The sequence below is a fragment of the Amyelois transitella genome, chromosome 3 (assembly GCF_032362555.1).
Source record: "Amyelois transitella isolate CPQ chromosome 3, ilAmyTran1.1, whole genome shotgun sequence".
NCBI classification, from domain to species: domain Eukaryota; kingdom Metazoa; phylum Arthropoda; class Insecta; order Lepidoptera; family Pyralidae; genus Amyelois; species Amyelois transitella.
The window spans coordinates 634,795-860,303 of NC_083506.1; the positions used below are offsets into that span (position 1 = coordinate 634,795).

The 225,509-nt window shown below is 36.2% G+C and overlaps 6 protein-coding genes across 8 annotated transcripts; 3 read left to right on the forward strand and 3 right to left on the reverse strand.

Annotated features, from left to right (window-relative positions):
* Positions 1–4,214: 4,214 nt before the first annotated feature.
* LOC106133342 (hairy/enhancer-of-split related with YRPW motif protein) lies at positions 4,215–12,815 on the reverse strand. Its single transcript, XM_013333043.2, has 3 exons — positions 12,631–12,815; positions 10,368–10,576; positions 4,215–4,735 (listed from the first exon to the last, which is right to left on the reverse strand). Exons 1-3 carry the CDS (start codon positions 12,792–12,794, stop codon positions 4,215–4,217), a joined length of 894 nt encoding a protein of 297 aa, XP_013188497.2. The 5' UTR covers positions 12,795–12,815.
* A 12,889-nt stretch (positions 12,816–25,704) lies between these two features.
* On the reverse strand, positions 25,705–37,035 carry LOC106133355 (bromodomain-containing protein 7). 3 transcript variants are annotated; one of them, XM_060952392.1, is made up of 13 exons: positions 36,860–37,035; positions 36,673–36,788; positions 36,325–36,453; positions 35,848–36,054; positions 35,155–35,355; positions 32,766–32,882; positions 32,238–32,277; positions 31,263–31,400; positions 30,540–30,680; positions 29,906–30,039; positions 28,948–29,132; positions 27,357–27,535; positions 25,705–25,851 (listed from the first exon to the last, which is right to left on the reverse strand). In XM_060952392.1, exons 1-13 carry the CDS (start codon positions 36,885–36,887, stop codon positions 25,760–25,762), a joined length of 1,707 nt encoding a protein of 568 aa, XP_060808375.1. In that variant the 5' UTR covers positions 36,888–37,035; the 3' UTR covers positions 25,705–25,759. The 3 variants fall into 3 exon arrangements, with proteins under 3 accessions (XP_060808375.1, XP_060808367.1, XP_060808382.1); XM_060952384.1 differs by lacking the exon at positions 32,238–32,277 and having other exon boundaries at positions 32,726–32,882; XM_060952399.1 differs by lacking the exon at positions 32,238–32,277 and having other exon boundaries at positions 25,706–25,851; positions 32,726–32,882; positions 36,673–36,785.
* An 11,850-nt stretch (positions 37,036–48,885) lies between these two features.
* Positions 48,886–189,356, forward strand: LOC106133344 (uncharacterized). Its single transcript, XM_060950027.1, has 21 exons — positions 48,886–48,987; positions 67,315–67,376; positions 93,695–93,761; positions 140,362–140,482; positions 141,046–141,180; positions 142,263–142,383; positions 142,863–142,987; positions 143,268–144,361; positions 144,555–144,778; positions 146,347–146,520; positions 147,073–147,224; positions 147,747–147,911; positions 148,663–148,920; positions 149,222–149,355; positions 149,824–149,962; positions 177,908–178,053; positions 178,383–178,497; positions 179,775–179,894; positions 184,319–184,469; positions 186,064–186,235; positions 187,248–189,356. Exons 4-21 carry the CDS (start codon positions 140,387–140,389, stop codon positions 187,336–187,338), a joined length of 3,612 nt encoding a protein of 1,203 aa, XP_060806010.1. The 5' UTR covers positions 48,886–48,987; positions 67,315–67,376; positions 93,695–93,761; positions 140,362–140,386; the 3' UTR covers positions 187,339–189,356.
* A 1,198-nt stretch (positions 189,357–190,554) lies between these two features.
* Positions 190,555–197,564, forward strand: LOC106133345 (caveolin-3-like). The gene is made up of 3 exons (XM_060952791.1): positions 190,555–190,868; positions 196,543–196,722; positions 197,321–197,564. Exons 1-3 carry the CDS (start codon positions 190,791–190,793, stop codon positions 197,507–197,509), a joined length of 447 nt encoding a protein of 148 aa, XP_060808774.1. The 5' UTR covers positions 190,555–190,790; the 3' UTR covers positions 197,510–197,564.
* A 993-nt stretch (positions 197,565–198,557) lies between these two features.
* On the forward strand, positions 198,558–213,120 carry LOC106133346 (mutS protein homolog 5-like). Its single transcript, XM_013333046.2, has 18 exons — positions 198,558–198,676; positions 199,036–199,105; positions 199,505–199,573; positions 200,244–200,448; positions 204,777–205,005; positions 206,289–206,459; positions 206,873–207,011; positions 207,357–207,419; positions 207,638–207,742; positions 208,409–208,505; positions 208,906–209,096; positions 209,332–209,377; positions 209,811–209,949; positions 210,378–210,598; positions 211,061–211,206; positions 211,573–211,785; positions 212,394–212,549; positions 213,019–213,120. Exons 1-18 carry the CDS (start codon positions 198,558–198,560, stop codon positions 213,118–213,120), a joined length of 2,481 nt encoding a protein of 826 aa, XP_013188500.2.
* A 589-nt stretch (positions 213,121–213,709) lies between these two features.
* LOC106133352 (ubiquitin-like modifier-activating enzyme 5) lies at positions 213,710–221,688 on the reverse strand. Its single transcript, XM_060951407.1, has 9 exons — positions 221,464–221,688; positions 220,821–220,956; positions 219,939–220,135; positions 219,181–219,367; positions 218,078–218,189; positions 217,474–217,571; positions 217,028–217,154; positions 215,848–215,921; positions 213,710–214,471 (listed from the first exon to the last, which is right to left on the reverse strand). The coding sequence occupies exons 1-9, from the start codon at positions 221,598–221,600 to the stop codon at positions 214,358–214,360; spliced, it is 1,182 nt and encodes a 393-aa protein (XP_060807390.1). The 5' UTR covers positions 221,601–221,688; the 3' UTR covers positions 213,710–214,357.
* Between the last annotated feature and the right edge of the window lie 3,821 nt (positions 221,689–225,509).

Sequence of the window (225,509 nt, forward strand, 5' to 3'; positions counted from 1 at the left end):
GGTGTGCCTCAATTAAAAACCAGTTAAATTATATTACCGTGTGGTTCCCAGCACCAATACAAAAAGAATAGGACCATTCCATCTCTTTCCCATGGATGTCGTAAAAGGCGACTAAAGGATAGGTTTATACATTTTGGATTCTTTTTTAGGCGATGAGCTAGCAACCTGTCACTATTTGAATCTCAATTCTATCATTAAGCCAAATAGCTGAACGTGGCCATTCAGTATTTTCAAGACTGTTGGCTTTGTCTAGGCCACAAGGAATTTATACGTGACCATATGTATGAAGTTTTTTGAGTATTTTGTTCTATTTGAGTCTACATAGTTCATGTCTGTATGTATGTATGCTCATACATATGAAAGTATCTTTAATCCACCATATGAAATTGTAAACAACAATTTTAAACCCTAAACCACAATGAATATCTCGTGCCACACGTGAAAAAAAATATACAAATAATCTCCACTTAATCCTGGAGAGGTCAAAGAATACAATTACCCAAGCGGTGCCATATCGTACTCAAGATCGTCGCAGGCGCAGAGTACGCAATGAATGCCTATTAAACTATTAATACTCACCGTACAATACGTGTGACGTGTTGTTGTCATGTCACAAAGAATGCCGACACAAAGTGGTCCTTTTGTACCGATTGTAACTTGACATCTTCAGGTCACCATAAAATGGTTATCGAAAGGTGCCGTGTGGTTCCCAGCATCAAAAGATAAAATAATAGGACCACTTCATCATTTTACAATTGATGTCGTTTAAGGCGGCTAAAGGATGTGGCATGAAGTTTGTATGCCTAAATGATGGGATTGAGATTCAAATATTTAGCTATTTGAATCTCAATCCATCTCACTCCATCGAAAAACCTCAAGTTAATTATCCTTTCCCTTAGTCGTCTTGTACAACATACATGTGAAAAATAGAATTGTCCTATTCTTAAATATCGGGAACCGCACGGCCTTATGCAAGATAAAATTCAATTTACCTGTCGGCCATTATATCCGCAGGTTTTATTGCTCCATTTTGCTAGTCCGTTTTTGATTGACGACATATTGTGGTTATCCAATAGACGCGACAATACACAACACAATCAAGTGATCACATTCAATCATACCAATGCCAAACGAGGTGTCAACGACGCTGTTCTGTCTGTTATTTAGTATCCTGTTGATCATGATCATACATCTATCTATATTTATAAAAGCGAAAAACACTCACTTAGGAATCACGAAAACTCGAAATCTACTGAGCCAATAAAGATGAAATTTGACAGAAAGGTAGATTTTAATTAGGAGAGATCCACTAAGAAAGGATTTTTGTAAATTCTATTTCTAAGGGGGTGAAATAGGGGTTGCAAGTTTGTATGAAACTTCGTCATTTTTAGTGTGGGATAATTACTTAAAATTTTAGATTTAAATTTACGGTTGGATTAAAATAATAATAATTCCCTTATAATCTAAAATAAATATGCGTGGGCGAAGCCGCGGGCAAAAGCTAGTACATATAATCACGTCTATATCCCTTGCAAAAGTAAACAAACGTAAACGTGGACGTCTTGGTGAAGGGTCAGGTCAAGAGTACCCGAAACCGCCGAGCTTGCATGAAGAGTTATGAATGTGGATGAAGCGAAGGAAGTATGCAGAGATCGTGGCAAGTGGAAATAGGTAGTATATGCCTACCCCTCCGGGAAAGAAGCGTGATTTTTATGTACTTATGTATACCCCTTGCAGGGTAGGCAGAGCCAACAGTCTTGAAAATACTGATAGGCCACGTTCAGCTGTTTGGTTTTCTGATAGAATTGAGATTCATATAAAGTGACAGGTTGCTAGCCCGTCGCCTAAAAGAAGACTCCCAAGTTTATAAGCTTATCAATCTGGCATTAAGTCAAACAGCTGAACGTGGCCTATCAGTCTTTTCAAGACCGGTGGCTCTGTCTACCCTGCTAGGCATACAGACGTGATTATGTGTATGGATGTATACTTTTTTTGTTCGTTTCACTCGTTTTTGGTTTCAAATTTTTCCTTAAATCTTCTTATTCATCCTTAAGTTTTGATTTGGTCGTGTCCCCTCTAATGGGCGAGGGATCTCTCTATCTTTTGGCTAGATCTCTCTCTCATCTCTGCGTGTTCCCGATTGCACTCTCCACAGAATTGCTTCGCGTCTTTTCTCTCTCCACTCGGTCCTTCGACGTCCTCGAATTTCAGTCCATTGGCTTGCATTACATCATTTGCGACGTCCAGCCATGATCTTTAAGGCCTGCCTCTTTTACCTGAGCCCAACAGAGGCGCTAAGGTCAGACATCTGTTCCCCAAGTAGTCTGCTGGTGTCCGCAAGATGGCCGCACCAGCGCAGGCGGCTCTCCTACATTTTGTCCGCTATATCAAGAAACGAATGAATCCTGATATAAACCGGAAGGATACAATCTGATCTCTTTATAATGGTCCCATTTCACCGTTATAAAGGTGAATGCACACCCACTTCCTACAATTAAACAACCAAATACCGCCACACGGCTCACACACGAACAGACAAAAACACGCTTTTTGCACCCCGCTTCTTCCTACGGAACTAAAGAGTGAGACGGCTATATTTTCTCGGTGTGAGTGAAAGAGAGGGCGTTCGTGGGAAACATAGGGGTGGTGATATCCCATAGCGTAGAAGCGGCCACAGTATTGAATTTATTCCAATAGTTAGCCCTTCGACCCTTTAAGGACATCTGGTCAGAGCCATTAGCGAAGCGGACTGTAATAACACGCTTGGCAAAACGGCAAGTTATTATTAAAATTCCTATATGTGAAAGAATGTAGGTCTTTCATAATTTTATTTGCATTAATTTTCTTAAATGAAAATATAAATCGTATAAAATAAAATATTTCTTAAAATCCTGACTAATGTTTTTTGTAAATATAATGGATCTGGTTTTTCTAATGATCATAAGTTAATTTGTGAAGTTTAATTTTTTGAAATTATGATAAAAGAAATTTAATATTTTCAACTTACTTTTTGGGGCTAAATGACAAAAACGGAAGCCTTATGTTTAAACATCTCTGTTCCGCACATGTTTCAATGACGACTAAAGGTTAATACAGTTTGCTAAGGGGGAAAGGGCATTTTTTAATTACATGCAGTTAACACCTGCTACAATTATATAGTCAATAAACAGTCGTTGAGGTCAACGGTGAAATTTAACAGGTGTTGTTGAATTAAAAGATAAAAGTATAGAAAATAATTTAATTCTCTTTGTTTTTATATTTACATGTAATTTTTATTTACAATAATTTATGTAAGATTTACAGTTCACACTTTGCTTGCAATGAAATTGGAGAGAAAGCAAAAAAAAAAATTATATTTTTAAGATTATTAAAATTAAAGTATCGTTGAGTTAGTATCTCGAAACAAAAGTCTCTAAATTATTTTGAGGCTAACTAAATCTTTTCATTTCTTTTTCAATATAAATCTTTTTGTTAAATTAATTAAAAATACGTTATAATTTGTTAGTAATTAATTATGGATTCTGCTAGTATATTAACTCAATTCTTATTCTCAAAGATTTCAAGACAGCAATCGACCAAAGATATATAATAATCTAATCAAAATGTATTGCAGTATTAATTATTTATTTATAGTAATAATTATTAGATTGTAATTATTATTACTATGATGTTAATGTACACACTGGTGTAAAATAAAAATGTCAACAATACAATGCCATATTTTCAATTATATAACTTACTAATTATTTTCACAACCATAGCTTGGAATTATAGTATTTCAGAACACTTAGTCATTATTATATCTATTTATAAAAACACCGCGTGTACGTACATAATTGTACATACATTTTATATACATACTCCAAATAGAAAACAATAAAGCTAGTGACTTTTAAATAAACTTATTTCATATACTATATTTGCTATCACACAACTAATAAGTATATTTGTATAAACTTGCAATATAATACAACGGCAGTCTCCAAAAATAGTTATATTTATACTTTTAAACTCTGAGATCTATAAAACGATGTCTATTGATTCTTAATTAATAATGAAATTAATAAATCGTAATATATTTGCCTTTTGAAATATTCACATTTCTGTGATGTGCTGTTTTTTTTTCTCATCCAAATTTATGAGAAACAAAAGGCTAAGGAATCTCTAAATGATATAAAATTTCACTATAAAAGAATCAAAAGATCTCATTAATTCTAATACGCTAGCTCCGCGCCCCATGGCCTATACGGTTTTGACGAATTTTGTGAATACTGGTGCGTTGGATGGTGTGGATAGGGGGTGGGGTAGTGAGGCGCAGGGGGGGCGGGATGAGGTCCTGGAGGTCCGGGGGGCGCTGGGGGAGCTGGGTAGTGGGGGTAGCTTGGAGCTGCTGTTAGAGGTGCAGCAATGGCCGTTGGAGCAGCTACTGTGGGTGCTGCCGTCGTTATAGGTACTGGTTCCTGTCGAGGACCCAACTCTGTGTAACCATGTTGGGATTGCGCTACAGGAGCTGAAGGGTACTGAGGGTAGCCCCAATTAGCTGATTTGGCAGCTAACTCTCTTTGGGCAGCGAAGCATTGGAGGTGACTCATGAGCCGGAGTCTTAAAGGATCTTGTATGTCTAGACCTTCGCAACTGACGAGGTACCGGGCGACTTCGGCTGCGCACTCCCGGAAGCCGATGCTGTGGTAGTCCATGGCGTACCTCTGAGGGTCGTACGCGAACGTGTCCAGACCTGGAACAAGGGAGAACTTAGTTGTTATTACAGAAATTATAAACAGTTTGATGAGAAAGCTTTGAAGGTACAATAACAGTAAAATTTTACACTTAACATGAGCCCACTCCAGGAATCCTAAGGCCTCTAAACCTCGTGGAGATAATTCAAAATATCTTAATTTAATAAAATGTTTACATCTCCACACCAGGTGGGCAATAAAACAGGGAAAGATAAAGACCTAGCTACATTATTATGCAAATCTGTAAAATTGTGACCAATATCGCAAGCGCATATGTTCAACCAGACAAAGAAATCGCTCCAAATCAAGAAAACAACAGTTCATTCATCGCACCCTTACGCAACAAGTAGATAGAGACGAATGATAGAAATAATCTGAAGTGTAAAAAGGACAAAACACTTAACGGAACCCCACTGTTCCGGTCGTCTTCCGAAAGGGCGCGGCGCCAGACAGGGAGATCCCCTGGGCCCTTCGCGAAATATTTAAGAATAAGTATTAGGTTGGTAATTTGAGGATTTTGAAGGTCTTGCTAGGTTGGACGTGGCACTGGGCCACCGGGACACGAAGGGTGAAATGCAATCGTCTATAACTGCATAAGGGAAACTGATTTAAGAAGCACACTTTCGCTGCATAAGTTGGCATTGCAAATATGTCAAGTGGTCAAAATAGGATATTATAAATCTGAAGATGCTGATTTCATAACTAATTTCATATTTCTCGACATAATACATAATTTTTTTGAATTCCAAAATAATTTAAATTTTTTACTTTAAAAAAATTGTGACCAGATGAAAGAAAACGACGTTTACTTGTGTTTCTAAGCTTTTACAAGTCACTTATTTTAAAATAACCCTACGAGTGCTGAGGGTCTTATCAATTGTTGGTTCCCTTCCTTCCGTCTCGCTTGGCATTATTAAGATTTATTTTCTATTTTTTTCTAATGCAGGTGTCGCAACCCTTCCACTGGCTTCCGGCTGTCACTTGGCCACAATACACACGTGATTGGATAATGCGAATGTAGATTAAGGGATGTTTTAATGAGAAAAAAAGGTTCTACTGACATTTTTTGAAGATTTAGGTCTTTTTTTCGGGAAGGATGCAAGTTAGTTGAATCGATGATATATTGTTGCTGATGTTTGTAAATTAATTTAATATTTATTAAGGTATCGCTTGGTGACCACGGATCATTGTAACTTGATTCTAAACGTCTGAGATAAAATAATGGTACGTTACGTGCGCGTTTAATACCTGTATTATTTTTAAATAGTATAATGCTACGCGAAATTTTCTTATTCCTGAGATTTGTTTTTTATTCGTAATGGTATACATGAGGCGCTGCAATGTAGGTTTTGTATTTATAATTATGAAATGGTTGCAAAGTCGGCTCGGCAGGCTCCTTTTCAGAGAGGTAAGGACTTATCGTTGCAAAGTCAATAATTCTTGCATACACTGATGTTCGTGTTATCTAAACTAGCTCATAACTTAAAGAAAATATATTACATTTTGAAGGAAATGATGTGAGTAATTAATATGAAAGCATCAGTTTTGAATCTGTGATAAAAGAAATTAGGTTTTTATATCAGTGCTTAATTTAAGATAATTCTTGATCAAATTAAGGACGTCCTAGCAAAGGGTCGGGTCAAGAGTACCCAAAACCGCCGAGCTTGCATGAAGAGAGTACCTAATGAAGGAAGTATGCAGAGATCGTGGCAAGTAGAAAGATGTAGTCTCTGCCTACCCCTCCGGTAAACTGCGTGATTTTATGTATATGTATGCTCAACACCCAACAATTTCTAAAACTCATGATAAAAAAAGATTACAATTCAATTGTCATATCAGCAGCAGAACATAAGCTACCATTGACTTAATAGGGGAGGGTGGGGCCCTCTCTGGTCTTGCAGGAATGAGGGACAAACGACTGAGGGCCAGTGGGACGGTCTCCGGGAATGGGTTCCCACGTCCCACCCTCGGGAGCTCGGATTACCGATTGATGGAATATGTTTGTTAGTTCATATCTGATATAGATCTTAATTGTTTAGGATTAATTCGGTTTAGTAATAAGTGTAGTGTGTAATGTAATTAATGGAGGTAGTCTAGGTGGCTGTATTTTGGGTTATTTTATTTATTTACAAGTATGAATGGTATAAGTATCTTGGTATGATAAACATGATGCTATTTTGAATAGGTATGTTTGCAAAGCTTTCAAGATTTGTTGTATGATAACGTGAGACAGTTAATTTGTTAGTTCAAGACGGGCACTAAATCGCTCTTTATAGTTGCAGCGTCGAAATTTAGAATGATCTTAATGAAAGACAACCTCCGGCAGGAGTCACCACTATAAGCAGTAGAAGATTTTTAATTAAGAAAAAATCTTTAATTGCTTACGTACGTTTTGTCTAAAAATGGCAGCACAATATAAAAACCTCTCATTCTTTTTAACAAGTTATTTAAAAAAGTTTCCATGAACCAGACGGGCTCATTTAAATTCAAAAACTAATCCATCACCTCATAACCAACAAGATAGAAAGAGACAAAAACTAATACACCCGGTCATGTTCTCTATCGCGCGATCTGGGTAGCTTCCTGTTTTAGGCGCCAGGTGTCCGATCGTTACCTGCCTTGTAACCGATCCCTTGATCGCCTTTTGATTTGGTCACTCGCCCGTCGAGGGATTGCGGTCGACTTGGATGGACTGTGAGAGTATGAGCACTTCGGTAACTGAAGTTGTGTGAACTTTTTGTGGTCTTTGTGCGATTTCCCACAAGTTTGTTTTTTTTGTTAAATAGATTTTGAGACATGCTTTTATGTTGATGAGTGACATTATAAAATTGCTGTACCTCTAGACATATTTTATTGTGGTTGAAATTTTGGCATTCAATATATCTTAATTTGTCAAGTTTCTAAAAAACTAAATAAGGGACAATACCTCCAGGAATGACATAGGCTACTGTTTTTTTACAAGTTTTTTTTTCATGGGAGTAAAGCTCCAAGCAAAAGCTAGTATGACAAAATTGTAATGTTGAAATATAGTTACTCGTAGCTTGCGTGTTTGGTAAACTAACGATGACCTTTTAAATGAAAGCTCGCGGAAGCTCAGAAGCTTTGCGGCCGGAACTTTTGTGGTCAAGTGACCGCCCTGCGTTACGCTTTCAATACTTTATATAGGTAATATACAAAGTTGTCAATGTATATTTTACTGCTGTTGAAGTTTTGAAGAAATTTATCAAAATTTATCTAATGTAAAGTATAAACTAAATTAATTTATTAATATAAAACGGTCTGTGTTTTTATATTAATAAATTAATCTAGTTGATGAAATTAAAACCTTTATATTTTGGAACAGGTAGTTTGAGTCTCATCCAACAACTTACATCTTTTGACACTTTTGTATACAAAATAAGACTAAGACTTATTATTATTAATTTCAATGGTAAACTAAAATTATTAAATTTAAATTTGACATACTAGAATTACCATTTATTACCCTTATTTTTTTTAACCTTTTACTAAAAATATTAAGGGCGAAGTTTAACTATTTGTAAAATTTAATTAGCAGAACTAATTGTGACGAGACAGGACGAGTAAACCACAAACCGCATGAAACTATTATATCAGTCAGGTAAATATTAAAATGACGGAAGGAACAACTGTTTAAGGTAATCAAATGGTCACGGTAGGTAATCAATTAATTTCAATAAGTAACGTAAAATCCGAGCGGTGAGCGCGACTATATTAGCACCAAATAGCTGATATAGTAGTTAAGTAGGCTTAAGCATTGATCTTTGTAAAGAGATAATAAACGAATTTCAATTGAATTGAAAATATTAAAGCTCTGTATATGTATTTTTTTATGTATCGCCGTGTGGTTCCCGGCACCAATAAAAAAAAAGAATAGGACCACTCCATCTCGTTCCCATGGATGTCGTAAAAGGCGATTAAAGGATAGACTTATAAACTTGGGATTCTTCTTTTAGGCGATAAGCTAGCAACCTGTCCCTATTTGAATCTCAATTTAAACATTAAGCTAAATGGTGCTATTAAAAAGTAAATTTATGCCAAACAAATGCGGGTCATACAACGTACGCCATTTTGCCCACTATCCCACTATCCCACTGTGCCCCCGTTCCCACGCCTCGCTTCCGGGCCTGACAGGTGGACTGTCGCCTCTTCCCTATTCCTACACTTCAGATTTCGGGACTTAACCATTGTCGATCGGAAGATGTTTGCGCTACGCCCACAAATAAATCTATTTGTGTGGTGTTTGTCACTGTTATGTGATGGTCTTTTTATAATGTACTTTATTTTGTTTATTAATACTATTAGATTTGCGATAATAGATATTTAATTTAAATAGGCTTTAGTAGTTTAGTATACATAGTTTAAATTGGCATTTGGTTGGGCTAGCAACCTGTCACTATTTGAATCTCGATATACATGTGGTAATACGAGTACATATATATATATAAATATTACCTACCTTATTATATATATATTCTAAAAATTTTTGGGACCATTTCCTATATTTTTTTTACTATCCTCCTTATTTTCTTTATGCTAATCGTTTCTATGAAAATAATACATACATACCTACATTTAATCACGAAAACAGAGCCAACAGTCTTGAACGGACCGATAGGCTACGTTCAGCTGATAGGCTTAATGATAGAATTGAGATTCAAATTGTGACAGGTTGCTAGCCCATCGCCTAAAAGAAGAATCCCAAGTTTAGAAGCCTATCCCTTAGTTAAGCTTATCCCATAAAAAAAAACTGATTTACAATTTTTTAAAGACCGACAAATTTACCAACCTGAGCGATATAAAAGGCACCCGTAGAAATGAAAGTTGAAAAAGTTATGAACACAAAAAATGGCAACTTGATCAAAAGGCAGGAAAGCATAACAAATCGTGTGCTTTTGCTTTTTAAGCACAGATGTTGGAACCGTTAGAATCGAGTTTATATATATTTTAATTGGTCGATCTAGAGGAAGCGGATACCGTGGAGGGGGGAGGGGCAACGGTGCTTAAATTGGCAGTTCCGAGATTGATATGGATACGAACGCTGCGTAGGAGTGGGTAGTGGTATTGTATTTAATTTAAAAAAATAAACTATCTCTTCTTTTGATCTCCCGAAACCGTTGGTTTTGCAAAGCTTGCATGAAAAGAGTTATGAATGTGGATGAAGCGAAAGAAGTATGCAGGGATCGTGGCAAGTGGAAAGATGTGGTCTCTGCCTACGACTCCGGGAAAGAGGCGTGATTTATGTATGTAGGTATGTATGTATTATTATATAAGTATATATTATTTAAATGAATTCCATTTTTTTTTTCATTCGTACATTAATTCATAGGCCATTGCATTATTTATATGCTTTTTATAGCTTATTTTAAAGCCAACGTTGAGTATCGAAATCGCGTTTTCAAAATATTACATTTAAGCAGTTCAAAGCGAGTTAAAGTTTAGCTGAACGTGGCCTATCAGTCTTCACAATACTGTTGGCTCTGTCTACCCCGCAAGGGATATAGACGTGATTATATGTATGTGACAAGTGGAAAGACGTACTCTCTGTCTACCCCACCGGGAAAGAGGCGTGATTTTATGGACCATAACTTGAGGCAAAGTTACAAAACTAACCTTTAGCATGCAGCATCTTTAAATGATCCACAGTTAGCTGTAATATCTCTGCTTTCTCCAACTTAGCGCTACCCTGCTTCTCACAGGCTGCGGGGACCAGCCTCTTCAGTTCAGTAAGAGATGTGTTAATTCTGTCTCTTCTTTTCTTCTCTATGACACCTCGTCTCCTCTTCCTCGTCATCAGCTGGCAGGAGTCGCCGCCGGGAGATCTGGAACGGTTTGGTGGAGAATTAAGATGGATTCTTCGGATGTTCGACCACATATCATATACATATATGTAATAAGTATTCAATATCAAAATATATTCATTTGTGAATAAATATATCAAATTCTGTATTTTATGTAATTCTTAAGCTAAAAGTGTTATTAAACGGGTTATGCTTAATATAAATTCTGCCGTAGTGCATGTTCTTATAAGATAAGATAGTACATATTTTTATGTCTTAATATACATAAATATAATTTATTTTATATCTATATTCCTTCAGTGACAGCTTTCAGACTTGGTGCGTCTGTGCGCCATGTCGGATCACTTTTTTTTTTCTTTTAATTATAATAATTAATAAAAAAAATTGTTCTACAAATTTAATACTTTTTGCTTTTGTGTTTGACTAATTTTATATCGGACCGTGCAACATAAAGAAATTATGTAGAAGATAGTATGTGTCATTTTAGTTTACTCTCTCAGAATCTAATAAATGACTGCATGTAAGTTAATAACACCTTACATGCTGTGCAAAGGGTAGGTATTCAATACTTATTTAGTACCAAAAAAAAATTAATTATAGTAATTAATTAAAGTATGCTGCATAAATAAACACAAACAATAGAAATCTTCAAATAATTACAAAATCGAAGTACATTTCTAACTCACAGATAATGGAATGTATTTCAATGAATGTATATTTGCAGACATGCACGCAATAAAAGCTTAGAATAAAAGTTAAAAGCTCGTGAAAGTGCGATAACCCGTGCGTAGACTTTCGTAGAGGCTCTACGCCGCTACGCAAAACGCTACGAAGCTACGACTTTTATGTGGAAGAATATTTTTTATAGTATTTTTTATTCTTATTAGAATCTTATTGGACCATAAAGAATATGATTATATGTATATTAAACCCTACATGTCATAAAACAGCGGTGAGGTTCCCTATAAACGGGAAACGGGAAACATTTCCATAATTTAGAGGTATGAAAGTATAAAGCTGTATATAATAATAATATTTGTTACTGTGCCCTTAATTTCTGTATGTAGGCGTCTGTAGGTATTTTCATTCATCTCATAACTGAGTACTTTTTTTGGCAAATTTCTTATTTTAGATATAGTCTACTAGAGGCCGCCCGCGACTTCGTCCGCGTGGAATCAAGAAAACTCCGGGATAAAAAGTAGACTATATGTTATTTTGTGTCTTCAGCTACCTACATATCAAATTTAATCGTAATCGGTTCAGTACTTTTTTGCGTGAAAGAGTAACAAACATCCATACTGACATCCCCTGACATACTCACAAATTTTCGCATTTATAATATTAGTAGGATACAAATCATGATTTTTTTTTTCAATATTGTCTTTTTAATAATTATTTAACTCATATACTCATAAATAAAAAAAAATGTGTAAACAAATGAATAAATAATAGGCTGGTAAAGTTGAAAAGTTGGTACGCTTGAATTGATGCAAGAAATGTTCACGCTTCGCAAATATGAAGTAGTAATTTGCAAACATTGACCTTTGCAAATTTAAATGAAAAAAACAGTAGGGTACATACATACATACACTTAATTAGTTTGTGTTGCTTTGAAAAAATATGTTTTCATTTTCTCTCACGCTTTTTGAACTTAATTAAAAGCTGTTGAACTGCTGTTTGTATTCAAATAACTTATTTCATGAATTTTTATGTGATTCGTATTTTAAATAAAATAACTTTTTAGGTTTTATAAGACACTTTTTACATTATTTTCTGCTGTTTAATAATATTTTGTTAAATATCTTTTAAAAAATGTTTATTTTGTTAAAAGTTTAAAGACACCATACAGCTTAACGTAGCCTTTCAGATGGCTCTGTCTACCCCGCAAGGGACGCGCCTATATGTATGAGTGTTTCTTAGAAGAGAAAACACAGATTTTTACTCGGTTATTACTGTATTATTTTTTGTCTTTAACTTATTTTAAAACGTTCGGGCAGACTTTGACACATTCTTAGCTGATAGGAGACTTTGAAATCACACTTGGAATATCACTAGACACAACACGAGACACTCACTGCGCATCCTTGCTGCTTTCTTCAGAAAACGCATCGTCTTCGCTCTCCGAGTGCGTTCTCTTGCTTCGCTGCGCGGGCGCAGGCGCCGGGGCCGGCGCTGGGGGGCCCCAGCCGTACCCCCACGACGGCGGTTGCTGCTGGATCCCCTGGTGGTGGTACTCCATGGTTCCTCAAGGTCGATAGTATCTGCGCGATCCTCGCGGCACGTGCATGCGCGTGCGTCGACGGCGAGGAAATGCATTGCCGCGTGTGGCCGTGTGTCTACACCCTCGGCGCACACACCCCATTGCTAACTATCCTTTAGTATACATAAAAAAAAATATTTACTATATTCTGAGGGATTTTGAACTTTATCGTAAGGCATTAGAGAGTTATTGACCGCATTTGACGTTGGGTGTAAAAGCAAAATTGGTTATGCGAATTCAGTCCGTATGTATGTTACGTTTAGAGGTTTTTTCCATTTACGATTAGGGTCAAATGCCATGTTAAAATTGGTAGGAATTGATTTGAATGTCGATTTGACTATTTTAAACTTTATGTTCATAGTGATAATGGGGAAAATTGTGTGTGTTTGTTTGTTTGTGCGTTCGGTAGTGGCCGCGTGTCTGGCGTGCGGTGGGAAACTTTTTGACAATTAGGAAACGCAATTTTATTCGCGAGCAGTGTGAATGCGGCCTTAGGGTGAGATTAGGGGTGGACTTGGAGCGTGGGACGATCCGTAGGTACATAGGGATTTTCCGAATCACTAACTATTTTCAAAGTAGGTTTTTATGTACTTTTGACATAATTTGTAGATTTTATGTGTGTATGGGTTTTATTTAGTAGAGACTAATAAATTAACAAAATCTAAATAATAATGTTTTTTTCTTCTGTAATTTTGAATAGTTTTAATAATCATATGTAAGTATGTATGGAATAAATAAATTGTTTTTAATTATGTCGTACTTTAACATAACGTTATCTTAAAAAAATTAAAAGAAATTACAGTAAATTAATACTAACTGCATTTTTGTTGAATGATCTATAATTATTTTAAGACAAACAAACTGTTGCCAGGTAATTACTTAGATCAATTTTTATACTAGCGGCCCGCCCCTGCTTCGCACGGGTAGCATTTATAAATATGGAAATTCCTCAGAAAACCCTCACGCCAACATTTCAAACAGGTACACCACTTACCGAGATAAACACGAACATACAGACAGAGAAAATGTTGGGACTTCATTATTATGAAGTAAGTACTGTACAAAACCATGGACATCTTAGGTTCTATAAAACTAGTCAATTATGTTTCCTAGCTGTTAAAAATCTGTATGGACCATGAAGAAGTATTCAGTATTTAGAAAGACATTTTACATTTTGTAGGAATATCTAAAATGATCAAAGTTTAAATTACAAACAAACGTTCTCAATCAAGTCGTCGTGGAAATAACACTGCGTAATTTGGCTTTGCTATGTTCAGGTGGCTAACATTGATATTATATACTTAGTTCTAAGGAAACAATTTGGATATTATAAAATTTCATTTTCTCAACCATAATTTTTAGTGTACACCTACATACTACATATATCTTTATCCTGAATCATTGGGCTATTATGAAATTCAAGGACCGGTTGCTAAAACATCGAGTAAAAAAATCTCAACCTTACAGCCTTACGGCAAGTCGTTAGAGAATCTTTATTTTATTTCTAAATATTAAGTTTATTTATTATTAGTATTTATATTGCTGCTGCTGTGCTTAAATGCTGAAGTGCAGTTTGTTCCGCCGCTTCTTATACATGCGCTTTGGAAGCGGTAGTAGATATAATTAGATTTAAGTTATGTGACGTCAATAAGTGATAACTTGTATCCAATTTTATAAATAAATATATTATTATGTTGTAAGTTAGGTATATTAAGTATATAGGTAATACCCAGTGCTTGGTAAATTTTGTTGATAAATTATAAATAATTAATTGTATTGATCTATTATTTAATATTGACAATTAAAGTAAGACAGGATAAATAAAGTAACTTTTAAAACATCTATTGAAAGTCTATTTCCTAAGAGTTCTATAGTCTCAGGAAGAAATTTTATCTTAATTAATCCAAATACTCAAATCAACAGAGTATTGCGTATCTTGAATTTGATGTTTAATCGTACAGAAATCAGTCATTATAATTTAGTTTTCTGAATTTCAGGAAATTCAATATAAATAAAATCACGCCTCTTCGCCTAAGGGGTAGACAGAAATAAATCTGTATTTACATTTGTAAATGTTGTTATAATTTCTTGTTTGTTTTTTGTAAATAGCAATAGTAACAATTTATTTAACGTTAAAATGCAACTTTTTCTAGCATTTTTTTTATTATATTGCCAGAATAATTGTCATTAAAATACGAACCACCATTAGTAGTATAAATTTTTACACGTGAATGAAAGATTTCTTTCGATTTTACCAATCAGGCCTTTTTAATCTACATAGGTCTAATTAATACAACTTTTTTGAAATATAGTTTACTCTAGCATTTACGTGTGTCTTATTTGTCTTCAAAATCAATATATTTTCGTGGAAAGAACTCCTAACTACTTTCATACATACATATGTTCACGTCTATATCCCTTGCGGGGTAGACAGAGGCAACAGTCTTGAAAAGACTGAATAGTCACGTTCAGCTATTTAGCTTAATGATAGAATTGAGATTCAAATAGTGACAGGTTGCTAGCCCATCGCCTAAGAAAGAATCCCAAGTTTGTAAGCCTGGGTCATTCCACAAAAATCTGATTAATTCTGATTTAGTTTTGTCCTAAAGATTTTTAAGATGCTTTTGGATACTTGAGTAGTGTATATCACGTGTAATTGATTAACTATCTTACACCTAAAAGGGCCAGTCATTTTATCCTTTATTTTAGGAGAAATTTGTAGTTTTTCCAATTTAGACATCTATGGACTGACAGCTCTAGTTAGGAACTGATTATTGGGCATCTAGGGACTGATATGTATTCCTAGGGACTGATAATCAATAGTGATATTGTAATGAAATAAGTTGGTTATGCATTTGGAATCATATTTATTTATAAAAAAAAAAAGACAAAAAACATAACTCGTTAACACTTCTTAACAAAAATGAAATTAATAATGGAATTCTTCCAATGAAATTATTGACCAAGCTTTGCTATGTGAGTCACTTCTTTGGTTGTTGGGTATAATTTAGACAACCACAACCTAGCCTATTTATTATCAAAATAACAATAAGTAATACTTTTTTTTAATAATAATCAGTCACTTTTAACTACTAAAGTAATTGAGGTTCCTATGTAATTAGAACAAAACATTTTAAATACTTTTTTTACTTAACACTTTATTGTAAAATCGGGATAGTCTTAGTCTAAAATAAACTGAACAAAATCAACATTCTAACTAATCAAAGACAAACAAAATCTTTAAGTATTATGATATTCAGCCTTAGTATTTGGACGTATCAGTTTCTCTGTATCATTATTTAGTAACATAGAAGACTTAACAATATATATAAAATAATCTCACTTTTCAAAAACGTTTATAGCCTTTTTAAAACCATAAATCACCTTTGACAATCAAACTGGGCATCGACAGTTTTCCAATTACATCTTCATAAAGTACGTCTGCGACATCACCTTCGTCTAACTTAAATAAGTTCCCTTCTTTATTGCATACTTTAAGGAAAGTAACTTTAGTAGAGCAACCGTTACACTGTCTCAATAAGCATTTTTCGGAATAACGATTGCAATAAAGTATCTGTAATCCTGTTTGATAATTGTCGAAGTGCAGAATCTTAGATTTTTTTTAAAGTAGACAATTTTAGATTCATATTTTCATGTATTATGCAGGCACAAGTATCGCGAGCTGTTAGTTTAGGGGTAGGTTTTACAACCCAAAATTGACGTAATCTACAAAACAGTGAATATCCAATTGTCAATGTCTTTGTTTGAAGAAACTTTTGGTGTATATTTTCCAATGAGTCTAGCAAATACCGTTTTTGTTTTTTGATTTTATTGCGAGTAATGCACTCCTTTTTGCCAGCTGCAGCGCGACTAATGCTATCGTCTTCATAAAATCTGTGAACCATTTCAACTATAAAATCTTTCTTAGTTTTCTCACTACGTTTAATAGTTTTGCGCCGAATCTTGTTATACAACAAAGAGTTACACCCTTGTCGCCAAAGTTTATATTTTTCTACTTTGGGACCAGACAAAAGTTTGAAGTTGGATTTTTCTTGATGAGATCGAGCTTTTGAAATATTCTCTGTAATTTGAGCTTGCAAAATTTCACCAAATAAAGCCTTTTTGACCAGTTCTCTACTTTAGTTAGGATCTTCGGCCATTTGTTCTATTTTACTTTTAGGTGTGAGCAATTTCTTCGCTTTCTTCATTTTTCGTTTCAGTCTACTGTATTTCTTCTGTTGAGTATTAAGTTTCTTCTTTAACTTATCAATAATTGCACATTTTTCCTGTAACACTTTATTTCTTATCTTCCGTTGATGTCGACTTCTTCTTTTAGCTTCCACTTGTCTAAGGTCTTCGTTATTGTAATTAATGATCTGTGGTTCTGGAGCTATATTTTCTTCATTTTCAGATGTAGGTGGCGTATTCTGAGCAACATAATTCTCACAGTCTTTTGTAATTGTTTTCTTCTTTCTGTAATCAGTAGAATATTTCTTCCATTTTTTTCTAATTTTTCTCTGCTCGCGTGGGGTCATATCCTGAATAGACTTACGTTGTCCCTTCTCTTTCTTTTTTAAATATTTCTGTCTTTCTTTCTCTTTGTATTCTGCCAACAGAATTGGATCACTCTTGATTTTTTCCAATCGAGCTTTTGCGGCGGCTGATTTTTTAAGGGCTATATCCTCTTTGGATAATTTTGGTTTCTTTTTTGGTGGCATTTTTCTGCAAAATGGAAAAATTCATTCATGCTTAATTATATGACCAACAACCACAAACACATTATAATTATTCTAAACTCAAAATAAAAAAGCCAATCGTTAAATGTAGTATTATTCATTTTATTAAAGATATAAAATGTTTATTAAAATGAATAATACTGCATTGATATTAACAACATAAAAAAAGTCATTTAGGGTTAAGTTTCTTATATAAAATAAGACTTTTTTGTCCCCTAATATCTTTTCACAAAGTTTTTAGTTCATTTCGCTTTTAATCTAGATTTAAATATTTTGTTAATATCATAATATATAATTATCGTCATTCCCTAGCTATATCCGTCAGTCCCTAGCACAGTTAAAAGCTAGGGCCTGATGGTCCAGGGACTGACGATTTGGAGTAAAACTTAAGACAAATGCAGGTTAAAACTCTAATTCAAGCTGTTCAAAACGATGTATCGTAGAAGACCGAAAAATCACACGTAAATATTGTTTAATTATCATCAATTACCTATTATGAACAATAAAACTACTCACCGAGGGAATGACAAAGTGACTGGATCCACACGTGCTTCCGCAACAACTGCCGCGTTCGCACTAATTTACAAAATGGCCGCCTCTCAGCGACTATGGTCTATGGATAAATTGGTGCCGTACTATAAAATCGACTACATGTCATTCACTCTTTATTCATATTAGTGCGCTAAATTTTAAAATCTTGGTCTGGCTAGGGAATGACGTATTAAATCGAGGACACTTTATTAACTTTAAAAAATTGTTTTATTTTTTATTTAAACTACAAAATATGAATAAAATTTGGTGTAAATATGATAAACTAGACAGTGGTTAAAGCAAATAAAGTATACAGTTGATGTATCTATAAATATGTGTGCCCAAACATAAAATTTTGGAGTGCGGACATGCCTAGGGACTGATATTTCGGGGACTTAATGAGAGATTTCAAATTTATTTTTAATATATATATTCCTAAATATATCTGTACTAAATAAAACACATTTCGAGCTGTTATTTAACAATTTTGTTACAAAATATTACTAATTGTACTATGTGAAAGGTGTTGCGGACAATGAGTGGTACTATTATTGTGGAATGACCCGCCTATTCCTTAGTCGCCTTTTACGACATTCATGGGAAAGAGATGAGACATTTATTTGGCACCTTAACCGTTGGACCACCGGCGCTCTGCGAAATATAAAAGCACAACTGACCTACATAAAATCTCTATACAAATGAGCATCCTAATTATTATAGCCTATCTCCGGTACACGCGACCTGCGCCTGCGCACGTGGTCGCCACGCGGTCGCGCGGTGGTCGGACTGTGGTCGTGCGACTGTCGCGCGGCGGTCGCGTGGTCGCGGCGGTGCCTCTTACTTTCACACTTCTGGTGTCAAGTGTACTTTGTCTTTGTTTAACTGTGTGAGGAATTAATTCTTAGTATTGTTCAATATTAACAATTAATTCCTCTTACAAATAGTGCCGTGTGGTTCCCGGCACCAATATATAAAACAATAGGACCACTCCATCCCTTACCCATGGATTTCGTAAAAGGCGACTAAGGGATAGGCTTATAAACTTGGGATTCTTCCTTTAGGCGATGGGCTAGCAACCTGTCTTTATTTGAATCTCAATTCTATTATTAAGCCAAAACGCTGAACGTGGCCTATAAGTCTTTTGATGACTGTTGGCTCTGTCTGCCCCGCAAGGGTTATGTGTTTAGTGTTACGACATTGTACAATACATAACCTCTTAAAGAACAGATTTTTTGTAAACCGATTTTTAACACTACAACACGTTTTATCGAAGCTCTTCAACAAAGCGCCTTCTCTTCCCAAGTTTAATCCCATCAGATTCTATTTCAAAAGGAGTCAATCCAATGCACCGGCCATTGTCAACTTCGGTAATCCGTTTTTGTGCGCTTTGGCATGTCGAAGTTGCCCAAAATCGTGAAGAAACCCTTTGTTATTGATATAAGAGCCGTGAAAAAGAAAAAAAATGGCAATTTTTAGGTCAAACGTACCCGAAACCGCCGAGCTTGCATGATGAGAGTTATGAATGTGGATGAAGCGAAGGAAGTGTGCAATGATCGTGGCAAGTGGAAAGATGTAGTCTCTGGCTACTCCTCTGGGATAGAGGCGTGATTTTTATGTATGTATGTGTATTTTTTGGTACAATTTCAAGACGGTTGGTGTTAGTCACCCAAAATCATTGTCATACCTTTATAAGTATGGCGTCATCCTTCTGGAGTGGGTCTGGATAGCATCCTCAGCTCTCTGGAGAGGAGCCCGGGGTCCACAAATGACCATGAGCCTTGATCAAGTCAACCTTTGCCGAGGAACTGATTGGGATCATCTTATATACAAAATTATCATATCACAATGTTCGTTCCCGTACTCTTCCGAAACGGCTTGACCGATTCTCGTGAAATTTTGTGAGCATATTGAGTAGGTCCGAGAAGCCCCTAACATTTTTTTAATTAGAAATTACTTAAAAATTATTTATATGGCAAGACAACGTTTGCCGGGACAGTTAGTAATTTATATTTTTCTCTCTCCGAAAGAGCTTAGGTTACCAAATAAGGTTACATACATACGTACAAAAAATCACGCCTTTTTTTCAAATAAGTTAATAAAGTCATATTATAACCAATACGCGATTAGAACCATCGCATCACGCTTTTTAATCAGTTAGTTTAACCGTTCGACCACCTGTTCCTAGGAACTTAAACGAAAATATTTTTAGCTCTTAGCATGTAATTACATGCTCTCTTTATCTGATCTGAGCGTTGGAATAAAAGAGTGAGAAAGGGAGAGGCTATTGGGGTAGAAAGTTGCACCTAAATGCGAACCGTTAATAATCACATAACGTTGACGAAGTTACGGGCAAATATACTTACATAATCTTGTCTTTATCATTTACGGGGTAGACGGAGCCGACAGAAAAACTTTATGTCTTCAGCTGTATGGTTTGATGATGGAAATCAAATGAAGCGCAAATCTAGTATAGGCAAATAAATAAACTACTTACTTAAAAACCAAACAATGTTTCTTAACCTTACATACAAAAAGTGCTCGTATTTTTTTAACTTCAACCCGTTTTTTGTAGGCGTGAGAAGCGTCGGTGGGACTTTTCGGCAGGTGCTACCCGACTACAGAACTATTGTGGGGTGCTATTGTTGAGTGGTTGTCGCAAAACGGCACTTTTGTCCGTGTGATCATCGGGTAGTTTTAATAAATTATGCGAATTTGATTGGCTGTTTGCTTTCGTAGGGATTTGACGTAGAAGTAGTTTTTATTCCGATTTCTATAGAATTTAAGAAGGTAAGGTTGCCAATATTTTTCTTTTAATGTTATCGTTATGAGTAAACCTTGTTTGTTTTGAGTTTGTGTGATGGATTGCGTTGTTTTGATTAAGGCTTTTAAGATAGGTACGTTTTAATAAAATGGCCCTGGGTGTTCTAATCGTGACAATAGTACCTGTATAAAATAAAATCCTATGATTAAACTCCATAAAAAAACTGGTTAAATACCGCAAAAAGAATATAGAACAGATTTAAGCAATCAATTCTATCTTAAAGCCAAAAAGCTGATTGTGGCCTATCAGTCTCTTCAAGACTGTTGGCTCTGTTTACCCCGCAAGGGATATAGACGTGATTATATGTACATATGTTTAGGCAATCACCCTACGTACCTAAGTTGTGTTATAGTATAAGTACCTACTAACTAAAGATGCCATCTATATTTTATGTTAAATACTTATAAAAAAAACATCATCATATCGTCATGCTCCGGCCGGGATTCGAAAATATTCAATAACATATTGAAAATAACTGATTTGAAACTTTTGCATTGCATTATTCTATTTATAAATACTATCTGCAGGTATTAAACGCGCACGTAACATACCTTTATTTTATCTCGGACGTTTTGAATCATGTTACAATGATCCATAGTCACCGAGCGACTGAAACGTCGGAGATAAAATAAAGCTACGTTACTTAGACGTCAAATACCTGTAGTATTCATAAATAGTAAAATTTGAAAAGCCTCAAATTGAATCACTTTTACGTAGATGACATGCGTCTTAGAGGGCAACGACTATGACCTGCTCCAACATTTGCTAACGTAGGCTAATATCAATTTGACGACGTCGTGTCTAAAAATATAACACGTAGGTATTTCAATTTTGTCTGTTACATTATGTCATGTCATTTTTCATTGTATAATTTGAGATTATTATTGGATAGAAAATGGAGTTTAGGTATTTTGTATTTAATAACAAGACAAGACCATTAAAACTAATGTAAGTAAATACGATATACAAGAAGGAATCATTATTTGACTGGGATTGGAACTCGGGTCCTTGAAAATGAACTGACATTTTACCGCTTTGTACCATCACATCAAGAAAATTTATATTTTACCTAACTAATACATAGGTTGTATACATAATTATAATCCCCCAAAGGATAGACAGAGCCATCAGTCTCGAAAAGACTGAAATGCCACGTTCAGCTGATGTCCCATCTAATCTAGAAATAGGTTTTAAATAACCTAACTGAAAATAAACATTTTTAATATTAAAAGCTAATATTAAAAGGTAATGAAATCTCGGGAATCAAACACACGACCCTCGAGGTAACTGTTTCCCACACATTACAAGTGGATAACCGTACCTTCCTACCCAAACAATTACACTTAGTCAATACCAGCGGAGTGCAAACACAATTCATAATAAAAACATTACCTATACTTTTATTTGGTTGGTTACATAACAGCCAATTTATTTTGCACATTTATTAAGCTTTATTACAAAGGTAAAAAGATTAATTTCGGTTGCCTATATGCATCTCTTATTGGTTACATAACAGCAAATTCTATTTGCACATTTAGTAAGCTTTATTGCAAAGAATGAAAGACTAATATGGGTTGTTTTTGTGTAGGGTTAGTTGGGTTTTATTTTGGTTCCCGTGTGAATGAGGGGTGGATAACGGGGGTGGGTTATCATATCAGTGATTATTTCTGCGATTAATCGGCTATTGGTAGCAATGTGAATTTAAATGTGTAAGTTATTGGAATTTTTATTACTTTTAGTCTATGGTTTTGTATGTTAAATAATTAAGCAGACATTATAATAATTAATGGTCGTGTGGTTCCCGGCACCAATACAAAGAATAGGACCACTCCATCTCTTTTCCATGGATGTCGTAAAAGGCGACTAAAGGATAGGCTTACAAACTTGGGATTCTTTTTTAGGCGATGGGTTAGCAACCTGTCACTATTTGAATCTCAATTCTATCATTAAGCCAAATAGCTGAACGTGGCCATTCAGTCTTTTCAAGACTGTTGGCTCTGTTTACCCCGTAAGGGATATAGACGTGACTATTATATAAGTATGTAGATCGGTGAAGGTCGTATGAAGTGACTCCTATCCTAATCGTAAAAATCTAGGTACCTACCTACTAATAAAGAAATCGAGTTGGTGTTGGTAACATAATGTAATATCTTTGCCTTTTTTTGCGTGGTTCAAATCTATAACGGAATACAATCATTCATATTTGAAAGCTAGAAGAAAGAATTTCTGAGACTGGTTCAGAATGCTATTAGCATTAAGTACACATGTTTAAGAGTATCTAACTACTGATTTAATGATACTGATGTATGATGATTGAAAAATATTCTTAAATTTTTCATAAGGAGTCTTTTCTATTTGTGTTTCTTTTTTTAGGCGATGGGTTAGCAACAGCGGAACGTAGCCCATCAGTCTTCTCAAGGTTGTTGGCTCAGCCTACAATACGTCTGTATGTAAAACTTTCATTCTTCTTATTGAACTTTTACAGTTCCTATAAAAATCGACTACATATCTTCAATATATGTCTCTGCAAAGGACAAAATTTCGTCCTCTACGGCTATTTAGATTAACGCTAAAATAAATTAAACCAACACTAATTAACTCCTCACATAACTTGCGTGGAACATAAAGCTCTTTACCCATGTGTGTGGGTCCCACTGATTAGAGGGCTTTTCGTTTAAGCTCGAATTTGGATGCGACACACAGGTGAGCTTCGAAAATAGGAAATGTTAATTAGGTTATTAACGGGAGTTATTTAACGCATGATTGCCTCGTAATGCTTAATTACGTAAACGTCTCTATCAAGAATAATCACTTATTACTTTTGCTCACGGCTTTGCTCGGACATCTCTATAATGCAAAGTTTATTTTCTATAGTAGTAGAAATTTGCCTTCCTTGTGAAATCTGTAGAAGCGATTATAATTCAAAATGATACGTTAAAATTAGGGCTACACGCTAGGATAAGAGAGAGATGTCTCATTGAAGGTAATTTTTTTACTAGAATACCTATGCATTCAATCTTTATGTAAATCCGTCCTCATATAAAACTATTATTTCCGTTAATTTTTGTTCGTCTCACACGATACATTCCCTAGTTTCCTAGCCGTCTTACGTAATACAGTCTTCCAGACAGTTTAAAAAAAAAAACATTTTTTTGCTATTCGCACCCTTTTCCCTACCGGCGCGTGCGCAACGCGTGTGGGAGAGTGCGCTGCGCGCGATCACACGACTCAATTGATTGATCGCGAACGCGTAGATCCATTATTACTATAATCTGTGACCGTAGCAAAGGAAATAGGGTCGTTGACAGGTGATAGTTGACGGTCGGTCAGGTGAATAGGTTATTTAGGTCCTAAATCCAATAATAGAGGTCATAAAGTGATGCTAAATTAGTGAAAAAGAAATAGATACCCTCATTAATGCCCATTAAGGAATTATTTTAATGGGGGTGTTTTTTTGCATTATCATTATCCCATAACATAGGTTCTTAAATCTTGCAGTTTATTTCTTAACTAGAGGCCGCCCGCGACTACGTCCTCGTGGAAACCCAAACATAACGTAACAATCAATCCCGCGGGAACTCCGAATTAAAAAGTAGCCTATATGTTATTCTGGGTACTACCTACATACCAAATTTCATTGTAATCGGTTCAGTAGTTTTTGCGTGAAAGAGTAACAATCATCCATACTGACATATCTACTCACAAACTTTCGCATTTATAATATTATTAGGATATTTTCCCTCTCGTAAGTACTTAAACGTCCATTGAACATTCAAACTGATTCTTCTTCCTCCCGGCTGTAGTTCCGGTTGCATCATCATCACGCTGGAGAGGAGCGGGGGGTATGCCTTTGATCATGTATTGGGCGAGTCAGGTTTTTATACTAAGCGACTCCCATCAGACCTCCGCAACCTTTGCAGATTAATCTTTAGCGTTTATGACCATGGTTGCCTGAATGTTTTCTCTCATCGTAACAACATCGGTTACTATTCAAACTAATGTAGGGTACATAACATTCAAACTGATTATGAACTGTATAATTCGTGCTATATTTCATAGTAACAACCAATAGGGTACCGGTATTCAATTTGTCCCTCTAATACCTCATAGTATTTAAGTCATGAATTAATGGTAATACGCTGCCTATTCGCAAAATGTATATATATATATATATATAATCCTGTTAGTTAACGTAACGCCATCTATTAACGAATCTTATTATTAAAAATCTAAAGCGTTACCACTGGCGACATCTATTGCGGGGTTTGGCAAATTGTAGTCAGTGTTAATGTTTTGGAAAACATAGTGGACTGTAACTTGCTTTTTGTTTTTGGAAACTCGGTGGGAGCAGTAATTATACAGCCACCAAGCAAAAATTTTTCTTTATCACTTTACCGCTTTTCAGCGAACTTCCAAAACGCTTTGAAAATTGTTGTAAACGTCTCTGAATTGCTAACTTATCAGAAACCAGCATTAATATACCGTCAGAAGTTATTTTATTATGTAGGTAATATCTTAGTTTCAAATACCTCGATCAAAAGAAATATAAAAAGCATTTTTTTTTAAATTATGTTTCACATTTAAAAGAGTAGTACTAGAAAGTTATATTTTGTCTATTTAATTGATTGACAGACAAAACAAGAGGGATAGGTTTAAAATTCGGCATTTATGCAGATTCGTCACTTGGCCTAAGACAGGAATATTTGAAATTCCCGCGGGATTTGAATAGAGTTTACGTTTTTAAATATAAAGGAAACTAGGTAAAGCAATATAAAGAAAACAATATTTATATCAATAATAAATGCTATATTTATATATCTTATAATTAACTGCTCGTTTGGGCATTATATCTAGGTCTATTTGTCGTGACTAGACCTAGAGTCTAGATCGGAGATGGTGTCTCGCTGTTCCAGGTCAAGCTCGAAATCGTCCACTGCCATTGGCGTGTCTGAAATTAAAATAAATTAGTTCAAATTATTTTATAAAAGAAAACTATTTATTTAAAATTAATTAACAATAACAATGGCACTGTAATTTTTTTAAACGTAGAAGGAAGTACTTGACAAGGTTGATCCGAATGTATGTATATTTTATTTATTTATTAAAAACTTCATTGCACAAATACAATGTATAAACGTATAGCACAATTAGCAGACTTAATGCTAGAAGCATTATCTACCAGTCAACCATTGGGTGTGGCAGAGAACTTTAAGTGGGGTCAAACTCAAGAAATATATTTATACATACATACATACATATGGTCACGTCTATATCCCTTGCGGGGTAGACAGAGCCAACAGTCTTGAAAAGACTGAATGGCCACGTTTAGCTATTTGGCTTAATGATAGAATTAAGATTCAAATAGTGACAGGTTGCTAGCCCATCGCCTAAAAAGAATCCCAAGTTTGTAAGCCTATTCCTTAGTCGCCTTTTACGACATCCATGGGAAAGAGTTGGAGTGGTCCTATTCTTTTTTGTATTGGTGCCGGGAACCACACGGCACAAATATATTTATCCCTACACAAAAAGTATACAAGTGCGTCATTGCTTATAACTTATACTAGGCGTGGTGCATGTCTGCGTTTCTCTCAACAATTTTGTAATTTTATTCATTTACAGCGCCATTTTTACAATGGTTGCAAGACTATATCGTACGAGTGCGATTATCGACTTCTCAACAGACTAGTTTTTAGTGTAGATTCTATTCTATTTATTTCTGAACAATGTACATTGTATTGAAATGTTATACTTAGTTCACTAATATATTCTTAAATTCTATTTTCCATTCACCAGGATGTGCAAGATGTCTTTCTTAAAGTGGTGACAGAGACTTTCCATCCAGTTGGTACTATGTAGCTTTTGCTTTGAAATCGTTCCTGAGAGTCTGTTAGTTAAAAATATTCTACACTTTGGACTGAAAGGGAAAATACCTAGATCTTTCAGCGTGACTTGGCTGGCGATACTTTTAAATACTTAACATTTTCCCTTGAGATGAAGCTGTAGTCACACGATGGTCAGATTAGGATATTTTTGGCCCGACTTAACTTCTTAGCTGCCAAAGTAATGACCAGTGACACTACCGGCCACGTTTTTTATTTTAAGTATTAATTCATTACTATACATACACGTCGATATCCCTTGCGGGGTAGATAGAGCCAACAGTTTTAAAAAGACTGATAGGCCACGTTTAGCTGTTTGACTTAATGGAAAACTAAGACTCAAGGGATAGCCCTTAGTCGCCTTTTACAACATCCATGGGAAAATGATAAGTGGTCCTGTTCTTTCTTTTCTAACGGTGCCGGAGACTACACGGCACTTAACTATAAGTTTGGAAATACCGCTTTCTCGCTCGAAAAATTGATTTCCTATCCGATTTATCGAAATCGAATCGATAGATTCGATTTCTATCGATCGATGGGTCCGGCGGTCGAGGATAGTGATAAGATAACAGACCTAGGTGCGCCAGCGTGACGCCCATGGCGCGGCGCAGCGCGGGCCGCGGCGCCAGCTCGCGCGGCGGCACGCGCGCCGCCATGCCGCGCAGCATGGCCGCGCCCGCGCGCGCCAGCTCGCGCTCCGCGCCGCCCGCGCGCGCCGCCAGCGACAGGTGCCAGGGCGGCGGCGCCGACAGCCTGGCGGACGAAACCAGGTTTCAGTTGTTGTTGTTACACTCGTACCTGGGTGACCGAGCGGTGCTCGGTGGACGTGACGAAATTGAAACGCGAGTCGACAGTGCGGCGGCCAAACAGAATGAGACTTAATGCACTATTTACTATTTTGGATTATTTTAATCTTTTAAACTAGCGAGTTTATTTTACTAGCTGTGCCCGCGACTTGGTTCGCGTGAAATAGGTATTATGGGCATTACTGAAGCCCCCAAGAAGGAATAACTTTTCCCGTTTTTTTTCTCATTTTCCATTATTTCTTCGCTCGTTATAGTTGCAGTGTGATGATAAATAGCCTAAAGCCTTCCTTAATAAATTAAACACAAAAATTTTCAATTCGAACCAGTAGTTCCCGAGATTAGCGCGTTCAAACAAACAAACTCCTCAGCTTTATAATATAAGTATAGATAAAGTTAAACGAGTGTTCATGATTTACTTTGTCCTTTAATATGAAACGCGAATTACCAGACTCAGAAGAAGTGGAATCAGCACAGCATAGCAAGCGTGACGCCGTTTTTACCGCGCGAAAAAACGCTGTTCCACTTTATATTATGACATGAAACGGGACAGCGATAGTGTCTTGCTACAGGGCAGATATATATAACAAGTGGGATAAGATTATCCTATAACTTATACTACAAAACGAGCAGTATTGCACTCGCGTTCTCGAAAACGGCTCGAACAATTTAGTTGAAATTTTTAAATCGGGCGTAAAAAACGATTTACCTGGGTTCCACGTCCAGGAAAATTCGTTTTCTCATGATTTCACCCAAAAACATTTTCCCATTTAAAATGGCCGGCTAAAGATCAATAATGTCCACCGATCACATCTCGGTCACCCAGGTACTTATATAATAAATAAGATAAAGTACCAAAGAATAACAAACGTATAGTAGTAACAAGGAGAGTGTGGAGGGAAAGGTCGGAGTGGGAAGACCTAGACGAACGTATCTTGATCAAATTAAGGACGTCCTGGTAAAGGGTCAGGTCAAGAGTACCCGAAACCGCCGAGCTTGCATCAAGAGAGTTATGAATGTGGATGAAGCGAAGGAAGTATGCAGAGATCGTGGCAAGTGGAAAGAGGCGTGATTTTATGTATTTATGTATGTAATTGTGGCGACATCTCTACGCCACTCGCCACAAACATCAAATCAAACAACTACTGTCAATCATCGCGAAGAAATTGACGCGCTCAACCAATAGCAGAGAAGAATCTAAGACGCGATTTCAAAGATTTCACGGATTGGAGCTATATATACAACCTCCGACACAACATCGTCGGAGCCGCGGTTCCCCAGGCATAACACCGAGCCTGGCGGAAGATCTTCCCTTTGGTGGCGGTCGAGCCGAATCATCGCTCCCGCTACATAATAACTAACCTGTCTCTTTGCTCTTTCTCCAACTTCTGTAGCAATTCGTATGTATGTTTCAACGCTCCCCCTATACCGTAGTCGTGTTGGGCCGCGTTCACGTCATCCTCTATGTCAGTGAGGAAGTCTACGTCTATGCCCAACTCCGATAGTGTTCTCAGTTGGTCTATGTCCACTTTCAGTTTCGACGTGTCCTAGGAGAGAAGGTGTTTACAAATTAAATATCAGCACTTTTTGGCGGGATCCCAAACGTTCATGCTGTTTGTGCGTACATACATACAATTATGTCCACATCCCCCGCGGGGTAGACAGAGCCCTGTTGGCTCTGTGTCTCTCTTGAATAGACTGAAAGGCTGAACGTGGCCTTTCAGTTGGCAAGCTGTACGAGTATGGCTTAATGATGGAATTGAGTATCAAATGGTGACATGTTGCTAGCTCATCGAGAAGAATCTAAAGTTTATAAGCATTTCCCTTGGTCGCCTTTTACAATATCCATGTAAAAAAATATGGAGTCTCATATTTTTTTATATTGGTGCCGGAAACCACACGGCACTGTATTTAGTCTATGGAACTTTAAATTATCTCACTTCTCTCTTACCTGCGACGTTGTACTTAAACGTCACAAGATTTAATAATATGCGTTAGGTGTACCGTGTGATTTCCGGCACCAATCCAAAACAGAATAGGACCGACCACTCCATCTCTTTTCCATGGATGTCGTAAAAGGCGCCTAAGGGATAGGCTTACAAACTTGGGATTCTTGTTTTAGGCGATGAGCTAGCAACCTGTCACTATTTGAATCTCAATTCTATCATTAAGCCAAATAGCTGAACCTGGCCATACAGTCTTCAAGACTGTTGTCTCTGTCTACCTCGCAAGGGATATAGACGTGACCATATGTATGTATGATCGATAATACCCAGTCACAATTTGCCCATAACTCGTAAAGAACAATTAAAGCGTTTACCGGTTCCTCTTTGGGCGGTTGTTCCGGCTGCTGCTTCTTGTCCGGGAACATTGCCTCCATGTCGTAGAAGAGGTTCCAGGGAGAGTCGGGCGCGAAACGTAGAAGCTCTTCGTTGCCTTGCCCCGTCTCGGCAGCTGAGGGTACAAAATTTGAGGGATATCAAAAAAAAATTATATATTAAATATTTGGTGAACAAGTAGAACTGTAAATATGCAATATAACTTGCTACTGAGAATAATATATAGCACAGTTATTTTTAATACATTAGATTAAATTTTTATCATTTCATAATTTATACATATTATACATACATATGGTCACGTCTATATCCCATGCGGGGTAGACAGAGACAACAGTCTTGAAGACTAAATGGCCACGTTCAGCTATAAAGAATCCCAAGTTTCTAAGCCTAACCCTTAGTCAAAATTTATGCCAAGGATTATATTAAATTAAAGAACAGATTTTCCAAAAATCAATGTATTACTAGTCGACATCGGACAATTTCCTTACTCTTTCTCGTCTTTAAATCTCACCTATTTTGAGAGTGACGTTCAAAAGATGGCGTTGTTCACCGAACTCATCATCAATTCCCATTTCCACTTCCCCTAGTCGTCTCCAACAACTTTGCACTTACCCAGCGTGTGGTATATTAGATGAGACTCGTCCTTGGTCAGAGTGGCGAAGGTTCCATCGTAGGACGGCGCGTACGAGCTGAACGGGCCGTAATTTAAGGGTTTAACCCCCTTCGCGATATTACGCCTGTCTTCACGAGGAACTAAAATTAAGAAATGGTCATTTATTTCTTTTAAGAAAACACTTAGCAGTTCAGATAAAAAAACTGCGCGAAATAAAAAAAATTAGCATTTTTATATACATACTTTAAACATAATCACGTCTATATCCCTTGTGGTGTAGACAGAGACAACGGTCTTGAAAAAACTGAAATGCTTCATTCAGCCGTGTGACTTAATGATGGAATTGAGATTCAAATAGTGGCAGGTTGCGAGCCCATCGCTTACAAGAGGAATCCTAACTTTATAAACCTATTTATTATTTTATATTATTAGAAGCAATAGGGATTAGATTTGATGCTATAACAATTTATTTTAATACAATGTAGCGGGAGGGGAGATGTCGGAGATTGTAAATATGCTCCAATCCGTGATTATTTTTTTTGCGCTATTTATACTACTCGCTGTTATTGGCTGATAGCGTCGCGTGATTGGCTGTTGTGACTTGGGGCCTTGTAGATATGTCATCACAACAAGACTTATAGTAAAAAAGAAAAACAATATAACGAAAAGCGACTTCTGTATTTTACAGCCTGCAAGAAAAGACATAATAATATATTACTCACTATGTAAAGATCCAGTTCCTTGCGTCAACTTCCCTATCATCTTGCCGAGGGTCAGGGGTTTGTCATCTCCGGAGCCTTCCACCGTGTGCGTGACCAGGCATAGTGTGGTCTTACCCTCGGAGTCCATGCGAGGGAAAGCTGTAAATGTCAAGAAATATATAAAAAATCTGTGTTTAATAAAACATGCCAAAGGAATGTAAAAAGATGCAAAGTCTATTGAAAAAATTAACAAAAAAAAAAAGAAAACAACTGAGCTCCACTCGGTCACCCAGGTCTTATATGATCTACATCTTCAAAAATCATAAGTGATCGGGATTGGTGAAACAAAATTAAAATGTTGTTAAAAAAAAACGATTGGGCTACTCTACATACATATGATCACGTCTATAATTCCTTGCGGGTAGACACAGCCAACAGTTTTGAAAATACTGAAAGGCCACGTTAAGCTTTTATGGCTTAATCATGGAATTGAGATTCAAATAGTAACAGGCTAGCCCATCGCCAACAAGAATCCCGAGTTTATAAGCCATTCTCTTAATCGCTTTTAACGACATCCACAGAAAATATATGGTGTGGTTCCATTGAAAAGTGAACCATACGACTACTACTGTGTGCATTTTATAATGTTAAAACATTTATTTATCTTGCTCTGCGCCAACGCCAATCTCCTGTTTGGTTTCCTTCCACCCAAAGGTTGACTGGAAGAGATTGCATTAGGGATAAGTCCGCCTTTGTACCATCTCTATCTGCTTTGTGCTGTTTTGTATGTTTTACTCTTATGGTGCAATAAAGAGTTTTATCTATCTATATCTATCTACTGGCTACTCTAATTCTGTAAGCATTCTTTGCCTACCCTTCTTCGCAAGCCTATTCCTGTGCTGTTCCCTGGCAGCCTCCATCTGCATCTTGACGCAGTCCTGATAGGTAGACGATCTGATCAAGGTACCTTCGTCTGTCAGACACAGTCTGTCTTACCCTTCTTCGCAAGCCTCTTCCTGTGCTGTTCCCTGGCGGCCTCCATCTGCATCTTGACGCAGTCCTGATAGATTGACGATCTGATCAAGGTGCGTTCGTCTGTTAGACACAGTCTGTCTTACCCTTCTTCGCAAGCCTCTTCCTGTGCTGTTCCTTTGCAGCCTCCATCTGCATCCTGACGCAGTCCTGATAGATTGACTATCTGATCAGGGTACCTTCGTCTGTCAGACACAGTCTGTCTTACCCTTCTTCGCAAGCCTCTTCCTGTGCTGTTCCCCGGCAGCCTCCATCTGCATCCTGACGCAGTCTTGATAGATTGACGATCTGATCAAGGTACCTTCGTCTGTCAGACACAGTCTGTCTTGCCCTTCTTCGCAAGCCTCTTCCTGTGCTGTTCCCTGGCGGCCTCCATCTGCATCTTGACGCAGTCCTGACAGATTGACGATCTGATCAAGGTGCGTTCGTCTGTTAGACACAGTCTGTCTTACCCTTCTTCGCAAGCCTCTTCCTGTGCTGCTCCCTGGCAGCCTCCATCTGCATCTTGACGCAGTCGCCCTCCTCCCCGCGCTCGGCGCCGCCGTCCGACGCGGCCTCCGCCTCGGAGCCCCCGCTCTTGATCGGGCTGCTTCTCTTTAGGACCTTATGCTGTTGGACAGTGGAACGATTAATAAGATAGGAAAGTTATAAATTTTTCGTTCAGACGCATCATAATTTACTTCTAATAATTTTGTGTCTGATTTCAATTAGTATTCGATTTATAAAATTACGATTTGGTTGAATACAATATGGCGATAGAACAAGGTGGCCGAAAATTCTTATTGACACTTAGTTATATAGAATAGGAAACAAATTTCACATGGTCATTTAACCACTATAATAAAGTTCTATAAAAAATAAATATTAATGTTGCAACTTAGTCTTGTTCTATCGCCACTGTTATTCCTGTGTTTAAAGTTAGGCTGTTGAACTTACTTTGAAGTACACAAAACAGAAACGGGTCAAATTTACTAAATAAATATCCAAAGATGGCAAAATAAAAAAAAAACATTACTTGTATTATGTTCGCTAAACTCAAAAAAAAAAATACACGAAATACAATTTAAATAACTAGTAATAAAAGCATCTTGTCAGAAACCTTTTTAAAAAGTGTTCAAATAATGGACGCACAAACAGAAAAAGGCAACAATAATTGCAGTTCCCAATGGTTAAAAATTTTGCAAACCTAAAATGATTCTCTATTTAAATACTTCAATGTAAGTTCAACTTCCATCATTCCACTAACATGCAAAAACTCTAGGGAGCAAATATAATCCCTGTTTGGAGAACTACACGACACAACACCGAAACCCTTCTCGTATGTGTAAGCAAACTAAAACGCTATGTACTACGCAAACTTCTATATAAATGTATATATGTATAAAGAATCACCTTCCGCGCGTACGTCCTAAGAGGCTGCGTTGCAAAAAGTAATTTTTGTAATTAGAATAGTGAATTCAGCACAGTGGCGCCCTCATTCAAATAAAGTTAAATATTCTAGATATTTTCCCCTAAATATTGGACACATTTCAATTTAAAGTATTCATATTAAAGTCATAGTTTTACTAATTATACTTGCAGTGAAATTTTCTCTACAGCTTTAGGTGTTAGTTTTTCAAATGATGTGACGATGTCACATTATTTAAATTTGTTGAATATAAACGAAAAAATTAAAAATTGGATTTGAAAAGTATTGGGTACTTTAATTACATTATGTTTAGTAGTATTTTTAATTACCTTACTTTAAGGCTCAGGTAGGTTAATGACCTTTCTTGATCAGACAGGACTAATAATTATTGTATTTCATACAAAAGGTCCAAAAACGCATTTTAGGTAGATTTTATTCAGTCACAGCTAAAACCAACGTAACAAAAGGTGCAGAATTTCAAATAAATGTATATTTTCGATGAGGGCGCCACTGAGCTCAATGCACCATCTCAAAAGTTAAAAAATTAATAAGTAATTTAATGAAAAGAAAATTGGGTAGAGATATTGGTAAATTGACAACTTATTTGGGTCATGGTGCTGTCATTCCAATTCAAAAATCGTTATTGAAATACAAAGAATTTAAGAGAGTTTTCTTATGTTAAAATGGCAAAAACATTGATAAACAGATAATGCTATAAGAATCTTATACACATAGAATTAAATGATGTTCCATTTTCAGTTATTACAAAAATTTTACTTGAAAATTATTAGCTTCAATTTATACGTAATAAACTGTTAAGCATATAAATATTTTGATTGGCTGACATATGAACCAGCTTTTGCCCAGAACATTGCTATTATATAAATTAAAAAATAACATCTAAACGAGCTCTCATATCACTTAGCAGCATTTGCTTATTCACTTAGATAAATATAGTCGATGTATCATTCTGATGCAAAAGTGATAAATTCTCGTTCAAATCCATTCAGCAGATTTTGTGTGAATAAGTAAAGTATATACATAGTCACAAACTTTCACAAACATTTTTATCACCATCAACAGCCTTATACAACCCAGTGCTGGGCATTAGCCTCCTACCGCCTACGCCAACTTTAACATGACCATTGTAATCCAGTTCTTCATCCGTTTATAGCTTTGCAAGGTTTGAAAGTACCTCACGATTTTAATTACATGGTTCCTCGCACTTTTGAATAGGACCACTCCGTCTCCTTCCCATGGATGTCGTAAAAGGCGACTAAGGGATATGCTAATAAGTTTGGAATTCATCTTGTACGCGATGCGCTAGCATCCTGTCAATATCTGAATCTCAATTCCAACATAATTATACCACACATCTGAAGTAACTTCCAGTTTTTTCGATATTGTAGTCTCTGTCTATCTGTAAGACATATAAACGAGACTATACGTATGTATATTTCATAAAAAACATACCACATCCATCTTCCCGATATCAAATCCAAGCTCCCTGATTGGTATCTCGTACATATATGTGAGGATGTCCCCGAGTGGCCTCAGTTTCTGCGGGGTCAGCTGTTTGAGGCCCGCGTGGAGCAGCCTCCGGGCCGCTTTGTGGTAGACTGTGCCAGGTTTGTTGTACTTCATTGCGTTGTTGCACATCAGTTTGAAGTCGCTCTGTAGGGTGAAATAGTTTGATAACATTGTGCTGTTTCCCTTTAGGCTAGGACTAGAATTTAGAATAGAATTTTAGTGCTTTCCCATGGATATTGTAGAAGGAAACTAGAGTATACGCTTATTAACTTGGGATTCTTCTTTTTGGCAAAGGGCTCTTGTGATTCTTCTTTTTGGCAAAGGGCTAGCAACCTGTTACTATTTCAATCTCAATTCCATAATTAAGCCATACAACTAAATATGGCCTTTCAGTATTTTCAAAACTGTCGGCTCTGTCTACCCCGCAAGGGGTTACTATGTATGTAAGCAAAATTTGTGTTGCCCCACTGTAGATTTTTCTTACTTTAAATCTTTTATTGATACCAATTTCACCCAATTTGATATACTATCACAAACACTCTGGTGCAATTCATACTTGTATTTTGTTGTCACTGTTGGCTCTGTCTACCCCTTAGTGATAAAATGTGATATGTTTTTGTCATTTATAGAACTTACAATAAAACAATTGAGTGATTTGTATTCATTATCATCAATCTTCTGCTTCATGGTGGAGAAGTCCATCGGTCTCCGGATGATGTTGGAGTAGTTTGGGGCGAAGTTGTCGTTGACTGGCCATGCGAAGAACTGGTTGGGGTCCCGCTTCTCCAGATTACGGAGCAGCTGTTCCAGGAGCCGAGACAGAGGCCGGCGCTTTTGACTTGCCTGTAATTGTTGATTAATGATTACAACATGTGTGAATGATTTTACAGATTATTTTAATAATTGTAATGATTAAGGCTTAATTTTGGAATCCCAGTCAGGGCATGGTGTGGGGCAATGCTTCTGATTGATACATTGAACTGATGTGAACCATTTTTTAATTTCCTAATTAAGTACTATGTAGTATTTGTTGTTTTTTGAAAAGGTTATATGTTTAATAAGTTTAACAAGAATCTCTACTAACAAACATATTACATTAAGTAGGTAGCGTACCTTAAGTACACAAGTTCGCGGTTCCCTGTGAGACGCCGGAGAGTTTGGTCCGGGGCCAGGGCTGAGGTGCCGCATCAACTTTTTGGTTACACTCTCATCATCTGATTCATCATCATCGGACAATTTTATCTATAAATGTTTTAAACTAAGTTAGATTTACATTTAGTAGGGCAACAAAAAAACGACATATAGGCATTTCAAATAAAATTTAAACTGATAAAATAATAATAATATATGTGAAAAAAATGTGAATGTAATTTTTACAGTTTTGGATTGTTTTTTTTATGAATAGATACAGTTAATTGTTAAGTATTCGTAATGTCTAAAACGAAAATAGTGTCTCCATACCATATCGACCTCTCGGCGTCTTCGTTTCTTTTTTTGCGATTTCGGCTTTTCGTCACATTCTTTGTGTTCATCGTTAGCAGAATTTTCTATGTCACTCATATCCAATACCTCTTCTACTAGAAAAAATGTAAATGCTTTAGAATGTAATATTTTGGTACATACTAATAACTACAAACTTTTTACTCACTACAATTAAGTTTATCTAACTCATCCATAGTTAACAGAAGAATGTTAACTATCTCAATTATTACTACACTATTCTTTTCCTGAGGCCAGTTATAGTTAACTTTTTGATATGAAAAATAACTGAAACTATGCCGCAAAACCGCAGCTCACTCAAATCGAAGGAAACCTGCTGCCATATTTAGTTTAACTTGACATTGACAGTTGAGAAATTGAACACGATACCGTTATATAATTGGATATAATTTTCTGTAGTACTTTGTGATTGGTTATTATTTGTGACGCTACAGAAACATCATTGGCTTATTGACAAATTTATCACATTCCGTTGCATGCAAACTACTGTTGATGTGCTGTAAACTAAACTGTAAACTAGCTTTTTACAACTTAAGAAGCTAGTTTACAGTTTTTTTTTCCAAAATATCTGTTAGTATGGTATATATTAATGACTTTTTTACTTTTAATCATTTATATGCACTCAATAATCAATAATGCACATATGCATTATTGATTATTGAGTGTTCGTGGAAGGCGTGAGTATGGGGAATGTTACAATATTGGATTTAATGACTTTTGATGATTTCCCAAAAAGGTCCGAAAAAAAACACCCACAGTTATTATTTGACCAAAGCGAAGTATAATTTTGGTTTAAATCTATGATTAGAACGAAAACAAACTTAAACTTGACACTGGCAAAAATTTGCTCACGGAGAAGTTAGATTGCTTCAAAAAAGAAAGAAAGAGAGAAAAGAACTACATACTATAATATACAGCCACGCGCAAAGAGAATTATAAGCCATGCGTTTCTATAGGTAGATAGGTTTCTACCAAACGTTATTCCATCAGTAGGTACATAATATATTTTTGATTTGTCCATACGAAAGTCGCATAAATTAATTTGTAACTAGGTACGAGTCCACGCTCCAGATGACGCGTCGACACAAAAAGATAAAAAAAGTTAATGTGTTCACTATTGACTTATAATTTGATGTTTTGCCTCATAAATCTGTTAGCAAATAGAGCGAATTCGTTTATTTATCGTACATACTCTCATTATGATTTTTGCCAATACCCGCTTGCACCCTTCACAGCTATGCTTTGTGGCGCGGACTTCTCTGTATTTCCCCCCCTTTTTTAATTCTCGGTTTTAGCATGTACATAGTTCTCCTATCATCATTCACGACGTCCATCCTGGATTTTTTCGATACCTGCGAAAGACATTACGGACAGAAATTTGTTCCTTATGTTTACATACCTAGTGCCATATTCTGCACCGCAAGCTTTCACCGCGACGATTACATTCGAGAGACTAAGGGTTCTGTACATCTTCTGGCGTTCATTCTGGTAACATCCTCACGTCTCTGAAGAGGAGCACGGGGTGCGTCTTTGACCTTGGTCTTAGATTAGGTGAGTCAGGTGTTTTACTCGAAGGAACTCCCATGTAACATTATGTAGGGGAATCTCTGCAGGGATTGTTATATCTAGGAGTTTTTTTGCTTTTAAAATTAAAATTTATGATATGATAAATAAAGCATGAAGAGAGTTATGAATGTGGATGAAGCGAAGGAAGTATGTAGAGATCGTGGCAAAGAGGTAGTCTTTGCCTACCCCTCCGGGAAAGAGGCATGATTTTATGTATGTATGTAAGTATGTATAAATAAACTTAACTTATTTTTTATTAGATAATAGTTGACTAACTGCCAATGGCGTGTACGTATATTTATTTATTTCTTATTACAATTTATTATTTGGCAAACAAAAAATCCTATGGTAGTTGTGCTGCGATAAGTTATCAGAATAGCATAACATTTCTGAGACTTGTTTAAGGAACCCTGAAAACTAAGGGCCGTCACACACGAGAGAGTAAGCGTTACCTATTGTTTGTTTGTTTGATTAGCAGCCCACACGTCACGGACTAACGACAAATATAATGTTCGCCTTTCTACTTACATAATTCACTTTTTATTTTATCAGGGTTCCGTGCGACTTAAAAAAAACATTTTTAATTTTAGATAATCTTTACATTGATAGATAACGTTGCGAAATGCCAAGGGTAGCACTAAATACTTACATACTTACAAACATTTGTACATGGGTTAATGATGGAATTAAGATTCAAATAGTGACAGGTTTCTACCCCACCGCCTACAAGAAGACTCCTAAGTTAAGTCTTTCCTCAGTCTCTTTTTACGATATTCTTGGGAAAGATAAGGAGAGGTTCAATTCTATAGTGCCGGGCCAAAGGTCACGTGCAATTAATAAAATGATAGATACATACATACATAAGATCACTTTCCCGGAGGGGTATGCAAAGACTACATCTTTCCACTTGCCACGATCTCTGCATACTTCCTTCGCTTCATCCATATTCATAACTCTCTTCATGCAAGCTCGGCGGTTTCGGGTACTCTTGACCTACATATAATACTAATACCGAATACAATGATGATGAAGAAAATATTGTGTTTAGTATAATGTAACTATAATTATTTATGTCAGCTATGTTCTTTCCAGGGACGTCACACATCTATCTCATCTCAGTGTTAGACCTGGTTTCATCATCACCTTTCCAAAAAGGGACCTAGGGTGCTCCTGTGACAGTAAATCCTGTATTGAGTAAGTCAGGTTTTTAAACGAAGCGATCCCAGTAATATATACGGAACCTTAGTATAGTTAATATTATTTGATCATGTTTTTTTTTGGTGTATAAGAGTGACAGTATGATAGACGGACAAGTGGATTTGGATCGTAATCACTGTCATACTATGTCTTATAACAACTTGATAATGGAACCTACCTTTTTTGCCAATAGTAAGGTTGTGATTTGACGCCTACAGTAACAGGTTTGGTATTTTTTTTGGGTAGTACTTTAGTTGGAATAACAATTAAAATAAACTATAGGAGGTTACTGTTCCCTTAAATGAATAAGATCACGCCTCTTTCCCCGAGGGGTAGGCAGAGGCTACGTCACTCTATTTTCCTTTCATCCTTCATCCGCATTCGTAATTCTCTTTATGCAAGCTCGTCGGTTTAGGGTACTCTTGACCTGACCTCATAAAATTTGTTACTCCTCTCATCATAGGTGGTAGGTACATAGACGGCTGATTGGCGCCGTGGCTGGTCGTGTTCTTATGCCTGAACCACAGAGCCCGGGTTCATTCCCCGGTCAGAGAAAACGATACAGGATTCACATTAAGCCTCTTTGGTAATGTTTGATGCTCTAGCTTATGCGATTTTGTCCTTTAGTCGTTTCCTACGATAAAGAAATGAGTGGTCGATACCTAGGCCAGATGGATATATATAACTATCAGAGCTCCCTTTTGTTTTCCACACCATATTTACTAATCTCTAATTGATTTCGACGAGTTTTAATAGAAAATAGCTCGAAATAAATCTTCAATTGCATTTCGTTTCACAATAGATAGAATTAGACGTGCCTGAGTTATCGTGTGCCTTCGAACTTATTACATAGACTTGTTTTGATATAATGTACTAGACACAGGAACGGGGGGTAGATTTACAAACGTCGACAAGGAAAATGTCATGTTATTCAAATTTCTATCTCTTTAAAAAAATCCGAAATGAAAGTAACTGATAAAAGCCTCATGAATTTGCCAAACCAGTGAAAACACATAAAAATAAAGTTATGAATTTGATTGTCACACATAAATCACGCATCTTTGCCAGAGGGATAGGCAAAGACTATCTACATATTTCCACTTCACTGCATACTTCTTTCGTTTCATTCACATTCATAACTCTCTTCATGCAAGGTCGTCGGTTTCGGGTACGTTTAATCTGACCTTTTGGCAGAACATCTCGGATTTGATTAAGATACGTTTGTCAGCCTTATTCACACTCCCAATGATAAAATTCAAGACTAGTTTTTGAAAATGGAATGTAATTTGACATAATTTAAGAATGTAATAGACGATAATTAATTGTCTATAACATACCTAATATGGTATGACGTATTGTTTAACTCTAAGCTATAACCATACGGTCATGTCATGTTGTATCCAGTCCAATCTTTACTAGTCTATGTACAATACTGATAAATTACGAGCATTTATTTGCTGTTCATTCTGCAAAATCGACTCATGATTTTAAGATAGCAAAGGCGGAACAGGAAAGATTCCTTTGCCTTCTACAGTAATACAACGTTGAATATATATATGTTGCTACAGTTTATTGAGTAGTTGTAGTGGGCGGATGTGATATCATAATGGTATGAATATACAATTTCTTTACTAAGACGTTAATGTCCAAATATGGTAAGAGTGTTTATCTAAACAGCAGACTGGACTTTAACTGTACAATACTGTATAATTTAAGGGTTAAATTGTTTATATCCTCTAAAATTTTATTGGACTAAAATCCGCATAGCTTCCTAATTCTTCGTTTAAGAGAACAGATCAAATAAACATTTTTAATCAAGCCGTGTGGTTCCCGGCACCAATAGAAAAAAGAATAGGAATACTTTATTTCCCATGGATGTCGTTAAAGGCGACTAAGGGATAGGCTTATATAATTGGGATTCCTCTTCAAGGCGATGGCGATAGCAACCTGTCACTTTTTGAATTTCAATTCTATCATTAAGGCAGCTGAGCACGGTCTTTCAGTCTTTTTGGTCACTGTTGGCTCTGTCTACCCCGCGGGCTGTATTGACGAGATTATATGTTATGTTATATACTTATGTTTTAATCAAACGTGCAGCTAAAGTGTTAGCCTAAAAGAGGATATCTGAATAAGTCATTAAGTATCCAGAGTTTTTGGTTTTCCAAGTTAGTTTCTTTCGATATAGTCATAGACACTTGAAATTGCAATAAAAGGTAGAGTGTGACCATCTCCAAGATTCAATCAATCTCTATGCTTAAATTTCCCAATTGAATCAGCCGCTTGCTATATCTCTCGACTCATGTACCTAATACCCTGATAAAGATAGCACCAACGAAAGAAATTCTCCATTTTTTTTTCAAACAAAAAATAATCGGTTAATAAATATGTAGAATCGGCACGTAAACTATGCTTGGCCCGCGACTTCGTCCAATTAGTATAGGGCATGATGTAATCACATCATGCCGAGAGTATAGAAGTAAAGCTTATCATTGTCAGAACGATTTGATTCTCATATCAGATAATTGGTGCCTATGAAATTATGTATCTCTTTATATTAAAGGAAAATAATGTATTGTTGTATTAAAAAATAATATTTTTACGGTTTCATGTTATTTGATTTCTATTCGAGCATAAAAATATTAGGCCAATCGACGAAAAGAATTAATATTATCGCAAAGATTGGGGTAAACGAAGCTAGATATATAAACAATAGCGCGGGGACATGTTTTCAGTGTAAAAATAAGAAGGTACGAGAAATGCTTTCGAAATTCTTCGTTTATTTTGGCGGCATCCAAAACGTCAGTGCAGAAGAAGGTGGTAACAATAAACAATTATGAGATTTATTTTATTGAAAGAGCAAGGGGCAATTAAGGGACATACCGAAAAGATCATGGCTGGACGTCGCAAAAGATGATATGCGAGCCAATGGACTGAAATCCAAGGACGCCGTAAACGGACCATGTGGAGAGAGAAAAGTCGGAAGGCGGACCCCGGGCCCTGAAACACTTCTGTGGAGGGTGCAACCGAGAACACGCAGGGATGAGAGAGAGAGCAAGTATATTGCTGGATTCGATTTTTATAAAGCTTCATCTCTGTTCGCAGGCTGTTTCGTCCCGTGATGAACAATACGCCACTTCTCGATAATCGGCTTATGCGACGACATAACTTTGCACATTTTATATACACAGCAACGAATTATACTATTTGCACTCGCATTTGGCTGTTAGTATTTGCTACTACATCTCTTGGTTACGCAGAAGACGCTGCGTACCCAAAAAATATGAGTGGACTGTATGAAACTGAGAATCGATGATTGGTGTATATACACAGGAATATAAAAAGAATAGGAAAATTGACAAAACTCTCATATTTATCCGTGGCCTTCCGGCAAATCATAAAAATAAATTTAACAGTTAACTCCATAATCATGTTGGAGAGGAAAACTGCGTAAAAGAGCATCAAAATCGTCATTTAGCGACAGTTATCACAAATTGAGCAGCATTTAAAAATATACATACATACATAATGGTCACGTCTATATCCCTTGCGGGGTAGACAGAGCCAACAGGCTTAAAAAGACTTAATGGCCACGTTCAGCTATTTAGCTTAATGATAGAATTGAGATTCAAATAGTGACAGGTTGCTAGCCCATCGCCTAAAAAAATACCCAAATAAACTTATCCCTTAGTCGCATTTTACGACATCCATGGAGAAAGAGATGGAGTGGTCCTATTCTTTTTTGTATTGGTGCCGGGAACCACACGGCAAAAATATTTGTTTTATATTTACAAAACAAACTGAATTTCTTATAGTATATCTAAAGCAACGTCCTCAACAGAAGTGCCTTGACGAACATTCCACAGAGCCCCCCACATTCCAGTCCCTTTTAACTATATAATTCGGTCGTTTACAAGAATGAGATAATCTGGCTTTTGTTCTGCGAGTTATGAATGTGGAGAGATCTTAGCCGAGGGGAATTCTATCAACACTAGGATTTATCCTTTGTTGATTTTGCCGGCAGATACTGAGTGTGTACAGTATAGAGGGTTTTAGATATGACAACCTAGAAAGGGATAGGCTTACAAACTTGGGATTCTTCTTTAGGCGATGGGCTAGCAACCTGTCACTATTTGAATCTCAATTCTATCATTAAGCCAAATAGCTGAACGTGGCCATTCAGTCTTTTAAAGATTGTTGGCTCTGTCTACCCCGCAAGGGATATAGACGTGACTATATGTATGTATGTATGTAACCTAGAAATAGGTAGCGATTTTTATTTCATTCATAAAATGGCGCTGCAAAGCTAAGAAAAAACATTGACTGTCTGAATTGTCTCCTGATATAAATCCAACGCAAAAAATTCGTAGCTTTATTGCTTTCTATTCACCATACCATCCTTAAATATCTTGTATATTGTAGGTACTACAATAATTGTATCTAAGCTTAAAAAGTAACACTCGGTCCTACTTAAATGCCGAGATGAAATAAAGCTCCATTGATTTTAAAGTTACCCAGTGAAATTTAAATATTTCAATTACCTAGCAGTTTAAATATTTTTAAGACGTTGTAACAAAAACTGCTAATATTGTTGGTAAGTTCTAAAATATACATACATACCTACTTGTTCTTAACTATATTTGATCGATCAATACGACAACAATCATTCGATTATTCAAACTGTCTTTCGATTCGATTATTTGTGGTCGCCATTTTTCTTTAACTCAACGAAGCGTCCTTTACGCGTGCTAACTTTCTGGTGCTTGGTTACTTTGTACTTCGGGATAGCGTGGTGAATATTCGTCCTAATGATGCTGATAAAGGTCCCGATAGGTCGGGATTAGACGGCTAACACTTCCTTTGAAATTGTTGCGTGCTCAACAATTTTGCGTAATATTGGAAAGAGGGAAGTTTTGAACCGCTAATCACCTATATATTTTAAGATTAGCTGTGCCCGCGATTTAAATTGGGCATTTTCAATTATTTTGGGCATCATTGAAGCCCTCAAGGATTTTATTTTCCCCGTGTTTTTCACATTTTCCATTATTTCTTTGCTCCTTATAGTTGCAGCGTGATGTTGAAGATTGAAGCCTTCCTCGATAAAAGGCCTACTCAACGCAAAAAGAATTTTTCAATTCGAACTGGTTCGAATTGACCCTGAGATTAGCGCGTTCAAACAAAAAAACAAACAAACTTACGTTTGAACCACGTTTGATTGATCATAATCTGAGACAAAGACAATCAAGAGACAATTCAGAAAGATTTAGTAAAAGTTTAATGTATTAAGTAATTCCTTACATAAAAATTATAGTTTAAATATAGAAATAATCCGATGTTCAATTATCATAGAAATGTTTTGCAAGACATTGTTGCTATTATAATGTTAATAATGTATAATATAGACGTTGAAATATATGCAAATAGTCTGTTATGTTATGATGTTGTAGGACCGGCGACTCCTACGCACGTCCCATTGATTCGATATTAAACTGCGGATCAATTTTGATTATAATATTTAGATATTGTTGACATAATAATTCAATTCTGATGCGCATATACTTATTTATATCTTTATACTTAGGTACCTATAACATTTTATTTTAGCTTTAGTTCACCTAAATCTAAAAGTTTTATTATGTCTGTCAACTAAACTAATGCACCAATTTTCACGAAATTTATAATTAAGATCACTGATGATGATGAAATTGCATGAAAAATCTTGTCAAAATTGCTTGTCAAATACCAAAAGTAAGTAGAATATAATTAGTTTATATAATGAAGTGCAGTGTGTTTCCTGGCACATAAAGAACTTGACCACTCCGTGTCATTCCCATGGATGTCGTAAAAGGAAACTAAGGGATAGAGCTTATAAACTTGGGGTTCTTCTTTAAGGCGATAGGCTAGCAACCTGTCACTATTTAAATCTCAATTCTATCATTAACATGGCCTATACCTAAGTATTTTAGAGACTGTTGGCTCTGTCAACCCCGCAAGGGATATAGACGTGATTATATGTATGTATAATCATTTAAATATGTTCATAATTGACAAATACTAATCGTGTAACAAACGAATAAAATAATACGCCTGAAGTGAGAACCTCCTACTACCATAAAAGTGAGATGAAAAGTGAAAAGAACTAATAGAAAACAGTCTTGCTCATTGCTCACCTGACTGGTCCTATAAAACACGTACGAACAGACAGACAGGATGTACAATGCACATATATATGCATTTTCCCCCAGTAAGTATTCAACCAAGTCAAGGTCAAGCGACATTCGCATACGAAATGACGAAATAAATAAATAAGTATATACAGGACAAATAACACAGATTGAGTTAGCCTCGAAGTAAGTTCGAGACTTGTGTTGCGAGATACTAACTCAACGATACTATATTTTTTAATAAATACTTATATAAATAAACATCCAAGGCCAATCAGAGGAAGTGCGTTTCTCAGCATGCCCTGGCCGGGATTTGAACCCGGGACCTCCGTGTCACAAACAAGCGTACTACCGCTGCGCCACAGAGGCCGTCTAATAATAATCGTTGGGAAGAATAATTAATTTTGTTTTTGTTTTTTTTATTAAATTGACATTAAATCAATGAAATAAAATATTAGATTTTACATGTTAAATTAGCTAGATAGATAAAATAATATGTTAAGATTCGCTGATCAATAAACATTATGCAAATATAAATTAATCATACGCTTTCCTACTTTCATTGTTAGTACTTATTTAAATTTTAATGGCAATAGACTTTCTAGTATTCGGAATAAAACATTGCTTTAATGGTCTTGAAAAAATACTTACATCAAAGAGAATCCGCGACTACATATTACGAGTAATGAAAATATATATGTAGATATGTAGTCAACCTAGAAAATCATCACAGGAAAAATTGTAAGTGCTCGTAAGTATATCATTAAAAGCATTTGTCAAGTCAATGAAATAGTGACAATTGTTTGAATTATATCTATTAATTGAATTCAAAATTCAATGAAAGGAAAAATTGTCATATAGTACATAATATCACGTATATATTATCCCTGGCGTGGTAGACAGAACCAACAGTCTCGAAAATACTGAAAGGCCACGTTCAGCTTCGGCTTAATGATAGATTTGAGATCCAAATAGTGACAGGTTACTAGCCTATCGCCTAAAGTAATTCCAATTTTATAAGGCTTTCCCTTAGTCGCCTTTTACGACATCCACGAGAAAGAGATGGAGTGGTCCTATTATTTTTTTCGATTGGTGCCTGCTGGGAACTACACAGCACACACACTAAAAATGTATTAAGCAAATAATTTTTTCAAGATATTAAATTGTTTTTACAGACATACGTTAGATTTTTATAAATAGAGATAAGCCTAATTGGCAATCTGTCCGCTAAATGAATCGGCATGGGAAAACTGCTCATTGAAGTTGCGATGTCCAAACTGGCGGAAATCCGGTGGCCACTGACGCATGCGCAGCGAGGTGGATGATAAGACTTTACTTCTTATTTACCGACTTCAAGAAGAGTGGTTCTAGATACAATGTTCTATATATCCTACGGTAGACGCATTACATTTGTTAGATAAGGTTTATAAATACCTACCAGAGCTAAAATTATAACTACTATAGCGTAAAATAAAGGCTCTTATCCACGGAACTAGCATGGCACGCGCGTCAACATTTTTATCGCGCGGTAAATTATCGCTGTCCCGTTTCAAGTCATAATAAAAAGCGAAACAGCGATAGATCGCGCGACAATAATGTCGTTAAAAGAGCCTTAATTTTTATGTATGTATGTAAGTAGGCTGTGGGACAGGCAGAGACTATATCTTTCCATTTGCCACGATCTTTGCATACTTCTTCTGTTTCATCCACATTCATAACTTTCTTCATACTCTTGAACTGACTTCCATACATACATACATATAGTCACGTCCCTTGCGGGGTAGACAGAGCCAACAGTATTAAAAGACTGAAAGGCCACGTTCAGCTGTTTGGCTTAATGAAAGAATTGAGATTCAAATAGTGGAAGGTTGCTAGTCTTTCGCCTAAAAGAAGAATCCCAAGTTTATAAGCCTATCCCTTAGTCGCCTTTTACGACATCCATGGGAAAGAGATAGAGTGGACCTCTTCTTTTTTCTAATGGTGCCGGGAACCACACGGCACAACTGATTCAAGATCTTATTTCTTACTAAGTACTTATTATACCCGGGGCTTCTTAGTGCCCCTTAGATTTTAGTTAAGCTCCTGAAAGAATTTAGGTGGCCCGCGACTTCGTCCGCGTGGAATAGTTATTAAAGGCATCATTGAAGCCTTCAGGATAAATAATTTTCTCCGTTTTTTCCCATATCCCATTATTTCTTTGCTTCAATAGTTACAGCATGGTGTTATATAGCCTAAAGCCTTCCTCGATAAGTGGTCTATTTAACGCAAAAATATATATTTTTTTTCAATTCGAACCAGTTGTTCCTAAGATTTAAGCGTTCAAACAAACAAACAAACTCTTCAGATATATAATATTAGTATACATAGATTGTGAACTAACTATGTTTCTTAAGGTCCTCTTCAGAAGGCTCTGAAGATGAGTATAGACGAGTACATAGCTCAGTTGCCCTCCGACCTATGTCAACAGGGTACCGACGAGCCTTGAGTACCTCGGGTCACTTTCCCCGCGCGAGATAACGTCCGTCTTCATTGATAACCTGTACAGATTCCCATAGATTAGGAGCGCAGAAGACTGGCGTAGGTATTTAACTAGGAAAGATTCTGGAGTCTTGAGGTTGAGGTCGATACACAGTGAGTATTTGTATTTAACATTACTACTATTAAGGTTGTGAAGGATAAAGATGTACATTAATACTGCAAGACAGCTTTTTTAAAAAAGCTCTAAATATCTCCTTTGAAAATTGTATCAACGGTTTTTGAGAAGCTTAGATTCCTTTTTGGACATTTAAAAAAAATCGATTTACTTATTTTAGTATACTAGAAGTTAAGAATATAATGTATCTTGTTCGTGTTTTAAAATAATTAGGTTCGGTATTTTTATATATAATACAATTTTATATTTTATACAAAAAAAGTACTCATGGTATTTTTTTTAACAAATTTCAAATTCAAAGTTCATGACTTTCATTCATTATTACGGAACACTTCAATATCACTTAATACTTGTCATATCTTTTGGTTTCACAACATTGGTTGACGTCAAATAAATTACTTAACTAAGTTTACTGCCGCTTCCAAGGCGTCAGTGCAGAAGAAGCGGTAACAAATATGGCACGGTACTTGTTAACAAATTTTATACTACATAAAAATGTAAGCCTCCTCGAAAGCCTTACGCATCGCTTCTACACAACTAATCTTTGCGTGGAATCGCGACCGCTTTCCACGACGCGGCCGCCGCATAACGGATCGAGGCTGCGCGCGCGCACGACGCACGGCGCTCCGCGAGTGTTTGTGACTGTGCTGTGTTGTGACACTTGTGACTGTTCGTGTGCCTTTTGGAAATAACTGGCAGGTAAGATAATATTTTTTTTGAAATTTTTCTAGGAGATAAATCAACTTCGATAAATTATTAAGTTTCATTATAAAATATCATACGTTTGGATTTACTTAGTTTTGTTTAAACTAAGTTGTTAAGCAAACTTAAAAGTTAATTTATATATTTATAGCAACATTTTAGCTACAACTAATTTTTTTGGGCAATTCAGTTCAAAATATTTTCATTTCATGAAATGATTTTCTATTTATTTTCATTCACAAATTGTTGCTTATTCTATATTTTTCTTACTTGTTATTTTGTAGTTTTATATAATTAAAAGTATTAACTTTTAAATTCATACAAATTAATACCTATAATTACCTAAGGTTTATGATTTAAAATCAACGTTTTAAATAACTCAAACCAACAAAAATAGATTAAGAAATAAACAGATAGGTACACATAACATTATTATTCATTGAAAACAAATTATACCTTATTACATTGCATTGAACGGAATTGTACACGATTCTAAAGAATTTTCCCCGGCACACCGTTCATTTTCATAACAGAAAACTTTCCCGATACAACTTTACATAAAACCGAGTTTCTCGCACGCAAAACGAAACGTTGAAACGCTAAGAATTATCACAAAATTAGTAATCACATTACGAAAGAATCATTTGTCCAAACAGATTCGAACCTTGCACCGGCAGCTGTTCATACAATCGCGAAGTTATGTGGGCTAATGTTTAATATATTACGGCCAATTTAACACGCCCAGCGGCATTTCTAAAAATTACGAAAGTAGGCAATAATTTCTCGCCGGTCGCTTCTGTACGTGTTTATGATACATACATACATACATATGATCACGTCTATATCCCTTGCGGGGTAGACAGAGCCAACAGTCTTGAAAAGACTGAATGGCCACGTTCAGCTATTTGGCTTAATGATAGAACCGAGATTCAAATAGTGACAGGTTGCTAGCCCATCGCCTAAAAGAGGAATCCTAAGTTTATAAGCCTATCCCTTAGTCGCCTTTTACGACATCCATGGGAAAGAGATGGAGTGGTCCTATTCTTTTTTGTAATAGTGCCGGGAACCACACGGTGTTTATGATTATTTTATAAATTTTTTTTAACATTAAACGCCGGTTATAACTGTTGTCGTGTCTATCTGCATTAAATTATTAGTCAGAAAAGATAGTTTTTGTCATGCCTAGGATGCTAGAAGAAAAAAAAAATCTGAAAAAAAAAATTAATTAATATTATAATATTATTTCTTTTTGGGGTAGGTTTTAAAAAAAGGCCGTGTGGTTTCTTTGTGGCACTTTAGAATAGAACCATTCCATATCATTCATATGAATGTCGTAAAAGGCGACTAAGTGATAGGCTTATATGTAAAATTGGGATTACTCTTGTATTCATATACACTATTTGAATCTCAATTCCAATATAAAACTATATATGGTTGTCAAGACTGATGAAAACGATATATAGTTTTATAGGCTCTCTCTACCTGGCGAGTGATATAGACGTGACTATATGGATGTATGTATGTATCAATTTAGAAAAAGTAAGATGCAAGAAAAAAATTCACAATGGGATATATATAGACTTTTATCTCTATATCACTTGGACAACTCTACACGATTTGTAATTATCTAAATCGATTTCAAAGCACATGTAATTACAGTAATACTTAAACCGTCCATTGTCTTCGACGGACTTTCAGAATGATGTACGATTTATATCGATGGATAATCGGATTGAATAATTTCACTCGATTTAAGGAGAGAAAACGTGTGATTATTTTTAACATAGACGAAGTTTCTTAGATATAAAACTAGCTGTCCCGGCATACGTTGTTTTGCATTTTGTGGGTATGAAAAAAAGATGTTGGCCGATTCTCAGACCTACTCAATATGCTAACAAAATTACATGAGAATCGGTCAAGCCGTTTCGGAGGAGAACGGGAACGGGAACATTGTGACACGAGAATATATAATATAAGATATTAAAATTTTTCGAGGGAAAATATACGTCACGAGGTATAGGTTTTACCTGCGGATTTGCTTGCAAATTATTCTATAGTAGATAGCATGATTAGCTATTTTTGTCTCGATAGGAAACGGTTAATCTTTAAGTCGTACTATAAAATTTTCAAAAAATTCACAAGTCTCTCCTCTGTACATTACTTTATTTATTTTAACTTACATACATACATAAAGTCACGCCTTTTTCCCAGAGGGGCAGGCAGAGACTACATCTTTCCACTTGCCACGATCTTTGCATACTCATTTTAACTTTATTGTACAAAATACAAATGTATAGCACAATGAGCGGACTTAATGCTAGATGCATTATCTACCAGTCAACCATTGGGTCTAACAGAGAACTTTATGTGGGGTTAAACTAAATTAATATATTTATAATTAAACAAAATACAAAATAAAATAATTATAATAAACATACATAAAAACTAAAATGTATAAACAATATATAAAAATAAATAGGTGCAGCGATTACCGAAATCAATGAATAAAAAAAATATAGTCTCTAAATAAAATTCAAAAATCTTAAGGTATCAAATGCCCTCGCGACTCCAAAGAAAACTGTACTTAATTCAATTTATTCTATGATGCACTTATTCAGTTCAACATTTTATAACCGTGTAGTTCCCGGCACCATTAGAAAAAAGAATAGCACCACGCCATCTCTTTCCCATGGATGTCGTAAATAACGACTAGAAATAGGCATATAAACTTGTGATTCTCCTTTAAGGCTGTCACTATTTGAATCTCAATTCTATCATTAAGCCAGCTAAACGTGGCCTATCAGTCTTTTTAGGACTGTCGGCTCGGTCCACCCCGCGGGGGATGTGGACGTGATTATATTAGTGAGAGTTGAAATAAGCGAGCACAGAAGTAGGTGAACCACAGAGTGCAGGCGATCGGCACTTAACTAATGGTGACCGTTGGTACCGGCTGCCTTCAGATGACTGTCATTAAATCGTAACACCAACGGACTTCACGACACACTGACCCTGGTTTTATATAAATAACTTGCGAGCTAGGAATAAATCATAATATATACCCTGCCATGTCAGCTGAATGTGGCTGGTAATTCGTATATCCCTTGCAGGGTAGACAGGGCCAACAGTCTTTGGAAAGACTGAATGGCCGCGTTCAGCTATTTGGCTTAATGATAGAATTGAGTTTCAAATAGTGACAGGTTGCTAACCCATCGCCTAAAAATGAATCCCAAGTTCGTAAGCCTATCCATGGGAAAGAGATAGAGTGGTCCTATTCTTTTTTGTATTGGTGCCGGGAACCACACGGCACATTCACATTCATTCAATTTGGATTTGAAACAGTAACGATAAAGTTTATAATTAACACGAATTTCAATCAATAACTACACAACTAAGTACCATAATTCATCCAATTGAATTGAACACATCGATTTGCTGCAAATTATCGCATTCAATACCTACAACAAAGAGTAATAAAAGCAGTTATGTTATGGTTAACTGTTGTATTGGACCTATTACTAAAAACAGTTACTATAATGTGTAGCGGTCATGAATGAAATATTAAAACTAGTGCGTGCCTCGACTTTGAACGCCTTTAGGTAATTTATCTTACACATACATACATACACATTGTCACGTCTATATCCCTTGTGGGGTAGACAGAGCCAACAGTCTTGAAAGGACTGGTAGGCCACGTTTAGCTATTTGGCTTAATGATATAATTGACATTCAAATAGGTAGTGACAGGTTGCTAGCCCATCGCCTAAAAAAGAATCCCAAGTTTGTAAGCCTATCCCTTAGTCGCCTTTTACGAAATCCATGAGAAAGAGATGGAGTGGTCCTATTCTTTTTTGTATTGGTGCCGGGAACCACACGGCACTTACTTATTCTTCTTCTTAAATATAAGAGCTAACTCTTGTCAGCGGAGTTTAATGTTTCACACGACTTAAATATTAAAGCTTGAATCTTACCAATGAGCTTAATGATGTTTGTGTCGCAAAGCCATTAGTCGCAATACGTCGTGTCGCAACGTTAAACGACATTTAGTAGATCAATATCATGATGATCACCACTTTGAGAGGGTTGCTTAATTCAATATGATATTGAACAAAAAGATGCAAAAATTGTTTGAATTTAAATCATAACTATTAAATAGTTATGTAGCTTAATCTATACTAATATTATATAGCTGAAGAGTTTGTTTGTTTGTTTGTTTGAACGCGCTAATCTCAGGAACTACTGGTTCGAATTGAAAAATTATTTTTGTGTTGAATAGACCATTTATCGAGGAAAACTTCAGGCTGTATAACATTACGCTGCAACTATAAGATGTAAAGAAATAATGAAAAATATGACAAGAATGGGGAAAATTATTCATCCTTGAGGGCCTCAATGATGCCCAAAATAACTATTCCACGCGGACGAAGTCGCGGGCAGAGCTCGTATCTTGATAAAATAGTCGACGTTCCAGCGAAAGATCATGTCAAGTTTACTCAAAACCGACGAGTTTGCATGAAGAGAAATGTGGATGAAGCGAAACAAGTACATGTGTAAGAACATACATACAAACATATGATCACGTCTATATCCCTAGCGGGGTATACAGAGCCACCAGTCTTGAAAAGACTGATAGGCCACGCTCAGCTGTTTGGCTTAGTGATAATATTGAGATAAAATTATATAATAGAGTGTAAGAACTATTGCAAATAGAATGATCTCTGCCTACCCTATCGGAAAATATATTTAAATTCAAATTATTACAATTATATAGTTATCTAAGCAAGCGCAGAAGACATCGCTATTCGCACGCTTGCGCCTGCGCACACGGTCACACGCTCTGTTTTATAGCAATTAAAGCTGTGTACACATCGCAACTAGATAAAGAGATGTTATAGCGGCTGTATAATCAAACTTAAGTTAATCTCGGCAAAGAGATACGAAAAAAATTACCTTCTTCCTTTCAACATACACAAATCTGTATCCCTTACATACATACATATGGTCACGTCTATATCGCTAATTTTGAATTGATTTAGCAAAATCCTTACGTTATAGGTATAACACATCCATCGCCTTAGTCGCCTCCAACGATATCCATGACGTAGGAGGCGATTAAAGGTCTGTGCCCAGTTGTACCCTCCGTCACTACGCTACCCTGGGGCCCGCATTCCGACATTTCTTAAACCAATATGTCCAGTATGCAGCGTTTTTATTTATTAAAAGTTTGTCAGTTTCAAAGTATTTTCAATTATGCATTTTTCTCCGTCAGATTGCCACTAAACGATATTTTTAATTCTGATTAACATTTAAAAACAAATTGACCAACGACATATACATAAAATTCAGTTGTACACACGTTGATCTATTTATTTATTCAAAACTTTATTGCACAAAAACATAAATGCACAAAAGTTTGGCCGTTTGGCATTCTCTACCAGTCAACCAGCTGAACAAACAAAATTCAAAAAAATTCAAAATTTGCATTCATTATTATAGGAAACTTCATATCGCTTAATAATTGTCAAAACTTTTAGTTTCACAACATTGGTTGACGTCAAATAAATTACTTAAAAACAAAGTTTACTGCCGCTTCCAAGGCGTCAGTGCTGAAGAAAGAAGGTAACAAACTGCACTGCAGCATTTTCTTCAACAACGTCAACTTCACAAATATCCAAACTTAGAATAGAATGTGGACGAGAGAATACATTGTTCAAACAGAAATTCTTTAAGTAGGTGAATACACAAGTTACGTTATTTGTAAATGCAACCCAATATACCTAATTGCTTATTACTGCATACGACAACTGTAATCAGCTACATTATACGCAAGTTTCGATGCGACAAAATCGCTAATAATATTAAAAATGCGAATGTATGTTTGTTGCCTCGTTTCAATTCTCTTGAAATTTTGCGTATATGTATACAACTAGCGGGCCGCCCCTGCTTCGCACAGGTAGCATTTATACATATAAACCTATTGAAACACTATTTGTTAAAAGATAGCATTCATAGATAGATAGAGAAAACTCTTTATTGCACCATAAGAGTAAAACATATAAACGTTCCTATTGAAAAACTCAATCTATTAAAACAACTGCATCAAAATTCTTCATATAGTTTTAAAGATCTAAGCCTACAAACATACAGACGCGGGAAGCTACTTTGTAGTGATAGTGATTAAGAGTCTGGAAAAGGACATAGGGTACTTTCCTACCCGGTGAAAAATATAGTAACCGTGGGATTTGCAAAAAACCAGTATTATTTTGTGCCGTGTGGTTCCCGGCACCAATACAGAAAAGAATAGGACCATTCCATCTCTATCCCATGGATGTCGTAAAAGGCGACTAAGGGATAGGCTTATAAAATTGCGATCCTTTTTTTAGGCGATGCGCTAGCAACCTGTCACTATTTGGATCTCAATACCATCATTAAGCCGAGTAGCTGAACGTGGCCGTTCAGTCTTTTCGGGACTATTGGCTCTGTCTACCCCGTAAGGGATATAGACGTGACTATATGTATGTATGTATGTTATTTTGTAGGTGGCTCAAAATTCGCGCGTGTAGGTAGCGTTAAATCGTGCGGCCGAAGTTGCAGGTTAAAGTTAGCTAGTCACCCAATAATTGTACTGCGATGCTTTCCATGGTGATGCAATATTTTTTTCTGGATCATATGCCTCGCAGAAGTTTATGTAAGAACCTTGTATTTTTAACCCCCGATTCAGGAAAAGTTTGTTTGTTTGTTTATAAACTCTTTATTGCACATAAAAATAAATATAACAAATTACAAAGCAGTTATTGGATTTAGAAGAATATGTACAATGGCGGACTTATCCCCATAGGGATTTCTTCCAGTCAACCAAAAAGTGTTGTATAAACGTGTATAAATTTGTTGTGTTTAAGTCAATCAAAAGGTTTATTAACTTTGGATTCCTCTTATACGAGAATAGACCTCACAACGCCTGCGTATAACAAAAAAATTGATAAATTCCTGTTCCCGCGGGAAATTAGACATACTATACAATCTACAATTTTTATACATTCCATTTGCGGGAATTCCTCTTTTTAAATAATTTCAAATCCCTAGACCCAACGGTTTGGGCTACGCGTTGATAAGAATTCAATCTTCAAGGTTTCAGATCAGTAAGTAAATGCTTAATTGTTCGCTAAAGGAGTACATTACAAATATAAAACAGTATTACAGTATAAAGGTTGTTGCAAATGCAACTTATCCCTAAATGGGATCTCTTCCTATTAAAGATACGAGTATTAATGTATAAAGTATGAATACAATATTCATTTACTTCTACTATTTCATTTACTTAAGCTTCGTAGGTATCACTTATTTCGCGATGAGTCAGTCAATTTTGCGTTTATCGTGCATTATCAGCAAAATGGTCACTGACCTACATGTGTTTCTCAACTTTTTGTTACGGAATTTCGCCTTATATTAATTACCTAGTTGGTTTCTCAATATTATAAGCACCATCTTGATAACGCTTGCATGAACTTCCTGCCACAGTTTTCGCGAGAAACCACGGAAATAAAATGTTTGTTATAAGTAAGTAGGTATTGATAGTCGAACTGTCGGGACCTATGCACCAATGACTTTTACATACATACATAGAGTCACGTTTATATCCCTTGCGAGGTAGACAGAGTTTTAGGTAGAGAGACTGTTGGCATGTTAAAAGAAAATTCTGCCCTGCAGATGGAGTAATAACCCGCTGGTTTTCAGCCGCTCGGTGACCGCGGATCATTGTAACATGATTCCAAACGTCCGAGATAAAATAAAGGTACGTTACGTGCACGTTTAATACCTGTACATACATACATATGGTCACGTCTATATCCCTTTTGGGGTAGACAGAGCCAACAGTCTTGAAAAGACTGATAGGCCACGTTCAGCTGTTTGGCTCTAAGAAGAATTGAGATTTAAATAGTGACAGGTTGCTAGCCCATCGCCTAAAAGAAGAATCACAATAGCATATCCCTTAGTCGCCTTTTACGACATCCATGGGAAAGAGATGGAGTGGTCCTATTAATTTTTTGCTATTGGTGCCGGAAACCACACGGCTATATACCTGTAGTATTTATAAATACAGATACTTATACTTTGGGCAGTGTGGAGAGGAGCCCGAGGTACGCCTTTGACCATGGATCCTGGATTGGGTGAGTCAGGGTTTTAACACAAAGATACTCCTATCTGACCCTGCAACCTTTACAGGTAAAGTTTTTGTGTATGTATTTTTAACTTTTAATCGAGCCATTTTCAGATAAATATATTCTTTAGATCATAAATTTATAAGTACGGAATCCATACGTAGTTATGAATGTGGATGAAGCGAAAGAAGTATGCAGAGATCGTGGCAAGTGGAAAGATGTGGTCTCTGCCTATCCCTTCGTGAAAAAGGCGTGATTTTATGTATGTATGTATGGAACCCAGAACATATGAGAACAAATCGTACTTGCCACATTTTTTCGATGTTTGCAACTCGTAAAAGTGGTCGTGTTAAGTTGATGTTTAAAGATTAATTAAGACTAGTGTTACAACTATTAAATAAATTACATAATGAGTGATCCGTGCGAGGACCCCCGTGGGGTGATTGATTCGAGTGAAAGTCAACAGTTACATGTTCTGCCACTGGCGCTTGCGCATGTCCAGCTATCCGGGCGTGACGCGGCCCAGATTGGTCGCCATTTGCTTTTTGTCTTTACCTGTATATCCCGGTTCACCTCATTCCAAATGTTTTAGTGAAGATCCCATTATTTTCCGTCCCCTCGCAATTTTCGTAAACAAACAAATAACCCTTTAGGCATTTGCTTAAATTTTTAGGCACTCCTTAGACTACCCAAATTGTACATGGAAACATACATAAAGCCTTGCCTCTTTCCCAGAGGGGTAGGCAGCAGCTGCATCATTTCTATCTTAAACTATTGATTCTATATTAATTGTTTGTTATTTTTCAGACACGCACTCTGAGCCATCAAACTGAAAGTGACCTTTGATTTTTGTTACTGTCGGCTCTGTCTACCCGTAAGAATTAATGATACGATTATATATATATATATATGTATATAAAAGGGATAAGCTCATAATTTATATGTAAAAGCAAGCAACCATACCTACAGTCCGTAGACATCTGGTCGCTATAACTTTCATAAAACGTATAAATCTAATAATAAAACAATGTCAGTCACGGTTGTTTGTCACTGTGTCAACGTATATGACGGTGAAACGTCTAAACCGCGATCCGACGTCATTAAGCGAGTCATTATTAAGAAAGTAGTGAAAATCGAAGGAATGGTTGCACTCGATACAGTAATGACACCACACACAAGTGGAGATTTAACCAAACTCATTAAAGAAATTAGATACATCAGGATATTTTTTTCAAAAGTAGTAGACAGACAGACATACATCTTTCTACTTGGCATAATCCCTGCATACTTCTTTAGCATAATCCTAATTAGAAAAGAATAGATTTATTTTCAAAATTGGATACAAGGTATCACTAATTGACGTCACATCACTTAAATCTAATTATTACTAAGTACTACCGCTTCCAAAGCGCATGTGTAGAAAAAGCGGCGGAACAAAATACACTGCAGTATGCATTTATTCCTGTATCCATTCGAACTCGATTAAGACTCTAAAGATTAAGACTCTTTTTAATTAAATAAAGCAAATAAAAGATCTCAATTTCCGTTAATATTTTGAACCTAGTGGACCCCTAAATTTGAAACCTCATCAGCAGAGATCGGATGCATATTTACCTAAAGTTGGGGTGTTGGGTTAGTATGGAACGTACATCTGTACCTCAAAAATTCCGGGATTCGGCACTGATACACTTAATGTTCTATTGTTATATTCTAGTGTTCATCAGAGAAAGAGAGAGAGAGAATCCATACTGTCTTCCCCGGTCGTTGACACATCAAAACAACGCAGAATAAATGATAGATCCAGTGCCGTTATTGTTCGCACAGTTCGCATCGCAGTCCGAGGCGATCGAGGCCGACGTCTCGGCTCACTCTCGGTAAAGTCAGGTGATTCGACCTGGGTTGGTGGCATTGAATTCTTGTTAGTGGATTTGTCTTACTCGTTAATGATGAAGAGGTGATGTGTATGTGTTTTTAAGCTCTGTTTGAAACGTTCCTTGAAATTTTAAATGATATTGATACATAGGTGAAACAAATAAATTAATTTTATTAAGAAAATCGGGAGTTGTTTCAAACCATAAAGTAGGTTATTTGACGAACTTGATGTAGATGTGATCTTTATTTAAATTTAATAATGTTCAAATCCATGTTTACTTATATGTGATACCAGTAGATATTTTTCATACACACTATTGGAAGAAATATGGACGGTCCGATATGTCGAAATTAAAAGATTACTCTGTAGACTATGTATCCCTAAACATTTATTTATTTAAAACTTTATTGCGCAAAACAAAAATGTACAAAAGGCCGACTTAATGCCGTATAGCATTCTCTACCAGTCAATCAGCTGACCAAACAGAAAAAAACTTTAAGTTGGTGGTGCGATAAAGTGCACATGCATACTGAAAAATATATACATTACAAAAAAATGCATAAATACATAATTACATGTATACATACATACATAAAATATAAAATTAGGATGACCCGTTATTGATCTGCCGAAGGAAGAACTCATTCACAGCATGTTTGAACGCAGAGCGACTAGGAGCTCTCCTAATCATTTCAGAAAGAGCATTAATTAATGAACAAGAAGTCAGCCTTCCATGCTCATCGTCAGTACGTGTAAAATGTACACTATACTATTAACTTATGTATAAAAAATTTGCGCGATACATAATTTTATGTTAATTAAAAATACGAAAGCATTAAATAGTGCTCTGCGCAACTATGATTACACACTAACACACGGAAACGGTTTAAAAACATACATACATGTTTACTTGTGTTTGCAATAATATATTATTACAGTTATACCGCATTTTTTGACGATATCATTAATTGCAAAGTGTTTTACATCACGTTCAGTTTTCACTGCAAAATGTGCTATGCTTATTATGCACATTATTCCCTTTGATTATGCAAATTGTGGTGTTATAACAATTATGAATACTTATTTTTATGGTTTGTAAGGTCATCTTCCTCCTAGCGGTAGTCTAAGTTACACCCATTTTTATGCTTTTTAATTTTTCAATTGTATTTTTAAATGGTTATCATTACAAATAAGAATAGGACCACTCCATTTCTTTCCCACCGATGTCGTAATAGGCGACTAAGGGATAGGCTTATAAACTTGGGATTCCTCCTTTAGGGCTAGCAACCTGTCACTATTTGAATCTCAATTCTATCACTAAGCCAAATAGCTGAACGTGGTCTTTCAGTATTTTCAAGTCTGTTGGCTCTATTTACCTCGCTAGGGATATAGACGTGATCATACGTATGTATGTATGTTTGTATTTTAAATGCAATTTTAGAGACTGATGGAGGCTTAATTTGTTTCCAAAACCCTACGTAGTCTGGATCTAATATTAAAAATTAAACAAACACTTGTGCTACATGCTGGTCTAATAGCAAAGAAACACATTGTGTGAACCATCTGCTGCTCATCTCGCGCAGAAAACTCCATCAAGGGAAACATAATTAACTTAAGGTTGCAATAAATATGACTTTCTCATTGCACGATTATTAATGTATGGATACATCAATCACAAATGAGTCAACCTGTGACCACGGTCGTTGCAACCCGGTCGAAACGTCAGAAAAATCGGTATACATACATACATACATATCATCACGTATATATCCGATTTTGAACGTGGCCTATCAGTATTAACAAGACTGTTGACTCTGTCTACCCCGCAAGGGATACAGACGTGCGAGATTATATATATACTAAAGGCCGCCCGCGACTTCGACCGTATGGAAACCCTTTCAATCCCGCGGGAACTCCGGGATAAAAAGTCTATATGTTATTCTGGGTCTTCAGCTACCTATGTACGTACATACCAAATTTCATCGTAATCGGTTCAGTAGTATTTGTGTGAAAGAGTAACAAACATCCATACTGACGTACTCACAAACTTTCGTATTTATAATATTAGTAGGATATATATATATTCCCTTTCTATCTAAATGAGTTTTTTCTATGTGAAAAAGGCATCGAATGCCGTACCTTTAACTGGAGTTCTCCCAAATCAAACTAAGCTGACGTAATTGTCTAATCAACTCAGTACCGTAATCGGTTATTAGAGCAGCCGCGGTGATGTACAGTGGACAGCAGATCAATGACCAATCGTTGGAGAATTTATTCATTATTATACCGATTATCATTTTGAAAAAAAAAATTTGTCCCTTTTTTTCCAACTCCAAATTAAGTTCAAGACATGTGTTATGGGTTGGTTGCTTACTTAACGATAGTATAACATATAAGTAAAATCTTACATACATAATCATTCCAAGACTCAGGTCAATCAGAAAATGTTTGTTTTTCATCGTGACCAGACCAGGGTTAGAACTTCAAATATTTAGGCCTAAAAAAAGAGCACACGCCTCACAGACTCTTGATAATAATTACAGCCCAAAATATTACATTGCAAGAAAAAAGTACTATTTATATTTGATTTCCACAAGACATATAGGTAACTAGCTGTGCCCGCGACATCGTCCGCGTGGAATAGTTATTTTGGGCATCATTGAAGCCCTGAAGTATGAATAATTTTCCCCGTTTTTTTCACATTTTCCATTATTTCTTCGCTCCTAATTGTTGCAGCGTGATGTTATATAGCCTAAAGCCTTCCTCGATAAATTGTCTATTCAACGCAAAAAGATTTTTTTCAATTCGAACCAGTAGCTCCTGCGATTAGCGCGTTTAAACAAACAAACAGACAAACTCTCCAGCTTTACAATATAATATTAGTATAGATATAATTTTGTGTAGATTGTACATCTGCGCATTTTTATATCATTTTGACAGCCATTGTAAAATAGATACGACATTATTGACATAAAACACTTGCATAACAGTAGTTTACACACATTTGATTGTCCCATACAAGTCCGAATGCCTGTGAACTTCCCAGCCTCATTGTCCGAATAATTAAGTCATTTTGAGTTACGTCAGGAGAAAGCTTAATAGAAAAGCTTAATGAGGGATCTTTTTTGAGGTTAGTTTGTGTGAAAATTTTGCTCTAAATGCTGTGTTGTTGATAAATAGATGTAAGTGGAGTAATTACGGTGTTTAGATTGTGTGCAACTTCCTATAAGTGTATTCGATTTTACTATATCTATACTAATATTATAAAGCTGAAGAGTTTGTTTGTTTGTTTGAACACGCTAATCTCAGGAACTACTGGTTCAAATTGAAAAATTCTTTTTGTGTTGAATAGACCATTTATCGAGGAAGGCTTAAGGCTATATAGGTATACATACATACATATGGTCACGTTTATATCCCTTGCGGGGTAGAAATTTTCCATTATGGGAAATGATGGAAAATGTGAGAAAAACGGGATATTTTTTTTCCCTTGAAGGTTTCAATGATGCCAAAAATTACTATTCCACGCTAACGAAGTCGCGGGCACAGCTAGTGTGCAATAAAGAGTAATATCTGTCTACCTCTAATACCATTGGCTTAGTAGTTTTGATTGCGAATTCCTCCAGTTGTCCGAAGCGGTATAGCGTGCGGGTGCGCCGGCGCTTGCGTAAGGTGCAGCTTTTTGTGCGATGGTCCAAGTTGAAAGCATTTTGATTTTGAGCTTTGTTTAAAACACACGAAATTTCGCCCGCAAAATTCCTTTGGTCTTGTATTTGTACTTTGACAGACATACTATCGTGAGTACCTACCTCCTGATTTTTTTTCATGCACAATTTTTTTTTATTTGACTTAAAACACTATTGCACAAAACAAAAATGGACAAAAGGCGGACTTAATGCCTATATACCTACTCTCAAAATTTCCGTTTTTACGCTCTACTTTTATTAAAGATTATTGGTTTTTTTTTTATTTTGGTAAAGTAATTTCCCTATATATTTATGATGCGAAGGAAGTATGCAGAGATTATGGCAAGTGGAAGTTATCAAAGAAACTTTTATTTAAAAAATAATCATTAATGATTTTTCAGTGCCACTATAACCCTCCGATGTACCCTTCTCGCCATTTTGAGGGCGTCATAGGATCCCACGGGCTACCAACCTGCCTCTTATAACTTGGACCACACACCACCACCCAATTCTCCCACGGCGGCGTCACCTTGCCGCGGTTTCCCGAACAATTGCCTTCTCGATTATTTTCGTAACTTGTTTGTTTTAATGGTGATTGACTGGCCCAAGGATTCAGGTTCAATCCGTGAGATTTTCGTTTCAAAGAGAGTATTGTCTGCATTGTCAATGTCAGGAGGTGGGAGGTCGCGGTAAATTACAAGTGAATTATTGGTTACGGAGTGCCGGTGCCGGTGGTTGAGTAGTTAAAGTGGATATCTTAGTAGGACCCCTCATTAAATTATTTGGGTACGATTTCACTGGGACCAATGAATAAGTAACTTTGATTGGATTGGCAAAGACGTGGTTATTATATACATATATAAATATGGTCACGTCTATATCCCTTGCGGGGTAGACAGAGCCAACAGTCTTGAAAAGACTGATAGGCCACGTTCAGCTATTTGGCTTAATGATAGAATTGAGATTCAAATAGTGACAGGTTGCTAGCTCATCGCCTAAAACATAATCCCAAGTTTGTAAGCCCATCCCTTAGTCGCCTTCGCTTTTTATTATGACGTGAAACGGGACATCGATAGTTTATCACGAGTGTGTAAATATAGATAGCGTCTTACGAATCCCAAGACAAAAGGTAGGAAGCAATAAAAACCTCTATCAACAATATTTATATGATGCCATCACTTTCTCTTGCAATAAAAATAAACTGATTGATTCATGACTGACTCATACGTGAAACAGGTTAAGTTATAACATGATTACTTAACATATTACATACAATTTCCGAGGAGAGAAAACGTCTTGAAGAAACGTAAGTGACTGAATGTAATCAAGACCTAGACTGGTTCCACTATTAAGAAGGTCACGGTGGTCAGAAAATAATTAGTCATTACATTACCTGACCTTCCGCCTATTAAACTCCGTATCATACCTGAGGTAATATAAAAATACTCGCAATTAACATATTTTTTTTTAACGAGAGGGCGTTATGCAAACCTATTTATTTACTTAAGTTATAAAAACATACATGCACCTACATACATATAATCACGTCTATATCCCTTGCGGGGTAGACCACAGTCTTGAAAAGACTGATAGGCCACGTTTAGCTGTTTGGCTTAATGATAGAATTGAGATTCAAATAGTGACAGGTTGCTAGTCTGTCGCCTAAGAGAAGAATCCCAAGTTATAACAACATTCTTGTTAATTTTATATAACTTAGGTAAATAAACAAAATAATCATGAACACTAATGTGATCGCTTTAAAAAGCAGTTGACTAAGTTGACTTTTCAACTCCAAATTCCATACTAGTCAATGTCGTTGACTTTGCGTGGGATCCTGAATTGGCAAATAAAATTAAAAAGGATAAAAGCACCATCTTATTTCGTAATCAAACTGAACGCCCGAAGTTATCGACACATAAATATTTTATGCACATAATTTCAATACATATAATCACATTTTTATGCCTTACGGGGTAGACAGAGCCGAAAGTCTCGAAAGATTGAAAGGCTACGTTCGGCTGCATGATGATGAAAAATGATGAAATTGGGATTTCCACATTCTTCCATGTTCATACAATAACATTATATACGGGACAATTTATTTATTCCCGAAACCGCCGAGCTTGCATGAAGAGAGTTATGAATGTGGATGAAGCGAAGGAAGTATGCAGAGATCAATAAGGCAAATGGAAAGATGTAGTCTCTGCCTACCTAGCCCTCGGGGAAAAAACGTGATTTTATGTATGTATGTATGTTCAATTTTATTGAAACAAAATTTTAATAAGATTAATAAAACACTTGCCTTTAATTGATCGTTTACACTCAACAATCAATAAGGTTACAGGATTACTAGCTGAAGACAGGTTGGTCACTTTCTATCGTACTTGCTCAACACTGGCCGTATTATATTTATTTACAATGGTCGAGTAGAATAGGCGAGTAGTTGAGTCTCTCACTACCCGCAGCAAATTAACTAGAGATAATTTTGCTTTGTTTGTTTGAACGTGCTAATCTCAGGAACTACTGGTGCGAATTAAAAAATTCTTTTTGCGTTGAGTAGACCATTTATCAAGGAAGGCTTTAGGCTATATAAAATCACGCTGCAACTATAAGTAGCAAAGAAATAATGGAATATGTAAAAAAACGGGGAAAATTGTTCATCCTAGAGGACTTCAATGATGCCCAAAATAACTATTCCACGCGGACGAAGTCGCGGGCGAAGCTGTTGTATGATATTTGATGACAAGTTTAAGGTTAGATAATAATAAAAATGGTATTAACAAAATGTGAACTGCACATAATATTCTTCAAATATATGTATAATGAAAATCCTTGCCAGACTCCTTCCATTGCCTAAGATAGTAACAATAATTACAAATAGACCATAAATTTAGAATGAGTGGCGGTTCATAAAGAGCTTCTAGCCAATTTCAGATCTTATTTCTTAGTAAATAAATTTTAAACTCCCTTGGAGATGAAAATCAATGAGTGTTAGATCGGATGACAGCGCGCAGCTTGCGCAATCGAAGATAGAATTAATGATAAATGGCCATTTCACATATAAGTACTTAAAGAGCAAGGTGAAAGTGTTATGTGTATATTTGTTTGATTACGTTCAGTTGGAAACAATAGTAATTCTATTGTCTTTTTGCTGGCTAAAAAAGAAAATAAAAGACAATTATCTTTATAATAAAAAGTCTATATTACTTGACCTCAATAGCTGCAATTTTTACTAGCGGTAAAAAAATACCCTTTATCTTATTACCCCTCCCGGGGGTTTTTTTAAATAATTAAAAACTTGAATGTGTTTAACCTCAACTTTATAAAATTCAAAATTTTTATTCATTATTATGGGATATTTCATATCGCTTAATAATTGTCAAAACGTTTGGTTTCACAACATTGGTTGACGTCAAATAAATTACTTAAAACTAAGTTTACTGCCGCTTCCAAGGCGTCAGTGCAGAAGAAGCGGTAACAAACTGCACTGCAGCATTTTCTTCAACAACGTCAACTATACAATTATCATATAGTAAGCGTGACGGCATCTAAGTTAGCATCTTCCACCTCAAAATAAGTATATTTTATTTATATATTTACGTTCATCAAGAAAAAAGTCAAATAGAACTAAGACTTAGAATTAACTTTATACTAGGGCACTGCTTACTGTAAAGAAGTTTCTTCCAGTAGGACCACGAAATGAAAATGTAAAGAAAGGCATTGACTTGTGTATATTACATATCGTATTGTTTTGTAAGTCTTTAAATTACCGATAACAGAAACAGAGTTAATTAAAAACATTGAAGCGAGTTATCAATGTGGACGAAACGAAGGAAGTATGCAGAGATCGTGGCAAGTGGAACGATGTAGTCTCTGCCTATCCCTCCGAGAAAAAGGCGTTATTTTATGTTATGTTACGTGAGTGTTTCCTGAAAAATTTTTGAAGGAGAACAAAATCAATATTCACGGTTCACACTGCAGTCTCAGCTAGTAAATGCATAAAAACAGTAATTTAGACAGTACACAGAGATATAATCTCCCATTTCGGTGCATCAGCGTAAAGATGCAACCGCAGCTAATGTTAGGAATGTCGGCCTATTTCGCCGCCGACAAAGTGAAAAATATCAAAATGGGCACATTTAAAGCACGATTCCACAGTTGTCATGTTAACATACATACATATTATCACGTCTATATCCCTAGACAGAGCCAGTCTTGAAGAGACTTATAGGCAAAGTTCAGTTTTTTAGCTTAATGATAGAATTGAGACTCAAATAGTGACAACTTGCTAGCCTGTCGTCCAAAAGAAGAATCCCAAGTTTAAAAGTCTATCGTATTTTTTACTTTCGTTAAAAATTCTTGCTACTGTTATTCTCAAGACTGTTAGCACTGCCTACCCCGTAAGGGATAAAGACGTGACTATATGTATGTATTAAAAAACACTTTTTGAAAATGATTTAACGTTGTGGTGACGCCATGGAACTGTAGCTTAAGGTGTCATTACAACCCTAGGCAGGTCGGTTATCGTAATAATATCATCTTAGTGTTGTCATTACGCGGTGAGTTGATGTGTTTGTTGAAATGTTAAATACATTTTGTTTTGTTCCAGGTTTTTTTCCAAGTCAACAACAGCTGCTTTTATCTTCTGAGATTGGAGAAACTTAAATTCAGGTTTGTTCTAGTTTTATTTTTAGGTATAAAAGAGTTTTTAGGGGCATTTATTTGACCTTAGACCTCCTTAATACCTTTTTTTGCTTTGGCTTAAAAATTATATTATCATCAGCAGTTACTAAGACATTGGTGCCTTTTAAAGACTCTTATTCACGAAATATTAGGTGTGCAGTAGCACACTTCGATATGCCTTTTAGTTCAATGCACAAAACCTAGTAATGCAGATAAAGCTTTTAAAGATATAGAGTTACTTATTTCATTGTCTAAAATATCGTTCCTAATGACTTTGCTAAGTAGAGATGACCTTGTGCTTTCTTGTTAAACTGCTCAAACTCTGTCATTGTTACTTGATTCTTAGTGAATAGAAAAGAAAAGATTATGCTTCAGAATTTTTATTCAATTAAACTTAGGACAACTGCTCAAAAGGATTATAAATGCTCTAAGTTTTTTTTGATACTAATTCCATATTTACATACATACATACATATAGTCACGTCTATATCCCTTGCGGGGTAGACAGAGCCAACGGTCTTGAAAAGACTGAATGGCCACGTTCAGCTATTTGGCTTAATAATAGAATTGAGATTCAAATAGTGACAGGTTGCTAGCCCATCGCCTAAGAAAGAATCCCAAGTTTGTAAGCCTATCCCTTAGTCGTCTTTTACGACATCCATGGGAAAGAGATGGAGTGGTCCTATTCGTTTTTTGTATTTGTGCCGGGAACAACACAGCACCATATTTATTGCGTCTTTTATTTGAGTAAGTATCACCTTTACCTAATCAATAGCCTATTCTATTCTTTACCGAATTAGTAGATGTGCTTTCTTCCTACGGCCTCCCCACACTATGCGATTCACACGACACCTGTACGCCGCTCGTGCGCTGTGGGCCGGCCTTTATTGGTATATAATCAGCGCCTTTCTATCTATTATAACTTTTTCTAATTATAATTTTTTTCTCACTACTTGTTAGATTTTATCTTTTAGATCCTATTTATTGAATGATATATTATGGGAAATTAATACTTTCGATGTTCATTATTATATTTATTAATTGAGATAGGCTTTTGAGGTTACAGCCGTAGATTTGGGATTATTTGGGCATTTAGATAACTAGCAATCCGGCACTATCTGTAGCACTAAATTCCTTCTTTCCTTTACCTTAATAAGGGCTTCAAATGTTACGACTATTGGCTTTATTTACCCTGTCAGGCATGAGTACCTACCTAATTGAAATATAAATGTATATAAGTAGGTATATAATATATGCTCTTATGTATGTTTGTATGGATGCTTAGATCTTTAAACCATGGATGAAATTTTTTTTAACAGATAGTGATTCAAGAGGTAGGTTTATACGAGTATATATTTATGCTACTGGTGCGAAGCGAAAACTTTTTTTTTAGATTAACCTTTTTTGAAATAATTAACAATTTACTATAAATTCCATATTTTCATACACATGTACATACATATGAGCTGTGTCTACCCCGCAAGGGATATAGACGTGACCATATGTATGTACTATAAATAGGATGACTTTTCAAATCGATCAAGACTATATGACACATAACAGATCAATTGGCCCTCATTTGAAGGCTCTGGAACACTAGGAATCCGTCTGGTTCCGGCCCGCCGGGAGCCGGTCGTTAGCGGCGCTTGCGCATGATAATCGCGGGAAACCGCCATCCGACACAGATGCCGGTCTAGTGGCATCATTGGTGGGATCATTGGCATTTTTCGTGATTATACAAGTCTATAAGTGATTTGCTGATGATAATTTACTTGCTTATAATATGAGAGTTGCTTATATTATGGAATTATTATTAGCTTAACTCGAAATCAAAACCCGATCTTGGGTTAGGTTAGAAATGAGAAAAATATATTTTTTGATTCGAACCTAATCCTTTGAAAGTTGTTTTTGCTCACTACGCTCTTATTTACAATCAATAGGAGGCAATACTTACAGTGATATCCTAGTTAAATTTAGCTATATAAAAATCATAGTTAAATTAGAGCAACTTAAGTATTGTTTGAGTCGACTGACTTTTGAAAAAGAGTGTCAATAAACATTTTTTTTCTGCAATTAATTTTGGAATACATCCATGGAATTTCTTTTTTTTTAAATTTGAACAGAAACCTTATAACTGCTGGAAGTAATCTTTAGTTTATGTTTATTTCTTTCGTTCAGAAAATATGAAATCAGATTTTTTTGAGATTTAAAATTACAACCATATTGCTATTACAATTTTCATTCCCATCTCAGCTATCGCATTCCAGAGCAGGATGAACTTGATGTCCATATGATTGTCGTAATCATTTAGCTCAACTACATATCGCATACCATGACTATTCCCACGAAACTTTACTATTTCAAAGCCGTCATTATTGTCACTGAATGCTGGTTCTTCATCTGTTTTTATGTGATACATACAGTCATAGATACGATTACGTCTTATTCCTCACGGGCTAGACAGAGCCAACAGTTTCAAAATGACCGAAGGCCACGTTTGTTTCGCTGTATTGCATAATGATGGAATTGTGATTCAAGCGACGGTCAGTGGCAGGTCGTTAGCCCATCGCTTAAAAGAATCCCAACTTTATTATCCTTCTCCGCCTTTACCTTAGTCGCCCTTTACGACATCCATGGAAAGGATATGGAGTGGTCCTATTCTTTAGTGTGCTGGGAAACAGGAACCACACGGTACTTTACTTCTCTATTTTAACCGACTTGAAAAAAGGACGAGGTTCTTAATTTGAAAATATTTTATTATATGTATTTCTGCGCCGCCATCATTGTCAATGAATCCTACTTCATTCTTACTTCTTGATCTGTTTTTATCTGATCTTTGAGAAATTCCTCAGATTGCTTTAAGATTGCGAATTGTTTGATAGAATTTTTAGACATGTGGCTTGGTTTAGATGTTTCATTTCTATTGATGACTGAGAAATGGATTGAATTGCTCATCTCTGTAGTCATTTAAAATTGCGTTCAAAATGGTCATAAGTTTTAATTTTTTTTAAACAAGTAGAAAAAGAATAGGGCCACTCCATTTCTTTCCCGTGGATGTCGTAAAAATCGACTAAGTAATAGGATTATTTACTTGGGATTCCTCATTTGGGCGATGGGCTAGCAACCTGTCACTATTTAAGTCTCAATTCTATCATTACGCCAAAAAGCTGAACGTGACTTTTCAGTCTTGTGATGAATGTTGGATCTGTCTAACCCGCAAGGGTTATAGACGTAATTATATATAATGATGATGATCTATTTAAAGCATTTTATGATCAACAACAAGATTAAAACGAAATGCTTCTTAAAAGGGCCATTGTTTCATTACGAAACATATCTATCAGATCCATTCAAAATAATTGAGGGTATTTGGAAATAAACATAGCGATTGTTTCTCTTAAGGCTCTCATATTACAGTTTGTAAGGTTGTAAGTAAAGTAAAGTTTGTAAGTTATATATAAGTGGAGTGTGTATTTGTTTGTATTCAACTGGATAGTGTGAAAAATAGGAATGCTTCAATAGTAAGTATATAAAGGTCCTTATGTATTCTGCCGTGTAGTTCCCGATACCAATAGGAATAGAATAGGATCACTCCATGTATTTCTAATTAATCCCGTAAAGGGAGACTAAGGTATAGGTTCATGAACTTGGGATTCCTCTTGTAGGCGCTAGGCTAGCAACCTGTCACTATTTTAATCTCAATTCCATCATAAAGCCATGCTTTGTCGACATCTGTACGTCTTTGCGCGCTCCAGTTTCAAATTATTCTTACTCTTACGGCTGAAGGTCAAAATGTATGATGGATGAATGATATTTTACCAGTCGTCAGTTTTACTGACCTCTTGATTGAAACTGACCTCAACTCGCTACAGATGTCTTGTTTCAAAATACTTTGCCACGATATTATACTTATGACATTAAAATAGTACTTAATCAATAGAATGATTGATTTCCGTACGTTATTTTACTGTGATATGATTTCGGCTTTTTTTTATTCCCTCATGCGTTCATTGTTTAAGTTATTTAAAAGTAAAAAATATTTTTAAGGCTTTATTGTAAGTGAAAAATGGATTTGTGGTGATCTTGTAACGAAGGAATAACATGAAGGAGCATCATACCATCTTCTCTCTCTCCTCGATTGTAAAATCCAGCCAAGGAAAAGGCTTTTAAACTTGTGGTTCTTCCTTTAGACCGGGAACTGCTAAAGTCTCTGAATTACATTTACAACATTTACCCGTCCAGCTAAAAGTGACCTTGCGGTGTTTTACTCATCGAGTCTGTTACTCCGTATGAAATAAAGATGTGATATATTATATATGTGTGTGTAATTTAAAATTATTTTACTTGTATTTTTTTTATAACTCTGCCGTTGCTTCGTCTGAGATGTCTTTGCTAATGGTCAGGTCAAGAGTATCCGAAACTAACGAGCTTGCATGAAGAGACTGATGAATGAGGCGAAAGAAGTATGCAGGGATCGTGGCAAGAAGAAAGATGTTTTCTCTGCCTACCCCTCAAAAAGGAAAAAGTGTATGATTTTGTGTATGTTCTTACTTCGTAACCAAAATTGACATAGCTAGAAGCTAGAATCAAAAATTGTGATATTTTAAAATCATTATGAGATCCGAACGCGGCCTCTTTTCTCCCGCTAATAACCAGCGGAGCAAGACAATACATTCTCAGAACTACATATGATGCTTAGGGTTGTCAGATACTAATTATTTTTAACTGTAATAAATTAACGTTTTTGGATTTGGTAAATCGCAAGGTGCGTAGGGTGGGGATATCGACCATGTACGGGTGGAATCCCTGCCAACGCCGCTTCATATCTGGAGACTATAACAAAAGTCTTTTCTAACTTTTGTTTTCCATAATTTTAGTAAATACACTTAAAATATTGATTTTAAACTAGAGATTCGTCTTTTAGGCGATGAGTTAGCAACCTGTCACTATTTGAATTCCATCATTTAGCCATACATCTGCTGTACGTGGCCTTTCAGTATTTTCGAGACTGTAAGTGTAAACGTGATATATAAATAAATAAATATTTACGGGACAAATTACACTGATTGAGTTAGCCTCGAAGTAAGTTCGAGACTTGTGTTACGAGACACTAACTCTTTTATAATTAATACTTATAACGATAAACATCCAAGACCCAGGCCAATCAGAAACAGTTCTTTTCTCATCATGCCCTGGCCGGGATTCGAACCCGGGACTTCCGGTGTCACAGACAAGCGTACTCCCTCTGTGCCACAGAGACTGTCAATATAATATATGTATGTCGACAACCCTACAATCCGCAGGTAGCCAGGCGCGACCGCACAGATGCTGCGTCGCGCTCCATTTCCTAACGTTGCACAAAGCGGCGCTGCGTTATTGTAGCTGTTAGCTCCCGGACTAGCTTCGTTTCTGCTTCAATAAGTTACTTTATAGGTACGTCTGTGAGTATTGTAATATTCGGCTTCGGTGGCGCAGCGGTAGTACGCTTGTCTGTGACACCGGCGGTCCCAAGTTCGAATCCCGGTCAGGGCATGATGAGGAAAGAACTTTTTCTGATTGGCCTGGGTCTTACATGTTTATCTATATAAGTATTTATTATGAAATATAGTATCGTTGAGTTAGTATCTCGTAACACAAGTCTCGAACTTAGGTACTTCGAGGCTAACTCAATCTGTGTAATTTGTCCCGTAGATATATAGGTATAATATTATATTGCCGAAGAGTTTGTTTGAACGCGCTAATCTCAGGAACTGGTTCGAATTGAAAAATTCTTTTTGTGTTGAATAGATCATTTATTGACGAAGGCTTTAGGCTATATAACATCACGCTGCAACTATTAGGAGCGAAGAAGTAATGGAAAATGTGAAAAACGTGGTAAATTATTTATCGTTGAGGGCTTTAATGATGCCCAAAATAACTATTTCACGCGGACGTAGTCGCGGGCACAGCTAGTATGTATAAGATGTTAGGATAGGATGATTAATTACTTCTAAAGAAGCACATCATAGTACAATTCCAAAAACATACATTCATACATATAGCCACGTCGACATCCCTTACGGGGAGACAGATCTAATGGTCTTCAAAAAATTCAAAAACACAGTTACCAATTATCTCAATATCTTTTTACCCCGTAAAGAAGACTCGTCAACACTGCAACACAATCTCTTTATCTTGTCTCCGCGATTACTATCGAAGCGGCGCGTGCGATGTCTCGGAAGCTATAAATATTGCGCGCGCGCAATCTGCGCATCTGCGCTTAATCTGCGGCTTTGGGAATTATATCGCTTACTATAATTATGTAATACTAGCCCTTAGCTTGCGGCTTTGCACGCCAGGATTATCGCCTCTTCCGGGATGAGAAGTCTGTGTTGGTGAGAATTATGTGAGAATGTTATTCTTTTTGCTTTTTTAAGATTAAATGCAGACCAGGTTATAAACCACTTTAGGCACATACTTTTCATTCCATTTTATTCTTATCGACGTCATAAAAGGTGACCAAGGGGATTTAGTACATACACACATACATATGGTCACGTCTATATCCCTTGCGGGGTAGACAGAGTAATGATAAAATTGAGATTCATATAGTGACAGGTTGCTAGCCCATCGCCTAAAAGAAGAATCACAAGTTTGTAAGCCTATCCGTTAGTCACGTTTTACGACATCCATGAGAGAGAGATGGAATGGTCCGATTATTTTTTGTATTGGTACCTGGAACCACACGGCACTTAGGGATTTAGTATAATATTTGCCGAAAACGCGTATTTCGCGTCTATAAGCCTCAGACAACAACAGCTGTCGAGAACTTTATTAGAAATTATTTATATAGGTATAGAGAAATTAATTACTCACAGAACATTATTTTCTGCACTTTCATGAAATATTTTCACATGCCGACCAGTTCACTTAACCAGCATCCATAGCTGTTAAACTGATCACTTTCAGTTTAAGAACATTATAAAACGAGTTTCGATTTAAGCTCCGTTCACATGCAGCATATCGTATATTTTATTATATATAAGACTGTGGGCTTTGCCTACCCCGCAAGGGATATAGACGTGATGATATGTATATGTGTAGTATATAGTAAATTTACTAAATAAATAATCAAAAAATAAATAAAAACGGGACAAATTACGGAATTAGTCTCGAAGTAAGTTCAAGACTTGTGTTACGAGATACTAACTCAACGATACTATATTTATTAAATATACTAGAGGCCGCCCGCGACTTCGCCCGCATGGAAACCCTATCAATCCCGCGGGAAATCCTGGATTAAAAGTAGCCTATATGGTATTCTGGGTCTTCAGCTACCTACATACCAAATTCCATCGTAATCGGTTCAGTCGTTTTTGCGTGAAAGAGTTACAAACGTCTATACTAACATTCTGACATACTCACAAACTTTCGCATTTATAATATAGTAGGATTATTGATCATATAAACATAGCAAATTTAGAATTATGTACTTCATAATTCATCAGTTATGGACATACAACATAACTGAATTTTTATTACGAGTATGTTAGAAAGTTACTTATTAATTACATATCAGAAAAAATATAAAAGCAGTTCTTGTTTTATTAAATGAGAATAGGTGTACCAAGTTGTTGAAAGTGAAACTTGAAATATTGAACCTTATTTATATAACTATAAGATAGTCCAATGTGTTGTGTGTTAGTTTGTAACAGACAGTGATAGTAGACAGGATTGGGTGTGACTTGACAGTTAAGTAATAACAGTATTGTATTGTAATAGTTAAGTCAATCTTAGTTGAGACTGCTAGCACTTAACCTGTTTGATACTATGTAAATTAAGTTGTCTGACTGACGCGTTAAGTTTTTGATAAATTATCGATATAATTAATGATATCGATTCGACTCGATGTCCATGTTTTTAAGGGTTCCGTACCTAAAAGGTGAGAACTCTGTCTGTCTCGTTTAATATGTGGAAGATACCTAAAATTTTCACAGAATACTAATTTCTTTCAAAATAAAAAATTAAATAACAATAAAATTTTTATTAGTGCCGTATGTTTCCCGGCACAAATATAAAAAAACATCACCCAATCTCTTGCTCATGACGTAAAAGGCGACTAAGGGATAGGCTTAATGATAGAATTGATAATTGATAATAAAAGTCAAAATTGATAATCCTACTAATCCTACTAATATTATAAATGCGAAAGTTTGTATGTTAGTGTGGATGTTTGTTACTCTTTCACGCAAAAACTACTGAACCGATTACGATGAAATTTAGTATGTAGGTAGCTGAAGACTCAGAATAACATATAGGCTACTTTTTATCCCGAAGTCCCCGCGGGATTGATAGGGTTTTCATGCGGTGGAAGTCGCGGGCGGTCTCTAGTATCATCATCTATACTAATATTATAAAGCTGAAGAGTTTGCTTGTTTGAACGCGCTAATCTCAGGAACTACTGGTTCAAATTGAAAAACTCTTTTTGTGTTGCATAGGCCATTTATCGAGGAAGGCTTTAGGCTATATAACATCACGCTGTAACTATTAGAAGCGAAGAAATAATGGAAAATGTGAAAAATAACGGGGAAAATGATTTACCCTTTCCATGATGCCCAATACCTATTCCACGCGGACGGAGTTGCGGGTACAGTTAGTAATATATACACTGCCTTACAAGACGTACCTGCAGTGGTTAGCATTGTGATACAAGGCTGAATGTAGTAGGACTATTGATTTATCGGGCAAAACCAACTGTTTGCTTACAAATTAGTGTGATATTCGCTCTGTAATGACATTGGAGGCGGAATTCTTAAGATTAGTGCGAAGGTTATGAACACTAATATATTATTTGTTTATTTATACCTTACTAGCGACACGCCCCGGCTTCGCACGGGTGCAAAATTCGGAAAAAATTATACATAAAAACCTTCCTCTTGAATCACTCTAACTGTTATAAAAACCCGCATCAAAATCCGTTGCGTAATTTTAAAGATTTAAGCATACAGACAAACAGACTAAAATAGCGACTTTGTTTTATACTATGTAGTGATTATACAAAATACCGTGGCGGCCGCTTGTGCCGTGTGGTTCCCGGCACCAATAGAAAAAGAATGGGACCACTTCATCTCTTTCTAATGTATGTCGTGAAAGGTGACTAAGGGATAGGCTTACAAACTTGGGATCCTTTTTTAAGGCAATGAGCTAGCAACCTGTCACTATTTGAATCTTAATGCTATCATTAAGTTAAACAGCTGAACGTGGCCCTTCAGGCTTTTTAAGACTGTTGGCTCTGTCTACCCCACAAGTGATATAGACGTGACCATATGTATGTATGTGTTTTATACAACTATTCACATAACATTTGTCTAAAATCAACCGAAACGCCATCATTAAGGCATTTTTTTCACAGTTCACTCTGTAAAATTAACAATGTAAAAAAGAATTATTACGCACTCAACATTTTTCACGAGCGTCAACAATGGGGTCTATTGTCAACATTAGTGAGTCGCATCGTGACATAACAACTGTTAAACAATCATTGGAAAATGACCCTTTTGCCTATACTAATTAGAACGAGAACCCAAGAATATTTTCAGCGAAAGTGAACATCAAATTTGTTTGTATTTCTGTCTATAAAGATAATGAAATTTCGCTTTCTTTTTACTCGACTCGTAGGCTCGGGTGATGCTTTAACTATAGCCATAACTTTAATAATTTCAATATAATTAATTCGCATTAATTGATCTGCTGTATTGGCTATATTCCTTAAAAATTGGTGGCCTTTCTTTTGGATACCATTGGCTCTGTTCACTCCGAAAGAAATAAGAACGTGGCGTATGTACATTCAGTCAGAAAAGTATCGGGAATGGATTATTTATTTATGGTTCCAAATTCAAATTTTTGTTTTTTTTGTTGTTGTTAGATTGGCACAACTGTTTTCCATTTTGGCGCGGAGTTTGAGTTGCAACTGTTGTTTACATTAAATACAGTGCTATTTTTAGTTATATCATATCTAGTGTGTATTGCTAATTTCATAATGGATAAAAACATCGAACAAAGAGTTTGTCTTAAATTTTGCATTGCCAATGGAATATCGTGTTCGGAGTCACTGAAAATGTTACAGAAGGCTTACGGTGAATCGACTTTATCAAAAACTCGTGCTTATGAGTGGTACAAAGCGTTCAAAAGCGGTCGAGATGTGATGGAAGATTTGCCTCGCTCTGGTAGGCCATCAACGTCTGCAACTGAAGTTAACATCGCAAAAGTGAAGGAAATAGTGACTGAAAATCCTCATTCAACTTTGAGAGAGATAGCCACCGAACTTTCTGTATCTCACGAGTCGATCCGTACCATTTTAACTAATAATTTGGGTATGAAACATGTTGCCGCTCGGCTAGTCCCAAAAGACCTGAATTTTTTTCAAAAACTCAATCGCAGGAGAGTCGCTGAGGACATGCTAGAACGAGTCAATTCCGACCCAACATTCATGAAACGCATTGTTACTGGTGACGAGACGTGGGTTTACGAGTTTGACATGCAAACTAGTCAACAAGCTTCGGAGTGGCGCCTTCCAACTGAACCGAAACCGAAAAAACCACGCCAAAGTCGTTCAAAAGTCAAAGTCATGTTGACTGTTTTCTTTGACTATCGCGGTGTTGTGCACTCGGAATTCTTGCCGGAAGGTCAAACGGTAAATAAGGAATATTATTTGAGTGTTATGCGGCGTTTAAGAGAGCAAATCCAACGAAAAAGGCCAGATTTGTGGAAAGAAAATTCTTGGATTTTGCACCATGATAATGCACCTTCGCACAAGGCCATCATTGTGAACGAATTTTTAACCAAACACTCAACAAATACCATCGAGCAACCACCATATTCACCAGATATGGCTCCAGCCGACTTTTTTCTTTTTCCTAAACTCAAATTACCACTTCGTGGCACCCGTTTTCAATCGGTAGAAGACATAAAAGAGAATTCGCGGCGAGAACTGACCTCAATTCCGGAAACAGCGTTTAAAAAATGTTTTGATGATTGGATTATTCGTTGGCGTAAGTGTATCGTTTCTAAAGGAGCATATTTTGAAGGTGATAAAATAAATTTGGATGAATAACAAACAGTTTGTGTATTATTGATCTTTTCCTGCTACTTTCTTGACAGAGTAGTATGTGTGTAAAAGACAGAAGTAAATTACTTAGGCTACATTTTTATGTCTGTAAGAAATAGAAAAACAAAGTACTTAATATTTGCCGAAGAAGCTTAATTGTTGTTTGATATAGGTACGGTCGCGTTCATAATTGCAGTCATAGTTCGCAAAACTTTATAGCTTGCACCGCTGCTATCACTCACACATTCACACAAATAACACAATAAACAACAAGTTGGGTAACCCGCCATCAAGAAGAGGGTAGTGAAAAAAAAAGTCGTCCGCTAATCAACACAGCGACACGCCACACAGCGGAGATCCATGGTGGAACAGTACGAAAATAATGGCTTCATATCGACCAGAATATTTGCGGAACAGTTCGACACATCAGTGGTTACTGTTTTGTGTTTGCACCGTGAGGGACTACACCACAGACAGCCAGCAAGAAAGCCGTATTTATCAGAAATAAATAAGCAAAAACGTTTAGAATTTGATCGGCAGTATTTGGATTTTGACTGGAAAAAAGCGATATTTACGGACGAAAAGTTCGTTTATTTTATGTCATCACAACACGGTAGACTTCATTTATTTATGGCGAAGAAATGCAACTCGGTATGAAGAAAAAATATTGTGCCAAATATGGAGTCTGGACACATCTCTGTAAATATGTGGGGCTGGATGAGTGCTGCTGGACCTGGGGAACAGGTGTGGATAGCAAGAAACCATGTTACCAACTGTGCGGTGTATTTATCCGATTGATGATATACCAACAATATCATTTGTGCAAGACAACTGCCCTGTGCATCGAGTCCATATAGTGCGTGAAAGGTTCTGCCAATTTATATTAAAAGTACTAATTACTTAGATAGTATTTTAAGGACAGCTTCAATATCTTTTCTTTATGAAAACGAATAATTAAGCTGTAACCTTAATAACAGGAGATAAGTGGATGATACAATTAGTGTAATATACTATATATGTATAGCTTTATATAATCATCAATATGTAAATAAAACTATAGGTAAACTGTTTCAATAAAATTTACTAATTTTAATTATTGAATGTTTTATTTTGCTCCCTCTTGTTTAATATTTCTTGCTGATTTCCGTGTTTGAAGACACGGGTTTTGTAATTCTTAGATATCAGTTACTTGGTTAGTCAGTCAGTTACTTAGTTCAAATGACACCTTGAAACATTAAAAATTGTCAATAACACTAAAATAGACAAAAACATCCTTGAATAACTTCGGAATCCAAGTAACGCTAGTAACTAGAACAAGCGAGTGTGAGCAAGCGAGTTTATCTAATATATCTTAGATCTCACTTGTTCACACGAAGTAATAAAATTGCTACCCAATAACTTTCAAAGGAACCACTACCTATGTTAGGGTCGTGTGCAGACAAATTTTCAACCTTATTAAAATGACATAAGTCTGGCAGGCTTTCCTTTTCTCTATAGGCAAATCTTATACAAATAATGAGAGACGACGATATCTCGATCGACAATTATCGGGCCCAGTTCGGCCATCGTTGATTACCGTCTCTTTCTGTTTTTTTATGTTATATGTCATAGAATAATAAACCGTTTTACTAAGTAATCATTGGTATTAAAGACCGTATTCATTTGATGGAATATTTATTCTTTTTAAATATGCATGTGTGTGTGGATCTAGTGGAACCACAGTGCACGCTATTTTAACCCGTAAGAATTTTAAAACTATGACTGCAGATATGAACGCGATCGTACCTACGTACTTTTATACTCTTGCATACATACATATGGTCATGTCTATATCCTTTGCGGGGTAGACAGAGCCAACAGTCTTGAAAAGTCTGAATGGCCACATTCTGCTATTAAGCTTAATGATAGAATTGAGATTCAAATAGTAACAGGTTGCTAACCCATCGCCTAAAAAAGAATCCCAAGTTTGTAAGCCTATCCTTCAGTCGCCTTTTACGACATCCATGGGAAAGAGATGGAGTGGTCCTATTATTTTTTGTATTGGTGCCGGGAATCACACGACACTAACGATTCAATATTCATAAATTACTTTAAATTGATCTAAACAGCTTTTAGTAAGGGCTCACTTAATTTTAAACCTTTATCTTGCCCCGAATCAGGCACTTGAATGTAAATGTGAAGGTTTGTTGGACATTTCACGACGGTCCGCCATTCACTAAGATAAAACTAAGTAATTGTTAAACTCATGTTGAACTACATTAATTTTAAGCACTTACTACCACAAAAAGTGCCGTGTGGTTTCCGGCACCAATTCAAAAAAGAATAGGACCACTCCATCTCTTTCCCATGGATGTCGTAAAAGCCGACTAAGGGGGAGGCTTATAAACTTGGGATTCATCTTTTAGGCGATGGGCTAGCAACCTGTCACTATTTGAATCTCAATCCTATCTTAAAGCCAAATAGCTGAACGTGGCCTATCAGTCTTTACAAGACTGTAGGCTCTGTCTACCCCGCAAGGGATATAGACGAGATTATATGTATGTACCACTAAAAGCTACATCTAATTATAAGGTTACACTTCGTAAGCCTCTGCAAACTATCGCGCAAACAAAGATTTCACGAATTGGAGCATAAATACAACCTCTAACCCAACATCGTCTGTCGCGCGGTTCCCCAGGCATTACACCTAGCCTGGCGGAAGATCTTCCCTTTGGTGGCGGTCGAGCCGAATTATCGCTCCAACAACATAACAAAAACAACTACCGATAAAGATATTTGTCTTATCGGACATTCATTATACCCTTAATATTTGTCCATTCCTTGAAGTTCCCCGAAGGTTCATGATGGTCAATATTGAAATATTATCGGATATTTGTCCTTAGTGAGTGAGTGTTAACTTTCAAATATTTATTGGGGAACTTTAGTGCTAAAGTTATATCGATATATACATACATATTATAATCACGTCTTCATCCCTTACGGGGTAGACAGAGCCCTGTTGGCTCTTTTGAAAATAGTGAAATGTTGCTAGTCCATCGCCTTAAAGAAGAATCTCAAATTTTTAGCCTATCCCTTAGTCGGCTTTTTACGACATCCATGGGAAAGAGATGGAGTGGTCCTATCCTTTCCCTACCAAGGGATAAAGACATGATTATATGTGTTTGTTTAAACAAACGCTGAGGCATTAAAAAAAGCGCGTTCGTTGCTAAGAATTTTGTTTTCCCATAAACTTTATTAAAATTACATAAGATTCTGTCACACATCGGAAGCTCAAGCTGTAATCGATATGAAATCGATCATGTACTCGATTACGTCACGTTCACACGAGAACGGCGGTGAAGAGGATAGAGAATTTCCTAAATTGGTCGCAGTTAAAATTTTAACCTCAAAAAAATCCTAGTTTGTAAGTTATTTAAGTAGATGTGAATTTCGTGATAAAATTATTAAGTATGTTATTCCAGGTTGAATTCTACCCGTTAATGAATAATATGAAAAAGAATTATAAGACTATGTACAAAAAGTCTGAAATAATATGTTATAAAAAAGAATTGTATGAAAGAAAACTTGGGATTCTTCTTTTAGGCTACGGGCTCCCAATTATATCATTAAGCCAAACAGCTGAACGTCGCCTATCAGTATTTTCAAGACTGTTGGCTTTGTCTACCCCGCAAAGGATATAGACGTGATTATGTGTTTTTATGTAGAATTGGACAAATAGTCTGATAAAAATTTACATAGCCTGAATATTTTTGATAGTACTTAATTACTATGTTTGTTTTTCCGAAAAACAATTTAATTTATCAATCATTTTCGCCTCGTCACGAGCTAGTGATGCGCTAAAACTATCGAACTATGAACTTGAATTAGCGGCCAATCAATAAACGACTTTTTTACTAAAGTTAATAAGATCTGAAATGTTTTGACGGAGATATTGGTAGAATTTGACAAAAACGTAAACGACCGACACAGTTTGATGATTCGATAATGGCTATTAGAGGCACACGTTTTTGCTGGTTATCGACTGTTAGTTATTACAATTGACTTTGGGATAAAAAAAAATTAAAAATACAATCACTATAATCTAGAAACCCTAATTTATTTTTTATATTTCTAGTCAGGTATTAATAATGAATTTTGATTAATTTTCCGAAGAATTGTGAATTACCTATTTCTTTAATTAAAAAAAGGCGACTAAAGGTAATATTATTATGGGAATGGATCAAAGAAAGTTGTTTTTGTTGGCTGTCCGTATAGGTACCGCTGACTCCAGACCAGCTCAATTATTATTGATGCGATTTTCAATAATAGGTAATTAATTAACTATGGGAACGGCTTTTAAACTCGGGATTCTCCTTTTGAGCGATGGACTAGCAACCTGTCACTATTTGAATCTCAATTCTATCATAAATAAAGCCAATTTTATAAAATTATTTGTTTAGATTTACATAAAATGTTTAACGATAAATTTGTCCAGAAAGTAAACAATAAAAAAAATTATGTAATGCATACCTGATATCTAAATTTAACGTTGATCAATAAATAATCAATTCAAATGTTAAATTTAAAACAACCGAATATAACACCAAAATAATTTACCTACTTTCTAAGTAAATTTCTCAGTTCGAAATACATAGAAGCTTAGTTACTCAATCGTTTTAAATATATTATGTTGACAACAATGGAATTTTTAGTCTGTCCAAATTTAAATCGAGAAAGTAGTTACACGACTTCTAAATGAATTCCATGGTTTGATAAAATTCTATGAATAAACATTAATTGGCTAAAGAATAGTGTCTAGTTTTGCTTGAGACTTGCATTAATATCGTAATCAAAGTCGATGTAATACAGCTATCATATTACGTCGTTAGCGTGGGCAAATAATTATATTTATGTGTGGAATTTTATGTGATATAATATTTGTTATTTCCATCTATGTTTTGTCTCTAAAGCGGATGTATGCGTTTGGAAGTATGTGGTTTGATTCATATTAATTTAAAATTTATATACCTCAGGCCAGGCAGTCGTGGTCTTACATGAGCTGTTAGTGTTTGATAATTTGGTATATTGCAAGGCTTAGCAATGGTAGCTGGGGTGTGGTGTGCTAATAGAAAAAGAATAGGACGTAAAAGGCGACTAAGGGATAGGCTTATAACTTGGGATTCTTTTTTTTTAGATGGCGGGCTAGCAACCTGTCTTTTCATTGTTTGTCTGTCTGTTTTTAACTGTTTTTGTCTGAAGGCTTTGCTGTTTTAACTTAGTTTATTTTTCACTGCAGACCTTGTGATGTTTATATATTTTTTTATGACCTTCCTAAATCACTAAATAAATTATTCATTTATTTAATTAAACTCTATGCACGTAAAATGTACAACAGGTGGACTTATGCCACAAGGCATTCTCTGCCAGTCGAACTTTCGGACTAAACTGAGATTGATATAAGCTGCAGTGCAGTTTGTTACCGTTTCTTCTGCACTGACGCCTTGAAAGCGGCAGTAAACTTAGTTTTAAGCAATTTATTTGACGTCAATCAATTTTGTGAAACCAAAAGATTTGACAATTATAAAGTGTTATGAAGTATCCTATAATAATGAAATACAAATTTTGGATTTGAATTTGGTGGTGCGATAACTGTAAAAGAAAAATGGTTTCATTTGATATTTATTTAAAAAAATAAATAAAAGTCATGGATAAAAAAAGGTAAACTTAACGAATTGACATTGGTGATGTTTATTTAAGCGTCGATGAACAAGAAGCGGCCTCTAAGGTTGTTATGTAACATCGATTTGTCGCTCGGCTGACTCGATGCGTATCGACTCGTTTCGGTAATCGAGTGACTTGCGAGTCTGGAACAGGAAATGCTAATTGGATTCAGGGATTAAGACCATGATTATGGGGAATTACTAAAGTTTGCGGCTTATATATATTATTTATATACACGGTATAAAAAATTATATATACATACATACATACATACATAAAATCACGTTTCTTTCCCGGAGAGGTAGGCAGAGACTACCTCTTTCCACTTGCCACGATCCCTGCATACTTCCTTTGCTTCATCCACATTCATAACTCTCTTCATGCAAGCTCGGCGGTATATACTCGTATAATTATTATTATTATATAATTTTCTATACCCTGTGGTTCCAAGCATTTGGAATAGGACCACTCCAAATCTTTTCCATGGGTGTCGTAAAATACGACTAAGCTTAAAAACTTGGGATTCTTCATGTAGGCGTTGAACTAGCAACCTGTAACTATTTGAATCTCAATACAGCCATAACACATAAAACCAAACAGATGAACGTGGCCTTTCTTTTAAGACTGCAGGCTCTGTCTACCCCGCATGGGACATAGTTCTATCTATATGTTTATGTATATATGAAAATTAATAATAATAACACTAATTTGACATCAATCGTCTGTCTGTGTAAGTGAAATGGGCCAAGAATCAGTTAGCAAGTAATCTTCTTCTTCTTTCTTCTTCTTAGCCTTCTTCTATCAGCATTCTGATGTAGGCCTACTTCATCTCCTTCCATTCTTCTCTATTTTGGGCAGTAAGAGTCCAATTGCTGCCCGCCACCTGCTTGATGTCGTCTTTCCATCTCATTTGCATCTCTCATCTCATAGCAAGTAATACATACATACATATGATCACGTCTTTATCCCTTACGGGGTAGACAAAGCCCATAGTAGTTAGCAAGTAATCTGAAACAGTTTAACTGTATCTAGTGCCTAGGGCTCTCCACGTGCACAAGTGCTTCTATTTTGTGTCACGGCCCGAGGCAGATTCCAACGAAATAGATAATTAAGTTCTAGTAACCGAATATACTCAGTTAAGAAATAAAAATTTGCGTAAAAAAATAAAGAAAAAAAATGTCACATTAGACTCGAAATACCTAAAAATATCAAAACTTCTTTTCAAATCCACAAATCAAATATTATTTCAATTCATAAATCGTTAAGAAAGTATATTTTTTTTAACAAAAAAGAATTCAACAAAATATTAAATTAATCAACACATTTTTTATTTACAGAAATAATTACCTCACAATTATTAAACTTTTTAAATAAGTAGGTAATTAATAATTATTAAGTAACCAAATGTGGAGAAAAAGATAAGCCTATAATTAAACGAATTATATAGAAAGGCAGATTTGGCAATTTCACTGCAAATTGTGCCGAAAAGAAGCGAAATGTTTGCATAACATTAACATATATTATGACCACACTAGCTGTGCCCGCGACTCCGTCCGCGTGGTATATAGTCTCTGTAATGAAAAAAAATATTAAACCTTTTTTTATTGAACTTTACAATGAATTTATGAGTAATTCCGTAAATGTAAATAGCTACATACATACATATCTACTTACATATGATCACGTCTATATCCCTTGAGGGGTAGACAGAGCCAACAGTCTTGAAATGACTGAATGGCCACGTTCAGCTATTTGGCTTAATGATAGAATTGAGAATAGCTAAGTGCTATTTATTAATGCAAAACCAAATTCCCGTTGGACCAATACACAAAATTACAAAGTAATTTGCATACATACTGCTTTAACTATGAGTTACGTTAACCGCGGTGGTATGAGTGAAAGGAATTGAAATACCACGGAATGCTGACCGATACATATGTATGTAGGTTTCTAAATATTTTGCTCAATTATGATTTAGGGGCTCTGTCTACCCCGTGCGGTGTGGTGACCGGCACCAATAGAAAAAAGAATAGGACCACTCCATAAAAAAATTAGTCGCAGTTAAAATTTTAACCTCAAAAAAATCCTAGTTCAGGTTCAATTCTATCCGTTAATGAATAATATGACAAAGAATTATAAGACTAAGTATGTACAAAAAGTCCACTACATCTCTTTCCCATGGATGTCGTAAAAGGCGACTAAGGGATAGGCTTACAAGTTTATAAACTTGGCATTCTTCTTTTAGGCGATGGGCTAGCAACCTGTTACTATTTGAATCTCAATTCTATCATTAAGCCAAACAGCTGAACGTGGGTTATCAGTAATTTCAAGACTGTTGGCTCTGTCTACCCCACTAGGGATATAGACGTGACCATATGTATGTATGTAATTCTTGGCAACACAAGAGACTTATCACTAGGTAGTAACAAGTCTCTTGGACTAATAAACAATAGTTGCTCTTAAATAAATAAATGATCGCTTGAAAAGGATCCCAAGTTTGTAAGTCAATCTTTCAGTTGACTTTTACGACATCCATGGGAAAGAGATGGAGTGGTCTTATTCTTTTTTGTATTGGTGCCGGGAACATAGATATAATATCCGAATCTCTTTTCCACTATCTGCCTGGCTATGAGACAGAGGAGCGAAAATTTAGTTATATCACTTACTTACTAGCCTATGTGACTAATCAATTATGTTTTGGTTTGTGTAAATATGTCACGTTTGAAATGACCAAAACAAAAGGTTTGCTTTCGAAATGGAGGCGAAGTAATGTATGCATATAAAAAGACGGTCAAGCGTGAGTTAGATATAAATACATTGGGTTCTGTACCTTGATTTAAAAGATTTACAATGGTGTAAATTATGGCTTATGTAGTCGAATTTTCGAGATTAGGATAAACGTGGTTGAATTTTTTGAAATTTAAATAGTTATATTTTCAAAATACAACGTATTGCTTATTCACGTCAACATAACTTAAATCTAATTATATCTACTACCGCTTCCAAAGCGCAGGTGTAGAGAAAGCAACGGAACAAATTACACTGCAGCATTTTCACCGGACGTCAATTTACAACCAAAGATTTTAACTCTAGACCATAAATTCACGCGGGAACTCACATTAACGGGATTTTTTTATTTCTCCGCAAGCATTCTCTTGTACAAATATATTGATACATACATACATACATATGGTCACGTCTATATCCCTTGCGGGGTAGACAATATATATTGATATTAATGAATTGTTGAAAACGTTTCCTCCACCTTATTTCGCCACGGAACCCCATGGTAAATGAATGAGTATCGCACACGCACAATAAGTCTGAGTTCGCACGCTCACCGTAACAATGTGTAACCGGTCTTACGAAACTAGACCTAAATTAGCTGAGTACTTAGGAATTGATATGAGTGAAGAAATAGTGAAGACAAGTACTCTTGCTTTTTAATCGTGTGTACATTGTATTAATAAATAACTGCAGAACATTAAAATATCTATATCTTTAGTACCTGCGAAGACCTGCTTCCATATTGGTTCAACTTACATTTCCTTCGTTCGATTTTTAAAAAAGCTAGATAAAAAAAACTAACTTCGTGACGTTATCTCTCTTTGACGTTTCATTTCATTGAAAAAATTTGTCACTCCCATAAATTCTTTGGTGCACTCTCACTTGTTTTTATACCATTTGTATTTCTAAGAGCCGAGACGTGGTCTTTGTCTAGACTACGTGAGATGTAGTAGCCTGAGTCCTCTATCAATGCCGAGAAAGTAGGAAGCAAACAGATTGAATACGTGATCGAAATATCTATATAAAAGAAAAAATCTGTACATACCTTTTGACTTACTTGAACAACTTTCATGATTAGAATGATTTTAAATGAATCGAGAAAACGTATCGAGGGATCGGCTTATGAAGGTCAAATATATATAAATGTATACGACATCCATGGGAAAGAGATGGAGTGGTTCTATTCTTTTTTGTATTGGTGCCGGGAACCATACGGCAAAGGGATAGGCTTACAAACTTGGGATTCTTTTTTAAGGCGATGGGCTAGCAACCTGTCACTATTTGGATCTCAATACTATCAATAAGCCAAATAGCTGAACGTGGCCGATCAGTATTTTCAAGACTGTTGGCTCTGTCTACCCCGCAAGGGATATAGACGTGACCATATGTATGTATGTATAAATATTTACGGGACAAATTACACAGATTGAGTTAGCCTCGAAGTAAGTTCGAGACTTGTGTTACGAGATACTAACTCAACGATACTATATTTTATAATAAATACTTTATATAGATAAACATCCAAGACCCAGGCCAATCAGAGAAAGTTCGTTTCTCATCATGCCCTGGCCGGGATTCGAACCCGGGAACCTCCGGTGACACAGACAAGCGCACTACCGCTGCGCCACAGAGGCCGTCAATATGAGGTAATTCTATATGAAAATCGACATAGAAAAGTAACCGACATAACAGCTCGGGTCAGCAAACAGTCAGTCATCAAACTGATAGATAGATATATAGATAATACTCTTTATTGCACCATAAGAGTAAAACATACAAAACAACACAAAGCTATAGATATAGATGGTACAAAGGCGGACTTATCGCTAAAGCAATCTCTTCCATTCAACTTTTGGGTGGAAGGAAACCAAACTGGAGATCGGCGTTGGCGCAGAGATAAATAAATGTTTAGATAAATAAATGTTTGAGTTTGAGAACTGACTATGGGCCGGTTACATTTCTCGAAGGGATGAAGGCTGATAGTGCCAAAAAGTCCTCGACTGGAGACCACGTACTGAAAGCGTATAAAGGACGATATTTTTTTATCTGTACCTACCATATGTCCTCACATTACGCCAAATTTTATCATCGTGGGTCAAGTATGGTTGTAGTGCCGTGTGGTTCCCGGCACCAATACAAAAAAGAATAGGACCACTCCATCTCTTTCCCATGGATGTCGTAAAAGGCGACTAAGGGATAGGCTTACAAACTTGGGATTCTTTTTTAGGCGATGGGCTAGCAACCTGTCACTATTTGAATCACAATTCTATCATTAAGCCAAATAGCTGAACGTGGCCATTCAGTCTTTTCAAGACTGTTGGCTCTGTCTACCCCGCAAGGGATATAGACGTGACCATATGTATGTATGTATGGGTCAAGTATCCTTAATACGGACAATCCGATTGATCTTATAAGGGTTCCGTTGGTACCCTTTGAGGTAAGGAAACCTAAATCCTCCTCCTCAGCCGTTCACTCTTGACAGAGTGGTCGTGGTTTTATGATGATGCGTCTTCTTTGGATAATGCAGCTAGGGTTGCCAACCATACTTTATAATAACGTATCCTACTTTATTTTTGGTAATAATACTTTATACTTTTGCATACAAATAAAGTATGCGAAAATACATAATATGTTATATCAATCATAGAGAGAAATAGGGCGTCATTAAATTATTGTCAAACAACCTTCGAAACATTTAAAGGTTGCAAGAAATTGTTAGCATGTGCTAAAAGCACACAAAAATACGTTTTTAAGGCAATAAAACCATAAAATTTGAAAAATACTTTTTTATATACACATTTTTATACGTTTTTTTTGTAAAAAAAATGTTGGCAACCCTAAATGCAGCCCCAGCGATGCGCCTCCATTTGTTGCGGTCTTCAGCGAACCCTAAATAATTATGTTATAATTACACTTAGCATTATGACAACATCTGCATAACGAAACGTCTGATTGCAAATGAGGCTATCACTTACACCGTTATATCAGTTTGACGCACAATAGAAGTGGTCACCTGTGGCTTTGGACGAAGGTGAAAGTGGTGTGAGTGGGTGAATGACGGTGTAAGTTGTATCACTTTGTTTCAGTTATACAATATACTAGAGGCCGCCCGCGACTTCGTCCGCGCGATAGAAGAGAAGCTGCTCAGTACACACACACGCACACTATTTGTTTTTTGTAGAAAATTCGTAGTCGGTAAAATTCTTAAAAACCTTATACATAAAAACTGCTAGTTTTATTTTGTGGTTAACTGTACCACTATTACATTAATCGAATCGATAAAAAATGTCAGTGCAATCTGTTTATTTTTGTTTCGTTCATTGATTTAGACCTTAGGCAGTGAAATGGTGTAATGACTGACAGTTTCTCTAACTGTCATTGATTAACCCACTTATAGAAACAGTGGGTAATAAGAATCAAAAGGCTTTAGGCTGTAACTGTGATCAATCGTAGCAAGCAAGCATTTCTAGATTAATAAACATTTTTTTTGATTTTTACATACATATATCAGTTATAAAAATATCCCTAACGGGACAGACAGATCCAATAGTTTCAAAACATCTCGAGGGCTACATCATCTTATAGCTGTGAGAAAAATATATAGTCGTATCTATTTCCCTTGCGGGGTAGACAGAGCTAACAGTCTTGAAAAGACTGGAATGCCACGTTTAGCTAAATGGCTCAAAGATGGAATTGGGATTTTAATAGTGATTGCTAGCCTGTCGTCTACAAGAAGAATCCTAAGTTATTCCGTCTCTTTATGCGGTAAAACTTACAAAGAGAGGATTTTATGATTTTCCCACGTGAATAAATAATAATTGTTAAAAGTTTCTTGAATTTTTGTCTTTGCAAACTTAAAATTAAATATTCTCCTATCACGCCATAAATTTAAAAAAAAATCATTCCTACATATAGCTTGACAACAAGAGGAAATGTTACGTGACAAAAATCGTAAATTAAAAAGCACCAACATTATTTCCAATTTGACCAACAAAATTCCTATAAATAGTTGTTAGCAATGACAAACGGAAGTTACATACATTATGTATGAATCTAAGTTAATATAATTCTGCAGTTCAAGTTCGGACTTTCGATGGAAAGCTCAAATAAAATTAATTATTCACTTTGAAAGTGAAACCGCCGACGCAACGGAGTGCAATGACCTGAGATAATGTTGCCATTATGATAATAAAACGGAGGTCAGTGTTAACATCCCCATTTCTAGCTAACTGCCAATTTTATACGCAATTTGAATATGTGGGTCAGAATATTTAAAAATTTAAATTTTCGTCTAACGCATGTTTTTTATTATTTTTTTATGCCAGTCTTAATAATTTCCATTACATTTTCGTCTTGATAACTTGTAATCTGATAACTACCTGATATTTTTACTTGTGGTATATCTAAAGATACTATTCGTCCTCATACCGTTAGCGTCTTTTCGAGCATGATTCTGGATTTGGTAAATATGATCGGGGAAGTGATTCCCGTCCGACCTCCGCAACCTTTGTAGAGAATCCTAACCCATTAATGTCAATGTTATTACATAAAGAGACCTTTACATATGTAAGTACTTAATTTAAACAGCCTTCTTATTTTTGTAGTCAACGTTTTTCGCAAAAACAAAATACGCGCGCATTTCGTCTGAACTGTCAATGTCATAATTATTTTTTTTAAACTTCACGACATAGATCACAAATCTTCGCACATAAAACCTGTACATATGACAGATGATATTCTGATCTCAGAGTTGTGGTCTAATCCGATGATTCTAACTGATCGGCGTGCGGTGAAACGTTTCACAAGGCGGTTAGTTTTTACCGCATATTTGCGCAAACTAACACATTCGATGTAATCGAGTTAGGCTTCGGTTATTTTAAATTAGCGGCTTGGGAAATTTCCAAATGGATTTTGTACACTTGAGACGTGAAAGTGTATGAATGTGAATAAAGATTATGATGATTTAACAGTTAAGCTTATGAGCTTAGGAAAATTGATATATGTATATTTACTTAAACAAAATAAAATTATAACATATCTACCTATTAAATAGCGTATAAGTGTAAGCGCTAAAAGAGGCGTCATTTTATTTATGTATGTTATGTTAAAAATTTAGGCTGTAGCATATTATTTTACAGTGGTATACATTTATTTCCTAGCCCCTTCAAAGCTTAGAAGAAAAAAAATGCATTTCTTTTTATTGCATCATCGATATATTGCATTCGATAAATAAATTGGAGTATTTAAGATGAACACAAGAATACAATTGAAAAATATACCTACTACTCTATAAGGCCTCTGTGGCGCAGCGGTAGTACGCTTGTCTGTGACACCGGAGGGGTCCCGGGTTCGAATCCTGGCCAGGGCATGATGAGAAAAGAACTTTTTCTGATTGGCTTGGGTCTTGGATGTTTATCTATATAAGTATTTATTATAAAATATAGTATCGTTGAGTTAGTATCTCGTAACACAAGTCTCGAACTTACTTCGAGGCTAACTCAGTCAGTGTAATTTTTCCCGTATATATTTACCCAGTCATTCCGAGACACCTATCAATTAACTATTCTAAAACCAACCAACACTTCAAAACTTTCGCAATAATAACTTTTAACTACGTTCTTAAAATCATCGTGAGATCAAATTAACTGATTACCACGTGACCTTTGGGTGCAGTGTGCAAATGTCACATTACGTAAACACATGTGACCACTTACAGTGGCCGGGGGAACGATTCTCAGAGTCAATCGAGAAGTTGGCGTTCGAAAAATTACATTCTCAAGCAAAAATTCGCTTTTCAAAAATATTATGATATACAAATGACCTACAATATACGGCCACTATAGGCCACGTTCAGCTGTTTGATCTACAAAATTTGTGTAATTTAAAATATTAATAAATTTAAATCTTGCAGGCTAATACTATGCAGGGACTGTACGTGTTTCATATTTAGTAATTATTTTATTTAACAATAAAACCATTAAATTTTAAATAAAATATTCAAATTATGCATTTTTAGTATAACGTGTATAGGACCAATGCCTCCATAGTTTTTTTCCTGTAGGCGCATTAAAGTTATGATAGTGTTTACGACGTAAACAGTTTTTTTTTCAAATAAAATACGAAAAGAAATTTTCAAAATGTATTCGAACGCACACTTTTTTCGATTATTTGAGAATCGAACCTCATGGGTTACGAAACATTCGCTTTCGATGCACACTGGTTCGTGTGCATTTTTTTCGTCAGTTCCTTTCCTTATGGTGAAATTTTAAATCTGGAATGAGTGTGATAACCTGTCCGTCCATGACGCAATCTGCATTCACTTGCTGAAGATTTCTTTATACACTAGTCGCGCCCCGAATTTTGGAATAAAAAGTAATTATTATTTATATTGTTCGAATTTATATCTACCCGTGTACCAAATTTCGTCCAAATCCGTCAAGTATATTTTGCGTGAAAGAGTATCAAACACACATCCACACAATCACGCCTTTTTCCCGGAGGGGTAGGCAGAGACTACATCTTATCACTTGCCACGATTTCTGCATACTTCTTTCGCTGACTGAATAGAAATTTTCTTAACCACGGGTCTTGAGTTAAACCAAGTACATACTCAATCATAAATTGAACATACACACATACATAAAATCACACCTTTTTCCCGGAGAGGTAGGCAGAGACTACATCTAATACTATAAGAGTTGAAAACTGAAATAAAATGTTATTTTTGTTCCAGATTTTGCTAAAGCAAGTCACCGAGTTTCCGAGACATAGCGGACGTGACCAAACAACATAATACTGAGGTAAGCGCCTGACTTTGTTTATATTGGAGTTGAGTGAGTGTGAGTCAATGATTGTTTTGAGTAGTTAGTTATACTGAAAAGATTTTACTAGAGGCCGCCCGCAACTTCGTCCGCATGGAATCCCTATCAATCCCGCGGGAAATAAAAAGCCTATATATTATTCTGAGTCTTCAGCTACCTACATACCAAATTTCATAGTAATCGGTTCAGTAGTTTTTGCGTAAAAGAGTAACAAACATCCATAGTGACATCCTGACATACTCACAAAATTTATAATATTAGTAGGATGAAGCTTTTAAATATGATTTTCGAAAAATCTTACGGGATTAGGAAATAGGTAGCAAATATGGTAAAAACCTATTTGACTTAAAATTATGATGTCATACAGAAAAAAAATTATCAGATTAGAAAGACAACTATTGATTTTGTTTTCTCAGAAGATTGAACCTGGGACCGTGTGTGCAATAGGCAAGAACGTATCTCCAACGGAGATTAGTAATAAATTACTAATTGTATCAAGTACAGAAATATTATCAACTTCATAAAACACTGTAACTACCAATTTTTTTTCAATAACTGTTATGTGAGGTTAAGCTTCGTAAATTACAAAGTAATTTAGATAAACAATTTCACTTAAAAAAAATTAAAAATATCAATTTTCGAAACAATTAATGTTCACCACGTTGCTTCGTGAATAAATAATTAGTGAAAAGAAACCACTTCGAAACCGAATAACGTAATTTGATACAAGTTGCGTGTGTAGTTTTTGTGACACTGATAAAAAGTGGCGATACCGAGTTCTGAATGACGTCTCTGTGAAGTTATGTGGATTGTATTGATGTGGGAACGTGCCTATTTCTAAAGAATAGTCTATCACGTAACTGTTACTTGATAAATTTGTGATACATTTCATCTGTTTCATATAATATGTGGTTACATCATTTAGAGATCGTGCAGAGATCGTGGCAAGTGGAGTGATGTAGCCTCTGCCTACCCCACCGGGAAAAAGGCGTGATTTTATGTATGTGTGTATGTAGGTTCATCATTTAAAAGTACAGTTCAGATCACATGCACTTATTTGTGTCCTTGCACATGTTGATTTATATTTACAACCTAATATAGGTATATATTTATAAGTTTATTAATAAAAAAATCTTTATTAAAATTCTACATAAGTACTTAATTTATTACAAACTAAACATTAAATATTAATAAAACTGATTATTTGACTGACTGCCATATAAACCGCCTTTGCTCTTTATAGTTGCAGCGTGATGTTGTATAGCCTAAAGCCTTCCTCGATAAATGGTCCATTTAACACAAAAATATTTTTTCTATTCTAACCAGTAGCTCCTGAGATTAGCGCGTTCAAGTAAACAAACTCTTCAGCTTTATAATATTACATAGTATAGATTTTTCTTTTCAATCTAAAAACTCATAATTATTTAACAGTTTCACAACATTAAGCAGTAATAAAATGATGCAACCAAAAGTAATGCACTAACAATAATGTTTGCGAAAATTCTAGATCATTTTTAATCGCAGAAAACAATTAAAATCAGATTTGTTTGAAAATATGCAGCCGTGGGAATCTGGGAATTGAAATACATTGTTTGGTTTTTGCAATGTTGCAATTGTAGGTACTGCGTATCTTCTGTAGATGCTTATGTATTAAGTTTTATTCTTATTTTCCTTGATGTACATAAATACATACATATGGTAACGTCTATATCCCTTGCGGGGTAGACATACCCAATAGTCTTGACGAGACTGATAGGCGACATTCAGCTGTTTGGCGTAATGATATAATTAATTAGATTATGTAAAATCTTTGTTGTACTCTTTGATAATTTGCAAATAACATAAATTAATGATAATGGTATCATTAAATATTTCGCTTGAAGTCGAACCCTTACAAAAATGTCTACCATGTAGCAATTACTCCTACTTAAATTTGAAATTACTGATCTTGATTACAACATATGGTTACCAAACAAACATGATTACAATGTTTAGTATCGGACCATTACCGTACAAATAAACATGAAATTACAGAGAAGCGTGCCTGTTAAAAAAAATGTAATTGTCTTACTTTTAGTCTGATAAAATAATAACATCTACATGTTAAACTTATCTCAATTCTATCATTAAGCCAAATTGCTGAACGTAAGAATTCAGTCTTTTCAAGACTGTTGGCTCTGTCTACCCCGCTAGGGATATAGACGTGACCATATGTATGTATGTAAACTTCTAGCCTTTGTTCTTCTTCCTGGCTGTAATCCCGGTTACTTTCTCAACAATGGAGAGGAGCCCGGGGTAAACCCTTGACCATGGATCCTGGATTGGTGAGTCAGGATTTTACAGGAAGCGACTCCCGTCTGACCTCCGCAACCTTTGCAAGGCAACCTAACCCGTATTGGATCGTTCATGGTAATACATGCAGTGACCTGAATGCACAGGTTTCCACACGATGTTTTCCCTCACCGTAAGAGCATCTTCATCAGCTGTTAAATTACACGACCAAATAAAATTGCCCCAACACGCTACCAAGATAACATGATGCATACGAATTGAACTGCTCTCAAGAAATACATATCAATTGTAAAGAATCGGCGATATTAAATGGCCGCGATAGAGTTTCAGAGGAATGCCGTGCTGCGCTCTGTGGCCAGGTGCAAGCGATCAATTAGCTTGGATCGATGGCTCAGATTAGGGTATGCGCGTGCGTCGGACTTAGGCAAGGGTTGGTGCAAGTCAAAAGAAGATGGAAATAATAAAAACTTTTCTAAAATCAATAAGTACGTTCTCTTTCTATCTCTCTTTTTCAGGTTAGCTAGTTGTGAAATACTCTATCATAAACAAAATGGTTCTAGACAATTTGAACTTAGAGGGATATCCATTTACCATTTGCTTGCTCAAATCAAGAATAGATGTAAAGATTTGAGCAAGTAACTTTAACAATTAAATATACGGTTTAGGATATTCTTGACAATGATTACATGACATACCTAAGATCACGCCTCTTCCCCGAAGAAGTAGACAGAGACTTTTTCACAACCTCTGCTATGCGTACTTTTTTCGCTCACATTCACTACTCTTCATGCAAGCTCATCGGTTAATTTTGAACGTCTTTTTGGCAGAAATAATTAACATACAGATTTTGTGATATATGGGTTTTCTCCTTTAAAGCAAACACCATTTGATTCATCTTAAAAACAGTGTTTATTGATTAAAAACAAATAAGTTTTACATTACTTACTAGTATCAACTAATGAAATACTAACCTAAAAAACAGAGAATCGCCAATTAAATGTTCATGCTTTAAGTACAATTTTTATTACTACACTTGGTTACATAGTACAGATATTGTCTTTGCACTGAAAGTAAATTCACATGTACACATCTAAGATTCACTGAATATTGTATCGTTTATAATTCAAAATGATTAATCGGTAGACCGTATTCAATTCTGTTTATTTGACACTTTTGACGTTCTTTTCATTAGTGGCTCCCTCTTTAGACTGAACTAGAAAATGCTGAAATGTCACTGTCAAGTGACAACACAAGGCTTACAATTATATTTGTGCAGAATTTTCATCGGTACTAATCGCTCTTCTTTCTTAATTTGCACCAACCCTTACATGAAATATATTCGCTTAGCCAATGATCGGAGTGAGTGGTACAGATAGGCCGATAAGCCCTGGTCTCCACTGCCAAGATATGCCCGGCACATCAACCAATGCCATCTTCAGACATCGTCCAACAAATATATTATGATTTTCTCGTCTTGCCGACTGTGGGAAACGGCCTTATCTGGGAGGGATCGAAAGTAGCTTATTATGCATTTCAATTTAATTTTAAAAGGATAGGTTTAAATGCACAAAGTTACATCTGTATGGGCTTTTGTCCGACTGAGAGAAGCGATGCCAATCAACACATATAGACGCGTCTATATCAATGTGGGGTAGACAGAGCCAAAAGACTGATAGGAGACGTTCGGCTTTGTGGCTTGATGATAGAATTGAGATTCAAATAGTGACAGGTTGCCAGCCCATCGCCTAAGAGAACAATTCCAAGTTTATAAGACTAAGGGATAGGCTTACAAACTTGGGATTCTTTTTTAAGCGATAGGCGAGCAACCTGTCACAATTTGAATCTCAATTCTATCATTAAGCCAAATAGCTGAACGTGGCCGTTCAGTCATTTCAAGACTGTTGGCTGTGTCTACCCCGCAAGGGATATAGACATGGCCATATGTTTGTATGTATGTAAAAACAGCAATCATATCATTTATTACATCCCAAGTACAACATTTAACAATTGCTGCATAGTAATTGTATAGAACGCGCCATTAGCGGACGAGAGGTGGCGAAAAAGTACAATAGAGTGGAACAATGAATGCCGCCGGCGGTCGCCTTGTTACAAGGTCCGGGATTCAGGGCGAGTGGATGAGATTTTTAGGAATAACAATTTACATACACATTGTCACGTCTATATCCCTTGCGGGGTAGACGGAGCTAACAGTCTTGAAAAGACCGAAAGGCCATGTCTTGCCGACTGTGGGAAACGGCCTTACTGAGAGGAATCGAAAGTAGCTTAGAAGGATAGGTTTACATACATATTGTCACGTCTATATCCCTTGAGGGTTAGACAGAGCTAACAGTCTTGAAAAGAGTGAAAGGCCATGTTCAGGTGTAGGTATCGCTTTCTAATGGGAGATTCAAATAGTGACAGGTTGCTAGCCCATCGCCTAAAAGAAGAATCTTAAGTTTATTAGCCTATAACTTAGACGCCTTTTACTATATCCATGGGAAAGAGATGGAGTGGTCCTATTCTAAAGTGCTAAGAACCACACGACACGGAATTAGAATTTCCAACATTAATGAAACTAAAGTTCTTGTTTCCGTAGGAATTTTGAGAATAAAGTAATAAACCTCGGATCTATTGGTTAGTTCCAATTGAACCGAGGTTAATTATTTTCTTCACAGAAAATTTCATCAAAATCGATCTGTTTAGCGAACTATTTATTTATCGGTTTTAGAGAAAAAATATAGAAGAATATTGAAGACAGTGAATGACATGGAAATAATAACACGTGCCGACTTTTTTTTTTAATTTGCTAATTTAAGCAAATAAAGATTCTATTCTATTCCACCATTTATCGAGGAAGGCTTTAGGGTATATAACATCACGCTGCAACTATTAGGAGCTAAGAAATAATGGAAAATGTGAAAAAAAACCGGGGTAAATTATTCATCCTTGAGGGCTTCAATGATGAACAAAATAACTATTCCACGCGGACGAAGTCGCGAGCTCAGCTAATTATCGTATAAAACCGTTCGTTTTTCGACAGTAAAGTCAAATTTAAAGAAGTTTAACTCAACCAAACTTCTTGACTCGTAACGTACCATTACCAAAAACCCACGACCCACCGCATCCACAGCATCCCACTCCTGGATCCCAACTATTAGAGCGGCTGGTAGACAATATGGGAGATGGGAGATTAGCGCCATTGTCCAACAACTTGCGAAGAATGGCCGCGCAGGACCACACACTATTTTTAGGAACGTACACACTCGGGTGTGACTTAGATAGTTTGAATCTTTGCTATTAGTTACCACTTTATATTATACATACATACATAAAATCACGCCTCTTTCCCGGAGGGGTAGGCAGAGACTACATCTTTCCACTTGATCTCTGCATACTTCCTTCGCTTCGTCCACATTCATAACTCTCTTCATGCAAGCTCGTCGGTTTCGGGTTTAGTACTTACGTCAAATCTCACGAAATTTATTTATTATCCTACTAATATTATAAATGCGAAAGTTTGTGAGTATGTTAGGATGTCCTTATGGATGTTTGTTACTCTTTCACGAAAAAACTACTGAACCGATTACGATGAAATTTGGTACGAGTATGTAGTTAGCTGAAGACCCAGAATATCATATAGGCTACCTCGGAGTTCCCGCGGGATTGATAGGGTTTCCATGCGGACGAAGTCGCGGGCGGCCTCTAGTACTTAATAAAGACTTGACCATAATGTCCAACAGTACTAATATCATCATAACCTATCATTATATCTCAATAATAATCATTTAATCTGCTTTTTACGATAATTTAAATAAACTTTAAGCTTCATCACTCAAATTACTTCCTGTTACATAAGCTCAGTTCAATAACATCGCCGGCCATTGTAAAGCTTCTAATTGGAAGTTCCATACATGGTCTCAGCCGGGCTTTCAACTCGTCAAAGCGAAAAAGCATTGTCAATCCCGCTTTTTGACTAGATCAACTTGTCTAATCGGCATTCGATTCGAGTTTAACTAGCTGATTTCCATGACTTCGCCTAGGAAATTGTGCGGGTAGTTTTGAAATTAGTCAAACTAACAACCTTTTTTTGTTATTAATTAACGTGGTGATTGTTTTGAAAAGGGACCTTTAAGAAATCTCAATTGGCGGATGTACCGGCCCAGAACAGGTTATCTTATACTAGCAACCCGCCCTGACTTCGCACGAGTAGCATTAATAGATATAAATGTTCCTCAAAAACCCCTCTTTTGAACATTTCAACAAAATCCAATCACAACTTTTCGAGATTGACGCACACATACAAACAGAGAAAATAGAACTTTTTTAATAATGTAGTGGTATAATTTTGTGAACAGAATAGGGTAGTAAAGTTTTGAAATAATGTCATATGTGCCGTGTGGTTCCCGGCACCAATACAAAAAATAATAGGACCACTCCATATCTTTCCCATGGATGTTCTAAAAGGCGACTAAGGGATAGGCTTACAAATTTGCGATTCTTTTTTAGGCGATGGGCTAACAACCTGTCACTATTTGAATCTCAATTCTATCCTTAAGCCAAATAGCTGAACGAGGCCATTCAGTCTTTTCAAGACTAGTGGCTCTGTCTACCCCGCAAGGGATATAGACGTGACTATATGTATGCGTATTTTCAACGCCCGACTCACGCTTAGCCGGTGTTTAGACAAATGTTTCTAATATCTAAGATTTCACGGGGCGTTTATAACAGACAGACAGCATTTCTCTCATTCTCATTAGCTTTGTTTGCAATTGTCGGTAACTACCACGATCCGATACGGTTTCTCTTTGCAATATGTACGTACAGACATACATATCAGGGTTGTATTATATACATACATAGGTGAAACCTAATAATTCTTATATTAAAGAAAAACTGTTTTTGAAATGAATTTACAAAGTCACGACAAAGTGTACTATTTTTAATATACGAGTATTTTAAAAAAAAGTACCTACAAAGAGGCTCATATATTTTTGTGTCTAAAATAAATATAATATTGATTGAGCTAGCTCGAATCTAAGTTGTTTGATCTTCTTCAGATACCTACTTTTATTTCCGAAATTCCCACGGGAGCGAAATTGCACTAAAAATCTGTAAATGTTGTTGATTTTATATGTACAAGTAAAGCAATTTGTATAATTATTGACACAGACTAAAAAAAAATGTATCGAACGTTTTCAAAGATCGAATAATTACAGGCCGATAATTAAAATATGGTATAATCCACAATACAAAGGACTCAGAATCGATTACTCATTACATCGGCAATAATCCTAGAAATGATATCAAAAACATACATTTCAAATTGAACTTTACATTCATCTCGTTAAGGCATAAATCGATAAAATCAAAAGGATGAAGCCACCATGACTTTAGTAATGCAATGATTAAAAATTGCTCATAAGAGGCGTTGAAAACGACCATTTAAAATAGAGCTGATAATTATATGGGATTTACATCATTTTCAAACATTAAAAGGGATGTGAGGGGTCTTGGATTATGGTCGTTCGAACAATAGCTAATGAGCAAAGAAAGTGTGAGAATAATATGTAATCGTATGTTAAAATGACCGGCAGTGGATTATTATAAATTGTTTATTTATTTTTTCTTGTTTCATTCTGTCATGGAAATTACGTCTTCTAATAGTAATACCTAAATGTGATATTTGCCGTGTGGTAATGTTAGAATAGAACCACTTCATATCTTTCCCATGGACGTCGTAAAAGGATAGGCTTATAAACTTGGGATGCTTCTTTTAGGCGATGGGCTAGCAATCTGTCACTATTTGAATCTCAATTCCATCATAAAACCATACAGCTGAAAGTAATAATAGTAAGCAAAGTCTACCCCGCAAGGGATACAGACGTGACTATATGTATGTATGTAAGTGTGATAATAATTATGACTGAAAAAGTACCTACAAAACAACCACGTTTTTCGCAAATCCCACGGAAAATATACGAGTAGCTTTTACCGGTATGAAAAGTAGTATCCTGTGTTAAACCAGACTCTTACTTAGGTATATTTACGTTTAGAAGATTAATTCAGAAGAAAACGTGTGATGGCTTGTTATTACAATATTTTTGGGGATATTACAATATATATTTGAATAACATTTAACATTTCTTGGACCACACACTTGTAAGTATGTTTGTAAACGTAAATAAATTTCTTGTAAAATTGTAATTCAGTTTCTCACGAAACAATTGTAAACGTTCGTCTGTTTGTTTGTTAAAACAACATGACATTTCGAAGTAATTATCCGTTTTTGTAGAGAATCCCATTGTTTTTTTTTTAAACCGAGCAATTATTATGTTGAAACATGTTTGTATTATCAAGAATGTCTTGGAATGAAAAAATATCTTCTGAGTCATTATCCTTGCCATACTTAATATCAACAAACAAAATAAACAATGTCGAGACACCATCCAAATCAACAATCACGTCTTTTTACGTTACGAGGTAGACAGAGCCAATAGTCGCGAAGAGAGTGCAACGCCATGTTCAGCGCGCTGTATGGCTTAATGGTGAGAGTCATAAAGAAAGAAAAAGAAGAATCCCAAGTTTACAAATGAGCCTTTCCCTTAATAGACTTTTACAGTCAGCACGGGAAGGGAAGCAGCAAAGCGAGAAATCTCAAAACGTTTGTATGGGATAAAGAAAAGGATTGTTTTAAGGTTTTTTAGGCAATTGTTTGGTATTTTTCGCCGTAAAAACCATCCTTAAGCTTCGACGAATATAAAAAAAAAAATTGGTAAAATTGGTCCAGGCGTTCTTGAGTTATGCGCTTACCAACACATTTAGCGAGTCATTTTTATATTATAGACTTTAACATCCAAGACCGGGGCCAATCAGAAAAAGTTCTTTTCTCATCATGTCCTGGCCGGGATTCGAACCCGGGACCATGCCACAGATAATTTGTATATATAACCTTATCAAACCAAGCTAGCACAGCCAATAAAATAACCGTAAAATATCAATTTCCCGTTACACAGTAGAACGTTTAAGAATATTGAAGTCAATTTTATTACGTTTTGCAATAGGCCATTAACTTCGCCCACCAGTGGGAGTCGAAATACTGAACGACCCATGACTTTTGCACCTTTATTTCTAAGGAAGCTGTTAAACTTAACAGCGCTTATATACCTTGTGGGGTAGACAACAGTCTTGAAAAAACTGAAAGGCCACGTTCAGTTGTACGGCTTAATGATGTTTATCTATCTAAGTATTTATTATAAAATAAAGTATCGTTGAGTTAGTATTCGTAATACAAGTCTCGAACTTACTTCGAGGCTAACTCAATCAGTGTAATTTGTCCCGTATATATTCATTTATTATTCAAATAGTGACTGCTAGCACATCGTGCAATTTCAAGGTCATTAGTCGCCTTTTACGACATCCACGGGAAAGATATGGAATGGTTTTATTCTAAAGCGTCCACACGGTACATTAATTGCCTATATATAGATTGAGATTCAAATTCGAAATTTGTATTCATTATTATGGGACATTTCAACATCACTTAATAATTGTCATATCTTTTGGTTTCACAACATTGGTTGACGTCAAATAAATTACCTTAAAACTAAGTTTACTGCCGGTTCCAACGCTTCAGTTGCCATAAGCTGAACTATGTGTACTTAGGTACTACTAATAAGTTTAGAGAAAAATAAACGATTATTTATTTATTTATTCAGTGCAGAAGAAACGTATTACGTATTGTATGTGGACATTGTGCCTTGTGGTTCCCGGAACCAATATGAAAAAGAATAGGACCACTTCATCTTATCCCATGGATGTCGTAAAAGGCGACTAAGAGATAGGCTTACAAACTTGGGATTCTTTTTTAGGCGATGGGCTAGCAACCTATCACTATTTCAATCTCAATTCTATCATTAAGCCAAAAAGCTGAACGTGGCCAATCAGTCTTTTCAAGACTGTTGGGTCTGTCTACCCCACAAGGGATATAGACGTGACCATATGGATGTATGTATGTACTTATTGTGTCTTATTGGAAGTCTGTCTGTCTGTCTGTATACAATACACTAATAGTAGATCTTCACTTATAACTAGGAATACCGTTATAGTTTCGTTCACCCGTTTTCAATGAACAGTTTACGAGTAACTTGCACAAGTTATAACTAAGTAGTCGAGTTAATTATGTCATAGCTGACTTTACTGTGGCTGTAAGGGTGTAGTTTAATGTAAAAAGTTCACTTAATTTAATACATGGAATTTTATTTTTAATATCTGTCGAAATGTTTAGCGAGAAATATACATACATACATATGTATAATGACTTCTTTATTCATAACGGGGTATACAGAGCATCAGTCTCGCAAAGACTGAAAGGCCACGTTCAGCAAAAGAGATATTCTACGGCCAAGTGACATTTTGCGACCAGGGGACATTCTACGGCCAGGTGACATTTTGCGACCAGGGGATATTCTACGGCCAGGTGACATTCTACGACCAGGGACATTTAACGACCAGGGATATTTTACGACCAGTGGACATTTCGCGAAAGCCACGATTTGATTCTCAATCAACATCATCTGCTACATTCTTTTTTACAATTAGTGCCGGGAACCACACGGCGCAAAAACGTAAAAGGTAAACATTACTAATGCTCTTTTAACAAAGGCATCCTAAGGAAGCATTTTAGGAATTCCCACCGATGCGAAGCCCGGGGTGGTAGCTAGTGAAGTATAAATCAGCAGTCTGAACGCGCCCTAAGGCAGCAATATCGCCCACTCAGCTATTCCCTTTAGTTACGACGCGGCGCGGCGGCTATCATTGCTCCCCTCATATTTTTGTTACAGATTGCTTTGTTATCGACACACATGTGTTGGTAACATTGTTTTTTGCGTCAGAGTCTGCAAAACACTTATACCTACATTTGCTTTAGGACAAAAAAAAATACCCACAGCTTCGCCTACGCTTATACAGCTCCACCTACAAAAAGCAATTAATTAAATCCCACAAAAGTGACGAATTTAGCGCTACCTACAAAAGGATACAGGTTTTTCGCAAATCCCACGGGTACTCTAGTCTTTACATACATACATACATCACGTCTTTATCCCTTACGGGGTAGACAGAGCCAACAGTCTTGAAAAGACTGCCCAACAAACATTTAGGCGACGATTAGAGCTTATTTTGTTACTTAGTGGGCTACAAAGGCATTACAGTAGCAACACTTATGACTATTGGCGATAAAGTGGCGTACCAAGTAACGTATATCACTTCTACTTATAATACAGAGTTACAAGCGCGACAATTAGGCGAGCTTAAAGGTTATAGATGTATTATGGCAAATCTTAACACTGTTGTACATGCACAGCATTTTGTGTTATAGCTTTAAGTGAATCTTAGAACTCTAAGATCTAAATAAGAATAAGAATTAGCTACTACCTCCAAAAGTGCTATGCAGGTGATAATAAACTCTTTACAAGAACCTAAAGTTGCACAATAGCGTTAATAAGCGCTACCAGCCTTACAATAGTGTTTATTTAATCTTATATAGAACCAAATGCTTGAAGTTATACAAAACTCTCTTGCATTACCTTAAGTCAAATAGGAGTATAATTTTTCGCTATAACAGATCCTATAGCGTCTATTGTTACTTTTTTGTGACTAAAGGTAAAGTAATAGCGCTTAAGGTCACTACTGTATTTCTTATATTGACTACTTGTTTTTGACAATGGCGTCGCAACCAAAATAAACAAAAATTGTTGTAAATACGTGGAAAAGTTTTCAGTAAATAGACAACATACATCGGGCGCTCGAATTATTTGCCAATAAATATGTAACATATTCACAGTGTACTTCCCTTCGCAGCAAAAATATGCTTCCTTTCTCACCATACAATATCACTTTTTTTTGTTTAATATAAAAATCATTAGTCGTAAACTTATAGCCATTGAAAATAAAATTATTTATTATTAGATCACAAAATTAGTTTAATTATCTTGAATAGCGTTCAGACCGTTACAAAACACCTATTTACCTCCCTTTTAGCGCTTGAAAATATAATTAACGCCTTTGTATCTCTACTGTACCGCTTAAGGAGTCAGTTGACGCTTATTTACCCCTCTTGTATCGCTAAGAGATCCTGTTACCGCTATAATAACTTTCTTATAGCACTAATTGTACCTCTTAGCCAATTACCATAACTCTTGTATACCGTCATTATACAACCTTAAGTAATATAAAAATTGTGCCCAATTCGGGGGTAAAGTAGGGTTAGAGCGCGCTCTAACACTAATTTGTTACACCCATAAACCACTTTAGAATCTAGTTAGCGCTTTTATAGACTTATTATAAATCTTACTTTAGCGCCTAATTGTTACTTGGGTGATAGGCCACTTTCAGCTGTTTGGCTTATAATGATAGAATTGAGATTCAAATAGTGACGGGTTGCTAGCCCATCGCCTAAAAGAAGAATCCCAAGTTTATAAGCCTATCCCTTAGTCGCCTTTTACGACATCCATGGGAACGAGATGGAGTGGTCCTACTCTTTAGTCTTCACCGGTATGAAAAGTATCCTTTGTCCTTCTTCAGGCTGTTAATTATATTTACGCAAAATTGCAAGATGCTGCATGTTGCAGTAGTTAACGCGTGAAGAGACAACAAACAAAAAAATATACTTTCGCATCACTACATAGTATAAAACAAAGTCGCTATTTTAGTCTGTTTGTCTGTATGCTTAAATCTTTAAAATTACGCCACGGATTTTGATGCGGTTTTTTGTAACAGGTAGAGTGATTCAAGAGGAAGGTTTTTATGTATAATAACATTTATAATTTTGCACACGTGCGAAGCCGGGGCGGGTCGCTAGTTTAAAATATAAGATAGATGCCATCAAAACATCCTGTAATAAAAACAAGTCTCGCAGCTCAGTCTTTCTACCGTAAAAAGTTGTGAGATCCATGTAATACCAAGTCGGTTAATCTATTTAGTCTCTACTTAAAGGACCTTCTGTCTTAAGTTATTACATAAGTTATTATCATGCCAATATTAAAAATATTTTACGTTTTTAACAAGTAGATCGACTTGGACATCTTATGAAAACACATCCATGGGAATGAGTCGGAGTGGTCTTAGTCTTTTCTATTTATTTATTTAAACTTCATTGCACAAAATATAAATATATGTATATTAAATAATAGCACAATTGGCGGACTTAATGCTGGAAGCATTATCTACCAGTCAACCATTGGGTCTGACAGAGAAATTTATGAGGGGTTAAACTAAATAAATGTATTTATACCTACACCAAATATTAAATAAAATATTTTTTTCTATCGGTGCCGGGAACCACACGGCACATTCCAATATGAGAGATGAAAATAATCTGCAAGTAGTCTTGGCACCAAAGAATTCTCACACGCCACCCAAAAGCTAAAATTATAATAGCTTCACGCTCATCGATTATTGATAATTACCTAATCCGAGGCAGGCGCCCGGAGACAATACGCTGCGCCTGCGCCTAACGCCCGCCTGCGTGGGAACAGATTTAAGGCGATCTTCTTTAGTTTTTCACACGAAAGCAAAGATTTTTTTTTGAATAAAAAAATACACGTACAGATGCTAACTGAAATAGTTATTCGAAGGTGGGATCTCTTCCAGCCATACCTGGATTAAAAGGGCTTTATTAATTTAGAGTGAGAAAAGTAGGAGTAGAAATTGTGGAATAGTAAATGAATTAAACGAGTTATAATTTTACAGAAAAAACTATAATGAATATCTTACTTATATTATGAGTGACGAATTTGATGAAATATTCGTACTGATATCATAAGTTTTAAATTCATTCATGTTTTTTAAATGTAGACAATGTGCATTCGTCCACGATTTAGATTAAAGTGTTCTATATATGTAAATTGAAGTCCTGTGAAAATGCTGCAGTGTAGTTGCTTCCGCTGCTTCTTCTACACATTCGCTTTGGCAGCGGTAGTAGTAGATAATCATTAGATTACAGTGGTGTGACGTCAAAAAGTGATACCTTGTATCCAATTTTAAAAATAAAACCGTTTAATAAATCTATTCTTATGCCATAGCAAAAGTCTAAACCGCTGGACCGATTCCAATATGCACTACGAAAGGATAGTCATTTTCTAGCGTGAAAGGAAATTAACGGGATATGTTTTATGACGCGGGTGGAGTCGCGGACTTACTCCAGTAAAACCACAGTAAAGCTTTATTTTGCGTTAGCTTCACTTTAACACCGACTCAAATTAGGCTGCGCGCACGCACTCTAGACATAATAACGTGCATTAAAGTCATCGCTATTACATTAAAATTTGAAGATCACCGAGTTACATCACCTCGGCCAAGTTCAATGGATCTTTCAATGTAATTTGAGGTCATTTTTAGTTCATTACTCCGAAAATATAATGCATAATGGTCATTATAAGTGAGAAGTATGGATTAAAAATAACTCATACAGACAGACTTGTAATTATGGTTTTTATGTGCATGTGCACTTTATTGCGTAGTAGCTGTGCCTGCGACTTCGTTCGCGTCGAATAGTTATTTTGGGCGTCATTGAAGCCCTCAAGGATGAATAATTTTCCCCGTTTTTTTTCACATTTCCATTATTTCTTTGCTCCTTATAGTTACAGCGTGATGTAATATAGCCTTAAGCCTTCCTCGACAAATGGTCTATTCAACGCGAAAATAATTTTTCAATACGAACCAATTGTTCCTGAGATTAGCGCGTTCAAATTAACTCTTCAGCTTTATAATATTAGTATAGATATTTAGTTCTGACCCCGTAGCATTGCACGCGCGACGCCGTTTTTATCGCGCAAAAAACTATCACTGTCTCGTTTCACGTCATAATAAAAAGCAAAACAGCGGTAGTTTAATCGGTATTTTTTAAAAACTAGTGCTTTGCTTTACTGCCAGCCAGTATAGCAGTCTAGTTCTTAAGTTATTACTTGTAAAACAATCAACCAAGTATTTACATCAATTACTTTCCAATGACATAAGGAAGACGCCAGCTAATCGTCTTCGGAAGTAATGTGACCGATGAAAGGTGGCAGCATCAGGTTTCTCTCGAGGTCAAATCTTTGTGTTAAATGTTTAATGTATTATAATATTAGTTACTATCAAATTTCTACACAATGTATATTGTTTTTGAAATAAATTATTATGAATATGAAAAGGATTTCACCTAATAATTATATTCTTTTATTTTATAAGGTACTGTTACCGTGTGATTTTGCCATAAAGGCCAATAATCGCTAGCGAAGTCCCGACAAAACTATAGTGTACCTTAGTGCAGTCTAATGGAACTTACCTTTAAAGAGTTGTTTACATCACATCTGCGACCTTGCTAGTGAGTACATTCATACAGTTGACGGCCTCTGTGGCGCAGCGGTAGTGCGCTTGTCTGTGATCCCGGCCAGCGCATGATGAGAAAAGAACTTTCTCCGATTGGCCTGGGTCTTGGATGTTTATCTATATAAGTATTTATTATAAAATATAGTATCGTTGAGTTAGTATCTCGTAACACAAGTCTCGAACTTACTTCGAGGCTATTTCAATCAGTGTAATTTGTCCCGTATATATTTATTTATCTGAATGAGCTGCAGATGGCGTGGAGATCGCCTTGGTCGGCTCCCCGCTTGATGGCCAAATGAAAAATCTTCGAGAAAACGGTGTCCAGAATTAACGCCAGGAGGAATTGCTGTGGCGACATCTCAAACGTCACATGCCATCAACCAATCACAGCCGGAGATTGTGGCGCGCTCGGCCAATAGTAGCGAGCGTAAGAAATGTGCCGTGTGGTTCTTGGCACCAATAGAAAAAAGAATAGGACCACTCTATCTCTCTACCAAGGATGTCGTAAAAGGCTACTAAGGGGTAGGCGACTAATCTTTCCCTTATGCCGGTCAAACCCGAAACATCGCTCACGCTAGAAGACTTATGTACACTGACAAAACTGCGTGGAAACTTGATATAATAACATTCTACTAATATTGCGAAAGTTTGTGAGTATACGGCGGCGGCCCGGCGGCCTCTAGTGCATACATGAAATCACATCTTTATCCCTTGCGGGGTAGACAGAGTCAACAGTCTTAAAAATACCGATAGACCACGCTCAGCTTCTCATGATAGAATTGGGATTCAAATAGTGACAGGTTGCTAGCCCATCGTCTAAAAGTATTCCCAAGTTATAATAACTTATGTTGTTTACATTACATCTGCGACCTTGGTAGTGAGTACATTCATACAGTTGTCTGAATGAGCTGCAGATGGCGTGTAGATCGCCTTGGCCCGCTCGCTTGCCAAATGAGAAATGTTCACTTTGAGAAAATGCACGCTATTCGAGTATAGAAGGCGAGGCGCGTTCTTATTTTAAAAGTTCTTTACTAGATTTTGTTTACCTCGGTTTCGACAGAATAAATAATTGTTTGGTGTAAATCCCACGGGTATAGGTTTTTTTTTATTTTGCGATATTTTTTTTGTCACAATGTGAAGTTTGCGAATTTGAAGGAGTTTTATTTAGTCGGCAAACTTTATAATTTCAAAATCAATTACTTAGTTTGAATTTGTGACCAGATTATTGATACGTTAGCTGGAAAATAGCTATTGAATTTTCAATTTTTTTTTTTTTAATTTTGTACAAATTTTCTCCTTAGTCTAGGTTCTAGTTGTAATTTTTTTCCTTGATGTAAATAAATATATAAAGTCTCTTCTTTGCGACATTTTTTCATTGTTTTAGTTAATTCTTTACCATGTTCTTAGCTAGGTTCTCTTACAAAACCGTAGTGAGACTAGTATTTAAAATCTGTAGGAAATATGGGCGAGTCGCCAGTTTATCAAACTAATTTCGCAATGGAATTCGAAAGGACCCCACGGTTGGTCACCATTTATGTAAATGGGGCACTAAGTTCATTTTATATTTTATGCTAGTCAATATAAGTAATTAAAGAACAATAGTAAGTTTATATCTTACTAGAGGCCGCCCGCGACTTCGTCCGCATGGAAACCCTATTAATACCGCGAGAACTCCGGGATAAAAAGTAGTCTATATGTTATTCTGGGTCTTCAGGTACCTACATACCAAATTTCATCATAATCGGTTCAGTAGTTTTTGCGTGAAAGCAACTCCATACTGACATCCTGACATACTCACAAACTTTCGCATTTATAATATTAGTAGGATAAATTACAATTACGTACATACACAAGCAGATGCCTTTTTTTATATTTTACTGTCGTGGGCCTGCTGGAAGAATATTCTCTAGAGATAATTGACGAGGTAGAAATATTGTAGGTATGGTTTGCGTTTAGTGCCGTGTGGTTCCCGGCACCAATACAAAAAATAATGGAACCACTTTCCCATGGATGTCGTAAAAGGCGACTAAGGGATAGGTTTACATACTTGGGATTCTTTTTTAGGCGATGGGCTAGCAACCTGTCACTATTTGAATCTCAATTCTATCTTAAAGCCAAATAGCTGAACGAGGCCTATCATTCTTTACAAGATTGTTGGCTCTGTATACCCCGCAAGGGATATAGACGTGATTATATGTATGTACGGTTTGCGTAAAGTTGCCAGTGAAATTTCAGAATTACCAGTTTTAGTACAGGTTTCTATTGACATAATTTATTTGCATGATAATGCTAACATTTGCTAAACTTTCATAATACTTGGCATTACCTTTTTTTGGGTGTCATGTCAACACACTCGTAACATCACAATAAATATTACGTAGTATTTTGCCGTTTAATGTTCTTAGTGTGAAAGTAGATGTAAAATTTTAAGTGACATCAAAATTTTGGCAGAAGAATAACAAGAACGTTTATCAAGTTTGTTTATTTAAAAAAAAAGAACTTTTTTTTTAATTTATCAAGGCTTTTTTTTTAAAGACAAACCCAAGTAAAACACATGAAAATTCTTATGACAGTGTTATTTTACGTCTAACACTGCCATAAGAATCGCTCGCGTGAGTTTGGTGCCAACTTAACCACGCGAATTTAACGCCACCTTCAAAACGGGATTTTCGCAAATTCCACAGGAACTATATAGTTTTTACCAGGATGAAAAATACCGTATGTAAAAACTAGTATCTTTTTATCCGTCTTAAAATTTTCACATACATACATATAGTCACGTCTATATCCCTTGCGGGAGCCAACAGTCTTGAAAAGACTGATGGGCCACGTTCAGCTATTTGGCTTTAAGATTGCATTAAGCTTCAAATAGTGACAGGTTGCTAGCCCATCGCCTAAAAGAAGAATCCCAAGTTTATAAGCCTTTCCCTCAGTCGCCTTTTACGACATCCATGGGAGATGAAATGAAATGGAGTGATACTATAAATATTATTACTTATATAAATTCTGTGATGTAAAGTATAACATCACAGAAATAATAAAGTTAAGAACAGACGATTTATAAGCACGTAAAGAGGTGTCGCTAAGATTAATTAATATATTGATACCGTGAGACTAGTTGGGTTCACACGAGAGCAAAACACTCTGCATGGACCGATTAGACAATGATTTAATAAATTAAAGGCATTAAATTGTTAGTTTTTAATGTTCCTCATTACCTGAATTCAATACTTTCTCTTTTTAAAGCGTCGTTAGGCTGCTATTGACTATACAACGCAGGTCTGAGTTCAATCTTTCGGATTATGCAATTCTATTCTAAGTATAATTTAATATTGTGAAGTTGACGTTGTTGAAGAAAATGCTGCAGTGCAGTTTGTTACCGCTTCTTCTGCACTGACGCCTTGGAAGCGGCAGTAAACTTAGTTTTTAAGTAATTTATTTGACGTCAACCAAGTTGTTAAACCATACGACAATTATTAAGCGATATAATAGTATTCTATAATAATGAATAAAAATTTTGAATTTTGAATTTTTGAATTATTCATAAACTATTTATTTATTTAAAACTTTATTGCACAAAAAGAAATGTACAAAAGGGCGGACTTAATGCCGTTTGGCATTCTCTACCAGTCAACGGTTAGTATAATGTGTGTATAATTTTTACAATCTTTGCAGGAAGACAAGCACACAATGATGTTCTCTACCTTTGACATCAGTATGGAATCATTAACAAACATAATCTCTTACAAATTATTTGACAATGATTTTGTTGGGTCATATCCAAATGGCCTTGGGAATTGCCAATGCTAACTTTTTAACCCTTCTCGTCGCCTCTACACTCTATACATACATATACTCATCTCATCATCACGTCCATATCCAATGCGGGGAAGACAGAGCCAATAGCCTTCCACGCTAACCACAAAATATATAGAAAAGTTCCATCTTGTGGATGGAAAGGTAGGAGTGGGAAGGCCTAGACGAACGTATCTTGATCAAATTAAGGACGTCCTGGCAAAAGATCAGGTCAAAAGTGCCCGAAACCGACGAGCTTGTATGAAGAGAGTTATGAATGTGGATAAAGCGATGGAAGTATGCAGAGATCTGAGCAAGTGGAAAGACGTAGTCTCTGTCTACCCCACCGGGGAAAAGGCGTGATTTTATGTATATCTAAGTCGAAAATACAACGGCATTCTTTTCAGTATTATCCCATAACGAATGTCCAGTTCATCTTTAGCTATTAATTTTTCATACTATTCCAGAACGAAATGATATTATAATATCGCGTTTTCAATAAAAACACTAACATTTTTTCCACTACAACAATAAAACGTATACCACCTCATTTAACTATCATTTATACCGTGTAAGTTTGTTTTTGTGTCCGCAGCTCGGGAATTCGCTAAGGGCGTCATAAACACCTCTCAACATGGAGCTTGGTGCTTTTTTAAGCTCAGTTTAAGTACTTACATGTGTAGTAATAAAGATACGGATAATTATTCCCACTTTGTACTATAAATTAAGTAATACTTTTCGAATTTATAATCAAATAGCTGTCTCCCGCGAATTCGTACGCGTGGAAGAATCTATCATGGTTAATCTACGTTGTATGCTACAAAAGGTGTTATCAGAAGTGTATTGTTGTACAGACTTATTAATAACATACTGTTTTTTTTATTCAATTCGTAAAACATCCAATCAAATCTTTTCCAGACCTGTTGTTGTTAAAAACATAAACAACTTATGTTTTTCGATTAGGAAATTTTAGTAAATAAGTAAAAAGTAATGTTTATTTATATTTTGCTGTCAATCTACATATATATGAATATACAAGATTACGCTCCGTTCAGCCCGCATAAATACATATAGTCACGTCTATATCCCTTTCGGGGTAGACAGAGCCAACAATCTTGAACAGACTGAAAGGCTACATCTGTATGGCTTCATGATGGAATTGAGATTCAAATAGTGATAGCTAGCCCATCACCTATACGAGGAATCCCAAGTTTATAATCTTATCCCGTACTCACCTTTAACGACATCCATGGGAAAGAGATGGAGTGGTCTAGCTGAACGTGGCCTATTAAGTCTTTTCAAGACTGTTGGCTCTGTCTACCCCGCAACGGATTTAGACGTTATATGTATGTATGTATAAAATTAAACCAACAAAAAATGCTTCACTTTCGAGCTCAGAGGTTGTATTCATACCTTATTAACCGAGGTTATCGTGCTTTGTACAAGAATACAGTTTGACATTTCTTTGACGCCGCCGCCCCTGGCCGCCGCGGGCGCACGCAACGAGACTGCACTAATTACACACATGTTTATGATCTGTGAGAGCATTTATACTAATTTTAAGAGACAAGGAAAATGAGGGCCAGTTTTTTCGTATGTAGGTAGTCAAAGGAATGAAACTATCGGGTGCCGTGCGGTTCTGTGTTCTTAAGAATAGGAAATCTGGTACGTATAATCACGTCGGTTTTCCTTGAGGGCTGACAGAGCCAACAGTCTTGAAATGACTGATAGGCCATTCAAATAGTGACAGATTGCTAGCCCATCGCCTAAAAGAAGAATCCTAAGTTTATAAGTCTATTTCTTAGTCGCCTTTTACGACATCCATGGGAAAGAGATGAAGTGATCCTACGCCCGCAACTCCACCCGCGTTTAACGAATAATCCCGTTTATTCCCGTTTTCGTGGTGATTTTGGGAAATGCTCTCGAAAGTGCTTCCCTTCACATATTATATAATCACATCTATATCATTTGCGGAGCAGACAGAGTCTACAGTCTTGAAAATATTGAATAGCCGCGTTCAGTTGATGGAATTGAGATTTCCTTCACTCCCATAGAAACATTGACACAACGAAAACAACTATATAGGTACCCAGCAGTTGGATGAAACAGGTTGATTAAAAAAAAATTGAACTTGCAACAATATATATAGTCACGAGTCATGACTATATCCCCGGCGGAGTAAATACAGCGAACAGTCTTGAAAACACTGACAGGCCAAGCTCAGCAGTATGATGGAATTGAGATTCAAATAGTGACAGGTAGCTAAGCCCTTAGTAATAAGCCCTGATGTTGCAAACTCAGCGTAAATAAGACATAATAGTGACCTTCGGCTTCAAACAGGTGTTTGAAGATGTAGTGCGATTGTTTCAATTATTATTATCATTGTTACTTATCGGAATATTTTATTGTTTGCAATAAGATTTGAATGGGCTTAGAATAAATTATTGTAATACGCATTTTACACAGGCCAGCTCAACGCTTCTTCGTTCTCTACACATACGTAAGATTACGCGTCTTTCCCGGAGGGGTAGGCAGAGACTACATCATTCGTCCACGATTCTATGTATACTTCCTGCGCTTCATCTACCTTCATAACTATCTTCAAGGTTATTCTCTGAGACGGATGCACAAAGAGTTAATATAAAAGACAGATTGGTGTTTTACGAATCAACTAGCTGTACCCGCGACTTCGTCCGCGTAGAATAGTTATTTTGGTCATCATTGAAGCCCTCAAGGATGAATAATTTCTCCCGTTTTTTTTCACATTTTCCATTATTTTTTCACTCCTTATAGTTGCAGCGTGATGTTATATAGCCTAAAGCCTTCCTCTGAGCTCTTCAGCTTTATAAATTATATAGTTCATTCATTCATTCATATAATCACGTCTATATCCCTTACAGGGTAGACAGAGCCAACAGTCTGAGTCCGTTAGGCCACGTTCAGCTATTTGGCTTTAAGATACAATTGAGATTCAAATAGTGACAGGTTGCTAGCCCATCGCCTTAAAGAAAAATACCAAGTTTTTAAGCCCATCCCTTATAATAATATTATAGTATAGATTTATTTCATTTCTATGATTGAGCAGTGTAACTTTTATGTCAACAAGCAATGTCCATTTAAGGCGAAGTAGTGTGTTTTAACGCAAATGCAGTGGAATGCGTTTTGTGACACAGTTTAATGCAACTTTGCAGTGGAATGTGAAAGGTTTTGGGGTGTAACTAATGGGTACTGATTGTGTGACGGCATGAGGTGTGATTTTAAATAATTATGCATGTGTAGGAATTAGATTTTAATACATACATACATACATACATAATATCACGCCTCTTTCGCCTTCTTTCTTTAGATTTTAATAGTTGTAAATAATATAAATAAATAATAAATAATGCGCCGTGTGGTTCCCGGCGCCAATACAAAAAAGAATAGGACCACTCCACCTCTTTCCCATGGATGTCGTAAAAGGAGAGTAAGGGATAGGCTTACGAACTTGGGATTCTTTTTTAGGCGATAGGCTAGCCTGTCACTATTTGCATCTCAATTCTATCATTAAGCTTAATTGCTGAACGTGGCCATTCAGTCTTTTCCAGACTGTTCTGTCGGGCTCTGTCTACCCCGCAAGGGATACAGACGTGACCATATGTATGTATGCTAGCCTATCGGAACAACAATTTTTTTTGTTGCTATTGGTTAAAAACAGGACCTTACAAGTTAAAAATTTACATTAAACCACGTCAACTAAACAAGACACTATAAATCATAACAGGAAACAGCCCACGCTGCCCACCGCTGGGAAACGATTGGGACAAGTGGTCGTGAGCGAGGTGGCCTTGAGCCAACAGTTCGCGAGAGCCGAGCAAATAGATGAACACACAGTTTAGATAAAGAGAATGGATAGGTATAGGTACTTACTTACCTTTAATTAAGTGCTTGAGTAATTATTTTTCTCAAATATTATTTGAATGAGTTGTTGTAAAGTTGTTGCCATGGATGTTGTAAAAGGCGTTTAAAGGCTTATTAACTTGAAATTCTTCTTTTAGGCGATGGGCTAGCAACCTGCCACTATTTGAATCTCAATTCTTTCATTAAGCCAAATAGCTGAACTTGGTATTTTCAAGATTTTTGCTTTATATTTATACTAGAGGTCGCCCGCGACTTTGTCTGCAAGAAAGAAATGGGATAAAAAGTAGCCTATGTGTTATTCTGGGTCTTCAGCTACCCACATACCAAATTTCATCGTAATCGGTGAAAGAGTAACAAACATACATACTGACATCCTGACATACAAACTTTCGCATTTATAATATTTGAAGGATGGAAGTATGGATGACAATAATAGAAATATGTAGTTATAATAATGCCAAGCGCATCAGGTTGAGTCCCTAGCGGAAGGGCGCGCCTAATGGAGGTGACCTGGATTCCCCCTTTCCCGGTCTCTTTCAAACAAATGACAAATGGAAGGCACACCTCTTTGATCAACATTACTCGTAGTTTGATGTTTTGATAATGATAATAAGAAAAAATACAAATGTTGCTATCTAATATCCTTATATACGTACATAATGATCACGTCTTTATCCCTTACGGGGTAGACAGAGCCAACAGTCTTGAAAAGACTGATAGGCCACGTTCAGCTGTTTGGCTTAATGATAGAATTGAGATTCAAATAGTGATGGGTTGGTAGCCCATCCCCAAAAAGAAGAATCCCAAGTTTATAAGCCTATCCCTTAGTCGCCTTTTACGACATCCATGGGAATGAGATGGAGTGGTCCTATTCTTTTTTTTTATTGGTGCCTGGAACCACACGGCACAAATTCTTCCTTTTAACTACCTCTCTTAAAACCCTAACTTATAAATCTTACTAACAATACTTATTATAAATACGAAAATTTTTAAGGATGTGTGGATGGTAAAACAACGCTGTCACGTTTCACGCCATAATGAAAAGCGAAACAGCGATAGTTTTGACGCGATGACAACAGCGTGTGTCATGCTGCGGACGCTGGTCGATGAAAAGATTTGTGAACTACTAACTGCAATCTGGGCTTCCCTCTCGTTGCAGCATACATATTTCCCGGAGGGGTAGGCAGAGACTACTCTTTTCACTTGCCGCGATCTCTGCATACTTCGTTCGCTTCATCCACAATCATAGCTCTCTTCATGCAAGCTCGGCGGTTTCGGGTACTCTTGACCTGACCCTTTGCCAGGACGTCCTTAATTTGATCGTGACAATTTCATGTTATATTCTACCCGTGTACTGAATTTCAGTAAAATCGCGCTGTAAAGTTTGCGCAATAAAGTAATAAATATACTCACATCCACTCATGTTTAAAAACTTTCGCAATTATAATATTATATTTTATTTGAGCGATGTTCCTTAAGCAAATAGTTTTTCAATATTTTGATACATTATAATGAGCTTGACCATTCGCAAAGCGGACCAATATAGATAAACTCATATAGATCAGATAACATTCCGCTGCGCATGCGCAACTAGGTAGTATAATGTCATGGCCGTCCGCAACATTACAGGTGCAAGCTCTGATTGCTATGATAGCTGCGCAGTGGCTAAGTTATACTTCAATATTAATATTCTAAAAAGAAATATATGATTTTCTCCTGTAAAGAATTAATTTACCAATTTATTTTGATCATTGCGCTGTGACAGACAAAACCCACAATTATTTAGTGTATGTTACTATTGTTCTTTTGGAATATACCACGGAAGGTTACAAAAGCTATCATAATATGAAGAATTACCAAGATTTTATGTATGTTTATATGTTATTATGTATGTATAATATATAGGATATCATCATAACGAACAACATATTAGCTCTACGCTAACCATAATTTTCGTAGATAGCGTTAAATTCGCGCGGGTGGCTTAAAAACTAGTTTATAAATTAGTTGGGATTATGATGTTTTGATCATTTCTTTAGATGTAATTTATTACAATACCTTTTTCATAGTATCGGATCGAACGTCGAACGCCCGATTTATAAGCTCAAATCAATTGAAAAATAATCATCAATTCATTCACATGTTGAAATTTTTCTCGAATATTATCAATTAGCTTCCTATTGTAATACGATTCGCAATACTATGATTCATTGATAAATAACAAAAAGGCAGTTTACAACAACGGCCAATCAAAAGTTGCACAATTCAATGGATTAGAAAGAATGATCAAGGTCACTAAATAAACAATTTCTTTTGTTTGTTACAGGTATGTGGTCATTTAAGACATTGCACATAATAGTAAGTACTTTTGGAGTCTTTTGGAGTCTCCCTCTTTCATCCTTGGTTCCCAGTTGCACTCCTTAGTGTTTTACTTCCTCTATAATACATAATATAAAGTGCCGTGTGGTTCCCGACACCAGTAGAAAAGAACAGGACTACTCCATCTCTTTCCCATGGATGTCGTAAAAGGCGACTAAGGGATTGGCTTATAAACTTGGGATTCTTCTTTTAGGCGATGTGCTAGCAGCCTGTCATTATTTGAATCTCAATTCTATCATTAAGCCAAACAGCTGAACGTGGCCTTTCAAACTTTTCAAGACTTTTGGCTCTGTCTTTATTTTTTTTATTAACTGTTTTATAATATGTATTGATGATTGATCGATTATAAATTTATCGTTTATTAATTGAGCCGCAACAAAAGCTGGGTTAACTATTGTTTCTTGAAACGTTTATTCGTTATTGCATTTGGTTTACACAAAACATTTAAAGTAACATAATCAGAAGCACATAATCTTAATCAGTTTTAACGAGGGGTTCTCAAAACTGGAATAAAGCCTAACTATTATACTCCGCCGCGGGCCGCTCCCAGGACTGCGCAGACGCAGGAAATTGGGCAACACGGTAGGAAGCGAAGCATTGAGCGAGATTGTTGCCTAATGTTAGTAGTTTATGTTAGGTTGTTTTAAATTGAGTACAAATCCATATTTCATATTTTTTTTTATATCCTCCCCTCCTTCCAACATTTTAAACAGGAATAACTTTTGTCTACATATATTAAAAAAACGCGGTCGAATTGAGAACCTCCTTTTTTTAAGGTCGGTTAGAACAATGGGAGATCACGCAAAAATGAGAGAGTGAAACTTTTTAGGAATTCAAATCGTGTTGTGGAGTTATAAAGGAAAGAAACAAAAGAGAAATCAATCGAAATAGTTTTTAAAAGCCGAGGTAATTAAAGGCATAGCTATAAAAACATGTAATATATTCCTTCTTTTTCGTCCTGGCTTTAGTCCCGGTTGCATCCTCACCACTCTGGAGAGGAGCCCGGGGTATGCCTTTGACCATGGATCCTGTATTGGGTGAGTCAGGTTCTTACACGAAGCGACACCTATCTGACCTCCGCAACCTTTGCAGGGGAACCTCACCCGCACATACATACATACGTATGGTCACGTCTATATCCCTTGCGCGGTAGACAGAGCCAACAGTCTTGAAAAGACTGAATGGCCACGATCAGGTATTTGGCTTAATGATAGAATTGAGATTCAAATAGTGACAGGTTGCTAGCCTGTCGCCTAAAAGAAGAATCCCAAGTTTATAAGCCTATCCCTTAGTCGTCTTTTACAACATCCATGGAAAAGAGATGGAGTGGCCCTATTCTTTTTTTTATTGGTGCCGGGAACCACACGGTATATGAATATATTCGTATTGTATTCAATTGGGAATGACCTTATAGATACAGCCTACGCCTCAAGCTCGGAAGGTATTATATGAAGTGTCCAGCCTAGCAACACTCCTGCGCAGAAAACGGGAATAAATATCAAAGATTATGGAACTGTGGAACGATTAATTTACTTATACGTCTATAAGCTTTTGACCGCGACTCCGTTTGTATATCTACGGAAATAAATCTCCGAGTCTTAATTTTTTTTTTTGGGTTAGCTCAAAACTAAACACAAGAGGATGTAGTTCAAAAAAATTCAAAATCTTTATTCATTATTATAGGATACTATATATCGCTTAATAATTGTCAAAACGTATGGTTTAACAACATTGGTTGACGTCAAATAAATTACTTAAAAACTAAGTTTACTGCCGCTTCCAAGGCGTCAGTGCAGAAGAAGCGGTAACAAACTGCACTGCAGCATTTTCTTCAACAACGTCAACTTTACAATATTAATTAAACTTAGAATAGAATAGAATAGAATAGAGTCTCTGCCAACCCCTCCGGGAAGGAGGCATGATTTATGCATTTATTTATGCGATCTGCCTCTTTTACCTTGAATCTTACTTATTTATGGAAACTTTCTTATTGGTATGGTAGTATTTTTCACCACAGCATAGAAATTGCAAAATGCAAATATCAATTGCCTTTGACCATGTGCTAGCAGCAACCTGTCACTATTTCAGCCACATAGCTGAATGTGGCCCATCAGTATTTTATGGCTGTTGGCTTTGTCTACCCCGCAGACGTGATCATTTGTATATAAGTATGTTCACCTTTCAAATTTAATAACAAACTTACACACTCATTTGTTATATTTCATAAGAGAAAAACAATCTATCATTGAGGAGAATTATTAGAACTCTTTGTCTTTATGTCTGTCCGTCGCACGATCCAATTAAAACGATCATTAGTTATTTTTTCTTTCGTAAAATATTTGACAGATTTTTGTTACTGTTATTTTGACGACTGTATTAAAGATCGCTACCTCGGGTTACGAAACTGACTGTAATAAATTAAAGTGAAGTTTATTCAAGTGCTAGATCATTTATAGATTTAATTTTAGGAATGTCGGTTTTTTTAGAAAGGCTTTTATAAGATTGATTTTAATTGTTCACAATAAATTAAGGGTCATGTACATATAATTATGTTAAAATTAATACATACATACATACATACATACATATGATCACGTCTATATCCCTTGCGGGGCAGACAGAGCCAACAGCCTTGAAAATACTGATAGGCCACGTTCAGCTGTTTGGCTTAATGACAGAATTGAGATTCAAACAGTGACAGTTTGCTAGCTCATCATCAGCTAAAAGAAGAATCCCAATTTTATAAGAATATCCCTTAGTCGCCTTTTACGACATCCTCATAAGAACGAGATACGAGTGGTCCTATTCTCTTTTTGCATTGGCGCCGGAAACCACACGGCATTAATTACCAGCCGATAGAAAAGCCATCGGATGTGAAATCTCATTCGCCATGTTAAGACACAAGTGATCGTTGACAAACATTTCAGAGTAATGACCACTTTCCAATGGTAAATACGAGTTGATATGGGAATCACTGTCCGTTTCTATTGAACTGTCTGTCTGTTGAAGTGTTTACTCCGAAACGAAAAGATGAAGAAAAATTGATCGACTGTCAGGTATTTTGAAAATCGCCCAGCAAACGATATCAACATAAGTTCCGTTTAAATCAGTTTTTTTTTCCATGGTAAAATTGTAACTGCCGTGTGGTTCCCGGGACAAATATAAAAAATAATAGAACCTCTCCCTCTTTTACCCATGGATATCGTAAAAGGCGACTAAGAGTTGGGATTCTTCCTTTAGTCGACGGGCTATCAACCTATCACTATTTGAATCTCAATTCTATCACTAAGCCTAACAACTGAACGTGTGGCGTATCATTATTTTCAAGACTGTTGGATCTGTCTACCCCGCAAGGGATATAGACGTGATTACATGTACGTATGTATCTAATAATGGAAATATGCAGAGATCGTGGCTAGTGGAAAGAGGTAGTCTCTGCCTACCCCTCCGGGAAAGAGGCGTGATTTTATGTATGTATGTATGTATGTAATAAGGATACTAATGATTATAATTTCCTATTCTATGACCCACTAACATAGTGACACTAAAGGTAAGTTTACACGGAGGTAGTACCTACTGCATCAAATGATTATTTTGATCTGTCGTTAATTTAGAAGCATTTTCATTTACATTGCTTAATTAATTGTTATTACATGTACATTATAAGGACACAAGAAATCTTTTTATTGGAAATTTGAGTGCATTTGATCGGGTATTTGGTAAACTAAGCTATACCTAATCAAGATGAGGTCAAATATTACTGCTGCTAATTGAAAGAAAGAAAGAAAAAATGTTTATTTGGTACAAAATATAAATTAAAATATGTCAATTTACATCCACAAATGTACCAAAAAGGTCTCCGCTCAGAAAATGTCACAGTATGAGCCGCGACGCTGGTCTTCCGCGGACGTCTTTGACAAAAATAAAAATTAAATAAAACAAAAACGACAACTAATTACTACCTTACGTTAACCACCACGCAAGTTTAAAAAATGCCCATTCGCTCACGCCTTGTTTCTAAGTTGTCGGGGACTTAGTTGACAGCCACTAAGCGCATGTAATCTAGCTGTAAGTTTCCACGCATGCCCGCTTCTCTATTTGTATATGATCTCAAACACTTTGCTTCAAGCAAACTGTTAGCTAAGTAGTTTCTCTTTGCTATTCCGAGCCGTCAATAATATATGTAGTTCAAACATGATTTTATGATTGAATGAAAAGATTCTAATTATGAATGAATGGAGTTTAATCGTTTTACTGGAAGTTGTAGTCTTTGCCTCCCCGACTTTCCCTGAGGGGTAGGCAAAGACTTCAACTTCCACCTACGCTTAATCAGCATAATTACGGTATAACGATTGAACTTCATTCATTCATAATTTGAATCTTTTCATGAGGAAAATGCAATTTTTATACATACATACATAAAACCACGCCTTTTCCCCGGAGGGTTCTTTCCACTTGCCACGATCTCTGCATACTTCCTTCGCTTCATCCACATTCATAACTCTCTTCATGCAAGTATCTCGATATTTTTTTTATCTTAAATGAAATCTATCTGTGTTACTGCTAATAGTCTTTGAGGATTCAAAAGACTGAAAAACCATTGCCTTCAAGAATATACCTTATTTTTACAGCTTTAACACATAAAGTCCTATGTCAAAGTTAATTTACCAGTATGCGAACACAACAAAATTTAATTAAAATTTTCGCTAACACGTAATTAACACTGACTAATCATCATTACAATGCATTGTTCCGAATTACACATTAGGAGAGTAGGCCCACGCTCTGATTGACTCGTGTTAATGCGGCCAGATGATGAGATTTTATTTTGAACTAAAAAACTAGATTATGAGCCTACTAAAATTTTGCCTCTGTTTCCAAAGATCTGTATATTTCGAATACTATAGTTGGAGTATATACATACATACATACTTATAATCACGTCTTTATCCCTTGCCGGGTAGACAGAGCCAACAGTCTTAAAAATACTGATAGGCCACGTTCAGCTGTTTGGTTTGTTGATAGAATTGAGATTCAAATAGTGATGTGTTGCTAGCTCATCGCCTACAAGAAGAATCCCAAGTTTATAACCCTACTATCCCTTAGTCACCTTTTATGACATCCATGGGAAAGAGATGGTGAAGTCGTATTTTTTTTATTAGTGCCGAGAACCACATGGCACAGTGGAGTTGGAGTATATTGAGGGCAAAAACTTTTTTATGTATTTTATTTTTCTGAGTATTATTTATTGTATCCTCATCTACAAAGTTCAGGGAGCGCGTGAGCACATGATAGCACGTTATATATTCCTAGCGACCAAATCAAGGATTTCTTACAAGTCACGTGGCATTACCAGATGGTTGACTGTTCAATGAATTTTCCTTCGATTTTGTAATAACGGTTACAGGTAGACGCTTAAAATTTTCACAAAATATTAAGTTGTAAGTTACCTTTCAGAATAAATATTTGAATAAAATATAACTCCCATATAACAAATGCATTTTTTTTTTTATAAAAGATATTGGTACGTTTCGTGCGCGAGTCCGACTCGCACTTAGCCGGTTTTTATTTACCAAAGAAAAAAGGAAGAAAGAAAAATATTTTATTTGATATCACAAACTTAACTATACTAAGTACCTTAAAGCCAATTTAGTTAAGTTTACCAATTCTATTACTGGGAATTCCTCGTGCAAATACCTCAATGACAGATAGACTTTTCGGTTCATCGACGTCAGACCGATGACTTTGAACTGCTTATCCGGCCTTTCAGACTGGGTTGTTGACGTTTTTGTTGGTCTGTTACACACGTACGCCTTAACATTGTCTAGGATAGAACAGTCAATGATTAATCGGAAGTAGTGTAGTGCCGTGTGGTTCCCGGCACCAATACATAAAAGAATAGGACCACTCCATCTCTTTCCAATGGATGTCGTAAAAGGCGACTAAGGGATAGGCTTACTAACTTGGGTGTCTTTTTTCAATGTGCTGTGTGGTTCCCGGCACCAATATAAAAAAAGAATAGGACCACTCCATCTCTTTCCCATGGATTTCGTAAAATACGACTAAGGGATAGGCTTACAAACTTGGGATTCTTTTTTAGGCGATGGGATAGCAACCTGTCACTATTTTAATCTCAATTCTATCATTAAGTTAAATAGCTGAACGTGGCCATTCAGGCTTCTCAAAGCTGTTGGCTCTGTCTACCCCGCAAGCGATATAGACGTGACCATATGTATGTATGTATATTTTTTATAAGTTTTGTGCTATGGAATATAAGCCTTTTCCCGTTTGGACGTTAGTACAAATTCAGGAAGTCCCATCTCTTAATGAACACCAAATAAGGGTACTTACTACATGTCAAATTTCTAACAAAGCGTACCTACTGGGCTGTGCTTGGATGCTAGTCAGTCGATCAGTTAGCATCTTATGTTGTAAATTTGACTTTCATCAGCCAATTGTGAGCAAGATCAGCTCTAATCATGAATAATTATAAAGATGATTTGACACAAAAAAGTGTCCACTCGAGCTGAGAACGAAACGCACGATCAAATACGTTTGAAACGAGATCGTCCTAAAAAAAAAATAAAAAAAAACAGGCGTTACGTAAATAACTTTCAAGCCGTAAGCTAAAAACAAACTATACCAATAAATTTTCTCAACCACCGACCAGTTTTCGTGATCAGTGATCACACAGCTTTCCCTGGTGGATCTTAACACGTGCACCTGATAAGGTCGCCGTTATCCGCAGCGCAGGGCCTGCGCGTGCGCAGTGTGTCACAGGGCCGCACTTAGGGTTCTCAACTGGTTAAATTAATTTTTATTTCGTCATAATTTTAATTGTAAATAATTTTCTTGGATGATTAATAAGATCGAAATTACTGTTAAAGACATGTACTTCTTCATCATAATTTGAAGAAAAAAAATTGACAATTTTTTTTGATATTTAAAGAAACTGGCCCGTCATTAGTACAGCACTGTTTTACAAATAAGCAGCAAATAGTATTTCAATATTTTTTTTAATACAGCGATAGACACCATATGAATCACGCCTCTTGCCCGGAAGGACGGCATATCAGATTTTTCGCCAATTTGGCGTTTAATTTGATAATAGAGGCGTGATTTTATGTATGTATGTTGGCGTTTAATATCTTGTTGAAGTATACCTAAGTACATTGGCGCATAAATGTAGTTGCTTTAAAAATATACATAGTTGATCGGCTGTATGTGAAACATTAAAATCTATACTAATATTATAAAGCTGAAGAGTTTGTTTGTTTGTTTGAACGCGCTAATCTCAGGTACTACTGGTTCGAATTGAAAAATTATTTTTGTGTTGAATAGACCATTTATCGAGGAAGGCTTTAGGCTATATACTGTTAGGAGCGGAGAAATAATGAAAAATGTGAAAAAATTATTCATCCTTGAGGGCTTCAATGATGCCCAAAATAACTATTCCGCGCGGAAGAAGTCGCGGGCACAGCTAGTATGTGGTCTAGTATGTGTAGGTATTATAGGTTTCCTAAAAAAAAACTTTTTGTTTTATTATTATTTTACAGTTCACACCTACTTTTTTTTTAATGTTGCCAGCCCTATTCTCACTAATGGGACCGGTCTTCGAAATGTTTACAAACCCATCAGCTTTTGCCTTTAAAACTAGTTTTTACGAGAAACGCTACAAATTGCATGTTAACGATTTTTTGTTTACAAATAATATTTATTTCTCGTTCAGTAGGTTGCTCGGTATTTTCTTTACTTTATTTTTCAGTTTTACTTCCATGAGTTATTGGTATATCTTTCCATAGCGAGCATCGAGATATTTTTCTGCAAATATTTTGTTTGTACTTTTCACAATATGCGGAAGGAATTCATCTATAACGTGGATGGGTTCCAAATTTTGATGCCGGGAACTGCACAATCAATATTTATTTACGTTTATCTTTAATTTTTTTAATTTCTGCTTTTTATAATAATTAGTCAGGTGACCTCAAGTTAAAAAAAACAAACCAAAGTCAGCAACCGACAGTGATCTACGGTCATATTGTTTAAAACTGCAATTTTCTCGAGATCTTTTCCCATCGCAACAAAGGTGGCGTTGGTGTGCGGAAGCGCGATCATTTTCCGCGTCCATGCGCGCGCGCCGCTAACTGTTAACGTTAAAGATGGCCGCCACGCCTCCGTCTGTTGCTTTATGACTGGAGTTCATACAAGTTAAGAACGTCTTACAAGTATAATCGTAAATTGGTAAAGGCAGAGTGCTGAGCTAAGAAAATGCCATAGCATTCATAGCATCATAATGTGAAAGTAGATATAGTGACAGGAATAAAACAAAATACATACATACATACGATTAATCACATTTATATCCCTTGCTGCATAGACAGAGCCAACAGTCTCGCAAAGAGTGATAGGCCACGTTCAGCTGTTCGGCTTAGTGACAGCTAGCTTTGTTGGAAGCGGTAGTAGTTATTATTAGATTTAAGTGATGTGACGTCAATAAGTGATATCTTGTATCCCATTTTGAAAATAAATCTGGTATATTGATTTATATTATATTGATGAAAGTACCTTGATCAAATAGGTGAGGTCAGGTCAAGAGTATCAACCGATGAGTTTGTATTATGCGATTACTAAAGTGGATGTAGGTAAAAAAATCACCTTCCGCCATTGCCTGGAAAAGTTTTAAGTAACCTGATGGTATGTTCTTTGGCTCAATGAACTCGCACGTCATGCGCCGAGTCCACTCGCCCAGTGTGAACAACTTAATGACGGCCACGCCAGCTGTTCCTGTGAGAGTACTCTTAGATCTCAATGCGCATTGTAAATGGACTTGCAGAAAATCATGAAGGATGACTCTTCCATTATGAAGACTATGGGTGGTCTGGTATTTAACGGTTTCAAATCGGTCATTAAGAGCGTCTGTGGTCGAATTGGTAAGGAGCACGACTAAAATGCGTGTGGCGCAAAAAGGCACCGGTTCGAATCCAACCTCGGCCATGTACCAATGACTATTTTCGAAGTTATGTTACATTAGTTTGAATACTAACCGATGCTCTTACGGTGAGGGAAAACATTGTGAGGAAACCTGCACATTCAGGCAACTAGATGTTGTAACCATGATCGATCAAATACGGGTTAGGTTCCCCCCTGCTAAGGTTGCGGAGGTCAGACGGGAGTCGCTTCGTGTAAAAGCCTGAGTCATCCAATCCAGGACGCATAGTCAAAAGCATACCTCAGGCTCCTCTCCAGAGTATTAAGGATGCAACTGGGACTAAATACAAGGAGGAAGAAGAAGATCAGTTATTAAAAAGTTTGTTGTTAATTTTTATCGTATGCTTTATATTGACAGAGCATTTGTGGTCAGGCATATTGTCAGGAGATGCTAGCGAATCTGAAATAGATGCTTAACTTGAATTTTCATTGACCGAGCGAGACGTCAGCCAGGGATTTTTCAGTCATGAATATAATATTTAAAATCTGTGTACCTCAAGAGAAAAAAAGCCAAGGATCATTTCATTGTCTGCTTGTCAAGACCTTAAAAAATAATGTAGCCAATTATGACATATTCCGAATTCTATGTAGAGGTTACGGTCACAGTGATCAAAGAATGACGATACATACATACATACTCATAAAAAATATATTTTTATTTTAAACAATATATTTTTTTAATAAACATCATATTGCACGATTAGCAGACTCTTAACCAAATTTACTATTCATATTTTATTTTGTTTGGCCGTGTGAAATAAAGAATAGAACCATCTTTCCCATGGATTTCGTAAAAGCCGACTAAGGGATAGGCTTATAAACTTGGTATTCTTATTTTAGACGATGGGCCAGCGACCTGGCACTATTTGAATCTCAATTCTATCATTAAGGCGAACTGAACGCAAGGGTTAGTTCCTTTATTGTTTGCCGGTTGACTGAAAGAGATCCCTTCATAGGATAAGTCCGCCATTACAAGTGTTTTATTTCTTTTATAATTATGTGCTATTTTTATAACTGTGTAAATTTCTGTGCAATAAAAATAGTACAAACAAATAAACATAGACGTGATAATATGTATGTATGTGATTTTTTTTTTCTCTTTATTATTACATTCGAGTACATTCTGCTCATACAATGGACGGAGAAGAAAGAGAACTTATAAAGGAATTAACACAGCTGAGAAATATTTGTCAGTCGCGCAGTTTATTCCGAGCAAGGATCGTGCGCACACGCAAGTGTCCAGAGTTACGGTGTGGGAACGGCGGGCATTCAAAGGGAACAGGAGTAGTAATTAGCACCGCGGGGTGTTATAAACTGTGTGTTAATGTGACAAGCTGAGCGGCGACCCGGGTTCGGGTGCGGTGTAAGGCATAAGCGGTAGCGATTTGTTCATAAATGTATTCTCTCGTCCACGTTTCTATTCTAAGTTTGGATATTTGTGAAGTTGACGTTGTGGAAGAAAGTGCTGCAGTGCAGTTTGTTACCGCTTCTTCTGCACTGACGCCTTGGAAGCGGCAGTGAACTTAGTTTTGAGTAATTTATTTGATTTCAACCAATGTTGTGAAACAAAAATGCAATATCCCTGTGACAATTGTAATTTATCATTAAACAAATAAAAAAAATATGTGCAAATTGTCCAGGACCCCAGAAGAATTATTGTATAATACGTAAGGGTAGCTCTCCGTACGCTTGACTCATACATATATACATACATATGGTCACGTCTATATCCCTTGCGGGGTGGACAGAGCCAACAGTCTTGAAAAAACTGATAGGCCACGTTCAGCTATTTGGCTTAATAATAAAATTGAGATTCAAGTAGTGACAGGTTGCTAATCCATCGCCTAAAAAAATAATCCCAAGTTTGTAAGCCTATCCCTTATTCGCTTTTTACGACATCCATGGGAAAGAGATGGAGTGGTCCTTTTTTTATTTTCACCGATACAAGGTGTCGGGAACGACACGGTACTCTTGACATAAATAGAAAATAATAATTTATCCGTGCTAAACACTCACGTGAGACAATGCCCAATTGTTTGTCAACATACGCTTAAATCGCTTCAGCTCTCACCTTGATCATTCCGCGCGATTCTTGGTTCAAAATCTTTATTTTTACTTAGATAGCGTTTGTAGTTAGATAACAGCTTTTGTACAAGGCAGCTTAAAGGATTGGAATTCCAGAAATCCTTTTAGTCAACACACGGGCTCCTGAGGGATTTAGCTGAAACTACTCATTAAGTTTGATAAAACATTTTCTATTTAGCACTTCGGTGTATTTCTCTGGTGCGTTGATAATAAATTTACTGAAAAGACTAATGAATGGAATTCAACAGTCTCTGTATTACGATACCTACAAGTAAAGGATTTCCAAGGGAAGAGTGAATAGGCATTATTTGAGATAGCGTGTACCATCCTAAACCACACCTTGATTACTATTGATAGAGGTAAAATGTACTCAAATCTCTAATACAAAAATTATAAAACTTTAAACACTTCTGTGTTCATGTGTTCATACATATGTACATGTAGCGGGAGCGATGATTCGGCTCGACCGCCACCAAAGGGAAGATCTTCCGCCAGGCTAGGTGTTATGCCTGGGGAACCGCGGCTCCGACGATGTTGAGTCGGAGGTTGTATATATAGCTCCAATCCGTGAAATCTTTGAAATCGCGTCTTAGATTCTTCGCTGCTATTGGTCGAGCGCGTCAATTTCTTTGCGATGATTGACAGTAGTTGTTTGATTTGATGTTGTGACGAGTGGCGTAGAGATGTCGCCACAGTACTCCCCCCCAAGACCGGAGGTCTGAAGTCTTGAGATCTTGCTGTGCAATCTGTGCTTCAGTAGCTTGCAAGTGCCAGTTGTCTTCCAGTGAGTCGGAAGTTGCTCGAAGTCCTAGTGAGTCAGGAGTGAGCCGTTGCGTTGCTCGTAGTCTGCGGTGAGTCGAGACAGTAGAGAGCGAAGTCGACTTGTTGGCGCCGGGAGAAATCGTGCAGAGCTGCCACGCTGGAGAGAAGAGCGGCCGTCGAAGAGATCCAGGCGTGGGCTGCGATAGATGCGTCGGTCGCTGAAGTCGATGAGAGTGAGTGCGGGTGGAGACAGGACCAGGAAGCTCGGTGAGTCGGCTGCGATGGACCTGCTGCGATACCCAGTTGCTGGCTTGCTGTGAGACTGCTTGCAGAGTGAGGAGTGATGCTGAGAATTGGAGTTGATGATGATGGAGAAGGTTGCTTCCAATCACGTCGGGGTCACCAATGTAGCGGGAGCTATGATTCGGCTCGACCGCCACCAAAGGGAAGATCTTCCGCCAGGCTAGGTGTTATGCCTGGGGAACCGCGGCTCCGACGATGTTGTGTCGGAGTTTGTATATATAGCTCCAATCCATGAAATCTTTGAAATCGCGTCTTAGATTCTTCGCTGCTATTGGTTGAGCGCGTCAATTTCTTCGCGATGATTGACAGTTGTTGTTTGATTTGATGTTTGTGGCGAATGGCGTAGAGATGTCGCCACATACATATAGTTATCATCAAATGACAGACATCCGTGCCGTGTGGTTCCCGGCACCAATTTAGAAAAGAATAGGATTAGTCCATCTCTTTCCCTTGGTTTTCGTAAAAGGTGACTAAAGGATAGGCTTATAAACTTGGGATTATTCTTATAGGGGATGGGCTAGCAACGTGTTGCTATTTGAATTTCAATTCTATCATTAAGCAAAACAGCTGAACGTGGTCTGTCAGTCTTTTAAGACTGCTGGCTCTGTCTACCCCGCAAGGGATATAGAAATTATATGAATGAATATTAATCTGACAGATATCCTCAACAGCTTGGTTCAAAGATCGGAGATTTATTAATCTAATATATTTAAACGAGCAATTCTTAAAAACCGCGTTTTAAGAAACTATATCAGCGCTATTTCTGGTAGACCGAGCAAAGCTCGGTCAACCGGGTACTTTATTTAAAACAAAAATAAAATGTACAAAGGGCGGACTTAATTCCGTTTTTTTTTATTTGTGCCGGGAACTACACGGGTCCACTACTTAACCAAGGTCATTTGACGAGGTACACCCGCAGGATATAAAGGAAGAGAGGAATACCTACTGCGTAATCTACTACATTCTTGAAAAGCATACCTTTGAAACCAGAAACGTTATTAAAGAAGACATGATGAAGTCGTAAAACGTATAATGTTGCCAGCTGCGTTATGTGGAATTGTGGACGGCAACATTTTTGTAACGAACGAAAAATGTTTATAACTATAAAAAAAAATCGTTTTTATGTATGTTTTTTTATTGAGATAAAATCAACTGGATATAAAAGTATAACATAATCGAATATCCACCACTATTGGGAATATGCCATCTTACATTCATACATATAATATATTCAAGTATATATCCCTTGCGGGGTAGACAGAGCTAACAGTCTTGAAAAGACTGAAGTGAACTAGTAAATCACTTTAGTTAATTTATGAAAGTTCTTCAAATAGTAAGCCCAAATGGCGTACTTAAGTCCTTAAAGCGGACGCGAAAAACTATCGTTGTCCCGTTTCACGTCATAATAAAAAGCGAAACAGCGATAGTTTTATGCGCGATAAAAAAAGCGACGCGCGTGACTCTCTACGGGGACAAGATGTATACTGAACAGTCAGAAGTATTTTACAAAGTCAGCCAATCTATACTAATATTATGAAGCTGAAGAGTTTGTTTGTTTGTTTAAACGCGCTAATCTCAGGAACTACTGGTTCGAATTGAAAAAATATTTTTGCGTTGAATTGAACATTTATCGAGGAAGGCTTTAGGCTATAATAGATCACGGTGCAACTATAAGGAGCAAAGAAATAATGGAATATGTGTAAAAAACGGGGAAAATTATTCATCCTTGAGGGCTTCAATGATGCCCAAAATAACTATTCCACGCGGACGAACTCGCGGGCACAGCTAGTGTATTATGATCATGATTGATAAACACCTACCGCCGATTACCGACCGCTCCGATGATTCATACTCGATAAACGATATCCGATCATAAATCGATATTTATTACGTCAAGGGATATAAATCATGGATAATTGTCCTCCAACCTAGTCGGTATGAGAACATCCAACTCATTCAAGCAACTGGATTCGTAACCATGTGATTTTATGGGTTATGTTCCCGACCAAGATTCGTCCAGATAATTCTTAGGTCTATTGTAGAAGAATGGAGGCATAAATAAATAATGGAGGAGATAAATAAATAAATAAATATATAGGGGCAAATTACACAGATTGAGTTAGCCTCGAAGTAAGTTCGAGGACTTGTGTTACGAGACACTAACTCAACGATACTATATTTTATAATAAATAGATAAACATCCAAGACCCAGGCCAATCAGAGAAAGTTCGTTTCTCATCATACTTTGGCCGGTATTCGAACCCGGGACCTCCATTGACACAGACAAGCGCACTACCGCTGCGCCACAGAGGCCGACTACTAAAGTAATATTCTTGAAATTTTGCGTAGGTACATATAATTGAGAGTCTGGAGAAGGACAAATGATACTATTCATACCGGTGAAGACTAAAGCTCCCGTTTATAATAAATACTTATATAGATAAACATTCAAGACCCAGGACAATAAGAGGAAGTTCGTTTCTCATCATGCCCTGGCCGGGATTCGAACCCGGGACCTCCGATTTCACAGACAAGCGCACTACCGCTGCGCCACAGAGGCCGTCATTGGACTGAAAGATCCTTATCATTATAGTCTGCGGCTAGGGTCTGCGCAGTAGTGGGAATTTCGGAGTAAAAAGTAATTGTTTGTTTGTTTGTAAACTCTTTATTACACAAATTAGAAAATAGCCATTGGATTTAGAAGAGTATGTACAACGTCGGACTTATCCCGATTGGGATTTCTTCCAGTCAACCATAATATAAATGAAAATCCGTAAAAGGCAGCGCACATACTTTGTAAATTATTACAGATTTTTCGCGTGTAGGTAATAAATTTCATCAAAATTCGTCCAGTAGATTTTACAGATTTATCCGTTACGAGGTAGACAGAGGCAATCGCCACAATGGCTTGATGGAAATTCATATAATACCTACATATTTCGTACGATAAGTTGAATGAGAGAGCTAAGGAGAAACTGTATATCGTCGGACTAAACACATCTGATGTCCACGCCATTTTGTATTCTAGGGTTGCCAATTAAAAGTTAATGAAAATCATCTTTTCTGCCACTAATTATAAGATATTTCTGCAATTTTAAATACTTAATGCATCAAAAATTGCAAAAAATATACCAATTATTAATTTCGATTTATTTTATTAATCGATAATCGATTTATAATATTTCTAGCGAACCCCAGGGTTTGAAGACATAATATTATAACCGGGACTATGCAAATATTAAAAGAGTGTAATTATTCATTACTTACCTAGGTACCAAGTTATTGTTGAATCTAGAAATCTCTTATATTAAATTAGAAAGCGACAATTAGCAAGGGGCATGACGACCGCTGCGTCGATGGTCCCCTGCATCAATATTCATTCTTGGTTAACATCAGCTTTCTAATCCTCAGGAGGTGGTCTTAATAATACTGAAAGGCCACATTCGGGTGGCTTAATAATAGAATTGAGATTTAAGTGCCGTGTGGTTCCTGGCACCAATAGAAAACAGAATAGGACTATTATGCCCAAAATAACTATTCCACGTGGACGAAATCGCGGGCACAGCTAGTAGGGGATAAGAACAGGGTTATATGTTTGTGTGTGCCGTGTGGTTCCCGGCACCAATACAAAAAAGAATAGGACCACTCCATCTCTTTCCTATGGATGTCGTAAAAGGCGACTAAGGAATAGGCTTACAAACTTGGGATTCTTTTTAGGCGATGGGCTAGCAACCTGTCACTATTTGAATCTCAATTCTATCATTAAGCCAAATAGCTAAACATGGCCATTCAGTCTTTTCAAGACAATTGGCTCTGTCTACTCCGCAATGGATATAGACGTGACCATATGTATGTATGTTATATGTTTGTATGTGACAGCCCTCACAGTTGAAGGCAAAAGTGCATTGCGATGGCGCATAATTTCTCCCGCGCGATGGACTCGGGCACTTTCTTTATGGTAATCGGCGCCTGCGCACGCGTCGCCCCGGATTCGATCCCGGAAGGCTCGGCAACAGGTGCTTAAAGTGATTGATACACTGTTAACTCTTAGTTGTGTACTATGTCTTTTTAAGGTTTTACATTAAAAGAAAAAAAAGGAAAAATTTTTGTTAATATATTGCGTGCCATTACTTTTGCCGATTTTTCATTGGATAGCTAATGAATGGCTTTCTTTTTAAAGAATTATTTTAACCCTTTTAATGATTTTTATTATTCTCCTCAAATTAAGCTTTATGATTTTTATTTATTTAAACTTTATTGTATTATACAAAATACAAATGTATAATTTATATTATATATTTATATATTGGCGGACTTAATGCTAGAAAAATTATGACCTTGTAAAATTTAAGTAAATTTAGGTTCCTTTTTGAACCAGAATTACATCAATCAACCTTAATTTTCTGAAGAAGTCTTTTAAAACATGTTTGTTTACATCTAAATCACGTATATATGACTGCAATAAATCAATCTTTATAACAATTTTATATGAAATAAAAAAAAAATATATATATATAAAAATTATTATTTATTTATTTAATGAAAAATGAAAATGCATTTATTTCTTTAATGTGGGGTACAAATTAAATTCTGCCTAATTGTTGTGCCCGACAAAGCTCATATTTTTACTTTTAATTTTTGTCTCCTAGTAATCTTATAATAACTCCATCTCTTTCCCATGGATGTCGTAAAAATAACTAAGGGATAGGCTTACAAACTTGGTATTCTTCTTTAGATTGGCTAGCAACCTGTCACTATTTGAATCTCAATTCTATCATTAAGCCAAGTAGCTGAACGTGGCCATTCAGTCTTTTCAAGACTGTTGGCTCTGTCTACCCCGCAAGGGATATAGACGTGACCATATGTATGTAAACTTATAGAATGCGATAAATGATTGAATATTGAGTATATTCTCTTGAGAAATGGTTGTGATCCTTCCTGGTACCCTGCTGGGAGACCCAAGTAGCAGCAGCTGACAATTTAATCTCAACGCTGCTTCATCAATAAAACTAACTACATTGCTATAGTACTTGTAACAACATTAAAACAGAACAAGAACTCTTATATTATTCTTGTAGAACGTAACTTAGAACTGGTTTTGTTGTAAGATATTGTTCAGAGTCCGTTATGTCGATAGGTATTAAGTCTTCTGATATTATTTATCTATACTAATATTATAAAGCCGAAGAGTTTGTTTGTTTGAATGCGCTAATTTCAGGAACTACTGGTTAGAATTGAAAAATTATGTTAATCTATAATAATATTATAAAGGCGAAGAGTTTGTTTGTTTATTTGAACGCGCTTATTTCAGGAACTACTGGTTCAAATTGAAAAATTATTTTTGTGTTGATTAGACCATTTATCAAGGAAGGCTTTAGGCTATATAACATCATGCTGCAACTATTAGGAGCGAATAAATAATGGAAAATGTGAAAAAACGGGGTAAAATATTAATCATCATGCATCATGAGGGCTGCAATGTTGCCCAAAATAACTATTCCACGCGGACGAAGTCGCGGGCACAGCTAGTAATAAGATATGTAGATATAAATAAAATCATAAAATACTGTGCCGAATTTGACGCAGTTTTAGCACAGCAATTGACTTTCAGGCTTTATATTTTATAAGCTTTTCCCTCACCGTAAGAGCATTGGTTGGCACTCAAACAATAGGGAACCGGACAACTTTTCAGATTGTGTTTAAAAGTAATCTTTATTTATTTATATAATCAATACCAATTCTATTATTAAGCCAAACAGCGGAACGTGGCCTATCAGTCTTTTTATGGCTGTTGGCTCTGTCTACCCCGCAAGGGATATAGAAGTGATTAAATGTATGACCATAGAAAGTATTATCCTTTATTTCCTACAAACCAGTACGGAGTGCAGTCGCGAAGGTCACCCGCTGTGGGTCAAGGTCGGCTGCGCGCGCGCAGCATGACGTATTGTTTTGTCGTCAATTATGTCGCTCAATTTGTATGCACATGCTGATGTATGGCTTTCCTTATAAGAATATTAAGTTGATGGTGAAAAGGTGACAATGATCTTAGGGATTTTTTTTAAATAGGTAAAAATTAACCCGGATAAAATATGGAATACTTAACATTTAAATAGTTTACTTACGTTTTTAAATATACAAAATAACTGGTCTGGTTTTAAAGTCGGACAAAAACAAAAAAAACATATACATCAAAACAAATACTGACTGTTTAAATAAATGAATTCGGGACAAATTACATAGATTGAGTTAAGCCCGAAGTAAGTTCGAAAGTAGTGGTATGGAAATACTAATTCAACGAAACCATGTTTTTTCTTACACACTAAAATAATACTTAAGTAATAACATTTATCTTATTCTGGCTCGAGACTTGCTGAGATGGAGAAATTAATAAAAGCCTCTAATTAAACCCTTATGAATATTCCACTTGCACCTATAAATTTTATTTTAGTAGGTCTATTACAAACCATAATTTCAATAAAAACTTAATTCTAAAATTTAATGAATCTATAAACTCGAAAAAAATGTTTTAATTTTACGAAGAATATTTGAAATAGTATCATAATCGTAACTTCGAGGATTTTATCACTTATCTCTCGTAAAATCTATTAAAAAAAAAAACAATTAAACAACAAACATTTTTAAGCCGCTTTCTCTTCGTAATTTTGTATTTTGGTAAAGTTATAAGGCAGAGTGGTCGAGTTGATAGAACGAGTAGATATTAAGATTAAGTTTAAGTCCTTCATCTTACTATCATTTAATAGCAATAAGTTTTAAATTAAATCATTCATTTTGGAACTATGGTAACTACAATACAATATAATTATATATAATATAATTGGTACTCGCCCAATGTGAACATGTTTGGCGACATAAATTATGGAAATTAAGGTGGGGTGCCTCACACGACGCCGGCTAACGAACCGAGATATAGAGCCAGCCGGGAGGCACGGCTAGTGAAGGGCCAATTGAAAAATATGTGATGGTAATACGTTATCTGTGGGAATTTATTGATTTGTTACAATGACAATATATTAATCAATTTTAATCTCTATAACGTTGTTGGGTATCAATGTTACTTCAACTGTTGTTACATGTTTTGTTTAACCGGTAATATTTTTTTTATTGATGATACATATAGTTTATGTATGTATTTTAACGCGAATCATCGAATTGTGCCGTGTGGTTCCCGGCACCAGTAAAAAAAGAATAGGACGACTCCTTCTCTTTCCCATGGATGTCGTAAAAGGCGATTAAGGGATAGGCTTATAAACATGGGATTCTTCTTTTAGGCGATGGGCTACTAGCAACCTGTCACTATTTGAATCTCAATTCTATCATTAAGCCAAATAGCTGAACGTGGCCATTCAGTCTTTTCAAGACTGTTGGCTCTGTCTACCCCGCAAGGGATATAGACGTGACCATATGTATGTATGTACGCCTACAATAAAATTCGTTAATTTTCCAATATCTTCAAAGAATCGATAGCGTCAAGCCTGCTTTGGTCTTTTTTAGTCCCATAGTTACTGGTACTTGTAGTCAATTTAATCTTTAACTCTATGGTTCGTATACATGGCGGATACGTGTAGGTATGTATGTGATACATGGATCTCGACAATTAATTTCCTTAATGGGGGAAAGTTAAACACCGGCTTAGAGCGTCCCATAAAAATGACTAACGACTTTCAAAGCTCTGCCACTTATAAAAACTCCGGGATATTATCCCGAACATGTAATTGGTCGATTTGAGGTGGTAATAGAAATCTTTAATAGTTATTGGGTAATTTGTTACCATTAATGTTTTATTTTATTTTTCAAACGTCGGAGATATTAAAAAGGATATTTTTTCTTTAGAATAGAATAGATTTATTATCAAAATTGGATACAAGGTATCACTTATTGACGTCACATCACTTAAATCTAATTATAATTACTACCGCTTCCAAAGCGCATGTGTAGAAGTAGCGGCGGAACAAACTACACTGCAGCATTTTCATCGGACGTCAATTTACAAATATAGATCACTTAAATCTAATTTCGGTTAAGTATTAAAAGAAATGTCAGTTGTACCCGGCACTCAGTTGCAACGGAGAACTATGAGAAATGGAACTGACTAATCAAATTATTCTAAAAAACAACCTAAATTAAATATGCGTTTGCAATAATTTCACAATTCATTTCTGAAATAAGGTTCTAATCTTCTCTACTTGAAAACCATTGGGCACAAAGACCAAATAAAAAAAAATACACACATACATACATAAAATCACGCCTTTTCCGGAGGGGTAGGCAGAGACAAAAAATCCGTACTTGCTAATTTACAATTTGAATAGGACCACTCCATCTCGTTCCCATGGATGTCGTAAAAGGCGACTAAGGGAAAGGCATATAAACTTGGGATTCCTCTTTTAGCCAATGGGCTAGCAACCCGTCACTATTTGAATCTCAATTCTATCATTAAGCCGAACAGCTCTGTCTACACCGTAAGGGATATAGACGTGATGATATGTATGTATATATATATAATATATATATATATATAAAAAGGCTTCCTTCCGACTTTCCACGTTCAGCTTTTGGCTCGATGAAATAATTGAGTTTCAAAAAGTGACAGGTTGCTAGCCCGTCGCCTAAAAGAAGAATCCCAAGTTTATAAGCCTAAAAAAATTCCAAAATCCGTACCACTAAATTAACAATTTGTTTGTTACAGATGAGCCTCGATTCGTAGCAGCGGCATGGGGCAAGCGGGCAGCCATCCCGCAGGCGCGGTCCCGCCGCGGGCCCGCCGCGCTAACACGCTGCCGCACGAGCCGCCGCGTCACGCACCTAAGGTGAACTTCTAGAAAGCAACTGTTTGCGTAGAAAGAACAAGAACGGTAGGCTATAAGTTTCGAACTTTGGACGCTAGCGAGGCTGGAAGCCGTGTTTCTTTTTAAACTATCCAAAAAATCCAATATTACTAAACCGTTTTTGATGGAGTTAATGGAATCTTAGAGGTACACGATTTTCTAAATCGGATACCTAATGGTTAAAGGTCCACTTCCTATTGGTGCCGTGTGGTTCCCGGCACCAATAGATAAAAAAAATAGGAACACTCCATATCTTCCCCAAGGGTGTCGTAAAAGCCGTCTAACGGATAGGCTAAAGCACAATCCCAAGTATATAACTTGAGACTCTTCTTTTAAGAAACGGGCTAGCAACCTGTCACTATATGAATCTCGATTCTATCATTAAGATAAACAGCTAAACGTCGCCTATTGGCTTTTCGAGACTGTGACGTGATTATATGTATGTATGTATGTCTTCTTCCACGTCAATACTGATGAAGGGATCATGGTAAATAAAATATTTTAATAAAAGAACATATGTTCATCTAACAATTCTGACATTTCAGGTGTTGCCATCACTACCAGAGTCTCCGCGCCTGCGCAGCACAGACAACGGAGCTATTCTGCAGTCCGGAGGCACTATCAGTGGCAGGAGACCCACGGCTGCACTTCATGACACCAGGGTCCCCCATGGGCATGTGGTAAATCATCTCTTACATGCATTTGAAAATCTTAATGCGCTCGCGGCTCAAAGCGATGCAAAACATTAACTGAACTAGAATTTTAAAAAACAATATGGTATAAGTGCCGTGTGGTTCCCGGCACCATTACAAAAAAGAATAGGACCACTCCATCTCTTTCCCATGGATGTCGTAAAAGGCGACTAAGGGATAGGTTTATAAACTTAGGATTCCTCTTTTAGGCGATGGGCTAGCAAGCTGTCACTATTTGAATCTCAGTTCTATCATTAAGCCAAATAGCTGAACGTGGCCATTCAGTCTTTTCAAGACTGTTGGCTCTGTCTACCCCGCAAGGGATATAGACGTGACCATATGTATGTATGTAATATGGTATAAGCGACAGGCAAAAGATAGAATAATAAATATATGTATACTAGACAAATTACACAGATTGAGTTAGCCTCGAAGTAAGTTCGAAACTTGAGTTACGAGATACTTACTCAACGATACTATATTTTATAATAAATACTTATGTAGATAAACAGCCAAGACCCAGGCCAATCAGAGAAAGTTCGTTTCTCATCATGTCCTGACCGGGATTCGAACCCGGGACCTCCGGTGTAACAGACAAGCGTATTACCGCTGCGCCACAGAGGCCACACAGAATAAACAAAAATATATTTAAAGTTATAATTTTTTAACCCAAACATCTGAAGGACATAAAAACTAAGATAACTTTTTCTAATAATAAGAAGAACATATTTGAACATACATACATACATATAAATATGGTCACGTCTATATCCCTTGCGGGGTAGACAGAGCCAACAGTCTTGAAAAGACTGAATGGCCACGTTCAGCTATTTGACTTAATGATAGAATTGAGATTCAAATAGTGACAGGTTGAGAGCCCATCGCCTAAAAAAGGATCCCAAGTTTGTAAGCCTATCCCTTAGTCGCCTTTTACGACATCCATGGGAAGGAGATGGAGTGGTACTATTCTTTTTTGTATTGGTGCCGGGAACCACACGGCAATATATTATATATTTTCGCATAACGGCATATTTGAAAGAACTAACATTTACATTCTTATTGGTTCACAGCATTCAAACGTGTTCCGTTCTCGATCAGCTGGGGCTGGCGGGGAAATTGGTGACAGCCGATCAAGGGAACGAGACCCGCTGCACAGATCACACACTAACCTGGATTTGAGGCTAAATGATGGTATGAATGGTGTTAATGATGAGGTAGCATACGTTAATGATTCATAGAGTGATGATTCTGATTCTGTGTTAAATGAAATGCAAAAGAATAATGAAATGAAATTAAATATTCTTTATTTAATTGAAACATGGTACAAATGGGGGTGAGATATATAGAAAGAAAGAAAGAAAAATATTTTATTTGATATCACAAACTTAACTATACTACATAAGTAACAGGATTTTACAATTAGTGCGTTTTTGTGAATATCAAAAAGGCTTCCTCTCAGCATAATGTTGCGGTGGTAACCACAACGCTGGTCTTCCTAGGACACCTTTTTAAAAATTAAAATTATGTAAAAAATTACATCTTACATGTTCCGCCAGAAGTATAGCATGTATGGCAATAAATGATCAGTCTTGTACCTATAATAGATTTATCACATAGTTTTGTTTAATATAATAAACATTAAAATTCTAAAAATACGTCTGTTTTTTCAGGTTCAAGTTTAAACAAGAGGTTCGGGTCTGAACCAGATCTAAGGCTGGAAGAAGAGCCTCAGAAACCGAAATGTAACAAACATTTCCGTAAAAAATATCGGGCGCCTCCTCCTCCAACACATGAGGTAAGACATTGTGTGGACTTCGTTGATAATGTAACATATATCTCTTAAACTTTTATAAATTAAGGTTTTTCGTGTAACATAAACACTTAAGTCAATGTATAACATATGGACAAACTACACAGATTGAGGTAGCCTTGGAGTCAGTTCGAGACTTGTGTTACGAGATAATAACTCAACGATACTATATTTTTAAATATCCACTTATATAGATCCAAGACCCAGGCTTATCAGAGAAAGTTACGTAAAAGAACGCAATATAAAGGTGTGTTTTTGATTTCAGAACTACGAAGGTTCTTCGCCAGATTCCAGTGAAGGAAACGCGAGAGAACCGCAAAGAAAGTTACGTCTCTTCAAGACGAGAAACGAAACCAAAAAGATGAACGGACACTTTGATCCCAAACTATCAGCTTATAGAAGTGGGGCCGTAGAATACAAATCACTTGATTTAAATGATAATCAAGCGTTCGAAAGGAGATACAGGTCACCTTGTAAAGATAAGGAACAACATCTCAAATACCCTGATACTAGTGATATGATACAAACCACAAAATCTTTAAAAAGAGAAGAGCGATTACTTCATACAAAACAGGAACTTAAAAAGACAAGGATAGACAGAGTTAGTGGATGTCGAGCGAAAATGTCAAAATCAAACGAACAAAGCGAAGCGTGGAAAACGCCACTATTAAATAGAAATTTCAGATATTCTGAAAGATTCAAGAAGGAAGATAATGAAGTGCCACAATTGAGGAGAGAAAAGACTTTTGACTCTTTGCTTCCGAGTGAAAAAGAAAGTGAATCTCCAAGAACCACACACGAGAGCAGAATGAAATCTTTAGGAGATCAGCTAAAAGTAAGCCGACTTACTCCTACAACGGAGAGTAATAAGCCTTTGAGAAAATCTCTTCCATCACTATTGGCTAAGAGTAGTGACGAAAAAGACGAATTTCAGGCAGAACTTAAAAAGGCTACAAGTAGGATAAGAAAAGAAGTAGGAAGTAAAGTTAATAATGTAAGTGAAAACAAAACTAGTCAAAACGATAAAACGAGCGTACACAAACCACACCCAACGAAATCAGTAATCCAGAGCAGAGAGTCTAGTCTTAAAACAAATGTTAATAACAAGCCTGATAAGACAGCGTTAAGCAGAAGACCTTTGAGTCGACTGAATGAAACCAAATCAAAACCGACCATTCAACAAACTAATGCTAAAAATAATAATGTAGCAGTCAGTAGATATAAGTTTAACAGCAAAGAAAATAACAGGGCAATACCTGATCGAGGGCAAGCATCAGGGAAAGAATCGACGCCTGAACACTCACCTACAAGGGTCAAAGATCCACCAACTACAAGGCCAACGGAAGCTCTACCAGAGAAGTAAATCACTTTTGTACATAATTTTATTTCAAAAATAATTATTTTTTTAGCTGACATTAAATTTCTATCATTGTATCATTCCTTTACACACAAGTAGTGAAACCAGGTATCCTAAAACTTCAAACGTGAGTTTATTAAGCCTCAGTCAAAGGTTGTTACACGATTAATACTATTGAAATTTCATATTTTTCAGGAAGACGGCTGCGCCATCGAAGCAATTTTACTTCGGCATGATCGAGAGCAAGCAGGCGGAGCCTCGGGATCATCTGAAGGACTTCCCAGGACTCGGGAGCCCCATCATCGAGGAAATCAGTAACTTCCATCTCATTGAAAAGAAACTGTTGGGCTACCACGACGAAGATGATGAATTTGAAAAATTCAACGCTCAGCTGAAAGAGAACTGCAAGGTTAAAAATTGTAAGTGTGTTTTAGACAATTTTATAATTCTTTATTGATGTTGGTCTATCAAATTTCGTTGTAATTTTTTTTTAAATTCTTCCCAAATACGGTTCACGATTGTCACAATCAGTGATTCTTTTAGTCGAAATACTAAATCTCACTCATTTCTGTTTAACTAATTAAAATATTTAGTCTTCTTACTCGTAGTACACATAAATGAGCAATGTAATGAAACATTTGGCTAAACTCAGTTGAAGTCAAAAAGAGACAAATACAATTTATTTACTAACATGTAAATTGCGTAGGCATATCCATTAGAGTGCGTAATTAAATAACACTCCCGTGGAATTTTGCAATAAAACGAGCTCTCACTGTCTGATAACATCTCAAACCTAAATGCGCAGTGATGCATCAGATGCGGTTTTCAAACTGTTGTTTAATTTCACTAATTTGATCGCCCGCTGTGTTGCGTAGTTAGTATATTCATTTAATTTTACATTTGACTAGCTGTGCCCGCGCCTTTGTCCGCGTGGAATAGTAATTTTGGGCATCATTGAAGGGTGAATAATTTTCCCCGTTTTTTTCACATATTCCATTATTTCTTTGCTCCTTATTGTTGAAACGTGATGTTATATAACCTAAAGCCTTCTTCGATAAATGTTCTATCCAACGCAAAATTATTCAATTTGAACCAGTAGTTTCTGAGATTAGCGCGTTCAAACAAACAAACACTTCAGCTTTATTATATAAGTATAGATAGTAATGAAGACAAGAGTCGAATCAATGAGAGAAGTCGGAAGGTGGACACCGTGCCCCGAAACACTTGTGTGCTGGGTGGAACACTCAGAGATGAGAGAGAGAGAGATAGTGGAGAGGACCAATCCTGAGTTACAAGAGAGAGTTACTGAGACACGGTTAAAATGTGTGTATTCAGTGAGCGTTCAAAAAAAAAGGCGAGAATTTTTTTTCTCTTTTGAAACTGCGCACAGAAAACTAATAGGCGCAAACATACAGAGTCTGGTGGAAAGGGAAATTTAAAGATACCTTTCTCAAACAATTTGACATAGAATGTGCATGAATCTTTTAAATTGTAAGTAAGACATGATATACTTAATTGGAAATCATTCATATTAAATTTATTCATGATGACAAAGTTTTGCTTATTAATTTTCTTATCACTGGAGATATATTTTAGATAGCTAGATATTTAATCCTAAAGATTGAGTATGCTTTTGTATCACGAACATCAAACTAGTATTCCTAAAGAAAATCAGGAAATTTTTTCAATTCATGCAATGTCCGACTTTTGTGCTTGTACTTTTCTTAAATTCTATTAAAATTCTTCCATATCTTTTCTATGGATGTCGTAAAAAGCGACTAAGAGTTATAAACTTGGCATTCTTCATGTAGGCGATGGGCTTAGCAACCTGTCAATACTTAAATCTCAATTCCATCATTAAGCCATATAGCTGAACATGGCCTTTCAGTCTTTCCAGGACTGCAAGCTGTGTCTTTCGCTCAAGAGATACACACGTTATTATATGATTTTTTTTATGTTATGTTAAAATTTAAATTTCTTTTTCTAGTATCATCGGAATCAGCGTTATCATCAAATGGGTCTGAAGGCGAGTCTGAAGGTTCCTTGGGCATTGCGCTGCGGTTAAGACCGACTCTACCCAAGAAACAGCCAGCTGTGCCAAGGTTCTCCCCAGCAGCTGCTTGGAGGCAGCTGGCCAGTCTGGATGCTCATTTAGCTGCAGGTATTACTCTCTCTCATCTCTGCATGTCCCTGGTTGCACACTTCACGGAAGTGTTCCGGGACCCGGGGTCCGTCTTCCAACTTTGTAAATTGTTCAAGTGATGGACACTTTTAAAAAAATGTCAAAAGTACCCGAAACCGCCGAGCTTGCATGAAGAGAGTTATGAATGTGGATGAAGCGAAGGAAGTATGCAGAGATCGTGGCAAGTAGAAAGAGGTAGTCTCTGCCTTTCCCTCCGGGAAAGAGGCGTGATTTTATGTATGTATCTTTTACGGTTTTCAACCTATGCTTCTTTTGAAAAATTGATCGATTTCGTGTGCTGTTTCGATCCTGGAGGATTGATACCCCTTTTTCGTAACACCCTGTAATAGACAATTGTTAAAATAGAATAGATTTATTTTCTAAATTGGAAACAAGGTATCACTTATTGACGTCACATCACTTAAATCTTATTATATCCACTACCGATGCTTGTTGTAGTTCTGGTTGTTAGCTTTCCAATAATCATTGATAACTAAGATAATCATCATATTAACGAATCAACTCTTTCAGAAACCCAGCCCCTGGCAGTAGAAACAAAGATGGCAGCTGAGATATCACCAGAATCGTCTCCAAGGTCGGAACAATCCGCAGACAAATCCGGCGACTCTGGGATCTCCGGGGACCATGCTCATAGCGACCATAGGGTGGACTCCCCTAGACATGTGAGTATTAACATACATACATACATATAATCACGTCTATATCCCTTGCGGGGTAGACAGAGCCATCAGTCTCGGAAAGACTGATAGGCTACTTTCAACTGTTTGGTTTAATGATAGAATTGAGATTCAAATTGTGACAGGTTGCTAGCCTATAATTATTTTTACCTTAGAGTTTAATTGAATTTAATGAAAGAATAATGTAAGAATTAATTTACATTATTCTTTCATTAAATTCAAATTACTTTTATTCTTGATCGAAACGAAAAAAAACTAAAGCTTAAAGTTTCCCAGACAATAACATTCTCGTAACTATTACTTTTAAGTAAACGTAATGTCAAATGAAGAAAAGGGCTTAAACTAAACTGCTGAATGGGTCAAAATCTTAAAGCAGATAGTTGGTAATAACGTATGAATAAGGTTCCCGACATTTTATTGGCAAAACTAAAATACACAATCAAAACAACGAACTAATAAAACTGAAAATTAAAAAACTACCAAAGAAGTAATCCCCATGCTTGGCAGCCCCAGGAGTCTCCTCCGGCCGCTTGGACGCCCCAGCAAGATCTCGGAGACAGCAGCTCCGACGGAGCTGGTGGCGCGCGGGGCCTTCTACTGCCAGGGGGCGCTGTGACATACAACCCTGGAGCACAACCTTTCAGTCTATCCCTACCAAGAGACTCGGACAGGGTGAGTATTGCCGCAGACAAATGGGACGTTAGGGGAGCGGTCGGTCGAATAAATAAACACGATTCGGAAGAACATCAAAGTGTAGATGAAAATTTAGATGGTAAAGTGACTAACATAACTAACCACTCGCCTAATCTCCCGTTTAAAGCTGAGGAGGAGTAAAGGCTTCAATGGTTTGTTTATTGTCTCGCACTATATTTGCACTAAGCTTTTATTGCACTTAATGTAGATGCACATTGTGTGCACTGAACTCTTAATCTTTCAAGCATGCTGCTTTCAGACCTAATGCATTGGTTTTTTTCTCGGAGTTTCATGTATTTTTCATAAGGGTTTCGTAAAAATCTTTATATCTTTCATCTTACCACAGTTTCTTTATGTAATTTTGAACATTGTTCTTGAATTTCTGTTATTCAGTCCTATTTCTTACTTTCCTTGTTTCTTTGAGGAAGTTTTTATTTTTATTGTACCACTTTTTATCCTTTTTACCACACAACCACTCCAATCCATTATGTTTTTACTTTGTGATGTCTATGACCGTTACTCAAATCTCTAAAACTCTTGCTTACTTCATTCCACTTTTTCCTAAAGCGTTCACAATCTTCTTCATCTTTCAAACATAAAATAATGCAATATTGCATACATGATAAAGTGTTTTGTCCAACCTTTATTCCTCATCAGCTCGTTAAATCAATAGAGCACACCGAAGCCCACATAGTTTAAAGGGATGTCGTGCTTCTACGAATGTTTCCAGGGCAAGCAACTGCAGCAGGGGTTCAATAGCCTGCAGAAGCTTAGGAAGTCAGTATCAGGTGCCTTGGGAGCCGCGTTGGGTTCCAGAAGGTTCGATTTAGAGCACGAACCGATGTTGCAAGAGCCAGAACAGAATTGGTTCCTGACGAAGTCTGCGCCGAATTCCTTGAGCAATCCACTGCTGTTTCAACCTCCGGTGAGGGCGAAAGGGTCGACTGAAGATGATATCAAAGAAGAGTCGACTCCACCATCTGAAAAGGCAATTTTTATTTTTATAAATTTGTTTTATTATTTTTGTTTATATTTTTTTCTTGATGCAGAAAATTGATTTGCTACTTGATCTACGTGAATGTTAAATATATTATTATGTAAATGGTTCTTTTCCTTCAAACGGTTAGGGTCTTTCCATGCATTCATGGTGTTAACTTCGTCAAAAACTATGTTACGGAGTATTCAAGAAAAATTGTCCAGACACCGTTTCAAATATTTTTCTTTCAAATTGTTGGTGGTGGATTAGAATTACTGGCACCTCATTGACTTCTTTTTATCAATGTGAACAGGAGGAGGAGTCATCATCATGGCGACCCAGTAACTCGTACCTGTCGTGGGGAGGTCACGTGATGTACCTTCCCCCAGCCCCCTCGGCGCCTGATCAGCCATTGTCAATACTGAGTCCGCTTGACAGACCTGTCAGGTAAGTTTGAATTGTCATTATTTCTTTATCAAGCAAGGCAGGGAAGGTATCTAAGTCATGTAAGGTCGACTGTGAAGAATTCTTATATTTTTTATAGTTCTTAGACGTAATAATATTGACTCTTCAACGTAATCTAATCACATTATAAGCTAGACCATATAACAAAGTAATTAGTAGCGAGGAATCGATGTGGTATACTTTTCTATATATTCCATCGTTTGCAACATTCCATAAAGGTATTATATGTTAAAAAACAGGTCAATAGTCAAAGACCACGATTTGCTAGATAGATAAAATAATAATTCAGACAGACACAGGTTGCTTTACCCATCATCTAAAGGAGGAATACCAAGTTTATAAGCCGCTTTACTTTCATTGATTTACAATCTTCACGAGAAGAGAATCATGTGTCTCACGCTATTTTCTTCCTACATGTTGGTTCATTTCTGATCAACACGTTTATTTTAGGAGTAAATCAAGTGGCTGCCTTGAAGTGGCGGCGAGGGCGGCGCGCGCAGGCCTGGCTTCAGAAATGAGGGAGCGGGAGCGGTCCGCATCTCCTGAGTTGGCCAGGGCATTGCCAGCCAGGGTCGAACCCAACCCTAATGTAAGTACACTCTTCTTCTTTAGTCTCTGCCTTTAGTCCCGGTTGCATCCCCAACACTCTGGAGATTACCCCGAGGTAAGCTATTGACCATGGATCCTGGATTGGGTGAGTCAGGTTTTTACACAAAGCGACTGCCATCTGACCTCTACAACCTTTTCAGGGGAACTTAACCCCTATGGATCCAGTTGTCTGAACGTGCAGGTTTCCTCACGATGTTTTCCCTCACCGTAAGCGTATCGTTGCTATTTTAAATCTTAACATCAAGCTGTTTTAACTAACTACCATTTTGTGATAAATACATAAATTTCAATCACCATTAATTTATTATATACAAACTAAAATCTAGACTATCTTTATGTAAATTTATTCCGTTGCTTTTAAAATCATAGAATCAAGGCTATCCAAATATTCTTTGACAGTAATAGCAAGGCCATTAACATCCAATAGCCCGTTATAAGTGCAATGTTTGAATACCAATTTATCAAACGGCAAATCATGCGCATAAGCACATGATCCACGTGATGGCAAGTGGTTACCAGAGCCTGACCAATTGACGGCAGATAAGATAATTGCTGAAGTGATACCTATTTATTTATTCTTTATTGTAACAATTACAATTTGTAAAGTTCAAAAGGCGGATTTAATGCTAATAGCATTTTCTAACAGTCTACCATTGGGTTAAGCCGCAAACTTTTGTGTAGGTGATAATAAATAATGTATAAAAAACATACTTACTATGCTATCAATACTTTGCATCTATGATAATTAATATTTGTTTAAAAAGATTATTGGACTTAGTATAAATAAATTATGGGAATGCTACTTGATTTTGCCGTAGGTTTTTTATGTAAGTAGGTTTTAAGAGAGAACTTCTACGGGTACGAAAGTTAAAAGGAGTTTTTGTATTACGCTGTTGGAATCCTGGGCGGTCTCTTGTTTGCTTTTAAAGTTATCATGTGGTCAATAACATTAGTTATATTATGCAATCAGAATATGTCTTAATTGACCAGTAATAAAAATGAATATACATATGTAAGTGCGCATCACAGATTGAAACACTTTCTTCTTTCTTCACTATCTCTTAGTCGCCTTTTACGACATCCATGGGAAAGAGATGGAGTGGTAATATTCTTTTTTGTACTGGTGCCGGGAACCACACGGCATATTTCATCATTCTCAGTTTATTTCCACATCCAAGTTTTACATTTTATGGAGTGCTTCAACGCCTTCAATATTAGGTATGTACGATCCTGTTCTGTTCCTTAGCGGTATTGCTTTAGAGCCCGGGGTCTTCAGCATCTTAGCCTTAATTTGATGATATTTACTGGTTTTAACACAGACCGTTACCGTTTGGTTCCCGGCACCAATACAAAAAAGAATCGGACCACTCCATCTCTTTCCCATGGATGTCGTAAAAGGCGACTAAGGGATATGCTTACATACTTGGGATTCTTCTTTAGGCGATAGACTAGCAACCTGTCACTATTTGAATCTCAATTCTATCTTAAAGCCAAATAGCTGAACGTGGCCTATCAGTGTTTACAAGACTGTTGGCTCTGCCTACCCCGCAAGGGATATAGACGTGATTATATGTATGTATGTATGTATGTTTTAACACAGAGCGACTGTCGCCTGATTTTTATAATAATAACCTAAACGTATAATAGGATCAATAAAGGTCATCTCTTTAGTCGTTAAGTTGAACGTCTGCCATTTTGTTTTTTTTTTAATTTTTATTTGTTGGTAAATTTTGGTACCTCTACTTTTTCTTTTTTATGATCAGAATTTTTAATTTGTGGTATTCCTATCTTTCTTATTAACTTTATTAGCACATTTGTTTTGCACATTCGTTTATGTTGGAAGGTAATATACTGTAATAAAAGATGTAGTAGTGTAACAGGCATCGTGACCCCGTCACAAATGTCAAGACTATTTCGAAATATCAACACAAAAATGTTTTTTTACGATATAAAAAAATTAATAATTTCGTCGTTTCAATAAGATACTCTTCCGGGTTTCGTGACCATACCTGCCCAGCGTTATTTCAATTGCAATACAGTTTGATCTTTTATGTGTATACACAAAATTACAATAGTACTACAATAGAATGGATAGGTGCAGAAACTATGGTATCAAAACAAAAATATATATAACTAAAATAAAACAAACCAAACAAATTGAAAATAACACAAAAACACATTTTTGATTACACACTGCTTAAACAGACTTGATGCTTCAGCTTTCATTTCAGGTTTAAATTATTTTTATTAACTCATTATTTATTTAAAAACTAAAGTATTTAGGGTAAACTATTCGCTCTGTTCTACCTGGAAAGGGATAAAAACGTGATATATAAGCAAATAATAATAATTATCTCTTTGTCATACACAAAAAGTTAATGAAACTAAAATTACACATATAACATACATCCTACCAAAATGAAGGTGAACAATTTTTTCAACAAATGCAAACTACATAACATATCATTGTATCACTACTTAAGACCTTAAAAACAATTAGATCGCAACCACACATCGCGAGTCATTCGTCTTCTCAATGTTAGTTATTCATCACACAAGGTGAGAAAAAAACTATTTATCATTTTGTTCAATTATGTCACTAAGATGGCGCCTTAATTTACTCTGCATGTGCAGTTCCCACGCCCAAGCGGAACAATGAAGTTAAAACTTCCGCGTTGTTTTCTGATTTTGGATTTAAAAGATCGGTATCGATTTTGGAAGCGTTTTGAGTTTTGTATGCTTATATATAATGATAAAATCGTAAATGACCTCGGGAACTTGATTTATTTTTGTTTTCTTTAAATGTCATCTTAAAATCGTATGGTAGTTTTATAAACATGCCAGTATTTTTTTATTTTGAAACTTAAGAATAAAAACAGATTTCTACTTAATTTTGTCACAGAGACAGAAAAACCCTTCAAGAACAACATAATTCCTGAAAATTACAACAGGAAAGAATGCCCAAAATGTCTTCCTACACTTACGATTAGTTTAGTAGAAATATTTTTTCCGTAGCCAGGGATACTGCCTTCCAAAGATATATCTATAAATTGTTTCTTCTATCAAACCATTCATCTGGCATTATTATTCATGATAATATGACCACAATTAGACGAAAGGCGTGACGCTAACAAAATCCATTAGGCAATCTCAGATTAATTTATAAAGATTAAAACTGCTTACCTTTGGTAATAAATTACATTATAGGCTAGTTCTTTTGTCCGCTAATAAATGTTTCATAATAGAAAAATTTCTGGCAGTTTATCAAGTATCAAAATTATTTGTAGTCTTATTTCTTGAGTCGTTTATTTTATTAATCCTGTTGTAAATAGAAATTAATAAGTTTTAAAATCATTATTCTGCCGCGATATTTAAACAAATATATATTATTTCTGATTCGATTTGTTTACATAATACAAAAGATAAAATTATAATTATGTATATAATTAAACGATTCTAGCATAAATTAAATTAAACTTTGCAGTTAAGTTTACATTATTAAAATGTCATGATTATATTTTCAATTTACTACTCCTTGTTAGTCTTATTTTCCTGAGTAATTATCATTTTATGCTATACCTTGGTAATCTGGCTATAAATACGTAATGTTATGTTTAACGATGGTTATCATTTAACATAATATCTGCTGGTTAGCAGAAGCCTGCATAAAAAATTAGTTAAATAATGCATATAAATTAAGGTCACGTTAGCGCTTCGCAACAAAACGATGACTTTTATTTCTTCTTTGATTTTTTAAATTAATTCCTTTTTTCACCTTTTGCTTAAGAGAACCGCAAAAAAAAATATTAAATTTAACTAATAAAACTTGTGTTTTAAAAATATTGCCACAAAAAATTTTAAAGCCATTTATTTACGAGCGTAAGGACCTAAGGTATGGTCAGTAAAATGTTTAGCGAGATGTGATGTGTGATGTGATGCGAATGTGCCGTGTGGTTCCCGGCACCAATACAAAAAAGAATAGGACCACTCCATCTCTTTCCAATGGATGTCGTAAAAGGCGACTAAGGGATAGGCTTACAAACTTGGGATCCTTTTTTAGGCGATGGGCTAGCAAGCTGTCACTATTTGCATCTCAATTCTATCATTAAGCCAAATAGCTGAACGTAATAAATAAATTATTCGATTCTTAATCTGCCACTAGCGAGTCTGATTTATCCCCCTCGTCTGAAGGACCTCAGTCACCCATATAGCAACATACATACATACATAAAATCACGCCTCTTTCCCGGAGGGGTAGGCAGAGACTACCTCTTTCCACTTGCCACGATCTCTGCATACTTCCTTCGCTTCGTTTCGGGTACTTTTGACCAGACCCTTTACCTTTACCCCATATAGCAACATATGTTTGATATTAATTTCAGAGAAAGAGGTTCTGTTACAAACACACAAACAGGTGCTCGCTAACATGTGACCGTCTCCGAATCTATTTTGAATCATGAGCTCAGTATAGTGTACATATTTTCGTGTACAGATAATGTAAACGCAAATTTTGTCACGACGTGACAGTGTTTCTCAAACGGAATTGAACATTTTGAAAATTTATTCTCGATTAAATATACTATACCCCGCAAGGGATAATTAATTTTGGGTCTTATGATGACGCGGCACCAAGGATAGTACTTACACATGGATATCATAAAAGTGAATCTTAATTCCAAGACCGGATATTTATATTTATTTATTTATTTAAAACATTATTGCACAAAAAAAAAAATATACAAAAGTCGTACTTAATGCCGTTTGGCATTCTCTACCGATCTTATATTAGACGATGTATAAATTTTTACAACATCAGACCAGTACTTAGGGCTACAACTGCGGTAAAGGTTACTTGCGTATTGTAGACGTATTTGATGTGGTATACCCATCTCTGTGGCCCTCTGTACAAGTGGTTTGGCGAGCGCCGAGGTCGTGTCATGTGAAACAAGGCACTATACTCATCGCAGGCAGAATACTAAGTGATCTATGAAATTAGTTATGCCATTAAAACAATTTGACAATCTGTGACGCTACTTGACTGTTACTTGCAAAATTATATTTGTACATGTGCCGTGTGGTTCCCGGCACCAATAGAAAAAAGAAAGGGTCGGTCCGTCTCTTTCCCTTTGGATGTTGTAAAAGGCGACTAAGGGATATGCTTATAATATTGGGATTGTTTTTTTAGGCAATGGGCTAGTTACCTGTCACTATTTGATTAACAATTCTATCATTAAGCCAAACAGCTGAACCTGGCCTATCAGTATTTCAAGTCAGTCGGCTCTATCTACCCCGCATGGAATAAAGACGTGATTATATTTTTATGTATGTTATACTTAATACACACGTACCATCACAACTGTTACTCAAAAGGATAGGCAGAGATTTAGGATACAAAAAAATGGATTTGCAATAATTTCATCTGCTACATACACATAACTCCACGGCTCTGTCCACAATTTAAACTAGAATCCTCAACATAAAAATTAATGATTCAATACCATTTGATACAACATCAATGAACCACGTGTTTGGTTTGGTTACATGAGATATAAGTAAATACGACACCTTGTAAAATATACAGGAAAAAGTAGGTAACTCGAGCAAAGCCGGTAGAATCGGGTTTCCTATATGAAAAAAACATTACCACTGTTTTCTTAGTACGGGAGACGGTGCTACATTTTGTAACATCTAGTTTTCTTTATAAAACCGTTGCAATATCGATAAATACTTTCAAAATTATTTTTGTGTGGTATGAATGTTAAAACTTTTTTGATTTCACGTATGTTAAATAACTTCAACGTGTTTTAAAGTTTTAATAAGTAAACTATCTAAAAAAACTGAAATCAATATCAGACAACGTTCCGATAGTCTATAAATAACAAACTACAAGAGTTAAATAAATGTAGATTATAGAAACAGTACTTAAATTGGTGTCGATATCAAAATCAATCAATAAAAACAAATTAAATGATTTGTCATTTATACATGGAAAATGAGCGCTGTCTCTCATACTATATGGTGGGGGCGCTGCCGCGATGCGCGTCGCGAAGTCTGCGCTAACGCATCATACACACGCGCGTGCGCAGCCAAAACGTTACGTTGATACCTAACTTGTTTTTTTTTTATCTTATTTTACCTATACGTGTCGTGTAAAGTGCCACTTTTTTAATAGGTGAGTTAATTTTTTAATTATTATAGTTCTTTAACACTTCGTTTATTTTTTATTGCACGATGTTAGTTGTTTAATGATAAAATTAAGATTTTAAGTGTTGTGTTTACCAGATTAATAAGAATATTTGGATCTTTCAAATTATGCCGGAGTTGAGTAAAAAATATCCAAAGACTTCTTGATAATGCCCAGTTGTTTTACATTTTATATTATATATTTTTTTAATGAATAGTAGATATTCGTTTAAAAATACGCATATACACGCATACGCAATACGCATGCTGTGTTCGATAATAGAAGGTTGTTAAAATTAAAAAAAGTATAATTTTGCTTGTCATGATATCATTGTATCAACCAGTTTGCGAATCAAATAAATAAAAAAATATCGAAATGTCAAAACATTTAATTTTCCCCATGTTTTGATTACATAGGTAATCAAAAAATAAATATATGTCTATACTATTAACATACTTATGCCTACCTAAATTTTAATTAACACGTATATTTCATTAACACTTAATTAACAATTCAGATTAATCATAATCATTAATCTGAATATGATTCTCATTAATTAATAACAATGGCCTATTCATTTTTCTTACCTATAAACACATAATTTTCTTCAATGCAATAAACTAAACATTCATATATTTCTCGCTTGGCTGCGCCGCCCGGATGTGCTTGCAAGATTTCCGTAGTTATTTAAATAAAAGCCTGCATTTATATTTATAAAGTGAGAGTTAAATTAAATATGTACAAAGAACAATAATATTATTAAGTAATGCATTATTCAGAAGACGTTGCAATCATGAGTTTAATAATTTAATTATTAATAATTACTTTCTAATCTTGTACATAAAATTTTTCTTGTCACAATGTTCGTTCTCGTACTCTTCCGAAACGGCTTGACCGATTCTCATGAAATTTTGTGAGCATATTGAGTAGGTCTGAGAATCGGCCAACATTTATTTTTCCTACCCCTTAATGGTAAGGGTTGTTTGTCAGTTGTTTTTTTTTAACTAAAAATTACTTAAAAATTATTTATATGACAAAACAACGTTTGACGTGACAGCTAGTAAGTATAATTATAAAAAAATTATGTTATAATGTTGGATTAAATCTGTCTTATAACTGTGTTGGTACTCTTAGTAACCTCAGTATTAGAATAAGTGAAAGCAGAGAGTGCAGTGAGTACGTTAGTTTATTTTATTTAGATAAAATCTTAGATACACATAAGACATGACAGAGCAGATGACAGAAGAGAATAAAAAGTAGTTCTTATTTTTAATCTACTTGACACAATATACAATGGCCAGGGTGTTCGTTATTGATATTGAAACCATGAAGGTTTAACACTCAGCAACTATAACTTTTGTTATTGTTTCCTCAGTTTTGTTTTTGTTATTGTTTTTTTCCGTGTGGTTTTTGGCACAATATAATATAATCACTCTATATCTTTCCCATGGATGTCGTTAAAGGCGACTAAGGGATAGACTCATATAATTGGGATTCCTCTTGTGGACTAGTAACTAAGTATATCCTTTGCGGGGTAAACAGAGCCAACAGTCTTAAAAACGCTGACAGGCCACGTTCAGCTGTATGTTTTTTATTATGGAATTGAGAAGAATCCCAAGTTTATTAGTCTATCCCTTAGTCGCCTTTTACAACATCCACGCCAAAGAGATGGCGTGGTCTTATTCTTATTTACGAATTGCACCAACGGCGCATTTTCTATTTTTAAATTTACAAAATCAGTAAATTACACAGGTATTTTGCTCAAATCTTAAGGAATTAATTAGTTTGTTTTGCATAAAAGGTGACCGTCTGACCGTCCTTTTGACCCAAGTTTCAAATGATAACTTGCGGTATAAAAACTTTGAATACATAAACATATAATCACGTCAATATCCCTTGCGGGATACACTTGTTACGGGATTGTCCTATAGGAAGACCGCTGACCTGTCACATCATTGCACACGGCACCGATGCAATGAATTGCGCAAGTGAAGTAAAGTGCCGACGCAGCAGCACGTGCAAGCCTCGACGCCCGCCCGGAGACCGGACGCCTCGGCCACTTGGGCTTCACACTTCGACCCATGCACTTACTTGTAATTAGTCGTAATTATAACTTGTAATTTCATTCTTTTAATAAATTAGTATTTTAAATTTTGGTTTTTTTTGAGACCTCCGACTCGCTGGACCATAATTGGCGCAGTCTTGGTAGTAGGCTCGAGCTAGGCGTGCGCGATCGCGATCAAGATTTCCGCTGGAATTCAGCCCGAGTCCCGCGTGACTAGCTGGTTCTCGAACCTTCGTCGAGCTGACCTACTCATCTCTACTCGTCGAGCTGAGGGCGGAGGAGATATCCGATCTTCGATATCACTCAAGAAGGACCAGGTATCGAGACATGATACTGTAAGTACGCTACAATTTATTCGTGGTGTTGCTTTCCCTATTTCCTAATTTCCTAGTGTAGTAAACTTCAAAAATTTTTCACCCTCGTAAATTACCTCATAGCTCTGCATCCAGGCAGGCTAGAGACACTTTTATTGATAGTAATAGAGATTTAGATTCATTAGATTTAGATAGTAATAGCGTAGAAATGGCTCAGCAGCAAATACCATTAGGACAGCCGTCCACTGGGCATGTTGAACCTGACACTATAATTAAGGCCCTTCGATTGGCGCCTGACTTTGATGGCAATCCTCATACACTGCCTCGCTTTATACAATTATGCGATCAGATTGTAGGAGCCTATTGGACGGAGGATAACCACCTCACCAATCTGTTCTTGATTAACGGCATACTAAACAAGATAAAGGGCAATGCCGCATTGACTATAAATGCGAATGGTATTCCATCCGATTGGTTAGGTATCAGAAACCATCTTATTAATAATTTCAGTGACCAAAGAGATGAGACCACTTTGTATAACGATCTAGCTATGCAAGTTCAAGGTAATAGCTCTCCTCAAGAGTTCTACGATAGGTGTCAGACATTGTTTAGCACTATAATGACGTTTGTAACCTTACACGAAAGCATCCCCACGACCGTAACTGCTAAGAGAGACCTGTATAAAAAATTGACAATGCAGGCTTTTGTTCGCGGACTCAAAGAACCTTTGGGATCTCGTATAAGGTGCATGCGTCCAGAGAGCATGGAGAAAGCATTGGAGTTTGTTCAGGAGGAGTTAAATACTATGTATTTACAGCAACGTAATGAAGGACTCCCTAAAAACTTACAAGGGTCATCCGCCTCTAAACCTGTACAGACACCAACGCCATCGCCACAAACTCAACTACCTCAAATACCTAAACCTTTCACCTTTGGTCCTATGACACAATTTCCACCTCGTCAGAATTTTAATAATTATCAACCTAAACCTAATGCACAATTCCAACTCAATCAAACTACACCTCGCATGCCTACACGCACCCAACAGATGTTCGCAGCACCACCTCGAAATTATAATGCCAATAGTAATATGTTCAGATTACCAAATCGAAATTTTAATAATAATGCCGGTCCTCGCCCTATGAGCGGCGTTAATCATTTTACACCAAGAGTTTTACCACCTAGTGGCCATGACTGGACCAAACATGGCAATCCGCCTCCCACAAATTATTTCAAATCTCGAGATGTGAATCTGAACGAGTGTTATGCTTATGATTCTGATTATAATTACTACCCCGTGTATTACGAACCAGACTATAGTGACTATAATAACTATAACTACGTTGAACCTATTGACTACGACAGGACTAACTATAATGTTTTTGACGAAAACCTGTATACTGGACAAGGACCGAGTATATCGGAAGTGACTTATAATGGACAGACAGATAACCTTCCCCAGCCATCGTCTAGCCAAGCTGAGGATTTTCAGATAGCCAGCCTTACAAAAAAGTTAAAATAGAAGTTAATCTGCAAACACAACGACAGTTACCCTATGTGCAGATAACTGATCCCCCTCTTAAACTTCTATTGGACACTGGCGCAAACCAATCTTTCCTTAGTCCCATTGCAGCAAAGAAATACTACCCTCATGTGCAATTGAATTATGACCCCTTTCAAATAACTAATATACACGGTACTTCTAAAAGTGATCATTCTATAACTTTACCGTGTTTCCAAGAATTCAATTGTGATAATGACATTACATTATTCCTTTATGACTTTCACGAGTTCTTTGATGGATTAATAGGGTTAGATTTGCTCACCCAATGGGAAGCCAAACTTGATCTTAAAGACTTAATAATAGTAACTAGCAACGCGTCCAACCCTATCAAAATGTATAACTCGCGCAACGTTAACCTCTACGAGGATATCATACCAGCTAAATCTTCTAAGTTACTTAGACTTCCTATCAATGTAGGGGACGGTGATGCTTATATACCGGAACAAGTATTGTGTAACTGCCTAATTCATGAATGTATAACCTCAGTTAAGAACAATCGCGGTGTGATAGAAATTGAAAACCCATCCGATCACGATGTTATATTATCTTTGGATAGACCCGCGAATGCCGAACTGTTCAATGTCGATAGTGCTAGCATAGATCAGCAGCCCATGTCTAAGCGAACCCAAGAGGTTCTGTCGCGTCTACGTACAGACCACCTCAACGCAGAAGAGAAAGCCAACCTACTACAGCTTTGCTCACAATACTCAGATATATTTTATATTGATGGTGAAGCCTTGACATTCACCAACCAAGTTAAACATTCTATTAAAACCACGGATGAGGTACCGATCTACACTAAAAGCCACAGGTATCCCTTTATACACAGACAAGAAGTCCGTGATCAAATTCAAAAAATGTTAGATCAGGGAATAATAAGGCCCTCGGAGTCTGCATGGAGCTCCCCCATCTGGGTAGTTCCCAAGAAATTAGATGCATCCGGCAAACAAAAATGGCGTTTAGTTGTCGATTTTCGTAAACTAAACGAAAAGACTATTGACGACAAGTACCCTATACCGAACATCAATGACGTACTTGACAAGCTAGGAAAGTGTCAATACTTCACTACACTTGATTTGGCGTCCGGATTTTATCAATGCGAAATGAATCCACAAGATATACCTAAAACAGCCTTCAATGTAGAGCACGGGCACTTTGAATTCCTTCGGATGCCGATGGGATTAAAAAATGCGCCATCAACCTTTCAAAGAGTGATGGACAATGTCCTTAGAGGCCTTCAAAATGAAATATGCCTGGTATACTTGGACGACATAATAGTCTTTAGTACTTCTCTCCAAGAGCACATCCTTAACCTTGAAAAGGTTTTTCAGAGACTCAGGGAATCTAACTTCAAAGTACAAATGGACAAGTCAGAGTTCCTCAAGCTTGAGACTGCCTATTTAGGTCACGTCATAACTCGTGACGGTATCAAGCCAAATCCCGATAAAATATCCGCAATAGTTAAATATCCAATCCCCAAAACCAGTAAGGAAATCAAACAATTTTTAGGCCTCCTCGGTTACTACCGAAAATTCATACCAGATTTTGCCCGTATAACCAAGCCAATGACCCACTGTCTTAAGAAAGGTCAGAGAATATCAATTGATAATCCGGCTTACGTTAAGTGTTTTGAGACATGTAAAAGCTTACTAACAAATGACCCCATACTTAAATACCCTGACTTTGAAAAAGAATTCATACTGACTACAGACGCAAGTAACTTCGCAATCGGAGCCATATTATCTCAAGGGCCCATAGGTTCCGACAAACCTATATCCTACGCGTCTCGTACTCTTAATACCAGTGAGACCAACTATAGCACAATAGAGAAAGAGCTATTAGCCATAGTTTGGGCCACCAAGTATTTCAGGCCATACTTGTTTGGTAGAAAATTTAAGGTGTTAACAGATCATAAACCACTCCAGTGGCTAATGAGTCTGCGTGAACCCAATTCTCGGCTTACAAGATGGAAACTGAAATTAAGCGAGTACGATTTCAGTGTCATATACAAAAAAGGCAAAAGCAATACGAACGCCGACGCACTGTCTAGGGTAGAAATTCACAATGAAGAATTAGACCAATTGTTAGACGACCTACAGTCCATAATAGGTAATCCATCAGAAAAACCACAGACATTACAGGGTTCCACAACAGCCACGGTACATACCAGTGAGGAGAACCCGATATTAGAAGTCCCCATTACCGATGAACCCCTTAATAAATTTCACCGACAGCTCGTCATAACTATCGTAGGTGACGTAAAAAAGCGACCTGTCGTAACTAAACCATTTGATACACATACCCGAGTTTCAGTACAGATTTCGGAATCAAATTTAGAACAAGAAGTTATTAATACAGTCAAAGAATATGTAAATCCTAAAGTTAAGACTGGTATGTTGTTAAACCCCCCACTTGCGATGTATTCAATCATACCTATCATTCAAAATAATTTCAAAAATTCAGCTATGAACCTTGTACTTTGTAAAAGTGAAATAGAGAATGTCAAACAGTACTTGAGGCAACAAGAAATAATCAGCAACTATCACAATGGCAAAACTAACCATCGTGGTATAAATGAATGTTTCTTGTCCCTTTCTCATCGCTACTTTTGGCCCAAGATGAAAGAACACATCGCAAAATTTATAGGAGAATGTACCATATGCGGGCAGGCTAAATATGACAGAAACCCCGTTAAGCCACAATTTAATCTTGTCCCACCTGTGTCTAAGCCCTTCGAAGTAGTCCATATGGATCTTTTCACTGCCCAAAACGAGAAATATCTAACTTTCATTGACGTTTTCTCGAAATATGCACAGGCATACATCCTTAGGGATGGTACAGCACTCAGCATCCTACAAGGGCTCCTAACATTCTGTACCCATCATGGACTTCCCTTAACAATAGTCACCGACCAGGGACCAGAGTTTAATAACCAAATGTTTTCAGAGTTCGTAAGATTACATAAAATAACACACCACAAGACCTTGGCCCATACACCTAGTGATAATGGCAACATAGAACGATTCCATTCTACCCTTCTTGAACATCTCCGTATTCTTAGTATCCAACAAAAAACAGAGCCCATTGTTAATCTAATGCCTTATGCTCTCATAGCTTACAATAGTTCCGTACATAGTTTTACTAAGTGTAGACCATATGATCTAATAAATGGCCACTTTAACCCCCGAGATCCCATAGACATAGATGTTACTGGACACTTAATGCAACAGTACCTACAAACACACAAAGACCGAATGAAGACAGTGTACGAACTAATACATGACTCTACCACCGTTGAACGTGAGGCTATTATAGAGAACCGAAATAAAAATCGCGAGCCGGAAATAGAATACCAACCCCAACAACAAGTTTTTATAACCAACCCTTCAGCCAGTAGGCAAAAGATAGCCCCAAGATATACCCAAGATACTGTATTGGCGGATTTGCCGATCCATATCTATACTTCTAAAAAGCGCGGCCCAATTGCAAAAGTTAGACTGAAAAGAATTCCCAAGTCAGCAAAATTGTTGCAGGTTACTTCTAACTCTGACCGTGACACGAGCGCAAGAAGTTCAAGTTGACAGCCTGGAAGACGGACCTGGACTTTTGCCCTTCAAATTGGGACCTACTAGACTAGTAACACATGACCACTCCTTCCTACAATACATTGAGCTTAGTAGCATTGAGAAACATATTGAACTTGTTAAACACCAAATCGTAGAACTAAAAGTTAGATTACCTAATGATACTTATCAAATATTTGAACACCAGGTAGATTACTTAAGTAACAAATTAAATAAAACAACATACGAACTGGACAGTCTAGAACCCCATCGTTTACGAAGAGGTCTCGTAGATGGTCTAGGGTCTATGATAAAAAGTATAACAGGAAATTTAGATTATACAGACGCTATAAACTATAATAAGGCCATTGAATCTCTTGAAACCAATCAAAAGAAATTAGCTAGTAACTATAATACCCACGTTAGCTTAAATAAGGAGTGGATGGCTCATCATGCGAGTGTATTAGTTAGTCTAGTAGAAAATCAAAAGAAACTTAACCATACATTGAATATTCTTCTAGACGACGAGATCCATAAGAATAGCAATCTGATAAAATACGCTAAGTTAGCTCAGTTCTTATCGATCGTCACCAATAATATAGATGAACTCTCAAACGAATTACGCAGAATAGAAGATATATTGGCGTTCACTCGTACATCAAGTGTCCATCACTCGATGTTAAGAGTCGACATTTTAAGTAAGATTATTAGAAAACTTAAGGAATTATATAATAACGAACAATTATTAGATATAGATTTAAGAGACTATTATAATATCATACAGGCAGGTTCATATTATATGAATAGACAAATAGTTATAGTTTTCAAGTTTCCAATACTTTCAACAGAAACCTATGATCTTTATAAATTACCTATAGTACCCAACCAATATAACCAAATCCTAATACCCCCTCATCCTTTACTAGCAACCAACGGTAAAGAGTACATGTACATAGAGGCAGAATGCCCGAAGATACAATCTCGATACCTATGTCAACCAACAACTTACCAGCAAATTAGATCGGATTCTGACTGTATCCAGACACTCATCTTCAGACAGGCCATCGACGACTCCTGCCAGCAGATCACCGTCAATCTTACAAGAGAGACGCTAGAAAAGTTGGATGACAGACATTACATCCTAACTCTTCCACGGCCAACCAAAGTACGATTTACATGTGAGCGAGATGAATACCGAATTCTGCATCGTAGCCATCTCATTACTATTCCACGTCGGTGTTCAGTTCAAACAGATGACTTCACCATCTACAACTCTCAAGATCGCGTCGAAGGACAACCCGTCAAGATATTCAACATCCCCGATAACCCGGACCTACACATCTCATCGCAGCCAGCGATAACTCTTAATTCTATCGACCTGAAGATGCTTCGGAACATTCAAGATAGAGTTTTATCCCAGAAACCCATGGAAATGGACGAAGTGAATACAGCATCCCTATACCACACTACAGTACCATTATATGTATTGCTGAGCATCACTGCAGTCGCAGCTACGGTTATATTAAGCCGCAAATATATGAACCGAAGACAGAATCCTGGAACCACAGACGATATCCCGAAGACTGAAGAAACTTCCAGATCCACAACTATATACAGCATCCCAAGCCCTGCAAACAGAATATCGAACGCAACATTTTCGTTAAAGAACCTAAAATAGTTGCGTTTCTAAGGGTGGAGGTGTTACGGGATTGTCCTATAGGAAGACCGCTGACCTGTCACATCATTGCACACGGCACCGATGCAATGAATTGCGCAAGTGAAGTAAAGTGCCGACGCAGCAGCACGTGCAAGCCTCGACGCCCGCCCGGAGACCGGACGCCTCGGCCACTTGGGCTTCACACTTCGACCCATGCACTTACTTGTAATTAGTCGTAATTATAACTTGTAATTTCATTCTTTTAATAAATTAGTATTTTAAATTTTGGTTTTTTTTGAGACCTCCGACTCGCTGGACCATAATTGAGCCAACAGTTTTGAAAACACTGACAGGCCACGTTTAGCTGTCCCAAATTTATAAGGCTATCCTTTAGTTGCCTTTTACTACATTCATGGATGGAGTTCTAATCTTAACCGGAAAATATCGAAAACAACACTTAATTAATTAATTCGTTTAATTAAAAAAAAAACAAATATAATTAATAATGCCTCAAATATAAGACACAATCTCCAAGAATTTTATGTTCCACTTACCATCAGAATCCATCGTTTACAGTTCAGTGTGACCTTGAAGAAGACACGTTTTACTTGACACATCCAATAATATGAACCACAGATTAAATCACACGTTGCCATTGTAAAATTAACCGTATTGCAACTGAATAACGGTGGTAATGTTTGTCTTTGATTTATGCTATTTTCGTTCTCAATTGTACTATACTTAAGTATAGGACATACGCGGTCATAAATTAACATATCTATACAATTAATAAATAATGCTTATGTTGAGGAAAATATGTGGTTTTATGGTTGTTTTCGATGTAAAAATGGCTTGTGAATACTTTGTATATTTTTACACATCCCAACTAATATTAATTATTTATCTAATTAAGGACGTCCTGGCAAAGGGTCAGGTCAAGAGTACCCGAAGCCGCCGAGCTTGCATGAAGAGAGTTATGATTGTGGATGAAGCGAAGGAAGTATGCAGATATCGTGGCAAATGAAAAGATGTAGTCTTTGCCTACCCCTCCGGGAAAGAGGCGTGATTTTTATGTATGTATGTATGTACGAGTATAACTAATATTAATTAATGCGAAAGAGAGTTTATTACTTTGTTCTTTGTTTCTCACGCGTTATTTACTAAACCAATCTTCTTAAAATATGCGTTTATATAATTAAGAATCTTTTCACCCTGGAAAAAATTAAAGTTTCCATGGGATTTGCGAAAAACCTGTATTCTTTTGTCGGTGGCGCTTAATTCGCGCGTGTTGGTGTAGGTATCTAGTATATTTTACGTAAATACCTAACATGAAAGGAAAATATTAAATATTATATTAGGAGGAAGGCTTTAGGCTATTTAACATCACGCTGCCACTATAAGGAGCGAAGAAATAATGGAAAATGTGAAAAAAACGGAGAAAATTATTCATCTTTGAGTGCTGCTATGAAGCCCAAATAACTATTCCACGCGGACGAAGTTGCGGGCACAGGTAGTATATATATATATAATCAGCAAAGTGATGTCGTGGCGTGCCGTCAATAGCTGTTTAATTATACAAAACTTTTTGTACAGTCCCAACTCAGTACGTGTTGATTTCATTGTTTGTTTTTCGGTAAATTACGTAATCAGGGAAATATTTTTGCCCTTAACTAACCTTAAGTAACTCTGTATTTGCATACTAGCTGTCCCCGCGACTTCGTCCGCGTGGAATAGTTATTCTGGGCATCATTGAAGCCCTCAAGGATGAATAATTTACCCCGTTTTTTTTTCACATTTTCCATTATTTCTTTGCTCTTCATAGTTGCAGCGTGATGTTATACTAAAGCCTTCCTCGATAAATAGTATATTCAACAAAAAAAAATAATTTTGCAATTGCATGCAAAACGAACAAACTCTTCAGCTTTATAATATTAGTATTGATATAGATAAAGCCATAACATTTCACTTTAAATATAAATATATAATATGAAGAAGACTACATCTAACCGCTTACCACGATCCCTGCATACTTATGCTTCATTCATATTATTAGCTCTCTTAATGTAGTCTTGTCGTTAATACCCTTACCGACTTTTTTATGTACATTAAGAGAGCTGATATATTTTATTTTGCCAGACTGCAAGGCAGTTTAATCAGCAAATAATTTATGTGTGCCGTGTGGTTCCCGGCACGAATACCAAAAAGAATAGGAACACTCATCTCTTTCCCATGGATGTCGTACAAGGCGACTAAGGGATAGGCTTACAAACTTGGGATTCTTTTGTAGGCGATGGGTTAACAACCTGTCACTATTTGAATCTCAATTCTATCATTTAACCAAATAGCTGAGCGTGGCCATTCAGTCTTTTCAAGACCGTTTCCTCTGTCTACCCCGCAAGGGATATAGACGTGACCATATGTATGTATTTATAAAAAAATCTTAATAACATAATACATTTTATAAGCCGGTTAGCGCGTGCATAACTTTAACTGGCCCAGTTTAACGTGTGAACTCTTACTTCGACCTCAATCACGTAACTGAAGTAGCGGCGACAACTTATTAATGCTGGTCTTTAGACCTCACTTTAACTATTTAGCTACGTGTGAAGTGTTATTGATAATTGGCGGACTAGAAGGTTCCACTTTATGGAGAAAGAATAACAAAAACTATTAATAATAAATAAAGATGTTAAGTGCCGTGTGGTTTCCGGTACCAATACAAAAAAGAATAGGACCACTCCATCTCTTTCCCATGGATGTCGTAAAAGGCGACTGAGGGATAGGCTTACAAACTTGGGATTCTTTTTAAGGCGATGGGGTAGCAACCTGTCACTTATTGAATCTCAAGTCTATCATCAAGCCAAATAGCTGAACGTGGCCATTCAGTCTTTTCAAGACTGTTGGCTCTGTCTGCCCCGCAAGGAATATAGAGGTGACCATATGTATATATATATGTATAAAGATATTACAAACTGTTACAGGCTGTTGGCTCTGTCTAGCCCGTAAGGGATAAAGACGTGATCATATGTATGTATGTAGATATGTATATTACAAACAAACAATCAAAAACTTAGAATTTGGCTAACAAATTATATTATCTTTACTATCTAACTAAACGTGGTCTTTAACTCGTGGGACTATTGGCTCTGTCTACGCCGTAAGGGATAAAGACGTGATTTGTGTACGTTTTTTGTTTATTATTCATATTTACGTACCATAAAAAAATTCATACAATCAAAATATGTATCCTGTTATAGGCGATAGTCTAGTAACCTATTTACTACCACTATTTGAATCTCAATTCCATCTTAAAGCTGTATAGCTGAACGTGGCCCTTTTCAAGACTGTTGGCTCTGTCTATCCCGCGAGGGATATAGACGTGGCTGTATGTACAACAAAACTACAAATACCGTTTGTTCACAAGAAAATTAATAGTTTTCCAAAATGGTAATTTCCAATAGATTTTATTATTATATAAAATTTTCTAATAGGGATTATATACTTGCTAGTTCCATACAGCCTACGTTTCTAAAACCTCTATCGTTTTCTTAACATCATTAAAATGTAATAGGATACCTTAGTTTGTGTGAGACTTTTGCGGTACCGTTAAGAGTTAAAACCATATATATTTATTTAGTTTGACCCCACATGAAGTTCTCTGTTAGACCCAATGGTTGTATGGTAGATAATGCTTCTAGCATTAAGTCCGCCAATTGTGCTATACTTACATACATTTGTATTTTGTGCAATGAAGTTTAAATAAATAAATAAAAACCAATGAATGAGTTTATTTACGTCCGCATATAAAATTATGTCATTAATCTTATTAGTTTTATATTAATTTGGTAATAATATCAGTGGGTGTGGTAAGTTGTGCCTATGATAACCAGTTATTCGTAAGAATTATTTTGTAACATTCATATTAATTTGCCATTTTTATTAATAGTTTAGGCAATAATATTATTGAATTCTATGAAATGAGCAGCACATTTAGTGGAAATTTACGTAGATACAATTATACTTTGGAAAAGTCGTAAATTTTTAAAAACAATCTATGTAATTTGTCCCTTATAAATGTGTTTATTTGTCCGGGATTGTATGTTAATGTATTAATATTTATAGTATTTAGGGAACTAAATAAAACGACAAACGATTCTAAAAAAATATCAGCATATGTACACACGTATCATACTAAATAAATACACCAAAATTAGAATTGCTAATACAAACATTGTTAAAATATTTATAACTCAGTCAAAAACTAGTGTTACGGAAGATTCAACATCTCACCTCATTACGTTTCGTTTCACACATTTATACAATTACGAAACCATTTTACACAGACCAGATGTTTCATTAATTTTATTGTCCAAATGGGTCTATAAAGTTACCATTCAAATTGTCTTTCACACTTCTTTCATTATTATTAGTTTTATTGCAGTCTTCGGAATGAATCGGAACTAATTAATTACTTTAATAATAAGCACCGCTATTATTCTTACTTACGTAAAAAAAAAATCTAAATTTAATTTTTTCACAGATAATTACATTTAAATTCATTATTTTTTTGAAGCACTGTTTTGTGTTAACTTTTTTGGTATTAGACATAAAAAATATTGTGTCTGTGTACGAACTAAAATTAAAATAATTTTACTTCAGACTAATTAGTTGTTTTTGCATAATTCTCATAAACAAAAAATACTATATTGTGTTATTTTTATGGATATCAAAATGTATTTGCAAATAGTAACTATTGACTTCTTTCACGTACAAAATAAATTATTTCAAACTTTACGAAACCTGTATTATTTCTGTCTTTATCTATAATTATAATTAAAAAGATTATTTTAATAAAGTTAAAGCCACGAAGCGATAGCAAAGAAAATAATAGATAACATTTAAATTATTTTTTTATGCTATAGTTAGTAAGATAATACCATTTTTTCTCCAAGTTTATAAAATAACTTAGATATACCGGCAACAACCGATAAACAATCTCACACAAAAACCGTTATAAAAAAAACTGTTGTCACGGCTTTTTAGCGAGTTAGTTAACTCTGCAGTTAGACGTCATGTTAACTGTTAACGATTTAACCCGCCAATTAACTAATTGTTGGCAGTTATATTCATATGTTTTGATGCATTTTATTTATTTTTTTAGTGGCTCCGTGACCTAGTTTTAGAATAATAATGTTAAATACTTTGACCCTGGTTGTTATAAATTACTGGTAAAGTTACTTCAATTATTTACAAAAAAAAAGATAAATGAGTCCTAAATATTATAAATGCAAAGGTGTAGATATGTAATTTAATATTTTCGATGAAATTCTACCTTCTTTCTCCTCCTTTCTTTAGTCCCGGTTGCATCACCTATGTATCTGGAGAGGAGCCCGGGGTATGCCTTTGACCATGGATTCTGGATTGGGTGAGACAGGTGTTTTAAAAAAAAAATATCGCTTGGTACTAGCGATGTATGTAAGTTTCTTGTGGTTTAAGAGACATGTAGAAAATCATGCCTCTTTCCCAGAAGAGTAGGCAGAGACTTCATACTTATAGACGATAGGCATACTTAAAGACGCGGGCGTTGGTAAATTGAAAAATATAAATGAATATATTTGTTTAAAACTGAATTATTCGTGACAAGATAAAACTGAGCGGCCATTGCAATGCGGCAAACTGATAATAACTTTGTGACATAATGAAAATAATAATAACCAACTTAGTGTCAATAGTAACAACGATGCAGGCATGCAGGCAGACTATATTCCATAAATAGATATATATATATATGTATATATACATATAGATTAGAGGCCGAACAAAATCCGTCTAAAACTTTCCGAGATTTTCGCATACATACATACAGACAGAGAAAATACCTGGACTTTATAATATGTAGGTACCTATTGATAGTAATACAGAAACGATTGTGCAATTACAATTTTGATTGAGTTACCTTAGAATAGAACCACTCGGTATATATTTCTTAGGGATGTCGTTTACGGCGACTAAGGGATAGGCTAATTAACTTTTCTTATAGGCGATGGACTAACAACCTGTCACTATTTGAATCTCAATTCCATCAATCAGCTGAACGTGGCCTTTCAGTCTTTTGAAGACTGTTGGCTCTGTCCACCTCGCAAGGGATATAGACGTGATTATATGAACGTATGTAAAAAACAATCAATCTATTGATTTGTCAAAGTATGCGGTCCAATATTGACTCCGCATCGTTTGTAATCAATACAATGAAGTCGCGGACCATGTCTGTCTGTGTATTGTCCAATATAAAGGCTTGTCCTTGGTGGAACTGCCCCATTGTACCCTCATATGGTATACACAATTGAAAACTAATTCGGATATTACATACTACCTGTGGCCGCAACTTCGTCCGCGTGGAATAGTTATTTTGGGCATCATTGAAGCCAAGGATGGATAATTTTTTCACATTTTCCATTATTTCTTTGCTATTTGTGGTTACAGCGTGATGTTATATATCCTAAAGCCTTCCTCGATAAATGGTCTATTCAACGCAAAAATAATTTTTCAATTCGAACCAGTCTTTCCTGAGATTAGCGCGTTCAAACAAACAAACTCTTCAGCGACAAAAATAATGGAAAATGTGAATAAAACGGGAAAATTATTCATCCTTGAGGCCATTGATGCCCAAAATAACTATTCCACTCGGCCGAAGTCGCGGGCACAGCTAGTATAAACATGAAAGAAATTTATATGTTTTCTAATAGTGATAAAATTCAGTGCCTCCGCTATTCAGCCCACATAGTTAAGCATACATAATAGTTTGCACAGCTGATGAATAAACACATTTGTACATGTATTCGACTTCCAATAATAATGAAGATTATTTTCTACTGAATATATTTTTGTTGTACTAAGGGATGTCGTATAAGGCGACTATTGGACAGGCTTTTAAACTCGGGATTCTCCTTGTAGGCGATGGGTTACCAACCTGCCACTATTGGAAACTCAATTCTATTATTAAGCCGAGCGAACGTGACCTTTCATTATTTTGATAAGTTGGCTCCGTCTACCCCGCAAGGGATATAGACGTGATTATATTATTATGTTATGTTTATAAGTAATCATAATCACGATCCCAAATCAAAATTAGGATCCATCTTCTGCAGGCAACTTACATACATTTAATCACGTTTTTACCTCTACTGGCTAGACAGAGCCAACAGTCTTGAAATAGCTTGATGGAATTGAGATTCGCAGGCAAAGTCACGTGATATAGCATGTATGTAGTAAATAAATAAGATGACAGCTTCTGTAGTTTTTGTCTTGCCATAGTAATAATTCCATGATGATATAATCATTATTATGTTATGAATGTCACTATTAATATCGTGTTACATCATGTGAAGAATAACAAGAAGTACTGAGTTAAATTACGTTAATTTAGGTATACTTTGTAACATTTCGACTTGATGTTTTATTGTCTTTTAAATAGCAAAGTTTCTTTTTATATATTTTAGGCGTGATTATATGTATGTACATACATATAAATGTATGTACATACATCATATGTATGTACATAATCACGCCTATATCCCTTGGCATGCGTATATAAAATGCATTTTTTACTATATACTAATAAGCCACGTTTAGCTGTTTGTCTGTGTTTCTCGACACCAATAAAAGAAAGAATAGGACCACTCCATTTCGTTCCTATGGATGTCGTAAAAGGCGACTAAGGGGTAGGCTTATAAACTTGGGATTCTTCGTTCAGGCGATGGGCTAGCAACCTGTCACTATTTGAATGTCAATTCTATCATTTAGCCAAAAAGCTGCCTAAAAATAAACAGTACCTACTTATAAAAAAACACTTAGTAATTTACATGTTTCACCCATTAGCCATTAGTTTTCCCAAAAAAAAAATGTCTCGAGCAAACTCACCTGAATCAACATATTGCTAAATTAAGTTTACGCTCCGACAAAATTTGTCATCTCAGCTGGTGCTAACGTCCAACTTACATACATACATACAAACATACATACATAAAATCACGCCTCTTTCCCGGAGTGGTAGGCTGAGACTACATCTTTCCACTTGCCACGATCTCTGCATACTTCCTTCGCTTCATCCACATTCACAACTCTCTTCATGCAAGCTTTTGGTTTCGATCCAATCCATCCATTTATTCCGTGTGGTTCCCGGCACCAATAGAAAAAAGAATAGGACCACTCCATTTCTTTCCAATGGATGTCGTGTAAAGCGACTGAAGAATATGCTTATAAACTAGAGATTCATCTTTTAGGCGACGAGCTAGCAACCTGTCACTTTCTATGAATCTCAATTCAATGAAGACAAACAGCTGAACGTGACCTATCAGTATTTTCAAGACTGTTGGCTCTGTCTACCCCGCAAGGGATATAGCCGTGATTATACGTGATATGATTTCTGGAAAAAGTAATGATTGCATTACATAGAACATCCATTAGTGGCTTATCAATATTTGTATAACTGTGTTTAAACACTGATTGTTATTATGTACATACATATGGTCACGTCTATATCTCTTGTGGGGAAGACAGAGCCAACAGTCTTGAAAATACCGATAGGCCACGCTCAGCTATTTGGTTAAATGATAGAATTGAGATTCAAATAGTGGTCACTATTTGAATCTCAATTCTATTTATATTCCTTGGTTGCTAGCCCATCGCCTAAAAAAGGCATCCCAAGTTTAGTAATCCTATCCCTTAGTCGCCTTTTACGACATCCATAGGTAAGAGATGGAGTGGTCATATTCTTTTTTGTACTGGTGTCGGGAACAACACGCCAATACTGGTTACCTAATAGTACAAAGTCGTCAAGATATACCATTTCATATAGAATTTTCCACATTTCCATCTTATTACAAAGCCTTAGTATATCTCAATGATGTAACGGATCTCCTAACATTGGTTCCACTGGCCATTGTCTGAGTTCGTTGAGTTTCACAATCAGTTACTTAAAGCGTTCTACTTTAGACTAGTGTTTGACAATGTTCGTGTATGTTGACGTAAGTCAGACGGACAAACGTGAAGATGTTCATTTGTTTTGTGTAATTTCATTGCCCATTCGTAACGCTTGAAATATTTACTTGATGTCTTAAGATGATATGCTAGTCATGAGCTTAGATACTCAGAACAGTGAACCTGCCAAGCCCCCAAGGTTTGGTACTTCGATATAAAGCCCAGGTATTATACGAGAGAGACGGCCTCTGTGGCGCAGCGGTAGTACGCTTGTCTGTGACACCGGAGGGTTCGAATCCCGGCCGGGGTATGATGAGAAAAGAACTTTTTCTGATTGGTCTGGGTCTTGGATGTTTATATATATATGTATAAGTATTTATTATAAAATATAGTAGCGTTGAGTTAGTATCTCGTAACACAAGTCTCGAACTTACTTCGAGGCTAACTCAATCTGTGTAATTTGTCCCGTATATATTTATTTATTTTGGGGCTAAGCTCAATCTTTGTTAAATGTCTTAACTTCCTTAAACTAATGATATTTTTAAAGTACATACATACATACATATAATATAATAATATAATCACGTCTATATCCCTTGCGGGGTAGACACAGCCAACAGTTGTGAAAAGACTGATAGGCAACGTTCAGCTTTTTGGCTTGATGATAGAATTGAGATTCGAATAGTGACAGGTTGCTAGCCCATCGCCTAAAAAAAGAATTTCAAGTTTGTAAGCCTATCCCTTAATCGCCTTTTACTACATCCATGGTAAAGAGATGGAGTGGTCGTATTCTTTTTTGTATTGGTGCCAGACACCATACGGCACTTTGTATTGGTGCCGGGAACCACACGGCACTTTCTCAAACTAATGATATTTTTAAAGTTCTCGTTAAAAATCTGCCAAGCCCTTCCCACAGTCTGGCACGTCGATATCAAAGCCCAGTATTATGTATTTTGCGTGCCCAATCTTGATGCACGTGCTATATATAACCGGCCGTTTAACTACAAACTTAACCGTGTTTAGACTGATTACAATCCACGTTCCTGGGAACAAAGGTTGATTAAGATTTGCTGTTCTATCTGCCGAGAGGGAACCATAAATTTTGTCAAACTATCACAAAATATACTTACAGTTCAGTTTTAAAAACTTCAAAAGTAAGCAATATTAAAATGATTTTTAAAACTAACAACAAACCTTGAGTTAGCCTTAGGAGGAGACAAAATTGAGAGATTTCAGGTGAATTACACATTTAATTATAAGCAAGAACGAAATAAAAACAAGATGTTAATCTACTAACTATACTAAGCCAATAGTTGTGTACAAATGATTGAATCTACCTAGATGATATTTCTAAACTGATTTTTTTTTTAAAGGAAAAACAAACATTGTTAGATTCACGTGACAAAATAGGATAAATAGCCTGATATATAGTTATATACGCAATCTGTCCGTCCTAGTTGTTTGTCACGACTCGGTGATTACCATCGGATTACAAACAAAACAAAAAATAGTACTTATCATTAGTCTATGTCGGAAAATGACAAAAAGTAAAATAAACAAACACACTCCTAGTAAGGTGGAAATCATAAACTGAAAATATAAAATAACGATCATATAACTGGAGACATGCATCTGTGTAAATAACAATTATAATTAAAGATTCAGGACCACAATTAAGTCAAATAAATGTAAGGATTATAAACCTATGATTCTTCTTTTAGAAAAAGGGAATCTCAATTCAGGCGTCCAGCTAAACGTGACTTTGACTTGGGTCTATTGAGTCAGTCTTAGGTGTTATATGTCAAATTGTTTTGAAATATTTCAAAAGTTACTCAAACTAAAGCATTGAAAAAATGTCGTTAAAACAGATCTTAACATAGCATTCTGAAATTGAGCATTCCTATTAAAATGTTAGGTACATTCCTAAAAAAACAACCTTCACGCCATCGAAATTTGATGTGAGCAAATATCAAATAATGCGTACTTACGTCAATATTTAAGCTAAATATTATCTCCATTTGAAATCAAGACCAACACAAAACAATATTTATTTTGAGCCCACCAAAGATTTAAATTTGAAGTAACATACATACATAAAATCACGTCTTTATCCCTTTCGGGGTAGACAGAGCCAAAAGTCTTGAAAAGACTGATAGGCCACGTTCAGCTGTTTGGCTTAATGATAAAATTGAGACTCATAGTGACAGATTGCTAGTGAATCGCCTTAAAAAAGAATCGCAAGTTTATTAGCCTATCCCTTAGTAGCTTTTTACGACATCTAAATTGACGAGATGAATTTGAAATTGATAGAAATATACTTCCATTTATTCTAAATATTATGATAAATTGACTTAATCTAATAAGTTTACTAATTCGAACTTGCGCATAATTCGTACATAAATAGGACAAAAATTATATATGTATGTACTTGCCCATAAAGTGCAATGATCGAATAAAATTTAAGGTCGCTCATTGCGCAACAAAGGATGCACCAGATTGGAATCTCGATTAGCGAATATAACATCCTGTATATGAATTAAATATGTTATCTGTGACGAGCATTTTCCTACGCGCTTTGTTTTCACTTATATTACCTTCATGGATGAAGCAGAAATGTTTTACGACGAAACGTGTTTAAAGTACGTTTCAAGAATTAGACCATTATGAAAACCAACTCCCAGCCAGTCAGATATCCAGACAGAGGTGATATTATAATGAATTTATGGCGTTTGAGCTAACCTTCATGCCATATCACAAGGCCATTAATGTTCCACTGCGGTCCATTTTTAGTCAGCGCATTAACAAAAAAGGATCTTAAAATCATTTCGTAAAAAAATTTAATCATGAAATGATATTAAGATCCTTTTTTTCCTTTTGATGAGCTAATATTGCTAATCAACGTCTTTACTGTAGCTGTACTTACCTTGCGATTTTAGTAGAAGGCTTATGCTAATACGTAATAAGTACTTCAATTTAAGAATAAAGGAAAAAGCAAAAAGCAGTATATTTGTAAAATTTGCATTTTATTCAACTGAAAATTTACATTCTAAATAATACAAAATGATAATGTTCCCAATCGCTTCCGAATCTTCGCACGCTCCAGATACTCCTAAATTGAAGACCATCTCGAAACAGTGGTTTTAGAACTATTCTCTAAAAGAAATGCTCTTACTTTCGAAGCCGCATATTCCAGATCACAAGTAGGTTGAACACAATGGAATAGAGGCGTGAATTAAACCATATGTAACCGCAAATGAGATTTTAATAGATCAGTAAGCACATTGTTAGCCACTTCAAAGATCTTCTATTGTGGCATTGTAATGGAATGTATTGTAATGTTGTGAATTCTTTTTCAAGTTCAAGTTTACGGCAACGCATTAGTTTTGATGCTGGTCATTTCATTTATTTGGATGACATGTTGACTTATTTTCAAGTCATCGACATAAGCAATGAATTACAGACAGAGAGTCATAAAGTTCTTTAAAATTTTCTTTGAAGGAGTTCTGTTAAAGATGTCTTAACAAGGAGGTCAAGAGTTGAGCATTATATTTTTGTTTGACACTATCCAACTTTATTTAATAATTGCCAATCTTTTACAGAGAAACACAAACGTCGGTCGCGGCAAGAGATTTACCTTTCAGTCTACAGTCAGACAGCTGGAGAGGCGAAGACTGGCCGAGAAGTTGTCAAGAGAAGCAGACTTGAAGGAACAGCAGAGAAAAACGGAACTAGAAGCCATGAGACGGTTAGTTTATGCATTCAGTCAACTAAGTCAAGACATTCTCTTCAAGATTGTATAAATGGGTCTGCTTTGCTATATTTTTTTTTGGTCAGAAGATGCGATGAAACCTTAGAGATATGGAGTAGTTTACGGTTCCTTTTTATGTATAATTATTCCCTTTAATTAAAAGATTCGAGAACAGTCACTGTCTTCTTGGAAAATCAGTGCTGAAACGTAGTAATATAAAGAGTAGAAATTACAGTGTTCAGAACACGCCGCTTTCTAGTGGTTATCCGCGTTCGGTGAATGACAGTTTCAAATTAATATAGGCTAATAAGATCTGATATTTCTAGAGTGGAAGAAGAGTTCCAACGGAAACGTGCGAGGGAGAAGGCGAATATTAGACAGCAACTGCGTCTGGTCAGCAGCGGAGCTGCTAGCATGCCCTCGCCAACACACCATGGGAAAGTAAGTGCATTAATTAATACATGAGTATTGAAACTAATATTTATAATGGATTGGTGTTGTTATAGAAGATTTCCAAAATATGAGCTCTGGTCACTGAGGTATCACAAAAAAAGTATTACAAACCTTAAATTAAAGTTATTTAGAATGAGAATCACTTTATTTTCTTTTAATTAGCAAAGCAATTCATATTTTTCTCTGAATTAAAGAAAATATAATCAGCTGAATATATTTGACTACTCCTTCTCTTCCCCATGGATGTCGTAAAAGGCGACTAAGGGATAGGCTTATAAAGTTGGGATTCTTCTTTTAGGCTAGCAACCTGTCACTATTTGAATCTCAATTCTATCATCAAGTCAAAAAGCTGAACGTGGCCCTTCAGTCTTTTCAAGACTGTTGGCTCCGTCTACCCCGCAAGGGATATAGACGTGACTATATTGTATGTTATGGTATTAATTAGTAAAATTATTCTACCCGCCACCCGGATCTGATGTTGGCTAGCTAAACATTCCCACGGCATGTCAGTTCCCGCATACTATATCATTGTTGGCGAAAGTTCCAACTCCTAGATCATACGGCGCTTGTTTACAAATGAAGGTTTGAGAACGTAATGGGGATCTTTTGAAGAAATCAGTACTTTCATTTGGATCAAAGCCATGATCCAAGATCAAGATACCACTGTTAAAGTCACAGTTCAGACAGTTAATTGACAGTACCCGGTACTTAGGAATAGGACTATTCCATTTCCCTTCCAGGGATTGCGAAAATGGCGACAAATATAATGGGCACATTTAGTGCATCCAAATATAGGTTAGGTTCCATTGCAAAGGCGAAGATCAGAGGTTTTTCGTGTTAAACCTGACTTACCTGACTTTTGGAGTTGAGGATGTAACCAAAATTAACGCCAGGAGAAGAAGAGTGCAGAAGGTGTGAGTGAAAAAGGTGCCGTGTGGTTCCCGGTGGTGCCGGGAACAACATACAAGAACAAATAGGACCACTCCATGTCTTTCTCATGGATGTCGTAAAAGGCGACTAAGGGATAGGCTTACAAACTTGTGATTCGTTTTTAGGCGATGGGCTAGCAACCTGTCACTATTTGAATCTCAATTCTATCATTAAGCCAAATAGCTGAACGTGGCTATTCAGTCTTTTCAAGACTGTTGGCTCTGTCCACCCCGTAAGGGATATAGACGTGACCATATGTATGTATGTAGAAGAAGAGTGCAGATGGGAGTCGTGTAAATCCAGACTTATGTATTCCTGGATGATTTCGGTTGCAGGCACGTGACGAACCAGATGGATCATGCAGGGAGTCCCCTGCCCCAGAGAGGACCAGAGAGAGGCAACGGCATAGCAACAGTGGATCGGAGATCAGCGGCAGAAGCAAGAGTACCACACCGGTTAGTTTATTGCACTAGATAGAGTTAGAGAAAGACTAGATAGGGCATAAGTCGTCGAGGTTAAACCAATGGCTATAGAATAGATAGTTGAGTAAAAGCAATACACAATACACTCAACAATGCGGATGTTGTAAAAGGCGTCTAAGGGAATGACTTATAAACTTGGGATTCATGTTGTAGAACCTGGCAATAGTATGAGCTGGCTACCTGTCACTATTTGAAATTCAATTCCAATCATTAAGTCGTAAAGCTAAACGTGGCTTACAAAACTGTGTACTCTGTCTACCCCGCAAGGAATACAGACGTGATTATATGTATTTATGTGTGTATACTTAACAATACTAAGATTTTTACTATCATCGAGTTTTACTGACATCGATAGTTCGGCAACGCTAGTGACATATACGTTTTATCTTTTCTCTCTCTCTTACTCTAAACTTCACTTAACGACTAGAAAGAGAGAGAAACCTTTGTCAACTATTTACCCGCAAGTCCTTATCAAATTTGTTGCTAACGAGTTTTCAACATGATACGAGTACATTATGATATCATCAATGTGTGTTAATTTGATTCGTTCATACTTAGTTGCATACCTTTTTTGGATATGTAATAGCTGATATCACAGCTGGTTTTCAATACGTAAGTATTTTGAATACAAATTATGAAGCCATCACTATTATGCAAAATAAAGTACTTATAACTGTGATTATTCATAAAAAAAAAAAAAAAAAAATTGGTTTTATTGACTCATTTCAGCAACATATTATGTACATTCATCGTTCTTATAAAAGGTGTTAATACATTTTCTAATCTGGTCCAACGCTCAGCCATCCACCATCAAACTAAGAATAAACCTGTATCTTGATTGGTAGAAGGCATCACGGAAGATCCGGTAGGATGTAATGATGTTTGTTTATTTAAGTTGAAGTAAAATGTACACTGATTTAATAATTCCCAAACTAGACGAATCTGTATTCTGGGAATTATTTTGAGTTACACAACAGTTAACTAAGGATAGAGTTTTATTAATATGAATAATTGAAGATAAACTTAAAACTATTGCAATAACGCTCTAGACCGCCTTGTGGTAACAATTTATGTACAACGATGTGAACATCGTATATATTAATAAGAAAAGATACGTGGACTACTTAGGTATATTAAATAAATTTCATTAATTATTGATATTATTTAGGCAATAGATTTTCCGTGTCAGAGTAATTTAATGTCAAAAGCCACTCTTTAATTTTAAATTTGACAACACGTTTTGTGCAAGGGTATATTTTTAATATTTTATTGGCCTTATTATACAAAATACAGCTAATTACTTCAAAATGCCGTGCAGCAAAAACAGTCCTATGTGGTGGTGTAGAACATACTAGGTCCCATCTACGCTTTCGGGTATGTAGTGTCGGATCATACACCAACTGTGAGTGCTTACGAAGCAGCAACATGGAGATAAATAGTTGCCTGACTGTCATGATTGATATCTCTGAAAATAGTTGTTGAGTAGGGAACCGAAAAGGCTTTTTGATCATAACCTTAAGGACCGCTCTTTGCGCTCGCTCAAGCGGTAGCAGCGTTGTTTTTACAGCTCCACCCCATACTGCGATACAGTACGTTAAAATGGATTGGCATAGCGCAAAGTATACAACCTTAAGGGTACTTAAATCGGCAACAGAGTTTAAATTTCGGAAAACATAAATGAGTTTCCTTACTTTGTTTTTCAAAAAAGCAATATGTTGGTCCCACTTAAGATATTGATCTACAAATATTCCAAGATATTTAGCGGTTGTGGTCCTTGATATGACTGTGCATGTGCACTGGGAGTTATTATTAAATGCTCGGCATTTATGAGCTTTAAGTGAGAATTCATTATCTAAAGGTAGGGTAGAAGCATTTATAGCAAAGGTTATATAGTTGCTTTTGGCTAAGTTTAAAGTTAATAAATTTGAATCAAGCCAGGACATAACTGTGGACAGAGCTAATTCTGCATTTGAAAAGGCTTCACTCCAATCCCGACCGTTTATAACAAGTGCTGTGTCATCTGCATACTTGTAAATTTGACAATTAGGTATGCTTAGTTTACAAAGGTCGTTAATATATACTAAAAAGAGGGTGGGACCGAGAATTGAGCCCTGCGGTACGCCGAAAACTAGTTCCTGTTCATCACTTACAATATCGTCTATTTTGACACATTGTGTACGATTTAGAAGGTAATCACGAAATATGGAGAGAGGGAGGCCACGTATTCCAATGCATTCCAGTTTTGTTAAGAGAAGTGGGATGGAAACGGTGTCGAATGCTTTCGAGAGATCGAGAAACACGCTGAGACATCTTTGCTGGTTATCTAAATATTTTATGACATTATTCAGTAAGCCATGCAAAGCGTCTTCTGTACTAAGGCCTCGTCTAAAACCAAATTGGTTATGCGCAATGATGTTTTTGGATTCAAGGTAGTTGACCAGTCGTTTATTTAGAACTTTCTCTAGTATTTTGGATAGAGTAGAAAGTACAGATATAGGTCGATAGTTTGAGACATCATCTACATCCCCGGACTTAAAGACAGGAGTAACTACTGCCCTCTTAAAGGCAGCTGGAAATACTCCTGATGATAAAGCAAGTTGGCAGATGTGTGTAACTACCGGAATAAAGATTTGACGTGAATCTTGCAGAATTCTCGCAGATATGCCATCCCAGCCAACAGAACTGTCCCTACGTAGGCTTAATAATAAAAGTTCGATCTCGCCTTCATCGACGTCTGTTAGGAAAATTGAGTCGCTCTCATATTGAGTGGTTTTAGAGGTTTTAGGTGGCTGTCTGCTGAGTATTTTGTCTGCCAAATCCTTACCGATGTTTACAAAAAATCTATTTACCTTATTAACAGAGACTCTTGGGTCTGAATGCAGTTTTAGAAGCCGTCGTGCACCGGATTTAGATTTATTAATATTTGAAATTTCTTTAATAGCCGTCCATGTATTCTTGGGATTTTTTTTCGCATCTTGTAAAATCTTTCTGTGATAATTAATTTTAGTTGTTTTAAGGAGCTTGTTAATAAAGTTTCTGTATCTCGCGTATGTCACTTTCAAAATGATGTTCTCTGGATCTCGCTTAAGTTGACTGTGCATTTTGTCACGGTTTCTTATACATCGGATCAAACCAGGCGTTACCCATGGCTTAATGTGTTTTTTACTACGTGTTATTTTAACTTTATGAGTATTTTGTTTAACAATGTAAGAGATAGTGGAGATGAGGTAACTAACGGCAACATTTACGTCTTGTGTAGAGAATAGAGGTGTAAAGTCTAATTGAGATATTGCAGCATTTATTGCGTTATAATTTACAATTGATCGTACATATTGAGAGCTTTGGTGTTGATAATTCAACTGTGTTGACAAAATTGTAGGTAAATGATCGGTTATTTGGGTGTCTATTACTAATGTGGAAGATGGGAGTTTACTTCTTAACATAGTGTGATCTAAACATTTTTTACCCCGGGTGATAAACGTTTGTGTGGGCAGAAGACCATGCAATGCAAGAATGTCTAAATAGTCGTCTTTATTGTCATCTATGGAATCTTTTGTTATATCTATATTTGTATCTCCTAACATGCTGAGTTTCTTAAAAGATTTTAGAGTTTGAAGCAACTCATTGAGGCTGTTTAGAAAGATATCAGCATTCAGATGTGACGGTGAGCGGTAAATAGCTATTAAAGCAAACTCCCTATCAAACTCACACACCAGGCAACCAGCGTCTTTTATGCAGCTCGGTTCATAAACTTTGCACTCAAGATGTGTTTTAATATATATGACGATCCCGCTATTTTGGTTTTCATTATTTTTAGTTTGATATGTTTTGTATCCAACAAGATTTGGTAAAAATAGTAATAAACTAGTTACAAGCAAAATTATACTGCAATAACCAGTTTTCTCGAAGCGGGTAATTCACCTGCCTATGGCAAAAGTATTTTCAGGTCCCAAAAAAATATTAAAGTTTTCATTACAAAAAATGTAACATACATAATCATGTCTATATCCCTTGCGGGGTAGACAGAGCCAACAGTTTTGAAAAGACTGATAGGCCACGTTCAGCTGTTTGGCTTAGTGATAGAATTGAGATTCAAATAGTTACAGGTTGCTAGCCCATCGCCTAAAAGAAGAATCCCACGTTTATTTGCCAAGTATAATAAGTTTTTAACAAAAAAAAAATAATACACATTTTTAGTATAATTTCGCCGTTTTGCTTTTTTATGAAAACCTTAATGGTTAAATGACTTGTATCTGTCTGTATGTTTGTGATCCGCTTTCCCACCTTTTTTACCTCTACTGTGACCGGTGACCCTTATCAAGAAGGCTATTTAATTTTAAAGCAATGGATTTTACATTTTTCACTCTTAATTGAAGTCCATTTATCCCCCCCCACAGATCCGTAGCGTAGAGCTGTCGGAGTGGCGCGAGGGGGGGCACGAGGCGCGCGTGTACCGCGACTGGGCCGCGGCCGCGGGGCCCGCGCCGGCGCACGCGCATCCCCCCGCCTGCGCGAGGATGCCCATGTCCACACATGTCGTGTATAACGGTAACGTTCTTTTCAATATTATACTTTCATAAATATAATCACGTCTTTATCCCTTACGGGGTAGACAGAGCCAACACGAGGATAGTGAAAGGACACGTTCAGCTGTTTGGCTTAATGATATAGAATTGAGATTCAAATAGTGACAGGTTGCTAGCCCATCGCCTAATAGAGGAATCCCAAGTGAAAAAGCCTATCCCTAAGTCGCCTCTTACTACATCCATGGGAAAGAGATGAAGTAGTCCTATGTTTTTTTCTATTGGTGCCGGGAACCACACAGCACAAAACAACAAATGATGTGGGAATTTCCAAAATTTACTTCTTTGACAAACACTATTAAAACTTTACTTACTTACTTAAAAATACAAAATACTTTTTAAGAACTTCGTGTAATTAAAAAACCACTGTTCCCACAATGATATGCTCGGTCTAAAAAGCATGCTAAAAGAATTCAATAACAAATGTACACTTAGTGGAACGGAAACGGCTATTAGCACGTCCATAGACACGTGTGTTTCTGGCCTTGGACGTACAGACATACATACATAATGTGACGATAAGTAGCCCAATGTCAGAGGTTTATGTTTAAAGTGAAATGTTATGGCTTTATCTATATCAAAACTAATATTATAAAGCTGAAGAGTTCGTTTGTTTGTTTGAACGCGCTAATCTCAGGAACCACTAAAAATTATTTTTGTATTGAATAGACCATTTATCGAGGAAGACTTTAGGCTATATTATATCACGCTGCAACTTTTAGAAGCGAAGAAGTAATGGAAAATGTGAAAAAAAAACGGGGAAAATTATTATTCATCCTTGAGGGCTTCAATGATGCCCAAAATAACTATTCCACGCGAACGAAGTCGCGGGCACAACTAGTGTTGTATACACTCGCAAAATTCTTGTTGAAATTACATTCTAACTTAATACTTACTTACTTTACTTCTTAATCATACTTACCTACCAACACTGTATGAAAATTAGTTTATCGTCGTAATTTTACAATTATCTTTAAAGGACTCTCTTTTAGGTGACGGGCTAGCAACCTGTCACTATTTGAATCTCTCTGTGGCTAAAAATGAAATGGCTGAAATAGCTCAATGTGGCTCTATCTACCCCGCAAGGGATATAGACGTGATTATATTTATGTATGTATGTATCTTTACAGGAGTTGTTCAGTACCATGCTTAAAAGTGGTGATAAAATTGGTGGCACTTTTTTGAGACTATGGGTTCTGTCTACTCTGTAAGGGATAAAGACGTGATAATATATATGTATGTGTATGTATGTTTGTTCTATTTTAATTTGCCGTATAGTTATCGATATTTTGAAGTAAGACTTCAAAGAATTTCAGTGGATGTTATAAAAGACAACAAAGAGAATATATATGCATTTTGACTGGCATTTAAACGCAGATGTGTTCAGATGACCCTCTTAACATGGTCGCTGAGGCCAGACGGGAGTCGTTTCATGTAATCCGATTTTCGTCTTGTTCACGAATGGACCCTAGCCTCCACCCCAAGCCCCCAGTAAGGACATAACCCAGACAAACGTAAGGAAGATGATCTATCAACATTTGCAATTAACCCTTCCACAGCAGCGGAGCCCGAAGCGCCATTCAGCGGCAGCCCGAGATCCGACAATTATCGGCTAGAATTCGCGCGCGGGAGATCCCCGCGCACGCCCCGCCCCCCGCGCCTCCTCACCGCGGCGCGGTCGCCTTCTACCTCCGGGTCTGAGTTGTCTTTGAGGCAGCCAATCAAAATCAGGTATTCAATTTGAAATTTGGAATGTTCAAATTTTAATTATTCGTTTAAAAATCTATTGGGTCATCCAATCGAAGTTAGCTGTTCGATTTTCAATTTGAAATACTAGCATGAATTATAGATTAAAGTATTTATGATGCCAATATAAATGGAAACCTAATCTTTAATTATTCGCGTAACTATTTAGTACTTTTAAAGAAGATTTTAAATAAACAAGCATGAGTAACAATTTTACAAAAATAATGCATTTAACAGTTAACCCTTTATAGGCTACTGGTGAAACAGACGCCATTTTTTTTTTAATTTATCTGCATCAATGTTAACTTATGAATGTGTATAGAAAGCGCTTTGTCATAGATGTAAAACTATAAGAAATATATGTTAAAGCAATAGGCATGAGCTTAAACTAAGTAGATAGTGATATGGCTAACTGGCATTATTTTTCCCAAGGTGGTGATATGAAGGTCGCTATGTCTAACCCCTAATTTGCGCCAAAAAGACGGTGAGTGCTTGGAGCTTAGTGCCTTGTATATACTTACTAAGTAGTTAGTATTTTGGCTAGTTAACGAACGCAAACAAAATTTATTTAACCAGATTATGGAACGATTGATAGATACATATTTGCTTGCAATAACATTTTTTTTTAAATTATAAGACTGTAATGTTTTATTATTTATTTTAATATAACACATATGAAAAAACGCATTGGAAAGGAAAAATTATAAAGTAAATGTTTAAACAAAAAAAGTTTTAATATAAGAAATCACATAAGTGCATTGAATAAAACTAACTTTTAAATACTTATTTGAAAAAAGAGGAAACAATTGTTAAAATAACTTATTTAAAACTAATATTTATGTTAACCTTCTATTTCATTGCTTTTAAATATCATTAAAGTATTTGAAAAAGGATTAAATCCATCATATAATTGTTATAATCAATTTTAAACCTTTACTTTTTTTGCTTTGTTATGTTAAGCTTGTAAAGAACTAACACCAACCTCCTGAACCCACAGAGAGACCACAACAGAAGAAGCAGAAGAGCCTGCGATAGTGCCCACGCTGCGGCCATCCGGCCCTAGTCGGTCGGCTGTTGTCACTCATTGACAGCTGTCAAAAGAAGATATAATCTATGTATGAGACATTTTCGAAAAATGTCTATAAAATATGAGAACGAATGTCCAAATTGATGTTGTTACTTTACACACACACAAATTTAAATCCAAATTTTCAAAGCATTTTTTGAACGTGAATCGTCTAAACTATATTATGTAAGAGTTTACATGACGTTTCTAAATAGTAAAAAGTTATTATTAAAATAAACTATGGTTTTCGAAGTGAAATATTCGTTTAGACATGACTTGATAGTTTAATTGTATTTGTAAAAGGCAACAGTAACACGAGCCTCTTTCAGTCTTGAGCCTCTCACAAAAAGCTCTGCAATATTGGAAGGGGAGACTTGTCACGCAAGTCGATTTGGGTCAAATGGACCGCTGACCGTAATTATATTAGGCACATAGTACCAATTTATAACTGTAACTTTGTATATTTTATATTGGATGCCGTTGTTATTTATAATGTCAATTGCATGATAGAAAGTAGATTATAGATATAATATACGTGCGATTGGTTTCTCTTTGATTAATGGATTGGCAATCTAGTCTTAATTGGACTTTATATTAATCAATCAAATTTCAAAATTACATAGTCTTGAGTCCTGATTGACATTTAATAGACCTACTGTGGAATTTGAAAGTTTTAAATCAATTCCAGACTGAAATTTTCAGAATTAACATGTACGAGAGCTAAGATGCGGAGTAAGTGTACCATATTTTGTTGAATTAATTACTTCATTTAATATTTATAACATTTAGAATTTCCAAAAAGTGAAGCTTCAGATAAATGTGTAATGTTTTGGTTTGTAAGTAATTTTTTTTTCTAAGGAATAAAAACAGTTATCCTTTAAGTTAATATCCTTATTTACTCCGAAAAGGGCTTTATAAACCTTGCTTATATTTAAGTGTATTTGGTTAATTAGTACATATTTAAGATTTGAGTGTAAAGAGTGGTAGCGATCACAAACAATGCAATAACTTTTGTCTTCCATTGTATAATTTCCACTGAAGCTTTAATATAGATTAATTTAGACTATAATACATCAAAACAAGGTGCTAATTATAATGATAATCTTCAAACATAACGAATTTTAAATAGTATTAATTTTTGTTTTACTTTAAAAAATAATGAATGTAAAAACAATTGCAATTATTAGAAACTTGAAAACGTAATCAATGTGAAATATTTAGAAAAATTATGAATTTTAATTTTATACATAATAATATTATAAAAAATTTGCCATGATTCGAAAAATCAAATGAATTAAGCGTATTGTTCAATATACCTCGATATAAATAATCGAATTCATATACATGTCATCAAAGAAATAAATCGATCATCTTAATAATGAATAAAGACTTATTAGAAACATTAAGTACCCTGGTCAGAGCTAAGGGATTGTCGTTGGCTTTTACAGCGACATTCCCCCCCCCCCCCCCCCCCCCCCTCCTTTACAACCTTTTAGAAGCCATCAATCATAGAAACTATAGCGGGGTAGGAGCGACCGGGCGCGGCATTATATGGGTTAACGGCATAACCACGCTAACAAAGTCATCTACCTATTGCTAAATATCGATTTTTCTGATTATGCAAGTTTAATCATAATATTTTTTTACGATTATGAAATATTGTACTCAAATAATTATTGACTTTTAACATTGATCAAGTTTCAAGGAAAAATGTTTTGTTTTTCAAAGACTTGAAATTATATCCCATCTGAATGCATTTACTCAATGAAATACACATTTTAAAAATCCCAAATGTATAGAACATTACATAGGTGTGCAATAAAAATAAAATACATATACCGATAATACATACCTACTTATAACTAAATATTACAATTATGCTCAATGTAAACTGTATATAGTACTTAACGTAAATATCTTAATAACTTAACAGGTAATATATTTACTCAAATTATATATTCTTTTTTTTATTGTTGTATATAAATGGTGCATGTATATAATGATAGAATTAATGAAACATTGTATTCGACAATAATAAACGTCTTTACCTATTTTGTTCGTATTTTTTTGTCAGTTACCTATGAATGTAAAAACTAAAATTACTATGAAGATAAATTTAATTTTTCACGGTATTATGTACAAATGACTTTTTACGATAAAACTTAATTTTTTTATATATGAAATCACATATTTAAAAACGAGACGACTACTATCATACTACGCGGACATTTTGAAATAAAAAAAAAAGTTAAATTGTAGATATTGGTGCCGTGTGGTTCCCAGCACTATAGAAATAAGAATAAAAAAGAATAGGACCACTCCATCTCTTTCCCATGGATGTCGTTAAAGGGATAGGCTTACAAACTTGGGATTCTTTTGTAGGCGATGGGCTAGCAACCTGTCACTATTTGAATCTCAATTCTGTCATTAAGCCAAATAGCTGAACGTGGCCATTCAGTATTTTCAAGACTGTTGGCTCTGTCTACCCCGCAAGGGATATAGACGTGACCATATGTATGTGTATGTATGTTTGTTAATATGTATTGATATTTTTTATGAAAATAGTCGATTATATATAAATTTAGGTATACTTACTTACATTTTATAACGATGTAAGTACCCACGTTGAACAAGCAATAATAAATTCAGTAATAGTTCATCCATACCCGGCAATTCACTGAGCAAATTACCAGGGGTTCGTTGCCCTATAGAAAAATACTTAAAAAAATAATCAGTGCCCATTTGAATGTACAGTGCCGTGTTTATTAGCCAGTGAACCCTTTAAAAGCATAGTAACGAGTCAATGAAAAGTGTCTGTACTTGAAAATAGTTGAAGTAGATCTAGAAAGGACATGCGCAGAAACTGTTGGACTTTTGGAGGGAAACTAGTTAGTTTCAGTGCGGTCCTTCGGCGTACAAGTTGGTTTATCGCGACTTTCCAAAAGACAGTTTTTTAATCAAGCAAAGAGTATCTTTATATTTACCTGATATTCAGTACATTAAATGATAACACTTGAAAGTGGTTATTAACTATTTTAATTAAAATTTATTTGAACCTTTGTCATTAATTTAATTAATTGTCATAAATTTAGTTATCAATTAGATAATTTTAAAGAAATTAGGAAGTATACAATATAAATTTAATTTCGAATAAAAAATATTCAATTTGCAACATTGCCAAATTAAAAATAAAAATAAAGAATAAATAAAGGCGAATCGAAATAATTTTTGAATTCGGAACATTGCAAAGGCGAGTGCACATCCCCGACCGTGGCCTTTGAAGACGTACCGCTCGGGTCCGGCGGTTCCGCCGTCCCAACCTTCCACCGTTCGACTTCGCGATTCTGCCTCGCCTGTTCTCATAAGACCAAGCTGATCCCCGAGGTGCCGGAACCGGCGTCCGCCCCACCGGTTTTGGTGCCGACGCCGGAACCGATCTTTAAGACTCCGGAACCAGTGACGCGGATTGAAAACATGCCGTCGGCTAAGCCAGAGAACACACAGGAGGCGCTGGAAGATCGGGACCCTAATAACCTTAACCAACATGTCCAGGTAATTTTAAAATCTGTTATGTATGTAAGTACTTAACGACATAATATTGCAAGCTCTACTTAAAAAGGTATCTGTAAGTTACTACTTAATAAAAGAATATTCAATAGCGATGATATGAAGCTTTCAAATACCCTCTTTGGTCATTTTGTGTGGCACGAAAGAGACCTGATTTATAGTTTGTAACAAAATAACTAATTCCAAAACAATTAATGATGAAATAATTAATGTTTCATATATAAAATATGTACATATATGTATGTAAGAATTCATAGAGTCCCAATGGGAAAACAAATAGCTAGACTATGATTAAAATCAGTATCAAGCCTTCACCTTTGCGACGTCCATAAATAGAAAATAAAACATGACGCTAACAATTACATTTATGTAAATGTGTTCCAACCTTTAAATAGAAGAATTTCTTTTTTGTCAACTTTAGAGCGCACACTGAAAAGAGGCAGATTTTCAGTAATTTTTTTTTCCTTTTATTTGTTATAATTTTTTTATCACCTGTACTATGCTACTGCTAGGCAAAGGTCACATTCCTCAATTTAACTTAACCCCTGCCAGATGGTCCATAGGGTCCGGCTGACAACAAGCAGACAAGGGCATAATTTTTTTTTTTATTTCATTCTTCTCCCTAGCAACAATATTACTCTGCCATGTGTTTCTCTTTTCGCTCTTTCCTCTTGATGTCGTACAATATGACTGGGGAAATAAACACTTTCGCCCTGTGGAAGACGCATGATTCAAACACGAATGTCACAAAAATCTGAATGGTATCACTGAGTATAAGTATTTACCTGAATTAACCTATCCTGGCTAACGGCTCCCCATTTAATTCACTTAGTATTTAAGTCACTGTTTATGAATAGGTACAATACGAACCATATTGAACACTAACTGTGCCCGCGACTTCATCGGCGTGGAATAGTTTTTTTGGGCACCATTGAAGCCCTCAAGGATGAACACGTCTATATCCCTTGCGGGGTAGACAGAGCCAACAGTCTTGAAAAGACTGATAGGCCACGTTCAGCTGTTTGGCTTATGATGGAGTTGAGATTCAAATAGTGACAGATTGCTAGCCCATCGCCTAAAAGAAGAATCCGAAGTTTACAAGCCTATCCCTTAGTCGCCTTTTACGACATCCGTGGGAAAGAGATGGAGTGGTCCTATTCTTTTTTTTATTGGTGCCGGGAACCACACGGCAATTATAATATTAGTATAGATGACAATTTTAAAATTGAAATTAAGTAAGAACAGATTTTTATTGCTCGCTCTAGGGACAAATGCGTACTCCAAGGTCCCCTAAGCCCTTGAGTTTTCGCCGACGGAATATTTGCATTTCTGAGGAATGACTGTGAAACTTGAAGTTGTAAGGTCAGCCGTCTACGAGGGGTAATGCGTTGTATGCTGAAACATTCTTATGTTTATAGTTTCTTTGTTTGTAGGTATATTGTAGGCGATGGGCTAGCAACCTGTCACTTTTTGAATCTCAATTCTATCATTAAGCCAAATAGCTGAATGTGGCCTACCAATCTTTTGAACTTTCAAGACTGTTGGCTCTGTCTTCTCCGCAGGGGATATAGTCGCGGTAGAAATAGTATGTGCGTATGGATGAAAATCCTTAAGGGCTTATTAGCTGTTACCCGCGACTTCGCCCGCATACATGTATTAAAACCTCATTCATAAACGAATTACATTCAATATTTAGATCATTTACATTCATAATTACATTCATAGTTAGTTTTTTTTTAGCAATTTCACTTTTTTTTAATTAGATAGATTTAGTATTAGTATAGTTTAAAAATTGTAATAATCAAATTTTGTCAACATAATATTTTTAATTAATAAATATATAAAATAAATAGTTGCCGTGTGGTTCTCGGCACCAATATAAACAAGAATAGGACCACTCCATCTCTTTCCCATGGATAGGCTTACAAACTTGGGATTCTTTTTAGGCGATGGGCTAGCAACCTGTCACTATTTGAATCTCAATTCTATCATCAAGCTGAACGTGGCCATTCAGTCTTTTCAAGACTGTTGGCCCTGTCTACCCCGCAAGGGATATAGACGTGACCATATGTATGTATATATAAAAAAAATTATAATTTCAATCAATTTTTCACCATTCTGTAATATTATTCACAAAGAAATGCCTTAGGTGTATATCACTCTTGGCTTTTCAATCGTGTTCGCGTATTTTTCGTGAAAATTCATTTTCGTTGTTATTAAGTAGGTAACAACTACTCAGATCCACGATAAGGAAAGTACATTGAAAGAAAAAAAGGGTCAGCCCGGCGCAAATTGTATATTTCTACCTTCATTTAGTTAAGGCCGAAAGCTACTCTCATGGAAATTTATTTAACAAAAACAGAAGTTACATGCATACATACATATAATCACGTCTATATCCCTTGCGGGGTAGACAGAGCCAACAGTCTTAACAAGACTGAGGCCAGACTCGGAAACTATCTACTGGTTGGAATTAAAAAATTATTTTTACGTTAAATAGACCATTCATCGAGGAAGACTTAAAACTATATAACATCACGCTGCAACTATAAGGAGCAAAGAAATAATGGAGTATGTGAAAATAACGGGAAAAATTATTCATCCTTGAGAGCTTCAATGATGCCCAAAATAACTATATCACGCGGACGAAGTCACGGGCACAGCTAGTTTATTATAAAGCTGACATATTGATGAAGAAACATTGACATAGTGACTCGGCATGTACTCCGCAACCCTCGATTTCCGATTAAATTCATATCACGACATTGACCTCCTTCCGGCACGCTCATATTTAGGAAATCGATAGACAGTTGTCTATATTTAAGGCCAATCACTCACTATAATATTCCTGTTAATTATAAGATTGTTCTATAAAAATACTGGCCAAAATTTCTGGAGATCGGGATGATGAAACAGATGCTAGTCCTAGAATGCAGTCTTTACATACAAACATATAGTTGCGTCTATATCCCTTGCGGGGTAGACAGAGGTTGTAGGATCATGGATGTCGTAAAAGGCGACTAAGAGATACGCTTACAAACTTGGGAATCTTTTTTAGGCGATGGGTTAGCAAACTGTCACTATTTGAATCTCAATTCTATCATTAAGCCAAATAGCTGAACGTGGCCATTCAGTCTTTTGGCTGATGACTGTTGGCTCTGTCTACCCCGCAAGGGATATAGACGTGACCATATGTATGTATGTATGTAGGTTCCTTATGTGGTCTCAGGGTGCACTTAAAAAGGATTTCTTGAAATGCCTGCTAGTGAAAATATATACCCATTGAAATAACACAATTGTTCCATATAACTCGTTCATCAACCCTAAGGTTTTTTTAACCTTTAGTTTGGTGTGCGGCTGTGTGGCGAGAAGTTCATACCTTATATATTTTTAAATACGCTTTTTTCTTATGTTTTGTACTGACTGTGTACTCGAGACTGTTTTTCAAATTTTATTATTATGTAAATACGAAAAAAGTAGCCATATTTTATCTTGAATAATTTTATCTTAACTACTGATCAAATAAGTGAAAAAGCGTTTTTTTATGTTACTTAAAATCTGTTATATCTAAACCTATTATTAAAACTAACATTATTTATAATAAAAAAATCCAAATTACAGACTAATAAGATTATTATTCTTACCCATTCCTACAAAACTTTATCAAAATCGGTCCTAATGTTTAGGTCATCATCGCTCTGTTGGAGGCGACCTGCATCCAACCTTTCCCAGCGGACTTTACCACATCAGAATATATATCAAATAGATGTGAAAGCATAATTGACAGACATAAAATATTCGCATTCATTTTAAAAAAAATTATAAGAATGAACTTTATGTATTTTAAGTAAGTACCTTATGCAAAACTCTACACCTAAACTCTTACGTTTAGTAGTTCCGTTTAGTATTCCGTTCCGTTTAGTTTAGTAATTCCTTATGCAAAAATCTACACCTAAACTCATACGTTTTAATTACCTATTCAAAAAACTAGCGGCAGGTAGGTATCTGAAGAATATTTTAAGAAAATAAATCATACTTCAATAATACTCCTTTAATAATATAATTCTTATATACAATTTACTTTCCCGCCACGCGCCGGGACATCATACTCGACCAATCGCGTGACCGACCAGTACTTTTACGATAAATAACTCGCCGCTGATCGCAATCGTTTGGAAAAACTCCAGCCCGGGATCTGAACCTGAATACCTGAGTATATAAGGGTTATCTACCATGGAGTAGCTTAAATGTGACCTTTGTCATGTATGCAGGGATAACATTTTTAATAAATTGGTACTTAATGAAAAATGTGTCGGTTGCCCCTGCCTTCATGCAGATTTTAAGGAAATGATTTGGAAGTAGATGCTTACCTCGTTATACATACACACTCATATCATCACGCCTTTATCCCTCACGGGGTAGACAGAGCTAACAGTCCCACAGAGACTGTAATACCAAGTTCAGCTGTATGGCTTCATGATGGAATTGAGATTCAAATAGTGAACGGTTCAAAAGAACAATCCCAAGTTTACAAGCCTATCCCTTAGTCGCCTTTTACGACATTCATGGGAGAGATATAGAGCGGTTCTATTCTAAAGTACTGATGACCACACGGCACGCATAAGCTTTATACGGTGTTTGTAGCACGTAGAGCGGGCAACACGCGACTTTTCTTACAAAAAAAAAAGAATAATGAATCCCCATTTCTTCCAGGGAAATGACCGGCCGACAGCCAAACAAATGGCTTTTACAAATGGTTGTTTGCACAAAATATTAAAGTTGATGGCTCACGGTGTAGACTTATGGGTATTGTATTTGCCCACTAATGTTCAGAAATAGTTGAACGGCTCATGTTAAACGGGTAATTTCATTTAATTTGTCAATTATACAAATACCTAACTATTAGAAACAACCTAAAATATTTAATTTGATATATTTTAATTTTAAAATAGGTGTAGATATATATTTTAAAATTATATATTTTTTTAAATATTTTTTCCTTTGATCAACGAGTTCTTAAATTTATATAATAGATCTTCATATTAACCCTTTCGGATATTGCAAACATTTATACGTATAGGTGACATACGTACTTTAAGAAACTTAAACCCTGTATTTATACCTAATAATTAAACTATACTCTTTGTATCTAAGTATCTTCCTATGTACTCACTATTACAATTTCCTTTGTTTCCATTTTAAAGAAAGAAAAAAAAAACAAATGCCACATAGAGCATGTCTTGAATTAGTTATGTCTGTGCCACCTTCTAAATTTAAAAATGAGAACATTTTTACTTTGTTCACATAAGGTCGCTTTACATGAAACGTGATGTCTGCCTGCTATCTGCATAACAAAAGAATATATTCAATACGTTTGTTCTCCTAATTTCTACGAAAAAATATTATGTCACGTCTTTATCTATTATGAGTAGACAGAGCAAACATTATCGAAAAGACAGAATAACTTATTTCAACTGGATTTCTTAATATTCTGACAACAATAATAATTAATAATTTAACTCTAACTGCAATAAACTCGAAAATTATTTTCATTAAATTAATAAGTACTTATTATTTATTTATACAGATAAAGGTCAATAAAACATAGCTAAAAGTTTTATGGGCCTAAATAGGTATATATTTTTCATATATTCAACAGGTAGTCTGGGACGACATAATCGGCGAACCCGAAGGTGCTAGAAGTCCCGAGTGCGCCTGGAGACTCAGCACAGTCTGCTTCCAATACGCCAGGAATGGGTGCTATACGCTACTAGCCGTCCTCATAGCACCTCCGTGCGCGTTGGTGCTGGGTTGTGGCTTCGCTTGTCTGGCTTTTGAGGTAAATCGTAGGTTTATCGACTTTTTTGGCGAAGGTTCCCAAAAGCAAACCGTGTTTCGATTCTTAGAACCATCTGTTTCCAATGAGCTAAGAATGGGTGATATGTTAAATCTCATCAAAATCAATAGCAGTTTTTGAGTTTTTTCGCTAAAAAATATACGAACACGAAAATTCTGTTTCATTTTAACATCCATTTTGAATTTGAATTGAAATGAGCGAGCGTGAGGAGGTATGGAAAAGTTACAATCTTTTACCCTTCCCAATTAAAAAATTGAAAAATAAATACGAGTACACACTTTTGCACAGACTGGACAATGTTCAACGCTTGAAACTATGACGTCCTACTTCGAAGAAACCAGGTATTTTTCCATAGATTCTACTGGTGGTGGGACCGATTTTGCAGAACTATTTATCTATATGCTTGACATCACATTGATCTATTAACTTAAAAATGAATAGCAAATGAATAGCCTTTATTGCACATAAATTACAACAAAACAACTTATGCTAAGGTAATGTACGTAAAAAGCAGCCTCATAGCAACCTTAAGAACGTTTCATGAGAGTAAATACACTTACCAAGTTTTTTTTTTTCACAGCAAATATGGTGTACAGCACCATGTCTTCGTTGTGTGAAGATCTACTGCGCATCATTACGGACGATGGTGATGTCATGTATGGCAGCCACTGTCGTCCCAGCAGCTGAAGCGGTCGGCCATATTTGTCGTCATGTCAGAGTTAATTTCCGTCGAGATGCGCCGGATGAAAAAGATCTCCTCGTCGTGTAGTGTAAATGCACCTTTTTATATTTAAAATTTCGAACGTTGGGAATGGTCAATTGTATTAAGGCTTTTTTAATAAGTGCCTTTTACTTAAGGGATCTTAATTTAATGTTTTGCATTATTAAATTAAATAAATGTAATAACGTTTTAATAAGTAAAGTATATTAAATTAAATGTCAGTTAGTATCTTTATAAAAATAAATCTTAAATCTTAATTAATTCGTATTGTAATGAACAGGACATTATTAATATATTTAGTCACATAATAATTAAGTAATATGTACTATGTATTTATAGAGAGAATAAAGTTTTTTAAATGGCCATTATTATTTTGCTCTCAAACCAGTGTTATGTTTCTATCATAAAGTTGATTACACGTGCACTATATTATCTAGGTATATCGAGTAAACCGCGTTTTACGTAAAAGCTATTAATGTTATTAGAAATCGAATTAAAGAATCGATTAGACTTGCATTTAGAGTAACAATGTCTCGTCGAAATACTTTGCTTTCATTGTTATCGTTAAGTGCCCTATTAACCCTTCTGAATAGGTCAAATGCGGTTATACACGCTACACACTTGTCACTCCTGCTGTTCAGCATTATTCTAATTAGTATAATCATGAAAGGAAAGTGTTTTAAAGTGCCTAGAAGAAAATTCAACCCTACATTAGCATTAGAAGCATGAAGACTATAAACACAATATTAATTTAAAATGAAAAGAAAGGTTGAGTCGGGAATAAATAAAATAAAAAATATTTCAAATCACGAAATAAGAGGAAAATTTCTTAATGTTTGTTTGTAAAATCTTTATTGCAAATAAATAATGTTATTGGCTGACTACACATTAGTGATCGCATTAATTATTTTTAATTTTGTTATCGCATAGCCTAAATTAAAAAAAAGTAAAATGTCATTTAGTTTTGGCGCGAATTTTTTTTATTTTAAATCTACATTTCTTTCTTTGCAAATAGTAGAAGTTGACAACAAATGTAACAGTGCAAAATTTGTTAGTAAAATACAAAAATTACAGGTATTTTAATAAAATAATAATGATGACTGACTTGACATTTGATACGGCGTCAGTCACAGTGTCTCGGCAGCCTATGAGCAGCAGTGCGAATAATGTTGATTCGGACAATAATAGCCGCTATGTAATATCAAAATGTAAAAGGTGAGTGAGACTTAAAGAATACTAAATCTGCTCCACTACTGTAGAAGGCGACAAAAAACTAAATTGCTAGGTAACAAATAGTGTTAGTGCCAATATAACCTTCTATTCCTACATAGGTACATACTTATATAAAGTAGGTAGTTTTAGTGATTAAAAGACAGTCTTTGTCCTAACTTAAAATTTTGTCTATGAAACAAATTTCATAAAAAACATAGTTCAAACATAGATAAGATATTTATATCATAAGTTTTTTTCGTCGTGTTTCACAATAAAGACATTTGTATTTATTTGTAGGTATCTAAGTATGTCAAATATGTATTGGAATGAATTGATATATAAGATAGGTAACTTCATTTCAGAAACACTAATACAACGCCTCTTGATAATGATGAAAATCAGGAAACAACTGATGATTCCGAAACTGAAGAGGTAAAACTTTAATCATTAAAAAACATTAAAATTATGATTACTGATCTATTTCAGCCTGTTTTGCGAATAACATCCCTAATGCAGGTCTTAGAACAGGTCTTCCGGGCGCTAGAATGAAAAAGGCGCATTACCTATATTAAGTTATATACATTATAATCAACAACTTTTATTATTTTATTCTATATTTTAACCGTGTTAGTAAGTAAGTAGCTGTATGATGCAATGATTTAAAAAAATGAGTAAGTACGGCAATACATATTTTTGTCTGAACAATTGCAGTGACTTCCATTCCCGTAGTTTTCCATTTCTATATATACCTTGTTTGCACCACGCTACTAACTATATTCGTCCATTAATGTAATTAAAACTCAAAATAATTATACTAATTGCGTGTGACAGCGATTACTAGCCGTCTACTGCCGGTCTGGGAAACTCGGCGCGGCCAGCTACACCCTTCAAACTGGCGAGGTGGGTTAAATTTATATAAGTAACTTTCACGTGTCATAGTTGGCTATTTTTAATATCATCGAAGTTATATTAGAAACGCAAGTCATGATATTTTATGTTTGTAACGCAGGTTTTGAATCAAGGTTTTTAGACTTGTTTTTTGTGTGTCTACTTCAATCATCTGCTTTTTTATCTATATATATCTAATATAAGAATAATAAGCAAAGACATAAGTATAGGTTCCTCCTATTATATATTTTTATATAAGGAGTTTACCTACATGTTTACCTATATTAAAATATTTTTTATTGAAATTAGGCAATATCACGAAAAAAACCATATCAAATGTGTTTTTTTTTTTAATTTACAAGATATAAAACAACCGTTGATCAAAATCTACTTTTAAGCTTTCGGGTCACATTGTAAATTATATCCAGTATCCATTTATCTAGCTGATGGTTCTTCCAGAGTTGGAGGACCGCTTCCTAGAGACTTCTCAGACATCTGGAAGCCTACGGCCTAGATTTGCAGATGTCTGACTCTGTAGGTACCGTCAGGATCCTTCTAGAAGCAATATCAAACAAACGCATTCTAGCTTTCATTTCCAAAGAAAATATACATAAAAAAAACGATGTTAATATTTAGAGGACTCGTCATCTTAAATTCTCTTAAAAAACATATATCTATCCAGCTGATGGTCCTAGAAGAGATAGTAGACCGCGCCCCAGACTTCCAGATGTTCAGAAACCTGTACCGTCAGATACAACCCGCCAGGATTCTTCTAGAAGGAAGGTCTCAAGGCCAGTTCGTGGTGAACGTTAAGCAGACAGTGTTTGACAGCGACTCCAGTGGTAGAGGAAATTGTAAGCTGGTCTTCGTATCAGCCAGGGAATATAGTAAGTCTGTCTTTGTATAATTCACAAAATTGGTAAAGTTGTGCCAATAATTACATAAGTACACATGCTTACTAACTGTCTAAATCATTTATCTATGCTATTTTAATATTGTGCCGTGTGGTTCCCGGCACCAATGCAAAAAAAGAATAGGACCAATCCATCTCTTTCCCCTGGATGTCGTAAAAGGCGACTAAGGGATAGGCTCACAAACTTGGGATTCTTTTTGAGGCGATGGACTAGCAACCTGTCACTATTTGATTCTCAATTCTATCATTAAGCCGAATAACTGAACGTGGCCATTCAGTCTTTTCAAGACTGTTGGCTCTGTCTACCCCGCAAGGGATATAGACGTGACCATATGTATGTATGTATGTATTTTAATATTTTTAGTAGAATAAATAACTCTAAATAATTCTTTTCTTTACCACGGATGTCGTAAAAGGCAATTAAGGGATAGGCTTATAAACTTAGTATGCTTATTTTAGGCGATGGGCCTATCAAGCCAAAAAGTTGAACGTGGCCTATCAGTCTTTTCAAGACTGTTGTCTACCTCGTAAGGGATATAGACGTGACAATATGTATGTTTGTAGAATAAATAATAACGTCGAATTCGAAGGTCGAATTAAACCATAAATTAGAGATTTAGTGTTCGTAGTTCTTTTGTCGTTTACTCCTTCATTAGAGACAAAAAGATAGGAAGATAAGTAGGAAGAAAGCTTTTTTTTTTTAATATTTGATATAAAAAGTCATACATTTTGTTTTTGAGAATAGTCTTTTGATCACTTCGATGTTAGACTCTTAGGTTATTAGGCCGTACTAATCTTAAAATAGTAATATAATATTTATACAGCCAAAATAAAAAGCCGTGTGGTTCCCGGCACCATTACAAAAGAATAGGACCACTCCATCTCTTTCCCACGGATGTCGTAAGAGCCGACTAAGGGATAGACTTGGGATTCCTCTTTAATGTAAATCCCTGCCAATCTAAGGTCTGCCGCGCCGATGGATGCATGGCTAGGGGCGAGCCTAGTCTCGAGCGTGCCACTTCCGCCATGGGGTTGGGCGACCCCCAGGTAATGGCTAGCCTTACCCTGGCATGCGGGGCTCTGCTGGGGCGGACAAAATTTTTCCCTAGCGTCTCGTGGGAATCGCATGGATGCAAATTTTTTGAAAGAGCACCTAGATGGCGGCGATGGTGTCCGCACCCCATCACGTCTCGTTCCCGGCGGGAGCGGTATGCGGTCTGCTGAAAGCCGCTTTGCGACGATGAATGTAAGAGGAGGAATGAAGGATAAGATTGAGGAAGTATGCCAGATGATGGATGAAAGACGTTTGGATGTGTTGTGCGTGAATGAAACGAAGCGGAAAGGATGCGACGCGACGCAGCACGGCCCTTACACGGCGTATTGGTCTGGAATTTCCAGTACCAGCCGAGGCTGTCAAGGGGTCGGTCTAATTCTTTCTGCACGAATGGCTGAGTGCGTGAATGAGTATGAGTGTGTCAGCCCTCGTCTTCTATGGATTAGGCTGAAAGTTGGAATCACTCGGATCTTCGTTCTAGGTGTTTATGCACCTTGGGATGTGGGTTCGAGGGGTACAACATCAGCAAAAAGCGAAAACGAGGAGTTCTGGAATAGTGTAAGAGAAGTATTGAAAGTTACCAAGCCAAATGAGAAGATTATTATGTTAGGTGATTTTAATGGATGGGTGGGTGTAAAGCGTGATGGATATGAAAAGGTGCTTGGTGCGTTTGGTGACGAAAAGGTGAATGATAATGGAAGAAGTGTATTAGAAATTTGTCTAGAGTGGGATCTTTTTGTGTCGAACTCAATGTTTCAACATAAAGAGATCCACACCTACACAAGAGTGGAAGGTATTTTAAAAAGTATGATAGACTTTGTGATTGTAGATGAAAGATTGAAGAACAAAGTGCTGGATACCCGTGCATATCGCGGTGCTGGCATTGACTCGGACCATTTACTGGTGATATCCCGGATAAGGGGTATCTTCAATCGCTGGCGGCACAGGGTAAGGGAGCAAACCAGCGCTTTGGAAAGAGTAAAAGTAGAAAATTTGCAAGATATGGATGTAGGTAAGAAGTATATTAATAGACTGAAGGATGAATTTGAAGATTTAGAGGAAATGAGCGATATTGAAGATGGATGGAAGGAATTTAAAGAAAGAATTGTGAAAGTAGCTGTTGAAGTGTGTGGTGTAAGTAGAAGAAGGAAAGGAAAAAATCACAAAAATGCGTGGATGAGTAAAGATGTGCAAGAACTTGTGCGATTAAAGAAGAAAGCATGGCTGGATTTGTTAGCAGCAAAAGCTAACTTAAGAATGCAAGAGGTTATAGATGAAGATGTGAATGAAGCACGTAAGGAATATAAGAAAATGAAAGATTTGGTTAAGAAAGCTGTGATTAGAAAGAAAGAAGAGTATAAAGAGGATTTTGATAAAAGGCTATCAGAAGACTTTCAGTCAAATCTGAAAGTATTCTGGAAATCCGTAAGGTCAGCCCGAGGAAATACTATAACCAGAGAGCTGACTAGGATCAGATGCCAGGATGGTAGCGTTGTGAAAGGAGAAGAATGTGTACTAAAGATATGGAAGGACTATTTTGAAAGTTTATTTGAAAAAAAGGAAGGAAATAAGAAAGATTTCTGCTATAGCGAAGAAAAAGAGAATGAGATGGAAGGCGAAATTGAAATGTTCGAAATTGTGGAAGCACTTAAGAGTATGAAAGCGGGAAAGGCTGCTGGGTGTGATAGAGTGTCGGTCGAGATGCTTAAAGCAGGAAAAGGCGTAGTAGCTAGTCAGTTGTACTGCCTTTTCAATTTGTGTTGGAGAAGCGGCCGAGTACCAAAAGATTGGTGTAAGGCTGTTATCGTGCCACTTTACAAAGGAAAAGGGTCACAGCTGGACTGCAAAAATTATCGTGGTATAAGCCTGCTTAGCGTCGTCGGCAAATTGTATGCTAAGGTATTGATTAATAGAGTCAGGAATGAAACTGATGACAAAATATGGGATGCTCAAGCGGGATTTCGAAAGGGAATGGGATGTACTGATCAGGTCTTTTCCTTGCGGTGCATAGCCGAAAAGTTTTTGGCCAAGAGTCAAAAAGTCTATTGCACATTCGTAGATCTGGAAAAGGCCTATGACAGAGTTGAGAGGAATGAATTGTGGTCAGCACTTTCTATGCATGGGGTGAGCAGTCTCTTAATACGAGCACTGAAATCCTTATATGAGGATTCGAGTGCTTGTGTCAGGATAAACGGAGCGCACACTGAGTGGTTTAAGATTGAGAAAGGCGTTAGGCAAGGATGTGTTGCGTCACCGTGGCTGTTCAACCTATTTATGGATAGCTGTTTGACAGATTTGAAAGAGTCTAAAAGTGGATTAAGGATGAATGAGTTACTCGTCAAATGTCTGCTCTATGCCGACGATCAGGTTATACTGGCGTCATCAGCGGAGGAGTTACAGGAGATGGTAAACTGTATGCATGAAGCTTTAAAAGAGAAAGGAATGAAAGTGAACGTAAGTAAAACTAAAACACTGGTTTTTGAAATGGAGAAAGAAATGACAGCATGTAATATTTTGATTGGAGGAGAAAAAGTGGAGCAAGTGAAAGAGTTTGTATATCTAGGATCAAAGTTTACATCAGATGGCAAGTATGATAGTGATATTGAAAGGAGAGTGAACGCGGGGAACATGGTGAATGGAGCTTTGCATGCCTTTATGAGCAGTCAGAAACTATCCAAAAAGGCTCGACTGGCTGTGCACAGGGGCGTGTTGGTCCCGACATTAATGTATGGGAGTGAAAGTTGGGTATGGCAAAAGAAGCATGAAAGCAGAATAAATGCAGTGGAAATGAGAGCGTTAAGGAGTATGATGGGTGTGAAATTGAGTGACAGGATAAGGAACAGCGTGATAAGGGAATGTTGTGATGTGAAAGAAGATGTAGTTACAGGAATAGAAAAGGGTATGTTAAGATGGTTCGGTCATGTGGAGAGGATGAATGAAAGCAGGTTGACTAAGCAGATATACAAGGAGAGTGTGGAGGGAAAGGTCGGAGTGGGAAGACCTAGACGAACGTATCTTGATCAAATTAAGGACGTCCTGGTAAAGGGTCAGGTCAAAAGTACCCGAAACCGCCGAGCTTGTATGAAGAGAGTTATGAATGTGGACGAAGCGAAAGAAGTATGCAGAGATCGTGGCAAGTGGAAAGAGGTAGTCTCTGCCTACCCCTCCGGGAAAGAGGCGTGATTGTATGTATGTATGTATGTATGTATAAAAAGCCTTACGTCTACCTGACCATACCATGTCTTCAGGTTACGAAGCCTGCAAACGGCGCATCTACTCTCTTGCCCTCCCGAATGAGCCGCCTAACTGCACAGAGTCGGAACGCACGTTATTCATCAGAACCACAGTCAATTTCTCCCAAACACAGAGTGTGCACGCTTTGGGTGCACTCCTACGATATTTAGACCTGAACTGGTCCAGTCTTAGTATGGAGTTGCATAGTAAACCACAGTTCTTGAGAATTACGAAGATGTCTTTGTAAGTGAACTTTTTAGAGCTATCTCCAATCACTACATAGTATAAACAAAGTCGCTATTTTAGTCTGTTTGTCTGTATGCTTTAATCTTTAAAATTACGCAACGGATTTTGATGCGGTTTTTTGTAACAGGTAGAGTGATTCAAGAGGAAGGTTTTTTTTGTAATATTTTTTCCGAATTTTGCACCCATGCGAAGCCGGGGCGGGTGGCTAGTTGATATAATATTTTCAAAATTGTATTGCTTCACCTTCCAATGTAATCTTTTCAAAATTGTATTATATTGCTTCACTTGTAAATTTATAATGTGCTTAGAGACACATCTTTCAAAATTGTTTGCTACGACGGTTCACGGCACCAAAAAAAAAAAACTTTCCCATAACCATCTCGTTCACATGGATGTCGTAAAAGGCAACTAAGAAATAGGCTTATTGACATAGGATACTTCTTTTAGGCAATGGGCTAGCAACCTGACACTATTTGAATCTCTGTTCTTTCATTGAGCCAAACAGCTGAACGTGGCCTATCAGTATTTTCAAGACTGTTGGCTTTGTCTACCCCGCAAGGGATATAGACGTGATAATATGTATGTATTGAATTTTATAATGTGTTTGGCGACACATCGCCAATTTTTTTTAAACGTTACACATTATCTGGCTCATATATTTAAACGTAGTGCAGAAACACACATTCCGCTTTTGACTTCAAAGTGAGATCCACTTAACATGCTGTTAAAACATTTGGCAAAGATTTTTCTATTAACTGTCGAAGATTGATTGCGTTTTTCCTACCAATTTACTTGGGTAAAATGTCTACATGCTTACATACATCGTACAAAAGAAAAGATTCATTTTTCCAGATCAAATCTTGAAGAATTGTTTTTTTCTCTTAACCTTACATTTTCCTCATTAACCTTACATCACACACACACACACAAACAGTCACGTCTATATCCCTTACGGGGTAGACAGAGCCAATAGTCCCGAAAAGACTGAATGGCCACGTTCAGCTGCTCGACTAAATGATGGAATTGAGATCCAAATAGTGACAGGTTGCTAGCCCATCGCCTAAAAAAGGATCGCAATTTTATAAGCCTATCCCTTAGTCGCCTTTTACGACATCCATGGGAAAGAGATGGAGTGGTCCTATTCTTTTTTGTATTGGTGCCGGGAACCACACGGCACTAAACCTTACATACATACATAAAATCTCGCCTTTTTCTCGGAGGGGTAGGCAGAGACCAATAATTCAATGCAACCTCATCTACCTTATTTACTGGCACGCTAGGGCTGACATAGTGACCATGGATGAGGACACCTACCGCGGCCTCCAGGTCTTCAGCTCCATCTCCCACCCTAGCAACTTCAAGCAGGGCGTCCAGGGCAGCAATAAGGAAGGTCTCAGCTTGTTCCACGTCTTCAGCAAGTGCAGTTCTAAAGTCGGCCAGAGTCGCATGAGGTCAGGGTTAACACATTTTTGATTATTTTTCTCGACGTCGGTTCTTGTCCATCTGTTTCTGCTGCTTTATGTTTTTTTTAAATCACTAACATCAAGTACCTCATCGTTATTTTATTATCATACCTATATAACATTAACACTAAAAGGAGCCAAACATGGGGCATACACTTCAAGCTGAAATCCATAGATGAATCCATTCCGACACTGTACTTTTCTGAGCAGTCCAAAAATATATTTACTCACCTTAGTGGTTTGAGTGTATTACTGGTAATTCCAATTCACTTTGCTTCAATTGAAGACTAGAATAACAATACATCATCTGGGCCTATCACACGCACTATTAGGATTGTTTTGGTCCTCTTGACCTTTTTCTTACAATAGAGGTGTCCATAGTTCTATAATTGTATCTCCAGGGTTTTCCTCCAACACCCCACTAGAGATCTCGGGACCTTAAAACGCAGACAGGACGTGGTGGCATTCTTCATGAGACCACAGCACGAACCGCTCATGAGGAATATCTGCTCTTCTTTGAGGTTCATCAAAAATGTTAACGTGAGTAGCTGTTCAAGAAAGCAGTTTTCAATAATCTATACTTAATATTATATAGCTAAAGAGTTTGTTTGTTTGAACGCGCTCATCTCAGGAACTACTGGTTAGAATTGAAAAAAATATTTTTGTGTTGAATAGACCATTTATCGAGGAAGGCTTTAGGCTATATAACATCACGCTGCAACTATTAGAAGCGAAGAAATAATGGAAAATGTAAAAAAAAAACGGTGAAAATTATTCCTCCTTGAGGGCTTCAATGATGCCCAAAATAACTATTCCAGGCGGACGAAGTCGCGGACACAGCTAGTTTTCAATAATAAGCAATTTTAAAATTCTGCATAATTTCAGGGTATCCTAGCAAAGATCAAGGCTCTTTCTGCGAAAGCGTATCAGTGGAAATCGTTATACAACGTTAGTATAAATATTGTTTTTTCAAAGCAATGTCATATCGAAATAATTTTCTGTTCAAATTCAATCCTACTAGTTAATTAATTTTATACTCCATCTTCTACATCTGGAGCTGTGTGAGGAGGCTCCGAGGGAAGACTAAAATAACCATGAACTCAATTGAGCGTTGAGCAAAGTTATAGCATTTCGAGAAATTTATTGTTATACTATTTCATTTCCAGACTCTTTACAATGCGGTTCTGATTTGCGAAATGTGTGAAAGTGCAAAGAAATCCAGCACGTTTTTGGAAGAACTAGCCACCTGTGATAACAACAAACTATATGAAGTACCTATTTTATTTTAGTCGTGAACATTGTCTTTATTAAGTCTTCTTCCACCTGGCTTTAGTGCCAGTTGCATCCTCTCCACTCTGGAGAGGAGCCCGGGGTATGCCTTTGACTATGGTTCCTGGATTGGGTGAGTCAGGTTTTTACACGAAGCGACTACCATCTGACCTCCACAAACTTTGCAGGTAAAACTAACCCGTATTGGATCCATTGTCAAACTCTATAATAAGTGTGGCAGACCAAGTCTAATATCATACATACATATGTGCATATAGTCACGATAGCCCTTGCGGGGTAGACAGAGGCAATAGTCTTAAAAAGTCTGACGTTCAGCTGTACGGCTTTATGATAGAATTGAGATTCGAATAGTGACAAGTTGCTAGCCCTTCGCCTACAAGAATCCCAAGCCAATTTATTAGCCTTCTCTTAGTCGCCTTTAACAACGTCCATGGGAAGATATAGGTGGTCCTATTCTCAAGTGCTGAGAACCACACGACACTTATATCAACGTCGTGTTTTAAGATCTGGGACATATCGTTCTTTATACTTCTTCTTAAAGATGATATCTTTTCTAAATTAGCATCGAAGAAATTTAATTTATTCATGGTATCATAAAGTTTCTTGATAATTTATATAAGTTTTCATTTAAATTCAATTCATTTTAGATGGCCCTGTATATGAATAGAATAATAGATTTCGACTTATCGAAGTCTGAAGGAAAATTCACTGTGAAGGCTGGCGTGGATCCAGAACTCGATAGAAGTAATATTTTTTAAATATTTATGTGGCTTTATTTAAAGCAAGATGTAGGTACATACATACAAATGTAAAAACATACATAAATATCGATCCAAGAATAAAAGTGCCGAGAACAAAAGGTACATAAAAAAATATGAACTTTTCAGATGATTTCAATGAGTATTTATTTATTTTGTTGCAATGAAGAAGTAGTGGAGCATTAGTCATTGAAAATGTACAACTTACAATCTTTAAATTACTTATAATAAAAATCATGAGAAGGTTCAAATACATCAAAATATTTCTAATCAATCCTACGTTACCATACCACGTAATAATCTCACACAATGTAATAATCTGAATGAATCTTAATTTCATCTCAACCTATCTATAACCTACATCACATTTCATTACGTCCCATCAGAAAAACAGACCATGGCAAGTCTCCACGGCCTGATGTCGGAAACTGCCAAGATAGAGTTAGAACGTCTACCAGAGTTCGTACAAGAATGTACGATGTTGTACATGCCTCATCTAGGGTACTTGGTCGGTGTGAAATCCTGGGCAGAAAACCTGACTCCGCAGCAGAAGGAACTGCCTAACATGAAGTTCATGGTTTGTACAAGAAAAAGGTATTATTACTTAAAGATTCAACTAAAAAATAAGATACTCCATCGCCTCTAATTGATGAGAAAGGAATGAAAAAAGATTAAGATGAAATTCAAATAAATGTTTTTGACTTTGATTTTCTTATTCTACAACTTAATGACTATTGGGAATACACGTGAAAAACTGTCGTGGAAAACGGTAATAAATAAAACTACATCATTTATATTAATTTCTTTTACAGTTTCAAAATAATGACTACATTCATTACAAAAGCAAGGGTTGTGAAGGTAAGACTATCCCTTGTTTTCAAACGCTATTAATTTATTATTTAAGTATTGCTGTAGAAGATTTCCATAAATCAAATGATTACACAGTTTTGTAAATAAAAAAATTTAAGATTTCCAACACAGCGGATTTAGACAAAAATAATTTACGCATTCATGTCTACGTAGATCTCTTATTTACAGAAGAACTACATACGTTTCTGTGTGTGTTGGTCAAAACTTTTCCTAATTTGACAACTTCCTGAGTTAAATGAGGACCTGGCTCTGAAGCCACTATCCCACAATCACCAATGGCTTTACCAGCTCCCAGTTATACGAGCCAAATTATGGGAGAAATGCCCTGCTATTATAGATCGTTTGCTCTGAAGCAACATTTCTAGAGATTCAACCGTAATTTACTTAAAAGATGATGATGATTACGCGTTTGTTTTCAAAGAACTAGACGTGATGATCGGTGATGCCTACCCCGAGATAGTCGCGCACGAAACGCGGATCATGATGCGACTGACTGCGATCGTTTTGGAACATCTGCAAACGCTAGCTGCTGTCATTGACAAGTGTGCGGAGTTGGATTGGTAAGAACTTATAGAGACTGTTTCCAATAACTTGCCAAGCAAACCAAAAAAGATAGGTGTATTGTAAATTGTTTTTGACATTTTTATTGACATTTTTGATTCCGTTAAATACGAGGGTAAAGTAAAACCGAATTACACAGATACACATGCAAAAAAAATATCGAACCATGATTATGAAGTAAAATTTGATAAAAATGATCAACAATCATTTGTATCTACTTCAAGTAAGAATGAACATTAAAATTTCCAGGACAATGTTGACATCAAATTGAAAATTATATTTGTAAAATTGGAACAGTGGCAAGGGTGTTCCGCAAGGCTTTATTCTAGGTCCTCCAATGTTCATAACTGCAACTTGTCAGTAATTTCAATGTAGATACTATTACAATACTTCATACATAATAGCACTGTTATCGATGCTATTGCAGCCTCATAGCAATATCTAAGGTGTGCAAAGAGAACAACTTCGTCCGACCCACGTTGACCACAGACAAAGTGATCAGCATCAAAAAAGGCAGGCACCCTCTATACGCGATGACTTGCGAGAGCTTCGTAGCTAACGACGCAGAGTCCAGCCAGGAGGCGGGGCTAGTGAAGATCCTGACGGGACCTAACTCCAGCGGGAAGTCTGTTTATATGAAGCAGATCGGTGAGACACTTCAAGACAATTTCATTGAATAGGTTTTCAAGGGTATATATCGCCTAATTTTTAATTGCGACTGCAAATATCGGATCGGATTTTTTATTAGTGATAGCCTTTTTAAACGCTCATTAGTACCATTACTCTAATCTATGGTCGTATATCAAATAACGAAAAACATTGGTTTTCTCTATATTGGTAACTAACTGGACTAAGAATTTTTTTTACACATACATACATAAAATCACGCCTTTTTCCCGGAGGGGTAGGCTGAGAATACCTCTTTCCACTTGCCACGATCTCTGCATTCTTCCTTCGCTTCATCCACATTCATAACTCTCTTCATGCAAGCTCGGCGGTTTCGGGTACTCTTGATCTGGCCCTTTACCAGGACGTCCTTAATTTGATCAAGATACGTTCATGATATTTGGAACATAATTTTGAAAATTAGTTAATTAAAACGACTTGTAGGTTTGATAGTGTACCTTGCCCACCTGGGCAGTTTCGTGCCAGCAGAGTCTGCTACCATCGGCATCGTCACCCACATCCTCTCCCGCATACAGTCCACGGAGTGCATCGCCGCTCACATGTCCGCCTTCCTTATAGATCTTAGACAGGTAAGTATTAAATTTATATTTAGTTGATGACCAATACATATATATAATCACGTCTATGTCCCCTGAGGGTTGACAGAGCGACCATTCCCGAAAAGACTTGAAAAGATTACTTCTGGCCCTTTAGCGCCTTTTTAGTTTGTTCGCCGCATAAGCTATTCATAGGAAGATAATAGTATATTCCTTAGCTATTAAAACCGTAAAAAGTAACTCTTAACTTAAAAAATATAACGGACTGGGCTCATTCCCGAGTACAATAACATACGCCAGAAGGAAATCATCATAATATTCAATATCTCAATATACAGATCAATATATACTCAATATCTAGATCAAGAATCATCAAGAAAACCCAATTTTCCTTCTCAGATGGCCCTAGCCTTGCAAGAATCCACATCGCACTCTCTCATCATCATTGATGAATTCGGTAAAGGTACCTCCGAAGTGGACGGCTTGTCACTGCTCGCTGCTTGTCTGAACACGTTACTGTTTCAAACAGAACATTGTCCTCATGTACTTCTGTCTACCCACTTTCTGAATCTGAAGGAGTATATAGTGGACACGCCTATTGTTAGATTCTTGGTAAGATTTTTAAAATGATGAAAGTTTACCTTTAATTTGTCATAACCATTTTTGGTTTGGTTGACATATTTATGAATGTATGTTTATGTAGGTAATTTGTCACAACCCAGTATCGCATTTCATTTCATTCTCTCCAGGCAACTTACTATAAACTTATTTTAGAAATTCAACAAAACCTATACGTAACTGAATTTGCGAACCTACGGACTATAATAACAATACCAACAATCTTTGAAAGTGAACGACTCACAGATTTCTCACTTGTACAGTGATAACAGAGAGAAAGTGCGATATACATATATTACTGTTTATATGTCTACTAGAGGCCGCCCGCGACTTCGTCCGCATGGAAACCCTATCAATCCCGCGGGAACTCTGGGATAAAAAGTAGCCTATGTGTTATTCTGGGTCTTCAGCTACCTACATACCAAATTTCATGGTAATCGGTTCAGTAGTTTTTGCGTGAAAGAGTAACAAACATCCATACAAACTTTCGCCTTTATAATAAATAGTAGTAGGATTTCTTCAGTCAGTTCGAACATACGCGACCGCAAAAATCATAAGTTCTCATACTGAGGCGATCAAAACATTTCTTCAATGGCTTCCAGAAATTCGAGCACATGATTCAAGATGGCGAGCCAGTGTTTCTGTTCCAAGTGACGGATGGCGCAGCGGACAGCAGTTTCGCGCACCACGTGGCTGAGACCAGTGGCATTGAGACCCGAGTCGTGAACAGAGCTAGGGAAGTCATGAATGCTATGATGGTAAATATAAATATGATGAAAGAATAAAATTTTCTATCCACACTGTAGGAGAAGTTCACACAATGAGGAGGGAGATTTTAATTTTCTACATACATACGGACACATAATCACGTCTATATCCTTTGCGGGTTAGACAGAGCCAACAGTCTTTAAAAGACTGATAGGCCACGTTCAGCTATTTGGCTTTAAGATTTAATTTTCTCATTAAATATTTTAAATAGTTCCAAAAGAGAACATAAAGTATGACGAGAAAACAATGCCAACATATTTCAAACATACAAATAATCACGTCTTTAACCTACTAGGGATAAACAGAGCCCACAATCTCGAATAGATTGGAAGGTCACGTTTAGTTACAATCTAAGCTGGTACACACCAGCATGGAAACTCTTATTACAAATGACAAAAAAGGAATAAACAAAAGGCTTTCTCCTACTTTTGTAGTAAATAAAGCTATAGTTATTTTCAGAATAACTCGCTGCCTCCGGAGAACAAGAAGATTATAGCTAAATTGAGAACATTCACTGAAACGATTAAAAACGAACTTCTGGCAGAAGATATTGACTCTTAATAAAATTTAATATTTTTCATTGTTTCTCAGTGTTTCTCAACTGAAATAGTCTCAAAACCTGTAGTAAAAATGATATCCAAAAATAAACAACAATAGGTTTTTGCCACATATTTATTCATATCAATAAAATTTGCATTACATTATAATTTATGATATCATTCGTAATCGTAGCACTAACAACAATAAATAAATATTTATTATAAAATATAAAATACGTCCAAAAAATAATTATAACTTATGCCTAACATCATAATATTGACTTATATTAAGACCTTTCGTACAAACGACCATTACAATTACTTATAATTATAGTTTTTATTATATATTATTATATACCTGAAATTTTATTTCGTAAATTGAAGAAACTTAGCAAATATACAAATAAGAAGACTTATTTACGAAAAATAATCCAAAATAGAATAATATGTACGCACCACACAATAAATAAGTGTAATGAGTCTTGTTATACTTCTAATAAGAACATCTTTAAATTAATAAATTTACGTTAATTTAAAATAAAAACTTGATAAATAGCATAGTTACTATTAAAGCATATTCGTTCTTTATATTTTTTAAATATTGTGACCAAAATAAAACTGTTGTTTTTCTGTGCGTTGCATTTGTACGGATATTTATCCAAAGAGATCAAATTAAAATGCAATAATAAATTATCTTTTAGTCATATAGACATTTAGATAGAAAAATAGTTCGTGTTTTTTCATATACAAAATTAAATAACTTAAAAGTAACTTTCCCCAAATCATTTTGCTAAAGAGATATCACGACACAAACATACATACATAACGTTCAATAAAATTTACACCTTTAATTTTATGTTGTTCTAAATTTACCAATGATAGTTCCTCCTATGCTTAACTTGGAAATGTGTTAAAAATTGCTAAATTGTTAGTTATCTGATGAAATACACATTTTGCCTTTAGAAAAACTCCACTGAACACTTAAATTTTCATTCAATATATACCTACGCTTTTAATTACAAATGATATAAAAATCTCGATTCAAAATGTGGTCAATTTTGAATGATTTTTCGCGAACTTAGAAAAATTTATAAATACCTACTTAAACCATCTGATCTAATATACATAAGTTAACACATATAGGCTCACAATTTAATTATAACCTGACATATTTCGAGGTTACATCCATGGCAGCATTTATGATGTCGATTTACGCTCACATATAATAGAAACGCCTATAAAACATCACGTAATACAGTTTACATAGACTTCATTTGTTGCATGAGTTCCTCCAATGACAATTCGGATGCTGCCACAGCCCCTCCTGTGCTAGATTCTGGCGTGCTATTGTCCACGGGAATGCTATATGCCACCTGATAAAAAGATACGATAATAGTTTCAAATTGGTATTGACATCATATTTTCGTATTGACGAAATATTCGTATTGAAATAACTAGTTCTACATTCATTCATGTTTTTTAATGTAGACAATGTGCATTCATCCATGATTCAGATTTAAGAGATCTATATTTGTATATTGACGTCCGATGAAAATGCTGCAGTGTAGTTTGTTCCGCCACTTCTTCTACACATGCGCTTTGGAAGCGGTAGTAGTTATAATTAGATTTATTTATTTATTTATTTATTTATTCTTTATTGTAACAATTACAATTTGTAAAGTACAATAGGCGAACTTAATGCTAATAGCATTATCTAACAGTCTACCATTGGGTAAAGCGGAGAACCTTTGTGTGGGTGATAATAATAATGTATAACAAACATACTTACTATACGATATATACTAAAAACCTATACATAATATATACCTATATACTACACTAAACATACACATATACATATATATATACATATACATATATTTGCAGCAGATTACATACAGAGATTATTTACTCTCTCATGACTGGGTCAGGAACAACTGGACCACGTGCGACTTAAAACTGGCGCGGCTCGGAGAAGCTTGAACGGAATCGGGAAGTGCATTGCAAAGTCTAACAGCTGTAGCAGCGAAAGAATTCGAATAAAAACCTGTACGGTGAAAAGGTGTTGCAAGGGTCAACCTGTTAGAGGAACGTAGGATTTTTTCATGAGTGGAACTTAAAAGTTGAAATTCAGATCTAAGATAACCTGGAGCTAGGGGATTATTAAGAATATTATAAAGTTGGCAAAGAATATGAAGATTCCTACGTTGTCGGATGGGCAGCCACTTAAACTGAGAACGGAATTCAGAGACATGGTCATACTTACGAAGACAGAAAATAAATCTGATACAATTATTGAGAAGACGTTCAAGCTTATTCAGTTGTTCTTCAGTTAGATCCAGACAACACACATCAGCATAATCAATAATGGGTATAACAAGTGCTTGAGCTAGCATTACTTTAGTTTTGATGGGAAGAAAATGTTTCAGACGTTGCAGGTAATGTAGAGATCCGTAGACCTTTCGACTGAGCTCAACGACATATGGGTTCCAACAAAGGTTTGAATCGATGAGAAGATTTAAGTGATGTGACGTCAATAAGTGATACCTTGTATCCAATTTTGAAAATAAATCTATTCTATTCTATTCAGGCAAAATTTCTACAAAAAAATATGCATACATACATAGAGTAACGGGGTAGACAGAGTCTTGAAACTACTGATAGGCTAAGTTCAACTATTTAGCTTAATGATAGAGATTCACATATACTAAAGAAACTTAAATTTGAGGGTATTTAAATCAATTCTTACCTGAACACCATCTACTAGTTTCAAGTTGGAAGCGTCGTCATCTTCAGGCGAGTTCTCATCGACAAGACTGATCCCTGAAATAGTGATTTTAATCGTGTATATATTTTGTTTCGTAAATTTCTTCTTAATGGGAATTTGAGTGCATTGACCTCAATATGCCAGATGTTACGCAAGATGGAATCTAAATTGGTGCTCGCAAACTAAAATAATGCCTATTCACAGTTCTACCACTCTTAAAAGTCACCTTGGCTATATACAACGGCGCAGAATAGCGCCATCTACCGCCGAACAAACTGAATAAGCAAAGAAGAAAATAACCGACCTTATTACAGGTACATTAAACTTAAAATCCAAAGTAAAATGTCTCCTGCTGTCTCGCTCGTAATAACGAATAGTTCAGTTCGCGGTTTCAAATGGCGCACTCTTATAGGCGCAACCTCTCAAATATTTCCGCGCCATACAAAAATTATATTTATGCGCAGAATAAACTTGACGACCTCTGTGGCGCAGCGGTAGTACGCTTGTCTGTGACACCGGAGGTCCCGGGTTCGAATCCCGGCCAGAGCATTATTAGAAAAGAACTTTTTCTGATTGGCCTGGGTCTTGGATGTTTTTCTTTATTAGTGTTTATAATAAAATATAGTATCGTTGAGTTAGTATCACGTAACACAAGTCTCGAACATACTTCGAGGCTAACTCAATCTGTGTAATTTGTCCCGTATATATTTATTTAACTTATTTCAGTGGTAACATTGTTCTCTCGAACAAAGAGTCGGGGTGAGAAACCACAGAATTCAGTGGTAACATTGTTCCCTCGAACAAAGAGTCGGGGTGAGAAACCACATAATTCAGTGGTAACATTGTTCCCTCGAACAAAGAGTCGGGGTGAGAAACCACAGAATTCAGTGGTAACATTGTTCCCTCGAACAAAGAGTCGGGGTGAGAAACCACAGAATTCAGTGGTAACATTGTTCTCTCGAACAAAGAGTCGGGGTGAGAAACCACATAATTCAGTGGTAACATTGTTCTCTCGAACAAAGAGTCGGGGTGAGAAACCACAGAATTCAGTGGTAACATTGTTCTCTCGAACAAAGAGTCAGGGTGAGAAACCACATAATTCAGTGGTAACATTGTTCCCTCGAACAAAGAGTGGGGGTGAGAAACCACAGAATCCACTCACCCCAGTGGTTGTCGGCGTGCAGGGGGGCGGAGTCCTCCTTGACCTCGGTGGCGAGCTCCACCAGCGGCCGCGCCGCGAACTCCTCTTGACGTAGCCGGCAGTGACTGTCGTCGCATTGGGGGTTTGGCTATTAAAAAAAATACATGTAAAGTTGGCGTTTTCTTGTACCTACTGGCCACTTTAATCACAAATTTCTCACCTTTGGTTGGGAATTCCAAATTCAAATTTGTAAAGCTATTTACACATGTACTTAAATGTGTTTCGTTGCGTTTTCTCTATAAAAGTTTCGGAGATCAGACGACAATGAAGTCGTGTTATAACCTGACATTTAATTCACAGTCAAAAGAGCATCCCGGGCTCTTCTCTAGAAAGGTGTAAAAAAAAAGTAAAAAAGGAGTAGGAAATGGTGTAGGAAAAAAGGAGACTATAATACGATTATCACTCACTTTCAAACTCATGGTAGGAAAATAATCGGCGAGCGCGCTGTATCCCAAATAATGCGTCACCGTCCCGAATCCTAGCAGGTATTTCAATGTATTTTGCACTGAAACAAACAAAAATATTATTAGAAACATCGCTGCCCCTGAATTCAAAAATTTAAAATTATTATTCATTATAGGATACTATCATATCGCTTAATAATTGTTTTACAGCATTGGTTTAGTTTACTGCCGCTTCCAAGACGTCAGTGCTTAAGAAGCGGTAACAAACTGCACTGCAGCATTTTCTTCAACAACGTCAACTTCACTGTTGAATGCATGTCATATGTTCATATAACAATGAACCAATTGCTTTTATATTTATATATATAAATTATTAATATTAATAAATAATAATATATAAAAATATATATATAATAAATATATACGGGACAAATTACATTGAGTTATGCCCTGGCCGGGATTCGAACCCGGGACCCCCGATGTCACAGACAAGCGTAATACCGCTGCGCCGCAGAGGCCGTAATTTTCTATTTTAGCACTTTACCGATTCGACCTACGACGCTCTCCACACTCATCACCCTGTCAGCAGATAAAGCCATTTACCTACCTAGGAATCCTGCGACGATCCCCATAGTGGTGGGGAGGCTGGCTGCGCACACGCCGTCCCGTTTCAACGTCTTCTCGTCGATCTTCGAAGCCACCACCAGCGGCGGCGCACACTACAATACAACACATATACATACTTAAATCACATCTTTTTCATGCCGTGTGGTACCCGGCACCAATGCAAAAAAGAATAGGACCACTCCATCTCTTTCCCATGGATGTCGTAAAAGGCGACTAAGGGATAGGCAAACAAACTTGGGATTCTTTTTTAAGCGATGGGCTAGCAACCTGTCACTATTTGAATCTCAATTCTATCATTAAGCTAAATAGCTGAACGTGGCCATTCAGTCTTTTCAAGACTGTTGGCTCTGTCTACCCCGCAAGGGATATAGACGTGACCATATGTATGCAGAGACAACATGTTAAGACTAACATTCCCCATTAAAATTGAGACATTAATTCATTTATTTCTATTGTCCACACTCGTTTCTGGTATATTATTGCAAAGTCCCTAAATAAAAATAACCTAAGACTATAGTTACCATTACTATTTTTGTTTTCTACCTCCGAAATCTTTACTTATGTGTATTGTTCTACAATACTTTCATACCGTACGCATTCCCTACACATTATTATTATTAACTTATCTTTTCTTTTACTAACAATACCTACTTGTTGTGTTTGTTTTTTTATGTTTGTACATTTGTTAACCTTCTCCTTTCAGTTCCAAAACCAATTTCGAAAACTTTGTGTCTCTTCAAACCATGACATTGGCATGAATCACCTAAAGTCCGGTGGAAGCCATTATATAGAAAAGTAAGAGACAATGTGCCGTGTGGTTCCCGGCACCAATAGAAGATAGAATAGGACCACTCCATCTCTTTCCCATGGATGTTGTAAAAGGCGACAAAGGGATAGGCTTACAAACTTGAGATTCTTTTTTAGGCGATGGGCTAGCAATCTGTCACTATTTGAATCTCAAAGCCAAATAGCTGAACGTGGCCTATCAGAGTCTTTACAAGACTATTAGCTCTGTCTACCCCGCAAGGGATATAGACGTGATTATATGTATGTATAAATGAAAGAGACAATAAAAAGACTCACAGCAAAACAAGCAGTCTCCCCGGGCACTATGAACTGTATGTGACCAGAGACAGCATTCTCGCTGACTCCCGACTCGAACCATTTCTGGTTCAGCTCATTGCACGCCGTGTTTATGGCCATGCGAGCCTCGAAGTTGTCCACGCAGCTCAGCACGAGGTCTACCGGACCCCCGGACAGACTTCCTGTCCTGGAAATTAATTAAATAAAACCAAATTAATTAATTGAATTAAATGAACATGCATATATATAGTCACGTCTATATTCTTAACGGGGTAGACAATGCCAAAAGTCTTGATAACACTGAAAGGCACATTGAGCTGTATGGCTTTATGATGAAATTGATATTTAACTTGTGAAAGCTTGTTAGATCATCGCCTACAAGATAAAATCAAAGTTTATAAGCTTATCCCTTAGTCGCCTTTTATGACATCAATGGGAAAGATACGAAGTGGTTCTATTATAAAGGGCTGGAAACCACACAGCACAAATGAAAGTAAATCATTGATTATTCCTTAAATAATTGACCTAGGTATTAGAAACGAGGTTATGGTTATCATATTCAAAACTTGGGATTCCTTTTAAGGCGATGGGTTAGCAACCTGTCACTATTTGAATCTCAATTCTATCATCAAGCCAAATACCTGAACGTGGCCATTCAGTCTTTTCAAGACTGTTGGCCCCGTCTACCCCGCAAGAGATATAGACGTGACCATATGTATGTATGTATATTCAAAATTCATTAAAAACAAAACACCAACCTGATTGTATCGCAAAAGTTCTGGAAATTATCCAGCGTTGTGATGTTATAGTTGTAAGCGTCTATCGTCACGTCGGGATTTATATTTTGCAAAGTCGCAGCAGCCGCGTCCACCTTGCTGAGACCCGCTTGGTGTGGTTGGAAGAATAAGCGGTTCATATTCGCTAGTTCCACTTTGTCATAGTCAAACAGGATGAGCTTGAAAGGAAATTGTAAACAATAAATTAAACTGATAAAGGCGACTAAGTGATAGGCTTATATACTTGGGATTCCTTTTTAAAGTGATGGGCTAGCAACCCGTCACTATTTGAATCTCAATTCTATCATTAAACCAAACAGCTGAGCATGGCTTTTCAGTCTTTAGATGCCTGCTGGCTCTGTCTACCACGCAGGTTAAATTAATCTACGGTCCCATAAATTTAAAAAGCTTATTTCGAAGCTGGTTAAAGTTTTAAGGCAATGATGTCAAAGTTATGCAAAACAAGCATAACTTTGACATGAAAAATGTTATCTCCAAAAAAATTTTTTGCTGTGAGTATAAGTCATACTATATTATATGTAAGTGGATTAAGTAACCTATTATTCATATTTTTATTTCTTTTTCAGTTATCGCACCACCCGTACATCCATCTCAGTTTGGTCCAAAGTTTCAACTGGCAGAGAATGCCTTGTGGCATTAAGTCCACCTGTTGTACATTTTACATGCATTAAGTTTAAATAAATAAAAGGCAATAAAGCCTAATTGGAATCTCATTTTTTTTCTATGAATGTTAATAAACACCATTCAAAATAAAAAAAAAATATCTGTTAGATGTCTCGATTGTAGAACACAATAGGAACTTGTATGTCAAATAATGTTAGTTGAAAAAAAATATTTACCAACCTTTCCAATCCCGCACCTGGTGAGCATCTCAGCGGTGACACTGCCGACGCCCCCCACCCCCACCACGGCCACGGACAGCTCGCGGATCTTCTCGTAGTTGTCCACAATACCCATACGCTTCAGGGCCATCAGGCGACTGATGAGAAAGTAAAATTACATATTGACTGATTTAATAGTGAAGAAAGTTTACTTAAATACATGAAAATTTTGTGAAAGGTAAGTTTAAAAGATTTTAATGATGAGGTTTAGTAAGTAGGTCTTCCACTTTATAATAATTCGTACATATAGATATAATATCAAGTCTATATTGGTTACGGGGTAGATAGAACCAACAATGAGATTTTTATTTTCTTTGAAACCATTTGCAAAGCCAGACATAAACTCTCAATCAAATACTAAAAGAAGTATTTGAAAACAGTTAACACTACACTTATAGTTTTATTTATTGATCGTAAGTATAGATATTAAAATTATCCTTACCCTTGCAACTTGTTTTAGGTAACATATTGTTATTAAATTAAAGTATTTTACACAAAACGTTGCAAAAGGAAACTGTACAACAAGGACCCTAATATTGTTTTCTTTATTTATAATGATTTAATAAGCGAATTAAATCTTTAAAATCACTATAAAATTAAAATACCTGTAAGGGTTGGAATCGACAACTTCGGACGACATAACATCGATTTTCTGGCGTGCAGGGGCAACATTTCCCTGGGCTTCAGCTAACTTGGCCTCTAATTCTTTTACTTTCTTCTTTAATTCTTCGATCGTGGCCATTTTCACTTCTTTTTCTGGATAAAACACGTTAGATTTCGCTAACACGAAACAACAAGGAAACAACTCACAGAAAACTGTCAATGTCAATTTTGACATTACAACAGCTGCCACGATCTATTGATGCGTTTGCTGGTATCTATTCCAACTGACGCGTTTATCAAATAATCATTATTTAAAGCTTGCAAGGTGCTGGGCTAGTTTTTTTTTTTTTCTAATAACTTTGTATTCTCAGATGTCGACCTCCAAGAAGATTTCGTTAAAGGTGCACGTGTAAATAACATGAAACGACTTAAGCTTGAAAACGCTTTTACGCTCGGCTGCCTAACGAACACCAATTTGGAAATTTTGATGTCCTGTTTAGAATAGGACCATTTTCCCTCTTTTCAATGGATGTCCTAAAAACGACTAAGGGATAGGCTAATAAACTTGGATTCTTATCTACGATGATGACCTAGCAACCTGTCACATGTCTGTCACTATTTGAATCTTAATCTATCATTAAGCTATACATCTGAACTGAACGAGGCCTTTCTTAAGAAGTAAAGTTAAAGGGGTGATTACATACACATGTATGTAATCACCCCTTTAACTTTACTACTACATAGTAGTACACGTTTGTGGCGACATCTTTCGCCACAAGTCACGACAACAAAATCAGCGTCGCTATCAGTCAAAAACAGGGAAAAGTCTAAATCGCGTAAGCAAAGGTTTCTCGGATTGGAGCATATACACATTTAGCCACTTGTTATTTAAGTACCTACCTATGTAAACTTAACACAGAAGATACTAACGGCATAACCTACCCCCGGGCTTTGAACCTACAGCAGTAATAAGCCGGCACCAAACCCACAACTGCTTTCTCAACCAGCTAGTAAATTCAATATTGAGATTGGTCAATTAAGTATTACACAACTTACCTACCACAATATAGTCTATAGGTTTTAATACCTTAGTATAACCAACATCTATTAATTACCAGTTAATTGGATTAAATTGCAAACAAAACGCGAAAACTAACACTAAACCGGTCTGATCTGATATATAAATTAAAAAAATGCACTTACAAATTAAGTGTTAACTATTTGAAACAATAACTCAATCATTTGGAAAACTAACATAAACTGAACCGGTCTTGAAGTGTGGTCAGCCAGTTGTTATACGCTTGTGTTATAGGGCGGTCGGGTAATCACGGAGCCCTACCAAACTTGTGATCGGATCAGTTTAGAAACAAGTTGAGAAATGTGTTGTTGAGCATAGTTTAAAATTTGGTGTGAATAAATATTTAAAGTGAGTAGTTAGATAGTTACAACCTTTTTTAAGAATGATTATTAAGAATTATTTGTTTTAATATGAAAATATCGAAAGTAAAAGTTACCTACCTGATTAATTATTTTTTTTTAAATGTTAGGTACATTTCCGAGCATTAAGACGAATATTCAAAGTTGATGAAACATTAAAAATAGAGTAAAACCTACTTAAGTAATATCTCAGAATTATTTTAATAGAAATAACGCTTAAAGTACGTAAATTCAACGTTAATAAATTCAACGATCCATGTGCCTGCTTACAACCTTTAGAAGTAGGTACTAAGGTGAATTTAAAACTTTTTAAGAAAGAAAATAAATAATTAAATCTTAATGCGAAATTATATAAGTACATACATTATTTAATCAAATATTATTTAATTATGAATCAACAAAAACTCGGGAGGCAAAACTATTGAAAATTATGATTTAAAAAATAATACCAATATAATAGATACCTAACCATAAAATGGTTTATAAAAAAATATTAAGTATATCTTAAAAGATAACATAAAGACGTAGGTACTCTAAATAAAAGAACCATTTGTTAGTTTTTTGTTTATTGTTCTTTCGATATTACGTATACGAAATAAGTAGGTAGGTTACAGCAAACACCGTGTGGTTCCCTGCACATAAACGAAAGGCCACGCTCAGCTAAAAAGTTGTGATATCAAATAAAATATTTTTCTTTCTTTCTTTCTTTCTCAGCTGTTTGGCTTAATGATAGAACTGAGATTCAAATAGTGACATTCGCTAGCCTATCGCCTAACAAAAGAATCCCAAGTTAATACGCCTATCCCCCAGTCGCCTTTTACGACATTCATGGGAAAGAGATAGAGCGGTCCTGTCCTTTTTTCCATCGGTGCAAGGAACCACATGGCGCTTTTTACTATAATAACAAATCTTTACTAAAATGCATATGTCGTAATCAGATCAACATGAGATAAGAGGTCATGATACTTCTATGTTGATAAAAGAGATTACATGTAACCACTCCCAAAGGAAAGGTCTTCATTTGGGAATGGTTACTTATCTTTAGTGTCAGCTTGGTTAATTATTTTCTGAATAGTTGATCTATTTTCCGAAAAAAAAGTTGTCGGATATTTTGGGGCATACGACAATGAATTAAAAAAGAAAAAGAAAAAAGATGTCTGGGAAGGGAGCAGACTTTTGCTTTGTAGTTGGCCATAAAATCTAAAACGTAATTAGATATTTAAAAGAGGAAACTGATTGAATGATATACATTCAGTCAGAAAAGTATCGGGAATGGATTATTTATTTATGGTTCCAAATTCAATTTTTTGTTTTTTTTGTTGTTGTTAGATTGGCACAACTGTTTTCCATTTTGGCGCGGAGTTTGAGTTGCATCTGTTGTTTACATTAAATACAGTGCTATTTTTAGTTATATCATATCTAGTGTGTATTGCTAATTTCATAATGGATAAAAACATCGAACAAAGAGTTTGTCTTAAATTTTGCATTGCCAATGGAATATCGTGTTCGGAGTCACTGAAAATGTTACAGAAGGCTTACGGTGAATCGACTTTATCAAAAACTCGTGCTTATGAGTGGTACAAAGCGTTCAAAAGCGGTCGAGATGTGATGGAAGATTTGCCTCGCTCTGGTAGGCCATCAACGTCTGCAACTGAAGTTAACATCGCAAAAGTGAAGGAAATAGTGACTGAAAATCCTCATTCAACTTTGAGAGAGATAGCCACCGAACTTTCTGTATCTCACGAGTCGATCCGTACCATTTTAACTAATAATTTGGGTATAAAACATGTTGCCGCTCGGCTAGTCCCAAAAGACCTGAATTTTTTTCAAAAACTCAATCGCATGAGAGTCGCTGAGGACATGCTAGAACGAGTCAATTCCGACCCAACATTCATGAAACGCATTGTTACTGGTGACGAGACGTGGGTTTACGAGTTTGACATGCAAACTAGTCAACAAGCTTCGGAGTGGCGCCTTCCAACTGAACCGAAACCGAAAAAACCACGCCAAAGTCGTTCAAAAGCCAAAGTCATGTTGACTGTTTTCTTTGACTATCGCGGTGTTGTGCACTCGGAATTCTTGCCGGAAGGTCAAACGGTAAATAAGGAATATTATTTGAGTGTTATGCGGCGTTTAAGAGAGCAAATCCCACGAAAAAGGCCAGATTTGTGGAAAGAAAATTCTTGGATTTTGCACCATGATAATGCACCTTCGCACAAGGCCATCATTGTGAACGAATTTTTAACCAAACACTCAACAAATACCATCGAGCAACCACCATATTCACCAGATATGGCTCCAGCCGACTTTTTTCTTTTTCCTAAACTCAAATTACCACTTCGTGGCACCCGTTTTCAATCGGTAGAAGACATAAAAGAGAATTCGCGGCGAGAACTGACCTCAATTCCGGAAACAGCGTTTAAAAAATGTTTTGATGATTGGATTATTCGTTGGCGTAAGTGTATCGTTTCTAAAGGAGCATATTTTGAAGGTGATAAAATAAATTTGGATGAATAACAAACAGTTTGTGTATTATTGATCTTTTCCTGCTACTTTCTTGACAGAGTAGTATACCTATATCACGCAGTTTAACAAGTTTCTCTAGAGATTT

Bases quoted from the DNA above. Each gene is read 5' to 3' on its own strand.
- LOC106133342 (XM_013333043.2), bottom strand. From the start codon at position 12,794: ATGGAGTACCACCACCAGGGGATCCAGCAGCAACCGCCGTCGTGGGGG. The intron at 10,577-12,630 runs GTGAGTGTCTCG...AAACCGTTCCAG, and splicing joins GAAAGCAGCAAGGATGCGCA to ATCTCCCGGCGGCGACTCCT. The intron at 4,736-10,367 runs GTTAGTTTTGTA...CCCTTGTTCCAG, and splicing joins AAAGATGCTGCATGCTAAAG to GTCTGGACACGTTCGCGTAC.
- LOC106133355 (XM_060952392.1), bottom strand. From the start codon at position 36,887: ATGGATGAGTTAGATAAACTTAATTGTA. The intron at 36,055-36,324 runs GTACGCTACCTA...CAACAATTACAG, and splicing joins CGCGAACTTGTGTACTTAAG to GCAAGTCAAAAGCGCCGGCC. The intron at 29,133-29,905 runs GTAAACGCTTTA...CTTCTCTCCTAG, and splicing joins AACCGCCCAAAGAGGAACCG to GACACGTCGAAACTGAAAGT.
- LOC106133344 (XM_060950027.1), top strand. From the start codon at position 140,387: ATGGGGCAAGCGGGCAGCCATCCCGCAGGCGCGGTCCCGCCGCGGGCC. The intron at 147,912-148,662 runs GTGAGTATTGCC...GAATGTTTCCAG, and splicing joins TACCAAGAGACTCGGACAGG to GGCAAGCAACTGCAGCAGGG. The intron at 178,054-178,382 runs GTTAGTTTATGC...TGATATTTCTAG, and splicing joins GAACTAGAAGCCATGAGACG to AGTGGAAGAAGAGTTCCAAC.
- LOC106133345 (XM_060952791.1), top strand. From the start codon at position 190,791: ATGCCGTCGGCTAAGCCAGAGAACACACAGGAGGCGCTGGAAGATCGG. The intron at 190,869-196,542 runs GTAATTTTAAAA...TATATTCAACAG, and splicing joins ACCTTAACCAACATGTCCAG to GTAGTCTGGGACGACATAAT. The intron at 196,723-197,320 runs GTAAATCGTAGG...TTTTTTTCACAG, and splicing joins TCGCTTGTCTGGCTTTTGAG to CAAATATGGTGTACAGCACC.
- LOC106133346 (XM_013333046.2), top strand. From the start codon at position 198,558: ATGACTGACTTGACATTTGATACGGCGTCAGTCACAGTGTCTCGGCAG. The intron at 207,012-207,356 runs GTGAGTAGCTGT...GCATAATTTCAG, and splicing joins GGTTCATCAAAAATGTTAAC to GGTATCCTAGCAAAGATCAA. The intron at 209,950-210,377 runs GTAAGAACTTAT...ATGCTATTGCAG, and splicing joins AAGTGTGCGGAGTTGGATTG to CCTCATAGCAATATCTAAGG.
- LOC106133352 (XM_060951407.1), bottom strand. From the start codon at position 221,600: ATGGCCACGATCGAAGAATTAAAGAAGAAAGTAAAAGAATTAGAGGCC. The intron at 220,957-221,463 runs GTATTTTAATTT...CTTTCTCATCAG, and splicing joins GTCGATTCCAACCCTTACAG to TCGCCTGATGGCCCTGAAGC. The intron at 214,472-215,847 runs GTAAGAATTGAT...TCTTTTTATCAG, and splicing joins AACTAGTAGATGGTGTTCAG to GTGGCATATAGCATTCCCGT.